This window comes from Dermacentor variabilis, chromosome 9 (genome assembly GCF_050947875.1).
Source record: "Dermacentor variabilis isolate Ectoservices chromosome 9, ASM5094787v1, whole genome shotgun sequence".
Taxonomy (NCBI): Eukaryota; Metazoa; Arthropoda; class Arachnida; order Ixodida; family Ixodidae; genus Dermacentor; species Dermacentor variabilis.
The window spans coordinates 115,395,172-115,645,212 of NC_134576.1; the positions used below are offsets into that span (position 1 = coordinate 115,395,172).

At 45.3% G+C, this 250,041-nt stretch overlaps 6 protein-coding genes and 2 long non-coding RNA genes across 18 annotated transcripts in view; 5 read left to right on the forward strand and 3 right to left on the reverse strand.

Annotated features, from left to right (window-relative positions):
• LOC142557326 (uncharacterized) overlaps window positions 1–34,039 on the forward strand; it is a 37,395-nt gene extending 3,356 nt beyond the window's left edge. For 2 of the 3 annotated variants that reach the window (XM_075669076.1, XM_075669078.1), the window contains exons 3-14: window positions 2,092–2,144; window positions 2,221–2,313; window positions 3,595–3,690; window positions 6,040–6,108; window positions 8,694–8,834; window positions 12,608–17,827; window positions 18,678–18,857; window positions 20,918–20,989; window positions 24,077–24,176; window positions 26,102–26,257; window positions 29,218–29,243; window positions 33,463–34,039. In XM_075669076.1, the coding sequence (XP_075525191.1) occupies window positions 2,092–2,144; window positions 2,221–2,313; window positions 3,595–3,690; window positions 6,040–6,108; window positions 8,694–8,834; window positions 12,608–17,827; window positions 18,678–18,857; window positions 20,918–20,989; window positions 24,077–24,176; window positions 26,102–26,257; window positions 29,218–29,243; window positions 33,463–33,642 (6,386 nt within the window). In that variant the 3' untranslated portion in view covers window positions 33,643–34,039. The remainder of the gene's footprint in view (window positions 1–2,091; window positions 2,145–2,220; window positions 2,314–3,594; window positions 3,691–6,039; window positions 6,109–8,693; window positions 8,835–12,607; window positions 17,828–18,677; window positions 18,858–20,917; window positions 20,990–24,076; window positions 24,177–26,101; window positions 26,258–29,217; window positions 29,244–33,462) is intronic. The other variant, XM_075669077.1, reaches the window with a different exon arrangement.
• Window positions 34,040–42,742: 8,703 nt separating this feature from the next.
• On the forward strand, window positions 42,743–52,727 carry LOC142557327 (cytochrome c oxidase subunit 6C-1-like). 2 transcript variants are annotated; one of them, XM_075669079.1, is made up of 4 exons: window positions 42,743–42,842; window positions 43,840–44,005; window positions 46,415–46,486; window positions 52,650–52,727. In XM_075669079.1, exons 2-3 carry the CDS (start codon window positions 43,851–43,853, stop codon window positions 46,482–46,484), a joined length of 225 nt encoding a protein of 74 aa, XP_075525194.1. In that variant the 5' UTR covers window positions 42,743–42,842; window positions 43,840–43,850; the 3' UTR covers window positions 46,485–46,486; window positions 52,650–52,727. The 2 variants fall into 2 exon arrangements, with proteins under 2 accessions (XP_075525194.1, XP_075525196.1); XM_075669081.1 differs by lacking the exon at window positions 42,743–42,842 and adding an exon at window positions 42,869–42,980.
• Window positions 52,728–60,863: 8,136 nt separating this feature from the next.
• On the reverse strand, window positions 60,864–126,652 carry LOC142557328 (uncharacterized). Of its 4 annotated transcripts, XM_075669083.1 has the most exons (12): window positions 126,550–126,636; window positions 119,522–119,588; window positions 114,810–114,938; window positions 105,010–105,173; window positions 102,303–104,022; window positions 100,373–101,683; window positions 86,243–86,628; window positions 81,825–83,076; window positions 80,811–81,212; window positions 74,959–75,093; window positions 74,457–74,576; window positions 60,864–68,198 (listed from the first exon to the last, which is right to left on the reverse strand). In XM_075669083.1, the coding sequence occupies exons 3-12, from the start codon at window positions 114,934–114,936 to the stop codon at window positions 68,134–68,136; spliced, it is 5,682 nt and encodes a 1,893-aa protein (XP_075525198.1). In that variant the 5' UTR covers window positions 114,937–114,938; window positions 119,522–119,588; window positions 126,550–126,636; the 3' UTR covers window positions 60,864–68,133. The 4 variants fall into 4 exon arrangements, with proteins under 4 accessions (XP_075525198.1, XP_075525197.1, XP_075525199.1 ...); XM_075669082.1 differs by lacking the exon at window positions 119,522–119,588 and having other exon boundaries at window positions 126,550–126,652; XM_075669084.1 differs by lacking the exons at window positions 74,457–74,576; window positions 119,522–119,588 and having other exon boundaries at window positions 126,550–126,652.
• A 1,718-nt stretch (window positions 126,653–128,370) lies between these two features.
• Window positions 128,371–194,974, reverse strand: Taf2 (TATA-box binding protein associated factor 2). 2 transcript variants are annotated; one of them, XM_075669086.1, is made up of 33 exons: window positions 194,777–194,973; window positions 194,584–194,638; window positions 194,184–194,256; window positions 193,750–193,840; window positions 193,335–193,453; window positions 193,157–193,254; window positions 191,231–191,274; window positions 189,241–189,435; window positions 186,935–187,037; window positions 185,201–185,319; window positions 184,489–184,602; window positions 181,357–181,456; window positions 180,417–180,617; window positions 178,843–178,935; window positions 178,250–178,311; window positions 177,231–177,348; window positions 175,461–175,570; window positions 173,861–173,926; window positions 171,881–172,013; window positions 170,658–170,777; window positions 169,563–169,703; window positions 168,504–168,614; window positions 163,753–163,838; window positions 163,544–163,660; window positions 161,422–161,561; window positions 160,857–160,926; window positions 159,440–159,544; window positions 156,694–156,808; window positions 154,786–154,863; window positions 148,602–148,727; window positions 144,318–144,584; window positions 140,857–141,028; window positions 128,371–130,404 (listed from the first exon to the last, which is right to left on the reverse strand). In XM_075669086.1, exons 1-33 carry the CDS (start codon window positions 194,836–194,838, stop codon window positions 129,968–129,970), a joined length of 4,041 nt encoding a protein of 1,346 aa, XP_075525201.1. In that variant the 5' UTR covers window positions 194,839–194,973; the 3' UTR covers window positions 128,371–129,967. The 2 variants fall into 2 exon arrangements, with proteins under 2 accessions (XP_075525201.1, XP_075525202.1); XM_075669087.1 differs by lacking the exon at window positions 144,318–144,584 and having other exon boundaries at window positions 194,777–194,974.
• Window positions 194,975–195,363: 389 nt separating this feature from the next.
• Window positions 195,364–207,644, forward strand: LOC142557330 (uncharacterized). 3 transcript variants are annotated; one of them, XM_075669089.1, is made up of 4 exons: window positions 195,364–195,713; window positions 195,786–196,152; window positions 197,658–198,084; window positions 205,820–207,644. In XM_075669089.1, exons 2-4 carry the CDS (start codon window positions 196,089–196,091, stop codon window positions 206,001–206,003), a joined length of 675 nt encoding a protein of 224 aa, XP_075525204.1. In that variant the 5' UTR covers window positions 195,364–195,713; window positions 195,786–196,088; the 3' UTR covers window positions 206,004–207,644. The 3 variants fall into 3 exon arrangements, with proteins under 3 accessions (XP_075525204.1, XP_075525206.1, XP_075525203.1); XM_075669091.1 differs by having other exon boundaries at window positions 195,812–196,152; XM_075669088.1 differs by lacking the exons at window positions 195,364–195,713; window positions 195,786–196,152 and having other exon boundaries at window positions 197,392–198,084.
• A 3,096-nt stretch (window positions 207,645–210,740) lies between these two features.
• Window positions 210,741–216,628, forward strand: LOC142557332 (uncharacterized). Of its 2 annotated transcripts, none has more exons than XR_012822758.1 (4): window positions 210,741–210,884; window positions 210,988–211,161; window positions 212,963–213,155; window positions 216,493–216,628. It is a non-coding gene; the product is annotated as an uncharacterized LOC142557332 (long non-coding RNA). The 2 variants fall into 2 exon arrangements; XR_012822759.1 differs by having other exon boundaries at window positions 210,750–210,899.
• An 8,508-nt stretch (window positions 216,629–225,136) lies between these two features.
• Window positions 225,137–233,009, forward strand: LOC142557333 (uncharacterized). Its single transcript, XR_012822760.1, has 3 exons — window positions 225,137–225,422; window positions 229,391–229,577; window positions 232,930–233,009. It is a non-coding gene; the product is annotated as an uncharacterized LOC142557333 (long non-coding RNA).
• A 6,771-nt stretch (window positions 233,010–239,780) lies between these two features.
• On the reverse strand, window positions 239,781–243,020 carry LOC142557331 (DNA polymerase delta catalytic subunit-like). The gene has a single exon (XM_075669092.1). It carries the CDS (start codon window positions 242,741–242,743, stop codon window positions 239,864–239,866), a length of 2,880 nt encoding a protein of 959 aa, XP_075525207.1. The 5' UTR covers window positions 242,744–243,020; the 3' UTR covers window positions 239,781–239,863.
• Between the last annotated feature and the right edge of the window lie 7,021 nt (window positions 243,021–250,041).

Here is a 250,041-nt window from a genome sequence, read left to right on the forward strand (position 1 = left end):
TTCTACAAATCGGGTTCATAGTTGGAAAGTAGACGTGTCAACAAGTGAAAAAAATGGGTTGCTTCGTTCCTGCTATCGCTGCGGCGGCCACACACAATTGCAGTCAAAATATACATGCACAGCACTTCATCCCCCCCCCCCCCCCATTTTTTTGTTACCTGTATTTGCTACACATGAGCAAATTTTACTCATATGCATTTTATCCTCATGCATATCCATATGCGCGACCAAACGATGTGCATTGCGTTGATCAATTTTTAAACGTTTGCTTTCTTGAGCATTATAATTGGTACATTGTCACCTTGGTCGAATTATGGTGCAGTTCAACAGAGTGCACTACTACAGAGCGCACCATAATTCCGGCTTGAGGCTATGTCCCATTCCCAGCCTGTGGGTAAGCTCTGCCAGCCCTTTATGTGCAGTGCAATTGCATTTAGCATCTCGAGCTCTTACTGTGAAATTAATAAAACCCCTTACCATGAAATTAAGCAGAGTTTTGAAAGGATACTCTATCACTCGAAACTGTTCATGTGTTTTCCCTTAATATCCCTTCAAAAGGAGTACTTATGTTCTTTTTTTCTTTCTCTTAATTTTTTAGTAAATTAATGTCTAAATCCTCTAAACTGAGCTGTGTCAGAGAGCCCTAAATAATTTACTATAATACTTGTCACTGCAAACCAGTTTCACTTTTTCTTTCCAAGAGCTGGACGCGGCAATATGTTGCGATGCAGCGGCTCACTCCGTGCCTGCAATCACTGTGGCTTCCACACAGGAGCCCACTCATAAGTAACATACAAAGCATTCTTGTTAATTTTAAATATTTTTGTAAATGTCATCATATTAAGGCTTATTTAAATGTGTCAACAAAATTTGCTTGCCTTCATGATGTTGCGATAATTTCAACGAAGCCAGATTCACCGTTTTCATGCCATATTTAATATTAAATGAAAGTATGTTATGTTTGCAGCCTTCATGCTTAAGTCTCATTCTTTTATGTGCAAACAGCAAGTGGTGTTCACAACTTTGGAAATAACTAAGTACTAGCTAACGGCCTGTCGCCACTTGTTGCAAATTTTGGTTATGCGCTGGAAGTTGTAGGGTGACGTCTAGGGAGCGTCTTACTGCAATAATCTTTCCAATTAGTTCACTATTAGAGGAGATAGGAATTCAACTGTCATGTCGTGGTGCTTCCAACATAGACTCTCCTTCTGTCTCGACTAGCATGCACAAGTGAGTGTTCTTATCAGCCTTCTCCCATGCCACAGCTGAGGGACCACATCACACTTGTGCCATAAGCCTCGGCCCTTTTTAGTTTCTCATTTTCGCTCCGCAGTGAACTCCCAGTGGCATCATTGCGCTTTTTGCACTGGACGATTTATCGGGGTCGTGTGTCATGATTGCTGACATTGCTTCCGTGGAGGCATTATACATGTGACCTTGGCCCTCTGGCTGGAGTCGGGGTTCCCATGAAAGGAACGGCGCGCAGGCTGGTCCATTTGATATTTCAGCTCTTTTTGCACTGTGCAGCCATTTGATACTTTGCCAACGTGATTGCCACCACATGGTCTTTGCAAAGAATTGCCTGTTTGCAATGCTCAAACCTAGTGAGGGCCACTTTATTAGGAAGTTTTACTTTGGAGTCAACTTTAACTTCTCTCTTCCTATACACATGAAACTTTAGAATGGTCTGGTTAGGCAATTGGGAAGCTGATTCGAATGAAATTTGTTGCTTCAATGTAAAAAGCTAAGTTCTACTTACTGTAGGAAGCAGAATTGCGATTGAGACCCTGAAATGTTTTACAAACTTTGGTAAGTTTTAAAGATATTGAAGCACAGAGGTTAGATATCTGTAACCCTGTACCAAAGCCAGATATCTCACTTCTATAAACATCTGGTAAAGCATCTGAAGTGGACAAATGTGATCTACAACTTTATGGCTTATTGAAAAAGTTCCGCAGAAGAATAGTCCTGCACAAACTCTTGGAATATCTCAGACATGGCTTAACACTACTGAGCAAATTGCATGTCTGTTGGATTGTACATTGTTTGTTTTATTACTTTTTTTTAAGTTGTCGTTTTCTGTCCTTCCAGGTAAAAACATGGTCGGCCGTTCTCGTACCTGTGATGTTATCATTGAGAATTACGTGAGTCATTGTCTTGTCCCATTAGTGCTAAAAGAATTAATGTGTGACCACTTGCATTTTTGCTGTCCTGGTGCAGGCTGTCTCCAAGCAGCATGCCATCATTGACGTAGGCGGCAACAGTTGTACTATCATGGACCTTGGGAGTCAGAATAAGGTCAAAATTGGAAAAGTAAGCTCGGCAAAAACATCTTTTTCTTAAGTGCTTGTCTTGCATATCCCCTTCAAGCCCCAAATAATTTACTGAATATTGAAAGTTTAGCGCCATATCTTGCAGCTTAAACCAGAGTGCAATAACATGTTTTTTTTCACCGCAGAGAAATTAAAACACTCGACGCTTTTGAAATAAAATGACTTTTTGGAATTTTTGCATCCTTCGCGTAACTGAAACTTCTGATAAATGGAACTACTTTTTCTGTCCCTTCCAGTTCTGTTTAAGTAGAGCGTATTACCACATGTCATTATTATACTATTTGCTGCTGCTTCTTCTTTACTGGACTGACACTAACCAAGATATTGCTTCGTGCAAGGCCTGCCTGTGGTATGCTAAATTTCTTAGATGTTACCGCCTAATCTATGGCAGAGGTGGCATGTCTGATCAGACTGAGCGCATGTCTCGAACAGTGTTGTACATTCTTGAATGTATGTAAGCATCACCAATTACTCTGGAATGTATGGCCAGACATGTCCAGCCAAACATTGCTATAACATGGTTGCATCTGGCATGAAAATACCTTCGTGTCTGACATTTGCTATAAGCAGATATATTACTCATTATGCACTCATGCTTGCAGGAAGTACTTTAAGTTTGCTTCACGTACGATGAACCCGTTCTGGTGGCGTAGTGGCTTTGGTGTTGTGTTGCTAAGCCTGAAATTAAAGTTCTTTGTCTATCTGTCTGTCTGCTAAGCCTGAGGGTGTGGGATCAACTCTCTGCCGTGGTGGCCACAATGCAAAAACGCCCTTGCACCGTGCATTAAGAGCAGGTTAAAGAACCTCAGGTGGTCAAAATGAATCCAGAGTCCCCCACTACGGCGTGCCTCATAATCATACCGCGGTTCTGGCATGTAAAACCCCACGACTGAATTTTTTTTTTCATGTATGATAATTCGTTCTAATATCTGTGCTCATTACTACATCAATATTCAACCCTATAAATAACAAATTTAAACCGTAAGCTTGGTTTAGCAACCGACAACCATGGTCGCCGAAATATTTGTGCTTTGAATGTTACTCGTCTTTCTGAGCCCAAGTTCACCCAGTACAAGATTCTTAACTCTAACATTTGGCAGCCCCTCTAGTCCTTCAGTGTCACTAAGTGGCATCCTGTTCATGTTTGTGAAGAAATTTTTACAGCACAAAAAGAGTCTTCTCGAGTTCAAAGTTTCTACTTCGAGCCCGCCACTAGGAATAGAGCTTCATTTTACAGGTCTGCTTTTGTCTCCTTTTGCAGCGAACACTGAAGCCGAACTGTCAATACAACCTGGATTACAATGAGGAGTTCTGCATAGCGGGTCTCAGGGCCCGCGTATTATGTGACCAAAACAATGTGAGCCTTTCATCTGTCGGGTTATTTGTAGTGGGAAGGTGTGAGATGCCACTTACCGCATTGAACATGAATTCAACTGTACTCTTGACCATTGCCGAGTATATACAGAGTGCAAGTGAGAACTATCTATTGAAAGAATTGCCATCGCAGTTACGAGAGCCCAAGAAACGGTTGAGCTGCGCAGACCCTTTGTCACCTCTGTGTTATTGTCTCTGTGAACAAGGGCAGGGAAGTAACGGGAAATAAAAGGTGCTTTTGCGCACAACTCGGATAAGTGGTTAGGTTGTGGGAGGTACAACTGTAAGAAAAAGCTTCATGACATGAGTCTCTGCAATGCTGTGCGGTTGAGACAGCTGTACCCTAGTTCCTTCAACTTTCGTGATTAAGTATATATTTATGTATGAGATTGGTAAATTTGTTGTTAATAAAATAAAGCCTGCTTGCCAGAGCAAAACATATGCAAATTACTCTGAAAGAAAACTGTTACATGGAATAAAATTTGTCCAGTTTTAGAGATTCGAAACTGAAGAACACTGCCGTGTCAGGGCATATTCTTTCAGCTGAATCTAATGTGTGGGTGCGGATAGCAGCTCAATGGCAGACTACTCTGTACTGAAGATTTAACTTGGACGAGTTGGTCAATTGTAATGAAGTAGGAAAACAAGCAAAGTAGATGGGACAATGACGAGAACAAACAATCCTACAGGGACACAAAATCAAAAGAAAGGCAATGTTCACAGGAAATTGGAGACTTGGAAGTAATGATCAAGGATGCATTAGGCATAATTTCCTACAAAAATAAAATTACTAGAAGGAACTGTAATGCTAGCGTCTATGGGAACTACAACCATGGCAGTCCAGTCAGCATGGGAATGATGATTAGTGCATGGATTTGCATAAGCTTTGTTCTACCCACTTGAAACGCTCTTGCGACTTTAGAAGTAATGCATCTTCAAACTATTGCATTATAAAAGCAATAATATGCAGTACTCCTGCTTGTGTACAGAATCCCGTTGCTTTCTAAGTTTAGAAATATAGGATTGCTTCAAAATTGAGGTTGTTAAATGCAGATACACAGAGGAAAGAAACAAAATAGGAGGGGCCTTGCCTTTGCGTTTTCGAAGCCGAATGTGCAGCCATCTTGGTATTCCATCTCCCTTTGTGTCTCCGATCAGCTCGCCGGAGCAGATGGGCGCAAGCTCTGAATTTGCAGTGTGAAGATCTGCCGGGAGCATGCATTGCTGGCGGACGTCTGAGCAAAACTTGCAAAACTTCTGTAACAGTTTTATTGAAACAAGCACGCCCCTGTCTTATTTCTCGTGGCACATTGAAGAGGATGGCGAAGACCCGCATGATGATTGCATGAGAGCCTGTGTCTCCGGCTGCCACTTGCAGTTCACGCACCACACTCCAAACGCAGTTTGCCTCACCAACGGAATGTGCTAGGCTCGGGCCAAAAACTTGTCTCAATTTTTTTGGAGGCTGAGAGCAGCAAGAGCTTCACAAGCGCAATTGCTGTGGAAACGAGGGTGTTTGGACCACCAATCCCAGTGCTTCTTTTGTGAAAAAAAAAAAAACAGCACATGACTTCCACCACGCCTTCTCTAACACAGCCGGGCTGACCACAGCCTCTCCTAATCTTTCGTTCCTCCGTGCAGATAAAGCACTGTAAACGAAGCCACAGGCAAGAAGATATGTGCTAGCCACCATTCCCATGCTAGCTGAGCCATAGCAGCGCCAGAGTTCTCTCTGGTAATTCTAGCAGGAAGCTCTCCATGTTAAGGTCCTGCCCGAGACAACCCTTGTTTGACCACTGTGGAGAGGCTCCAAACTCCTTCGCATCACCCACCTTCTGCTGCTGCGCACATGGTCACCAGTTTAAATCCCAGATGCCGCGGCCACTGTTTGATGGGAGTGGAATGCAAGAGCATACGTTTGTAGTGCTTGGGCTTGGGCTTTAAGGAACCCAGGCCGTCAGAATCAATGCAGATCCATCTGCTACGTTTCTCGCAGCCGCTCTGTTGCTTTGGGACATTGAACTCTGTTGATTAATCTATCGGTGAACCTTTCCATCGTCTGCCTTTTCCCCTTCAGCTTTTCCTACCTCAGCAGCAGAGCATTGTGGTGACTGCACCGACACTCCTTACCTCAGGCTGGAAGTGTGTGTCACTGAAAGCAATTACGCAGACATACTCTAGAAAACTTGCAATACGGGTGACTTTAGCATCATATTCGAGCTTGTTTGGTCGTTGATGCACCTACTTAGGACATTTGCTTCACAAAACCAACCTGTTTCTATCTCGCTCTATTTTTTCCTGTGCATATGATTGTGTGTTTTCTTGTTTATAGGGCGCCAAGAGTGACACCAGCTCCGACACATGCTCGGAGTCCCTTCTTACAGCCATTGAAGTTGCCACGGTAAACTTTCATTTTCAGTGCTCTAAAATGTTGAAGTGTGCCTCACAACAGGATGAAATGCACGCCTTGTTTGTTTATATATTTATGAAAGGGGGAGACGAGTGCACAATAAACAAAGACAGCATTGTCAGAGCAACTATGCCTCTATCTGATTAAAACCCTGATGAAGCAGCCCAACAGCGTATACTGCACTAAATTATTGCCCTGACTCTTCACACCATCTTTTTTCCACACTTTTCCGTCATTTTTCACACCATCCCGGCCTCGGCAGCCACATTTCAATGGGGGCAAAATGCGAAAACACTCGTGCACTTAGATGTGGGTCCACGTTGAAGAACCCCAGGCAATCCAAATTATTCTGGAGTCCTCCCACTACGGCATGCCCCTTTATCAGATCATGGTTATCATGGTTTTGTCATGTAAAACCCTATAATTTAAATTAATTTTTGTTAACCATCTTTTTTCACATCTCATCAGGAGTCCGCCATGCAAGGCAGCCTTGCTTTGCCGGCTATGTCCAGAAGTAGCCTTTATGAAGTCTTTTGCTTTTTGCATTGTCACACGCAGCATTGTTAGCCATTCTCACCATGGAAATAAGGAGACACTCATTTTTTTTACTGCCCTTATAAAGTAATGTACAGAGTAATGTATGTTTACAAGTCAAAACTGTGCTAGCTCGCATTGACGACAGGCAATTCTTGGAAATAATTTGTAATGCTGACCTAGACAGTAGAGGCCAATAAAACCAGCGTTGCGATTCTAAAGGGCGAGATACTTGCACAGACAACTTTAGCATTGACTGGTGTTAACTATGATCCCATGCTGCGATTTTGTGCTGTGAATAGCTGCTGCGATAGTGTGTCACTATCTATTGTTGAAACTTCATCACTCACCTGCCATAGTCATAATATTTGTTATTCCGTTCAGCCGCAGTGTTTGATCATTGACTGCTCTCTTGACTCGCTCTTCAAAAGTCTCTACAAAATCAATTTTCTGTTCATCTTTCTACCTACCTGCCCCAGTGTAGGGTAGCAAACAGGATTCTTTGTCCTTGTTGGCCTCTCTGCCTTTATCCTTTCTCTCACCTCTCCCTAATGTTGGATGCAAATTAGGGAAATTAGGAAGAGCGCACTGCATGACTATTTGAAAGGGAGATTTATCATGGTGCCAACTGCAGTTTCCAAATTCCAAGGCATGTAAAATGCAGAAATACGTTCGCGAGCCAATTGCTGTACTGATAGAGACGAATTTGTTCTGTTTAAGAGGGAAAGTCAAATTCTAGTGACTGTAGAAAGTAGAATTTTGATTTAGGGCTTGTATGTTTTTATTTTTTATTCTCAAATTGATAACAAACATTCAAGCATGAAGTTAACAAATCCATAACTGCCAATAACAGATATCGCAGTTCTTAAAGCTGCATCTGCTAGAATATCTCAAGTGGACAAACTTGATATTCTGTATTTACAGCTTGCTGGAAATTGTTAGTGTTTACGATGGTTTTGCAAAAGCTTTATTAATTAGTTGTATACTTCAGACTGGCTTCATTACTATATGAATTTTCTCTACTTTATGTTTATGACTAGGTATAGTTTACAGAATTGTGATATCGTTTCTTTTGCTGAATTGGAGCTTGTAGTTTATGCACTAGTTTTATAGTGTTGCAATTTTTAACGATATTGGGGGGGGGGGGGGGAATGGGCAGCCTAATTCAAAATCCCGTTTCCTACCCAGCATTGTAACTTCTTATTTTAAACGCACCAAACCTAATCCGCTTTGGTGCTGCAGTTGTCAAGAAGAACGATTTCTTCTTTCCCATGTATTTAAGTAAGAGCTCTCGAGCCAAGTTTTCTCAAAACTTCTATTGCCCATTGAAAGCAGAATTTTTATTCAAGTCCAGACTTTTCATTCGAAAGCGTCAAGTGGCTCATTTAGCGAAAAAGCCCGCGTCCGGCATCTGTGACAGCCTAATTTCCCACTGGCTGCGACACCGCGTCATGAGCACACATTGACGGAGTTCCCATTGGCTGCGACACCATGGCATGAACGCACCTCTATGGAGCTGAGCGGGCAAAACAGAACACCAGCACGCCAGGTGTTGCATGAGGGTAGAGGGCATCGCTGTGACACTGGGTCACCCTCGCTCTCAGAAGCCTGTGTCATCGGCACGTTCCATCTCCGCGCAAGCTCTCACCTGCATTCCAATTGCCCCTTAGTGAGGCCAAATCAAAATGCGCCAAGCGTCTCAACGCACTCGCTCGCCCACGAGGAGTTCATAGCTCGAAGGACCGCCACGCGGCGTTCAATGGGACATTAATGCTTTTTCACAACTCGTAAGGAGTGCTTGGATGTTCTCGGACTTTTTGATAGCTGAATATCTGGGGTTTAAAAAAAAGAGCAGCACGAAGTTTGCAAGTCCATAACTGTGACAAAGCAGATACTAGACTTACAAGAAATCATTGCAAGACTTTGATGCTCAATAAGTTAATGCTACTTGTAAGACGCTTCATTTGATAGTGGGGTGTCAGATGTCTTTACTGTTGGGTACGAGATATACCTTGTTATCCACCTCTAACTCCTTTGTCTAGGATCAAAAGGGTGTTGACGCCGAGGTGGGTGACAATGCTGATGAGCCGGAGCCTTCTGCTCCAGTAGCCGGACTTGATGAAGTGACGGGCACTGCAGCAAATTCCAAATTGGAAATTTCCAACGACAGGACTGCAGCCAAGGTATGTAAACAAATCCGCTTGAGTGTATTTGTTCAGCTTCCCTCCCTGCCCCGTCAGAAATGGCATGGCACTAATTGACATGCGTGGTTCCGGCTTGCGCCAACACAAGCCTTCAAGAGGCAATAAAGAGAAGCACACAATTACATTAGACCAATAAAGCTTTCGTCCAGAACCACATTTTTGTTCATTTTCGTTAATTAAGTTGAATATTTAGTAGACAAGATGGAGGTCAAAGTTCAATTTCTTAAAACTACGCACCAGAACATCAGTGCTGGTACGTTAGTGAAGTGACGCTGGTTTTAAAGTACTGCTGAACCTGGACATAATGAACTTCAGTATAACGAAATTCTTTGTGTAACAGTATTTCACCTTTCCTAACTTACTGGCCATAGAACGCCATGTATTTAGAACCCCAATATAACGAAGTGTGTTTATACATGATTTCGATATTAACAGAATTTCACTGTCGCCACGAAGGAATACCCAGACGATAAATGCAAATTTCCGCTGACCCAGATGGTCGAATGGTTCAAAAACAAGCAGCTGCTCTGGAACGCACCTCTCAAATTGCATGGCCTGACCCCAGAAGCAGAGCGGCGTCCTGTTGTGTATAAAGTTAATGCAATAAAATCCTATGAAGTTACACGCGCTGTATGTTTTGGTGCAAGTGAAAGTGTGCGAGGGCGAGCCAAAAAGTGGTGGCTTGATGAGCACTGTCTTCCTGTGCAAGCAAGGGGAAAGGGGGATGTCAAATTGCGATAGCGCGATCAAGCAGACACATGAGAGGGAGTGGGGGAGCAGGTTGATGCGTGTCTCCTTTTCAAGTGCAGCTGCAGCTGCGCATGGCTCTCCATGCAGCCGAGCGCATATGTAGGCTGTGTGCCCTTATAGAGGTAATCTGCTGTGTGTGCAAACAGAGGCCGTGCCGAGACTGTGTGGCATGATGTACTCTGTCTTGTGGTGCGTTTAGTTCTGGAGGTTGCTTCATCTCGAATTTTGGACTCGTTGAAGTGAGAGGCAGGCAAAGCGTTCGCACCTCACATGGATGGCTTCGCTTAATTCGTACCACCAATGTGAAGATATGGTCTACACGGCATAGAGCCGTATCTTTCATCGCCAACTCTCAAATTCAACGAAATGGAATTTTTTTCGTCATTCGAGTTTGCTTTTTTTGACTGCCCGATTTATTCAGAAGATCTTATGGCCCCTTCCGTATAAAAAGAAACAGACAGGTGACTGTACTTATTTGCGTAAATGGCAGCATTTCAATGTAGCGAAACGAATTGCCGATTTTACCGATTACATTATATCAAGGTTTAATTGTATATCTTTGTACCTATTTGAACAGTTAGGGCTCACTAAACGTTCTTGAAAAAGTGGTTAGTTTATACTGTAGTTTCTCACTGCTTTTTTTTTTTTTTTTTAAAGAAACTTAACTAGGCCTGAGTTGGCTACGCCGCAGTCCGTAACGTCATGGCAAGCTGGTGCTGAAAATACAAGGCAGCGTCACCAGCCATTTTTTTTTTTTCATTTTTCCTTGCTTACGAAACGTGCTTATCACATAAAAAATGACTCTTTCTTAGTATTGTGGAAAGGTAATTTACTAATACAGCTCAAACTATTTCTCTCTTTAGTGTCCCTTTAACGGAAACAAAGTTTAGATTGAAGTATTCTTTCAGTGTTGCGTTCGTTCATTCGAAAGAACAAGTTAAACGGAAGCTTCGGCTCGGGTGCTCGTATCTAAATACATGTAAAAGGAGAATTCATTTTTCTCAGCAACACTGCACCAAATTTGACAAGGTTTGTTGCATTTAAAAGAAAAACCTAAAGTCTAGTGACTGTTGGCTTCAAATCTTTTATTTAGGTCGTAAATTTTTTAATTAAAAATTGGCAAAAATCGAACATTTTCAAAAAATGAAACTATCCAGTTCAGAATTGTAAATCAGCAACAAACAATGGTAATACAGTTCTGTGAATTGTATCTGATAGTACATATAAAGCGGACAAAATTGATATGTTACGCAGGAACCTCAAAGAATTTAGTAATATGGAAATGCAGCTTTTGCAGAACCCTTGTAAACAACGTAACAAATTCACGTAAAATGTAGAATGATATATCGAATTTGTTCGCTTTCGATGATGTTATGGATGCCATTTACAGAACCGCGATATCTGTTCTTGATGCAGAGCTATGAATCTGTAAACTACAGTATGTGCTTCTATTTTTTTCATGCTTTCAAATTTTTGAAAATTTGTTTAACAAGATTCAGGACATGAATCGAAATTCCGCTTCCAATAGACACTAGAATTTGACTTTCTCAAATGCAACAAATTTCATTAAAATCGGCCCAGGGGTTATCTCAGGAAAACGTTTTTGCGTTTTACATGTATTTGAATAGGCTGCGTCAGTGTTGGGCCTGAGCTAAAGCTTCCTCCTAATTTTTACTGCTGAATTTCATAGTGATGAAAATAGATATAGCGAATCATCGGATATAATAAAGTAAATTAAAATTTTCTTGGCCATGCTTTATATTATTGAGCATTCTACTGCTACAGTGAAACCGAAAAGGCTATATCAGATGCATGCAACATCAGTTACAGGAAAGTTAATACCTGTTCATTCACAGCTCAACATCTGTAATCTTGTACCAAAATGTCAGATACTTGGCAAGAGTAACTTTACATGGCACATTCTAAATGTGCATGCACATTTTGGCCAGCAGCTTCGCTGGCCTGAAACCAACAAGCCAGCATGTTGATCCAATGCAATCGTACCATACGAATGTTTGTACAACAGTGGCAGTGGAAAGCATATTTTTGTAATTTAGCATTGTTCACTTGCCAGATATCAGCACGGCAAGCTCCCTACAGGTTGTTAAAATAAGCAGGACACTTTTGCTGGTTCGTTCGAAGCTCTGCACTTGCTTCCTTCACCTATGCCCAATTATGACAGCTGTAGCCATTTTAGTATGTTTCAAGTGTAATGTACAAACATAGTTGACCTAATATTTCCATTTAGTGTCCCTTTAAGGGCAATCCTTACCTGGCATCTCTGGCCTAAATTACATGACAATGTATAAATCTTTTGTTTGGCACCCGTTGAACCAATTGAAATGTTTGGGACGTTTGTTTATTCTAACTGGCAAGATTCTTTAAAATTTTATCAACTCCTTGGAAAATGTTAAAGAAAGATGAAAAAAGCATGAAGTTTATAACCCTGTAACTAACTATGCGAATGAAAAGATACCCCGATAGTGCTAACTTGATCAGCAGGCCCTTATCATAATTTGCAAGTGCGTTTTCTGCATTGCACGTTTGCCCAACCAATGGTGGCACCAGTCTTGTCATAAATGAAGACAAAGTTCTTATTGCATTTGGTCAGTTGCGCATGGTTTTATCATGAGAGCCACATCTATACATTCCATGTCATCAGACAAATTGGGGTCGTATGCATTGATTGCAGAAAATGACCACATTAGCTTGATAATCTACTTTGTGGGAAAGCTAGTTTTCCGATTATGACAAGGGCCCATTAGGGTATCCACAATGCACAAATCTTATAAATGTATGCTGCCACTATAAGGTATTATACAGTTTCTGATTTCTACAGAGCTTGCGTAGACAGTGTTTGTCTTGCTTAAGCATTACACCAATCCATTGCATTTCTCTGCACTGCACGATTTAGCAGTGCACTGAAATAAGAAAGTGGGGCATATGCACGAAAGCATCAATTGCATTTCTTTGTTTCTTTTTTTTTTTTTCACTTTTCACAGTCTCAAAATGCCAAGGCATGCAGCAGCGAATACCAGTCCAGCGGAAGCTTCACTATGCCCGAGATGCCCAACCTCGACTACACTCAGACCGACAGCTCGCAAGGGACCGAGCCTTGTGCGGGCGCTGACCGTGACGCTCAGACGAACCAAGAGGGCGCTGGAGCGGGTGCTCCAGCTGCACCAGTTCCCGAAGGTGGTAACGCCCCTGCAGCGAAACATACGGGTGCGTTTCTCTGTGCCCCGACACAGCCATACTCCGACGCTGCCTGTGGCGGAAATGCTGGAGACACTTTGGAGCCTGCCATGGCAGACAAAGAGAGTCGTTTGAATGCAGAAACACAACCTTATGCAGGCAGCACTGAGTGTCCCGAAGTGCCTTCTTCAAACTGCGGTGAAATAAACAATGCGGAGGTGGATGAAACAGATCGGCTCAATGCTCCAACGCAAGCATACGAAGATGATCCATCTGCGGAGGCCGAGCGCCTGAACGCGCCCACGCAAGCATACACAGAGCAGGACGAGGACGAGAGGTTGAACGCAGTAACACAGGCGTACACAGCAGACGCCGACCAGGAAGAAGAGGAGAGGTTGAATGCAGTGACACAGCCGTATGCAGCAGACGTCGACCAAGAAGAACAGGAAAGGCTGAACGCAGTAACACAGCCATATGCAGCAGAGGTCAGCAAGGAAGAAGAGGAAAGGCTGAATGCAGTGACGCAGCCGTATGCAGAAGACGTGTACCAGGATGAGCACGACAGACTCAACGAAGTCACACAGTCATTCAATGACAAAGCAGAGGAAGACAACACGGAGGATGGCTCCGCGTGTGCTCCCACACAATCGGAGGAGAGACACCGGCGCCTCCTGTTGGGTGCAGCTGAACTCAGCTTCGTCCTATGCGAAGCATCCCAGCCGTGCCGTGACGACGGCGGTGATGATGACGAGGAGGAGGAGGAGTTCTGCGCACCGACCCAGAAGGATGATTCTCCGCCCCTAAAAGTTCACGCCCTGTTGAAGTTCCGCAGAGAGAGAGGAGCAGTGGCAGAAGAGGACGACGACAAGACACCGCCGCTGTCACCAAAAACTACCATAGATGAGACTCCACCACCGTCCCCTGGCTTTGTTCCAGAGAGCGATCCCGAATATGACGATGGTGAAACAAGCATGGTCACAGCCCGGCACTCGCCTTCAATTTTCGATATGACCAGTGCGTCTGTTTACGAAGACTGTGTGACACCTGGTGCCGCCAATGGCTCGCCCATCATCGGAACCATCGGTAAGGTGTCGGGCAAGCGACCAAAGAGGGGCATGAGTCTCAAGAAACCCACTTGTGACACTGTTCTAGAACTTCCCAGTCAAGAAAGCACTGCAGACGCAGAATGTATGCAGCAACAGCAGCAAGCTTCCTCGCAATCTAAGGCATCCAAAAAACTAACTTACATAGAAGAAGCAGATGACAGCAGAGATTTGAGTGCAAAGACAACAGATACCTCTCTGGCTGAGCTCTCAGTAGATGGGGCTGAACACACCACCAAGCATTCAAGCATCATAACTACTTGCAGCCCACCAAAGGTACCTATGGAGCTGCAAGAAAGCGCGGGTACTGATAAGAAAAGCGCGACTACTGATGACTGTGACATGCCTCTACTTCATATGAGCGAGAGTACAGACCTTGACACAACTGCTACCGATAAAGAAGATGGTACAGCTCAAGATCCTGCTGTAAAGGAGGGAAAAAAGGCTCTCGAAGCCTGCACAAGCAGTGAAATGCCAGCAGACGCTGGCACTGGGACGTCTGAACAAGCTTGCAGCCGCAAGGAGGAGACACTTGAAAAAGACAGACCAGCCAGCATTTCGTCCGAAAGCGAGGAAGAAAGCAGTAGAGTTTCCAGAAGAAAGGGAAGGAAGGAACCGTCATCAAGAACGACTCGAACAAAGAGGAAAGTGGCAACTCCGCAAGATGAAAAAGAAGCCCCCATAGAGAACACTGCTGCGCCGGCACGAAGGAGCAGTGGGCGTCAAAATGCTGGCTCAAGGATGAAGTCCCTTTTGTCCTTGGAGAAAAGGACTTCTGCATCGGGAGATTTCGAGGAGAGTGCACTTTCACAGGAAGTTAACGACAAACGAGACGCTCCCAAGGATGACGCAGCCATAGAAGAACCACAAGGGAAAGCAGGCAGATCCAGAACAAGGCGTGGGCTGAAGGGCAAAGCTACCGCAGAAGTTCCTCCTCTACCTCCGGAGGACAGTCTGGCCAGTGCCAGCCAACCAAAAGTTGTGTCCAGCTCAAATGAAGATAAAGACGAGAATGAAGAGCCTTCAATGAAGCCTAGTGAGAATGGCTCTGAGGGTGAGGCAGACGGCCGTGAGGGCACTCATGCTGACAAAGAAGAGTGCCCACCAAAGAGAGGGCCTTTGGTCGACCGGGAAGATGATAATGCAGAGGACGTCGTGAGCACGGCCTCGCTAACACCATCTTTGGGCGATGGCGACAACAATTTCACAAACGCAACCATTGACACCTGTTTCTCTGAACCATTCCCCACCTTTTCAGAAGTGATGGCAGAATGCCAGCCGTTCATTGAAAAGACAGAGGGCCAAGATGAGAAAAGTGAGGCTGCAGAAGCACAAGAAGAGACAATGGTTGACCTGTCAGATGAAAGCAAAGCCGAAGCCCCTGCCACATCAGAGCCAGAACCCGTAGCCGCCAAAGAGCAATCTCGAGCTTTGCGGTCAAAAAACCCGAAGGAAGGAGTGGCAACGAGAAAGCGAAAAGGATCAGAAGCGGTGGAGGAGTTGCCTTCAGCACGTGGCAAGGCCACTCGAAGAGGTGCACGAAAAGGGCCACTTGCAGGAGCTGAACTGCTTGCGGAAGAATCTCCAAGCGACATTGAGCAGCCAGAGGTACTACAGTCGGCCTCGCCACAGCAGTCGAACATAGCCAGGCGCGGACGTCCTCCCCGCAATGCTGTTAGTAGGAAGACTGCGCCTAGGCTTGTGGTTACCAATATCGCGGAAGACACAGAACAGTCAGAAGGGGAGCATGATGCAGGCAGCCTTTCAGCGCAGGAGACTGAAAGCATTGACGGAACAACATCAGAAACGTCTGAGAGTTTAACACCTTCTCGAGGAAAAGCCGCTCCACGTCCCCGCTTGTCAAAAGCTCCCCTGTCAAAAGACCCGAAGGAAGAAGTGGCCACGAGAAAGCGAAAAGGACCAGAAGTGGCAGAGGAGTTGCCTTCAATGCGCCGCAAGGCCACTCGAAGAGGTGCACAAGAAATGCCGCCTGCAGGGGTTGCGCTATTGGCGGAAGACTCTCCAGGCGACGTTAAGCAGCCAGAGGCACCACAGTCAACCTCACCACAGCACTCGAACATAGCCAGGCGCGGACGTCCGCTCCGCAGCACTGTTGGCAGGAAGACAGCGCCTAGGGTTGTGGATACCAAAATCGTGGAGGACACAGAACAATCGGAAGGGGAGGCTGATGCTGACCGCCTTTCTGCCCAGGAGACTGAAAGCATTGAGGGAACACCACTGGAAATGTCGGAGAGTTTAACACCTTCTCGAGGAAAAGCCGATCGTCCCCACTTCTCAAAAGCTCCCCGGTGTGGTGCTAGAGGCAGAAGGCAGTTGCTGCTGCTGGATGCTGAACAGGCAGATGAGGCTGCTTCGAAAGACGAATCTGACCCAGACCGCCTTTCAGCACGAGACACCGAAAGCATTAATGGAACACCATCAAAAACACCAGAAGAATTAACAGCCTCTGAAGGAAAAGCTGTTCCTTCTTTGTCAAAGGCAACCCGTCGTGGTACAAAAAATGCAAAGCAGTCATTGCAGCAAGATGTGAAAGAGGCAGACAAGGCTGCTTCAGATGGCCTAGTAGCTGGAAACTCTGGAGAAGAGCTACACAACGTAAGAACTTCTCAGCGTGGAAAAGCTAGCACGAAGATCCGTTCAGGTCAAGACAAGGAGGCAGACAATGGGGCAGCGGCGGATGTCTCTTTGACTAGTGTAGAGTCATCCCAGAGCTCACAAACGCCTCGGCGGGGAAGAAGAGGGGTGAAACACTCGCAAGAAAAAATTGAGCCGCCTGTTCAAAGCAGGTTGAACGACTCAACGCAGTCACTTTCCACGGAGCCTCAATCGCAGACCTCTCGAAGTTCCCAGCTGGGAAGGCGAAACACGAAGCAACCTGAAACACAGGAAAACTTGCCCTACGAGGAGACTGATGACAGTCTAACTGAGGGGGAAGTGCATGGTAAAAAACTGTTGAGGAGTGGAAGGAAGGGTACAAAGTTGTCTCAGGAGACAGCGAGCAAAAGTGTTGCCATCGGAAGAGAAAGCAATCCTGAACCTGCAGATCATGAACTGCAAACTGGGAGAACTCGGTGTGGTAGAAATGCTGCCGAACCGTCCCAAAACGAGCAAGTCATGCCAACTCCAGAAGCTACAGGAGACCCCTCGGAGAACACGGGCACAGAGGCAGAACCTTTGAGCTCGCAAACCCGGCGCGGGAGAAAAGGGCCGAAGCAAACTCGAAATCAGCGTAACAACAAGAATGCCCCTGAAGACAGCAATGTGAAAGAGACTTCCGAGGTGCCCAAACAACCAAACTCGAGAAGTTCAAAGCCATCAAGGACGACAAACCTTTCTCTGCCCAGGCGCACTGCAGCAGCTAGTTCCATGGAAGTTTCCGTCAAAATGGAGCCACCGAGTCCAGGAACATCCCGGTGCAGCAGCACAAAGACTGCACAAATCCAGCTAGAGGAAGCCGAGCACCTGGGCAACAGTGACTCTGCTGAAGTCCATTCAAAGCCCAAGCGCAAGGTCACCGAGCTCAAGTGCGAAGATATCTCAGAGGCTGAGCCTGTGAGCGCACGGTCTACGACTCGACGTCAACTGTCCAAAAAGCCAGCTCCCGCACCGGTGACGAGAAAGAGGGATGCGCGGCGGACTGGCAAAAAGGAAGACCCAACACTAACTTCCGTGGCGCCTGTGCTCGAGGCTACGGAAGAGACTTCTCCACAGTGCTCCCTGCGAAGGGTTGACAGGAAGAGGCATGTCGCCTCAATGAGCTTTGGTGTAGCAAGGCACGAGTCGGATGATGACGCCTCTGGCAACGAGGAAGAGACTTTGGACGAAGTAACAGTGATGCTTGGGCCTAAGTCTCGGCGAAAGGCACCGGTGAAGGAAGTCGCTGTCAAGCAGGAAATGGTAGAGGTGTGTTCCTTTCTCTTCTTCCTGCTTTCCTTTTAATATCTTTCAAATAGTGTATATCCCAAACCACATTAATACCTCTCGTACTACTCTTCATGCTTCTTCGTGCTTGCCTTGCTGAACTTACATCAGTTAGCTCATTTTTATTACATTTTTCTTTTTGCTTTCATTGTCTAGTAGAAGGAAGTACGGTAGGTGTCTCACCTCTAAGGTAATTGGATCTTTCTCTGGCTGCTATCTGGAAAAGGATAGGAGCCATCATTTGACTGCCGTCTCGTGTGTTTGCTACGTATGCAGTGGTGTAATTTTTTTACCATGCGTGATAACACAGAGCACTTGGGTGACATACTGTCTCCTTGGTGAAGTAGCATATTCTCTCCCTGAAACAATACATGTTGGCTACTGCCATTAAAAATTGAGGCACTTCATCTAGCGGCATCATAGCTACCCTAATTAGTGGTATCCAGATCACACTCTCAGTGGGAGCTCCCTCAAAAAATCTTTTGTGTGCTAAAGGTGCTGGAGGCGACTTCAGGAATCGGAAACACACATCCACTGTGCTTTGGAACCTTCCACCTTGCCAAACCATGCACTGCATTGACAGCCATCGGTCACATCAGGCAACCAGAGAATAGAACCAGAGAGTTCCTTTATTGTCTGCCTCTGATCACCTTGCTCTTGAAGCCAAATGAATAGAAGCTTCATGGAAAGATTAGTAGGTACAATGGGCTTGCCCTCCTTCGTTCTCTGGGAACACGAAGCTGTCTCTCATTGCTGATTGGCTGACATAAGCGCTACCTGTCGCTGCCCTACCTTTCCGTGTTCTCTCAATAAGTTTGTTGTGTGCTTGCAGGAAGCACCAGTGAGGCGGGGCAAGAGAAAAGCAGATGTGCCTGTAGTCAAACCTGAAGTGCCACGAAAGGCGAAGTCTCGGCGGGACGAACAGGCGGACTCTTCTCTGGCCCCCAAAAAAGTCGCGAAGGGGAAGCCAAAGGTGCTCTTCACCGGAATTGACAGCACAAGCGCTGAGGAGGTACTGATTCCTCTCTTTTGCATACCATGGGGCTTGACAGTCTCTACGGTGTGGATCTTTGGTTACCCTTTGTTGCATAGTATTACATATTACATGATGTGTGACACATAGGGCGTGGTATGCAACAAGCTTTCTCAATGTGATCATTAGTAGGGGAATGAGGCAGGCATCAGGCCTGGAGCCAAAGTTTCGACAAGGGGTCAACCATTTTTTTTCGTCTGAGATGGTTGGTTTGTGATTACAGTGGCCTACAGCCTAAGTTCACAAACAGGACGTGGGAAGTGAAACTAAGCATGGCTGGTCGTGCGTAGGGTCGCTTCCTTCATTTCCTGTTTGTAAATTTAGCCTGTATGCTGCAGTAATTAAACAAGGGGACCTGTTTCGTCAGGGCCCTTGACAACTTTCAAGGAGTAACTTTGGCTCCATGCTGAGGCTTTCCTCCTTCCCTCTTGCTGATCGCTCCAAGTTTCTGTATACCTGTAGCCATTTTGTCTTGTCTGAAGTTTTATCAACACCATTTCATGCACGTGCACACCGTATGGTTGGTTGGTCATCACACGAGCGGCGCTCTTGTGTCAACACTAATGGTGTCGCTAGGTCTAGTCACCTGCCCCTGCTACTTCAACGGTGGCCTCCAATAATTGCAGAATACATTTTTAAAGCGAGGCTTTCTTTGCCTACCATCCCATGGTGTAGCCTGGGTTGGTCAGTAAGTCACTGGTCAGGTTTTCAATAAGTAGATTCATCGTCACTCTTAAGGGGGGGGGGGGGGGGGTAAAGACTTGTCCAGCGGTGGGATTAGAAATTCAGTCTCTCAGCACAGCAGCCTGGTGCTCTAGACGTTAGGCCACAATCACACGTACACTTTTATCATGCCGACGTCAACTAGCTCTTTCAGATGAATGGCATGTGTTATGATGATTTCCATGCCACAGCACATGCCCATGAAGCAGGCAGTACATATTGTGCCCATGCCAACCAGCTCTTCGCGATGATCGCCACATGTTGATGATTAGGATTTTTATACTATGGTCATATACCCACAACAGGGAATCAGCCAAGAAGCTGCTGGTCTATCTTGAATAAATTGAGAATAAATGAAGAAATACAAGCCAATATAAGAGTATTACATATTATGAGTATGCGAGAGCACATGTGTGCATAGCAATTTCCCTTACGCCAGAGATGCAGGAACGAAATGGGAAAAAAATAGCATTTCGTGAACCATTTCACATAGATCCCAAAATGTGTGTTGAATCTGCTTTTTTTTTTTTTTTTTTCTGTCATTGTGTCTCATCCTCAGGATAACTTTACACAAGAAGAAAGGCTGCTGATGCTCTCGCACCAGGCTGTGACTGAAAATGTTACTGAAAGCATTGGCATGCTATCACACACACGTAAAAACAAAGAGGACAACAGAAGCGCCGACTTTTTTGTTCCTACTTTCGCCTGCCTGCCTGCCTGCCTTTCAGTGACATGAATCCCTGCGAGCGTTCTCAACTTTCAGTCGTTCTATGCCATGAAACTTCATGGGATGAGAATGCATGCTGGCTAGTGAAATTCAGTTAACTAGTTCTGTTTAAATGAGGGAGTCAGTGACTACAGCCAAACCTTGTTATAAGGAAGTCGCATCTGCCACAAAACAACCTTCACTATATATTCAGTGTTTGTTGCAAGCATATATTTGTTTCATGCTGATATCAGCAGGAGACATTTTAGGTGTACCTACTTTGTTGCATCAAGGCTCAACTGTACTTTGAGCAGATATTTATGAGCGGCAATAGTTTGAGGCTGTCGAATATTAAGAAAAAAAAATTGAATGAAATTGAGTGCAGGTGTTGGTTGATAGTGTGCTCGTTTTGTAAAATTCTGCTGTGCAACCCACCAGCGTAGTGTGCTTTGTTCGTGGCACCATTTCCCACTGAGCGCCTATTGGCCGCCTCACAGCCAATATGTAGCCAACAGTACCTGGGCACTGGTTCCTAGTTTTAACTGTTATTGTGCTGCAGCTGTAACTCGCGCTAGAAGTTGACAGTTATCACCGCTTTCTGGTTCCCAAGCAGGTGGTAAGAGACCTAGGTGGGGCCATCGCGACCAACGCTTCTGTGTGCACGCACCTGGTCACCGACAAGGTGAGGAGCCATTTGGCAGGCAACTTGTTTTTCCTCTTGCCCTCTTTCCTCTCTTTGCTATCTCTCTCTCTCTCTCTCTCTCTCTCTCTCTCTCTCTCTCTCTCTCTCTCTCTCTCTCTCTGCCCTCTCAACTGCTCATTTGCTTCATGGTGTCACAGTGCATACAAATTGGTAGGGGAAAGAACACATGACAAAGTTGCATAATGGATTTTTCTTTTTCTTTCTGGCTAGCCTGATATCGTTCTGAGGATGTATTTATTACAAGGGAGAATGTCTAGTGCTTCAAGACTGGAAACCTGGGCTGTTAGTAGTTTGTGTTTAAGATGGATGCCAACCTGTCTTCATCACCCCCCTTCATTTCTCCATGTTTTCGTATCTTGGTGCGAGCCATTTCATGACACTGTCTGTTACAGGTAGAGAGGTAGTCAAATGTCAGTTTAACCTAATTTTACTGAATTTTCTTTAATGATATGCCTTTGGTTCCCCGACGCTCAGTCATGGAACTTAACGCATTGAAAACCTCTTGAGCAATGAAGTGAACTGGACATCTCGCCTGATTAACCAACGGCTGGGGGAGAAATGTAGGTAAAATATGAAAATGCCGGGTTTCAGTTCAGGTGACGGATGCCATTGAGCTGTTGAGGTTTGCCACTTCCATGAAGGAACACAAGGCATCCACAATGGGCTCCCTGTCTAAGATAAGTGGTCACGATAAGTCTGTAAGGGAGGCACTAGATTGTATACCTTCTTATTGTTGCTTAATAAATATGGCACTCACATGAGTGTTTTTAAGTGTTCTTGATTTAAGAGTTCTCGTTTTCACAAAACAGTTTGCGGGTCCTATCATCTTTGTTAAATTGGGGTTTAACAATAGATCTTTTATATAGGGATGGCTCATTATTAGCCCGTTTCAGGGAAAGGGCTGGAGGAGAAAGCTTTTGCTCTGGACTTCTGTTTTTAAATGTGTGCGAAACGCAAAAATAGTAACGTAATGTCATTAGGCTAACATTGAATGCATTTGAGTGAAGCCTTGTCTTATTTGAAAATAAGATTTTGGGGTCCATTGGACACAAATTTTGAGTACCTTAAAGGGGCCTCGAGCCACTTTTTATTGAAGTCGAGAAATGCATTTGAGTTAAACTGCAATATTTCAGAAATACTTTACAACAAAATACTCCGATGCCTCCAGCAGAAGCGCAATTATTGACATTCAACGATTGCCTTTGATCCCGTTCGCGGTGCTCCTGCTCGTTCTTGAACGCCTTGCACTGTGAAGGCTACGGTGGAGTGAGGCATGCCCACAATGCTCCGCCCACTGGACGTCGCTGTGGTGCACAGCTCAAATTTGATTTTGGATGTTCGTGTAGATGCCATTACTTCCGATTTTAGCGCCCACAACGCACCGCACTTGGAGGCTGTACCTCAACTTACGGTTGAGTTCGCGGTATCTCGTTCCTTTGCTCTGCTACGGTGTACCACTCAACTAAGCACAGCTGTGTTCTCTCGCACCGAGTGGCGAATAGCACATTTCCTTTTGCACTTATCTCTGTGGCAATCACAATTTTCATTGGTTGAACGAAACGTCCTTACGTTCGCTCGTAACAAGCTTAGATAGACCGTGATGACAGCACACCTCGAAGCAGTGCAACTCTGAAAGCGAACAACCCGTTCCAGTTGGATCTTGGTGCTCGGACAGGCTTGCCGCATGCCTGGTGCCACATTGCCCAGAGACCACTCGAAGCGTGCAGTTGTCCTCAGCGAAACCGCAGTGAGCTCAGCGAGCTGACTTGTCGTGACACCCCACGGCAGCCGCAGTATCTACACCGAGTGGCAGATACAGCTAGATGCAACTGCAGTGCGTTTGCAGTATGTGCATGACAGGGCTGGAGTGCACACTCGTGCTTGTGTGCAGACCAGCATTGTCCTGCACCAGCTTGACGGACGGATAGTACCACATTCAAATTGCACATTTCAGAGCGCTGTCAATAGCTCAGTAAGAAACGATGTCTGGCAAGGCATCTAGCCACAAGCTGCCAGGAGCTGGCAGTCGTACATGTGTTCTGACCTTAAGTTCCACGTGGTTCGAGGGTATTCGAGTGCTCAAAACTAACCGAAATTGGAGAGACCTGATGGCTACGACACCACTAAGCAGTGTTGCCAAAGATTCGTTCCCACCGAGGTGGGCGCGGCCGAGTATGAGCAGACGACAGTCGGCTTCTTCTGGAAATGTGTAGTACTTGTTGAAATTCGGAACGCAGGACTTTCCTTACTTCAGCCTTGTTCGGTAAACTGCGGCAATAGATATACACAGTAATTGGAAGAAAGGAAGAAGCGCACTGATCCAAACACCCTTCTTGCTTGATGTCGGCTGTCAGCTAATGGCAGTGCTTTGTGGGAATCTGCCTGCTGGCACATTAGTCCAGGGTTAACAAGTTGGCTGCAGCATCTCCTCTTGAGGTCCAAAGTGCTGTGTGTCGCGACTCGCTGTTGAGCTACATTTCATGTCTCGCATGTGCATAGTGATCCACTGCTAAGTCCCTGGTGAGTCGCACTCCTTTGAAACTTTCTTGAGCACCAGACAAATGGTGCCGCAATACGTCGAATCAGAAGCAACAAAAATTTTTGCTCTTCATTTATTTCTAGAAAAGATGGCACTTGCCCGCTACAGAAAAGCCCTTCTACAGCCGCACATGGGGTATAACTGCTTTGATGCGCCCATTGCCCACATTGCAGTGAATGTGTTAAAGAGCTCCTCACAAGTGACAGTATGTTGTCAAGTTTCACTCTTTTCTTGCAAAACAACTTTGTACTGTGCGGCAACTTACCGTCGCCTGCGGGCTGGTGAATTACCCTTCAGGTGATGACCACTAATGGCATCTCTTTTGAATTGGTGTGGAAACAAATAACCTCACGTAACCTCTGTGTGCTACTTATGTGTTACCTTATCTTAATCTAGTATTCTACCTATCCCTGCTTTGTTTTGTAAATTTACCTATGCTTGTGGCAGTCACATCCCTATCTCATCCCTGCTTTGTCTAGTTTATTGTTACCTGACCTTTCCTCTTTTTCGCTGTGTACCACCGGCAGTTTCGAAGAACGGTCAAGGCACTGTGCTGCATCGGAAAGGGCACGCCAATCGTCGACGTAGCCTGGATAAAGAAGTGCCAGGAGGCCGGAGCCTTTGTGGGTCAGTTTGAAGCTTTCTCTTGCTAGATTTTGAACGAATGACAAGACTGCACATTGTTGTGCACGTTAGCCTTAACTACTCGGGTTCTCTAAAATTCCAACTAAACTGTACAATACGGTTGTCTTTTAAAACAAATGTATTGACATATATTTTCAAAGTTGCAGACGCTCTACCACATGCTTCACACATGCAAATGATCTCTTTTAGCAATTATGGAGGTTGGAAAACAAAGATGGCGTTCACTGCCGTGATGGAGGTCTCGAATTTTATCCCAGCTACAGTGGCTGCACTTCGATGGGGACAAAACGCAAAAGTGCTCGCATGTTTAGATATAGGTGCATGCTAAAGAACCCCAGGTGGTAACAATTAATCTGGAGTCCCTTTCTACGGTATACGGCCTTTCAATGGCGTGGGGTCTTTGTCGGCACAAGGCTCGTTCATGTCGATAGGACCGATCGAAACAATAATGGATTGGCTGTGCGTTTGATTTCTACTTTGTTTAGGAGCAGCGATGTCACTTGTACTTTAGTTTTCTACTTTGAATCCTACTAGAGCTGGACTTCCGATTATAATGAACACATAGAAGACAACAAATCATAGGACATAAAGTAAAGTAAATCTCAAATGTTTCATCGACATTGGCATCCAACCCATATGGGCTTGCAACAAACATTGGATATAATAAAGCTTTTTTTAGTGTTAGGTGCAACTTTGTGATAACAAGGATTTAATTGTAACATAACTGTGTTTTCAATCAATCATCTGAGTGCACAGCTGTTGCTTTCAGTTTGTACCTGGGCCAAGCCAGAAGAAGCAGTTCAAATTAACCCTGTAATGGCGTACTTACCATATATAGTATCAGGAATCTTTTTTAGCTGCACCAAATTTTTGCAAAAAATTGCCTGTGGGAGATAGCACAATTCTTGTAGTACTGTTTGAGATGTTAACCAACAAGGATAAGTGACGGAATTAACATGCAGTGAGCCCCCTCTGTCTCTCTATCTCTCTCTTCCCCTTCCTTAAAGGGACCCTGAACCACTTTCTATCGAAGTGGAGAAATGCATTTCAAGTGAAAATAGGCTATTTCAGAAATACTTTGCTGCAAAAAGTACTTCAGTGCGTTCAGCAGAGGCAGAGTGATTGGCAATCAAACACGGCCTCCGCTGTGCTCCCGTTCCTTCTTCAGTGCCTTGCACTGCGAAGCCTGTGGTGCAGTGGGGCGTGCCCACAACACTCCACCTTCTAAATGTCACTGTGGCGTGCAGTTCAAATTTCATTTTGAATGTTGACGTAGATGCCACGACTTCCGCCTTTGGCGCTTACGATGCGAAATGCGGTTGTCGTCGGTGAGCCGCAGTGCGCTTAGCCAGTGGACTCGCGGCGGCCGCGGTATCTACGCTATGTAGCCGACTGCAGCTTGATGTCAGCTATCGGCAAATAGTAGCCGTCTAAGGAAATGGCGAAATAGTGTGTCCGATGACGAAATAAAGTGTCCAGAAGAGAGTGAGGACAGGGCCTACTGTTGAAAAGAGAGAGTTTGAGAGAAAGGTGACTTCGCGATTCGCTTGCGGGCTCCACACACCGCATACGACAGCAAAACTTGGCTGAGATGTTCACTGCAGCGTATGCTGCCCGCGGACTGGGTTTTTTCGCCAAGCCCGAGGGATGGTTCAGTGCCCCCCTGTAAGCAAGTAAGTCGTAGGAATTGGTCAGGCAAAAAGTGGCTCTGTTTGCATGGCCTTGAGGTTCCCCAAGGTTGCCCAGAAAAACTCCAAATTTTTTTTTTTTTAACTTGGCAGTTGTTTTGGGCTGGAGGTAGGCAGCGCTGCTAATCATGGTTGCAAGCAACCTTGAAAGCAGGTGCTCTCTGTTGAGTGTTTAACATTGTCCAACCATCCTGGTTTTCATCCCCTGTCTAATGGCAGACCACATGCCCCACATGTTGCTTGACAAGAAGGCTGAGAAGACCCTGCACTTCAGCCTAAGAGACACGTTGGCAAAGGCGTCGGCCGGTGGCGTACTTCAGGGATGGAGCGTCCACGCCACAGCCCATGTCCTGCCATCTCCCAGTGACATGAAAGGTGTTTGTTTGTTTAATTAATTTTTTTTTGTTATACACTCTTAAAGGCCCAAAGTGCATTTTTCTTTCACTTTTGCCAGACATTTGTATTGTGCTAATTTTGTGGGAAATCAATCTGAAAAAGCAGTTTTTCCTATGTTTTAGAATTGGGCAGTGAACAAAGTAATCTCTGATACAGTGGATATTCAATATCTATATTGTCCTCTCACCCTTGGAATGTAGTCGACACTTAAATACACCTTCTTGTGTTTTGTGTATTGTTATGATTGGCAGCAGAGGCTTAAGAAGGATTTGTTGCTAGCAGAAATGCAGGCGAAAGTACGGGTATATAATTGCCTTTTCGATTTGTGCATCAAAACACTGTTGACGCATTCCACCATTCTGGCAGCTGCTTATGTGGCCAGAAGCAATGGGACCTTAACATTATACCCGCGCTACTCAGTCAAGGTTAATGTCATTATATCTAGACTTGCTGCTACTTGTAAATCTTTAATGACATTGAACAGTATGACAACAGCTTCAGGAAATGTAGCAAGTTTGTCTTGTACTCGGATAGCATCAGAAAAGTTATTCCTAGCAGGCAAAAGTTCAAGAAAGGTTGCCGAAAACATTAACAAGGTGTCTACCATCAGGGAAAACATACAATTTTGAGGAATTTGTCAGATCTGGAAGAGTTAGGGAATCAACAGGAAATTTTTATTTGATCCCATTTGCTCTGAATCATGGAAATCGGTACCTACAAAGGTTACAGCAAAGCTATTGGTATGCTGAATTACTGCAAAGGCCGGGTGCATAGCCTCAAAATCAAAATTTCAATCTGTAGTAATCTTTGTGTTGTAACCCATATTGTGACCATAGCTGCTTGTATAGCTAGGTACATTTGGGATATCGTATAGCATGACAGCTGCAGATAAGAAAAAGATGCGCTTGGCAAGCTATAAATTAATGGATGCAACTATAACACCAGCACGATCATCATGGTCTCTCGTAAGAAACATATTCAAGTTTAACATGCTGAACAACACAGATGATACAAAAGTATACAAGAGACAGGTCACAAAAGCTGCTGCAGATTGAAACTGTATTCTGCTTTTTCACAGATTCCATGTCCCGCAATTCTTTTTTTGTCGCCAACTGTGCGGTTATTTGTGCTCTTCTTCATGTTGGACGTAAACCAGCTAGCCTAGCTTTAAACTAATGCAGAGGTGATTACAAGACGTTTCGTGATTATAGATGCAACGGAGTCCACATCATTCCAGTGTGCCAAATCACGCTTGCAAGTCGTCTTAAAATTTTCATGGGAGCATTATGTAAGATATTGGACTGCATTAACAGTGTAAATACATCGTCTTGTTGAATGTCTTATCCATGAGCCTTTGTGTTATATGAGCATTGCAGGGAGCTACGCTTCTTTGTAACATATTGTTATCAGTGCTTGGCAGCACACAGGCAGGCCTTAATGTTGATTGCCTCAAATTTGGCTAATGTATAGTAACCATTTGTGGGTAATGAGCATTCACCAATTTTGTGGTCATCCTATCCAGGGACTATTTCGCATGCTTTGGACACTGTGCAAAAAGGGCACTTGTGCAATGTTTATGACTGATTTATTTTAGAAAATTGTCTGTATTCCTAACGGTGCTGTAGAGCCCTAAGCCAGCATCACATTGTGGGTGATCACCACAGGAAGTTTTCCCTAGCTTCCTCATCGTGTTCATTTTCAGTGCTCTCGCATCTGGAGACGTTAGCTGGTCGTCTGAAGGCGACATATAATCCTGCTCAGCGTCAAAAGTCATATTCAGACTCACTTAACTCGTGCAACTTATTTCCGTAAACAGTGCACAGACAGGAAAGTTCGCCATCCTCGAAGTGCTTCACCCCACGAAAAGCGTGAATTTCTTCAAGCGTGTCGGTGCAAAAACGCAAAAGTTGTGGAATTCGAGAAATGGCCAATGATGACGCTTAAATCGACCCAGGTCTTGCGTGCTCATTTAACTTTGCAACGAAAAAAAAAAGCCTGTGACATTTCAATAGCACGTGACATTGCATCTGTGTGCCAGTGATATCAGCAGACTCCAAACATAAACCTTGTTGTCTAATGCACCGTACATTGTAAGCATGCTTTTAATAAGGACCAAAGATCTATGTGGAAAGTCGCAGACATGTGCTCATGACTCCTGATAAGCTAGGCCCGCATTCCACAGATTTTGTTTGAGAGTGCTGCAATTTCCAAAATCCTTTCTAAATTTTACAGGCTTTCTTTTTTTTGTCAGAAAAAGAACCACACTGGAAGGTATCTGTGTAGCACAAGAAGAAACTAAGACGAAGAAAAGCGCTTGCTTCATCTTCGTTTCTTCTTGTGTCTTTGTTTTGTTGTGCTATACAGATACCTTTCAATGATGACCGACCAACAAGCTCATATCACACTGAACCTAGGTTCTTTTAAAGGTCATTATCAGTCATATACAGACACCTTTCACAACTTCAGCACTGACACCTTATCCATTAAATAGGTTCATTAAATGTTTCCTAATTAACCTAAATTATTATATGTACTTAATGAAAATATACTCATGACTAGCTTTGAACACTTGAGTACTGTTCACGTAAAGCCCCATATTATTTTTTTTACTCTTAGCAAGATTTATTTGGGATGGCTGGTGTGCACACCAGTCTCGGTAGACGCGGCTGCAGCCTGCGCTATTGCACATTGATGTAACAAACACAGATTTAACAAGCTATCAGATACAACAAAGTAAATCTAAACTGTTTCTCGTCAATGTCAGCATTGCAATGAATCCATGCTTATAACAAATATCAGATGCTTTCATGTTGGATGTGACATCATCATAAGCAATTTCTGGGCCACAACAACCCTTAGTCGAAGTCCATTTGTTAATATGGAAGTCACTCTCCCTGCGATGTGGTTGACCTGATTTTGGCGTACTGTTTCCCTTTCAGAAATTGTGATGTGTGCAGGTGGCAAGGTAAGCCGTTTAATTTCTATACATCTCTCTTCCACGCTTTTAAAATAAGCGCCCAAGCTGATGGCGCAGACATTTGGTGGTTAGCAGACGCGACACGAATCCCAGACCGCGGCCTCCAAGATTTTCAGCATATGCCGCAGGCACCGTCTAGTCTTAAAGACCTTGCGAGGTGCAGCACTGGTTTTTGATTTTCCAGGTCCTGCATTTTATGAAGAACATGTGTTTTTCCAAGCTTTTCGTGACCCATCCACTCGTATCTCAAATGTAAAATTTCTGATGAAGGCTATTCTAGATTTGCATTATCTGAAACTGGGTTACTTATGTGGTACAACCCTTTGTTGGCCTTGAGAGAACCCCAGCTGGTCAACAATAATCCAGAGCCTGCTGCTGCAGAGTCTTGTCATTGCCCTGTGTCGCTATGAAACATGGAACCCACATTTTTCTGTACCCTTATGTAAATGTTAATTCTCACATTTTCATTCCTAAACAGCAGCACGGTTTTATTAAAGGAACTTAACAGCTTTGCTGTAAATTACTTTGAAATTCGTGATGTCACAGTGATGTGCTGAGGTTTCGCCACAAAATACAAGAAAGGGATCAATCCTTGTTCCACCAAGTTAGTGAAAAATGGAGTTTGGAAAAGGCACATCAGTACCAGTATAAACCAATTTAGTGTTACTCTTTAAGGGCCTCAACAACACTGTTACATACTGAAAACTTCTCAGTGCACCATGTTTGCAAGTTCTGCTTTGTCTGTGTTTATAGGGGTATGCAATGCAGTTGGTCCTAGCTGCATCAAACACAAAGGGGATCGTGAAATAGCTTGATACGTTGATTATTCAAAATATAATGAATGCCTATCTGAAGCTATCTGAGATCCCCGCATGGCTGGAACACTTTCCAGAGATCACAATTGGAGGGAACTTACTGATTTGTTTTTCTAAGGCTTTGTTGAACTCATAAAAGTTGACTTACTTATTTTGCTCGCGAACGTTACAAGTCGCTCGTGTTGTGGAATGCTCTTTGATATAGTGATTGTAATGTGACCCTAAAAGCCTGCGTTGCCTGGATACGAGACTGTAATGTGACTTGGGCACGTCAACTGCTTGTTGCACTTTTTTTTCTTCTTTTAAGAAGAATTAGAAATGTACGCACCAAGGAACCTAACTAGCCTGTACGTATAACTATGCACTCTGCTGCAATCAGTACACTTCACTGTAGATGACATGTTAACGTGCACCGCTGTGTGTCCATTACAACACCAGCAATACGCCATTTAAATGGCCAATCGTCATATGTGGGCAACAAGCCAGGCAGACCGTGCAGGGTTTCGGAGCCGACTTCCTGTTGGAACCAGTCAGACCGCCTCAGAGCGTCCCCTCATTGCACGCCGTAATCGTAGCTTTTTCCGCAAAGTGTGGATGTGGCTGCACTGGTGTTGTTAAATTCAAACTGCATTGTAAAGATCCATCCAAGTGGAGGTTGGAGTAGGATTAGTTTTGGCTGCTAGCGGAATACTAAATTGCCATTCGTGGAAAGCCCTAATCTACAAGAAGACAAACCTGCAGTGTCATCCATGCTTTCTTGTGCAATATGTATCAGACTAGGAGGCCTTTATGTTCTTGAAGCAGAGTGCAAATCTGCTCTTGACAATAATGCAGTTCGCGCGAGCCATCCGTATGCATAGCGAGCAAAACCGATCGTTTTTTTTCCTCCGTGGCATTTACTGCCCTTCATGTTCAATCTCTTGTTTGACAGCATCTGCCAAGACGTGAATATTTACAACGACGCGAGAAGTGACCGCTTTTCAATTAGAATCGCACTTGCAGGGGGGCAATGCTGCATTCAATATATTGAATGTGGCGATGAACAGGTGTTTGATGTACACATGGTACATCGCTATACTTTTTTGTGCGATTTTCGAGCGGGTTTTACAACTGTTCAATATAGACAGTAATTCAATATATCTGAGTTTGATATACCAGGGATCGACTGCAGTAATTCTACACCAAGTCTTAAACCAGTAGCACTACGATCAAATTGAATACCTTGAATTGCTTTCGAACGAGTCCTAGTCCAAGTATCCATAACATTAGCAAGTTTCTGTTATTACATTACATGTTACGAGGCGTTGTTTGCTAGTAGCGCAAATTGGGCATCGTACACAAATAAGCAGTTTGTCTGTGTGCACAGGAATCTTTGGAGATTGCGAATGATAGCTGTATAGCCAGTGAAGTCCTGCTCTTTGAGCTATGTAGCATGCTCCACTTTCTCATGTTTTATGCTTATAGTACAGTCAAACATGTTTAAAATAACTCGATAGTTCCGTAAAAAGTGGTCATTATATCAGTAGTTATATATGTTTGTTATATATGGACTCGCTCTTAAAAAAAGCTCAATAATTAACCCCATTGAAGATTGCATCATAAGTTACAATTCGGCAGTACTTTGGTCCGAAAACCAGATTTTCAGTGTCATTTTTGTTCTCGGTGCGTGCCCCCTACTAGCTGCAAACTTTCGTTAGAAACATCCATTTCAAAACATTTCAGAAACATTTTCGGAAGCTTTTTTTTTAGAAACATTTCAAAACTGCAAGCGCAGCTGCTATTTCTTATTCGAGAGCTTGTGATGTATTTAGTACCAGCAGTACACAACTGTATTCTGCGCAAGAGAGTGAAGCATTATAGTTGGCCGGAAAGTGTAAACTTCGGAAACTACTGCTGCGTGCCGCCATTCTGCGAAGGTCTCGGGTATCACAATCTCGGCAATACGACTCCACGTCAGCCACAGTAGAACCGTAAAATTACGTTATCAGTGTCACTTCGGTCGTAAAAAAATTTCTTTGTTCGAAAGTTAAAATGTCACCGCAAACTGTGATATCCGGATAATGGCATAGTAACTGCCGAGCCTTTGCAACATTTCGTGCCGGCAGCGAGTGGTGCGGCATTCTTGTTGTCTCGGGCCACGTGATCAGGCAACGTTTGAGGGGCCGTTGTTCCCATGATGGAAGGACATAGATGGTCGTTCCAAATCATTGAAACGGGCGCAGTGAGGTGGTGCCACACGGACAATTGCGCAAAAACGAGAGTGACGCCGTCGTGGCATTATGTCGCCGATATCGCACCGGCACGTGTACCTGTGCACGCCCCGTGCCTGTTTATGCTGTACATCTCCTTCCTGGAGGCATGCCTTGGACACGTGGGACCTTCTTTGCAGCTTCCATGTTCACCTCGAAAGCCATATTATTGTTGCGGTTGGACTCGAGCGGGGCGCACCCTTCGGTGCGCCCGGTTTGGCCACGTTTCCGTGCTTTGGCACTTCGCCTGTGCCCGCTTTTTACCGTGACCGGATTCATAGCGGTCATTAGAACAGTACGGCAATTTTTAAAAATGTTTGTTTTATCAGGAAGGAATTTCAGTGGGAAATGTTGGAAAATCATAAATGCAATGAAATTTGGTCGTTATAACCACTAGATTGTTATATCTGGAGTCCTTATAAGTGGGTCCAACTGTATACTCAAGGGCATGAAACTTATCCCACTTTTACTGCAGTTTGGAGTTTCATTTTGCACAGTTGGTATTCTGAAATATTTGAAAACTACACGAAAAATATTCATGTTAACGGATAGTGACTGTTCAATTCGAAGGCCAAATCAAATAGGACTATATCCACTTCGTTATTTGAACATATTTTTTATTCTCATACCCCCTATCTGTTTATACTGGTAATGTACTGTTTCAAAACCTCCTTAACAAACTGTCTTAAACCACCTGGAACAGTGTCTCATAAGTTAACGATGTCATACGGCATTGCTAGGCTGCCCTGGTAACATGATCTTGTTTGCTCGTTTGCTGGGTATATTATGGGGTTCCAAGTACAATCGAACCGCGATATAACAAACACAGATTGAAGCAAATTATTGGAGCTAATGCAATAAATTTAAAGTGTTTCTTGCTGATATGGGTTGCAACGAATATATGCTTACAACAATTATCGGATATATAATGCAGGTATTTTTTGTCAAACATAATGTCATTACATTATCATTATATATTTGTATACTTATAAATAAGGTTCCCCTCAATTGAAATTTAGTTGGATTCCATGTGCATGTCCTGTTGTTCTGCACTGTGTTTCGTTTGCTGGAATTACTTCATGCGGAGCTGTGTCAGCAAAGCCCGTTGATTGTGTTGTTTCTTGCCAATTTTTCTTAAACCAGTACCTGGACAACTTGCCGGCTCGGACTTCAACCAGTACAACTGTTGTGGTCTCCTGCAAGGAGGACTTGAAAGCTTGCTCACGTGCTCGAAACAACGGTGTTCCAGTTGTCGCCGCAGAGTTTGTGCTCTCGGGACTGCTTCAGCACAAGCTCGACATGGAAGCACATCGCCTGGAGTGAAAGCCAGAAGCGGGGGGTGGGAGCTTGCCGTCTTGCATGTCGGCATTCAACATTACATGTTGCTGTCACCATTGAACGTGGCTTTTTCTTTTTTTATTATTATTATTATCATTATTGTTATTGTAGACAGGTAGCTTTACTGTACATTCAAACGGACAGTTACCGTTGGCATTTTTTGTATATACTGTATAAAATTACCTTATGCTGTAACATAATGCCCCATCTTGTGTTAATGACAAGTCTATCATACCATCACATTATATTAGCCACGTAGCATTGAATTAACTTTTGTTTGTTGTGCCTTTCTTTTTTAAAACTGACGTTTTTATCTCATGACACCGCAGGTACTGTCATGCGTAGTCACAGCGACCCAATAAATGTGTTTTTAAAAAAATTATTTTTGCTGCATACTTTTATTGGATTGGAGGGGAAGAAAACGGGGGAAAATGCAGGTGATCAAAAAGCAACTGACATTCGGAGCAGAAAAAGCATGCCCGAGTTGAATGTTCGTCTGCATGCAAAGCTACCATTGGAGCCGCGTGAATGGAATGGGTTCTGAGACGACCGAAGGTAAACCTCGCAGCAAGAGCAGTCTAGAGTGCACGAAAGGGGCCCGTTGACCATACCATTAGTTAACAGTGTTCTTGAGTTCTAGCTTGTCTGTATACGTAATTGCCATTCACAGAATGCAGGTTTACCGCGGGCAGATAAACTTGACCAGCCGTGTTGGTGGCGCCATTTTGTGAAAAGTTTCACTATGGAGGGCGTGTAACTGTTACCGCAGTTAACTAACCATATTCTACTTAACTGCTAGTGTAAAGCGTGGCCAGCGCTACAATTCACTATGTGCAATCCCTTTTGTTTTATTGCCACGACAAGAACACCTATGTAACACATGAACTTTTCACGCATTGTTGCTGGAAAAGGCGTTGGGAGGAGTTTCCGCCAGTGTCTCTACTCCCTTCCACATTTACCATAACCTGGCATCTCCGTAAAGAGTAATAGGCGTGCGGACAAGAGCTTGAACTTGCACCGACGGGATGTGACATTTGGTGACAAAGTGCTTGTGCGCCATGGGTACTTCGGTAGCTACCGCTTGCCTGCGAGTGCTCGAGCCATTTAGAAGCTCGCAGGCAAGCGGTAACTACCGACGACTGCTCGGTCCGTACTTTTTGCATCGCTGCATTTGCTGCACAGATGCCACTGGCAGTATTTTACAGGTTCCAAATACTTGGGAACAAAAATTATTTCTGCCAACTTTCATCTGAACTGATTTTGGCAAGTGTTATATATATATATATATATATATATATATATATATATATACATACATATGCTACTGACAAGCTAGTGGATTTTTTATTTTGGCTATGAAAATTGGAAAATTAAAGATAGTCTGAAGCACCAGGCATGCAACTGTTGTTACAAAGCAATAAAAAAAATGTTTTCTGTAAACTGCTCCTATCCAGGTATGTCATGCAGACAAAATTTACGTACTTTATGCACTCCTCTTAAAGGGACCCTGAAACTATTCTGACAATTTTCTACAAGTGTACTGAGTCGTTAGAGTAGGTCCTTCTGATCATTAATTGACGCATCTAAGTGCTCTGCATAAAGCGTGTAATTTACAAGGTTTTAAAAATGCACATCACTGCCGATCGCAGAACACTTGCTCGGCGTAATTTTAAGCCGCCCCTACCCACGTGACGTAAATCACCCATACGACGTCAGTGGGGCGAGCTATCCGATTGGCTGACCAGGGCTGGCGATCGATAATTTTTCCAACTTTATGGTAAACAAATGATGTTTGTAATAGTTGGAATGTTAGTTAATTTGTTTTTATAAAAAAGGAACATAAAGAGAATGCACAAGAACAATCTTTCAGTACACCTAAGCACTTCGGCACGCAGCAAGTGTCGTCTGCTTGTGTTACAATGTGCTCCATCTTTGACGAGAGCTCCGGCGTCAGTCTTTTCGCGAGCACCATGATTCGACTTTGTTGCGTTGTGAGCTGCAAACATAGCGATTGGCAAAATGTCAAGCTGCAACATCGCGTCCCTCTGCAAGGCAGCACACGAGTGAACTGGCTGCAGTGCATCGGACTGCCGCTATCCGATCGGCGCCAGGATTTGTGTGTTTGCGGCCCTTACTTTACACCGGAAGATTACTAACACAATAGCGTTTCGTGAGTTTGGTGTTAGGGTAAACACAAGCGCAAGGGGACAGGGCCTGGCCGCTTGACTGTGCCGCTTAGCAGAAGCGCACATGTGAATGGTCTGCATGGTGCAGCCACCTGGTGGCACAGAGCTCAACCATACACAGTAGCAGTAACGAAATGTATTCTTCTTTGCTACTGGTGTAAACTTTTCGCAAGAGTGTAGTGATCAAAATGTTGTAAATGTTTAAAATGTTTTACACTTGGTTAGAGCAATATTTGCGCTTTGTTTGGCTGGTTAAGCTCTGCGCGAACAAGTGGCTGGACCGATCAGGCCGCTCACGTACATCTATGCTAAAGTTCCTTCATCAGTTTGAGTTTATGCATCCAGCCACCTGCCAAAATGCCCAGCTTGCCTGTGGTTACCGGAATACCAGGCATGTTCGGCGCGTCGACCAAATGCTCGCAACGCACGCTGCTTTGATAGCTCGCTTGGGGTCGACTGCCAAGCAAGCTGGCGGAGAGCTTGGCGAGGCTTCGCGCTTGCTCCTACAGAACCGGAAGTCGACGACACAGCGTGCCATCATTACGCAGAGCCAGTGAAGGCGGAGCGTAGCCTCGATCACTCGGCGAACAAGTTGAGGGGAAAATGCATGACTGCGCTAGGAGGGTAGCTTGTAATCGTCCGTAGCTCTCATAATATGAGACTTTTCATACAAATTGTGGTGTGAAAGATTAAATTTAGCTGTACCCTACGCGCCTACAAAATTTGTCTGAACCGTTTCAGGGGCCCTTTAAATACGCCACCAGTTTTTGAATAGGACTTTTGCAAAAGCCTCGTGAAACATGGCAAAAATTTACGGGAAATTGAAAACTTGCGTATCAAATTTTTCCGCCCCAGACTTGCTGATATGAGCAGGTTCCACAACTGCTATATCCGCTTCCGCTGCAGAGCTCCGGACTTGTCAACTTTGTGCTTACTTTTCTAACTTATTCACTTTCTTTTTATGCTGCAGACTCGTTGATGACGATAGCAATGCATTAGACAACTACGCGAAGCAAGGTTTGTCGTTTTATCGGCCGTGTAATCTGCAATAAGCATTCGCTTACAAATTAAGCACCTGGTGTCACTCGCGCACAGACACGACACTCGCTGTCTCACCACTGAGCGCAGGCCGAGGGGAGCGAACACCTGGGCGCTCCTCCAAAACTCGATATTACACGACCGTACGCACCAGGCGCGCTCGGGTACACGGCGCACACGAAGCCACCGGCCATCTCGGCTCGCCCAAACTTTCCACCCGCCATAGATTACATCAGAACCCGCCGCGGTTGCTCAGTGGCTATGGTGTTCGGCTGCTGTTCACGAAGCCGCGGGATCGACACCCGGCCACGGCGGCGCCGCATTTCGATGGGAGGCGAAAACACCCGTGTACTTGGATTTAGGTGCACGTTAAAGAACCCCAGGTGGTCGAAATTTCCGGAGCCCCCCCGCTACGGCGTGCCTCATAATCAGAAAGTTGGTTCTGGCACGTAAAACCCCATAGTTAAAAAAAAAGTTCATTACATCAGGGCGCGCGGGCTGCGTATGCGCACAGCCATGCGCAACCACGGCTGGGCTAAGAACATTTGTGAAGAAAAAGAATGACAATTTTGTAAAACATATTTTCTCTTCTCTGTTAGCGTGTTTTTTTTCTGTGATCCCACTACAACGTTTGTTTTTCCACAATTTTACAAGATCGTTGGAAATTTTATTTTATTAAGGGAGTAACTTTTACTCGATGACTGCAGCTTCCACGTCGTGCTAAGCAGTCGAATTCTGGGATGCGGTTGTAAGAGCTAAATAAGCACGCTACGTCGAACGTGCGAGACGTCACCACCCCCATGACAAGACATCTGGCGCCAGGGCACCCGGCACTGCTCGACACGTCCAAGTATACAGTCAGCGGGCTTATATATGCATACTCTGAGGGGCACGACTACCCTGATTGCAGCTGTGTCTTGTTGCGCAATAATACTTGCGTAATAATACTTGAGACGTGTCTTAGTCAGAAACGAAGACCAATTGGCTTCGCGCATACGAGAATTCGGATTCCCAGTTTTTGCGCGCCAAAAACCACGATTTCGTCTTGAGGCGTAGCGTAGTACATAGCGTAGTAGGGGGACTGCGGATTAAACTCGACTACCAGGGAACCTTTAAAGATCATTCGAGATCGAGATCTATCCGCCTATACTTGTGTGACTGGTGAAGCTGCCCGCAAATGTTAATTGATCGAAGACGACAGGGTGACAAACAAATCTCATTGCGCTCACAATGAAAAATTTTACACTTTACTGTATGGGAGAAATTATAGTAGCATCAAGAAAGCTGTCTTTGACCACAAATAGAAATTGAAAATAAATAAATAATAATTTATTATAACCTGTTTCTTCTACTGAAGGCAACTTTCTGTAGTAAAAATCTAAATTTTCTGGTTCTTTTTCTTTGTTAATTATTTTCACGTTTATTTCTTAGTGTAGAGCAGGAGACGCGCAGATCAGTTGAGCGGACTGATGAAAGCATTTCTGAGTTTCGCGTGTAAAATTTATATGCTGAAATCGAAGTTGGATTTTATCTACACAAGGTAGGGGCAAAAAAAGAAAAGAGAGCACTAAATCAAATAAAACAAAATCAGTATAACACGCCGTGAAGCACTAAACGCACCTAAGAAATAACTGTCAAGTACACTGTACTGTCAAGTAATTCCGCAAGCACTCTGGACACGAAAACTCTCCCGTGGTAGTGAATTCTACTCTGTCACTGTTCTGAGGAAAAAAAAATATTTTTTTACTAAGTGCAACCACGTACGGGTGCTAATGAGTGATCGTATTTATTTCCCGTTTATCTTGCTGCAGCTGGTTTACACAGTACGGTATAATTTAGTATAATTTTTCCTCGAGAGAACTTTATGTAAGAATATTAAACGGCTAAACTTCCTTCGTGTTTTCTAACAAGGGAATGTTATTTTGTTGCATCGATAAGGATAACCTCATCTTCGACACTTACTATGAATCTTTATGTCTTTTTCGTTGTATGCATCTTTTCGGTTATCTTTTATTTTTGTTTTCCCCGGTAGAAGGGCCCCATGTGACTGCCGCAATTACGTTGTTTATGTATGCCATGGCTGGTGATATCACCACGTTGTTTATGTATACCAAGCTGCAGGAAGGTGTCAGCTCCCACGCGAGAACCTCGAGTCGACACGGTTTTCCGAACGTGTCGACTCCAGGTCATCGAGTGCATGCGACGCCTTGAAAGCTGGCTTTCTCGCAATAAAAGTCATTGTGCGGAGAAGCCCAACGTCAGCCGAGACGACACGCGTGAAATGCTTATCGCGCCGAATGCGCCTGTCGCGTTGTGAGCGCATTCGAGTGCGTTATCGTAGTGTTATATAGAGACCTCTTAGACGGGACCTAACGTGCCCCCTCCCGCCTTTGAAAAAAAAAATTTTTTTTCGTCTGTCATCACATTTTTAAGGCACACATAGTTAACCGGTTAATCGTGTAAACATACGAGGTGTGTTTGACGTAGTAGTTCTGCGGAAACCCGCAAGGTGGAGAGAAGTAATTAATAAAAGGAAAATCAGACGTCCACCCGTTCGTAGCAATTGCTACAAAGGGAACTCATACGGGTTCCGCGAAAGCAAAGCCTCAGAGTTGAAGAAAAATTCGTCCTGGTCCGGACCAGGACGAATTTTCCCTTTATTAATTACGAGGTGTGTGTGTGCGTGTTCGTGTGTGTGTTTTCAGCTGCATCAAATTTAAAGAAATCGCTTGTGGCAGATAGCGCAGTTCTAAGTTCTAACCCTGAGCTTAAATAACACGATGATGCGGCCATAATTACTTGTACGAGAAATCAAAATGCTTAATTGAATAATTATACGGTTAGACTAATTAACTACATACCTAATTACCTTACAGTACATATTTCAACCTACGAACTATAGCCGATGAGTTCGCGAGGCGTATCCACTACGAACAAATTCTCAGGACTACAGCAGTTTAAAGGTATGAATCTTTAAGGTGTCCGACAAAATGTATTGGCGTTCCACGTATACTTTTGTGCTTAAATGCATCAGGCAGCGTTTTCATTAAAAAAAAAAGAAGTAAGTGTGCATCTTGATCGCAAATTTGACGGCGCATATCTCGAAACCGACGGTGACATCCTCAGGATTCGTTCCAAGCCCCTTGCAGTCTCACTAACTTCTATTCGTAGATTAAAATATGTGCCGTAAAGTAAATAGTTAAAAGTTAATGTGATTACGTTAATTAAGTTAAGGCGCGGTGAGATTGTTGTAAGGCACGATAGACTGGGCATATCGCGTAACTTGTGCCAAAATTTCAAAAAAATATACACAAGTTATGCATGTAACTGGACAGAATTGAATTCTAGTACGTGGCAAAAAAACCTCGATTTGGTTATGAGGCACGCCGTAGTGGGGCGCTCCGGATTAGCAATTTTGACCACCTGGGGATCTTTAACGCGTCCCCAATGCACGGGACACGAGCGTTTTTTTCTTGCATTTCGCCCTCAATAATACATTTCTGATATGGTATAGTCAATAATAGTCGCCATACTAACTTTCGAACTTTTAGTTTCAGCGGCCTCATCGTAACTGGGGAAATTGAGGCCAGCTCTCCGCAGAAGCCACATCAATTTTCGGAGCAGGGAAAAAAAAAAATGCGATTACCCGTGGAACGTGACAGCACGCCGGCTGCTCACGGCTCGGTGACATAAGCAGAACGTCGCCTCGACAGCGGTGCCGGCCAGTCCCACATATGCAGTGATCCCGTGTCGACGTGAAAGAGGTTCGTCGAAGAGCGGCACGTATTGGGCGGCGAGGAGTTACGGAGTCGCCATCTGGCGGGAGCGCCTCCCTTGCGTAGTATGAGGGATCACGCGGCGCGCTTCTCATAGGTTTCGCTTACGATCGACGCTCAATAAAAACACCACGCGGTAGCCCTCCTGGACATCTTTGTAAGTATTCTCAAATCGAGGGAAGTTCTTGACCGTCGATATAATATTCTTGGGCAAACTGAAAGCACAGAATCGTTTACAGACGCTATCTCTTTACCGAATACGTTCGGTGAACGCCACTGCGCGCGGTCGCCGCGATGGAGTCTCCTGAACCGGCTTCTTGCGTGAAAGGTAGGCAAACGCTGAGAGTAAACTATGTGAAATATGTTCTTATAGTGGACTGTCTGTATAACAAAATGGGGCATAACACAATGAAGCTTCAATGCGGCGATCGCACGGGTGCGCAGCGACCGAATGCGCGTCTGCATGCATGTCCGTGCACAATGTTTTGCTTTCGCTGTGAGCGCGTTTTCGCACCGTGCCGTGAGCTTCAGGCATTTGACAGCACACTAGGAACCATTGTTGCGTGGACGTTATCAGAATTGTTCAAAAATAATTTCGTTATAGAGACTTCGACGCCCACGGCGACTGTGATGCGATTTCCCTCTGCTTCTTTTTCGTATTAATTTCGCATTAATTCATAACACAAACATGACCATATATACCATACCTTTCTTTAATGCGCTTCTTAGCGCTCCTTTTCAATTCTAGTGAACTTGCCAGAATCTAGTGTCAACAAGTTCATAGACCTAATAAAGAGTCATGACATCAGCCGGGCAGCGGGCGAGCGTTTCAGAGCGCGTTTTCTGCTACTCGCCAAACATCGCGCAGAAATCTTCCTCGCGTCTGTGCTTGCTGCATACCCGAGTTGTAGCCGATGGCTGTCTGCCGGCTCTAAGTTTCGCCAGCCAAGCTTCACGCAGCTCCTTGCCCTGCAGCTACGTGTAAATAAGGCTGACACCGGGCTCCGTTGCGTACGTCCGGCACTGCGGCACCGAGCAGTAGCCTACCATGCTGCATGCCTCCAAAGGCAGCCAATACATATTATAGTACTTTCAAATGTTGTCAAGCAGACACCCAAGGCGGTAAAGCCTCACCACTTAATCAGAACCGCGGCACAGGAGAAACTTTAAACTTTCGTTTTCAGCTCGCTTCGGCGCTTCCGAAGCAGCCGACGCGGCCGCTGTGTCCACGTGATCCCTCATGTCACGTCACGCCGACGGTGGCGCCAGCTTTTCCAGTGGTGGAGCTCGGCCCCAATATGTACACACTGCCACATATTCTGTGACTCATGTTGGGCCGATGGTCTGTTTCGAACCCTAGCTGTCGCCTCAGTGCAGCGGGCCGATGCTCTATAACCATTGAATACCCGGGTAGGCGGGAAAAACGGTTAGATACAAACGTAGATACATACAAGCATGCATAGATGTAGCCCCGGAAAATGCGTGAAGTAGCCAAAGCATATGCTCATTAACGCATTAAAGGTGCGGTCCTGGACTGCAGGCTTCAGTAGACCTAGTTGCTTGTTATGTGTGTTTTGCATCCTTCTCCTGTTGTCATCGTCGCCCATCACACTCATATTTCTCTACCTCTTCCCCAGCGCAGAGTAGTTGGTGCCCCAGGCCGGCCTCTCTGCATTTCGTATCACTAAACTTCTCTCTCTCTCTCGCTTCGAAGCGTCCCGCAATGAACTACGTGCACATCCGAGGAAGAAGAAGAAGATTGTACTTAATTTCCAGCGCATTTGTTAGAGTCATTTGAACGGGTCGCCGAAGCAACTCTATAACGCGTGGTGAGCAGAAGGTACAATTTGTGTCGCTCATAAAGCCGCGAAAGAACGAAACGCAATGACGTTCGAAAATTTTCATTTTCAAAAAAGGCGCCTGCGGCGCCCGACACAAGTGTCGCGCAATAACAGAAAAACAAGAACAAAACAATGATGCGTGCTTATTTGTACAGTGAAATATGGTAGTAATTAAAAATAAAACTAATTACTTTAATAGACGTTTATAAAGCACGCTATGTCAAATCACAGAGAATAATAGGTGAACGAATATGCGGTACTGGTGTCGGTGCTGGGAAGCCATTTGCCGGAGGTGTTTCGTCTTCCGTGCGGTGCGCGTCTTGCTTTGAAAGTCCTTATCTGAGGTAAATTATCGGCTAAATGGTTGCCTTGTAGTTCGGTGAATCTTTAAACTGTTGCAGCGTAATCTAACCTTGTCCGTTTATGCTTTACTGATTGCGTGCGTTAGCACCTTGTGCTTTACCGGGGGTGACTCTCTGAAGGTCAGCAACGTGCTAGTTTCGACCATTCTCGTTTAGTGCAGCAGTTAGAACGGTCGCCTAAGTCCAAGCGAGGGTGATCTTGCACGAGCAGGAGACTGGTTACTCTGTTTTGTTTTTGAGGCCTAACCGTTCCCGGGTCGCGGCAGAGCATGGGTAGAACCGTGCGTTGAGCGCAGTCATGTGTTTGTACACTGCCGTTATATATATATATATATATGTATATCCCCTACGAGCATCGCAGATCGATTTTGTGTTGCCTAAATTGAGGGTTACGTGTCCCCCCTCCCCCCTATTGCTTTTGCATAAGTGCACTGCGCTGACGATAGTTGAAAAATTCCTCAGTGCCGCATTAGAAGGAAGAAGGCGATGTTGCTCACGTTAGCAGTCGTCACGAATGGCGTGGTCACCCTCTGTTAACCCTGTAATGCCTAACGTATTATATACGCTACGCCGAAATGCGGTGCCTCAATATGTAGATTTAAGTGCTGGAAACTTAATGCAAAGCCAGTAGTTGCGTTTTCGGTATGCTGTAGTGAAGTTTTAGCTGGTGCATAGTTCAACAAACCAATAACTAATTAATCGCTATACTAATCAAGTTCTAGCTCGTATAGTATTTCATAGCTTTGTACTCACACACACACAAGGAAACAACTTGTTCCTTTTTTTTAATGTGGAACCGTGTTTGATCATTGCAGGGTTTAACTCACTAACACTCACTGCATCTTAAATATCGATCTCTGTAGGGCACCTAAGTTGGAAAACCCCATCCTTTGAGAGCCAGTGTGATGGATGTCGGAAAGCCGTTCAAACCACAGCAATTGCGCAGCCTTTATATCGATTTCTCTCTCCTTTTTTTTAGCGCGTGGCATCATGTCGCAGCTGGCACGACCGCAGTTCCACGGTCTCCTGAAGAGCCACCTTCGGAAGCACATAGCCATCTGCCTAACCCTGAGTGCCATCGGTGGTGTTGCTTGGCGCTACCTGGTGGTCAACAAGCGAAGGCAGCGCTACGCAGACTTCTACAAGTACGAGAACCCTTTGCTGTACAGTGGCGAGAAGTTTGTGCCGTGTGGTTCTGCTTGACTTAATACATTACCGATTATGGAGAGAGAGCTTGTGAAAGTGGTTGGTTGGGGCACACTTCCAGTGATGGCTATACTTGTGTACAACTTTCTGTGGCAACATAGGGAAAGCTGCTGGGGCAGAGCTTCTGCATGTTTGTTACTGCACCAAGTGTTCTGGCAGCGTTGACGTTGTTCTGCTTCTTGGAACACATGCTGAAACAGAGTAGCTTCCTCGTGTGACAGTTCTGTATTTGCCCAAACGTGGACAAGAAAAAGCAAGAACATGAGTCTAGTTTAACGCTCAGTGGTGTAGATTGTCTTGCTTTGCTGTTTAGATGTCTGTGTTTGCTTTCTTTTCCCCCGCCTAGACTAATGCGGATGAGAATTTTTTTAAGGAACGCTCTTACTTGTATGCACTTTGTCTCTCTGGCTTTCCCGTAATTGCCACAGAGAGACCAAGTTTTTTGGCGTGTATACTATGGGCAGCTTGCGCTGAAGCTTTCCGCAGTTAATAGCAGTGCAATGACACTGTGGAACGCTTATTGTAAGGCAAGGGTCGCACTCGAACACAGCAGCACGAGTACTATACCGAGCTTGTGGTTTGGACTGAGCAAAGCTCTGTGCTTAACACTCAGATAAGCATCCCTTGGCATTTGGAAGGTCAGTTTTTTTTGTTTTTTTTTTGTTTTTTTTTTGCTGCCCTATTGGCTGGTGTCGGCAGCAGTGCTGGGATAAATGAAAGCGTCCTCTGGCCGGCGCCGGGTATTTAGGCTCATTCACAAAGGCTCCAGCAACTAAACCACACCTTGCCTTTCCTCTTGTGTTATCACATTCCAAAACACAGTTCTCGAGAGACTCTGATATATATATATATATACACACACACACACACACACATATAGAAGCTCACCTCTATTGTGATGTCATGGAAATGAGTGAACATAACTGGCTGCCGTGTTTATATGAATTTTCCAAGCTGGAGAGTTGTGTATTTGCCCCTATAATGTTACCTTGTAACACAATACTTGCCATGTAGTTAATGCAAAAACTTCCCTCTCCTTACTATTGCCAACACCTGAAGCATGCTAAAATCTGTGTTGGCGGCTGTGAGGATGTGCTTGCTGTTTGTTCTGCACTTTTTCTTTTTCGTTCTTAGGTAGAGGGGGTGAGGGTTACACATGTGTCAGGCAGATATAAGATGAATGCAACATAGAACCTAGTGCTGTGTTACAGTAAGAAATGAATATATGAAGATACAGCTTTCAAACAAGAGTTCAAAATATGGAAGCTTCAAGATAACTTATCAGACAGGAACAATTTGATGCCTAACTGTGTCTGTAATCGAATTTCGGGGTTTTAAGTGCCAAAACCACAAATTGATTATGAGGCACGCAGTAATGGGAGACTCCGAATTCCATTCAAATGTGTCTTTCCACATCTTCTGCCACTCGGAATGCATACTCCAAATGGGAGAGAGGCCACACGACAGTCTCCTATAGGTGTACAATGGAAAAATAGTTTAACAAGTGCAATATCATTGGCTGATTTGCAACTGCGCAACAGTTGAATGCCTAAGTTGTTTATCAAACACCAATAAGGCAGGTAGGTAGGCTTCATTAAATCCAGCTATTCCAAAGACTTCTCTTAAACACTGTGACTGTGCACAGATGTAGAAAATATTAATTGGGAGGCGTTCCAAATTGAAAACACTGTGAATGGTGCTTCAATGTACATGTATAGAAACAGCTCGAGTAGTGCAAACTGGCCACAAGCGGCGGACTTTGCGCTTGCGTAATCCAATTTCTTGCTTTCCTCCAAGACTGCAAAAGGGCACTTGAATGCAGTTTGGCCACAGCTCTCGTCTTCCAATTACTTTTGTCCACATCTGTACATCAAAAGTACTTCAGTCTGTTTATAGTAAGCAGTCAACACAAGCATCCAGACCAAAGGCACAAACCAGCATGCAGAAGAGAGTTACCGTACATTGCATCTTGAGAAACTTGATTGAGCTGCATTTGCAAGTAAACCGCTGAGTTTGAAATCCTGTCCCGCTCAGAAAATGAACACTGAAAAGGCATGTCATGGTTTGTCAACAGCGTTTTACTATTAATGGGAACTTTCCAGTAGGTGGCTCCAATGTTCCTGTTTCGTCACATTTGATGGTACTATTGCTTTTCGCATGACACTGCATCCCAGGCAACACCTAAGTCAAGCAGTGTGCATTCTGTCACTTCCTGTCCATAGGAAGTGATATCACCTGCAGTTATAGACCCAGAATATGGCACCTAGTTGATTTTCTTGTGGCTAACTTTCATACCATTACTCCAGCCATTCACCATGTGCAACATTCTTGGGATTTTACTTTTTTAGGAACTATGATGCAGAAGCCGAGTGCGAGAAAATGATGGAAATTGGTGTGCTACCGCGCTATGGGAACTGACAGTAAGTAAACACACCTTTTTTCTTTCTTGGGAGAGGGAAGTGAAGGGGGAGATAATATATTCTGCGTGTTTCGGGGACATGTACTATCGAGTTCGGTATGAGTTGCAACAAATGAGCCAGAGCACTCTATGGGTCAAGCTGGTGATGCTAACATGCGACGCACTTTGCAAAAAATAGAGGAGGTATTGCTGCTCTAGCAATGTACAACCTGTGTGCTTTCCATCATACACTTTCTTTGGATGTGTTGTGCCTGTATCTGAAGCAATAACGCAGCGGTCCATTTAGAAGTAGTGATGTGCCATGATACACACTATGCTAACCGGCTAACTAAGCAAGAGAAGGCAAGCTTCTTGGCATGTGAGCGTGTCATCGCTTCGCAGTGGGCTCCTTACGAGAATCGACAGGTGGACTAAGTTAATCTGTAGCTCTTCACATTAAAGGCCAACTGCAGTGAAATTCTGGAATAGATAAGAAGTCCTGTTTCAGATAATTTAGGCACACAGTAGCCTCTGTGGAAATCTTTACGCTTGAAGTGCGAGTGGGTGCTTCACAAAACCGTCACAAAAATTGATGTCTTACATGCCGAAATTGAAATAAAACGCCGCCGTTACCAGTAGCCAGTAGAGTTGTATGATTTAAACAGTAGAAAACCAGTGCCCAAGCCATCTGCTTCCCTTGCATGTATACCATTCTCGTGTATCAGCAAACAGTTCCTGCATGTCTGCTAGCCGCAGAGTTAGTATACTCTGCTAGCTGCTCTGTGTATTGTGCCCATGCCGTTGCGTGCTCGCATTGTTTTAATGCGAAGTATTCTCAAGAGTCAAGTTGGTTTTCTGTATCTGGTTGTCTACGTTGAACAAGCAGAGCCTCAACTAGTTATGTCTCCGCTCGAAGATGAAGAGCACTTTAGGGTTACCAAGCTAAAGACAACAGTATTGTCCCGTGTAATGCGGACACTATCCACATGTGGCACAGTTACACTACATTGGCCAAAATTTGGCACTCTTCAGTCTAGCATGGCTGGTGTTGGAATAGAACATGTCCTATCTTATGCCGGATCCACTGGAGCAGAGTGCATCGCATGCTAGATTGGCTGACCAGTAGTATGCTGGCCTATATATATACAGTTCAGGTTCACTGAAGCTAGCGTGTGGAGTTTGCACCTTTGACAAACAGCAAAGTGCTTACTAGCCGTGCACTTGCGCTGTCGCAATAATTGATTGCCTTGCTGCTGCAGGCTATGTTTAACGCACTGAACCATACAGAGGATAACATTTTAGCGATTTTAGCGTCTCCGGCGTGACGTAATCGAACTTCACCGGAAACACTGGAAACACCGGAGTGCATCCATGTCTTTAACCTGGTTTAACGTTAGCTACCTTAGGAGTCGACTGATCAGACTACTGCCGTATATTGTAAAGGATGAGAAATAACCGAGGGTCGGCACGGCCGGGCTGGAGGGGTCTACCCTCTAGTTCGGCTGTGGGCCTGGCGCAAAGTGTGTGTAAAGTCACGGCCAGGCAGGCCGGACTCCAACCGTGGTAAAGTTTCAGCCGTTTCACTCCAGCGGCATCACATTCCTGCACGGCTTGCCGCCATACCTACATCATCCTCACTGCATCGCATTCTCCTTCATGACAAATGCAGCATATGGCTCCTGCTGACAGTGTTTCTGGCACTGTTTCAGAAAAGTTTTCGTTAGTCTATTTTGACGCATCCGATGCAGAAACATGCGGAATGTCTCGAAGATGATGCGCTACCGGAAATGGCCGCTTAAGAATATCGCCTATTAATGCAACTTAACTTTTGGTGCACTATTGCGGCTTATAGTAGTACTTATAGTCATGCCAAGAAAGCGTTTGGCAAACAGATCTTGCATGGGTAAGTCTGTGCTTGCGAAATGCAGCCTGTGCAGCTTCATTAAGTGCAGTTTACATGCTTTGTGCATGTTGGTTGGTCCGCGTCGCACTTCTCTGCTGCGGTGCACGCTTTCACCCTGAAGGCTGGGACAGGAAAGATGTGTTCGGCCTGCCTCTGCTTGTACTGCACAGTCATCGCTCATATTTGAGTGCGTGTTTGAGCACCCAATTGCCATGCAACGCATCGGCATTCTTGGAACACTGCAAATCGTGTGCAACAAGAAAACGTGCTGAGAGAAGCACCCATCAACCTCCAAATGTTGAGCATGCGGGACGCCTCGGCACGTAAGTGCCACTGAGAAATCAGCAGTTGTGTACGGTTCTGGGACTTTCGCCATATCCACATCACTACCACTCACTGCCAGCTGCACACATCATCTGCTTAGGCGGTATTTAAAGGCTGTTAATAGGAAAATTAGACAGTTAACAGCTTCGCAGCTTTGCCAAGATTACATTGATAGTATATGCGATAGTATATGCTAAGCATCACCCAGGTGAATCTACTTGCAGTTGGCCTTTAAAACCCGTAAGTTATAATCTCAGGCCAATTGAGAATAAAGTGCAACGACATCCTGTGGTTCTGTAGAGGGCTCCTCGAAGAATACAGAACACTTTAAATTTAAAGCACAGCTCTTAGGTGCCCCCAATCCTGCAACAAGTGTCGTCGTCCCTCGGCGTCCTCGTAACCGAGCGAATGAGCACAGCAAAAGGATGAGAGTGAACTGGTAGCGCGGATGAAAGACAGCAATAGTGAAGGGAGTGTGAAGAGGAAAGCGGAGGAGCAGTGCGCAGTGGAACCAGTGGGCGGAAAATGAAAGACTGCTTTTGCGTCAACGATAGCTACGAGATGGCGCAAGAGTAGCATGCGTTGCTTCATGGAAACAAAGCGCTGCATGAGCAGAAGTCTGATTGCGGCGGCTGCTGAGAATCACACCCACATGTCACCCACGCGCTGCCTCGCAATCACCTGATTATCGAAGCAGTTGTGCGACACTTCGCTCCGTTGCAGTGTGCCACAAGAGAGACTGTCTGTGTCAGCCAATATATCGTGAAATGAAAACATGTACACAGCTGCACTCAACTTTTACATTAGGGAGTACCGTAATCGTCCGTGAACTTACATAGATTATATCTTGAAGGTCCCTTATCGGGGACTTTACATGAAGGATGGGCAACAAGGAATGGCAGAAATAAGTACATTGGGCATGACTTGGGGCATCGGCCTCTTCGAGAGCAGCTTCGGGGATTAGGAATACTATAGGGCAGTGGCGTAGCTAGGTCGTCTGGCACCCGGGGCCCATAAGTCTTCTGTCACCTCCCTCCCCGGGTGTAGCCGGCGGAAAGAGGGGTGTCTTCAGAGGCATATGACACCCCCTCCCCCCCTCACTGGCTCCTTGCACCCGGGGCCCACGGCCCCCCGGCCCCCCCTGTTGCTACGCCACTGCTATAGGGTCCTTCGTTTTCGGGTAAACCTCCCATGGGTAGCCCAGTAGCTGTGGTGTTGTATTGCTAAACTCGAGGTTGCGGATTCAATCCCGGCCATGGCAGCCACATTCCGAGAGAGGTGCAGTGCAAGAACGCCTGTGTACTGTGCATTTGGTGCACATTAAGGAACCGCAGCTGGTCAAAATGAATCCGGAGCTCTCGCTCCCCTCAGGCATACTTAATAATCACATCGTGGTTGTCGCATATGAAACTCCAGAATTTCTAGCTTTTCATTTTTGGGTAAAACCTGCAGGGTCTCGCGCATGCTCTAGGGACAGAGAGGAATGACAACACAGTAGTGCAAATAATCGCAAGAGCATTTATTGCGCCTTTCATACACTAATGCCTGCTAGCCAAATTGCTATCCGCAGAACGTGCCAATGGGCACGCAAGAAATCTAGGAAGTCTGACTCACTGCGACTGGATATGTTCGCCCCATGCTGGACCAGTGCATGGCCGTTCAAACGATCGTGCTCGTCCATTCGGGTGTCCTGCTCCTAGGCCTCGTGAGACACTCACAAAAGCATGGATCGATACACGCGTGTAATGTCTGCACCGCTTTCCAACCCCGAGCCAAAGAGCAAGAGCTCACTCCCCCTCGCGGCCATCTAATCCCGCCATTAGGCGGCGTTAGCAGCGCAACACTCACACCGTCTCTTGTAATATGTTGCAACTACACGACCGCTGCTGGCACTTAGCTACGGGGAGAATCCAGATTCCAGGAGATGCAAGAGCCATGTGGGGAAAACATCAGGGGATGTGCGAGAGTCGAGCATCCCCACATACCCAATAATTCCCAATTTTTGCATTCTGAATAAGATTTATGAAAATTGGGTTAAACCCAATTTCCCCCTGGCATTCACCCCAAAGCACATATTCTAAAGGATGAGTTTAAAGGATATTTACTAGAACGAAGCCCCGAGAAGAGCACTCGTGTGCTGACCTACTGACAAGATGCCACCTCCCCGTTACCTCAACCTAGCAAACATGGCGTCTACGTTGCTGTGTATTGTGAAGTTAAGAGGACGTTTTCCTGACTGCAATGTGTGTTCAAAACTGTGGCAGGTACAGGATGGATACAGAAATGATGAAAAAGCAAATGTATCTAAAGAACACCTTGTAATTGTAAGCATCGCACTTCTTGCAGAGCATGCTCGTGTGCACTATTACTTTCGCTTTCTTTCCTTTTTTTAAAGAAGTGCAGAGAACATTATTAAGCAAGAGATCGCCAAGCGCACCTTTTTCTTTTGTTTAAGCAGTTTGTTTAAAAAGTGCTAACAGTGATTGCCAACAAACATTTATATAACACAAGTTTGTTGCATAACTTACGAGCAACTCTTTACAAGTACATATATCATCCTGTTATTTCGCTTGTTTAAATAAAATGTGTCGAAAAGGGGAACATTGCCAGTGCTAATCGCTTGAGAAAGTTACCAGGAAGACTCTGGCTGTGCCAGCCCCAAAAAATCCCTATTTTCCCCAGTTTCCCTTTTACAGCAAAGGTTTTTATGGCTAGGTTCTGGCAGATCTAGTCTCCGTGGACATAGACCAACTATTTTTCATACATGGGCTGAGCCCAAAGATAGTGAACTACCGGGCTGACCCGCAGACGTGAAGCAGGCATTAAGCACTCTCCATATGTGGCCTGATCCCGAAGATAGTGAATACCGGGCCGACCCGCGGCGAAGTTCAAGTAGGCGTTAAGCACTCTCCAAACGTGGGCCGGTCCAGAAGATAGTGAAATGCCGGGCTGACTCGCGGCGGAGGTGAAGCAGGCGTTAAGCACTACCCATGCGTTGGCCGATCCCAAATATTGTGCAATACCGGGCCGACCTGCAGTTCGCCAGTAAGCGGCCCACATTCACAGCTTTGCTGGTCACCCTTTTTCACAGACTGGAAACGCACTGAATTTTTAAATGTGGTACAGGATTTTAAGCCCCATTTAAAAAAAAAAAAGAAACAATCCCAACAACAAAGGGCCCTACTTCTAGACCAAATGGAGCATCAAGCAATCGTACACACCGGTGTACTATGTGTACCTTGACTTACAGTGATGCACAGTTTTTTATTTATCCCTTCGTCCTTTGTAAACTAGTCATCACTGCCTTGAGTGTGCATTGATTTAATGAAGCACGTTTATATTAATATTTTATTTAAAGAAGTGCTCTTGATTCCCCACACATATTCATGGTCTAATGTGTTGATAACCTCGAAGCAACGAAGTCAACTGTACGCCTTGCTCAATTTAACAATGTTTATTTATAAATGTAGGAACATTGTGGGGTATTCCATATTTGAGTTCAGGTGATGAATGCCATTTACCTGTTAGTCTGCCATTCCCATGAAGCAACACAAGATGCATTCAGCGAGCTTTCTGTCTACAATAAGTGCATATAAATGCAACAGTTACGTCTTTTGCAAAATGGCGTTATTCACACAAGCTAGCTTAAAGTGTTTTTAATTTTTAAAAATGTCTAGATTTGAGGAAATACTTATTGTCGGATCCTATCGACTTTCTTAAGTCAAAGTTTAACTGGAGTTGTGTTAGATTTTTGTCATTACAGTTAACCTCAATATAGCAAAGTAAAACTAAAATGTTTCTTGCCGATATGAGCATGTAACGAGTATGTACTGAACGATTATCATGCAACGGAGTTATTTTCGTGCTAGATACAAATTTGTTATAATAAGCTTTTACATTTGTTTGTCAGTCTTTTGCACAGCCTCCCTTTTACAGCAACTTGATTCTTTATTTGCAGGGCATCCACAGCTGTTGTCATCCACTCCTGCTGGCGGGGCCACAGTATGGTGTAGATAATAAACTTATCACGTCAGGACCAAGAGTTTCGTTTCCTTTTATAGAAGCTATTGCAAAAGGCACACGTGCAGCCGCCATGTCTCAGTCTCCCAGTTCTAGGAAAATGCACTTCAGCAGCATACAGTAACATTCGTACTGAGTCATGATTTATCATAGTTATGCAGCAGCACAGTGAAAAGCGTATATTAGATGTCTTGTTGGATGCACCCTGCCTTCCTAAGCGGCAAAGTGTCATAGAGCGTGTGTGTGTTAAAAAAAAAAGAGGAATTAAGGTCACTAGTCAAGTAAAAACATTTACACTTTGGAACCCAATTCTGCTTAGAATGCAGTGAGCACAATGCAGTGATTGGTTCATATGTTTACTTTTGATTTTCTGTGGACTGTTTTTGTCTTATGAAGGTTGCCGAACAGTTTGTAACGCTGTAGCATGCGACATTGTGGGGCAGAGATAAACTTGGGGCTTCGTACCATGCACGCATTCTGCTGATAGTGTTAGGTGTTGCCTGTACCATTGGTGCTGTTTTGAGCATACATGTGGCAACACTAAACCGTAACATGTGATGTAGTGGTTGAAGTTTATCCGCTCACTATGTTACGTGCTACGCATACGATGCTGTGTTGGCTGCGTTGTGAACAAGGAACCAGTATGCGTGCCAAAATATCAAATTTTACTTGGGCAGTGACCTTAATTATTTGCTTTTTGTAACATGCCACCTGACCACAAAAGCTTTCATCGAACTTATGGGCATGCATGCCACAGGCTTGTGTTTACATAATAGAAATTACCTTTCCAAAAATAAATTCAATTCGCTCATTTAATTCAAATTTTTCTGTTTGTGCAGCAGATAGCATCTGTGTAGTTACTTTTAGTGTGTCCCTTTTTCACACATTAAGCAGACATTCCTTACAATCAGAGGCGCCATCTCAAAATTAATCCACTTCCTAAAAACATGCACCCCAAATTACACAAGGAAAGGAGGGCTGAGCGGTCCAAAGCCCTACATCAGAAATTCCACGCCTTCAAAGACGTAGTCTACGTCGGCTCAGCAGAATACATAGAACGCAACTGTGTGTCCCTTGCAGTGGTGGATTCCTCAGGTCAAATACGCGCTGGTGATTCAATCCGCACCAGAAGCTCTGAAACAGCGGAGGAGGCGGCTATCGATCTGGCAATAGCCTCTACACATTGTCATTACATTATTAGCGATTCCAGAGCAGCAGTATGCAATTTTGCGGAAGGTCAGGTCTCGGCTCCCTTAAAACACATACTAGACACCAACCAACACCCACGACCAATCCAGATCATTTGGGCACCAGCACACTCCTCCCTACCCGGCAACGATGCCGCCCACACCGCTGCTCGAGGACTCGCCAACCGAGCACCCGGATGGCTCACGCTAGGATCAGAGAGGGATCGCATGGTCAGTTATGAGGAAATAACTCAGCACTACAGGTCAGCCAGGGCAGTGTACCCGCCAGCACACTAATCGCTTAACAAGCGGCAAGAAGTAGCTTGGAGACTACTTCAGACGAACACCTACCCCAACCCCGTAGCCTATCACCTACTACCCGGACCAATACCCTAATACATGTAACCTTTGTAAGAGAAAAGCGGATGTGTTCCATATTATGTGGTCGTGCCCAGCAGAAAATCACACAAATCTCGATATAAGTAATACTGAGCAGTGGGAGGCCGTGTTGCTCAGCTCCGACCCTGACCTGCAGGCCAAGGTCATCAAAAGAGCTGAAGAAGCCGCCCAGGCGCTTGTGGCTGCCTAACAAGTCATCTGTCAATACCTTGTTTTCAAATAGTCTTTACTCGCTCACTCACTCACTCACACATTGTTTCGCACTGTAGTAGGTCATGAATCGGCGTACTTGAGCCATTAATGCTGTATCTACGCTGGTAAGACTAGTTCCTGCTGTAAAACGAGGATTGTGCTGGCAAAAGTCATCTTTAACAATAATTGATAAATTCCCAAAATTTGTGGACGAGTGCAAGGCACTCCTTGATGGGCTGAAGAGTGGCCCCATGGAGGACTTGCCGTATTTACTCGCCTCTAACCTTCGCATTTTACAGCGAAGATGCTAGCCTCTGATTGGTTGAGATTTTTTGTGGCGTGCTTACCCAAAGACAAACGGCAGCTGGAAGGCTTTGTCTTTGAATTTTCGTGTAATAGAATGTTTTCTCGTATATTCGAATTACTACAATCTAATGCTTTCATGACTGCAGGTTGTTTATGTTGTACTTTACGATTTTTCTGACGCATTTTACTTTGAGAAATTAGTTACATAACATATTTGCGCTAGGTGGAGGGCCTACAAGAATGATGTATGCTGTGCTAACGGTACTGCCACCTAGTGGCTGCGGCCACTAGACGGACCTCAAACAATAGCTGGAAAAGGGCTTTGTCTGAGTTTCCACATAACAGGTTTACATTTTCTCGTACATTCGAATCACAATCTGAAGCTATCGTGTCTGCTGTGCGTGTAAGTTGTACTTTACGCATTTTATGACGCAATTTACTTTCAAGCATTCATTTAGTTCAATAATGTGCTTGGCGGAGCTAGGGCGCGGAAGAATGAGAATATATATATATATGCAGCACTTCCGCACACGTGCGTGCATGACGTGTGCCGCTTGTGGTGGTAGTGCCGCTTGTGTAACTACGTGTAACGTCATCTAACGTCAGCGACAGTTTCGCTGTATATCCACTTTCGTAGGGTGGAATGGGGCGGATTTTTCTTTCCTTTTTTTTTTTTTTGCTAGGAAAAGCTACTTGAGGTGACATGCACGGTAGATTTGAGCACGAATAATTGCAATAGTGAAAAAGCTATCGTTTATGGTTGCTGGCATATTTCTTTTCTTAAATCAGTAATCTAATTATTTTCTCAGCACTTGTCTTGACTTTTCATTAACACAACTCATTAGTCAACCAACACGAACCACTTAAACTTCTGCCAATATACTAGGCTTAGCTTTAACTAACGATCCTGATATATTTTTCTACATAACGCATGAAGGTATCACTGACCATAATGTTATCACTTCTTGCATCAACTTTTTTTGCTATCAAAAGGACACTTGCCAAAAAGAAAAGATGTTCGGGTAAAGCCAATTTTAACATAATTAACACAATATTAACAGCTTTTTCTGATCAATTTCTGCATGAGTTTCATGCACGCTCCATTGAACAGAACTGGGTCCTCTTTAAAACCACCTTCAGTCACATCGTCGACAAGTTCATTCCTATGTTATCCATTTCCTGCAAAAGTAGTCCTCCTTGGTTTACCAACAAGCTTTGGCGGCTCAATAACAAGAGACTATAGAGGCAGGCCAATCTCATTGGTCTCACGAGTGCACATGACAAATACAAAGCATGTGAAAAGGCTTATAAGGCAGTGCTAAAATCTATTCATCGTACCTTTTTTTTGCTCATGACTTGTCACCATGCTGAAAAATAATACTTGTCGGTTTTGGCGTGTGGTGAACCCTAGAGTTCGTGCTGACACCAGTCTTACTGATTCTAGTGATATTCTTATCTCCGATTCAGATTGCTCTCAACAATACATTTTAACAATTCTCACTCATGGAAATGTTAACTCATTGCCTACATTAACGGTATTAGATGGAATCGCTATGCACAAGGTAGTCATCGGTGAGCTTTGTTTTATCTTTACTAACCAATCTTAAAACGTGCTCTAGTGCCGATCATCTAGGCTTCAATAATAAAGTTTTAAAGAATAAATCACAGTTTTTGTTCCATGTTAACCGCTCTATTTTCCCAGTCACTATCAACTGGCTGCATTCCTAATGTATAGCGCATAGCTAAAATAATACCCATTTTTAAGTCAGATGATCGTGCTTCTCCACTTATCATCTCATCTCCTTAACCGGCACTATTTGTAAATTACTCAAACACATCGTACACAGACAGGTCATCAATTTCCTTGAAGACCATAACATTATTTTCAAGCGTCTGCACGGTTTTCGCAAGGGCTACTCATGCGACACCCAACTTACCGGATTTATTAAGGACATACATGTACTAATAAACGCTGGGTTTCAAGTTCACGCAATATTTAAAATTTTTTTAAGTAATTTGACCGCGTTAAACACTAGAGGTTGTTACTTAAACTTTTACAACTTAACATTCGCTGAAATATGATTGTATAGATCACAGATTTTTTTCTCAGCTGTGATTCACTTTACATCAGTTAACAATTCTAACTCATGTTATGCTTACGTCACATCTGAAGTTCCACAAGGTAGTGTACTTGGGCCTTTACTCATTCTAATCTATATTATTTACCCAGTTGCACGACGTTAAAAATATGACTATTCGATTGTGTAGTTTACCAATGTGTAACACGTAATGCTGATTGCCACTTACTATAAACTGACCTAGATGCGATATGTGCATGGTGTTCTAATTGGTTAATGCCATTAAATATTTCAAAAACTAACCTCATGTCTTTCACCAATAAGCCACGAAACTCAACCACCTACTCCCTTGATAACGACGCTGTAGCACTCACCACAACTTACAACTACCTTGGTATCAATCTTCAGTCAAGCTTATCATGGTATAATCATATCAACCTTACTATTGCCTCCACTAGCCGTACTCTCGGACTTCTTAAACATAATTAAAAGAAGCCCCAATGCATATTAAAGAAACTAGCATTCACCACATTAATCCGTCCCAAATTGGAATAGGCATCTGCCATTTCTGATCCTTAACTAAGTTATATCATCAATAATATCGAAGCCTCGCAAAATCGTGCTGCGCGATTTATTTTTTCAGATTATTCACGTTACACCAGCGTCACCTCATTAAAGAATAAAGCTGAGTTGTACAACTTATCACTTTGCCATAAAACTTCCTACCTATCACTTTTCTATAAGGTTTATCACCATTCTTCACCTCTTTATAATTTCTTTCAGTCACTACAAGTTGTCTTTCCACGTTGTGACCATCCATATAGTCGAACGCATTAACTGCTAGTTATTGCATTGTGCATATCCATTTTTACCGTGCACATTAACTGAATGGAATGCCTTACCATCAGACATTGCCACTGAACCCAACTTAACTATGTTTCAAGATCTAATTCGCTCCCGTCTTGCCACCTAATCTTATTTTGGGACTTCACAGTGTTTCTTCTCTCTCTTGTGTGATGTCTGTTGAGGTTTGCTTTTCATTACAGTTACCTTATGTTCTCCTAATATGTACTAATGTTTTCTGTGCAATATTTGTGATTCATCTTGTATGATGCCTATGCTTTCACTCTATTATTATTTCATGCTTTTTTTTTTGTACAAGTACTATGTATAAGTACAATCTGTGACCAATGCCTGCCCCCCCCCTCCCACATGTAATACCCTCGTAATTAGGGCTTTTGGGGGTATCTTGGATAAATAAATAGATAAATAATTCATACGCACGCCGATGCGGGGGGTGCTCTTCTGCTAAACGAGGTCGCCGCTGACGTCGCTTTTATGTTTCGCTTGGTGGCGCAACCGACCACCCCGTTCCGAAGGGGATGCTCATAGCATTCATCCACCCATGCATCCGTCTGCTACTCTTCGGGTACAGTGTACTGTACTTCGGGGCTTTCGGGCGGCGCTGGTACTAGCCACCGTAGCGCTGGAATGAGAACGGCTCCGGCCGGCTCCTGCTACCACGAACGGAGTGCATATTTGACGACTTCATGCTTCGGTATCACAGCACTGTGACGGGTCGTTTCGCTCCTAAGCTGAGTGCCCGAAACTGGATTAGGTCACAACCACTACATCGTTTTACCTTTTCGTATAGTTTTTGCAGAATTCAATATTTTCCTTGTCCAATTTGTAACGCGGGCTTAATTCTCCGCGCATTACAGCTGAAAACCATGCAGCGTGCCCGTTCATGAACAAACTGATAACCGCACGTTCTAAAGCTTAGAGTTGCCCCGTGAGTTCATAAAGCGAACTGGCACGCACACTACTTCGCTGCACACATTTCTTTTGCACAACCGTTACATGCTGCCACTGTGCCATGCGAAAAAAAAAAAAAAAAAACTATACCTTGGTATCTTGAAAAAGATCGCGAGTTAGATCACCTTAGCGACGAATTTTAGTGACACAAAGCAGTGAAGTTTTATTGCATTGGGCAACTTGTTGCAAGCCTTCAACTCCCGTCGACAACAAACGAGACTTAAAAATAACGCTCACCTTTCCTTGAAACAGCATCGATCCATTCCTCACTCACATTCGTCGCAGAAAGCTCTTCGAAGCTTCCGCAATAAGATCCTATGTCTTTAAAATAATGGCAATCAACAGTATAGTTTACCGTAACATCAGAAATTATACCTCTGAAAAGCTACATGCAACCACGGCTGAAGCAAGCTGCCGTCTGTTTCGCAGTGTGTATGTATTCGGCTGCATCATTTTTTCCCCTTATCTGCAGTAAACATGTAGGTTTTTAAAATGTTTTGATATATTATTATGCATTCAATTTATTCATATTTTTTTAAATAGAAATCTTATAAATTCTGTTTAATGGAGGTAATGGAGGCAAGAAATTGCAGTCTGCCAGCTGTACTTACACGGCGCGTTTCTTTTCTGCACAATTTCTCCTACTCTAGCTCACTTTTCTAATACAAAACATTCGCAAATCTCTTTTTTATTTCTTATTTTCGAGAATTTGCGTTGGCGCATAGTAAAAGGAACGTGCATCACGGCCGAAATACCGGCACGACCGCCGGAGCAGCAGACGGCGTTTGAGCAACGCCAGCGTCATTCGTACGTTGTGCCCATAGCGGTATGGTTCTGCCCACAGCATATTAAGGACATATTGCATTTATAATTTCTTCAATCATTGAAATCTAAACGCGTGCTTCAGTCGAGAGCGCGTTCGAATCGAGTAGATACAGTATCTTCCAGCAGGGTCACTGGATTTTGAGGAATAGATTAAAAAAAAAAAAGGATAATGAAATATTGCCTGTCTAGTGAAAGTTAGACTGAAACAATAATTAATCGATTGCATACTAGATTAACTTGAAGTAGCAGCATATTCTACCTCTGCTCCTTCCAAGTACACTGAGTCTTCAACTAGAAATTTGACTGCATTGAAAACCGCACCCTAAAAATGACATGAGAACACACTGAAAAACGTGGCGCACGTGTCAGACCACTCGTCACACAGATAACCGCTGACGTAGTTGTTTTCATCTTTGGGCTGTGCAATGTAGAAGCTGCAAGGAAGAAGCAATGCTTACACAACTGTCAGACTCACTATGTTTACGAAATACGAGCTTCATGTATCGCTGCACTTCGTCATACTTTTGAAAAAACACTTCCGCTTTTGGGCACAGGTAGAGGCATTTAGTGTGGTCTGGCCACCATGTAAGCAATGCCAGTGCACACCTTTATTATTATGAAGGCTAATTCAAAGGGCATTTCACACGCCAAGCTAGCGGCGAATTGCATCATGTGTTTTAGGTGCTCCCAGGATTCCATGTATCGCAAGGTGAACTGGCAAACTGGTTAGTCAAGCATTAAGGGAGCTTCCCCTTCACAACTGCTGCAGAGTCTATAAAGAAATGCTCAACACAAGAGGTCAGCACAAAAGAGTACACATTGCAGTCTATATAGAGCAATGAAAAACTGTTACAAATTGACGACGGTTACCAAGTGTAAATAAATTCCCATTCTGTGGTTTCATAATGTTGGCGACTGCCGAAATAGGAAGCTTTTTTTTTTTTTGGTAAAGACTGGTGTGCTCGTTAGTTGTCGGTGCAGATTTGATTCAGAGGAAAGTTAATTGACCAGTAGCGTGATTGGATGTTTATCCTTCGTTTTAATTCGGTCTGCCGGATAATTCGATCAATTCTGTCGTGTTGTCTAAAGTACAGAGTTTTAGTTTGCTCTGTGGTCTGGGCCTACCATCCATGTTAGTATGTGGAGGGCTCAACGCATCGATAAATGAGTACAAAGCGTATATAGCATCTGGGTAGCGGCGCACACAGATGTTCGATGTCGAGTGAACCCGATGTGGTGGCATCATTATGTTTACTGTGATCATCTTTAGTGTGCCAGTCAAACTTGCCTCTATGTTTTGTACCTTCCAGTATGCAATGGCACAAAAATATCCATCTGAACACAGGCATGTTCAAGTGACAGTTTTTAATACCGGTATGAAAACTCACAACAAACCATAAAAAGTTTTTTTCTTCATTACAATCTGCAGGCATAGTGTCTGTGGTTCTTTTTTTTTTCTTCTATACAGAGATGTTGCAGCAAATGTACAAATATATTCACAAGGCAGTTACAAGATTCTGACAAAAAAAAAAAGTGGAAAGCATGATGCAACAACAACAAATATATAGCTGAGGAGAAGGTAAGAACAAACAAACAGGAGTTCCATAAAAATATAAGGGAAGGAATGGGGAGGCAGCAAAAGGGAGCCAAGGAAGAAAAGCCGTTCACGCTTGAGCCCTGCTTGATGAACCTGTTTTACACCAGTGATACCCCAGTGTTACACTGCCCTGTGATGGGTTGCACTTGAGATGCCTTAGGCCCGCTTGTGAACCAGAGCAACTTGCACTCGCTTGACTGTGGAGACAAAAAAAAAAATAGCAGAAGCGTAGAATACAGTCTTCAACTTTGAAGCTTTCGCAAAAGTATGTTTGATCGGCCTTCCAATCAGAAGTGGCTACATATAAGTAACCAATCAAATCAGCTTGAGCGACTGACTGAATGAAACTACAGCAGAACCTTGCTATTGTAATACAACCATGGTTACCTCAGTTTCCAGATTTTATGCATCACGGAAGAGAACAGGGAAATAGCCCCAATAACAACATTCTGATGTTGCTGTTCTGGATAATCTTACACATCATATAATGGAGATCCTGCTGTAGTTGGCAGTACATGCTCTCGTGGGCCAATTGAGCATGCTCTCAATCTACTAGTACTGTCACTGGAAACGAAATGGGCCGTGCACTAACCATGCATTTCTACCTCTGTTGGCAAATGCGAGCTGCTCCACCTGTCTAAACCAAACTAACCGGCAGGCCCGCTGACAAGGGAGACGGCAAACTGCTGAACAGTCGACACAAGTCGACTGCCGGGAACAAATACATGGAAATTTCTGCAGGAAACGGGCAGCCCAGCATAACAAACCTATGAAATAAGTCTACAGGGACACTTCCTCAAGACCACCACTTTCTTTCGAGAAAGGGTGGGGGGGGGGGGGGGAAGCAATATAAAATGGTCAGTGCTGAAAACCAAGGCAGCATCGCCCTGCTACTCCTAACGGGAGGTGATGCTTTTATTATCTTCTTTCTCTCTTTTGCATCATCATAAGGCCTTTTCATCTTGCTCAGAGGTACCCGCTCTCGCAACTATAGAAACAAAATCTTGCCCGGAAATGGTTTTGTACAGTGGGCAGCCAGAAAGTGAGAGAGAGAGAGCGGTGTGATGGAAAGAGAAAAAAGAAATTGTGTCTATGTACATGACATGCAGCCTCCGAGGAAACCTAACATGAAGCTAGAGAATAAAAAAAAAGATAGATAGAGGGGGGAAGAGATTTTATGAGACGACAAGGCGGGACCATGTGAGCGGGTAAAGCGGGAAAAATGCATCAACAGCAAAAGGCGCCAACGGTTCTACTTTTCTCACTCTGTACCTTTTCACTTCGTGCCTCGTGCTTCAACCCCCCCTCACTACCACCAAGGCTTTGGCTAACAACTACACTGAGCAGTTTCAGTTGGTGTAGTTTTCATTTTTGTTCTCAAGAGCTGCGCGTTCACATACTTTCGCCCCGCTCCTGCAGGGCAGAAAGGGGATATTTTTCTGTGAGCACAATCTCGGGGCATTTTTCTCTTTGACGCGATGCAAGTAACTAGCTTACGACCACTGAGAGTCTCGCAACTATATGTTTTGCCGTTTTGCCTACATGCGCCTAGGCCCTCAGTACTCCCCATTGCATGCTGCAATCGTTTCGCCCACTTGGCTACCTCCTTGTTTTTGATGCTGAGAAACGTAATAGGTGCTTTGGTGCAAATGCTGGAGTACTTCAACTGAAAACTATTAATATATATATATATATTTTTTCATGTGAATGACTGAAACTGGAGTTCCAAGGGCTTTGACGCGTGCATCAGAAATTATTTATATGTTTAGTAGCCAGGGGGAAGAACAAATTGAAGTTTCTACTGAAGACTCGCTGAAACTAAACAGGAAGCAACCCCCTTACTGCCAAAAAACACAAAGTTCTAATTGGGAAACGTTCTGTTTGCAGCTTCGTTCAAAGTCGTGGTACCTCTCTTGAGTTTATCACTGGAGGCTTGCCTCAACGATGGCTTTTCTTGCTAGTGGGCGACTTGAGAAGTATTGCTTACTTTGAAATTAACATAATCACTTGAAAGGTGACTACAGTCGGCAATCACCTAAAAATTCAGTACAAGCTTCAATTTGATTCGGTACCCACGTTGCATCTTCACTGTGCGCACCCAAAACACAGTTGCCAAGAGACTCTGACAGTGATAAAAGTTTGCCTTCACCATGACGTTGAGGGAATGAGTGAATGTAATAGGACAATATGCAAGAAAACAGCAAGCGCGCTCTTTCCACAAACCTAGTCCGACCTAACCAGCATGGTGAACCGTGGGCTAGAATCGTAATTAAGGTGTCGACATGCAAAACCAGTGACACCATTCCTTGCGCCCTCCAGTCCCCACTAATCCAAGTTTTCAAAGAATGCTTTGGCTTTAAAAGGACACTTACACTAAATCAGTTTAAGCTAATAAAGCATTGTTGAAAAGCGATTTTCATTAACCTTGCAGCAAGAAATTGATTATCAGCAGAGAAAATGAAGAGCACGGGTTAAGCTTCTTTTTAATTTCATGCAAGTGCCTGAGCTCTGGTAGGCGAAGATGATGTGCCCGGACCTCAATGTTTTTTTGCATTTGTGCCGTTGTGGGACAGTCAAACTTGCTCAAACTTGCCATATTCAGTCTCTTGCTCTTTTAGAGTACTACGTAATTCACCTTTACTGCTAAAAACTTATCTAGGCCCAAAAAAAAGGCTTAAGTATTCTACGACATCAAGGTGAGCATATTGGTTTGGGCCGTCAGATGTTCGAGAAAGGGTGCTTAAGGAATTCTGCATATTGTCCATTGGCTGGCCCATGTGCGCAAGCTGTCTTTTTGAGTTGGACGGTGGTGCTTTCCTAGGCTGTCACCAGCTATATCACTGCCATTCAAGCGCCATGCTTTCACGCAAGTACAGAACATCACAGCCCGCACTTGGTGTCGAGAGGGGAGAAAGGTAACTATAGCTAAGCGCCACAAGCGTTCGTGAATTTGTTCATTGTGCAACACAACACAGTTAAATAGAGTCAACCGTCGACAACAGAGAAAAAAAAAAGGGCGACAAATGAGTGATTTGAAATCGACCTGGGGAAGTTGAGATGCAGAGTGAATTTGCAAGTTCCAAACAGCTTCAGGAAGCACACAAGGCTGGCTATTTCTCCCAACAAATACTGTGACAGATAAGTCACGAAACCAAGAGTTTGCCTGCCATCCAACCTCAATCGAAATGCCTTGTTTTTTTTTTTTCTTTTCTTTTTCCCTTGGCACGAAAACCGTTATTTCAATGCCTTAACTGGACTCTTTCTGTGTGTACAATAAAAAAAACATATAGCACACGAATTTGATGGGAGAGTGAAATATGACTTTTCTTGTAAAAACGAGAGCAAGTGTGAACGATTGATGGAGGTGGCGGGACGTGAGGACTATGACAAGAGTAGAGAAACAGGAAAAGAAAGTCAGAGAGAAAGGGGGACAGGTATGAAGAAATGTAGAACACGCAGATTCCCACAAAACCTGCCAAGAAAAAAAGGGAGGGAGAAAATATATGAAGTAGTAGCAAATATTTGACTCGGCAACAGCAAGGAAAAATAAAATGAGGCGAGGGGGAGAGTCAGAAATACACAGAAACTAATAACATAAGCACTGGATCTTTCTCTCTATATATACAGTAACACAAACTCATGCTAGGCGCGTGCGTGCATGGTTGTTTGATGAAAATCTGTGTCAAAGCTCTCGTCTCTCTTGGGGGCGCACAAGAGGGAACAAACTGGATGTATGACTTAACAATGATGTACAAGGGGGCAGGAGAAATATAATGTAAGCAGGTTTGCAAAGTTAAAAAAAAAAGACTTCCGCTGCAACAGGCGTGTGCAATGAACTGAACCCAAAAATGGTCCAGTTGTCGGCATGTGGGAACCATGTCACATTCGCTGCTTTCATCTGTGGTTCCGTTGCCTCCGCGAAGATGGCAAAAAAAAAGAAAAAGAAAAAACACACACAACAACAACACAAGTTTCTGCACTCTCTGTACAATGCGCCACATGTTTACATGGCATGACGTATTTACAATGCAATGGCAGCAAAAAGCGTGTAGAGACTAAAAAAAAAAAATGAGAGAAAAACCCTCTACGCCCTTCCTTTTTTATCCACACACGCACCTATGCAAACAAACACAATGGTGAAAAAGACAAGAAAATAAATGCGAATGACAAGAGAGGAAAAAAAAAGTAAAGGGTAGACAAAAAACTATTATATGCAGAGAGATAACACTTGCCTACCTTTCTTTAGTGTCATTCACATTTCTGTACACAGATATAGTACATCATCCAATTTCGTCTATGTATAACTTTTTTCACTAGCTCTCTCTTTTTGTTGTGTGTGTATGTGTATGTTTCACAGATATCTCACTAGGATGGGAGAAAGGAATAGAAGGGGGGGGGGGTAGGAAAAGGTCACAGAGAATAAAATGAAGCATTGCATCGCGACCGGCCTAAGCACTGTCAGTCATTAGAGGATCTGCCCCTTGGTCACTAATATCTCAACAACTGTCATTTGCCCAGGACAGAGTTCAAGAAAGCCCAAATTACTTCACTACCTATCAGTGAGGGACGTCCGCCGGCTTTCACCCTCCGTACGTGAAGCAAAGTACACTGAGAAACCCTGCTCTCTAGCGCAGCCAGGCCGTCCGTCACGCGCGGGCCCAGACAGCGTCACTAACTTCTCAAGGCGACTCAATGCCAGTCACTGGCACAGCCAGATGTCTCATTTAAGAGCAGAAGCTGTTCTCCAGCATGGCCAGGCATAGGCACATGATCCAAATGCGACTTGGTGACCGTCACATAGGGGCCCAACTAGCGTCACAAACTCCAGAAGGCGACTCCGTGGCAGTCACGTGCACAGCCAGATAATGTAACTTAGAAGGAGAAATTGTTCTCCAGTAAGGTCAAATAACGTCGCAAGGTACTGACGTTTACTTGGTGGCCATCAAGTGTGCGGCCACATAACGTAAAAGTTTAAAAAGTGACTCCCATGGCAGTCACATGCAAGTTCAGATAGCGTCACATGCACGGCCATGTAATGTCACAAACTGCCAGGATAGCTCAATGGTGGTTGCATGTTGGCTGTCATCTGGCATGGCTAAACAGTGTCACGTTAAAAGAAAAAGCTGTTCTCCCAGCATGACCAAATAATGTCACAAGATATGGTTACTCTGTGGCTGTCACGTGCAAGGCCATATAGCGTCACAAGTTTGCAAGTTGACTGACGCCCATCACATGTATAGCTATGTAACATATCACAAACTGCCAATGTGGCTCTGTTACACATTGGCTTTCATCTGGTGGCCACAAGAGATGCCACTGTGGATATTACAAAGACAGAGCATATTTGCTTTTCAGGCCACCAGATGCTACCTCAACTCGAATCTGCCCCTTCCATCTTTTTGCATGCTTTCTCGTGCTACGCTATCTCGTCACATGCTTGTGACAATGTCAGACTCCCTCTCCCCAAATACAGAAGCTCGCCCCTTTCTTGCCGCAAAGCCAAGAGAAATCAGTGCAGAGCGGCTGGGTGCAGGGAGCCTTTAATAAGTTTGTTTTAAAAAAGCGGGGTCAAATTTCAGAGCTTATCATTAGTAAGAACTGTTTGGCCATCGGCAAGCCACCACCGCTAACAAAATGTCAAACGCCACGAGTGGCTGGTACCTGCTGTTGCGAACAAATTTAATGTAAGAACTTCTTTTTCGTGAATAAGGTTTTAGAAGCCAATTTCTCTAAATTAGGCATAGAGTGCAAGAAAATGCAGCATTGCTGTGCACAAAAGCTAGCACCTATCTATATAAAGGGATGGGAGTTCATATTATAGAAGGCAGCACCTGTCAACAAAGCTAATATGGTCATGTGCACAACTGTAAGCCGTTCATCTTCCATAGGTGATGCCTGTGTTTATACACACATGCATATATAAAAAGAACAAGGCAGCCCAAAGTCACAGTAATGACTGAGCAAGACAATGAAGATACAAAAAAAAGGGAACTAGCCTAAAATTCTAAAGATGCATATCATCTCCGAATGTGCCGCGTTAGAACAAATTTAAAGCGAGAGGTTTCTCAAAATGTCGTGTCCAGTTATTGGTGACTTGCAACAAATGTCAGCGTCGCGATGCACTATCTGGCTGGTTCTTCCATCCCTCAAGAACGCTTTCCATTTCACACAAGCAGCACAATGGCCACACCCGAGGCTAAGTCAACAACCACGAGTGCACGCACCAACGTTCAGTGCAACAACAACATGAACACAAGCGGGCAGACAGATTCAGCTGTGCGCATACAAAATTTTCAAATTTTTCAAGTTCTGCAGTTCAGATGAGCTGGGCCATGAAATCACAAACCACACACTTATGCATGTGGGCCTGCGGCATAGCTCTGTTGTGCAGAGAGAGAGCCCCGCCCAATTTCTTCCTTGCCACAGCAGGAATGTGTTGTGTTGCTACAAAAATATGGCAAGCTAGATGACATGAAAGGAGGATCTGGCGCTGCCTCTATGCTATTTGCTTCCTCTTGGCTTGGGCAAGAAAACGGTAGCTATCCATTACCGCTAGCGCTGCCCGGCTTCTTGGCAGCGAAAGTTGCATGCTTGACCTAAACATTCTACGAGAGAACAACCTTCCTGGACCGGACATGCCTGCTGAACAGTCACTTAAAAGCAGGAGACCGTTGACAGCAAGGAGCAGAGAAACTGGGAGGAAGGGGGGACAAAGAAAAAAAAAGAAGAAAACGGAAGGACTAAGAGTGAATGTAACGAGTGAGGCGCAACCTCTTTTGCACGGCTCCCCGGTGGAAAATATGCGAGGACGCCGCCGCGGACGCAGAGAAGCGGCAGCAGCGGTAGTAGTAGTAGTAGTAGTAGTAGTAGTGGTACAGAGCAGGTAGCACAATAGTAGCAGTAGTAGCACACAGCAACAGCAGTGTCCTCTTTTGGGTTCGGTGTGTGTGTGTGTGTAACGCGCGATCACGTGTGTACATGGTGGTGTGTTCTTTTGCATTCCTAAGGCCCCGTGGGTGGTTGCTACCTATGGCTGTCTTTGGAGTAGCGCCGCCGCTTGTTTGGGGCTGCCGCCTCCTGCTGGGGGTCTGCACAGAACAAAGTGAATGATAAGAAGAAATTGTGAACCTGCACAGTTTCAATTGAGCACTTATCGTTTCATTAAAGGGACACTAAGGCGAAACAATAAATCACTTTGGACTAATGAAGCATGGTTTGAGAACCCTGCAGGTAGTCATTTAAAAAAAATAGTTTGATTGTTAGGTGAGAAAATGAAGGTCCAATTATCGCTATTTGAATTTCGCGCCGAAACCCCAGCGCCGGTACATCAGCGTGACGTCAGGGATTCCAAAGTATGTTTTCGCATTAGGGCCGCGCTGGCTGAATAAAGGCTCCCGAAACTTGCTGAGTTTATTATTTGGTTCCTTTAGAACACAATGTAGTCAATCTGTACTGCTATATATAATTAGTAGGCCCTAGAAGATGCCATCAAAATCCAAGACGTCACAGCCACCAGGTGCGGGAAGTTCAAGTAGGCATCGCCACCCGTATTTCGTTCTTGCGCTTTTTCTGGCTTACCAAACGTCTTATCGTTGTAAGAGTGGCGTTTTTGGTTATGTAGAATGGTAATTTACTGATGTAGAAGAAATCATTTTTCACTTTAGTGTGCCTTTAAGCCTATAATGCCTAAACACCATTCCACATCAAGAGAAATTAGAATTAAAATTAATCAATCAGTGCTTCTGAATAAACTTTGGTATACAGACAGCGTCTGTCATGTCCATTTCCTTTCTTAGTCCCCACCTTTCTTGCATCGTTCATTATGGAAATTAGAACTTGTTCCCCTTCATTCATGTGTAGAAGAAACAATTAAAAGATATTTTATTAAATAATTTATAACTGGACTTTATTATTTTATTTGTTTTACCCTCATGGCATTTTAGCATCACAGGGGAGAGTGGGTTACAGAAGAAACAGCAAGGTAGAAATAAAATCTTCCAGTACACGCATTATTTGTAAAGTGAACAACGCTACGCAATTAAAAGGCCCCCCACCAGGCCCCACCAAAACGTCGTTATGCACTGGAGCTTGCAACTCGTCCTCTAGAAAGCATTTTACTGAAAGAAGTTTGCAAATTGGTACACTACAGAAGATGGAAGGAATTGAAATGTTGCAAAGCCACGCTACCAGGAGAGAGAAGTGGTTCTCAATGGGAAGGGCGAAAGGTTCGTGCTAGTTTCTGCGGCCCCTGAGGCAGCACGGCTCAGCAGCGAGCTTCACTGACAATAAGAGGTACCCTCTCTCTTTAGCAAACTTTCCTTTCCTGCCTTCTCCCATACTGGAGTTGAGAGCAGGTTGTCTACCAAGTTGACAATTTCAATTTGCCTGAGTTTTGCGGGTTTTTTTCGGAGTGCCTCTGCAAAATTCCCTGAGTGACACAGAACTTTGTTTTATGTCAAGATGGGCTGACACCATGTCGCCTGATGCTCTCTTAGTAAGCATGTTAAAAATTAAGAAAGTCTTAATCCAGTTTGGAGAGTAAGGAGTAATGTTTATTTTATTCAAAACAGAAAACTGAAGGGAGGGGTTAGTAAAATGCACGGCAAATAATATATATTCAAAAAAAAAAGAAAGGTAAAGCCCATTGCAAATCGAGTTGAACATTTTCAAATACGAATAAAAAGAGATGCATACAGAAGCAAATATTTTCAAAAATGAGCTATTTCTATCAACTGATAGCAAGCTCATTGGTACTAGGCCCGAACTTTGTCACAAGTGAGATTCTCCCGGCAGATCGAAAGTCAACCTCAACTGTCCCGACATACTCTCGGCCCACGCACAATGCCTCAGTGTTGCCTTTCACTGCTTTAAAGAGTTTATGTTGGTTTGGATGAGGGTCACCCGCATCACGGATTCAGTCAACACTTTCCTTTTTGAGCTCAAGCTCCTTCAAGGAAGAGGCAGCACAGTTCATTTCCCGATCATTCCTCAACGTGACGGTCCTTTCTGTTCCCATCCTCGTTCTGCCGCATGTTCGCCGCACGGACCAGTTGAAGCATCTTTTTGGTCAGTTGTACAGTCAGCGCCTGACTTTTCGGACTTCCTAGGGGCTGCTGAAGCTTCCGAAAAAGTGGGCAGTCCGAAAAAAATGAATGCATGTCTTTTACTGCTCTTAAAGGTTCAAATCACCACAGGCACGCCCGAAAAAGCTCTGGAGGCCTGCCAGTACACTTATTAGGCATATCGGTGTTTGTACTGTGACAGAAGACGGCGGGTGCGTGCATGCATATTTAGAGAATACGTGCTGTGTCCCATGACAATTGCTCCTTGTTACAATGCTTGTTAAACTTCACCGCAATACTTCATGTATGCTTCACCGTGTAACATCACTGTGCTGAGGCGAAGCTGCCTTTCGGGAACTGGCATTATGCAACGCGTCATGCTTTTTAAGCTTCGAAGCCAACCGCGAGGATTACAGAGGTGGAGTCAGTGCCATTGCTGACAGCGGCGAATTCTTTCAATGAAAAATATGGCCCCTAACGGCAAGAACCTTAATAGCAAACATCAAAGCAGCTAGGCCTTGTGTTGCCGTGGTGTTGGCTATGGCTGCCAGTGGATCTGTGTGCGAGAGCGCTGGTTCGAGGCGGCAAGATAATCAAAACGGCGAAAGTGGTGCCTTTGATTAATGCAGTTTTGGACCTGCGATTGTGGCAAAAAGTCCAGAAAATCGGACAGCGAAGGGTTCTTGCGTTCGAAATTTCAGACGTTCTTACACACAGACTCTATGGGGTACGAGCTGTCCAAACTATCGGGCGCCCAGAAAATCGGCCGTTGACTGTACACTGGAAACTCCTCGAACCGACGACACAGCGTTCAAGACAATTAATTTCGATTCCTCTCCTTTAATCGAGCCAGCATTACGGTGACTTTTGTCCCTTTCAATAAAATGACAGCTAATTTTCTCTGATGGAAGCACAAATTCCTTGAGCTTTCCCTGAGTATTTACAGACTATTCAAGATCCCTGAGAATTCCCGGTTTTCGCAGTTTTCCCCTGGAGAGATTATGTCTCGTCCATGCCAGAAGCCCCGCCTTATCCCCCTCCCCCTTCTTCATTTTCTTCTGCAGTGCGGCACATTTCTGGCGGTGGTTCTGTGCATTCTGCACTGGGCGATTTACTGAAGTCGTGTGCCGTAATCAATGGCATTGCTGGCAGTAGGTCTTGCGCAGAGAGTACTTGATGTGTGTAACCTTGATTCTCCAGCAGAGCAGAAGGCGGGGCTTGCTCGGGAGGAAAGGCATACAGGTTGAAGTTTGTGCTGTCTGAGTGCTGTACAGTGCTTTGAAACTTTACAGACACGATCATGAGTGCGTGACCTGTGCACCACGCTAATCTGTTTGCAATGCCTGAACCTGGTGAGGGGCCCTTGAAGTATAACTTTGCAACACAGTGTAATATAAGTAGCATAAAACAGCTAACATTAGTTTGTAAAAATGCTTGCTATTATGTAAATTATATGAAAAATTTTATTATATTAATGCATACAACTTTAGAGGGAACTTCATTGCCCTTTTCAATGTATGGGGCAAAAATGATTGTAAAAACATGTTTTACATGCACAAAGTCTAACTTTATGCGATGATCAATGTTCTGAGATAAGTAACGTGGTTGTGAGATGAATTTTGAATGCAGAGTAGAGTGGTGATATAGGTTATGAAAAAACGACAGGCAAGAAATCCTTGGATGAGTTGCTGGAGACTGAAGACCCACACTGGCTTTCGTTGTAGACACGCTTGTAGCACAGCTGTAGCTTTAAAGTATATACAAAGTTGAGCTATTTTGGATTAGTTCAAGGGCATATAAGGTCTTTGTTAAAGGGGTTCTATACAGTCGAACCTGACTATATTGAACAATTTCTGGATACGGTATAGTTACAATGAGTATATATAGCAAAAATTACGCTTACATCAAACAAAAATTGCAGCGACTCCTGATATATCGAACATCAAGCGGCATAAAAGTGCCCCCAGAAGTTGGCTTTCCCTTGCGGTGGCGGGAAACCCGGTGGCGCAGCTCTATCCAACCGCTCTCCCTATCGGGACCGCGCTGCCTCAGGCGAGCCGTTGACACCCCCCTGCAAAAAATGATCCTGGCCCGCCCGCAGAACTTGCTCAAACAGCCAATCAGAGGCTCTTGTGCCCTCGTCGTGCATGATGGTGAAAGTGCGAGTTGCCTTGCTGCTTTTCTGGTTAATTGTGTGTGCGCCTTGTGGGCCTTCTATCGCAGTGTTGCCGTGATGAAGCGGCAGAATTCGCTTTTCGTCATGAAGCTTGAAACCATAAATTGGGTCGAACGCGGTGAGCAGTCGGATGTCTCCGCAGCGTGCAAGATTCCAAGGAGCACTCTCAGTGCAATCGTGAAGAATAAGGTATATTAACTCTTTGGAATAAGGGGGAGATTAGGGCTAAAGCATCCAAACTTGCGACCCAGTGCCCCTGGCACCCGATGCGTACGCACGGCCGTGTACAAGTGGTTCACCCGAAATTACTTCAGCCGTGCCGGCTTCCGCGTGCTTGGTGATGACTGAACTCTGATGAATGCGATGAAGCCGTTGCCGGTGTTGCTGAAGTTTGGAGCGAGCTGTCAGAATTTCCGGAAGCTGTTGACGAATCAGCGGTGGATGAGTTTGTGAGTGAAGATGATGGTGTCGCCGACCACGGGAGAGCCCGAAAACGAAGACTACATTGCAGACATCGTGCCGAGCAAAAGTGACAGTGGGCATAATGAGGAAAGCAACGATGATCCTTTGCCCATATCCTCTGACGTGATTCGTGCACTCGCACTAGTCCGGTGCTTCTGCTGCTCCGACTCCTTAGCCAATGTGGAGAAGTGCGTACGTCGCAGGCAGCGAAATTGCCCAAGCAGAAGGAAATGCAGGACTATTTCATGCTAAGCTAAGCTAGTTTCATCAATGAAGTGATTTTATAAGTGGTATGTGCTTTTATGACATCCAATTATTTAGCAGGCTTATAATGAATTATTCTCTATATCAAACTGATAGGCGTTTTTTGCGAGTTCGATATAGCCGGGTTCGACTGTACAACAGTAGCAAATTCAAATTTTGGCACTGCCTTAACAGAGTTTTATAAGCTAGTCATATTAAAGGAGATATAGCATGGGAATACTGTATTTACTTGCATAATGATCGCACTCGCGTGATGATCACACTCTTAAATTTGGTGTCAAAATGCATCCCCCCCTTGTAATGATCACTGCCTGAACTCTGGACTTGTCGCAGCGATATGTTGTATGCCAAGTCTGGCTAATGATGACCGCGCTTACCATCTGTCGAATGCTACGCGAACGACTCTTGAAGACATATCAAGCGGTCTGCAAGCACCCAACATTCTTAAGCAGATGCCCCATTTCATTCCTTTCATCACTTGCCGCACTTTCATGGAAAAAAAGAAAAGCTACAACCAAGTTTGCCTCAGCTTTATTATTTGTAGGCTTCATAATGGCTTTGGTCAACAACAACAACATAAAGGGTGCCTTTCGATTCTTCTCGTGTGCACTCGTGGGCACGCAGCAAATCGTGAGCGGCAACAATAGTGGCCATGTTTACACTGATACATTAGAAGTGTACCCTATTCATATGCCGACGCTCGTAATGCAGCTAAGATATTCACCCACCCTTAGCGGAAACGTGCCATATTAGGATAGCAGTGAAGACAAATGCTGCAGTTTCTGCAGCATGCCCGCCATGTGTTTCTATGTCACTGGCAGCAGCTAAGCGCACCCATCCCTGTTTCTGTCCCCTCAATGTGGACATGACTACGTTATTGTCGCAAATTTGCCAATATTAACGATATTATTCATTACTGATACGGAAGAAACTGTTTCAATGCGCTTAATGTACTCACGAGAAGAAAAATAATCGCGTTCCGCGCGTTCGGCTTGCTCCACCGGCCGCCATTTTTGTTTTGGTGTCCCGCACCGACAGCGGCAGTCGCCTGCTTGTCATCCCGCAGCAAATGTGAAAGAAAAAAAGAAAATGTTTTTTTTTTCGTGGGAAATTTAACTCGCATAATGATCGCACCCCTGAATTTGCATCAATTTTTTAAACAAAAAAGTGCAATCATTATGCGAGTAAATACGGTAGTGCTAGCCCAAGTATCCCAGCAAGCAGATAGCTTTCTTAACTATATATTCAACATGATGATTCCACGTCAAGTTCAATGTAATATGCATGCCCGAGTTTTTATACGAAGCTGTCATTTCCAAGGTAACATTATTCAGAAAGTACACAGGTAGGTTACTGTTGGATTGTGATACTCTCAAACTTACACTTGTTAATGTTAAGCTCCATTGACCACATTTGGCACCAATTGCTGACGTTATTAGGGTCGGCCCGAAGCAGCGTGACGTCATGTTCAGTAGTTATTTCTCTGAAGATTACATAGTCGTCTGGAAATAAGTGCATGTCAGGTGTTATTGCTGCAGGTAGGTCATTAGCACAGACAAGGAACAAAAGAGGTCCCAGGATGAAGAGACACCAGACTGCATGTTATTATGAGGTGAGTTATGACAATTGCCAAACTGTCTGCAATAAAAAACTGTCAGCATATAAAAAAATGTTACTACAGGCTATGCATTAGGTTTCCTATGCTTATTAAACCGGAATTTTGAAGTATCAAGCTCAGTGCAGCAAAAGCAACATGCTCGGCATTACCTATAAAACTTGGTTGACAGCCTGTGCTAGCCCAGTATTACTTTCTTTGTGGGCAATGCACATTTTTATCTGGAGTTTTTTTCCAGTTGAATGAGCGGGCAATTTACACTGGCTCACCTGTGGAAGGTCCCGACGCCCTGGTTTTTCTCTTCATGACAACCACAGCATCATCGTCCCTGGCCTCAGAGTCCCGTCGGAAGTTGCGCTGGTTTGGCAGTCGGGGAGGAGACCGGTGGTCTCGACCCGCTGGCACTGCAGGAAGTAGGGCAGCCAACAAACCGTAAGTCTAAGCCACGTTTTAAAAAGTTGCTGGCTCTCCTGTAATAAGCAGACTGGTTGGAGATGATACTAGCCACAATCTTAAAAATAGGTGTATAGTGCATGTTCACAATGGCGCACCCCCCCACCATACCACACCGCACCAAACCATACTGTGCATTGGTACATATGGATGCTACCCAGCTAGAACACCGGCTGAAGGTGGCATGACAGGCAGTGAAAGGTGCCAGGGAGACAGAGCGCACTGTCCAGCTTGTGGGATTCTCACACCCGCGCTCTTGGGACAAAGGAACGACAACACAGTACTGCAAAGAATCACAAGGGCATTTATTGCACCTTTCATAGATCAATGCCTGCTAGCCGAGTTGCTATCCACAAAACATGCCGATGGGCGCGCGATAAATCTAAGAAGTCCAACTCACCGCGACCGGATAGTGAGCGAATATGTTCGCCCCCAAGCCGGACCCCAATGCCTGGTCGTTTGCGTGTACGGTCACGCGAACGGTGGCGCGTTCGAAGGAGGCCACACGAGACGGTCTCGCAGAAGCATGGATCGGCGCACGCGTGGAAGGTCCGCGCCACTTGCCGACCCGCATCCGTAGAGGAAGAGCTTTTTCCTTATCGCGCCCAAGTAACCCCGCCGGTAGGCGGCGTTAGCAGCGCAACACTCGCGCCATATCTTGTACTGCGCTTCAACCACACCGACCGCCGCGGGCCCCAGGCCACGCAGCGAAGCCGCATTGCAGGAGACGGGAGCCATGCGGGAAAACAAGATATCAGGGGACGCGTGACAGTCACGCATCCCCACAAGCTAGAAAAAGAAAAGCGCCTGAAGGAGGTGCCACACAGCATGGCGCCATCTGTTGAGGCAAAGCAAAACCCGTGTTGCGGAACTCACAGACTGCTGGCATTCAAAAGAGTACAGGCAACCCTGTCTCAGCACCAAAAGACGACAATGAAGTGTATGGTTCCCTGTACCTGCCTTTTGAACGTTGCTATCGGAAATGACAAATAAAACTTCAGTGTACTAGAAGTTACAGGTTCAGTGATATTGTGAACAGACATTATGAAGAACTCCAAAGCAATATTTTTGTAACTTGTTTGGGCAGTAACTAGCTTATGTAATGCGGTCCTGTGCAAAGGGTTGGGGGCCAGAGACTACATTTTCTTAGACTGACAACTGGCCAGAATGTGTTGTGAGACGTTGATGGAAATGAAATGACCATGATTTATAGTGATAGCATCCAGCACACTGTTTGTGATTTAAGTAGGAAATATAATTTTAAACTGGCAAAGAAAGTCAGAAAAACCAGTAAGTGGTAAGGCTTGGTGGTGAAATCTTCATACTTGGAAATGTAGTCAAGAGATTACTGTACGTAAGTCGACTGCCGTTAACTACAGTATAACTATTGCTTAAAATTGCAGTTACTATGATATTACACTTGCACTTTATTTCATGCGCATTACAAAGTAACGAAAACCCACGCTAAGGAGCGGCGCTTGCACATGCTGTTGTACGCGCGTGAGTATAGCATGACTTTACAAGTATCCAGAGTTTTATGATCTCCCTGTGATACAAAATGCCATCGACGAGTTGTGCTGTAAATGGGTGCATTGTTTACCTCCTTGGTGTCGGCACCTCTGTCACACTGTACCGACACCGAGCTCTCCACCGACCGCTGGCAGTGTGACAGAGGCGCCGACAGTTGGCAGACTGAAATCGGTGTTGGGTCGGCCTAGTGTGAGCGAGCAATTACCAATCGGCATTCTCCAGGCGCGCTGCTTGTGGCGGGGACGGTGGTCTATCATGAAAGTCAGATTTGTCGCTTCTACTGCCGCTTTCGTCTGAAGCATGGCGTTCGAGTACTACTTCGTAAGGATCTCAATTCTGAGCACGCACGCGAACTAAAATCCTTTGTTCCAGCTCACTCAGGTCTTCGAGAGACATCGGAAACCAGAAACGCATACATGGCTACAGCAACACGAGCCGCGTGTCACGTGTAAAAGCGTCGTTTCGTTTTTGATGCACTTGGTTTTGTTTTGACTAGTCAAACACCAAAGCAGTTGGACAGGAAACTGCAATAACACGTAGCTATTATTGCAGAAATACCTTAACACTTTGGAAAATATGAATTGCGCGAACACTGACTTGATAAACAAAATAATACTTTCTTGCACCTATGGCCGTGCACTTGTCGTCTGCCTCCCACTAGAGCCCGCCTATAATCGCTATCGCGCTCACCTATCACAGTTTTCAGCATGCTTCCAGTGAACGCCTTCATCCTCACTGCACATAGAAAAATTCTGATAAAAAATGTTCCACGGTGTTTTCCGCCTTACTACTTCATGATAAGATGATGCTCTGGCCGGTAAGCTTTCCATTGCACTAAAAAAAGTGGGTACTATAAAAATTGGTTGTCAATCCCTTTAAGCTCTGACTGGTTGATCTCGTTATGTTCTCACAACTTGCCCGGATGTTCTCGTTTGAGTGCCTGGATAATGGATCTGGCTTTTGGCTCAAGGTCACTTGAAGGTCGCCGACAATGGCAGCTAAAAGCATTTCATGCTTAGAATGCCACAGTTTTGCCAAGCAAAGTTTAGAGCTGTTGCACATGAACTCCTCGGACGGTCCTTTAACCGCATGCGTGACACAGCACACAAGACAACTTCTGCTGGGCAGAAGGAACAGTAACCCTGGCTGCTACCAGGTGTCTCACAATGACGGTGTGCTGAGGATCGTCACCAGTGGCAGTGCAGGTATTTCACCTTGTTGTTAGTGCACGAGGTGAGACCAACAGGAAACTGTCGATGTTAGTATCCAATAAAATATCACATGATGCTACCAAGAAGTTTACAGCCTGTTCTGCTCACACCAGTGCACACACAGAACACTCGTGACAGCAGCGGAAGACAAAAATGCCGTTCTGGCTCTGCCATCGAGCAAACTGAGTGGAGCACTGACAGTCCGTCCATTTCGCTTTGCCGTTTTTGCAACCAAACGCTCGCTGTATCTCTGGAGACCCCCTAACTTTCTGCACACAAGCCATGTGATAGCAGGGTAGCGGCAAAAATGTGCCTAGAGTGTCTGCATTACTGCTGTTCACCGCGAGATTGAACCACAGGTGGCAGCACCATCGCCACGTCAGTGCAGATAGGCGTCGGCGGCACACACCCGAATGTACACAGCGGTGATTCGTTGTGAACAACTTGCCCCAATTTCATCGTAATGAAACACGCTGACCGCAGTGAACTTATTATGTATTGCCCTCCAATGCTGGCATTCTTGCACAAAATGTGCAGAAAGCTTATTTTTACTTGGAAAGAAGTGCAGTGCCTAACGGGGGAGTGGCACTCAGCCAAACCATGTACGTTTTGGCACTTCCCTGGGGCTTTCTTTTTGTTCTTGTTTCACTGGTGTTCCACCTGCTCTGCTAAAATTGTTGTGCAACTTAATTATTACTGCATTCTCTGCAAATACTGCAATGGTTATGATAAAGTCAGCATCCCCGTACAAGGAAGGTAGCAAGGTAATGTGCAATTTACATCAATTTTAGGCTTAGATTTACTTTTTCTTGCTTCTTTAATTTGCTGCAAAAGGCCAACAGTTAACGAGCTCAATTACACAAGCTACGCCATGGTGAATAACAGAAGGTTAGCAAAATTGCCAGGTTGCTTCAGACGAGAACATTTTACCGCGAAATCGTTAAGGGCCCCGTGTCGCAGAAAGCCCAGTGTCGGCATCCCGCGTCCAGCATTGAGCATTGTTTTGGCAAAAATCATTTCGAACCTTGCAGGCCCTGCGTGTAGTGCAAAGAAGTTACTGAACTAATTGAATTTCTCAAACAAAAAAATGTCAGAAAAATTGCGAGTACGACTTACAACCTGCAGACGTGATAGCTTCGGACTGTAATTTGAACATACAAGAAAGAAAACATAATTCTGTTACGCGGAAACTCACGCACAAATCCTTTTCCCAGTGTTTCTACCATTCACAGATCGGCTATGGCGTCCCGAGATTTGCATGGTTGGAGGCCACGGAGCCGGCGCGCCCGGTTCCTGGCGACACCTCCAGTCAGCTCGCCTCTGCCGCATCGCGGCCCACGCAAGAGGCCGCATTTTTACCAGAAAGCTCGCCTTCGTGCATAGTGTTCGCTGCCAGCGTTTCCCGGCAAACATCATGGTTACATAAGCTGCAGTTGCCAGGAAACGTGAGAAGCAGTCAGGGATCTTTGAATGCTACTGCGTTCCACTTTTAAAGGCGAAGCTTAAGCGTCTTCTAAATTTTTATTGCAGTAACGCTAAAAACGCGTAACTTAAATTAAGCACAAAGATGCCCTTGCATTGTTATGCACAAAGTTGTAATTATTCGACAGGGTAAAAGCATTAGGTTCTTTTGTTCCAGCTAATAATGACAGCTGTTTCCCATCCCGCTAAAAATTCCGCACTTCACCTACCGACTCAGTGTTATGAGGTCCTGCATCTACAGAGACTGTTATTACACATGATCTTCATTAACACCATATTTTAGCTTTCTTTTTGCAGCAGTGAGTGAAAACATAAAAGCCCTTGATGCACTTGCGAAGCAAAACAAGCTCACCCTCATGGCACTGGAACCACATATTGAATGAACACCTCAGGTTGCCGCCGCATAACCAATAAGCGAGAGCTACCTATACAATTATCACAAACTATCATGATGCAGTTATCGTAATATACAGTTTACTATGTGCTATGAGTGCTTGCTAACAATTATTATTTTATTGCCAAGTGATGTTCTTGTCGCCTCGTTCATGTTGCGTGGTATCACGGATATTGTGAAGTGATCAACACATCGCGACAATTTGCTAAAACGTGGCATTTACGTAATGCTGCAACCTTTGGTTTCTTTAAAATGAGAAGAAATGCTTTCTGTAGTTTACTCGAAGCACAAAGCAACAATTAAATTGCTTTGATTGTGGTGGAAGGAATGTGCGACGGTCACACACCGCCGCGCGTTCAACGTGGCCAATCGTTGACCTTACAGCTGCGCAAAGATAGCGCAAGGCTAAGCGCTTCTGTACATTGTCCAAAAATACAGACCAGCTTTTATGGCTGTCCCACAACCATGGGAAAAATGGTCATTAAAGATATGCGTGCTGCATGCGCACATGTAAAACATGTCGGGCGTAACGGATGACACGCAGCGCAATCCACACCACCCATGGTTGAGTTGGTGCCCATCAGGAAGCAACTCTGCTTAATCCTGTGACCAATAGCAATAACATATACACACTGCAAACTGCAAAGACATATGAAAGCTCAGAAATTGCCAGCCGAAAAATATCTGGCTGTGCAAGGCTTGGGTACCTTTATTCTATCTTGAATAAACCATGCAGTGAGCATGTACAAGGGATGCATACCAGAAAAATACAATGCTATGAGTTGCTTGGCTGGCTGGCAAGCAAACAGATTATTTTTGCTTTCACAGCATTTCCTTGCTGGCCTACCGAGCATTTCAAAGTGTCACGATTTTGTGTCAGCTATCTTTTATGTAGTATATGAGTCTGAATAGAAAACCAGTTGATGGCACATTCATCCTGTTAGTGTCACTAGTCTCGTTTCCAGCATTGCTCACCATGCTGAACGTAAAACCAACTATCCCAGTTAGAACCCTCAGGCAATGAATGAGCACTTAAAGATGAAGCTCTTACTTGTGGCTGGAGACCGCCTTGACCGGTCTGCATTTCTCCTCAATGCTTCCTCGGCAGGAAGAGAAGCCACTGCAGCCATCGGCGACGGGCTCGACAATGCCTGAGACTGCTGGCTTGCCATTGCCTGCTGCTGTCCCAGCCTGGACCGAGCAGCCTTGGGCTCGCCGCTCCCCGCTGCCGTCAACCGTCGCGGCCGACCGGGACCACCGTCTTCCCGCCGCGTCGTCGGTGCCGGGGAGTCCGCGGCTGCAGCCGCCGCCGTCGCGAGCGCCTCATTCTCCTTTCCCTGCCGCTGTGGCCGAGGCGGCCGCACCCGAGACTTGTGCGCAAGCTCGCTCAGCGACATCTCCTCCTCGCTTGAGTGATCGGACTCGCCTTCCTCGACCGTGGCCGGAGATGGCACTGCAAGGCACATTGCCGCCAAGGCAGCCATTTTGACATTGCACGTCTGAAAAAACGTGGATGCCACTGTGTGTGTTAGCCGAGTGGGCTTGACTGCTTGGGTGGATCAAGCACGTGAAACACCAGGGACGCATGGTCATTCGTACACCCTGCAGTCCCCTTCCTGAATGACACAGCTTCTGTTCCGCCCTGTAGTTGTGCCGTGCCCACTTGATGCAGTTTGGTTCACCGGTGCCACTTTCTGTCACATACTAGCAGTACATATTCTGTGTTCAAGCACTTTGGTTTGTGCTATACAGAGAAGCCAGGAAACCAACAAGACCTAAAAGAAGGGAAAGCTGATCGAGTTGGTGTTGATTTATGGTAACGGGCAGTGTAAATTACGAGAAAACAGCCAATGACAGCTTCAAATAAAGGCATCAGGAAAGTAATAAAATAGTAACAGAGAGTACCAGCAAGGAAGAGTAATGCGACCGCTCTGACATAGAAAAATGCCAGACATGACAAACTCTTAAGTAGACAATGTTGAATATTCAAACTTCTTTTAACAAGAAAAGGAATCAAGCTGCTCCAATAGAATTACAGGATGAACAGCAAAACAGGACAGTTTACCTTGTGCTGCCCGTCGCCTCTGATTCCGAAGACGGCCGTCATCACCCAGTTCATCACCGGGAGCACAAACAGAAGCCTCAGGACATGTCCGGAGCAATTCTAGGTCGGCTTCGTGTTCCGGCACTGGCTCCTCTTCGGAGTCCTTGTGGTTCGTGAGCAGAAGTGACACGGGCACCGGCGAAGCCCGGTTGCTTGCCGGCTCACTCTCGTCATCGTCGTCTGGAGGATCTATCGCCATGTCTAAAAGGGTCGACAGGGAATCGGGGAGCTGGGGCGACCCAATGTGGTTGGCAATCACCGTGGGGCTCAGCACCGCCAGCTCACTGCCGCTGTCCTCTGCCATGTCTGTACAATCCCCCGGCAACAATGTTGGTGACGAGAGTCGCTCCGTGCCCGCAGACAACTGGCTCTTCTCCGCACCACCACACTCCCCTTTGCCAACCGCCTCGGAAACCACCACCATCACCTCGGCAGACGCGTCGGCTCCGCCCGTGTCTGCCTCAGTCACAACCACAGAAGGAGTTGCCGCCACTGCACATGTTGCTGCCTCCCGAGAGTCTGGTTCGATGGGCGCTTCCCCTCGCACTTCACTGACACCACTCACAACTGGTTGCCGCTCTTCTGGCAGCATCAGTGCAGGCACATTCACCGATGGCTCGAACGACGCTGTACTAGACAGCACCGAACTAGGGGATGCCTCGGCGCTGGTCTCCAGGGGTGACCGTGCCACCACCGTCGCTGCAGTTGCTGTGGCCATCACCGACTTCATGACCATGTTCACCAGAGATGGCGATGAAGTTGATGACGGTGGCGCAGCAGGTGGTGGCACTGCTCTGGCAGTGCCACCTGTGGCAGCTGGGCTGCCGAGGCTGGCGCCCTTGACCGTCGGTGGTATCTTGGAGACGACCAGTCGAATTGGCGGTGACACAGATCCGCTGGCTACAGATGACCGCGAGCCATTCTGGCTGGCCGGAGAAGAGATCAGCTCGGCCAGCGACGACTTGAGGGTAAGCCCAGAGGCGCCTGACGGAAGTGCCAGAAGCTTGATGGGAACTGTCTTAGGTATGCTGCCGGGCCCGGCTGGAAGGGCCAGCACAGGATGGCAGGTGGTTGGGGATGACGAGGAGGCCGTTGTTGCTGCTGTCAAGTTGCCCTTGAAGATGAACGTCAGCCGCTGCTGTGGATCACTGCTGGTACCACTGCTGCCCGCTGTGCTCCACATGGAAGGCGAGATCATTTGGCCCCCAGGAACCTGAAGACACAAGTGTAAATCAAACAAGGCTGCCATGAGCACACCTGCGTTGACTAAAGGAATGGCCGTGCACATGCCTTCTTCTCTTTTGTTAACATTGTGCTGGGACGACTGTCGCAGCTTGTCCGTATACGTATCACCCTTTACACAATGCCAGATTACCGAACGACACTGAAAACAGTAGTAGCCATAGGTAGTGACATCTTGTGACCTATTGTCCAACCACTATGTATTGAAAGGTTTTTGTGTTAGACGGGTGATCCCGTCGAATGAAAAGTAAAATGAGCTGCAAGTTGATAACGTTGTTGCCAAGCTTTTACGCCGGCAGGTACATACAATATGGTTAGTGCGACTACACTGTGCCACAAGATGACATCACAAACACGGTCACTCATTCATACATTTCGGCAACCTGGTATCGCGTGGAAGGTAATATGTGCACAGAAAAGCAAATACTCCTGTTGGGCAAGACTTGTAATTAGTGCACAGTGCAGCACAAGATTGCATGATTGCATGTATGGACAAAATAAAAAGGCAAATAAAGTTGGTTTTTGTTAATTGGACACCGGCTAATTTGATCCTTATCGAAGCAACACTGAACCACAATACTGTGCAACAAAAGTCCGTAAATTAACCGTCTGTGCTGCTGGCCATACTGCTAGCATTGCAAAGAAATGCTGAATGTGCACTTTTTTCCATGCAAGACAACACAGAATATGAATTTTCGATCTATGCAAGGTGCGCCCCCCTCCCCCCGCAAAAAAACATTTTTCAACTTCTAGCTCTTGTGTCAGCGTTTTATGCAAAGATCACAACTATTCAAGACCGAGAACTTGGTGTTTGTATCAGCCTAATTATGGCAAATGCTGCCACTTTTTTCTTCAGTAAATATGTGCAATAAAAAGCACTACTCTTCAACCAAAATTACCATTCACTTCGAATTCGATTCGAACTTAAAATTTACTACATTAGCCCATACCTACTGGTCATCTATGGCCTGCCCAGCTCCATTATTGCCTCTTAATTGCACCTGAATTATCAGCTACCTGCGTCTGCTCTCCAACACACACTGTTGTCTTCCTGTCTCTTAACTCTTTCTTTACCTCAAGGAATGTGCTCACTTAGGACGTAGTAGTCACAACGTATACTGTGATACACAAAGTTATAGCTTCATCACTGGTGTTTTGAACGTATGTATAGCAGTAATAATTGCTCAGACAACTTTTGAGAATTGTTATGTGAAACTTCGAAGCTCCTCCTCAAGGAACATGAACAAAAGTAATAGTTTGCTATTTTTAGTACAAATAATCAAGAGTAAAAAACTCAGATTTACAAAGTATGCACCTGGTTCCTAGATTCAAACTTTTGCAAGCCAAATAATGAGTGGGGGGGGGGGAGAAAAAGAATTCTTATTAAGATTTGTTAGCGTCAATGCTATCCACAGTGATGCCTATGATATGCAGAAAAGCAGTAACGTTGCAAATGTGGAAACGGGTAAGTTCCCATTGTACAGGGAGCATTTGTTTTTATTCTTTGCAGCAGCCATCTGGTTTGTTTTCTTAACTGCATTGTTTAGGTTCGCGAAGTAATAGTTGTCAGGCCAGGGAGCATACAGAAGCCTCCTAGTTTTATTATTGCCTTCAATCAGGTTTTCTGTACAAGCAAGGTGGTATCGTGCGCATTCAACTGGCGCTGGAGCCTCCACATGCTTTGTTCAGTTCCAGTACAGAGCTGTGTAGTAATGTGGACACAATATTGCACAATATTGTGCAGTAATGAATAGGGGCAATTGCCCAGGCAGTGTTCAAAATGTAAGAGATTAAACAGCTAGGCAAGCTTTGGTCGAAGGTTGGTCTGAAAATCGAATGCGTGCTCTTGTGTGAGTGAGAACCACCCACAATGGGATCTATTGCTTGCAATAATTTATCCATATGCTGTCGAAACATTGATGGATAAAAGTAACTTATGGGAGGAACAACAAAATTGCACTTGATATTAGTCGAACACAAATATAAAAAAAAGCATGCACTCACCAGCATCTACCGTTGTTTGAGACATCATTAAAACAGCCTATAAGTTCGATCAGAAAATTGACATCTCGAAAGAAGCTTCTGTGTCATCAGTGCTGCTGTCATTTAAAGATTACGTTGCCGAGTCGACCAAAGCGCAAATTTTGTGTCTTTTTACTGAAGAAGTGCTAGGAGCACTAGAGGCTAATTTCGAAGATACCCCCAGTTGAAGTTAGATTTTTCGAGGCTCTCTAATCTGCCAAAAACTGTCGAATCTTACAAATAGTTAAAGTTGAGTCGTCATTTCCGATGGTGCATGATGTCGCTAGTAGAATTCCAACGGAAATGTCCAACAATGCATAGAAAAACTGATGATCAAACTGATCAATTTTTACAGGCACGGAAATAAAATAGCTGAGTGGGCCCCGCAATGCTTTCTTCGGGTGGCCATATTTGCTCTAAATGATTACGAAAATTGATCAACACACACAAACCCTATCGGTCAGATAAAATTCAAGATACAAGCAATTTTGGAGTTACAGCTCACTAAAATTTTCGCGGCTCAAGGTGCCACATTTCACTCTCCCATGACATCATGTGGTGACACGAACAGCAGCAGGCCACCGGCTAAAGTCGGCGTGCCATGGTTACCAAGCCTTTTTCAGCCTTCTGATGCCCTACCTGTGGCCTTTACGATCAATGGTGCTCGAAAGTGCTTGGCACATTATGTGTCGTTGCCAAGGTCTCAACACCTCGCCCGTGGCTGTGCTACATCTAAAACGGCTGTAAAACGTAGTAATGCCATAGCTTCTTTCGCAGTACTTGCAATATTCTGTGAATGTAAATCACACATTACATTTTTAGCCAACAATCATAGCGTCACTCCTTGACATCACATCCTGCCTATAAAGCACACAAAATCGCTGCATCGAGGCTATGCCATCAATGCTGCTCAACACTTTCCCTGGCGTGTTGCAGGGCCCCTTTAAGGTTGCTCCCAGCATTTTTCGTTCCATCACTCGTTGCCGATCCTTAACTTCTTCTCAAGCTTCTTTTTTAACCTCCAAGTTTCTGTCCCGTATGTTAGTATCTGCAGAATGCAATGGTTGTGCACCATTGTTTTCAAGGAGAGTTCACAGCAACCAACCCACACTCACCTGCAACGTGCTTGAAGGCACCTCTGCCACACTGCCGGCAGGCTGGGAGGGCGAGGGCTGCATCCTTGGCATCGCCTCTGCCGCGTTGGCCGATGTTGGTCGCGTGGAGCCCCATGTCGTGGGGGAGGAGCAAGAGGAAGGCATGGAGGAGGAGGAGGAAATGGAGCTCGCCACCAGAGCCCCCGCCGAGAGCGAGGAGGGCACTGCTGCCTCGGACGGGGTGGCCATCGACTGACTAGAGGCCACCACCACCGCGGTGGTTTCTGGGGAGGACGACGGTGGGGGAGGAAGGGGTGAGGGCGCGGCGGGTGGCAACGGTGCCGACGACGGCCGGTCTGGCGGAATGTTGCTGCAAGGGTCTTCGCTTGGTGGCGAGATGGAGCTCCCTGGAGGAAGAGGAGAAGGTGGAAGAGGCTGCTCTACACCATGAACCTGCACTGCGCCCCCTTCCAGATCCTTCTGGACCGCGGTCGAGGCAGGAGGGCGTGGGTCTGTCTCAGCGCCCACCAATTCATCCATCGCACACATGCTGATGGTACATTCAACTGGTTCCTGCTGCACTCCAACTAAGTTTGCAGCTTTCTCAAGACTGGATTTGGGGAAATCCCACTCCAGCCGACCGTTTTGTCACTCCCATAGCAAACAGAGGAGCCACATGATCGGCATTTTATCTGATCTCGGTCGCACTGCCAGTTTAAAGGTGGAGGTGTCTCAGAGCGCAACGCCCTAAACGAACATGATGAATGTGTTCTGAGTGCCTAATTTTGACCAACCATACGTAAACTGCACTCCGAGAGTGCTCTAGAGCGCTTGAAGGTGACCAGTCAAATGTGCCATAAGAAACATCATCAAACATTGTAAACTGCACATGCTTTCTTCCGTATTAGCTATAAATAAGCTACGTCCGCTCTTATCAGCTCCATGTAGTGTAGCAAGGGCTAGGGCTTGTGTCAGCTAATCAGTGACAAGGGCTGGCTCTGTGTAAGGGCTCACCCACTGCGCGCCACTGATTCCTCCATGAAGCTCCCATTCAGTTAATGTCGCATGCACAAAGGCCTGATCAGAGCTGAACAACTGAGCAGCCCTTCTTCTGGTTCTCTATTCTGATTGGTTGATGAGACCCGTTGCTTTCGCTGCACTATGAAGAGTTAATGAAACTGAGCCACTCTTTTTAACATGACGGACAATTTGGGGGTCTTCAACAAGCAACTGGCTCGTGAGGCCCTTGCATGTTGAGGAGACCTTAACATTAGACCTTCCTTTCCAAGCATTCAACTTCCTTCCGTTAGGTTGCCTAAGCTATGTGCAATCCCCCTAATGCTTCATGGAACAAGTTTCAATACAGTCCATGGTGCTCCATGTCCAGACGCAGCTCAATGCCTCATGCAATCTTTACAGAGTGTGGTAGACTTCTGTAAATTCCAGTTGATTCAATCGCAAACGAAGGTCCCCCCACCAATGGCTGTGATTTCTATAAGACCAAACTTTCGTTATTTTAATTCTGAAATTAGCCTTTGCCAGATAATCTGAACTTGCTGGTCAGCATGTATGTGCCTAGCCCCAATGGTGACCACAGTGAGCGACTCCAATAGTGGCAACGTCAGTTCTGGCGGTACTTACAGTACAGTGAATGCATCAAATACATGTCATCTGTTGGAATTTCCTATTTTCAGGCTGCCAAAGGAACATTTTAAGCAAAAACGATAGCTCACTACGAATTATTACAGTATTTGCGCAATTATATGGCGTGGCTTTTCTTTCTTTAAGAAAATTCACCAGAGAATTGCTTCGAAGGTGCAATTCGATACGAAACTAAAACCAGAACTGTGATCGCAACAGCCTACCATCAGAGCCAGCTTAGCCATCGTCATCACCATTGCCATCACAGGATGGCAACCATAGATGGCAATAGAACGAGTTCTTGTATAGCATTACGATGACATCACACTTTCAGTATGATTACAAAGCATATTCAAAATGATAAGTTATTTTACGTGTTAAGCTAGCGGCAACAAGTCGTGTCACATACACTTGGCATTCCGGAGAATTGCACGTGTCGCTAGCAAAGTGGTTAGTCTAAGTGTGGGCCGCCATCCTATTTGCAATTGTTGCGGAGTTGTACGATAAATGCAGAATATCGAATGTGCTACGAACCATATAGAGTATGTGTCGTGGTTCTTTGTAGACAGCAATAAAGTGCTGCCTGAGACTGATGGCGATGGACGTTAATGGAGTGCTGACAGAACATCAGCCTGCACGTAAAATTTATGCTTTGTTTTCTAATGCATTTTTTACAATAGTTTTCTTTGAAACCATAAAAAGTGGGTGCGTTTGGGTCAGGGCAAATACGGCCAAATGAACCAGCGGTACATTTTGGAGTTTTTTCATTTTTTGACTCTTAATTTGATCAATTCGTCAGTCCCATCAGGGGTGAATTCACGAAAGTCGGCTATACTACAGAGTGTGCCTGATGTGATCCAAATGTTGACGCCTTTCTAGTTAGCTATGTCACGAATTGCCCTCCAGGACCAAAAGCTAAAGAACACACACAACAGCAGCCTTTCCTTGAATTTCAGTGGTCCCTATGCACTGTCCAAATTCATGCTTTTTATTTGTCCGGCACTCGGTGCATCATCTTGCATGCAGGTGCTCGTGACTGTGAACCCCACTGGACTATCCCACAAAGTATCACAAAGTTTCTTATTATGCTACGACTACAGCAAAAGCTTCCCTGCTACCAGGTAAAACAAAATAGTGTTCATGTTAAAAGACAGACTGGAGGGAATAGTTTGAAAAGAAAAGAAGAAGCTTAAACTAGTTAAAGAAAGAAAGAAAGCGGAGTAGGGAGTGACATGAAATTTTGACGACAGCGAATAACAAGCCCCATTTTCCCCATCTGCAACTAAAAGATTAGGCTTAAATGATGACGGTGACCTTCAGTGGCATTGAGCTGGAATACGACCGTTCCAGGCCACCTTTTCCAGGCCACCTTTTCCAGGCCACTTTTTCCAGGCCACCTCACATTAAATGCAATTAGTGGATGTTTGTAGCAGTGCTCAGCAGCATAATGGACGTTTCAGAAGTTACCATATTTCTGAATCTGGCCCCCATGTCCCAAAAGTGGCTGCTTTACGTGGGTGCTTTTTTTAAAATTTGCCTTCGATTCCAAAGAAACTCATTCTGCTTCTTTGCTTTTATGTCAGGGTTTCAAAGTGAAAAGTTTTTGGGTTTGCTTGGAATCAAGCTTCTGCAAATTTTGCGGTTCAGTCCAGGTCCAGCTTCGGAACAAAAATTTAATGGTTCGAACTGGTCAATATGGGTTCATAAGAGCTTGAAATAAACGAGAATGAAAAGCCTTAGGAAGAAATGTTTCTCAGCCTCACCTGCAAATTTTTTTTAATGGAAGATACTTTATTACTTCCCTTACCTGATGCGAACTAATGTATCTCTGGTGCCTTTAATATTATGCACGAAACTGAATACAAATACACTGTGTGATGGTGCAAAGGCGTAGTGCAATTTGATTTCAAAGGTCACAGTGCCCACCGTTTCAAAAAGACAATTCATTCCATACAGTTGTGCCTGCAAGCTGCCTTACAAGTGAATGCGCCTCGTCAATTGAGCATACCTTCCAACCTAAAATTAAGCATTAAAATTTGCAAAAATACCGCGATCGAACATGACAAACCAAGGGGTTGCATGCATTTGCAAAAGTTTCCCGGAGCACACACCTTTTGTGGGATAGATGTGCATTCTAATGCGATTAACATTCTTTGGGAGCTTCAGCCAGTTTGCGATATGTCTATGCCTGTCAGCATCTGATCTCTATTTGCTAACTTGGTTCACCAGGTAATCAGTGGTTTAATAGGAAGAGCACTGGGCTTCTGTGCTAAGGGAACCAAATTTGAAACCAACCATTCGACAAATTTCGGTCACTGGGTATGCCACTCTTCAAAGAATCTCTTTCACACCAACTTGGGTCACTTCCACTGGGTATGTGCCGCTTGCCAACGACAAAAGAAATCCTTTAAAATTTATCCGGTACTGGGCAAACCGAACCCACATCATACATACTCAGGCAATCTTGTCCGAATCTCGTAATGAACAGTTAAGGGATTTCAGGCACAACTATTTATTGTGGGCTAACTTGTGCCCTGGAGGTAAATAAAAAAGACTGCCACGTTATAAACAGATCAGGAATGCCTTCTTCTCTCTCGAGGATCGCTTCACCTCTTCTTGCACACGCCGACAACGGCCACCTGAGATGTGTGAATGTGTGCGGCGAAAACACGTGCCACTATTTCGTCGTCTTTTTCTCCAATACGCCGTTGTCCTCTCGGGGGAGGGGGGGGGGGGGGCACGAACCTGCGCGCGTTGTTTAAAGGGACACTACAGGTTACTATTAAGTGAACGTGGACTGTTGAAATACCATCCCAGAAACCTTGAAACGCTTGTTTCGTGCCAAGGAGAGACTTATTTTAAGAGAAAATGCATTCTGAAGCGTCCGCGTACCTCTAGCGCAGTTCAAATCGCCTGCCCTCCGATCGAGGAGTACTGACATCAAGGTCTCATAGTGATGTTGCGCCATCGATGAGTAGAACGGCATCCGCAGACGGCGCTACGGCTTTTCTGCGCAAAACGCAAACGCACGGCCAGAAACAGAGCCAAGACAGAGCCGACAGCAGAGCGAAAGCGGGAGTATGGTGGCTAGCGGAAGGAGAAACGCGCGACCATAAGCTGGTACTTTATTCTATGACGCAAACTTCGACGCTCGTCACAATGGACCCTGACAACGACAGATTGGCTCGCGATGCTGGGCTCAACTTCAGCGATTTGAGCACTGACGAGCGCGACCTGCTGCTGAGGGCTTGCGCTGCCGGCGTCGTTGTGTACTACGACGGCGGCCTCGACACCGGCTCTCAGGAGCGGGAAAGCAACGAGGGCTTCCCACGACATCACAAGGACGTGGCATTCTCACTGCTTGTTCGAAATGAAAGTTCCGCGAGCCAGCAGAACCCGCACTGCACGACGCGATAACAAAACTACTGAAATTCCAAAGCGTGCGCGCCGCAGAGTCAAGCGAAAACGAAACCTTTCGACCACCCATACTACTGAAGGGTAATGTCAAGATGTTTTTTCTTAGAATTGAATAGACGTAGACAAGTAGCATTTTCTTCCTTCTTATAATCGAATGAAATGATATTTTTAATACGAGTAGTTGAGTATTAGTAACACAAATTATGAGGAGTGCTTTCGTCATCAGGCTAGTACCGGAATGTCGCTGGGGGGTCTCAAATCGTGTCATGCATGTACCTCAATTTATCGGTTACTAAAGCTCTGTTCGCGATTAGATTGACGCCTTAGACGTTCTAAAACATTGCTCTACCACTTTAACTTGACTTTCTGGTAACCTTTAGTGTCCCTTTAAAGAGGTTTCTGCCTTGTAACATTACCCCCCTCCAAAATGCATCGTCCCAATCCGTAAAGCAACGAAATTGTTCACAAGCTGTTGTCCATACTAAAGTGGTATATGGCACAGAGTAGATGTTTCGCAGAATATTCAATGCCTGTCATAATATGGCTTCAGTCTGACCACATGTACAGTTTCTGTGTGACGCCGGCATCGTGATAAGGTCACATGTCCTCCTGGCGCAACTTCGTAGTTCAAGGGACTGATGCGACGAAGCACTCGGTAAGGGCCGAAATAATGGCGCAAAAGCTTTTCGGACAGGCTGCGCGTCTGCATGGGAGTCCACAACCATACTCTGTCGCCTGGTGCATACTCGACTTCTCTTCGCCACAAGATGTATCGGTCCGTGTCGATGCGCTGCCTTTGTTGAATGCAATATCGCGCCAGGTGATGTGCTTCTTCAGCCCTCTGTGTGAAATTGCTGATGTGCTGTCGCTGACAGGCAGCATTGCATCCAAGGATGTGGTAAATGTTCGACCAAAAAGAAAGCTGGAATGGCGTTACTTGTGTATCTTGTCCCACGTACGGTGCTCTAAGTCTACGTAAATTGACAACGTATCGGTCAGTGTGCTGTTCAATCGCTCGGTTAGCCTATTTGTTTGAGGGTGATAGGCAGTTGTTTTCCTGTGGCTGGTATGAGTCAGTTTCATAATGGATTGTGTCAAATCAGCTGTGAAAGAAGTTCCTCGGTCCGTGATAATAAGTGCAGGGGCACCGTGTCGTAATACTACCTTGGTGACAAAGAATTCAGCCACTTCAACGGCTGTTGCACTGATTAGAGAGGATGTCTCGGCATATCAGGTTAGGTAATCAGTCGCTACTACAATCGATCGTTTCCCGGAAAGGGACCAAGCAAGTCCATTCCTACTTGTTCGAACGGTGCTCCTGGGGGTTTTATTGGTTGAAGGACGCCTGCAGGTTTTATTGGAGGCATTTTGTGTCTTTGGCAATCCTGACATGTTCGTACATAATGCTGTACTGAATTCGGGCAAACGTTCTGCTCACTCCGAGGTGTCCTGCTGATGGGTCATCGTGACAGGCTTCCAAGATTTCGGATCGCAAAGCTGAAGGAACGACGAGTAGAAATTTCTCTGTGCTGTGCTCAAAATTTCTTTTGTACAGGACGCCATTTCTCATTACATATGATGACAATCCTCGGCAGAAAACTCAAGGAACATGGACGGGGTGTCCCACGAGGTGCCTGAGTAGGAGCGAACTCGGTGTCAGAATGTTGGTGTTTGGCCATCTCAGATGTGGTCATAGCTCCAATTTCACAGGAGCAGATTCGACCGGCGCATGTGATAAACAATCACTGTCACTGTGCTTGTAACCTGACTTGTACATGACCGTTATGTCATATTCCTGCAGCCTCAGACTCCTCTAGCAAGTCGTCCAGAAGAATCTTCCAGGTTTGCAAGCCAGTACAATGAGTGATGGTCGCTGATTGCTCGAAATGGTTTACCGTATAAGTACGGTCGGAATTTTCCCATGGCCCATATTACTGCGAGGCATTCTTTTTCTGTGGCTGAATAGTTGGTTTCAGCCCTCGAAAGAGTGTGGCTAGTGTATGCAATCACTCTTTCCTCTCCGTTTTGCCATTGAATGAGGATGGCACCAAGTCCTAAATTGCTGGCGTCTGTGTGGATGTCTGTTTATGCTTCCTCATCAAAGTGTGCAAGGACTGGGTGGTCTTGAAGTCACTGTCGTAGCTCATTGAATGCATCTTCTTGTTCACTTAGCCATACGAAAGGCATATCTACTTTCGTTAATTGCGTTGATGGCTCGGCAATCTTTGAAAAATTATTGACGAAAAGCCTGTAGTAGGCACCTAGAAAGTCCTAGGAATCGCCTATGGCCTTTTTATCGGTTGGTCTAGGAAAATTTTCTACTGCTGCGGTCTTCTCAGGGTCAGGACGGATGCCTTCAGAGCTAATCACATGGCCGAGGAAAAGGAGCTCATGGAAGCCGAGGTGACATTTTTTGTGGCTTTATCGTCAGCCCTGCTGAACAAAGGTGGTAGAAAAAATCACATCACCAAATAAACCAAATAGGACTGCCACTTTAACCAGGAGAGCACAGTGTCCATCATCTGCCGAAAGGTGGCAGGTGCGGAACAGAGGCCGAACGGAAGTACCTTGAATTCGTACAGTCCGTCTGGTGTGACAAATGCTGTCTCCTCATGATCTCGTTCGTCCACTTCTATTTGCCGGTATCCGCTTTTGAGGTCGAGAGAGGAAAATAATTTCACATCCCGTAGTCTATTGAGGGTGTCATTGACCCTCTGAAGTGGATAGACATCCCGCTTTGTGACGACGTTTAGCTTTCAATAATCAACGCAGAAGCGCAATGTCTGATCCTTTTTTCTTTACCAGCACCACAGGCGAAGCCGATGGGCTGGTCGATGGTTGAATTATGTCGTCTCTAAGCATTTCTTTGACTCGTTTGCTGATGATCTCTCTCTCCTTCGGTGACACTCGGTAGGGATGCTGGCAAATAGGCCTCACAGCTTCGTCGACAATGATACGGTGTTTGGCAATGGATGTTCTCTGGACTTTCGATGTCATTGAGAAACACGAGGCGAATTCTCGTACAAGGTTCTCTATTTGCTGCTTCTGGCTTGGTGATAGTGCTGCTTCGCTTGACGAATGCGAGCATGGAGTCTATGCTGTCAGATTCCAGTAGTGCAGCATCGGAAGGGCTAAAATCCGTAATCTGTTCATAATCGTTAAGGCGGGCAATGATGGTTCCCTTCGCAATATGCTGGACTTCATTTCCAAAATTAGTCAAGAAGACATTCGAACACCCGTCACACAGCCGAACAAGACCCCCTTGAAATACGGATCCCTTTTTCGAGTAAGAGCTCAGTGTTACTGTCTGCTATTCCTTCATAGTTGCTTCTTACGGTGCTTCTTACGGTGACAACTATGCTGGATCTTGGGGGTATTGTGACATCGTTGTCTATAATATGAAGCGTGTCAAATTGTTCTTCACACTGCAACGTCGCGACGGCGTGCTTCGTTGAGAACACACAGGGTTCCTGCAAGTTGATTACTGCACCGTTCGCATGCAAAAAGTCTATTCCAATAATTAAATTCCTTGAGCACTCCGACAGGACAATGAAACTGGCGCCGTATGTAAAACCGCGTATTCCGATTCTAGAAGTGCACCTGCCTACCGGGTTGATAAGGTGTCCTCTAGCAGTTTGAATTTGCGGTCCTCTCCAAGGATTCAGCACTTTTTTCAGTCTTCTGGCAAGTACTTTACTCATAACGGAATGGTCTGCGCCTGTGTCTACTAAAGCAGTAACTTCGCAGCCATCTAAAAAACGCATAAATCGGAAGCAACGTCACTCTTTCTGCAACTGCGCTCGTGTCCGTCGTTATATTTCAGAATCGGCGCTGGAGGCTCTGTTCTTGGGTAAACAGTGGCATCACCTCCACAGGTTGGCTGTATTTTTCTCGACGTGGGCTTTGGGGGCGTCGCCTTGGGGAGCTTGAGTAGGGACGCGGGCTCGGTGATTGATACCTCAGCGGCACTGTTGACTGAGGTTGATGTTGCTGTGAAGTCTGCAGGTTTTGGTGCGTTCAAAAAGGGCATTCACCGTTTCTTGGGCAAGGAGTGCTTACGGAAAGTCCCCGAAGTTCTGCTCTGCGGTATTCGCACATCCTGTAGAGATGACCAGCTTCGCTGCAGTGGTAGCACAGTGGGACTCTATCAGAAGTGCGCCATATGTCAGCCTTCCGGAATCTTGTCTCAGGTGGAGACCGCAAGAACCGAGGTTCGGGTACATGCATAGTTGCCGTGAAGAAAGTACGTCCTGGGGATCTTCCGAGTACCTCGGCATACGATACCGTCGGCTGTACCGGTGACAATGCTTGCGGCTGTGCTTGCGGGTCCTGTCCGCGGACTGCTTGTCTCACTTCTTCGCGAACCACTTCTGCTAACGAAGAGACCGCTGTGGGGGCCACTGTTCAGCTGTTGCCTCTGGAGCTCTTCTCGAACCACAGATCTTACGAGTTCTCGTAAGACCTCGTCACTGTTCCCAAACAAACATTGCCGACATCGCATCTATAGAGGCGACGTTCCTATCGCCGTTGTAGAGTCTCGTTCGTTGTTGAAGTATCCTTTACATAGGTGTCGCCTCGGAGCAGAATTCGGCGACGGTGCGTGGAGGGCTGCGAACCAAACCGGCAAAAAGCTCCTGCTTCACACCGCACATCAGGTGCCGAAGCTTCTTGTCCTCGCTCGTGTTCGGATCGGCTCGGCGAAATAAGCGGGACATATCTTCGAGATACATTTCCACGCTTTTGTTGTTTCATTGGCTTCTTGCTTGCAAAGCGGCTTCAGCTCTTTCCCGGTGATCTGTGCTCAGATATGTGGCCAACAGCTCCCGTCGCAAGTCATTCCACGACCGGAGGACAGCTTCATGGTTTTCAAAGAACATTCGCGCACTATCTCGCAATGTGAAGTAAACGTTGCGGAGCTTACGGTTTTCACCCCATTCATTGTAGTCCACGATGCGCTAGAAGCCTTCCAACCAGTCCTCGGCGTCTACGAAGGTGTCGCCGTGAAAAGGCTCGGGCGTCTGTGGCTGATCGACGACGATGCGGGATGAGGCTGTCTGGGATGCCATTTCAGTATTGTCTGCTGCTGCTACTATAGTTTGCTCCGGCAAAAGAGGAAACTCAGGCGGCTCACCACGTAGGCGATGGCTCGTGCGCTGGTGGACAGGCGTGAGCTCGTTGGGTGTGAAATGGCATGGCTCCGGGCTGCTTTCTCCAACTTGAATTGGGTTGGAAATCATTACCCAGCACCTTTACCAGAATTGTAAAGAACAGCTAAGGGAGTTCAGACACAACTATTTATTGTGGGCTAACTTGTGCTCTGGGGGTAAATAAAGACTGCCGCGTTCTAAACAGATCAGGAATGCCTTCTCCTCTTCTCTCGAGCGTCGCTTCACCTCTTCTTCCTGTACACGCCGACAACGGCCACCTGCGATGCGAGTGCATGTGGCAAAAATACGTGCCATTATTTCGTCGTCTCTTTTCTTCAATACGCCGTTATCCTCTCGGGTGTGTGTGTGTGTGTGTGTGTGTGTGTGTGCGCATGAACCTGCGCGCGTTGTTTAAAGGGACACTAAAGGTTACCAGAAAGTCAAGTTAAAGTGGTAGAGCAATGTTCTAGAACGTCTAAGGCATCAATATAATCGCGAACAGAGCTTTAGTAACCGAGAAATTGAGGTAAATGCATGACACGATTTGAGACCCCCCAGCGACATTCCGGTACTAGACCGATGACGAAAGCACTCCTCATAATTTGTGTTACTAATACTCAACTACTCGTATTGAAAATATCATTTCATTCGATTATAAGACTGAAGAAAATGCTACTTGTCTACGTCTATTCGATTCTAAAAAAAAAATAACATTTTGACGTTACCCTTCTGTAGTATGGGTGGTCGAAAGGTTTCGTTTTCGCTCGACTCTGCGCGCTCGACTCTGCGCCGCGCACGCTTTGGAGTTTCAGTAGTTCCGTTATCGCGTCGTGCTGTGCGGGTTCTGCTGGCTTGCGAAACTTTCATTTCGAACAAGCAGCAAGAATGCCACGTCCTTGTGATGTCGTGGTGGGAAACCCTCGTTGCTTTCCCGCTCCGGAGAGCCGGTGTCGAGGCCGCCGTTGTAGTACGCAACGACGCTGGCAGCGCGAGCCCTCAGCAGCACGTCGCACTCGTCAGTGCTCAAATCACTGAAGTTGAGCCCAGCATTGCGAGCCAATCTGTCGTCAGGGTCCATTGCAACGAGCGTCGAAGTTCACGGCATAGAATAAAGTACCAGCTTATGGTCGCGCGTTTCTCCTTCCGCTAGCCACCATATTCCCGCTCTCGCTCTGCTGTCGGCTCTGTCTTGGCTCTGTTTCTGGCCGCGCGTTTATGTTTTGCGCTGAAAAGCCGTAGCGCCGTCTGCGGACGCCATTCTACTCACCGATGGCGCAATGTCACTATGAGACCATGATGTCAGTACTCCTCGATGGGAGGGCGGGCGATTTGAACTGCGCTAGAGGTACGCGGACGCTTCAGAACGAATATTTTCTTAAAATAAGTCTCTCCTTGTCACGAAACAAGCGTTTCGAGGTTTCTGGGATGGTATTTCAACAGTCCACGTTCACTTAATAGTAACCTTTAGTGTCCCTTTAAAGATGTTTCTGCCTTGTATCAATATTCACAAATGTGCCATGCGCAGACTTCGCGGTGGTGCCACAAGAGATCACAAAGAATGTCCAGAGGGAAGTGCGAGAGGGGATCCCAGCTGCATACACACCTCACATAAGACATGTTTCGGTGGAGGCAATATGGTGTGTCAGTACACGGCTTCAATGCTAATCGAATTAACGTCGTCATCTATTGTGATATGGGTTCTGGCGGGATTTAGATGCAACATTGCCAAAAGGTAACTGCAACGTTGACAAAAGGTAACTACAAAATGCTGTTTTAAAAACCATGAATGTAGTTGCAAATATAAATTTGTTACTTCACATATTTTAGTGATGATGATTTGCTTTTCGACTCAGTACGCTAAAAGCAACAAACCCTGCATCGCACAGACAGAAAAGCAACACACCGTTTTTAGACCACAGTGACATTTTCAGCAACTTTGCTGTTGCCGGTTTCACAAGTGCCATGAAAGAGCAGGGTTCGTGGGTTGCCACTTGTCTCTGTTAAGCTTCACCGTCCACAGACGCCTTCTTTTTCGACCTCCCGAAAGTGAAAACAATCGGCAGTCTTTTTTCGAGCTATTACGACACTGCGGGATGCAGCACCCAGTCATTTTGCAAAACGCACAACATGGTTGGCAAAGCGTGCGTTGGCTGCTAACCATGCACATTTACGGTGGCCGTCGCAGGTGAGATTGAAAATTTCTTTCGTATGCATTTCTTTTTGAAACGTCTGCCGCGCCCATCCTTTGGCATGTTGGCAAATTTTTCTAGTAGTATTTTTTGTAAAACATGGATGCAACATTAGTAAAATCGGGCTGAAATTAATAAACATTATTATAAAATTTCAGAGAGTTGGCAGGTATGCATTGAGGTTGAGGAATCAGTGAGGGACCGATACTTGAAGGTTAGGCAACATCACAGGCCTGTGTGAAAGGCGTTGCCCTTGCAAAGGATTTCTGTACAGCCTGCAACCGAGCTATAATGGTGCATCCTTGCAAGGTCTGTTACTTCAAAGGGCTGAAACTTAGTTAGACAACATCACATATTTCTTTGTGTATGTGTTTGAATTGACATTCCTAACATGTTACAGGCGTTTGCACCATATTGAAGTTTGCTGCATAGTTTTGAGATCTATTATATTATGGACATGCGGCATTGCACTAAGCCTTGCTTGCACAAATATCAACATAATGAGCGTCAGAACTGAGTTGAGGCTATTTGAAGTTAAATATTTGAGGCTTACCAGTAGTGCGGGAATCGTTTGCAGGCTATTAGAGGCTTTGTTCAGGACGTCCCTTTGAGGTGCCCTAGTGAAGGGTCCACATAGCATTCTGAAACTTTTGTCGAACCAGTTCAGAACCATTCCTCAAATACAAGTTCTGGTTCGAGTTCAGCTCCAAGATGATGGAAAAATAACGGTTCAGTTCAGATTCAGCTGAAAATAATGGTTCAGCTCCGGTTTTCTGTTATGTTTCAGTTCAGTTCGATAGTCTGCTTTTAGTTACAACACAATGAAAAAAATTTGAATATTGAAAAAAATAAATGTAATGGGGCTTCTATTCTGAACATTGAGCAGGTGAAAGGAGATGACAAAGTAGATGGTCAGCACCACAAGCTTGAACTTCAGCCTCATGCAGCGGAGGCAATAGTGATGGCCATCCCCCTAACATTTAACTTCATCTGCTTCATTAGACAGTTTTAGTATAGCGTATGCTATACCATTACGTACTGTGCATGCACTGAACGCTAAACGAAATAGCGGGCGAACGCAACGCAAACAAGTTAGCGTTTTTTCTTGGTTTGCAGAGTTTGCGTGAAGCATGGTGGCGGTCCCGGCTGCCCGCTTCGAATTGAATTTGGCGTTGCTTTTGTAAAATGCACTTCGTTCATAGCAAATGATTGTGTAAATGGCTTTCGCTTATTCTCAGGCCGCTTCAACGACAAAGTATTATGGATAAACTTGTGTTTTTGAGATCACTTCTCGTTTCCAATGAGTCGAAGCCCAACGAAAGAAACATTCGAGATGCCAGTGCCACCTATCGCTACAGGCGGGAAATAGCTGCAATGGCGGCGTATGGCTTCTGAGATCCGAAGGTATCGCCGGCCAACTAAAATTGTAGAAAACGTGAGCTGCTTAGCGTATAGCGTACGCTATAAGTTGCGTACGCTAAACTAAAACTGTCCACTACTATATAGACATTTGCCAAGAGCCCTTCTTTTGACATTGAGAAGCAAAGCCAGCACAGTTGTACAACCCAGCCAAGATATTGAGTCTGCTGGTTACAGACAGTTGTATGAAACAAAAGTACTATTTGCTTGCTGGTTTGGTTTCGGCACTTTAATGTCTCCACCATGCAAAAGCGAATGCAATCACAGTATGTCCAACCTCTCCAGCAGAAGCATGCTCAGCCTCTGACGATCACTGCGACGACGCGAGACGAGCTTACCTCTCTCCTCTGAAAGGGCTGAGCTCGCCTCCTCGTCATCGCCACTCTTGTCACCATCTGTGTCGCTGGGGCCTAAAGGGTCACGTGGTAGCAGCTCGTGGTTCGAGTCCGGCGATACACCATTCTCCTCTGCCCTCCCTGTCGTTGTCACACCGTTGTCACTGCTGACTGCTGCAACAAAATCCGCACTGCCATTGGTCGCCGAATCGCACATGCCACGAGACATTGGCAGTTCCGAAAACCCGTCCGACCTGGACACAATTGCACTTGCCGCTGATAGCGTCTGTGGTGTTGCACTTGCCGACAGCGATGACGCTGCCACTAGGGACACCGGAGTTGTTGACGATGGCCCATTAGAGATGAGGTCGTCTGAGTCTAAGCTCGACTCCGCGTCTATTGTTGAGTCACACTCATTCTGCAGTGGCGACGATGCGATGCCGTTAGACTTCAAGGCCACACTCGCTGTTGTCTCTACCCTCGCCTGCGTGGCTCCTGCAGCCGCGGCAGCTACAGCGGCAGTGGCAGCAGCAAAGCCCGCTCCGAACCTGAGCCGGTTCATGCGCACAATGCCTGGCTTGAGGACGGAATTGGCCGTGGTGCAGTGAAAATGGTGGTGGTGCGGGTGGTGAGTGGTGGCGTACTCTTGGCGAAGCACCACATCACCACGAAATGTCGCTCCGCCACCACCGCCACCTGTCGGTATCAGCAGGGGCATCCGGTGGTTCCCGCCTACCAGACCGCCCAGCTTGAGTGCTGCAGGCACATCCACGTCTGACACCTCAAAGACAGGGCCCCCAAACGCGGTCTTCTTGGCTGCGACGGCATCCAATGAGATGATCCGGGCCATGGGCGTTGGAGACAGCCTCCGTTCGGCCATCTCACGGAGCTCGTCGACCCCGTCGCCCTTCGTTGAGCCTACGTGGTTGGTGATGGGCCCCTCGAGGCAGTTGGCGAGGGGCTTCTTCTCTATTGCACTCGTCGTCGTCGCCATTGTCATCTTGGCCAGGGAAGAAGGGGAAGCGCGACACGGGCTGGGCGACCGCTGCTCTTCCTCGTCAGTATGCAGCACACCGTTGGTCTCTGGCGTTGGCACACTTCTGGGCCTCAAAGCTGTCCGGTGCGGCGTTGTGTGGCACTCGAGGGCTCCCAAGGCACTGTTTGCAGCAGGCTCGCCGTTGCCGGCCTGACGTGGCGGCGCTGCCACGTTAGTTGTTGTCATCGTCGTTGCAGGTGTGACAGCGCCGGTGTCATGGTCTGCAGACCGCAGGGCGTGAGGTAGATCGGGACGGTCTCGCAGCGGGCTGGAACCATCTGCAAGGTGAAAGTGACATTGCAAACTATCAGCACTTGTTTCTGTCTCAGAGGAACTCCGAGGTATAAGCGCAGGTTAAGCAGAAAGAAATGTATGTTGGATGAACATTAATATCGTAAGCTTAATTATGTGGTATTTAATGGTTAGCTCACAGCGCTAGAGGATTGGGCCGACAGTATAATATCTTACTGTTTCTTATTTATGTTATGTCCACTGGTGTTGTATAACTTGCAGCTATGAACGCACCTATATTTTTGTTATTGCAATAGCCATATGTTAAACCAGGCTCATAGGAACACCAGATTAAAACACACTGTACAGAGTGAAGTAGAGGTAGAATAATGGCTGTATGCTAGAATCAAATAGTTCAAGAATCTTTCAGAAGGACTGAAAGTCGGGCTAGTTGGTGCTGATTCATTACAGACTGCAGTGCAACAGAAAGACAACGGACAGTGCCAGGTTCGCTTGATTTCTGTCTGCTGTCTTTCTGTCATTTTGCAGCTAATAATGAATCAAGAACCTTTACTGCCTTATAGTTGGACTGGGTGGTGCCTAGTGCCTGCCCAAACGGGATTTGCCAGTCAGCCTGGGCAAGAACACAACCAAACTCGCACTCACCGCTAACGGAAGAGTCTGCCTCTGGCCCCAGCGAGGTAGCAGACCAGTGGGGTTTTGTACTCTGTGCGCAGGAGGAAGAAGAGGCGGATGAAGGCGATGAGGAAGAGGGCGAAGAGGAAGAAGAAGAAGGTGATGGTAGAGTCCTTCGGGTGCCACCAGTGCCCAGCGGGTGTTGCAGTTGCAGTGGTGTCAACACCACCGTTGGCGACATGGACACAGGCACTCGCACAATGCCGCCACCCGACAGCAAGCTAAGCTCCCGCATCCGCTCGGCTGCCTTGTCTCCCCGAGCCCTGGCGCCACGACAGGCCCGCCGAGCATCACCTCCCCCGCTGCTTTCCGTGCTGTTGCTTGACCGAGGGGACCGTGGCGAGCGCTTCTTGGCGGCTGCTTCTGGTTTCCTTGGGCTCACCACCACCGCCACGTTCGGCCCCCGCAAAGATATGTGCAGCGGTGGAACCCGAGGGGGTTCGCCCTGCGGCGAAGGCGGCGGCGATGCTTCAACTTCCGGCTTCACAGGGCAGCTCCTCTTCGAGTCGAGTTTTAGCCGTAGCTTGAGCTTCTCGCCTTCGGTGGGCGGCAGAGACACGCGAGACACCTCTTCACGCGGCGGCGGCTCAGGATCGTTGGAGGACTGCGATGACGACGACTTCCCAATGCCGGAGTCCGTGTCCGAAGAAGGGTTGCCAGGATCCTTGCCACCACTGCTTCCATCGGAGAGGCTGCGCTCCGAGTGGCCTCCGTTTTCAGAGGACTCCGAGGTCTCAAGATCCCGAACAACCGGTTCGTCATCCTCTTCGTCGGAAGGCATGGGCTCTAGGTGGCCAGTGAAAGGGTTGATAAGGTGAGTGGTTGTGCGGCTCTCAGCCACAGCAGGGGGTGAAGGAGGCGCCACAGAGACCGTTGCTGTTGGCGGGGCCATGCGGGGTGGCGACGCAGGAATGTGGGAGGACAGGGGGAAGCCACGGCCGCTGAGAATGTTGATGGCATCGCAACTCGGGCTTGTGGGGGGCGGTGATGATGGCGAACCAGGTGGGGAACAGCCTTCTTTGCCCCGGCTCCCTTTGGGGGGCCTGCGTTTCCGTTTCGTGGGTTGGCCTGTGTCTAAAGGTGGAGGCATCATCGTCTTCTGTGGACCACCAGACCCTGTCTCGCTCTGGAGGAGGTTCACCAGCAGCGGACTAGACAGTGCCACATTGCCGCGCGTCGCACTGCCGAGCCGCTGTGCCGCTCCAAGCGCTGCGGCCAAGGGAGGCGAAGGTGAAAACGGAAACCTGCTCCCACTCGTTGTCGTGGCAGCTGCTGCCGCTGCGCTGTTCTGCTTCATTGAGTGAGTCATGCTTGCAAAAGGGAAAGGTGGGCGTGTCTTGGTGCTGGGGCGCACCAGTCGCGACGAGCCACTTGAGAGAAACGGCAGTGGTTCCCGCGGAGGTGGGGCGACTACGTTGGGAGAGCGAAAGGCACTGCCGCTGCCACTGGTCGAAGCGGCTGCTGCCGCTGCAAAGGCGGGACTCCTAGCCTGGATGGAGGGAGGCTCTGCAGGCAGGGCGGTGGAAGAGCCTGCACGGCTGGATGCTGCTGCAGCGAGAGCTGGGGATGATGGCACTCCAGACATGTGCGGGGACGTCGGTGAACCCTGCTCACCCTCTTCCGCCGCTTTCTGGATGATGATTTCCTTCGGTGGCTCCCCATAACGGCCGGCAAGCGTAAGACTGATGATCTGCATAGAGCATCAACAGAAGGCATCAGTTTCCACAGGTCAGACTGTGTTCAACGACCTCCAAAAGCATGTATGCTAATGGGTGACCATTAGGGTGACCTTGAACCATGCCTCTACAGGGTTGTCAGTCCTGTTTACCTCAAACACCACTGCCTATAATTAATCAGCCAGCTCCTTGCTGAGATTAGAGATGGTTTCATTCCTTTCTCAACGAAATATATCATGCAGAACGCCACCTGGCCTGTCCCTTCCTTTAAGGTAAGACAAAGCAAGCACGCTCTTGGCACGTTTACAAGGCCTTACCATAAGGTAGCCTGGTGCTGCAACCATTACATTTTATACTAATTGAACTTAGTGTAGGACGTTTAAAATGATTTAATGATTCGTTACCATGTGACCTTGAACCATGCCTCCGCAGAGCTGTCAGTCCTGTTTACCTCAAACACCACTGCCTATAATCGACCAGCTTCTTGCCGAGATGAAAGATGGTTTAATTCCCTTCTCAATGAAATATATCATATGGAGTGCCGCCCAGTTTGTCCCTTCCATGAAGGTAATACAAAGCAAGCAAGCTATCTGCAAGTTTTCAAGGCCTTACCATATGGTAGCCTGTGGCTTTGGCCATTACATCTTGTACTAGTTCAGCTTAGTGCAGGATGTTTAAAATGATTTAATGGTTTTTACCATGAACAGTGGAGTCAAATCATAGCACCCAAGAAAAGCAAAAGAATGGACTTAGTGGCACTGTGGCTGTAACACTAAATTACTGCTCCAACACTACCATTTCATTTCATCCAATGCCCATGAGGCGATGCCACAGTACAATGAAAGAGGAGAATGACTTTCTTCCTAGTTTTCTATTAATCGTAGACACTCTGTTAGCAGGGGAAGAAACAAGAAAGAAAAAGAAGTGTGTGCGCGCGTGTAGGTATATATATATATAAAGAAAGGGGGGGGGGTGCATGCGATAAAGCTGGGCACGCTCACCTGGTCTCCCTCGACCTGCACCGAGAGGATGCCCAGCTCGCGGAGTGCCCGGTCACCACGCTGGGCCAGCTGCCGCAGCCGCAGCGCCGCATCACGGGGGAGCGTGAATGTCACCCGCACGCTGTTCCACGGCTCCACCTTTTTCACCCACAACGGCTGCTCCTCTGCATAAAAAAAACACAGCAGCCACCTGTCAGGCCCCCCTCTGTCTTGCGCCAAGCGATAACACAAAAGCTGAGGCCATGATCCCAGTGCCAGCGGAGCAGACTTGACAGATGCTGATGTCACGACCAACTTCAATTGACAAAGCCTTTCTGGCGGTTCAGACGACTGGTGAAGTGCAAGTTACGACAGGGAGTGGTGTTTACGGCCTATCCCTTTCAAGGATATAATATAGAATATATATATATATATATATATATATATATATATATAATATAAGGATATAACTCCAGTAAGGCGCTATGCCAGATTCGACAACATGTGAAAGCGGAAGTATTCTTTACAGTGACTGAGAATGGAGATTACGGCAATTTCAGCCTGACAGCATCTTTCAGTTATTTATCAAAGTGCACTGCAGCCAAAAAATTATGCATCTTCAAATTGTTGTGCAACAACAAAACCCACTTCTCACACCGGAGGTGACTACATCAGTGATGCCAAATGACTGCTACTTGATTTCAGTGCTGTCATGATATGCGTTCCAGAAAGGTAGGTGTGTGGGCTAGTTGGCACATTGTTATGAAAGGCCACCCTTCAATAGAGTGTTTTAGTTGAGCGTCTTTACGGTACGCTCCGCTCCGAGCTGCCCCACTAAGCAAAAGCACAGCGGCGGGCGATTTTCACGTTTTAGTTATACGTTTTGCGTAGTGGAGCGGACCTTTCGTAGTTGCAGCGCCCCCTCGCCAAATTCAGAGTAATGAAAGCAAATAAAGACACCTATTGATCACTCTTATACAGTAAAACGTATATATGTATATATATAACTTATTTCTACATGAGGTATCTAGACGTGCGCTTGTAATGCGTTACCGGTCCATTTTATCCAATCGAAAATAAAGCGCCATCTTGGGGAACGCCACGTGATAGCCAGCGCGCTTGCTTTTTACAGCCAATCCAATCCTTTCTGACGCCAACGCTAGCCAAAGCACTGGGCAGCACGCTCCACTCAGGCAGCTTCTAAGCAGACCGTGTTCCTTGCTGGGAACACGGTCTGCACATGCGCATTCGCGCTTCCGCTCCGCTTAGCTGCTTAGCGGAGCGTAAACACGCTCAACTAAAACACTCTAATGTTATGCACTTTCTGCTTTTCTAAAAGGGTTATTTAGGTTTCTGTACCCATAATGAACTGCCTGTGGCATGATTGAGTGTGAGTGGGTTCTGGTGAGTGTGCGTGTGCGGACATGTGCATGAACATGAATGAATACCTGTCATGTGGGTAGACATGAGCATGAATATGAGTGACCACTTGTGGTAAGGTCTTTAAAGGTATCAAACAAGCAATTCCGACTCTCATGGTGCATCTTCCTGGTAACAGCACGCACTCAATCTTGCGGATGTGTGGGGTTTACGTTGTGCAAAGATGTATGTTGAGCAAAAGGTCCATAAAATCCATTGCCTAACCCCCTATCCACATGACCCATTTGTTCTGTGAGCTACTTTAATAGTCCCTCAGACTTGGTGATCTTAGTTGTTCCTGGCACGGGTGTGTGACTGTGGCGTGATGAATGTTACTGAACAGGGCATCCAATTTTTTTGCTACTGGCATCTGCAGAGGAGCTATTCTTGAAGTGCACTGGAATGAACAGGCACACCACAATCTTCTGCATTTTTTTTAAGGAGCCCCAATGCATGGAAATATAAAAAAATGCGGTGTCACACTGACATCCCCGATGAAACATCTAGCGAACAAAATTTGAATGTGGCTGACAAGGTTGCCTGCACGCCCTCGTGTGGAGTGGCGTTTGCTCGCAAGAAAGAGACGAAAGACCATGACCAAACAAAGACTACATGCAGTGAGCCAATGACGCTGCAGCAGCATTTCGTCACAATCAAAAAGCAAGCTACCAATGGCAATGAACATTGTGCAGCAGAGTAAGGACAGGCCCAATCACTTGAGAAATGTGCCGATTCATATTTTAAAGTTTTCAAACACACAGATAAATATGAAATGCTTAAATAGATCTTAAAAAAAAAAAAAAAAAACTGCAGCCCCTGCAAATGTGCACTGCGCTATTGCTAGTTCACCTGGTTTTCATGCCGATGCTTAAAGCATACTCGGGTATTTTCTAGAAACGTATGTATATGATGAGACTGTTGACAACTCTAGTGTTCAGCTGGCTCTAGGCCTTGGCGATTAGTCAGCACGACAGGCATAGACGACGGCAAACATTGCCAATAGCCTAGTTCTTGAAGAGGAAACTCGTGCAAAGGCCTGCTCCTTTCATAGAAATGCGCACTAAGATGGTGGTGAAGCAGAAAACAGTGGTGCCGGCAATGGCCACTATCAGCTGAATAACTAAGACTATAAATGCAAAGAATCCTCATGGCCCATGAACCCCAAGTCCAGTGCTGCCTGTCTTTTCCATAACTAAAGCTTACTATTAACTGAAAACAATTGTGCTTCGAGAAAGAAAACAAGTGGATGCATTCAGATGCATAGTCATGGAAAAAAAAGAAAGCAACATGAAGACAGTATGAACAATAAGAGCATCGAAGAGCTTTGCTCATTGGAATGCCCAGAAGGTTTTACTTTCAAAGCGTGGTAGAACTCATGACTATGTTGAAGTCCACTGCGCTAATTTGTTATGGTAATTTGTCAAACGACATGAAACTAATGGCAATGAGCCTTAAGTCCTCTCCTCATTTTCGTTCCATGCCATTGGTGTATCCATAGAGCAATGAACCACCTAGTTTGCACAAAAGTTTTGATTGAGTGTAACTGGATTGGTAGGGCACACTGGTCACAGTGCCAGTGACCTGGACCAGTGCCAGTGCCTGATCTAGGGACGCCGACCACCTCGGACGATTTTACCGTCAGCTCATTTCTACTAATAAAGTTTATTCCTCTTCCTGAGTGTAATAGTTTTCCCTTACCTTTGAGATTTAAAATTTTGTATTAGATCCATCTATTACTGAACCCACTGTGCAAAAATGTTTTGAGGGACTCTAAGGTGAAACACTAATCCTTTTAGACGGATGCAACATTCTTTAAAAACGGGTGTTTTTTAGTGCAAGGTAGCCATTTATCAGCAGAGAAAACAAGGACTGGAGTTAACATGCCCAAGGTGCTCATTGCATTTCCCTCAGTGTGTTCAAGACAGGCGTCATTTAGATGAAGTCATCCATGGGCTTAAAGTTAAGATGCATTTCTGAATATAGGGTTTAGACTTCCATTTTTGAATTGTGCACGTTTGAAGTCAGTGTGACGTGGTGGACTTCATGGAATTCCAGGAATTTTCCATGATTTCCATGAATTTCATGGAATTCCAGGAATGTTTTCAAAAGCTGACAAGTTAAGCCTCCCCAGTGCTTACATTCAAAGACAGTATCCCACATTTACTCTGTTGTAACATGCCTTTGATTGTAAAGTCGCATGCACTGCGTCGCCTAGACACATGCGCATCTAGCTCAGTAACATAGTACCACTCTTTCTGGAAGTGCTTTAAAACTTATGTTTGTTTGCAAGAAAAATAACTCATGCCCGGCATCAAGCTAAGCCCTGAATTGTGGTGCAATAGCGGAAGTCCAGTGTGCATACAGTGCAATTGTGAAGGTGGATACCAGCATAACACTGAATCTATTTTTCTTACCGTCACTTGCCAAAATATGAAAGCTATGAATGGAATGAAATTGCAATCAGTGATTATAGGTAGCTGTCCCGGTGTAATTGTGTGCTGAACTGGAGCAGGGGGCAATGCATGTCGTTCTCAGAAAACTGCACGCATGAGCACCAAAGAATATTAAGGCCACTGTATGCTCCGACGCAGCGTGTGTGTCAGCCAGCAACAGAGGTTGGCGACGCCAAGTTTGTCACGTTACAGTTGTGCGAAAACCAACCCCTCTACGGTCCACCGCATGCACCGCGTCGCCTAGACACATGCGCATTTCCAGCTAAACTATGAGCTCGTTGCAATGTGCAGAGGAAAGCGCCACCACAAGCGACGAGGCGCGGGTGCGACGCATTCTGGGCGACGAGGCCGGAGCAGAATGCAGCATGTTGCATCTCGTGCCGGCTGCAGCCAGGGAACGCAGACAGAAGACGGTTACATCGGCTGCCCCTCGCATCGGACTATAGAATGCTGCGCTTCTGGTGGCGTGGCGTCGCCATGCCGAGCGTGCGTGCGCGTCAACGCTATGTCAGACTATAAGTGGTCTTTAAAGCCATACACTAAACCTTTTGGCACGAAGTTCAGGCGTATCAACAGCAACATGACAGTAGACTGCTTACGGTGCTGTCCAAATTGTCTACTGATCATCACTGGCACTCTATTGGTGCCCTACCAATACCAGGTCACCGTCTTTAGGCCAGGGCCATATTGCGCATTTTACATAGGCTGGCTTGATTCCAGACTACGCAAACGCAAGTGTGTATACAGATTAAAAACCTAAGAAAAAAATTTGCCAACTTTTTCACGCAATCACTGAATCACTGCTGATGATGAACTCCCTATTGTGCTAGAAAAACACAAATGAGTTGCCAGTCTGTTTATTGTGTTGCTAGATGTAAGATGCCAACACTGATTTACATTTGCCAAATGAAAGTGCACTTCCCGCCCATGCATACGAGTTTTTCATATCAACACTTCGAAGTCATACGCCATATCCTATTCCGGTAACGTGTGCACAAATGTCCCCAACAAGATTGTGCCTTAAAAGCAAAAGAACTGACGAAAATGATATTTAAAATGTGTTGAATACACACATTGTGCTGTGAGTTCATATGTGTAAAGCACCTTAGTAAAGAAATCTGGAAGATAGGTGGCTAGGCGTTTGTTTTCAGTGACTGTATGTCTGGTAGTGCGTTCATTTCTTTCAAGCGGCTGGACAGGTGCTTTTCAAGTATGCTAGATGTGAAATAAACTATGTTCTCATATTCAAAGTTTCTCCTGAGAGCTCTAGCATGGAGTCCACATTCTGTAAACTTGAGAAAACTCAATAATGAGTAGAAAATCTTTAATCTCTTCTGTTGCCGTGCACTTTTAATGATTCTGAAGATGCAAGAAATGTGGTGAAAGAAAAATTTCAATGCTGGCATGAAAAGTGCATTGCGCGAGAAAAATGAATGCCAGGAAATATTATGTTGTGTTGTTAGACTGCAAGTTCTAGCTAGCATTAGGCGGCAAACAAATTATAGATGCTTCTCAAGTTGAAAGTCGCTACGTATATGTTCACTGTTATACTCATTCTAAACTCAATGTGGCCACTTTTTCTTTAATGACGTTAGGTATTATACAGAGTTCTCTTCTAATAGAAAGGGATAAGATTTAGGATGAAAGACATATACAAGATTTGTAAAAGCAGTTTAGTTCTTCACCCAATTAAAACGTAATTTTATATCAAATGCTAAGTTTGAATTCACTGGATGTCAATACCTAGAGAGAGAGAGAGAGTGAACTTTAATGAGAACCAGCAGTTTAGTCAGCTGGGCCTACGCCTCCCAAGATGGGACGTCGAGGTCTTGTCAATAGTACCTAGAAAATTAACATTTAAATTATACTTCTCAGCTACACTCATACATTACACACCAGGAGCGTGATCGGAGATCACTGTTTAAAATGAGCGTTCGGTTTGTGTTCAGTTTCACCTCACGCGATTGGCGTAGGTTGCGCAGAGTCGTCAACAGTGCCCGAACGCACGTTTTGAACAATCTCCGATCGCGCCCCAGCAAAAGCAGCATGATACTTCTGACCACTGGTACTTGTACAACCTGCAGCACGCGCCTAAGCAATGTTAATGGGAATGACCGTGACAGATTGAGCACATACTTTTCATTTCCTCTTAGTGTAGTATGGACGGAGGTGATGCCTCAGCTGCCATGTGTATGAACAGTTGCAGCGACTATCCATATGTTTGACTAACCACATGTGGGAACAGGAAAACAAAAGCGCCAGCGGAGCCTCCCACACGCGCTGCTTGCTGGGTACCAAAAAGACGCGGATGATGTTAGAGGCATCTCACATAATGAGCCCGGTGGCACTGATAGCACTTGCAATTCCTGTGCGCCGCCCGCGAAAGAAAGGTTCCCCTGCCCCACATTTACCCAGACCTGCTGCTGCTTGCACTCGAAGTGACCGATATTGGACACGAGGATTCCCACACATGAGAGTGCCATCGTTGGAGTACTCAGCATTTCAATCCAGCTAGATATGCTTATTCCTTACTGACAAGCGGATACAAGTTATGCTACTCACTGTGATTGGTTGGGCTTGGACATCTTTCTTTGTATTTACAAACAAATGCAAAGAAAAAGACTAATATGATGTTTTAGAATCCTTTCCTTTAGAAAGCAAGCAAAATAATAAACATTACAATATTGCATAGAAGCAGTGGCAACACGAGGCAGTGATGGAGGGCACTGCAGTCCACGTCGATTCTAAGCATAGCTTGCGTTTCAAGGACACCCCTTTACCTTACTACCTTTACCCCAAAATCACACTTTTATCTTTTCTTTATTTTGCTACTTCTGTGAGCTAAAGGTTGTCATCAGCTTAACACTCTTTCTTCCTTACAAAGAAGCAAGCTAAAATCCCAGGGTCCTCCTCAGCTCGCGCCTGTTATCCAGTTTCCTCGCAAACACTGTCACATAGTAGTAGAGTTTCCTTGCCTTCTCACTTCACCTTCCCCACCCCCTGTATGGGAACAACCTCTTCTCTTCCCTCCTCTCGACTACAGTTCTACCAGTCCCCTCTTGACTTGCGCATCAGTAGAACGGGAAGGGCTGCAGTTTCTGCAATGCTTCTGAGGGTGGTCACAGATAATTACAGCTGTCAAGAGGCTGATGTAGCGACGCACAGGGAGCTCCAGAGGGTTATTATGCACATTCGACGCAGTGGGGTCCAAAGGAGTTCCTCGCGTTGCCTTTGCGCCTGTCATGTACACACACGCTCTGAACCACCCCAGACGCGGTGTGCCAGACAGCAGCAGCCGCAGCAGCAGTGGGAAAGTCGAAGGAAGAGGCAAAGAAGGGTACGCTTTACAAAACGTAGGCAGTGGTTGTGGTGGTGACAGGGAAACCTTGATGTGTAAGCTACCGGTACGTGCTCATGAAAGCAGTGCTCTTATTGGCAGCACCATAAGCACCTCTTGGTGAGTGGAATGTAAGAGAGGACGGCACTTTTATGTTTGTCTGCTTCTCCTTTGAACTCGTAGGTTAAGGAACTTGTATTTGCAAGCACCAATTTTAAGAATTCTCTTTGCATTGAGCTTGGAAACATATAGAAGAACTGTATGAGATCAGATGTTTGCTCTAAGAACACATATTGGGGTACATGTGCAGTTTATGCACAATTATTTATGGGTAGACGCAGCACATAAGCAGCAGTAAGCTAGGCAAAGCAGAGAATTGGCATTAAAGTATTTGTAGATCACGGTGACTTTTACAGCGACCTTGCATTTGGCGCAATTTATTTCTTTTGCAGATTTCTCCCCTCAATCTTGCTCACCCAATGTTTTAAAATCATGAAAAACATTTTCATGAAGAGAACCTATGCTTCATAAAACTTGATGCAACATTCTAAAAACCGCACAATGACCACAAATTCATAAAGTTTTGACTAATTTGGAAAAGGTTGCCGGTATGAATATGCTTGCACTGGAATATTTCGTTCCCACCATTACTGCATTACAAGGTCTATTTGATTCAGCCAAGTTTCTCTGCAACTATCCATGATGCATTACTTAACGAACCTACAGTTGTTAAGTGTAGTGAGGACGCTTGACTTTCACATTTTCTGTAATCCGGCTTCCCCACACAGTGTGTGGTGCTGCTAGTCAGTAGTTACACAGTAGTATGAAAGATGGCACGAATGTTCTTTAGCTAATGCCACTTGAAAGCGGGGACACTTGGGCACAAACAGATCTAGCTTCCTCTTCATTGGGTGCTTTGTCCCAAGAGTAAATGTCAGACCCCCAAGAGTAAATGTCAGACTTCCCAGTGTCGAAAGAGCATTTGGCAGACTGCTCGGATTTGAAGTGGTAGAGTTACTACGGAGGTGCATGAGGTAGCTCAACTTTGTGATGAAATCTCAACTTTAATGAATTAACTATAGCCATCAACAGCTTTAAAGGGCCCCTCACCAGGTCTGGCCATCTTGAGCTGACAAGCGCAGAGCATACAATGCGCGCTAACAATTGTGTTTGCAAAGAATTACATCGCTACGCACCACGGAAAGGGCTGAAATTTCAATCCGAATGACGTTTTTCTTTCCCTCACGGCGATCGCGCTCCAAGCCGGATTGTGACTTACTCGTGTCTCTGTGCCTAGGTATTCGTGTCCGCACTGTGACGTTGCTCGTGGTGACATGTGACTTCGAGAACTATTCAAGGCAACATCTGTTATTTGTGTAATATGTTGCTTGAATAGACAATTTAAAGCACAGAGAAATAATAAAACACACAAACCGAATGTTTCAAGTTTTTGTTATACTTCGCACCACAGCAAGAGAGATATACCTCCGTTTCGTCTTCTTGTTCCCACGTCGTGCAGTCACTCGCGCGGACACCGAAACTATGTCATTTTCTACCATGTTCGAGTGCAGGATCATGCTCTGTGATCCGCTTGTGTCTGCCTCAGTATTCGTGTAGCACGGAATTATACTGCTAGTCAGATGTCCTCGTGCACAGCGTGCAAAACTGTGCACTGCACGAAAAGAGACAATCACAACAGCTCGAGGGCGCCGCAAAAAGCAAGGAGAAAAAACCCGAAGGCGGGGCTTGTGATGTATGCATCACGCGATCCTCGAGGTCCGGTATGGGAGAACTCAGGGAAGGAATTTCGCTTGCGGAGGCTAGATGGGGCGAGTGGAGAGTGTCTCACTTGGCAGTGGAGCTTGCTGCCTGAAATCATGGGTTCACGGCACTGAAATATTTCTATCTTGGCTGTTAATGAGCCGATTTGAAAAATTTTTGCGGCAGAACGATCCCCCTAGAGGACACGCAACAGCTTCCAGCATATAACTAAAATTTGCTATGGGGCCTTGTGAGGGGCCATTTAAAAGGACGCTAAAGAGAAACGTTAATCAGTCAAGGCTGACAAAGCATTTTTTTCAACTCTTCTCTTTTTGTTGATTTTGCAGTAATAGGTCGATTATTAGACGAGAGAAAGAATGTCAGTTTTTTTTTTTTAATTTCAAGATGAAACCCAAATGCCTGTACATAGTGTGACGTTACAGATTTCAAAGTATGTTTCGTATCTGAGCCGTCGCAGCTCAGTCAACTTTTTTTAAATGTGCTAACTTCTATTTCTTTTTCTTCTAGCATAGAATGTAGACCATCTTTACCAATCAAAAACTAACTAGTCCCGAAAAAACACTGTCAAAATTCATGATGTCACGATGACCCAGTGTAGCAATTTCCACGGCGACCCCCGGTCTTTCGTTCTTGTGCCTTTCCTGGATTACCAAGCCCTGTCCCACGACAAGAGTGGCATTTTTGGTGATTCAGAAGTAAAATTTACTAATGTAATTCAAATTATCTTCCTCTTCAGCATCCCTTTGGGAAGCCTGCATCATACACTGCTGTAAACGTAAACCAGCTGTTATAACCAAGTCTTGAGACGAGCCCCGTGCAGTGCTGCTCACCATCGGAGATGAGTTCCCTGAGGCGCAGCACGAGGCTCCGGAGACGCCCCGGGAATCCGGGGTCGCGCAGGTCCCCCTCACAGGTCAATACTGTGGTGGCTAGGTCCTGGCCTTCCCCTTCCTCCATATCTGCACAACAGCAAGCAACAGAGGCCAAGCCATTGAGCACAAGCCACTCAAAGACACGGCTTAGGCACATTTCGAGTGTAATGTTTCCACAGGCCAACTGCAAAAAATTTTTGGCCCACGAGAGAGAGAGAGAGAGAGAGAGAGAGAGAGAGAGAGAGAGAGAGAGAGAGAGAAATTGCAGTCTGGGGTTTTAAGTACCAAGGCCAGGGTCCGATTATGAGGCCCACCGTAGTGTGAGGCCACCTTAACACCCAGGGTTCTTTTATGTGTACCTAAATTTAAACACATGGTCATTTTTTTTTTTGCATTTTGCCCCATCTAAATGCAACCGCCGCAACTTCTGAGCTCAGCAGCCTGCCATAGCCACTGCGCTACTGCTGTGAGTAAATTGGCTGAAAATTATTGTGCTCTAAGTAATCTCGGCAGAACCACAGGGCTGCCAATCGTCTAGGTCTTCAATTACCACACCTTACATAGCAGGTAACACAGGCACTTGCAGTAAGCAGGTATGATGCACATCCCAGGACCATGTGCACGTGGTGGTCTCACGGTCACACCTGCAAGCCCAGATGAGTGCTGGTTCTGAACACTCCAGATTGCGCATCCATATCATCTCCATCGAGCGAAAACGGTGGTGTATTTTTGCGTTTCGGAATTGAAAACAAATTCTTGCTCACTTTTCCCCTATTAACTCGGTCTTTTATTTAAAACTTAAAATTTTGCAGCATTCCACACAGTCCAAAATTTCATAGCAGTTCACCCTCAATCTCGCGATCGGTGGCGAAATGTCACAGCCACAGTGTGCCATAAACGTTACCACAGGAAACAGTGGTGCTCGTGCCACCAGCAAACATATTGCAGTGCCGATTTTCTGATGCCATCTTTCTCAACTCGGATGTCATGAGGAAACATCTGTTCACATGTTCCCCAAACTATTCTGAAAAATTGACCTTTACTTCCAAAACATATTCAATAAAGGTCTCCCTCGCAATGTAACCAGTACCACACCTTAGGTCATGCATATTATATGGGCATCGTAATAATTTATCGTGTTGTCCCAATAATTATTGTTTGTGACCATTTAATCCCTGTGAATTTTCAACAGTGTGAAGTGACAAAGGATAGGATGAGAAGGAAACACACACAGACACGGGCACTTTGTAATCTTGTTCCCTATGTTTTTTTCCCCCCCAAATTGAAATATTTTCTCAGTAAACTGGTAGAATGTCACAACAATGTTTGGCAGATTCTAGGCGATTCTTGAAAGTTGTTTTTAAAAATTTTTAAAGAAAAAGAAATGCCACCGCAAGCTAGAGCAGTACCTTTCGTGTCTATGACTTGACCTGCCAGCCTCAAATTTGTGAGGTTTTTCCTGAATAAACCAGAATTTTTAAAGGGCTCTTATTGTGCAAAGAACATTTCACTACAAAATTTGACTCCAGTATTTTCAAGTATTCGTTCGAATACACAATTATTGCGGACTGTTACGGGACAAACATTCCTGCAAAGATGAGCCTAGTCGGTATTTACTACTGCCCTTGTCGTTTGTGTTTCTCTCACTGTTCTTGTCTTTCCTTGGCGGCAAATTCTTTCGAATGTTGGCGGATGGCTGGCCAGTGCCTAACACTCACTGTTGATCCAGCTCATCTGTAAATACTTGGCCACTGAAATTTCGTTCCTGGAGAGAGAGTACATTTTCTGCTACAGCAACTAGAAACCGGTTGACAATATACATCAAATTGCGGGGCTTAACGTCCCATACCAACATACAGGCTGCAGGCTATGAGGGATGCTGCAGTGGGGCATCAAGGGTTAATTCTGACCACCTTGGGTTCTTGTATATGTACCTAAATTGGACGAGCGTTTCTGCATTCTTCCAACCTCGTGAGAACGTAGTGGTGGTCGGAAATCGAGCTTGGGACCAGCATTGCCATTTTAGCACATCTGTCTCTAAATTTAGTGACTTTTATGATAGTTTAATAACATGTTTTCCATTTGGCAACTGAAAACTTCCTTTAAAGCCATGTGACAGAAATATCCGGGACACTTTGTGCCTTTGAAGTTAAGAATACTGCTTCGAAAATGGGTTTTGAAACCCACTTTGTTATTCAAAAGCAACAGGTAGGCTGCGAAAATTGGCTGTATGATGTATGGATTCTGCGAAGGTGATGAAGCAGCGGTGGTCTCTACACGTGCGGGCCGTATGCTTCGGTTAATTATGCAGAAGGAAATGAATTCACGTTTCACTGACAAAATGGGTTCTTAATTCTTTATAAAACCTGTTACAATGTGTCTTGATGATGTGGGTGCTGCTGTTTCACAAAATATGTTCGATTAGTGGATGTTCGTGATTGTAGGAGTAAATGAAACTACCAAAGCCTATTGTAACGAATTTCCAGGTGAGATTGAGAAAGCAGCAAGTCATGATAAAACAGATCAGCTGCAGAAAGGTGTACATATTGGAGTCTGAAAACACCATTGTGTTTTTCGTGGCTTTCAAACGAAACAATACTGCATGGAGCTTCCAGATGGATCAAGGGGCGGCAGTGTATGTGCTTGACTGTGTAAAAATCATGTAACTGTCCTCACCGTAATCAGGTAATTGTTCATCAAGCGGGCATCACAGCATTAATTCTCCATACATAAGAACAAAAAGAAAAACTAGAAATTTGGAGGCATAATGTGGAATAAGTGCATTTTTTTTCTGTTAGCCAAATCAGGTTACCCACATTCTTTTGAACAGTACTGACCTTGCAACTTTACAATCTGAAAGTGAACGCACCATTTTCGCTGTCATCAGTTGCTGTTTTGTAAATATGTTACTAAAGTAAAATCCCTCTAGGCTCAGCTGGTAATTTCACTGTTTCTTTCTCGCATGTGTGGACATTACACAAATACAAAGCATTTCTGCAGATGTGTTACCCTGTTTTAGTCTATAACATAATGTTTAAAAAGGCCTACATTATTTAACATATACTCAACACTTTAAGCAACAGTTTTAGTGACCTTTAAGCAATATTTAGCAAACATTTTGGGACTTCTTTATGTAAGTTTAGCCACATGCTAAAAAAAAAAAAATGCTAGCACTGCGCATGATCTCGTGCACAGCAAACAGAATGGCACCACAGCAGGTAATCTGGATGCCAAGGGGTAGTGGTTATGGAGAAGATATGTGGAGTTTGTTGTTGCAATTTGTCACCTAAATGCTGACCGAGCATGTGCCGTGACTGTCACTTGCGAGGCTGCTCAGTTATGTTCGCTGGCTTCCCCAAAATCTTTGCGCATGATCCACTGGGCTTCCCAGGAGCACCTGATCGCGTGTTGCCCCTTCATTTTACCATTTTAATTTTCATGACCACACCTTCAAACTGCTGACTCATATGGCTGTGGTCCAATTACCCCCTTTCACCAATTGGCAATGTCACTTTGCCACACTGCTCAGCTAATGCTGGCTTTGTTTATTACAAGAGAAGTGTGAAGCATACAACCTTGAACTTGATGGTGACACGCCGTATATGAATATTCCTTCAGTGCCTGCTTTTTCCAATTGTACAAAACTATTAACTTGCCCAGCTTCTTGTGTTACTGGAGTGTTCTAGCGTGTCGCTTCTCGCATCGGTGTCTGCAACACCAAGCCAGCCTTGTGCGTCAAGCGAATGCGTGATGCGGCTTGAATAGCAAATACAAAGATGACAGGAGGCTGATGTAGTCCGCAACCGTATGCTAAAGCTCCTTAATCAAATCTTGCGAAGATCATTAGCTGAGCATGATTTGAAAATTGGTTTACAGGACACAATTTATTTTCTGCATGTGAAAATGCTTGCTAGCATTACAAGGCGTATGCTTAATTATTTGCCATTTCTTCATTATTATTTACCCTTATTATCATCTTTATGGCTAGCTCCTGGCAGTTGTCTACAAGCGCTATCTGCTAAAGGAAAGGACGGGTTTGCTTAGAACATACTGTTCAATCCTCAGGCATTGTCATAAATAATTCAATTAATTTTTCAGTACAAAACAAATCAATAGAAAAGATCAGGCTTTTATTTGAATAAGGTGTGACAATGTTGTGCACGCCAGGCAAGTGTTTCCATATGTGAAATTAATATAAAAACGTCCCTTTGACAGGCTTCCACACCTGCGTGTGTGATATCGCACTGTTCACAAATTCCAGAAAAAAAAAAAGGAAGAAAGAAAAACAGTTTAGATGTTTTTGTTTTTGTGTGTGCATATTAATTTTTGACGCTGAGAACACAGTCCCATATGAAGTATGCTGAAAAAACAAATACTGTGGGTCTTGTGAAAAATGTCTGAAATTAGCACGAATCTAACATGAATCGCACAAGAAAAATTTTTCCATATATGTGTGCAGCGATTTTCTGGTATTTTTTTATATATTCGACCCAGGCCCAACTTCATAACGAAAGGACACACTTTTTTTCAGCCGTGCGCTAGCAATTTGGAACTGAAAGATTTTATTATGCAGGCTTTCTGCAGTTACAATGTAAACAGTACGCCTGATGTCTGTCTACAAGCACAATCCATTTAAAAGGAAAAAGAGGATGGGGGCAGGGTTTGCTTACAATATACTGTTTAATCCTTAGGCACTGTCATAAATGGTGATGGCAGAGATAGTTCTGGGCCATGGCACTAAAAAAAGAAAGAAATTTGACTCTTTCAGATGTCTGGGCATGCATGCGAGAGGAATAAAAGAAAGTACTGAGCTGAGATCATCGGCCTCCTGTGAAACACAGATAAGTTGCTCCTTACACATGCAAAACAGAGAATTATAAATTTTACAAAAGCGAAGAATGTTACAATTTTTAGTGACATGGTGACCTTGTAAAGTGTGTGACGACATCACTTTGTGTGAACTACCAAGAGCATTTCTTTGTAGTAAGAAAAACCAACCAAGGGGAGTGTTTTTTTTTTTTGTTTCTAGCTAAAACCACACAAAGCCAACAGACAAACAATGTTAGTGAAAGTATAGGGGAAATTAACTGTTCTTTTGAATTAAAATCTATTAATGATAACAAAAAGGGAAATAGAATGTGGATGACAACCTGCCACAGGTAGAGGCTGAACAACAACTCACATCTTGTGCATTCTGTGTGCAACATTCTACTGCTGAGCAACTGTGGTGGCTGCCCTTCCGCACCTATTTTCTTGGTTGTTTGTGCGTGCACTAGATCTTGCTTTGAGAGCATTCACAGTGCCACTCGTGGCCAAGGTGGTGAATATGGGACATCCTTTCAGGTCTCATACATCATGTCATCAAGGTCCACCAGAGTTGAGACCCTTACTACGCGATCAGCGAGAGGAATAAGGGGCTCTATATTTATTATAAGTATGGTGATGCAACAGTATATGTAAAAGTTTCAACGAATAAACCTGAACGCAACTGATGTGCCCCTAGGAAGGGCAAATCAGACCAAGAGAGCTCGAGATGGCAGTGGCAAACGAAAATATGAACGTGCGTGACTTCCACAAAATTGATCCTGCCAGAAGAGAAACATGCACAAATGGTCCAAGCTTCCCAGTGGCAGAACTAAAATAAGTGATTAGAAAGCCCAGATGCTCTTCGGGCATCTTTGCATGTGGCTGATTTAACAAAATTTGACAATATTTAGAATATACAGAATGTGCTACAAGACGAACGATAATTTAAAGGGACACTAAAGGTTACCAGAAACTCAAGTTAAAGTGGTAGAGCAATGTTCTAGAACGTCTAAGGCGTCAATATAATCGCGAACAGAGCTTTAGTAACCGAGAAATTGAGGTAAATGCATGACACGATTTGAGACCCCCCAGCGACATTCCGGTACTAGCCCGATGACGAAAGGACTCCTCATAATTTGTGTTACTAATACTCAACTATTCGTATTAAAAATATCATTTCATTCGATTATAAGACGGAAAAAAATGCTACTTGTCTACGTCTATTCGATTCTAAGAAAAAATAACATTTTGACGTTACCCTTCAGTAATATGGGTGTTCGAAAGGTTTCGTTTTCGCTCGACTCTGCGCCGCGCACGCTTTGGAGTTTCAGTAGTTTCGTTATCGCGTCGTGCTGTGAGGGTTCTGCTGGCTCGCGAAACTTTCATTTGGAACAAGCAGCGAGAATGCCACGTCCATATGATGTCGTGGGAAGCCCTCGTTGCTTTCCCGCTCCGGAGAGCCGGTGTCGAGGCCGCCGTCGTAGTACGCAACGACGCCGGCAGTGCGAGCCCTCAGCAGCAGGTCGCGCTCGTCGGTGCTCAAATCGCTCAAATCAAAGTTGAGCCCACCATCGCGAGCCAATCTGTCGGTGTCAGGGTCTATTGCGACGAGCGTCGAAGTTAGCGTCATAGAATGAAGTACCAGCTTATGGGCGTCTTGCGCTGGAGTTTGAGGTATAGTAGCGGCGCCTGGTGGCGGTGCGGGAAACGACATCTGGGTCGTGCCAGCTTGGGTCGTATTGAGCCCTGGCTGTGGCGAAGCACGTTTCTAGGCCGAGTTTTGCGTCGATTCGCACATTTTTATGCCCTGTTGCGAGTGCGAAAAGGCTCGTCGCTTCTCATAGACCACGCCGACCACGCTGCGAGTGCGCCGTGGGACGTAATGTGGGACGTAATTCGTTTCTCCTTCCGCTAGTCACCATACTCCCGCTTTCGCTCTGCTGTCGGCTCTGTCTTGGCTCTGTTTCTGACCGCGCGTTCGCGTTTTGCGCAGAAAAGCCGTAGCGCCGTCTGCGGACGCCGTTCTACTCACCGATGGCGCAACGTCACTATGAGACCATGATGTCAGTACTCCTCGATCGGAGGGCGGGCGATTTGAACTGCGCTAGAGGTACGCGGATGCTTCAGAACGCATTTTCTCTTAAAATAAGTCTCTCCTTGGCACGAAACAAGCGTTTCGAGGTTTCTGTGATGGTATTTCAACAGTCCACGTTGACTTAATAGTAACCTTTAGTGTCCCTTTAAAATGATCGACGAAGGTCATACAGGAACTGTGTCAAGAAGCATACTGGCTGCTTCTACCAGGAAGCTTACGGTTTATTGCTTCCTGCCTTATAGCATACAGTGCAGCTTTTACTGTTAAAGTAGACAGCCTCCTGGCAATAAAACCAAAATAACTCGAGCACCCTTGTGTTATCGAGAGAGAGAAAAATGGCTGAGAGGACACATCAGACTGACATGCACGTGTTAAAAAATAGTCTGCATGCCTTTATACCCTGCTGTAGTGGTAACAGGTAGATAAATACAACACTTGCAGAGAACTTTCTGTGGCAATGAAAGGAAAGCTACGGAGGAGGCAAAGTGCACGTGTGACAGAGCTCCTGAATACAATCCCACCTTCGCATTTGTTTAAGCTGGAGGAATAGAAAACAGAAATAACTTAGTTAGCACAGCACTTATATTAAAATATGACCCAAAATACACAACCCAGCATTATAGTTCAATTTTATCCCCCCACCCCCCTTACGTTTTGGCAAATGCGGAACGGTCACAAATGTCAAGCTAAACACTGAGTCAGCATCTATCAGCTCTGAGAAACTGAAGCACAAGGTGCTGTAAAACACTGCCGGACTACTCGGAGCAGCAGCATGAGTTAAGAATTTCCGCCACTGTACCTATTTCCTTCATCACCACAGAAAGTTGTCAAAGAGTACTACTGGCCGTTCCCTGACCAGAACAGGCTCAAATCAATTACAGTACTCAATATAGCAATGCATGGAGGCCTTATTTATGTAAGGCTGTAGTCATTAAGCATATTAGTGATGAAGGAACTAATGTGCTTCGGCCATAGATTCAGGTCAACCCCAGTGACTGCCAAGTAGCGGCAGAAGATGCATAGTCAAGTGGAAATTTCGAAACATGGTTTTCATCTAAAACAGCAAGTGATACCAGCTTTAGCAACAAGGGACAAGTTCTTGAACGGTGCCTTTCGGAGATATCAATTTCAGTGTGTGCCGATTGGATGGTTGGAAAAAACCACTCGAATCATACAACACGCTGCGTACCATGTCATGCGAAAGTGATCAATAATATGCCCCCACCTGTCCAACTGGCCTGCATGATGAGAAGATTCATCGGCTACAGTTTACATGAAAATTATGTCCTTGTGCATAAAGACACCCAGTAGAAAGCAGCTGGGAAATCACACCCCAGTTATGAGCTCCAGCAATTGTTCCGAGTGCACAATGAAAGCGTTTTCTCCAATTCAGCCAGCTTTGAATTCATTAATCAGACATATTACTACAGAAGTGTTTTAATTCCATTATTAGGCTCAAATTTTGGGAGCAAAATATACTCACAACTGTGCACTGGAAGCAGCGTGGTCTCATGTGCATATTTTAACCCCACAGTTCGTTCTACTGAAGGTACCGTGTCAGCATTGCAATAGCAAAACACACACAATGGGGCTGTGCTAGAAATTTCCAGGTGCAAACTAGATACGCAATATCAATTTTAGAGCTCTGCGAGCCTGTTGGCTGCAGTTTTTTGCATTGCCATATTTTCTGGTAACTTGACACTTATGCATGCCCCGATCCTTCTATCACATTTGTCATATATTTATCTTTTTTCAGCCATCTAATACCTACTTGGGTCATTTACTTCACCTGTTTTTTTGCCCTCATTGCATTTTCTGCGAATTTGTTATCACCCTTACTCAACGTCTCTTAATGGGCCTGTAAGCTATGATAAAAAAAAATATATATATGAAACTGCAAGTCATGCTTTCAATTCCCTAGTGTAGGGTGGAAATGAAGCTTTTTGTACTTCTCAGGCCCTGGTTGTATTTCAATGATACTAGATATCTGTGTTCAGCACACTTGAAAACTACTACTGTAGCCACTGGCATCACATTATCACTAGCATCTTCACTCAGACTTTTGCTGTATTTCACTTTAGGCAACAAAACCAGCTCACGTCTTTAAAGCTGACCTGGTACAAACTTGGGACTCGACAAATGCCGTGTTGTGCATATGGTAAATCTGGAAGTCTGGTTATCTCTCTGCACATGGTCAAAGATGGGCAGTAGTAAGATTGTTACAGCCTTATTAGATTAAAAAAAAAAAGTATTGGTTCCCATGGCTGGGCAAAATCAGCCTATGTTTTGCTAGAACCAACTGTATGCGCAAATTTGTTTTTCAAGCATGACAGCAGTAAATTGACAGATGCGGTTTCACACTTGCACAACATTCTTGAGGCAGCACTAAGGCTAGTCCTTCAATAAGATCTTATAGGTCAAGCAGGCCTTTGTGTCAAATATTGTGGTCCAATAAAAAACATCCGAGTCTGCTGTGTTTTGCAAATAATTAGCAAAGTAAAAAGCAGCTGTCATGTACATCATCCTATAGCAAAGCAATAAGCACTGCCACATAATAAAGCAGGAAGCAACTTTTCCTGCGGGTGTCACAAGGTTCAACGTAGAAATGTCTGGCAGAGTCGCACAACAATGTAAAACTGCGGGTTTATTCAGCTGCACGATCAGCTCTAAGAACTCGGGCGAATTTACTGACGAAGTAGAAAGAGAGAAAAAAAAAAACTGCGTTTGCATTGCACTTGTGCGACTTCCGGTTTCATGCGGGGATTGACCACACCACCTCCACGAAATCTGACAACATCGACGTCTCGACATCACAAATTAAAATTATGGGGTTCAATAGAGCAGCGACAGCTAGGTTACAAGCGGGCCTTCCGCAAAGCTGCCCTCGACCGCGTTGAAAGCTCGATGCAGGAGCGAGAAGAAAAAAAAATAACGCGATGTCAGCTATTGAACAAGCACCCCGATCGGCACGAAAATTACGGGACAGGGGCGCATCGGCACTCTTCGACTAAACGGCGATCCAAGGTGGAGGAAAGACGGGCACGCTCACAAGCTGGCTCGCCCGGGTTATTAATTCGGGCTGAGTGGGCGTGCCTGAGTGTCGGGCAACGCCGTGGATCCAAGAAGCCGAAGGCACGACGCAAAACAAAGCATCGCCCGACTTCCGCCTTCCCTGCGCCTTTCCTCTCGTTTTCTGTTTAAAAGACAGTGCGGTTGGCGCAGATGTCCGCCGAGACATTGCCTCAAGGACCCCCCTACTGCCCCCCCCCCCTCCCGCCCGCCTTCCAAAGCGCCATCCATGCGACATGCACCGAGGCGGGCCACGCTGGAACCACGCACGCATCGCGCCGACAGGCATTTCCGCACTCGAGATGGAGACGATCTTTCTCGAGACACGGACCCGTTCCCGTACTAGCAGCCGACACTCGATGCGCGAAATGACCTGCGCGGCTCCTTACTGCGAGGAGACCGGAGAATTCGGCGGAGCTGCCGCCGCAGGCACGAGCTCGCAACGCCGCAAACGCAGGGCAAATGTCCTCACGTCGGGTCGGGCCGGCCGAGCAATGCCGCGCGCGGACCCGGCCGCGCACGGCGACGCGCAGTTGCGGCGGCCCGAAAAGCGAGCGGCGGGCTAGCGTCCGTCGGAGTCGGACTGACGTCCGCTCGCCGGTCGCGTGCGTCCCGGGGCGCGAGCATGCCGCCCGAACTCGAGGGTGGGCCGGGCGGCCGCAGTCGAGAGCGGCAATCAAACGAAGCGGCGGCCGCACGTCGGGACGCTAGGACTAGTAGGGAAGTAGGCCTAACGCCGTCCCGTCGTGTCGCTCAAAATCGATGGGGGTCCCGTAGCGCGTACTGCCTTGCCCCGGCAGCGCGGGCGGCAGCCGGGCTTGCGCACGGGGCTCGTTGCGAAGGGCTTGGCAACAGACGGGAAAACACTCGGACGCAGAGACGCGCACGCTGAGACAGTTCTGTGGCACGCATCGCAAGCGAAGCGCCAGCTCCGACGAGCGAGTTAACAAGCGTCGCGGCTCGCCTTCTGCACCGAGCTGCTATCGGTTACACGGCGAAGGACGCGGAAGAAATGCACATTTCTCGGCGCAACGCGACGCAAAATGGGTGCGGCGACGTTGTTGCCGCGATTCCGCTGCCCGGTTTGTCTTGTCCGGCGCGTTAATCGCAGCGATCACTAGTTTTGGTTGCTGAAGGTTACCGAACAGATGAGCCGTGCAGATCAGCCACACATCCGAGCCGCGATCACTCCGCGCGGCGTCACGACATTGGACGGCATGCCATGCTGGGACCGGGATCGCTGCACGCAGGCGTCCCTCGAGCGCTCGTCAACGACGCGCCAGGCATTGGCAGCGTTTTGCGAGCGTTTTCGCTCGCGATACGGGATAAAAATCGGGCTCTAGCTAAGCCTAACAGTGCCTAGGCTTCTGCGGTCTCCCGTCCAGCCAACGCAACAAACAGGAGGAGGGGGGGAGTGGAACTGATTCGAAGTTGCCCTGCCGAACACAGCTTATTCGCACCATTCAGAGGTGAACCGCGGCTAAAAACGCTGCTCGCTGTGTACTGTATCCATCGGACTCGAAGGCAATGACGTATCGAAACTGTTTCGTCGACGCAGGGGACAATTTTCAAAAGGCTCAAATGGGTCGATCGCAAAAATCGTCTGAACACCCGTGGATCTCGGCGGTGATCAGCCCTTTCGCAGCGTCGTAGCGGCCGAAAAAGTGGTCTGTGCAAAACCTCAGTCCTAACCGATTCGACATGCAAGCAAAAGAAACGTCAACTCACCTGCTTGAGATATTTTTTCGAGCATAATTTTATCCCCGTGATGTGCGCCATGGAACAATAACAGAATCCGCCATTTGCAATGACCCCAGTGCGCATGCGTTATTTAATCAGCGGGAATCATGGGAACGTTCCGATTCAGGCACCGCTTGGCGTCCGCTGCGCGTGTTGGGAACTCGTGTTTTGGGCGTAGTCGTTCTTGAAAACGTACGTGGTTTTTGCGATGTCCGTTCAAAATGCGGCGGAACTGTGTCAACTCGCTAGTACGTTAAATTTTTTTATTCAGAACGTTCCGTACAACCATTTTTGCGGCGTCGACAACGTACTCTTCACTCTCCACCGGCGCTGCTTTCAGTGTTCGCTTGTGTTGCAACAACCTTTCAGCGTGCGCAAACGCGACCAGCTGTGAATGTGTTGCGTGGAGCCTCAAAAAACAGGATCCATGTTTGTTTCGCGTGAACTAGTTGCAGTTCGAGCATCACGTTTTGTTTATGTGTGTGCGCATGGTTCCGTGCGCGCTGTACTTCATGGCATTTGTGCGACCCGCCAAGTTGTTATATGTCTAATATCGTTCGTGGCCTGTGGCGTGCACTGGTTGAAGAGCGTGGCGTTGTCCACTTCCGCTAACAATTATTCTGTCGGTGAAGCATTTCTTTTGCAGGTAACTTTGTCACAGGCAAGTGAAACCTGCGTTGCGAATTTTTGCTTTTAGTCTGTGCGTTATAGGTGCTTCGTTCACGTCAGAGGCTGGAGGATTTTGTTTTTCTTCATAGGTTGTAATGACTGTGATTCGTTGCCTAGCAATGCAGGGCTCATTGTCACATTGATCGTGTACCTTATAATAAAGAGGCGTTAGCGCGCGATTATTTTCGCGTTTGATCAGACATTTCTTTTTGGTATGGCAGCGGTTTGCTGTACGTTGCGTTGGCTGTGCGCTTTTGAACAGTACGTCTAGCTGCGCTTGTCATTCTATTCATATATCATTCATTACTTGCATATAAGCTGCAAGTTATGAGTGCCGTTTCAAAGTAATAATGCAGCGCAGTAAATGAAAGCTGCAAATCGTGTTCCGGTGTTCGTAACCGAGCAGACGACGCGGAGGGACACGTGCGCGAGAGCGTTCCCGATTGGCTGACGCTGGTTGTTTCGCTCCAGGGCGTCGTTTTGAATTTCCAGCCCTACTGCCCTACAGCCAGGGGCCGTATTTTGCAACGACTCTTTCTGGTCTATTCTATTTAATCATTTGTCGCAACCGCTATCCGATCCCAGAGACAACGGCGACGCCGTGCGTTCCAGTGACAGAGGGCGTAAAAAAAAAAAAAAATGTCAGATATCGTTGGGGTAGCTTTTCTTTGGCTCGAATGAACCTGCTACGAGACGAAGTGTACAACTGTTTGCAATTTTTGCGCTAATCTCACAGAGCGAAACTTCATTATTCTTGGCCTGAAGAACGATGCAAGCGCGGTGCACCCCCCCCCCCCCAACCTTGACAAACCTGAAGCTTCTGTCTGCTAGGCATTGTTCGTCGCGTTAGCGGAGTAGCTGCGGGTCACCTCCAAATGGACAATAGTCATGCAGCATGCTTGCGGAAACCCTACCACGCTTTTCCTGCAGAGTTGTCGCTCGGTGCTCTTTATTACTTTTCATAGACGCTGTTTGGTTAGTGTTGTTGAAGCCTCTGGGTAGATAAGTCCAGAAAGTGTACCTCCTGTATCATCCAGAAAGGAAAATAAAATTTTAACAAACGCTACCTATTTTCGCTTCTGCATGTTTCTGACCTGTCTACTGTCTCAACAGCGACTTTCAGTATTAACAAGGCAAAAACAGGCCGAAAACGTTTAATCAATGCAAAAGTTGCCCGTTACATCAGCCATGTGTAACAGTGAGGGTCGTCACGAGGTAAGACTGTACACAAGTTTGTTGTAGAGGATTTCTTTGGCAGCACATTATTCACGGCAACAGGTGTCGCATATTTTGCTGCAATCACCAATGAGATTTAATCAACTAGAATTCACAAATTAGCAAAAGTAATGGCTTTAGCACGCGCATACTTCTGCAATTAAAACAGGCAAGTGCTCAAGGCATGTCTGCCTAAATAGCTATCCTGATACAAGCATCAATTTTGGAGATGTTTTTACAAACGTCTCCTGCAAAACATTATCCTAGGCGTTTTGTACTGTACTGCATAAAAACGGCTTTTAAAGCGAAGTTTTCTTTGCAGATACTCCCAACCTTTTGTGACCATGGCCGAGTTCTGCCATCTGGCTGAATGGCTCACACTTAATTTTATTGCAAACTAACTAGTGGGATAGAACCCCCAGCTGTGCGGATTCAATGTTCTTGTTCCCCAATGTCCTGACCATTACACCACAATTGCACATATACTTCTATTGTGCTAAAGCAAACTAGCTTCGAGACGACTGTCACGTTGCACAGCAAGGCTGCACAAGAGACGCAGGAATGAAATGGGCAAATTCATAGCAATTTGATTAACTGCTTCACATAGAGTCCAAGATGCGTGTTGGACCTGCACAAGTTTTTTTTTTTTTAACGAAGTTATATATGGGAATGAATTTTGAAAATTTCCAAGCATTCCTGTTTCAGGAGGGTAGGTTATCTCAAAATTGATGCTTTCCTCAGGATTTCTGGCAAATGTCTTTCTTGAAGGTGGTTCATTCAACAAGATCACACAATGGTTTATTCTGCACATCTTTGCAATACTTTCACGTTCTGCTCCAGGCAATGTTCTAGAAAACAAATGGAAGGAATCCACGCAAAATGTAAACAGCAGGCCTCCTTGTCTTTGGCCCTCCAGCAGCACTTTGAGGAACTTGCACTGGGGGCCATTAAACACATCGACCATGAATGACTGAAGCTGCTGGCTTGCAATAAACTCCAAACAGTGGAACAAACCTTGCAGCAACTGCCTACACAAATTAATCCGTTGGCAATCCGTTTCACCCAAATGAATGAATGTTCACGCGCTGGCGGCTTCTGCACGTTTCATCGCCCCTGGAAGGTGCTGCAACCCTTTTCTTGTCACGCCGGTACCCACACTCTATGAGTGTTGCTCACAGTAACAGCAAATGATCGCACGAAATGTTGTTGGGAGACAACTGCTTCCAGTCCACCATTCACGCACAGATGATGATCTCAGGCCACTGGTCGTGATTGCAGGGTCCTTATCCTGTGCTACACACAAAACTAAACAAGTGTTCCTAACTAGCCACAGTTCCATCCCTCCAGTTTGCCCCCAACATGCTCGATCTTTTTTTTTTTGCTGGGGATGCTCAATGTGCCGACTGAATTCTTCTCGGTGCTGTCTCTCCGGACTCTGAAAGTACTCAGGCAGAAGGCACAACTGCACATTACAAACATCAACAGCGCAGCCACACTCTCCTCAATATGCCATTAGTGGTGCTCAGATTATCTCGTGCTGAGGGCTGCTTGATGCGCCGCCTCCGAATGGTGCTGGTGACTGGTTGGTGCTGCCCCCCGAGCTGTAGAAGCGCTCCTTCTCCAGCAGTCGGTCGTGGCTGCGGTGCTTGTGCTTGTGCTTGTGCTTCTTGTCTTTCTTCTTCTTCTTCTTCTTGTCTTTGTGTACCTTAGAACTCACACTGACGCTGCCACCGGCGTCGTCTGCTTCGCCGCCCGTGGCAGACGATACCCCGCCAAGTGAAGTAGATGGCGTCACAGACAGTGAAAACACACCCACTGGCACCACAGGGGACGGGTAAGGGGCTGCCGGTGCGCTGACATCAGCGTGAACTGCTTGTGGCTGTGAAATTTCTGGAAGCGGCGTGCCCATCTTGAACATGCTGGAATCGAAGCCTGTCGGCTGGTGGTGAGACGAGGCACCTGAGAGTGAGAAAACAGTTTTACTTATTTGCTTTCTTACAGCTGATGCACGTTGATTCAAGCTTCTAGGCACTGCACATATTTGTTCACAAGTCACCTCAATATGAACTATATACTGCTGAAACAGAATTACAATTTACACACATACAAATAGACGACTGATGCAGAGATATGCCCCTTTCAGGCACCGGTTATTCACCATTCAAAACTGACTTTCTCCAGAATCATGAAAAGTGTACAACCAGATTAGGAATTTCCGATTCTTCAGTGCATTCTGTCAATTTAGCTGAATGTATGACTCCATGCAAGAACACTATATATGCATCAGATAGGAGAACACCAATTATTTCATGTCTAGCATAGTATTTTGAAAGCACCTACCTACTTGAATAATATGCCTCATGAAAAATGTGAGAGTTAGTGAAAGAAGTCATCCCCCTACAATATGACGTACTGATGCCCAGAGCAAACGCCCAGTTGTCTACCTTTCAACCTGTTTTACTAAAATACTTTACATATACTATATTATTAAAGTTTGCAGCACAGCTATAAGCAGAATTTTTCAATATGTATGCAACACATTTTAAATGTGGTTATTTTCATTACGACTTTTGATGTACTATCGTGACATGTGGCACACGGTGCTTGAAGGATGTTACACATATGATCTGCTCTCATTCTGGACATTGTCAACTTCTGCTGTATTGTCATATTCTGTAATGGCAGCATTCTTGAGCCAACAACAGGTGCCCAGAAAGCTGCTCTCTGCTCTGATTGGCTCAAAATATCCAGATTAGTACTCCTGATCAGTTTTGCAGTGACCTGGTATGTGGCACCCTCTCATATAGCAGTTGCCTAAAGATGTGCAAGCAGCCTGAATATAAAATGTAGCCACATGTTGACTATTCCACATGCATGAATGCCCCCTTCCGCATAAGTAGCTATCTGGTGTGTACTTCTGCCTGGAAGGCCAAAAGTTTAATTGGACTGACATCCTGCTTTAAACCGAAATACCCGGAAAAGATGATTGGACAATCAGAATTTCAAACCAGTGCTGCAGAAGGGGAGTACAGATAGCAACAAAGAAGCAGAAAAGAACAGGCTATTAAAATGCTATAAATATACACACATTAAACAGTTAAATGTAATCTTTTCTAGAGATGAACAGAACTTATGCAGTTCTAGCAGGCAATGGCACCGTGGTTACATAATTTCATTAACTAATAAGTTGAATTATCAGAAATAGAAACAATTAAACACTAGGCTATAGCCAAGTAGACCAAACGTTGCACTGATTTTTTGCCTGAAGGTTACAGGGTTCTTCATTTCAGTAATTTGCTTTGAATTAAGTTAAATTTCTAATAACTTGCATTTAAATTAGGGTGAGCCTAGTGCATTTAATACCTGCAGTACTTTCTAGACATGATAGCAAGCACATATACAAGTAACTAGGAACAGTATGTATAAGTTAACTGATAGCAAAATATGCCACATGATTAAAAAAAAAAGCGACTGACAAAGGCAAGAATACCATTACGAACTAAAAAAGTTATGTGCACTGAATGCAGCACAAGTCCCGGATGAAAAAAAAAAAAAAGTGTCGTAACCTATAAAATGTGGAGAAAAGCTACAAACACGTTGATAAAGCATGTGTCACACATACAAAAGCTTAAAGTGAAGCGTACATCATCATACCTATCACATGAAAAAAAAAAAAAAATGCAGGCCACACAGAAAAAACCCATCCATCACACAAAGGTACAAAAAAAAAAAAAACCACACATTGGAAGAATGTGATGCCAGACACTAAATGTCACTGCTCAGTACATAAATCTCCATTCTTTACAGACAGAACAAAGGGGTAAATAAAAGAAGCGGAGGCGTAAGGCATATGGCTTACAATTACTACAATGCTTGCAGTACACACCACACCCTTTCTAACGACTTTACAATGATTAATGTACTAACAAATGTGCAAGGCAAATGACAGTTACCGCGAGGTCAATCCCCCCACTGCCCTTCTACCTTCTTTCCTCACTCTTTGCATGCACTGTGCTTCGACCTTCATAATGTTCGGCAGAGGCAGTCACAAGCACTTGACATTTGTGAATGGGCACTTGTGTTGAGTGCTTCGGATTGTGAACTGTCACGAAAAATGTCAGTGGCTACCTAATAATGAAGCACCTGCAACTATATATATATATATATATATATATATATATATATATATATATATATATATATATATATATATATTAACTCTATGCTCTTCCACTCATAACACCAATGAATCAACTTGCATAGTTTGGTTAATGGTTGACCTGTTTTCTTTGGTGTGAATGGTGGTTATACAATTATGGTCCAATGGCAACCCCCTGCCCCTCCCTACCTCCTCAGGTTAGACAAGGCCATATCTTTTTCTTTAAGAAAATGTACACACCTCAACGTACAGCATTAGTTTGTGTGCATTTATTAACACTATAATGAGCAGCCCCTCTATTTTCTTTGGCATTATGCGCTTCGCTTGTTTCTTGTTTTGTCATGATGGACAGTGGCAAAGCCAGGGGGGGGTGCACAGCAGGCGTGTGCCCTGTCTACCCCCCCCCTTCCCGAAATTTCTCTATTAGTGTGCGAACTGTCCAGCCCCCATCCTCCATCCCTCCCACTTCCTGTCCGTGGTCAACTGAGTGCCCTCTCGGAAAGAAATGGTGGCTGCGCCACTGACGATGGACCGTTATAAACAAACATTCAGCACGAATTAATGCATTTGGAAACATTCACCCGACAGTTGCAAGAAAAAGAAGGCAATGGTAACGTGGTGGAGCACGTTTGCAAATTAGGAAAATGGTCTAGCAAAACACACATTAAAAGAGTATTAACGTGACACTTTCATTCTATGCTCGCTACTTTCATGTCAAGAATGCTACATCATGCTGATAATGCGCATGCTGTTCATGACCTGGAAACATTGGATGTGGAGTGTTAAAGGTATGGAAAGGCATGCAAGATAGATTATCGTTATTTCACGTGGACAAGGTTAGCCCCCTCAAGGAGTGCAAACTTTTTTTTTAGAGTGTAGCAAGCGTGAGGGAGCCCTAAATAATTTACCACGATACAGTAGACTTCTGTTAATTCGACACTGCTTAATTCAGGGATCCTGACTGAATGTGTCTGCCGGTGCCCATACATTTCTACAGGACCAAACACTTGTATTTTGATCTTCAAATTAGCCTTCGCCGGATAATTAGAACTTGGCTGGTCATCTTGCACGCGCCCGACGCCAATGCTAACCGCAGCTGCGACTCCAATGGTGACAGCATCCATCTTGGCGATGCTTCGTACAAAGAATGTGTCGGACACATAACATCTCCAGCCGAAAATGGCTATTTTCGGCCTGCCCCAGGAAGATATCAAAAAAAGATAGCTCACAAAAAATTATTACAGTATTTACATTTTTCTAATGCACACTTTCTTTTCCAAGTTTGTCCAATACAGTCCAATACAAAACCAAAAGCACTTTTGCGGCGTTCGAAACAGCCTGTCGTCAGAGCCAACACGGTCGCCATGGCGATCACCAGACGGCAACCATGAATGGCGGCAGAACGGGAAGACTACAAATGAAGCTGCGCAGGGTGATATGGGCTGGACTAGCTTTGAAGTGAGGGAAGCTCGCAGTAAAATTGAGTATGAAGAACGACCGAGAAATATGGAGGAAAGTAAATGGGCTGGGAGAGTGTTGAGGTATCTGCACAGGAAAAACTTTGATTCACAGTGGAGGAAAAGAACTAGGAAGCTTACCAGCAAGTATGCAGCCTGTAGGGTGGGCAACACAGCAACAAAGAAGGTCAAGCGGAAAGTCAGAGAGGCTGAAATAATCTCACGGGTGGCAGCAATAGAAAGAAAACCTGCCATGAGTAACTATTTAAGAGGAAAAAACAAAATCGGGAAAGAAACAATCTATGATAACTCAAAGGGAAGCTCATTACTTTTCGAAGCGAGATCAGGACGCCTTAGAACACGCACGTATAAAGTGAGATATAAGAAGGAAGAAGAAGCATGTGCTTGCTGCGGTAAAGCAAAGGAAACGATGGAGCATGTTTTATTAGAATGTGAAGACGTCTACTCAGCGGTTGATTTAGGCACCACTGGCCTCCTTGAAGCCCTGGGGTTCAGTGAGAGCAGTGGAAAAGTAAACATGTCCGCAATAGGGATTAGTAAGACGCGACTGGAGGATTGGCGGAAGTAGGGAAATGAGAAAAAACAAAGACGTACAAAAGCACAGTTCGCAATAGGGGATCAGAAAATTTGGTTGTGGGAGTTCATAGTGTTTTCTTCTTTTTGTTATTTAACCTAGGTAGGACATTAGGCAGTATAATAGCAAGAGCTTGGTGGCACAACCCACTGCCTCGTTCCAAAGGGAACGCTCATAACATCCATCCATCCCATCCAGAACGAGTTCTCGCCTAGCATGCAGACTACGATGCACCACTTTCAGTGTGATTATGAAAGTGCATTCATGGGATAAGTTATTTTATGCATCACGGTATAGGCAACATATTGCATCGCATGTTCTTTGCATTTTAGAGAATTGCAGGGAGTCGCAATATGAACTAGTGAAGTACTCAGTCTAGGCGTGGGCCACCGTCATGTTTGTGATTGTTGCAAAGTCGAATGATAAATACAGAATATCAAACATGTGATGAACTGTAGGAAAGTGATATGTTCTGGTTCATTATAATAGTCGGTGATAAAGTGCTGTCTGAGAGTGACGATGGCGAATAAATTTCCTTTTTGTGAAGGTAAAATTAGTTGGCCCGCTCCCCCCCAGAAACAAGATGCATGTTAGATTCGCGTGATTACAGTCAAAGCTTTTCTAGAGCCAGTTGTGGTTTCATTTCCCAGGTTAATGTGTTGTGATGTCAAGTTTCGGAAGGCGGTTACGCGAGAACATTGTGACATTTTGACACACGCTACAGCTAGCATGTCTTGCGTGTGCTGCTACATATTACGGCCACACAGCGCGGGGAAACGTGGACAGGGAGTGAAGAAAGGAAAGGGCGAGCACTTACGTCGGCGCTCATCCTGTCCTTTCTTTGCCTCTTATCCATGGTCGTTTACGCAGTTATGCTATGAGATGAAGTTCTTATAAACTCACCCAAGCTTTTGCAATCCCAAGTTTAACTGCTTGTACATCATCCCTCGCAACGATCAGCAAGGGAAATGAAGAGAATAAAAACGAAGGTCTAACCTCCGTTTCTTAAATTTCTCATTGAAACCACAGTGCCGGTACGTCTGTGTGATGTAAGATTTCAAAACATTTCCTTGAATTTGGGCTGCTGTGGTACACCGAAAAAGTTCACAAAACTTGCCATTTCTATGGCTTTTATAGAACATGACGTAGTCCCTCTTTGCTGATCAACAATTTCAGTGCACACTATTTGAGTGCACACCTCTGTTCATATGTTTAATTGCATTCTCATAAAGAGAAAGTACAGATAGAAAATATGCTTGCTGATATTTTGCAAAGCACAAAGCAACAGGCTGCAAAGTACGTCATAAATGATCCAGTTGCAGCAGACTGACTAGTGAAGCAGTCACAGCACTGCTGAATCTGGAACAGCATTTCATCTCAAATTCATGAGAAGCACACAAGATTTCTGCAAGGCAGAACCTTAATGTACTTTCACAATTTCTCTTCTTACCCGGTCTAGACAACCTAACTGATGACCTGCCAAGCACAAGCTTGACCTGCCTTCTAAAACAACGACTTGCAAAAAAAAAAAAAGGACATGAACCTGATGCAAAGAAAATGCAGTCATTTATTTAGTAAGAAAGAGATGTTGTAAATAAAGATATATTATCTAGAGATCCTTAAAATTGAGTTATCACATCTCGTGGCTTACTGCATATCTCCTTCCTAATGCGAGGCCAAAAGTAATTTATGTATAGATCTTAATCATTCAAATGCATGTCCAGATGGACGGACGGACGGACAGACAGACAGACAGACAGACAGACAGACAGACAGACAAAGACACTTCAGTTCTCCCGTCTCTGTCATCATGCTTACTTTATTACGCTCACTTCGGTCATCCACGGAATGAAACGATCTTCCTGGCAAAATCGTATCCATTTACGATAACCAAAGATTTCGAGCAGCTTTAGCTAACATTGTGTAATCAAAGCATTTTTTGTTTACTGTATGGTTGTAACCTAAGTGAATTTGTATTTACCACTTTACTGTCTTAGTTTGTTACCAATTTATGATGACGTTGTAAACCCTAGCTAAAGCTGTACAATCAGAAGCTGCTGTACTTTAATGTTCTAACTGCTTATACTCGTTTCTTTTTCTCATTTGCTGTAACCCACTCCTCTTTATTGCCTTTGGCCCTGAGGGTAATAATAAATAAATAAATAAATACCTCGTTCACACTACTTGCAGGATTGATTAGGACTCACTGTGAACAAATGACAATAAGGTCACGTTAAAAATCAAATAAAATTATTGCGGTTGATGTCTCAGAGCACATAGAGTCTATGAAAATATAAAGAGGGGAGGGGGGAGGGTCTCCAGATTAACCTTTACCATGTGGGATTCTGTTATCTGTACTTAAATCTGAGTACACAAGCGTTTTTGCATTTCACCCCCGTCAGAATGCGGTCAGCACGACAGGAATCGATCTCGTGGCCTCATGTTCCATAACGACAGAGTAAATGCGGCGGTTACAATAGCATCACCTGCCGACCAACCATTCGTGTCAATATGCAGGATCATTTATATATATCGCAACCAAAAAATATAGATTTTTGTAGTGATAGTGCACAATATATATATTTTCTATGCCTGTGCAGTCATTCATGGTTACCCTAGTTTTTTCTTTCTTTATTTGCTCATCCTACTGTTCGGTTGCGTTTCTAAAAAATATCGACAGCATGTCTTGTTTTCCACATCAGCTCGGACACCTGCTTGTTTTCAAGACAAACTTGCGGTATGCTCTTTAAAAAAAAAAAAAATGGGGGGGGGGGGGTTATGTTTGCTAAGGTAAAGCATTTAAAGCAATTGCAAGGTTTACCACTGCATGTGGAACGCCTCTGGTGGCGTTCTGGCAATACACGCACCCGACATGTAGGCACAACGGGGGCACGCGAGAAAACCGCTGATGTGCAGCAGTGAACAGCAACCTGGCTGATTAGATACCAGGCCCATATAAGCAGGCTTCTTAAAACGCTGGTGCAACGAGGAATGCTGGCAAGCGGTCTTACAAACGTCAGAAGCCTTTAAGATGATACACGGGATGAGACCAAAGAAAAAATACCATTAGCATCTGTGGATTAGTTGGATAGACCCCAACTTCCCGCAGTCGTGCTCTAAACGCGGTCACGCGTGCTGCTCCTTCGACCACATGCTCTGGCTGTACCCGTACAATGTGGGCTCCGACCTTCAATACAGTGGGACGCCTTGCTGAAGAGCTAGGATTTCAAGAACCAACTACAGGCCGCCCAGGGGGCCCGCGACGTCGGGGAGAGTCACCACCTCCCTGTCCCGTCGTGGGTGGAGCCACCAACTTGATTGGGGAGCCTTCGGTTCCCCCGCCAATCAAGTTCCTCAGGACACTCTAATAAAGTTCTTGTCGCTGTCACTGTCATTAGCATTTGTAGCTTGGAAGTTTAGTGTCCCTTTTCTGCTAGGACCACACAGGTGCACAGCAGGCGGTCTGCTAGTGGGTCATTCCACACGAAATGTCCCAGACCCCAAATGTGACCACTGCTGACTCTCTTGGAACAGTTGGTGATTTGTGGGAGTGAGGTTTTGCCGAAGTATCTTTTTTTTTCCTCTAAAAAGATTTCTTGGTGACATCAGTGCTCGTTGAAATCTCCGCGAAAAAGCAAAAGTTAAATTTTTGTTTTAATAAAGCGTGAAACAAGGTACAATGAGAAATCTTGCTTTAGAGAGCATTTACTGGCGTGGTTCTTCTATGTGATGTCATGGGTAAACACATTTATGAATTGTCTGCGTTTGACTCAGCAAAAAAAAAAAAAAAAAGTTTTTAAAAATGCTTTGCACTATATGAGCCCTATGCACTCTACTGAGTCTACTACATGCATCTTGAACCTCCTGTACCTTTTTTATTTTATTACTTTCAGTGCCACCATGCTCCAGATATGATGTTACTGTATCACGGTGTAAATGTATCTCGAAGTGTGCAAATAGCGATTTTTGAGAAGGAATTTAATATTGAATGATTTTCTGATAGTTTTCAAATAATGAACGGCCATTATCACAATTAATACAAAATGATTCTTCACATCCCAGTATTCTTAGCAAGTATCGGTCATAAGATACTATTCTATGAAGGATTGTTTATTAGAAGCACAAATGGAGCATTAGGAGCAAAGTAGTTTCTTGGAATGCACAGGGCTCTTCAGAAAGTGCGGATGATTGCTTTACAGCCAGTAATGACAGCCAGTAATGACAGCCAGTAATGACAGCCAGTAATGACAGCCAGTAAAGTATGGTTACCGAAGTGACCTAGCCTGCTCCACTACGCCAGTTCTCGTGTTATATGTCTATACCATGCCTGCGAGGGTGAAAGTGTACTGTACTTTTGCTATGATGTTAAGTTTATTTGGGAGCAGCAGATGTCTTGAAGTACTCTAAAGGTACCAGAAAAATGCTCGCATTTATGCATAGTGACTGTTTCATTCGAAGACCGAATTGAATAGGACATTGTTTGATTTGTTATCCTAAAGTTCCGAATATTTGCACATCCCTACGTGCATCAAGTAATGCAAACAAGCCTTTCGCGGTCGAACAAGCTCCGCATAATTTTCATTTCACTTTTTTTTTAGAAATTGGAAATGTTTGATATTCTATTTGATACATGTATTAGACAGTCGTTTTCTTCTTTCAAATACTCATACAGTCAACTTCCGTTAATTTGACCCTAATGGAACCAACCGAATCGATCAAATTAAACAAGGTTAATAAGAACGTCAAACACACCACCGATTCACTTGGCAGTATTTGCCAGAGTCTAACATGCCCCCGAATCAAAGGCAAGCCCACTTTTTGTGCCCAAATGAGAAAACTTTTCTAACATAGCAATTACATTAAAGCTCCTAAACAAACCAGAAATCTGCCACACACCTAATTTTGTTAGCAAGGAAAATATATGTTCACAATTGTGCCCAGTTTACCAAGGTCAGCTTCGCAGCAGGGTTCTTAAGGTCAGCTTCACTGCAGTACATTTGCTTTATGCAGTAAAGCTTACAACTGTTTTAAAGGCAGTTTTGGTTTCGTATCTGACTGCGCTGTGCAGGCAATTGTGAGTCCAATTTTCACTGGGGAAAAAATAAAGCCCGCATTAAAATCGGGTAACTGCTGTAATCGGACATTGTGAGCTACAGTTAATCTTGCAAATCTTCCTAGGGCTGGCCAAAAATAGCCGTTTTCGACGAGAGATGACATGTGTTGAAGGCATCCACTGTCCCCCTAAGCTCCGCCGAGAAGGACAATGCCACTAAAGGGGTCGTTGCTGGGGTCACCATAAGGATTAGGTGCCTGCCTGCTGACTGGCCAAGTTTGAATTATCCGATGGAGGCCAATTTTGGGATCAAAATAGCGAAACTTTGGGCCCATAGAAAGGCATGGGTGTCGGCTCCAACTTCCCAAACTACGTAACCGAAAAAAGCGAATTAACCAAAGTCGAAATCACGGAAGTCTAGTGCATTTGATTCAATTCTAAAATGTCATTTGAAAGCCCCCAAAACTTTCTGCCATCTCCCTCATACTCAGTATGGGTGACAATAAAAATGCGGGAAAGAGGGAGGACATGTCGAGGCACCGCAATCGTGTGCGGCACGTGCTCGCAATGGCAGTGCTTAAGATGACTGTCTATTTTTGTGTAGCTGCTGTACCTGTACAATACTAAACATCATTGATGCTCATGTAAAGAACACTGATTTTTGTCTCCCGTGGGCCAGAAAATCCATTTCTTCCACCCCCTGGCAAAGCTCCACCCCCATGGCAAAACAATAGCACTCTATGGCACTTCGCCGCAGGGCAGAATAAACTTTACCGGTTCGAGAAATGTTGTAATCCAAACCAAAACTAAACCGCGATGAAATTGCAGCACGCCGAACCCAAACCGAATCACTAATTTTTTTAGTTCGACACCGTGCTTCTTCTTAAGCCTCGATGTGTGGACCTACACATATGCTGTCAGTAACCTGACAGCATAATGGCGATGACCTAAGTGTCCATAACTTTTCTAGTTGAGGAAGGGGACCAAGATATGGGTCAATGCTTTCATTGTGATTACTAACAGCTTGCTCCCTTTGGGATAACTAAAGCTTCTGACAACAACAACAACAATAATAAAAACCTTCCGTCATCGCTGATTTTAGATGGATATTATGTATAAAAAAAACACAGTGTGCCCACTCGCTCACCTGCAAGCCCCGGTAGCGACTTCGACTGGGAGTCGTCGGAGTAGTTGATGTCAGCCGGCTGAATCGGAACCACAGGTGTGGCCACTGGACCAGACTCCGCGCTACTGTGCGACGCCTCCCTCTGCTGCGGCTGCGCCGACGTTTGCGGCTGCAACGGCACCACTTCTGGCTCCTGGGAAATGACGGACAACGTGTCGGAATGCGAACCAAGACGAACTGTGCCCCGAGCACGCACATCCTAGTACTAGCTACAGCCACGAAGCCTCCGGAGTGCTGAAACCAAGAATGCTTAACAGAAAAAGAACTCAAGTACGTAAATTATTTTGGGTGCTCCGGTGCCTAGGAGTATCTCTTCAGGTTTTAAACATCAGAACGGCCACTTAACGCAAAGGAATGACAAGGAGAAAGTGCCACGCAAGGGCTCCCCTTAAACCTCATGAATAGCAGATCAGTCAAAGGTTGCCTGAAAATTTCTAGCATAACCACAAGAAGCTTTAGCACAGAGGTACACTGTTGGTATCTTTTGTGGACTTGGTATACACATTGGTGAGCTATTCGGTGCTCTTCATACACCTTAGACACTAAGGATTCATTATGCAAAAAAGAAGTGAGGCGTGCAGACAGAACACACGAGTAGAGAAGTGGACAACACGAACGCCGACTATCAACTGAAGGGAGCATTGAGGCGCCTCGGTGCTCTCTTCAGTTGATAGTCGGCGTTCGTGTTGTCCACTTCTCTACTCTTGTGTCCTGTCTGCACGCCTCACTTCTTTTTTGCATAATGAATCCTTACCAACTAGCTCAGCTTTCTGTCGTTCTTAGACATTAAGGAGAAGCATTAAATCAGCTCAGCCTGATACTCTTTCCAAGACCATATTTTTGTTAATTTTAGAGCACGAGGCCGATAACTAGATGAGAAAATGAAGGGTAGACTTTCATTTCTCTAAACTTCGCACCAAAACTACTTCCCCAACATGTCAAAGTGAAGCTACAAATTTCGAAGTATTTTTGCTGTATTTTAGCTATTGTGAAGCAGTAAACGTTTTTGCATAAAAATTACCTGTGCCCAATCAGACCTCATCAAAATCTATGATGCCTCATCAAAATCTATGATCAAAATCTATGCTGAGGTGGTGTCACCATCTGCCCTTTATCATTGCGTCTTGTCTGGCTTACTATTTCTCATGTCAAGGGAAGAGTGGGTTCTTTGGTTTTTGGTTTTTGGCTTTGGTTTTTTGAAGGTAATGTATTGATACGGCTAGGCGTATCATTCTCTTTAAATTCTAGGTTACATTTATTAATTGTCAGTCAGTTTCGTAAAAATGTACTCTGGGGTTTTACTCGCCAAAACCAGAATCTGATTACGAGGCTTGCTGTAATGGGGTAGCACTCCAGATTAATTTTGGCCCTCTGGGGTTCTTTAACATGCGCCTAAACCAAAGTACACAAGCTTTTCTGCATTCAGATTCCACTACCATTGCAATGAGGCTGCCAAGATCTAGGTCAAACTTGCAACCTCGAATTTAGAAGCGCAATTCTATAGTCACTAAGCTACCATGGCAAGCTGTCAGTTTTGTATATCTTTCGCATACTTTTTGTTGACTCAAGTAATCCATTACAGTTGAAACTCCATATAACGAAGTAGGAAAAATCGGCAATTTGTTTCTTTGTATCGAAATTTCGTGGTACTGGAATTCGACCTTTTATGCAAATAAGTACATTTGTCGATCGATTTTTTCTTACACGGAAAGGGGCCGCAGAATTTTTTTAATTATCGGGAAATCGAAAAAAAGAAAGCCAATTTGAACGAGAAAACAATTTTACGAATTTGGGAGTCGGCGACGAATGGCACGATTTCATGCCGTGTCGACGATATCTTCACATCGGCGGTACGAATTAAACGAGGCCAGCCACCGTGCAGTCCGCTCCCCGCGGCTGATAGCGTCGCTCGCACTGGGACGACGCTATCATGAAAAGCGCCGGCAGCGGCGAGCGAATGCTTCGTCCGCCTCTCGCTCCAACGGGTCGCCGAAACTCGAGATTACGCAACCCCCAACACTAAACGCGCGGGAAGACAGCTTACACAATACCGTGCCGTCTCGGCACGCCCACTCTTTGCACACGCGGCAGATAACCCCTAAAGCAGGGTGCGCGGCTGCGCATGCAGCCATGAACAGCCACGGCCGAGACGCGCGCCAATTTACCCCCTCTCCCCCTTTCCCCGCAATTAGCGCGCGCTTGATCGCGTTACCGCGAGCTCCTCCCCTCCCCCTCTTTCCCTTTGCTCGCGCGGGAAGGGGGCACTCGTGAAGCCGCCATCTTTCTCGTCTCACCTTCGCACACTCGCACCTGAAGCACACAGTGTGAGGGGTGCGATAGGATCTTATCGCACTTGGACTTTATACGGAACATGATGCGGCTCCACTTCCTCGTGCCGCACGCGATTTGAGAGGCGCGTTTGCAAAGCAGCTGCTTGCAGTTCAATCATTCGACCGTCTGCGTCCGTGGAAGTTTCCATTTATTGTCCCGGCATTCTCCTCTGCGGCGAAAGCGAAATTTCTTTACATTGAAATCGCATACGAACACATTCCGTTACATTGAGGTTCTAAATATGTGGTGTTTTGTGTAGAACGGGTTATAAAAAGTTAAATACTTGGTTATATCGAGGTTTAACTGTATAATAAAACCACAGTACAGAATATAACATGAACACTGATGAACTAATGAAAGGCCTGAATACTACAAGACCTGCAGTAACAAGAAACATGGTACAGATTCCATGTTCTTTATTTGTGTGTTTAATTCTGCCCAGCGTTTCTGAGAAGGCTGAAAACATGTGACATTAATTTTTACATTGGGATGCACAACAAGTAGCGATATAGCAGATGGCGGAATGAGTCAGAGAGAGTTCCAAAATGTCATAATGTTCTGCTCCCATGTGACCAGCTTCATAACATCATGACAAGCACTTCCTGGGAAACGAAACGAAAACTAGTTTGCAGAAGAGTTATTAGAGCAAATCATTTAATGCACTCTGAAGCTTCTTGGTGTTCTTTGAGGACATTGAGGTCAAAGACCTTCACTTAACGTAAAAATTAAGATTAAATTCGTCACTTCAATACACCTTTTACATATGAAATTCAAGAAAAACATTCACAAGAAGAAAACCATGTAGATGAACTAATTAGGTATGTGAAGGCATCATACAAAAATATGCTTAATAAATGGAAACAAGATAAGAAAAACAATACAGAGGAACCACAACGGAACAACATGTCAACAACAGCTCCGCTGGACGCTTAAGCTGCTGTGCCTTTCTTCAGAGCAGTTTTCAATATTGTGGATGGAAACTTGTAACGTGAACAAAGTGGGGAAAGAAGGGAAGGGGTAAAAAGGCAAAGAGAAAACGCAACTTGGGAGTCTTGCTTTCACTTCAAGAAATCAATCAGCCAATCCAGTACCTCAGCTTCGACCTCCATGTGCTCCACGTCCGAGTGCGCCGCAACCTCCGGCTCGTTATGCAACGGCTCAACTACTTCAAGGGGCTCCGCTTCTGGCTCGGCTGGCGGCTCATGCTGCGGCTCGTGCTGCGGCTCGTGCTGTGGCTCGTGCTGTGGCTCGTGCTGCGGCGGCTGTTCATCGACCCCTATATATACCTCTTCTTGTTCCACCTGGATGATCTCGGTGTCTAGGGGCTCCAGCGACTGTGTGGTCACAACAGCCTCTTCCTATGGGGGAGGGGGTTATGAAGTGCATGTGCAGTCAATTGTTGGCAAAAAAAACACGACTGACAGACAGAAAAAGAATGTTTGGAAGACAGAGTCATGAAGCTTCAAGTTTTGGGTCAGCACGACCACACTGCAAGACATCCAGTGTAATATGTGCGTTCGCATGGCACAAGGGCATTCACGAATGCATCCAGGTGCAAGGTGGTTGAAGTAAAGACGCAATCAGTGCATGTGAGAGACACCAAGCTACAATTAAAAACCCAAACGACAGAAGCAGGAAAGCGAGGAGAGAGAGGGTGCTAGATCAACAGGCGGCTCCGGTGCTTTATGGCATGGAAGAGGAAATCACCATTTTCATGCAGACGGAGGTTCTTGCAAGGCAGCCAAGCCCAACTTCCAACACCTCCCCATGCGAATGGTATTGAACTTGAAACTTCAAGCAAGTGCTTCTAAGACAGACTGCACCCAAGCACCTTTCAACCCACTGGTTATGACAGAGCTTCGAAAGAGAGGGGTCAGCAATTAACAATTTTCAGGGCAGCACAATATAACCTGTTGGAAACATGAAGTCCCAACATGCATGATTATTGCTTAACAGCACTACAAAGTCTACAGTGCTTTTAACAGCACTGTAGACTTTTCATCTAAAATAGTGCAAGAAAAATAGCAAGCAAGCAATGCGTGCAACTCCATCAGCTGCGTCGTAATTGGGCAGACAGAATGCTGTTAATGACAAACAAGTTGGAGGAACATATTAGCAATTAATCAAATCCAGTAGTAATGCACAGTGAGCCACAAAAGTTTGCGGGATGCAGGTTCCATGGCAAATGTGAATTTGTGCTCTGTCAACGACGACATGGCACTTGTAATGGATCGATGTGTAGGTCCTGAAAACTTGAATTGGAGGCTCAGTAGCCAGGCTTTGCGGGAATCACCTTTTCCGCAAATCCTGTGCACTGTAAGCTTATGTGGCTGACTGTACATGAACAAGAATTTGCTAGTGATAAAAAGGCATGCAAGAGATAAGAATTGTACTCTGAATGACAACAAGAACCGCTGTTCTAGGCTGGAATTGTTACCTTTCTTTGTGACATGCACTTTCAGAGAGCTGAAACTGCATGTAACTGAATGCAAAAGTTCAAGTAAACAATAATTGCTAAATGGTTGTATAAAATATGCCTTCTAGTGGCTTTTGCTTTAGAATGCGAGATTCCACAACGCCTTCAATTATCCACAGTGCTCACGTTTCCTAAAATGACACAATATTTAAAGTCTGTGATCGGTTGTGCGAGAACATCAGCACAAGTTCACCCAGTAACCTGCCTGTTGGCTAGAGGTGCTTAATAATTGCAGCTGCTTTAAGAAACATTTCAAGCTCTTCCATAGCATTACAACGTTGCTTGACCACTACAACCATTAAAGGATGAGATTTTATAACAGCAAGGCTTCATCAATGTCACCATCGCTAGCTTATATAAGTCCACTACTGAGCAAACGCATTTCCGGGTGATGTCCAATTAGCTCTGCCTTGTGTCAACCGACTCCTATTTTCTGCCAGCAAATTTCTTGATCTCATCATACTACATACACTTCTGTAATGTTGGAATGCCTTTTCTCTAGCATCTATTACTGGTTATCTAGTGTTTGGTTTACTGGTAATAGAGGACGGGTTATCCTCTCGATGCATTAAATTACCTTGCCAAGTCTAGTTCTTGATATTAACCCGTTCCATACCATGGAAGAGCTGGATTCATTTACATGTTTCTGGTTAAAAATGGCCAAGGATGAGCTCAGCTCACTCACGATACTAAAGAGTCTCTTGAAATTTTCATTTTCTCGTTGACAATACTTTCCATTTTCTTGCAGTTCTTTCGTAAAATGCTTTGTTAAGCTCCACATTTGCAGTAAATGCATGGTTGAGATTTTGTACAGCTATACGTTTAAAACAATGTCAATATTGTTTTTTGTTTTTTGCAAAGCATTCTACAGCAATAAGAAATTGGCCATTTCTGGTCAGAATTTAGTACAGTAGTCTGGCACGGAAATGGTTAACTAGAATACTGACTACACCCACCTGCTCTCTAAAACACGTATCTAAAACGCCACTGTCTTCCAGCCCGTTTTCAGTACGTATATAATTGTTCGTTCCGTCGCTTACTGTGTGGTCCTTAGCTGCAACTCAGGCTTCTTTGTTGCCCTCCCACTTTCCTCAACCGAAGAGCAAGGTTTACACACGCGCCAACTTCTCAATTTAAAGGAATCGAATTGTAACACGGACGCTTTTGTGCAGCTACCAATGTTGAAGCTTAATGAGGGCACTACAGTCCAAAAGGCCACATCAGTCACATATATGCGACACTCAATATGTAGACACAGTTTGAAAGAGGTGATTAAAGGCGAGTGTTCTTGTCACCATGTTGCCTTCCGTCCTCTTTTCTAACATATAAAAAAAAAGAAAATAAAGCTATAACAGTCCACATTACTCAACTTTTTTGCCTACTAAGTCCTCTTTTTATTGTGCAATACTCAAATGTTCTTGTACTATACAGGAGCATCACTCCTTTCCCCTATGTTTCTTACTGTAATGTATCTTGCCAATGCCTCATGCGAGACCTGTAAGTAAATATCAAAGTAAATAAATAAATAAATAAATAAATAAGTACTAAATACAGTCGTACCTCGATATAATGGAGTTTCAATTGCAGGAAAAAACTTCGTTAAATTGCGAATTTCGTTAATTCGAGATCTTGAAGTTTCAGCATTAGAAACAACTTCACAAACACCCAGAGCATTCCTGGTGGATAGTACCTTGTTAGTAAGCATCTATAAATAAATTGTAAGAAGGTTGGGCCATAATAGCGTGGTTACGAGCATCAGTGCATACGGCGCTGATCGTGCCGAGAGCAATGCATCGACATGGCTCACAGCGTCCGAGATCTGCGCGTTGCGTCCCGCGGTGCCTCGGACGACATAGCTGATGACGCTTAGTGCCCGCTGCTGGCCCCCGCAAATTAAAGAACAAAAGTGCAAAAAGGTATGGACATTAGTACAGAGAGAGGGGGAAAAAGAAAGAGAGAGAAAAAAAAAAGAAAGATCAGTTTCTCTAGAAAGGTGGAGCACAGATGGCGATAGCAAAGAGACTACAAGAAGTAAGGTTCATAGTCTTTTCCTAGCGTTACGTGAGCTCAGCAAACGTTCAACAGATCTCGCTCGATGACCACGAACTCACAGTCTCAACGCAAGCGAGTGAACACTTCGCACAGCATCTCACTTGACACTATGCGACTGGACCAGGACCGGCAACACTAGAGGCGCAAGAACAGCAAAATGCGTGTGAAGGCACCATCTATTGCGGGTTTCGGTGGAGAGCGCTCCGCCTCGTGCACCTGCGCGAGGAGGAGGCAGATAGGCGCGTGTTCCTGCCCCTCCCCCCTTGCTTGACCACACTACGGCGCTTTCACTCCCTCCTCATCCCGTCTGCACCAAAAGAATCGTCAGTGCTCATGCTTCTCTCTCCCAGTTGTTTACCACAGCGACAAATGGCGCAGCAGTGTTTCCTGCCTACCATTTCCCAGCGCACGCGCGCTGGTTTTGCCGCTCAAGATTTTCATGCAGAAGGACGCTTGAAATAACTTTTGCCTCGGCCGACATAGTTTCTTGCTAGATTTACTAGCTATACAGGCTCGAAGCACAACTAAAACGACCGAAAATTTTGTTAAATCACGAAAATTAAATACACGGTTTCCAATGCAACTAAGATCGGGAAATGAAAATAGCTCGTTACATTGCGAATTTGGTTCAATCGAGGCCCATTATATCGAGGTTTGACTGCACACAGTTTTCAGTGTAACTAAGATCGGGAAATGAAAATAGTTTGTTGCATCGCAAATTTCGTTACATCAAGGTCATCATACCGAGGCTTGACTGCCATAAAATTTGGCTATTCGGTTCGATAGAGAGGCCAACTACAGCTCTCCTGCAGGTTCCACGCTCTCAAATAACTCATGGACAACGTACCTCCGTCTTGATGTGCTCAGCGTCTTGCAGGAGAATCACCTGCGTGTCGAGTCGCTCGGTCGCAGTGAGGGCAGCCTCGGCCAAGAGTTCCACACCGGACACAATGTTGCCTTGCTCAAGTTTCATCTAAGATAAAGGAAAAGACGGGAATGAAAAGAGCGGAGTGCTCGGAGACGAACTGGCTCACGAGGCTTGGCAAAATCAGAAACTTGCAAGCGTAAGATCAGAAAGATTGCCATGTGTAATGCGCCATGACTAGATACCAAGTAGAGAGCTTGAACAAAAAAAAATAAATAAATTAAATTATGGGATTTAACGTGCCAAAACCACTTTCTGATTATGAGGCACGCCGTAGTGGAGGACTCCGGAAATTTTGACCACCTGGGGTTCTTTAACGTGCACCTAAATCTAAGTACACGGGCGTTTTCGCATTTCGCCCCCATCGAAATGCGGCCGCCGTGGCCGGGATTCGATCCCGCGACCTCGTGCTCAGCAGCCCAACACCATAGCCACTGAGCAACCACGGCGGGTTAGAGAGCTTGAACAGTTGTCACAGCCACTACTCCGATGCAACAGCAGCACTATAATGGAACACTTAAGACAGGTTGAGATATATTAGTAAATTAAGCTTTTACTACTAAAAGAAAAAATAAAGAAAGCCACTTTTACGGCATTTTAGTTACACCTTTTTGCGTGTACCTTTGTCGCACAAAAATATATGCAACCTGAATTTCTCAAGCTTCCTTTTCCGAAAACTGCTGCTCACTATTTTCTTGTCAAGAATGCCATGTCGCGCTGATAACGCACGTGGCCGTTTGTGGCCTGGAAGTGTTGGGCGTGCTACGTTGAAGAAAGCGCAGACATGCCAGATAGATGAGTATTGCTGTGGGTCAAATATACATCCAAATAGCGTAAACAGCTTTTATACTCGTGGACAACTTTCCGTGGCTATGAAGGGAAAGCCACGGAGGCAAAGCGCGCACAAATGAGAGCGCTTCTGAAAAGAGCCCCATGTTTTCATTTATGCTAGCGTAGGCTGGGGAATGCAAAACAAACACCTTGTTAGCAACAGTTAAATAAGACGGAACACGTCACTGCACGTAAAGGTTTACTCATTTTGTGGCTTTTCCCTTCCGCATCTGGAGAAATGCGAAACCACCGCACATGGAAGCTGCGTCGATTGAGCGTCTGTTCCGAGCAACCAAAAGCGCTGTCAAATGCTGCCGGACTACTTGGCATGGTAACAGACGTGCAGCAGCCACGCAGCTGTAGCTTTCCTTCCATAGCCACAGAAAGGTGTCTGCCAGTACAGAGCAGCCAAGAGGTGCCTTGGCGGTCAAGTCAGAAAAGGAGGCAAGAATGAATGACAGGTGACCGCCGCCAGTTCGAAGTTTCCACGTCAACTTGCCGAGACGTCATGCATTTTGACGCTGTCTGCTTTTTCGTTGGCAAAGATGAACTACGTTGTACTCTAAGGGCACCAAAGAGTGAAATTAAGAGAATTTTGAAAGCACTTACAGCACCACAACAGCCAAAATACGAAAATATAATGTAAGCACTATTAATTTACATTTTTTTATGTATGCAGCCATCATCATCCCAGATCTACTGCTTAAGTTTTCATAGGCTGGAATGTCTTTTTTTTTTTTAATGAAAGCGCTTGGTAGCTTGGTCAGCCTACGTCTCACATCCATAGAGCCACACTTACAGACAGGCACTGCTGCCTCAGCACGAAATTAGAAAAACTGAAGTTTGCCCTTTCTATATTAATTAACATCTTGCTGCTAAATTTGTGAAAATATAGTTTTGGAAGAATTACTTAATCAGTCTTAACTGACTTGGTGTTTCACATTAGTGCCCATCTGAGAGAAAGCTTTTGAACACTTATTCAAAAACTTGTGAAATGTTGAAATTTTTTTATCAGACAGCCGCTGAAGCGATCCGAATAAAATTTGTTGCTTTTGAGACAGAAAATGCAAGCTAACCACACTGCAGAAAAAAAGAATTTTACATTGCGCTTCATAGTTTCTTATTAAGTATTGCCAAAAATTAGTACAAATAAAAGTGAAACGTTTAGAAATCTGCAACATTGCACCAAAAACAAATGTCGCAGTTGTGTAATGTGCATACATGACAGCATTTCATACGGACAAATGTGATACTATGTATATGTGTTTAGAGCTTTATGTGAAAATGTTGCAATGCTTATGAGCGTATTGTGAAGGTCCTATTCGCAATTAAATTTCCTGTGTATTTTAGAGCGCCGTAAGTACATCAATTTTGTCTGCTTTAGATGTTTTAATAAGTGCAGGTTACAGAAGTGCAACGAAATTTCTTTACTGCTTAGTTACACAGTTGTAAGCACAGTGCTAGTCTTTTTTATAATGCAACTTTCAAATACTTCTGTAAAGTACTGATAGCTTAAATAAAAATATCCCCCTATGACCAGTACATTCGAACCTTTTATCTTAAGCAAAACAGTGGACGCATAGAAAGGCGATTTCTCCGTTACCATATGTTTAGATACAAGCTCCAAATGTAAAGCTTCACCCGCCGTGGTTGCTCAGTGGCTATGGTGTTGGGCTGCTGAGCACGAGGTCGCGGGATCGAATCCCGGCCATGGCGGCCGCATTTCGATGGGGGCGAAATGCGAAAACACCCGTGTGCTTAGATTTAGGTGCACGTTAAAGAACCCCAGGTGGTCAAAATTTCCAGAGTCCTCCACTACGGCGTGCCTCATAATCAGAAAGTGGTTTTGGCACGTAAAACCCCAAATATTATTATTATTATTATTAAATGTAAAGCTTCCTCTCAATCCAACCAGGGACAGTTTAATATAGTAATTCTTTTAGCTTAATTCTATTCTTTTATTGTATGTTACTCATGACTGGCTGATCCTATTAATAACTAAGTGAAAGTTGCATTTGGATCAATGACAAAGCTTGAAAAGCAAAATAACTGGAATAGAATGTTTACGTTATAACGGCCCAGCTTGTCTCAGGCAACACCACTGAATGTATGAACAAGACTGGGGAAGTCATAGAATTTCATGTGTGTTCCCCCACTGACTACTGTGACAGCCGCAACAAATACTTCGATTTTACACATACCAGCTGCAACCATAACTTCAAGAAATGAAGCACGACCAACGCAGTATTGAATAGGGAAACATTAATTGCACGGAAAATCGCAATGTTCAATTGGCCAATCGACGAAGAATAACGTGGAACATTTTACAAGATGATGGTGATATGCAGGAACATAGCACCAACCCGTCATCCTGTCTTTCTTTGTTCCGTTAGTCATATTACCAACAAGAACCAACTGTGTTCTTTTACAAATCAGTGACAATACAGAAGAACGTGACTTGGAAACTGCAACAATAGTGTTTACAAATTTTAAGGCGAGATTGAATCACGGAAAAGACCATTACCGCAGCTTGTATCTGCTTCCACAGAACTGCCTTGATGCAGCTCTCATACACTTGGATGGCTTCAAAGGCCACGTCAAAGTCTTCCTGAGTACCAGCGTGGGTCCGCAGCAGGTCAATGGCATCAAGTACATCTCTCGAAGTTGGTTCTTTTGGCAGCCTCGGATCACAGTTCTCCCGTTCTTCAAATAAAAGGTCATTCTGAACACTACCAAGGATAATTTCACCGTTTTCCTCTTCCGTCGAAACGGCCCAAGCATCACAGTACACAAAGTCATTGAGGCTGACGTCTTCAGGCACGAAGCCACACATGCGAAGAAGGTGCCACGACTTGGCCAGTGCCGGAGGAAGCGTCATGGCGTTCTCAACGTCGTTCTCCCTGGACAGCTGGGACAAGTCCGGCTTGACGTCAATGCCAGCCCTCTGGAAACAGGACAATATCATCGTGGGCTTCACAGACTTCCACGCTTCGACTAGCATCTGCAGCGCCTGAAAAAGGTCGACATTCATGTCCCTGTCGAGCCGAATGTTCAGCAGGAACCTCTCGATCAGGCTCTGCTTGTAGGCGGACTTTAACCTGTTCATGACTCCCAGGTTCAGCGGACAGGGCAGCGACGAGCGGCCGTCGGCACCGACGTAGCACAGACGGACGTTGGACAGGGTGAGGTCGCCGACGATGTGCGCTGCACACTGGCTCACCATAAGGCACACCGAGCGGCCCTCTTCGGCCATGCTGGCGTTGAAGTCGCACAGCCAGTTGCAGAACAAGAGCGTAGTCATCCAAGCCTTCGGGTGCGACACATACTTGACTGGAACACACTTGGAACCCCGGAAGCACTTGGGTCTCTCGCTCTTCCCGATGACTAGTGGCACCCGCTTGTCGCTGCCGTCCATGTTCGAGCAGAGGAACACGGTGAGGCGCTGCGCGCTGCGCGAGCCGCTCACGCACGGGTCTTCCTTGAAGGCTCTCGTCTCGTGCGGCAGCGCGCGGTAGAAGAGCGCCGTCTCCTGCGCGGCGTACACGTCCCGGGCGCGGTACTCCCTCAGGGCGTCGAGCACGTCTTCGGCGTCCTCGAGCACCGCGCCGCCGTTCAGGTCGGGCAGCGGCAGCCACTCGCCGCGTCGCAGGCCGGCCAGGCTGGCGTGCCGGTTCTTGAAGCGCATCAGCCAGCCGGGGCTCGCCTTGAACTCGTCGCAGCCCAGGCGGCAGGCGACGTCGCGCGCCTTCTCCTGGAGCATGGCGCCGCTCAGAGGCACGTTTCGCGTGCGCATGTCTAGGATCCAGCGCAGCACGGCCTTGTCCACGTCCTGGTACGTGGAGGCGCGCAGCTTCTTGCGCGACGCGCTCGTGCCCGAGCTGACGGCGGTGAAGATGCGGTCCTTGTGCTTCAGGATCGTCGACAGCGTGCTCGGGCGCACGCCGAAGCGCGCCGCCACGTCTTTCTTCTTGCCGTTGCGGTTCGACACGGCGTTGATGATGGCGATCTTCTCTTCGAAAGACAGCGTCTTGCGACGCGCCTGCCGCGAGCTCATGGTGACGACGCGCGAAGCGAGAAGTTCGCGGGTCAACGAGAACGCGCCGACCAGCTACGGGGCCCGGCCGGTGTCGGGCGCAGAAGCAACCGAACTAAACGCCGCGCACGGACGTCCCTCAACGGCGTCTGAAACGGGGCGTAACGTCGAAGCGCGCCCGACCTGCGCTCGGAGTCGCCGCGATAGTGCCGGATTTCACGAAAGCGGGCACTACGGGAACGGCGCCAAGGGGAGTAAACGCGACGCGCTCGGCTTCTCTTCCTGCTGCGTGATCGCCCGACCGGCGCATAGCTGGCGGCTGTTCGCGTTCCGACGAAGATACCGCTGGCTTCGGCCGTCTCGGCGGCACTCCGCCGCAGAAACGAGGCCTAAGTACACACGCGAGCGATCCGAACGAGTTTGTAAACGGCAAAAGAAAAGGACACGGAGCCAACGACGCGTTTATCAGTAGCGCTGATCGACCACCGCCGTCGCGGTCGTAAAGAAGTCGAGAGCCGGCAACCATCGAAAAAATAAACAAACGAACGAACGTCGGCAGCAACTGGATCAGCAAAGACGCGTCGGACGCGTGTTTGTCGAAAATAGCTTGTACGGGTGTGTCAGCCAGCGCCACCACATCGATCGCTAGGCTATTATTAGATCAGGTAAGGCCTCCAAGATTGCCGACATGAGGCTATCTCGAAGGCCATACATAACCTTTCGGGGAACTGGCTAGGGCCACGGAATTGGACGCACTTTCTGACCAACTAACGTGCCACAACATCTAAATAATTTGGGAACGTATGTCAGCGTCTGAGAAGAAGTAGCGGTCAATCGCAAAATAAAGCTACTGCGCAGTTGAGGTGCTGAGGGAAAGCGTGCGCCACAGGGGCGCGGCACTACTTGTCGGTGTCGTTTGATAGATTGAATGCGCGGGAGGACAGCATTCGTTACAGGCATGCAACACTTCCGTGTGAAAGCTAGCCACTGACCGACATCGACAATAAATTGGAACACCCCATATTCTACACTTTAACATTCTGGGTGCCGTAGTAATCCATCATGATGCCGTTTACGGGCAAGTTATATCAAGCAATAGTGCTTATATAGCAGACAAGCACAACACATCACAGAACTGATGACTAAATCAAACCATCCTCCCCCAGTGGTTACGTTTAACCTACTTGGCCAAGCTGCATGCAGGAGACAAAATGTGCAAGAACCATGAGCACCGCTTCTCACCGAAAAGAAGTCGTCCTCAGGAGCTGCAGGCTCCTGGAACTTTGCCTTCTTTTCTTTCAGGCTGAGCACCATAGACAACTGCGGGGAAGAGAAACACTGAAGGAGACATGCACTTGCCGATCCAACAAATCACTGTAGCCTGTTACTGCAACAGCCAACTTCATTAACAACTGTACCAGTGTCGTGTCACAAGTGGTGGGTAAAATTAAAGGTTTCAGGCAGAGCTGAATTTGTTTTAAAAGCAGTGGAAAGCAGCCGAAGCACGGCTCTCCAATCTGAAGAATGCAGCTAGCAGGAACTGCAACTTTACATGGATTCATGTGACTAGGTGGACTAGTTGCGTGGTACACACTATTTGCAAGCAAACAGCACTGAACAGGACGCGAGGATGAGTAGACACTAGCCGCTGTGCTGACTACCAGTTTATATCTGTACGTCTTCAGTGTTACTTCCACGTCTTTCTGTTTGTTCCTTTTAAACCTACTTGAAAGGTTTATGAACAGCCTTTGATGTAATAAATTTTTGAATTTGTAGCCACCTTGGTGACCTCCTGAGCCTTCTCATTTTCATGTTCAGTGTTTAGCATTGTTTGTTTCCAAACCTTAAATGGCTCCTTTTCTATGGTGAATAAACAGATGTGTTTTGTGCATGTAGCATTTATTACTTACTGCCATGTCCACTATGTTTGCACTTTCTTTTTTATACTTATAGCACATCATCAGGGTTACCATGTTTGGTTTTTGCCTGCTTTTGTTTAGTTTCAGCCTTGGCTCAAAAACATGCATGTCAGATCATAATTATATCACGAGTATCATAGCTTCTACCATAGTGGACCTGTTGCTACCTGATGTATTCGCCCTGATAAGAATACAGCACAATATTAAATCGTTGCGACGACTGCCTGCTAACCTGGAATTCACAATGATGGCCTGTAAATATATGGCCAAATGTTAGTCAGTCATTTGATTCAGTGACTAACTGTGCTATTTTTCATTGCTGCACAGCCGTACGTTCCACTAGTGAACATGAATTTGACCAATGAAAAAGTTTACATTTCAATGATTCATTGTTGCTGTTGCCTTTCTAGCTAGCAGCGTGCCATTGTGACCACGTGACACTGTTATGCTAGTGAAGTTGGAAGCTTAAGTGCAGTGCAAGTGCACTAAGATTGCCATGTGTCCAGTTTTTCAACCAGTACAACCTAATGCAATAGGATAGAAAGTTGGGCGAGTTGGTACGGTAACATGATCTTGGATTGTAGCATGAAGTGACATGGACAGAGACGTCCTGTCTGCTTCTAGTCTCTGTCCATGTCACTCCACGCTACAATCCAAGATAAGTACAACCTACTTTTTTAAAAACGGATGTTGCCTTACATGATGCTTGTCTTACACATTTCTTCATACAACTTGCTGCTTCAAACATGTAACCAGCACGTACTTACTCGTTCTTGGCCTTCTCTGGATGAATGTTTGAAGGTTCAGTCACGGTAACAACCACTAGATATAAAGAATGAATAGCAAGATCGACTACTCAGAGTGAATTTTAGAGCCTAAAAACACTAATTTCGGTGAAAGTGCTAATGCGGATTATCACTAGTGCCCACAGTTACAGTATAGGTTGCGTATAAGCTTTCGTTATAACATCACTTGCTAGTTTGTTACACTTAAATACAGAAATTATACTAAAGATGTTGCATTTTTAGGTGCATGAAATTTAGCACAAATTTACTCTAATTTTTTGTATAATTTAGATGCATGGGTGACGACGGAAAATCTAGCACTGTGTCCTGCCTCACTCCCCCCCCCCCCCCCTATAACATTCTAGAAGGCAGCTTTTGTGCCACAACAAAGCTAGCAACTCTAATTCGCACACAAATTTTTTGAATTTTTGAACACACACACGTACTGATGAACGGTTGGCGTCAGGACCCGGCAGGCATGACGGCTTGCTCTTTCCATACAAAACGTAATACAAGTCCACCACGGCACATCGCAGGCGTGAGTCGTGAGAGAGAGCGGAACTGCAATAAAAAAATAGACAAGCAGATGCACTTTTACGCTAAGATGAGACATACATAATGAGAGATGACAGCATGCGCATTGATAAGGCAGGTAATACTTCACCATGTGGCTCAATACATATGTATGATTTATGACGTTAGAAGACAAAGCTTGAGAGTAAGTTAGAGGATTATTATGCAAAACACTAATTACTAATGTTTAATAGCCTGGCAAGAGAATTAGAATTGTGACTGCTAGTCAGCCTCAAAAAGCAGTTAAAGAGTTATTAGTTATGGGACTCCTACATTTTCAGAAGAATAAAAATATTGCTATGCTTGAAAAGAAATGTGAGCAATCATTGCATTCCATGGCCACTGATGTCATCATCAGCTGAGAAAAAGGATGAGAGGTCAGCCTGAATCAATGTTCTGACCTGCTGTTCGGCATTGGGGGAAGGGGAAAAGGTGTACACAGAATGAGTGCACATGTCAGATAACCTAACGGGCAACCACTTGTCAAAGCAGTTGATCACCGCATCGACCAACTTAATGGAGGTGTCGCCGATACTGTTTGAGTAAGTCTTTTTTTGTGTGATGGGCTTCCATTAGTTCCCGTGCAGCCTGGTCTTTGCTCTTTCCTAGAATCTCCTGGAAACACGGTTTGCACGAGCAGTCGTCACCGTGCACAGGCAAGGGCGCCAGGTCGTCTTATTAAAATTTTCGCTCGCGTTCCCTGGCTCGGTCATTCAGGCAGTGGCATCTGGCCCATGTGGCAAGTCCTACATAGGCCAGAAAGACCACTGCCTGAATGGCCGGAGGTGTCCAGAGGTGTTCATGACTGGTGGTGTTAAAGGGAACCTGAAACGATTTTGACGATTTTCTACAAACATACTGAGTCGTTATAGTAGGTCATTCTGATCATTAATTGACACATCTAAGTCTTCTGACACATCTGGCACACTGCTTGGCAGAATTTTAAGCCGCCCCTACCCATATGACCGAAATCACTCATATGACATCAGTGAGGCGAGCTATCCGATTGGCTGACCAGGGCGCGTGATCAATAATTTTTCCAACTTTATGGTAAACAAATGATGTTTGTAATAGTTGGAATGCTAGTTAATTTGTTTTTATAGAAAGAAAGTAACCCAGAGAGAATGCACAAGAACAATTTTTCAGTACACTTAAGCACTTCCGGCACACAGCAAGTGTCGTCTGCTTGTGTTACAACGTGCTCCGTCTTTGACGAGAGCTCCGCCGTCAGTGTCAGTCTGTCTTTTCGCGAGCGCTATGATTAGACTTTGTTGCGTTGTGGACTGCAAACGTAGCGAGTGGCAATATGTCAAGCTGCGACATCGTGTCCCTCTGCAAGCCAGTAGACGAGTGGACTGGCTGCAGCGCATCAGACTGCCGCTATCCGATCGGCGCCAGGATTTGTGCGATTGCGGCCGTCACTTTACACCGGAAGATTACTAACGCAATAGCGTTTTGCGAGTCCGGTACTAGGGTAAACGCAAGCGCAAGGGGATAGGGCCTGACCATGTCCCCTTGCGTGTCGGTTGAGGTGATGAACAGAAGCGCAAATGTGAATGGTCTGCACGGTGCAGCCACCTGGTGGCATAGAGCTCAACCACACACAGTAGCAGTAACAAAATGTATTCTTCTTTGCTGTTGGTGTAAATTTTTCGCAGGAGTGTAATCGTTAACACATTGTTTTTTGTAAATGTTTAAAATATTTTACACTTGGTTAGAGCAATATTAGCTCTTCCTTTGGCTGGTTAAGCTCTGCGCCAACGGGTGGCTGGACCGTGGAGGCAGGCACCCGTATCAGGCAGCTCACGTACGTCTACGCTAAAGTTCCTTCATCAGCTTGTGTTTATGCCTCCACCGTTTCGTCGAAATATTGAGGTAATGTGTCATTACCGGAATACCAGACACGTTCGGCGCTACGACAGAATGCTTGCAACGCACGCTGCCTCGATAGCTTTCGCTTGGGGTCGACGGCCAAGCGGCTAACGGAGAGGTTTCTCGCGGTCGAGGGCGGGCTCCAAAACAACCGGAAGTGGACGATGTGACGTTGCATCGTGACGCAGAGCCAGTGAAGGCAGAGCTTAGCCCCGATCGCTCAGCGAACAAGTTGAGGAGGAAAAACATGGCTAGGGAGGAGGGTAACTTGTAATCGCTTGTAGCTCCATTAATACGTAACGCTTCACTTAAATTGTGGTGCGAATGTTCTACTTAAGCTGTACCCTACGCATTTACAAAATTTGTCCGAACCGTTTCAGGGGCCCTTTAATGGAGCTGTCTCATATTAAGCTGTTCAACAGAGAGATTAGCTCCTTTGAGAAGTGGTTTGCCCTGTTAGGTCATCTGACGTGTGTACTCATTGTTGCGCTCTGTGCATGTGTCATTGTTTATACATTCCAGCCTATTTGCCCTGAATAAAGCAGTCGCAAGTTACTGCCTGTGTCATTGTCTGTGCATTCTTTCTCTGTCCTCATCTCTGTCCACACAACATCCTTCCTTGCTTCTTGAACTACGTGTCAGCGGCGAGTTCCATTATGAATTTCGACAGGAAGTAGACGGGAGACAAAGCCCCAAAGTGCTTTAGTGCTGAAAATAAAGCCGTTAAGCAATGCCACTCGAGTTCACCTCATCAGCTTCCACAGCCTCTCGGCAAGCTCTTCGGTGTTGAACGGGCTGTCATCGCGTCGCGAGAACGGTGGGTTCTGCGTCAGCATCAGCAGCAGGGCCAATCTGCATGTATATTTTGGAAAAAAAAAAGTACATGAAAAACAGCTTTATTTGCATGTTGCATGTTCCATAGGTTATTATTATGCAGAAGTAAGTCTCACAGACTGGGAATGTGGCAGTACCTGCTTCTGCAGGCTGTACCAGACCAGGAAATGCAGTAAAAAGCATACCTCATTTGCAAGAACTGTATCTTGCACTTTCAGCCCGATCTCAAAGCGACGCTAAAGGAAAGTATCAGGCCGTCAGGCCGAGTTAGGCCCCAAAATTATTTAGAAGTCTATTATCATTCTCGGTGTGCCAGTGTATGACTTAATTGCATAGAAAACTACCACTGAAGGTCTCGCTGATGCCGCGCAAATTGAGTCCCCCCCCTGTCAGAATTGACGAATTGGTGTGAAACCCTCATGACATCCCCCTCTGCCATTCCCTGTGTGACTTGACCAATGTTGACGTCCCACGAGAAATACCGCAGTTAAAAATAGGTGGTGCCACACCAATTTATAATTTTCGTCATCTCACTAGCAAAAGCTCTGCTCTGGTTACGAATGAAAAAGTTGTTATTACATGACTGACCTTTCGATCTAGTTCAACTTAGCATTTTACTTTAGTGTTCCTTTTATTTTTCAGAGCAAACTGCAAGCATGGAGGTTTGAAACATCGAAGAACTGACGCTGTATTATGGCAGAAGTCCAAACTGCAGTTCATCAAAATCGTGTAAGTTAGCTAACTGCAAAAGTTAAGTTGTTTATAGCAAGTACTGCAACTCTTGCTAGGAACCAAACAAGAAATAAAAGCAGAGCAAATGAACAACCAAAGATTTCTTCTTTAGTGGGACGGCACACTGTACAAGTCGGGGAACGAGAAAAAGGGGCAGGAGCTGTCTTGACTGGTGGCAGATAATTAGATAGGTGGGCATATTTTTTTAAAAGTATGCGTGGCGTTACGAGTGAACTTATGAGTATGAGTGAATGAGTAGAGATAAAGCTTCTGGGGTCATATTATCTAAACATCGATTTCATTATCCGCTCTTTCCATGTTGTCTGTGAACTGCCAGATGCAGCTCATATCAGCCACTTGACGTGCGGCATTCGAGCGGTGTCTGAGCCAATGAAGAAACGCAATAAAACTGAATGACGAAAATGAATCGTTAGATAACATAGCATCTGAAAAGCAAACATAGTACAGTCTGTACAGACACGTAGAACAGGAAACCGGCAGTGTGAGCGCTGAACGCAAAAGTGCCATGGCAGCAGTTTTGCACTGGCATGTGAATAAACTCATGTGGTCTCCAAGTCATTGCCTCTTTGCAACTCACCTGACCCGAGGCACCGGGTCATTCTCCACGATGTCCAACAGGAAACTGAGGTCGTCTGCATTTCCATCAACTGAAAAAGAAAAGTAATGGTATTTAAAAAAAAATTAAAAAAGAGAGAGAAAGCAGACCTGCCAATTCATCATATCTTTTGTTTTTTTTTTTTGTTATTCCTCTTTTTTTTATGTGATAACAGTGATATCCTACCTATGAGTACATATTTATGCACGTGCTCTTTAGTTTATTCGATAGTCAGAGCCTTGTTTTATCCGTTTTCCCCGTGAACTACATGTATTCTTGTGCTGTTTATCCACAATGAATTCACATGGACTAGCTCGGCTTCCAATGGCTCTGCCATCTATCAGCACCAGCCATGGCCTTATTTTGTTTGTTTACTGGAAGATGAAGGCCTCTCCCAGTGACCACCAACTGACAAATGACCGTGTCATGCATCAGCCGGATCTGCCTTATTCCTGAAAATTTCCAAATTTCATTGCACCGCCTAAGACTGCTTTTCACCTGTGGGACTCTCAACATTTGAAGTTGGGAAATAAAGACTTTGGCTAACCTGTCGTGTAGTCGACAAGAGCCTCCAGAGCGGCCAGGCGGACATCGATAAAGAGTCCGTACTGGGCGTACTCGCGGAACAGCGCGGATATGTTGGGAAGGTGACCCATCTTCTGCAGCTTGCGGATAGCCTTCAAACACCTGGCATAACACAAGGAAAAAAGTAAAAAAAAAAAACAATGCGACCAATAGCGTTGTTACAATGGTGCACTAAATGCGCTTAAAGGGACACTAAAGAGAAGAATGATTTCTTCTGCCCCCCCCCCCCCCATCAGTAGCTTAGCTTTCTACGAAACAAAAAACACCACTCTTACCCCGCTAAGACGCTTGGTAAGCCAGAAAAAGCGCACAAGCGAAAGAAAGGTGGCGACGCCTCCTTCAAGTTCCCGCACCTGGTCGCTGTGACGTCATGGATTTTGGTGGCATCTTCTAGGGCCTACTAATGATAAATAGCGGTACAGATTGACTACATTGTGTTCTAAAGGAACCGAATATTCAACATGGCAAGTTTCAGGAACCTTCACTCAGCCAACGCGGCCCAAATGCGAAAACATACTTTGGAGTCCCTGACGTCACACTGACGCACCGGCGTCAGCGTTTCGGCGCGAAATTCAAATACTGATACTTTGACCTTCATTTTCTCATCTAATAATGAAACTCTTATTTTGAAATGACTGCCTGCAGGGTTCTAAAACAATGCTTTATTTGCCTTAACTGATTTATTGTGTCGCTTTAGTGTCCCTTTAAGCTTAAGCCGCCTTCAAGACATCCCTTGCTAAAGAATAGTGTGCCTGCCCTTTGTTTTAATTAGTATTTGTGATTTTTTTATTTTTTCCCCCACTACTCTCTGTCATGCACTGGCCTTCAGAACAAACAAACAAACACTGATGTCCAACTAGTCCCTTTTGAGCACTTCTGAGGGCTCTGACAGCAAGCTTTACATTTGGTAGGTAAAAATTGAGTGCACAAAACACATTCGCCTGCTTTTTTTCTTTTCTTTTCTTTATTTTTCAGAGTGCCATGCTCCAGCTCAGCGCTCTCACAGGCACTTTCATCTATGACCTGGGAGCGCGACCTGCATCTGGCAGAGTTTCGGTCACGTGACTGTGGCAGTTTATCTTTCGACAACCTGACCCAATACCACTTCTTTCTCTCAATCCCTACTGAAACATAATCAACCTGAATTTTACATCCAATCTGTGCTGCTGCCTTTCCATCTTTCAATATTTCTACCATTTGCCTTACCACTTGGAAGATGATGGAAAAAACTTGAAAGGAAGCAAGGGATTGAGAAACAAGCCATGAAAAGGAACACAGAGGTGATTATTCATAAAGTGAAATGCGTTAGCTTTATGTCTGCTGGAAATGTTGCCACATGTAAGTTGTTTTAATGTTTACCAGTGATCGCCTACGCCAGATTGCCATTGTCATCAAGTCATTACTTTCGTGAAAGGTATGCTTGGTGTATTGAAATTTCAGCAACGTTGTCACCAAATAGACAGCGTAAAGACGTCTCCAATTAGATTACACATGCAATGTGAATAGTGTTATACATTCTCGAATCAACGTGAGCATCAGCAATAACTCTGGAATGTACGATTACACATGCATAAATACTGGACTGACTTCGACAGTGAGCTTAAATTCGATGACTGCTGATGGTGCTTGCCACTGCTCTGCCTTCAGGTCACAGCTTCAGCTAACGAATGTTTAATTCTTTCTTAATTTCATCTGGAAGTTAAATTAAATATTAAATTATCGGGTTTTACATGCCAAAACCACAATCTGATTATGAGGCACGCCGTAGTGGCGAACTCCATATTAATTTTGACCACCTGGGGTTCTTTAATGTGCGCCTAAATTTAAGTACACAGGTGTTTTTTAAATTTCGCCCCCGTCGCAATGCGATGGCCGAGGCTGAAATTTGATCCCGGGACCTTGTGCTTTGCAGCGCAACACTAAAACCCCTAAGCAACCATGGCGGGCCACCTGGAAGTGAAGTGCTTCTGGTTCTTCACTATCACTACATTGCGACAATATCATTGTGATATCCTTTAAGTTCATCTTGGCTATTCGGGTTGCTCTCATATTTCATTTGAAAGACTGTGATGCAATGAACTCACCCTACTGTTATAGTGTACTTGTAACAAGGCAAGAGCTTCTCGAGGTTGAGGCAGCGGGTGATTTCCTCCAGGATCAGCTTGGTGTCTGCCGATAGCGATTCAACGGTGATTGGCTGGCTGTAAAAGAAAGGTCAGCCAATCAGAACTTGGTTGCGAATGCAGCATATCATGCAGACATTTTTCAGCCGGGAATGAAAGCGAAGTAGTACCCTGCTTGAGCCAGCACGGACACAACTGGCGTCACCGTTTCGCCAAGGGCTTCGATGAGAGCAGTCCGGTAGTAGTTGTCGGAAAACTGGCAAAACCAAAATGCAAACAGTTTTCAAAAGTCAGTCGGTGTTGCATGATCGGCTTACCTGACAAGCTGACAGTCTCTCACACACTTCTCACAGCACAAGCACTGTGTCTTGCACCAATATATTTCATTTTCATTTCATTGACAACTCTAGAATTCATTACTTCTGCTTGCAACACTGTCCAAATAAACGAAGATGGCTATGACATCCAGGTTCATAGCAGCTCTTTCACTTGGTGCTGTGCTCATGCGTTTTTCGTTTGTGGCGTTTAACCAAAGGTGTTTCGTCGAAGCCGAAAGGGTCCTTGCTGGTGATTACCTTATTTTGATCGGTCTCAAGAATTTCAGCGACGAAACCATGGAAATCATTGTGCTGTGCATGCCAACATCTGGCCTGCCCAGCGAGCCGCATTAGGTATTTTTTTTAAAGACAAAGAGCCTTTCAAGCGAGCCGGAGGTTTAAGAAAGGGGACGTATTTGTGCATAGCGGACCTCCGAAAGGTGCAAGCACTTGTTCGTGGTGTTGTTACACTGGTACAGGTACAGTACTCGACTGTTTTCGACCTTCATAGGCAACCCCGCAGTGCCCGCACTACGACTCGTCTTGCAGTGTATCACACAGAGCATCTCACTATATATTGGCAGTAACATCTGTCTCGCTTTCAAAAGCTACATACGGTATTCTGCGCTAAGGCTAAAAAACAACAATGTTACCTGGTCAATGTGTCTTGCAATAAAAATAAATGAGAGTTCTGTTTGTGAGTCGGGGCTGCACCTTTCTTTTTACGTTAGCTGATACGTGTGATAAGGTCGTCTGCGTCCGTTGACTGGTGCTTGTTTGTGCTTGCAGAACGCAGCGTCCGAGGTAGGGCTTGGGCTTGCAAACGCAGCAGGCACCCGCCACCCGTAGAAATTCTCAAACCCTAGTCATACGCGAGAAGTGAATAACAGCCAATCGGACCAAGTTGAGTTTTTTCCAACTTGTTTCCAGAATTTATCGAAGGCTTTCTTTTGGGCAAAGTCACTTACATTAGTGCAAGTGCATGACTTCCAAATGAACTGAACCAGTTGTAATGAAATTGAGGTGTGTGCGCAGTGTTGGAAGGCTAACTAGTGGCGATGTGCGTACGTCAAACACTCCGAAACAAAAGCTGGAATGAACGCTGTATGTTGTTGCTTCTAAATTTCTTGCGAGCAAATAAACTGGCAACTCAACGCGCTGAATGAGAAAACAACATCTTCTGCCTGCACCGCTAAACTAAAGCATGCTATGATATGTCGCCTTGTGGCATGACGTGTGTCATGATCAACCTCAGACCTTCCGAGGCAGTTATCATTCCTGCTTCCGTGCCTACAGACAAAAGTACATTAGCGAGAATATTCCTGCTGCTTAAAGCATTAGTAACATTAATGCTGGGGCAGAAAGTAAATGAACAAAACCAAATGAAGCTAAGACATACATCACTATAATTTACTAAGGCACCTGCCTAAAAAAAGCACACTATGCGATTTGAAATGCCAGCAAGATAGCGAAGGCAATGTCCTGCTTGCCGGGAAGAAAGAAGCCCTGAAAGAAGTGTTCCGAACAAACCGGTATATAGCAGTTGTCACCTTTTCTCAATGCGAAGTTTCTTACCCAAGTTGCTATCCGATGTGCGCTGTCTGCTTCTGTTACGAAAAGATGAAATCATACATTGCTGTCTTTCCACCACGACGACACGCATAATGGTACACAACAAGTCTTTTGACATTTGTTTTTTTTTGTTTTTGTTTTTCGGGCTTGTGTGTGGTGGCATCACGACGATTTGAGAACCACGAGGCATTTAGTGCGTTCCATGATAGAAGACCCCTTTTTGATTCAAGCCTGACCCTGGATTTGCTCTTTCTCAGAGCGGCTGCTAGAGGGGGGGGGGAGGCGCGCATTTAGCTGGAATCGCCAATAGGCAAGAAAAAAGAAGTGCTGGACAGAACAGACACCATGGTAAACTTATATACCGGAAAGAGAACATCTAACCATGGAATCAGTTAGTGGAAACTGGGGACAGGGAATGATGACTTGGTGGAAAAGTGGTTGCTTGCGCAATGCATAATGACCAAAGCAGGCCAACAAGGGACCAGGTCTGCAAACATTCTCTTACATAGGCGCTGTCTTGCTTCGATTAGCTATTGCTGCAGTGATAGTCTTGTCACAGCAACCTAAACTTCTGTTGCTCTGCTTGGCACCCAAACTTCCACCAGCAAGATCATTCCCACATATTTGAAGTTCAGCAACTACAGAGCATGTGAAACATTTGTGGCATGCCATGGATGAGAAAAGAAGCATGTCAATAACTTGAAAGCACCCACAACAGCTATTGCCATAAATGACGATTAAAGTACTTTCATTTTTAAAAAATATGAAGCGAAGGACAGAATCACCACATTTACTTAAGTAGGTGCTTTACGAAGTAGGTGCTTACATTCAAAGCAACTAGTTTAACTTAATTTGGAGTTTAATACACTGGTTACCAAAGCTGACGAACCGCTGGGCCCAGCCACAGAGTCCACATTTCCAAAGCTGCCGATTCACTGGGTTGGAGGCTGAGGGTAACGTTGGTCTAAACCTTTATTTATAGATGGCTTGACGGGAAATATATGCTATACTTGATTAAAAATGTTGTCAACAGATGGCCCTCTTTACAAAGTTACAAATTTTAATATTTTTAGTGTTTAGTATTTAGCAAAAGTATGTGTAGCGCCATTAAAAATAATCCAGGGTTCGTACAGCCCTCAGGGACAGAAATTCAAGGATATTCAAGGACTTTCAAGGCCCTGTCAAAGCTATTTAAAGGGTCCACAGTGGCATCGCATCTAGCAAATTTTTACTATAACAACGTTTTCAAAACACTACAGCTAAACTTGGTGATAACGAAGTTAGTAAAATTGGCACTTTACTTCGTCATATTGAAATTGGACCTTTTATGCAAAAGATACAGTTGCCAAGATATTTTTCTTGCACGGAAGAGGCCGTAAAGCTTTCTTGCATCATCGTGCAACCGAAAAAATAAACAAATTTCATGATGATAAAGGCATTTTTAAAAATTTGTGAGTCCACAACCAAAGATATGGTTTCGTGCCATGTCGATGATGTCTTTACATCGGCGGTAGGAAACGAAGCCTGAGAAGCTCTCAAGTTCACTCCACCACTGCGGCTGATGAAGTTGCCTGCAGTTGCATGACTTTGCCATAGATTCAAAGATAAAATGTGGCCACGTGAAAAAGAAAAGGCAAGTTGCCGCACTGCCTTTGGTGCCGCACACCCAATGTAGCAGGATTTCCCCACATTGTCAGCCACGCATGCCTTTCTCCCGTCTCCCTTCCACTCTGTTGAAACATGAGTCTGACAGCGCCGACAGAGAATTGGTGGAAGGGAGAAGGAGAAAGTGCGACAGGGTGTGACTGCGACGAAGTCGTGCTGTGTGGGGTAAAGAAATTTGAGGGTTTTTAGGGAACAAAAGGAATTCCCGGACTTTCAAGAGCCTTGAAAACATACTTTTCAATTCCAAAGGTTTTCAAGGATTTCAAGGACCTGTGCGTACCCTGTAATCAGTACGAAGGTTGCCGCAGCACGCATAATATATGGTAGCCAATGGGTTAACATTCTAAAGCAACACATGGGCTACAAGGGATGCCATAGTAGAGGCCTCTAATTTAATTTTGACCAGCTGGATTTTTAAAAATTAAACGCACACCCAAACCTAAGTGCTATACGAGCGTTCTCGCATTTTGGTCCGAACAGATTGGGGCCTCCATGGCCAGGAATTGAAACCGTGACCTGGTGCTCGTCAGCAGAATGCCCTGTGGCAGGTCAAAGCAAGTAGTAAAACAATAGTAAACAATTTCTGGAGTGTGAACTAAAATTCTCCAAAAGAACTGGAAGTTGAATGTTTCAAAGTAATCTTCAAAGCGACAAACCACAGTAAACTAGGCGTGTTGCTCCTAGCCGTCACACTGCCCTTCTACAGTTATTCAAGCATACTGCGACTCGATGTGTTGTACGGTAGCTGAACTGTAACTTCTGTTACATTTAACACTGGCAGATCAAACTGCCCTTCTATACTATCAAGTCTATTTGTGATGCACCTTTTAAAAGACCCTATCATGACAACATCGATTAAGATGCTGAAAGTGCATACTAAAGACTTGACTGTCTTGGAACTATACCAAGCAGTTTCTCACGAAAACTTGCCGAAATGTTTCGTCTGCGAGAAAGGGTAACACCATTTTGTAGAAACTATCCAGGAGCCAAACTAGTGAGTGCAGATGAGCCAGGACCACATAAAACAATTAAAAGGATTGAAAAAAAAACTAGGGGCTTACATTTGTGCCCAATTCTTTTTTTTTTGTGTCTTTCATGCACTAATGTAGTATTAGGGTCTATAAACAGAAAAGTTAAACTTTATCCTAGAAACAAGGAAAGGCTTAAATGTGAGGGGTGCTTAGATTGAGAAAAATGCAGTACTTCTGCAGTTCTGCATCGACTTGAACGCTTGAGCACAGAACAGGTGATTAAAACAGCTATGCAGATGAAGAGGAGGACGTTCAATAGCATGTGCCAGCACGTGTCTTGAAAATAAGCAAAATCGGGTTTTTGTGATCAAGTTACTCACTGCTGCGCTTACTGACCTTGTTCTTGCTGTTTTCGTTGTACTTGAAGAGGTCGAATAGAAACTTCATCACTTCTGGCGCACAGATACCATGGATGGTTCGTAGGCCTGCCATGGCCACAGGAATCGTCTGCGAGAAAGCCGCGTCAACACCTTCAAGCGGAATACCTTCAACCTTGAAGCCTTCGTGACAACTGCTTCTTATGACTGTTGACCTTACAGCCTTCCTCATAGCTCAGGCAGCATAGCTTGCACTGGTCCACTTTATATTCTCATCCTCCGTCGTTGGCTATTGGCTCTGATGCCAATGACAATGACACTTTTGTCATTGCCGTCGACCCTTCTCACAACACGGGCGGTCTACATTTTGTACCGATTCATTTCATTTTCCATACTCCCCAATCTTTGTCACTGGCTCCAAGGCTAATCGCAAAGGGCATCAATGACAAGGAAAATGACACCATTTGTCATTGTTTCCAGGATTTACCACTCGTCATGATAAATTATAAGAAGAGAAGAATTGAAAATAATGTGAACTGTTACAAAAGTATGGCTCTGAATTTGTGCTCGTGCAAGTACTATACCCTTTCAATAGTGCCAAGTGATCATCTGCTTAGCTAAAATGGGGCAATTCATTTCATGACAAAGAACATGGAGGAGAGCTACAAGTGAAGCTTGACAGCCTCTGAGGATCAACGCTTCACATTTTCCACAGACATTAGATTATACAAGTCAGACAGAATGCAAATGAAATGGATCATTACGAACCATAATAATACTGGCCCTTGGCCGACGTTCAGGGTTGATCACGCTTGAGACCATTACTTTCAATTAACATCACATGTCCAAGCCAGTCGCCATGACGAAGTACCATGGCAGGTACTACATAAGACAAGTCAAGCCCAAAAGGAAAGCATACCAGAAAGTGACTAGTCAATAGGGCATCAGCCAGCTGAACACAGATTACTGCATGCATAGAAGTTACTTTTCAGATTCTCGGAATTTGAACATAGAAACATAAGGGAGGGAGAAAATGGATGCGAAAGGTAACCTTGTACAGATGCAGCAGCTGTCATACCTTCTGGAGAAAGTAGTGCTGGAAGTTTGAGAAGTTGTTCTGCCTGATGATGTGCGGGCATGAGTGTGAGCCAAACATCTTCCTGAAGATGGCCATCATCGCCGGTGGCCCCGCCCATGTTGACACCATGTGGTTGGCCACCTGCCAAGTGTGGACACCAAAGGAGTTTATGATCACGCAAGGCTCAATGCCATCTTGTTTCTAATAAAGCTTGCTCTTTAGCATAACACGAGAAGGATGGTTGGTACGAATCTTTACTACAGGCAGTATAGTTTTTTTTTTTATAAACAAAAATTTCTCTTTCTTTTTGGTGCCTTCATGATGAAGTTTAGATTGCATGTCTGCAAATGGCATTATGAGTTGAATGCTTGGTTCGTTGACTGACTGAGTGATTGACTGACCGCGTTTATTGTCCCATTGCAGTACAGGAACTACAAGAGATGAGAGATGTCATAAAGCAGAGACGATTGTTTGACTGATTGATGGACTGATTGGATGGTCCCTGGACTGTTGAGTTGATCAATCAATTGACAGGAGTTTGATTTTCCAAAGTAACGCGAAAAGTATGACAGATGCATAGCAGAGGCCTACAGATTAACCTGGACAGTACAGGCTTCTCTAGAGCACACCCAAACCACGGTACGCAAACGTTATTGCATTGCACCAGCACAAGAATGAAAGCTGAGGAAGCTGGGCATTGAACCTGTGACCTCATTGCTCAGCAGCAGAATACAACAGTCATTCAGCCAGGGCGGTGAGAGACATGAACTGCAGCAACATCAAAATTCGAACTATCTCCTAATGATGAAAAGCCTGGTAACAAAGATACAGAGAGCCAAATTTTATGACTGTACCTCAAATTATCACACTAATCTTCTTCTAATCTAATCTTTCTTCTAATCTTCTTCTAATCTTTCTTTTCCCTACTTACTTAAATGCGCAAGCATGCGCATTTCCTTTTGCCTTTTCTCTTTTCTGCTAAATTTTTTAACGAGATCCCCACAGAGCCTGTCGGGCGATAAAAACGGCACAGCAAAAGAGATACGGAGAAAAAGAAAGCTTGACTTTAAAAATGAAGTAAGCAGGCGACCTCACCTGACGCAGGCAAAACGCAGCAGCGCATCGCACCCTGTAAAAGCAGTGCTCATTCTCAATGGTGTCCGTCAGGGCAAGCCGAGTCTGGGCAGTGGGAAACTTGCAGAGTGCTTCAATTGCCTGCGTTTGAGGGCACAGAAACGAGTTAATTTCGAAATTATGAATCATAATAATAATAATATTTGGGGTTTTACGTGCCAAAACCACTTTCTGATTATGAGGCACGCCGTAGTGGAGGACCCCGGAAATTTTGACCACCTGGGGTTCTTTAACGTGCACCTAAATCTAAGCACACGGGTGTTTTCGCATTTCGCCCCCATCGAAATGCGGCCGCCGTGGCCGGGATTCGATCCCGCGACCTCGTGCTCAGCAGCCCAACACCATAGCCACTGAGCAACCACGGCGGGTGAAATTATGAATCAATTAAGATTTAACAGCATTATTCTTGTTATTGTCCATAAATTTGTAGAAGCAGCCCTCTCAATCCTTAGCCATAGACTACCTGTAATCCATAAAGGAGGGTGGCACGTACAAACAACGAATATGTAGAATACAGTGGAACCACAATATAACAAACACAAATACAATGAATAACGGATATAAAAATGTAGGGTAAATACAAATTTTTTTCACCAGCTTTAGCACAACAAATATATGCTTATAACAAATACTGGATATAACAAAGGTATTTTATTGTAGAGTAAAACGCCATCATAACAACTTTTGATTGTAGTTAAAGCAGCCTGTAATAAGGAGTATAATCTGTATAAAATACCAAAATAAAATAAACAGACACACAATTAAGGCACAGAAATACTGCGATAGCATGCAAAATGTACTCAACAAATAAAGTCAATGGTGTATTGGGAAATAAAAAGTTGTTCAGATAGAAGGACGAATTGATGCAGAGCAATGTGCCAGCCATGCTGACTAAATTCTTTTCTTTTTTTCAGTAGGCAGATTGTTTTAAAACAGGATGTCAGTACTGCTGCTTACCAGGGTCCGTGCTGTAAACATCCCCAGAATATCGGCGAATGGTGCGAACTTTAGAACCAGAGCACATTTACTATGAAAAGCGTAAGATGTTGTTGCCGCAAACACCTTCATGTGCCATCGACAGTGTTCTGAACTGCAAAAACATGTCTAAATGCATGCTAAACGGCACAATGTTTGGAAACTGCATGACTTCACACTGTGCAGATTGTTGATGAGGGCAAACTGACCTCGATTTGAGACGTGACGTCCCGCTCGTAGCGCAGCTGGTACTGCCACTGGTAGTCAGGTTGGATGAAGATCACCTGCCGCAGAAGCAGCATGTCGGGGTCGATCCGGATCCAGAGCACAGGAGAATCAGCACTGTGGAGGCAGAAAGGCAGGCAAAGTTTGCAGAGCTCTACTCCAATATACTGACCAAGTGCCCCCACGTGCGCCAGCACCACCCCCTCCCCCCTCCTCTTCCGTTAACCAAGAATTTCAAATTGTAGAAACAACTGAGCAAGCCCCCCCTCTCCCATTTCTTCCCATCTACAGCAGCGCCTTGAAACCAAAATAACACTCCTGTTGAATCCAATTCAATGCAACAACGAACAAAGGAACTACCAGCGAGACATTCACCATTGCATTTGATGGCGCTGTGTGAGGTAGGCATGTCACATTATTATTTACATTAACTCTATATGTTATTTATGTATTATCCATAAATAGCGAGTTGTCTAAAGAGTATTGGTAAGCTTTCAAATAATGCTACATGACTGAAGAAGTACAACAGAATGCATAGCTACAGAGTGAAGCCCAAACCGCACGCAAGCGATTTTGTGCGCGATACAGCTGTTGGCAGTAAGGTCCGAAATCACTGGCTAATTGCTGTCAAAAGTGCAAGCTTGTCGTTAATTAACAGCACCGTTTTCTACCCAAAGCAGCTACGATAAAGCTCATCGCGCTGCCTCCTTGTCGCATCATGGTATCGCCTGCTGCCATCCTTAGTATGGGGTTTCATCGGCAAGCGACAGACTTGAGTGACAGCAATCTCCATGCCGTGGCTCGTTTCCATTGCACACAATATTGCTTACATGGGGTTTATGCTTAATAATCAATAGACATGGAATTAATGCCCCCACATAGAGCATAACAGATATAAACCACACAGCAACTAAACAGGCAGGACGACACAATTTGGTGCATAGCTTGCATAGCTGTCACAGTGCGCTGCTTGAATTTGTGACTTAAAAAAGTGCCTTGCACATCAGAAGCAAAGGATGCATCAAAATAAATTTATTTCAAGGTAACAGTGAATTCATACGTTACATTGGAATACGTGAAACGTAAGTACATAGCCTTTGAACATGCCGAGCGACACATTTGTATGATTACAAGGCTCGCATGGCTTCCATGGCAACGTCTCCAAACTGTGGAAATTACTACAGAAAAAATAATTTGAATTGTAGGGTTTTACGTGCCAAAACCATGATTTGAGTATGAGGCACGCCGTAGTGGAGGACTTTGGATTAATTTTAATCACCAGGGGATCTTTAATGTGACCCCAATGCACGGGACATAGGTGTTCTTGCATTTTGCCCCTATCGAAATGCAGCCGCTGCTGCCGAGATTTGATCCTGCGACCTCGTGCTTAGCAGCGCAACACCGTAGCTGCTAAGCTACTGTGGCAGTCCCAGCAAAATTCCATGTCACAGCCTCAAAACATTCTGTTCTATGCTACCACAAATCCACTTGGAGTTAATTGAAATACATAATAGAAAGAAACATGCCGTCTCCAATTGCAATTTTTTATTTGCGGCTACCTAAGTGGCACTGGGACTGGTGTCAATGCCCGCCATATGTACTTACCACTTCTCTTATCATCATCATCCATCCCAATATTTTCACTCCCCTTCCCTCTTCCCCAGCGAAGAGTAGCAGACTACAGCGCACTAGCTCAGGTCGACCTCTCTGTCTTTCCTATCAATAAATTCTATTCATTCATACGAATGTGTTTTAATGCAAAGTCAGTATGGGCCAGCCTTGCTTCTGCTTTCTGTACCGGCACGAAACACTGAATTATTTCTAGGAGCGTTGTTTAAAGCTCTGTGTGGAGTTAATTTTGGCTTTTACTGTCACTTCAATGGCCCCTACAGATGTGGCCAGTGTGCTGTGAAACTATGCAATACATAACAGCAGTCGTCAGCCGAAAGCTTCGAATGGCTTACTCCATAGCACTCAAGTCCATGTCCACCTCCTCACCAGTGCAGAGGGGAATTTTCTTTTTCTTGTTCCTGTTGGGGAAAAAAATTATCGCATAAGAAAACATAATGGCACAAGTAATAAACAGAAAAACATGATATTCTATCAGATCAAGTGCCAGATACAGGTTCAAGTGTGCGTTATCAGTAAGAGCATGCTAAGCAGAGCACAGCAGTGTAAGTGTATATATTTGCTCTTTTGGTTCTTTAGCATATTATGCAGGCCAATTTCTAAGTTAACACAAGAAAAGAATTCCTGTACAAAAGCCTAAGAACTTAACTAACAGTTCTGACTTACGATACATGCACAACAGTATTAATATATGCACGAAAAACGGCGAATCAGCTCTGTGGAAATCAAGATTTTTATGAATCCACAAGAATCATGAAAGGAAAAAAATTATTCGGGCTTCCTTTATAGAATCGTGCTACTGTAAGGTGGATGGCAGTTTTCTTCCTTTCATGTTTCCAGAAAAATGTTATTAGTCCTAACTCGTAATAAAAAGAAAATAAAAAGAAGAAATCTGAGTGCATATAAGTTACCTTTAAGCATAGTGCCAAATACTGTGCTTTAACGGCTCGAGTATTCTACAAAATGTTCTATGTACTCTCACAATTAACCTAGGAACCTTACTTCGCCTTATAGAAGCTCATAGCTTCTAATGGCCAACTGTCATCGATGACAAAGATGAAGGACTGCTAGCAATGGTCAGGCGTCATATGGATAGTTGCGTTTCTCCAGTAGGTGGAGGCAGTTGTGGGTAGAAGCCCTGAAAAGCCAACTATAGCCACTGCTGTGCTACATTACGTAGCAGTGTTGGCAGTCAAGCTTTCTGTGCGAGAAGACGTCAGGCATCAGCCTAAATTGACAAGATTTCCTTCCTCCAACACAGTCTGCATGGCAGAATGACTGTAAGGTCAGTACATTGCATGTCCTGTCATTTCCTCCGCCTCTCTTTTTTCTGTGCTACGTCGCATTGCCCAGGCAACACTGAACGACTTGCGTGACCCCTTAGTGGGTTGCTGTGAACTCCTGCGGCTACATCACTCTCAACGTGGCCTTCTAGATCCCAATATTTAAACCGGTTACACTGCTATTTATAGGGAACATCACTGAGAGGGAGATTAACAAGCAGCCAAACAATGCTGAATACTTGCCGAAGGCTGCTATTGTGGAAGCACATCAATAAACACTATTTGATACGAGCGTACAACAATTTATGAAGCTGAATTCAGTCCGGCTGAACATGGTTCTATTCAACACTCTTTGAAGACAGTGGCAAAGTAAAACAACACAGAAAACTTGAAACAAATACATTTAATTTTATCCGAAATATTGTTGCTATTCCTGAAGTCGTCATCACATTCTCAAATGTGTTGTGCACCCCGAACAGCTTTTTGTGAATACCTAAAAACTTGTACTACTATATGATAAAATGATGTTTCTGCTTTCTAGCCAAGGTTCTCAAAGTTCTCTGTCCAAAATTTCTGCACACCCTTTAATGTCTTAAAACTACCCAGCATTACAGAAATTAGTGTTTTGCATCCAGGATGTGCAGGTACTGACCGTCTACTCTTGGAGTGGCAAGTGATGTCGTGCTTGGTGGCATTCTCTTCAATCTGAAGATTGTGCTTGAATGTGCCGTCCAACTCTTGGATGGTAACTGTGAGTGGACCCTGCAATACGTGACAAAGAAAGCAAAAGCGTAAACGAGCAAAACTGGCCCGTGTCAAAGCATTCTGCATCTTATTTTCCAAGTACAAGTGGTTGTCGACAGACCGGTGTTGGGAGTGGAGGGGTTGAAGATAAGAGGGTGAAATCACCCATGTCCTCTATGAAGCCTTTGCACTTTGTGTAAGGCTGAACTCACGCAAAGCACTCAGACTGCAAAATGGCAAAGAAGGAGATCCTCAGGATCTGTGCGAGAACCTTCAGCCAACTCCATATTTTACAGTGAATAGGTGGCTTCCATTTTGCACCCCTCAGCAACGGCCCCTCTCAGAGTAATGAAAACTAATCTCGAAGGCCATGCTTTTGCAAGCTGCAGGTGCTAGAGGCGACTGCAGGCACTGGAAATATGGAGACCATGTTTTTAACACCACCTATAGCCGCCTCCTTCATTTCCTTCATTGTGCCTGGGCTTGTACATAATTTCTTATTTCGAACAGACTGCCACAAAAATTGTACTAAGCGCAACGACGTGGGGTACCTCGTGCCTGTATGCTCAGCTGCCTACCTAACATGTAGCATTGCGGAAAAACCTGGTGAACACGGCTGACTATTAAGTGCAAGTATGGGCCTCCGAGATCTGTGGCGTAGAGCAGTGCACGGTTATACGAGAACTACGTACCGAGAACAGTCATATGTACTACTGTTATATGAGAACCACGTTATATGAGAACTAGGTTCTCGTACAACGGTGGTGCACAGGTGGTGCGCTGAGACGGTGCCACTGGGTATAGAGGTCCTGGCAAAGGGGACATATTTTACTGCACGCAGCTGACGTTAGGCGCTTAGTCATGTTGCCATGTTCTAAAACAGTCGAGTAACATTACAAAAGCAATTATTTGATGCAAAAGAACCCCGAATGTGATGGTGAAGAAAGTGTAACGCGTAGCAAGTGGCAGTGCCCCAACAGATGTGATCTTTTGTGCGAGTTCAGAAATGCTGGTTTGCTGCTACGTGGGCCATTGGCAAGTCGTTGGCATTCAGTCTAAACGTGCATATTGCTGCCTAAGTGAGAGCCTCACTGCGTGAGGCAGCATTTTGAAATAAAAACTTCAGCATATTAATCAGCATGTCTTGCATAAAAAGCAGTGGTCACATTGTGCCCAGCATGAATACTAGAAGTTAGGTTTTGTTGTGAAGCTAATGCTTTAGGTGCTCTTTTAGATGTTAGAAGTTCCAACGCTTGCATTTTTCAAGGGCTAACACTGTTGCCATATTGTAATAAGTAAAAAAAAAAGAAAACAAACAAAGAAACTGTACAGTTATTTTATTTATTTGTTTACAATACCTCGAATACCTCTGATGAAGGGGTTTCACGAGGAGTGGGCAAGTATACAAGTTAGCAGAAACACAATACTACTGCAGCAGGCACTGAAATGAGTTACAAAAACAGCAAGGAAGAAAAATGTTAGAACTAAAGAATTGGCACACAGGTTAAGAGAAAGAAAAATGCGAGAAATAAAAACGAGAAAGGCTTATCAAATATAACAATCGACAAATATCGAATGTAATGTGGACAAAAAGTGGCTGTATGATGCTTAACGCATATAATTAATGCACATGATGCTAAACCGCCTGCACGATGCAGCTGCGATCCTTATCACTTACCACATATTTCTTGATACCGAGAGACTGTGTGTCAGTCTGCTTTATCTCCAGCTCCACTGTGTTGCGCTTGCGGTTGAAGACAAATGTACCGTGGAACTTTGCATGACCACCCTGTCGTCTGTGTGCGTTGGTGAGTCAAGTCGAGCCAACTGATCTAGTGTATGTGCGAATGACAGCAGTTCTCCATTGAGGAACAAAGCAGTGACATTGTCTGTGACTGTGACAGCATGCTTAAAAGATTTGAAAATGAACTGAAAGTACGGTGAGCCAACCAAAGTAATGACATCTGTTTGAGTCGACTAGAATTTTGAGTTATCTAAGCATGAACAATTACAAGTCAATCATATTGTCACGTGTCAACTTTCTACTCACTTGCCAGGGGAAACTGCTGCAGATTTAGACACTTTGAATGGTAGGCCTTCTAATGCAATACAATACAGCAGGTCTTTAAAGGGACACTAAAGTGAAAAATGATTTCTTCTGCATCAGTAAATTACCGTTCTACAACACCAAAAACACCACTCTTACAACGATAAGACATTTGGTAAGCCAGAAGATGCGCAAGAACGAAATACGGGTGGCAACGCCTACTTAAGTTCCCACACCTGGGGGTTGCGACGTCTTGGATTTTGATGGCATCTTCTAGGGCCTATACAGCCGTACAGATTGACTACATTGTGTTCTAAAGGAACCAGATATTAAACATGGCAAGTTTCGGGAACCTTTATTCAGCCAACGCGGCCCAAATGCGAAAACATACTTTGGAATCCCTGACGTCACGCTGACGTACTGGCGCTGGGGTTTCAGCGCGAAATTCAAATACTGATACTTGGACCTTCATTTTCTCATGTAATAATCAAACTATTTTTTTTAAATGAATGCCTGCAGGGTTCTCAAACAATGCTTCATTAGTCTAAACTGATTTATTGTTTCGCTTTAGTGTCCATTTAAACAATGGTAGGCAGCCCCTTCAACATTGGCCGCAGATAAGAGATATATCAATTTGTTGCAAAGGATACACCCATTGCTCCAGGAAGGTCTTGATATCTTTTCCAGTCACTATAAAAATTGCCTTCTGGAACTGCAATGACAAAGCATAATGCAGACGTGAGAAGATAAACACGGCACCCTTGCCCCCACAAAAAAAATCAAGCACAGAAACAAAGACGCGACAGATCCGCAATTATAACATTACAGCAAAAACGAGTGCCTTCACAGAGTTGTCAAAGATTTGTGGGTTATACATTACTCTTAAATTTTCCAGTAAGAAATTTCAGGCAATTGGTCTATCTTTTTTAATATATGGGCTTGAGAATGTACGCTGTCTAGAGGCACAATTCTGCCCATTTCTCATCGGCATCTATTAGATCCCGATTAGTCAGCTGCCAGCAATGTAGATGCTGTGATGTAATTATGTATATTAGTAAGACATCTAAAGAAGAGCAATAAATTGGACTGACTGACTGGAATGGAATTTTCTGAAGGGAACTTCAAGTGCAGTGTAATGTTGCTAGCCTGATATCAGAATGTACTAAAGCGTAATGCAGCTGGAAAAAAAAACAAAAAAAACAGGGGGCACAATTATTTGCAGGGCATGAAGTGACATACTGACACTGTTTGTCGAGAGAAGCATGTTGTGCCACATGTTAGAAGTGACCTTCTGCTGAGCTGCAGAACTTGCGAGAGAAAGGAGCTTGTTGAACACCTGCAAAGTGAATGAATGAACGACAAACACATTGTAAGCCCACATAATATAATGCTCCACCGAATACTGACAGAACAGTTGAATCTCGTTATAACGAACATGAATACAGTGAATTACAGTCAAATCTCGATATAACGAACACAGGTAAAACGAATTATTGGATATGACAAATTAAATATAAAAAATTTCTCACGAATGTCAGTGTGTACCGATTGAATGCTTATGACAAATATTCTATATAATGAAGGTATTTTTGTGTTTGATACAATTTCATTATAACAAGGTTTAACTGTATTAGATACAATTGAGTAAACTTAAAATTTGACTGGCAACAGTTTATATCAGCATGATTTCTATGCAATGATGAAATTGAAAATTCAAGATCTGACACAATATTGGTTACAGTGAAGCAAAAGTGTGTGCACTTACAGCTCAAAATATGTATTCTCATAACAAAAATATTGGATCTCCGGCAAGTGCAACTTGCAACTGCAGTTTTCCACATGTCTGAATCATCTGATTTGCAAAAAGGCATATTCAGGATGTGCAAATGCGTTTTGGTCAGCAGGTTGCCTTGGCTTGGCTTAACAGGAAAAAGGCCGCAATGTGGAAAGCAGCGTCTCACGTGCCTTGCTCAAACTGGCCTGCAGTGCCAATACATAGTATTACAGTTGCGCTCCTTTCGCACAGATTCGATTCCAAATTTATTTCTGTCAATGTCAACGAGTACTGTTTTAATGAATATCTGATGTACACATTTTAGTGGTGGATGAGACTTCATTACAATGAGATTGAACTGTTGCTGCAAGAGAACCTGCAACTTCGAAGCGTGCCATTGCCATGTAGAATGACCCTGATTGGTTCCTTATGCTACCAGTGTAGCCTATTACGTGAGAGGAATTGAAACATCAAATACTTGATTGCAGACCGACTTAGCTGTCACTTAGTGCTATGTGACAAGAGTCAAGTTGGTGACTCTGACAAGGCTGATACAGAGAACAATTTCCAGGTGTGAAATGTAAAAGGAAACAATGAAGTTGTTTAATTATTGCTTACGTATAAACTGTGAAATTAAAACATCTACGTGAACACGCACTAAATTACTATTCAGCGTAAGAGCCTAGTAGAGCCCCGTCATGTATGAGTCATGTGTAAAACCGCTAGGGCCTCTCGAGTAGAAATTTCGGGATTTTACCTTTCATAATGGTCACATGCGTATATGAAACTAATTAAATAGCAAAACTCCAACAATGTCTATATCATAGCTTCAGAATGCGGCCGAGTAGCACAATTTCAATTCGTACGTGGCTGCTTAGCCTGCCTGAAAGCTTCACAGGTTTCGACGCAAGTACCTCAGATTCAGCGCCATTTCACAATGCTGTACTTGGACCACATTCTATGACATGCTGGCTCTGCGACGTTCTGTCACATGGGTGTTATGGTATAAGCACAACAAGAAAAGCAATCAAGGCGCTCGGTACCTGCAAAAGCAGCTCCCTTCCGATGCGGTCTTCGAGCATGCGAATCACGAGGTGAGACTTGGCCCGCAACATCTCAGCGTACTTTGGCGACATCGTGTGCAGGTTCGTGACGGGAAAGTGGAAAGGCACGTTGTCACATCCACTCGGGTCCAGTATGATGCCGCCTGCTTCCTGTTCATAGGCTGTCACTTCTTTTAGTTGCTGTGACAAGAAAACAAACGCATGATTCAGTGCTAGCATGCCCTCTTCTGCAATGACTTGTTACAAGTTTAGATAACTGACTGGAAGGAAAGAAAGAGAAGTACTATGTCTTTTGCAAAACAGACACCAACATTTTTATGTGTGTTGTTTAGCATGCCAACGCAGGGATTGGCCTATGAAAGGTGTCGCAGTGGCCCACTAGTTATGGATTAATTTTGGCTGCCTCAAGTTTTCTAATATGCAGGCAAAGCATGATACATGAGTGTTAACAAACTTAGTTCATGCAAATATCACAATGTCAACACTGCCGCAGAGTATGCTGGTAGTGGCAGTCCTTAGTGGGCTGAAGCCCAACTATGGAAGAATCGCAAATTTGCTTCGTGAGGATCGAGTCAATCATGATCCATGGATCACAATTGAGCATTTTGATTGTGATCGTAGGCTGACTGGAATAAGCATTATGGTGTGAAAAAATGAAGACAAACACACATTGACAGGACCGGCACCATGATACCTTTTACTTATTCCTGTAGTTATGACCAGCTAGCTCAAGCAAAAGCTCTGATGTAGGCTGATGTCTGCGCTATGACTTCTACTGCATACTAGGGAAATGACTGTCAACTGCTTTGGAACCACTTAGCCAAACTCGATGTGCTAGTCCAACAATCAGTGTAGAGAAACTGGGGTCGATAGCAACAGAAAGTGCCCCATGTAACACTGGTATTAAGTGCCATCTCACCTTGTGAACTGAGAACCTGTACTCGTTGTTTCCAAAAGCTTTCTTGTTGTACTGGCCGGCGAGATACGCGGAGATCCCCTTTGGCAGCCAAGAGTCAGCCCTGCAGGAAGCGCATTTCAAATCCCAATAAAAACCTGTGGTGCTACTATGCTGGGCTGTTGTATTTTGCCATGTGTGTGTTTTAGGCCAACCAGAGAGAGTGTGGCCACCATTTCAGCCAATCAGAGCGAACAATATGGCAAACTTTACAATACAACGAAAATTCGACTGTCTAGAATGGTTTCCCCGTGACATGCAAAGTCGGCAAAATATTTTTCTTGCACTGAAAAACTAAGACGCACGTGAGGAAACTCCTACAAATGCTACTGCAGGCAGGGAACCTGATAACACCACATGAATAACAGACAAATGTAGAGGAACGCATGAAGATAGCGTTTGGCGATGAAGGACAGATATTTCCTAAAGATAGGTTTTGTTGCTGTGACGAATGCAAAAATGTTAATATGCACTACTTGCAACTGAACAGACTTTTCTAGCCAAATACAACTGCGCACACTTTAAAAGCTGCAGTTGAAGAGATGACAAGATTAAAAAAAAGTCATCGCTGACATGCACCAATTCTACTGCTTTTTTTTTGTACCCACAACTCTAGCAAGTGCTTACGAAAGGAATGTATGAGTTGTTATGAATAAGGTAAACGAATGAATGGAATAGTCTACAGATATTTATTGTGGTTAGATATGAGCACAAATTAATGAGGATGAGAACGGTTGTAGGTAAGGCACTCCTGTGAGGAGCGCCCACGCAAGCTGCAGTCGGGCCTCACCACCTGGCTGCTCTATGTGACCTAACAATGCCGGTGTGCGGGGCCGTGTGACAAACTCCCTCGAGGAAGTCACTCGACAAGTGAACTATGGATATGTTTACCTTGTCACTATGCTGTACCTATGTAATTAGTTCTTATTTACTCTATCCTATTTCCCTGTCCTTAAACTGCCTCCTCCCCCTCCCGCCCTCCAATGCTGACTATAATTCAGGTGTCAGCAGACTGCGGTAGACAGTTATTGCAGTAAGCAACAGTTTTCCTTCCCTTTATTTTCCTTTATCTATTTATCAATTTATTTAAATGAACAACCCGTTACTACTATGTTCAGTCGTATTAGGGCACTTGGAACTAACAAGAACATTGTTGCATGCAAGCTGCCAGAGATGTACTTTAGTTTCTGCAGTGGTAAAGCATGTACTAGTTACATCTCAGTTCTGCTCAGGAAATGTGAATTTGGCTTAACTAATATGCACTACTGATTATAGTTGGTGAATAGTTAGTCTCTGACACTTGCACACACTGAAGGCTAAGGTCCGTATGTATTGAATGCTTTTTTTTTTTTTTATGCGAAAGCATCAAATGACCCATTGAGCGAGAAAGCCGGCATCTGTAGCGGCGAAACGAAACCGAAATTCCCATTGGCTGTGACGCCATGTCAGGAGCCCGCCACATCGTGAGCGCACCTCGTTGGAACAGAGCGGGCGAAAGGGACACATGCTGCCACGTTAGTGCACCAGGTGTTGCATAAGGGGAGAGGGCATTATTGTGATGCTATGTCACCCTCGCTCTTGCTCATTGAAGCCGGCGCACGGTCCGCATCTCTCTCTCTCCCCCATTGGGCATAGCTGCTGGCCTTGGTGGCTACTGCTGTTTCCTCAGTCTCTCGTCACGCAGGACATCGGTGACACGTGGCATTGGCACCGCAAGCTGCTGCTGCTTGCTGGCCTCGGGCAGCACATATCACTATGGAGTCCGATGCACCTACATCGTCGGCGGCTGCAACTTCAGCAGTAGCGAAACATGGCCGTCCACACCACTATGCTACAAACGAAGTAAGGGAGCGGAAGAATGCAGCAAAACGAGCGAAAAGGCTGGCAGCGGACAAGCCGAATGGGAATGTAGACATTGTGGCCCCCGAAGAAGACATCGTCAGCTTGACTCTCTCCATAGACATTAGCAATCACGCTGCGTGAAACTAAATGCACTTAATTTCTAGCAATACCGCTCAAACGATCCCGGTCTACAGCCAACGTAGAAACCGAGAAAAAAAGAAAAATGCACCAACTTAATCGCTAAGCTCGATAACATACCTCACAGCGCAAAACTCGAAGGACCGCTCATGGTGTTCAATTGGAGATTAATGCTGTCACATTCACAACTCATAAGAGCTTAGGTGTCCTCTGAATTTTTTTTTTATTAAAATGGACGTTAAAAAGAGTTGCATAAAGAATTTTCAGGGGGATTACCTGAATAGGTGGACATTACTTGCTCAACAAATCTGAATATCCAAGTATCTACTCAAAGAGATTTGCTAATTATTTGCTCCGGGGCACACATTGCAGTTGTGAGGCATTGAAGTCGAACAGCAGTGAAGTCATGCATGCTTAGCAGAAATTCTGAACTACCACCACTTTCGAGATATCCATCCTCAAAAGTTCAGTAAAATATATGTCAGCATTTCAGCTAAGATTCTCTTGCTATAGAAATGACTGTGCAAAACTGACTGAAACCCAACATAATTCGTAGCAGATTCTACGGATAAATATAATGAAAGTGGTGCCAATCTCATGATTTGTGCTAAGTAGACATGACTTCACTAGTGTTCCACTTCAATTATGCAATTGTGGCATGAGTCCTAAGTGAATAGCTAAAATGTTAATTAGTGAACCTTTTAAATTAGCCACCTTGACATGCAATTACACATGTGCACAATTTCTGACACTTTCAGAAATCCACCTGGAAAGGCAGAACAGCGCTATTTGTTAAAAGCAATTTTTAAAGAACCTGCTTTAACTGAAGGAAACCAGACAGCTGGCATATTGATGCAATGTTTTCCAATGAGCATCAAGTGTAAGCCAGCACCTGTCCCCTGTTGTTTTATCATCCCTGTCACTAATTCACAGTTACTATCAACTGCCAAATGACACGTTAATTCACCAAACAACACTGTTTGATCAGATGTCTTGGAGGCTGTGTTGACAACCCACACAAAGTGCCAGTATGTGACAAGCTCTCTAATCTTCACAATCTGGCATCAATGACCCTGGCAAAAACACTGACGCTTTCAAACCTTTTCAAACACTCACCAGGTGTGCATAGCAATAAAACAGCCAAAGAACTGCTCGGCCACCGCCTTGGCCATTATCGTGCGTGAAAGGTACGCTTCGTCGATGATGTGCTTCGAATGCAGAAGGTTGACGCTGTCAAAAAACAAGTACAAAACACAAATCAACAATCCCAGCATTGACATCAGCCTCAACAGTGGCTTGGCTCAGGTGAAATTGCTAACATTCAGCGCTAACAATGGCTGTGCTAATGCTCGTGATGAATGGGTGGTAATTGAGGCATGGCAGGAAAGAGTCAATTTCCAGTTTTTAAATCATTTCAATGAACAAAAAATTATTGCTTAAGAGAACGGCAGTTGCCAAGACTTGTTTAATGACTGGCCAACGTTGCTGTGGAGATACAGGAAGTTCAGGCATGGCAGCAGATTTGTTGGCACTTGACCCTACTGGGTTCATATATAGCCCTTTCTTTTCTCCTGCCACTAGCATTATTCAAAGGTTTTAAAGGCACCGATGTCAACATGTGTCTGGTCAACATGTGAAGCATGAGGAAACAGACTCAATGCCATCACTGTGGCCTGCCATTTTTCGAGACTCTGCAGCACAGCTTACTTGCTTTAATAACGGACAGGTGCATTGTTCCACAATGAACACTTTGGTAAGAGGTGTGTTCCTTTCCCTAAAAATTACAAACGAAGCTCATGCAAATTTAGCAGTGTGCGAGTGGATTCACCTCAGGATGGTCATTGTGGCATACGGGTCGGCATCAACGTAGGCCTCAGCCACGAACACCTGCTTGTAGCATGAGTACGGGTACCGACTCGACAGGAGTTCCTCGTAGAACTCGAAAGCCTAGACAAAGAACGAAGTTAATTCATAAAATGAAGAAGGTAAACACAATGAACTGTCATGTTAAAGTGTTACAACAGTGATGAAGCATTAAAGAGGGGAAAACTAGAAAAATAGAACCAACTGGGTGCCTTTCTTCCATTACCAAGTGCTGTATCAAAGCAAATTGCTCGGACAGATAAAAGTTTGGGTAGTTGGTGGGCCATTCTAGATATGCCTACAGCACAACGCTAAATGTAGACAGAGACAAGAAACAACATGGACTGTGCCAACTTCCAGTTTATTTTATTCGCAAAAAGAATGTGCCGCCGTTCCCTGCAGCAGGTGGCATGAAGTCAGCGTCACGTTTTGCCCTGGCAGCATTGTAGGCATCGTATTCCGGCGTAGCCAACAAGCTCGATTTCCCTTCGGTCACCCATTGCCGTCTTAAAATGCCATGCAATAGGAAAGCCACAACGTGCATCTCGGGTCGCTCTGGCCCCACCAGTTCGATGCACGTCAGCGTCTTGTGCCATAACGATTCATGCCGAGTGGGTGCCTCAGAACTTCCCACCGAAATGCCCCGCTCGAAGAAGCTGCTCACATAGGTTCAATTCAAGGAGTGCTGATGTAAGTTTGCCAATGCCCCAAGAAATGACAATGTGCGTCTCAGGCCCCTTGGGCTTCACCAGCTCGGCATGTGTCGGTGTCTTGTGATGCAACGATTCGCCCAACACTTCGTGTTACATAGATGCCAACTACAGTTGAGTCTGTGAAAAATTTAAGTAACATTTAATTGTATGTTTCGTCAGTTAGTATGTTTTCTTTTCTCTCTTTTTTTTTTCGAGAACATAAGAACCAGGTTCTACTGCAGGTGAGTGTGACGTAAGTTGCTCTCACTGATAAAGAGTTAGAATTAGATTATTTGAGCCTAACTAGTGCCTCTGATATGATGTAGAAAGAACAGTGGCTCTATGCGGTTTGATTAGCTGACAACAGTGATCATGTACTTTTACTGTCCAGTTTTGTGTTTTCACAGCACAATCCGACACGAGTATGACATCAGTGTAACACACGTGAACCTAACACCAATACCGGAGAGAGAGAGAGAGAGAGAGAGAGAGAGAGAGAGAGAGAGAGAGAGAGAGAGAGAGAGAGAGAGAGAGAGAGAGAGAGAGAGAGAGAGAGAGAGAGAGAGAGAGAGAGAGAGAGAGAGAGAGGTTTATAAATGAATCTTCGAGGCATTAGCCTGGTGGAATATGTAGTGTGCCACTCCACATAGGAATAATGAGCGGTGAAGTTATATGCATGATACACGTCTCAGACACACAAAATACACAGTATACAAACTAAGTAAGGTCTCCCAGGGTTTCCCAGGTCCAAGGGTCTTTCAGGTAGGTTAAATGTGCTTTTGTTGCGTGGTATGCATAGGGGCCACTAGTGAATGGACCTACTAGTATGTTATTAAATGTGCACATTATGATGGCCTTATCATGTCAACGTGCAAGAACAGATTAACTGGGCTAGAGCAAGCACCAATACTAGTGATATCCTATCAACTCACTAGTACTACAAGAGACGTGTGAAACTCCTGCGTTACAAGCCGCTGTGACGTGAGAACCTTTATGCTTGCACTTACCTCATGGAGGAAGTTGGTACACTGTTTCAGGAGGGGCAGCAGGTGTGGGAGGCAAAAATGTGTCACCTCGTGCATCTGCGGGTCCACAAAGATCTCGAAGGGCCTTGGTAAAGAAAGAGCGAACCAAATGCTTTACGACTCCTGCCATCAGGCTAATGTGCTTGCAAGTTTCCTTAATAAAGAAGTCAGGTGGGAACTACATGGCTTTGATGCAGAAGCAGCCACCCTTAGATGCTTACCCTCACCACCGTCCCCAGGCCCCATAGCAAATTTTTAGTTATACACTGGAAGCTCTAACAAGCTATCAGAGATTGTTTTACTAAAATAATTTTTTCAGAACGGGTTGTTATTGGAGGAGATAGAAGAAATTGAATGCCCTATTACCATACTGTCGAGATGCGAGCGCGACTGCCGACAGAGACACCCTCTCCCTCTGCTTCGAGTGAGCGTCCACAAGCAACCTTCCTTCCCCTCCTTCTCCCTTATCGAAGCTGAGGAACCACGTCCAGTTCATGCGATGAGCCCCGCCTCCATTTCTTTGTCTTCTCTTCCTGTTTTGCTGAGCGGCGCATTTCCAGTGGTGGTGTTGTGCATTTCGCATTGTGATGTTGCTAGGACTCTCAGTTGGGTCATGGTGTTTGTGCGTCTTACCTCGACTCTCTGGCAGGGAGCTACGCTCTTCTGAAAGAGAGGATGCGCAGTGCTTGGGTTGAAACTTCAGCCGTTTTCGCAGAACGTAGCGCTGCCATAATTTGCAGACACGATCGTCAACGCGTGAGGTGTGCGCTTCGCTTGTCTGTCAAAATTGGCCAAACCTGGTGTGGGACCCTTTAACAAATTTTGGCACCGGAAACAGTTTTAGCTAACGAATCAACGTATCCATTCGACTACAATTTGTACCAACCTTCGAGCTAAAAATACGTCCTCCAGTGCTGTGTGGCTGGTAAAAAAGAAACTGGTTACCAAAATTTATAAATTAAGCAGCCCCTAAGTCAAGCCTGTCAGATGTTATAATTATTCAATGGCAGTAGTAAGGAAGCATCTAGAACACATTCTCTCAGGAATTCTTTTAGCGGTAAAGATAATGAAGAAACACAAATTAAATGTTGCAAGGCAATGCTGGCAGGAGGCAAGCAATCCTCCTCAAGCAGGAATTCTTTCCCACAGAGTCAGTCGCAGGGCTTCCTATACAAATTACTAGAAGGAACTCTGACGTTGGCAACTATGGGAAGTGCAAGCATGGTGATTCAGCCAGAATGAGAATGATAGTTAGTAAATGAATTCGTCTAACCTTTATTCTGCTGGCTTCAAATGGCTTTACGAGATTGCAAATTTTTCATCTTGGACAAAGTATTGCATTACTAATGCAGCAATCTGCAATGATTGTACATTTGTAAAGAGTCTTATTGCCTTCTCCGTTTAGAAAAATAGGACTGATTCTTAATTTAGGCCAATAAAGGCAGGCACAGCATACTGGTTAAAGTCACAAGAACGGCTGAAGCAACTAGCATTAACATCATCAAATATATGTACTAATCGAAGTTCCCGTGGGAGCTGAACAAACGCAGCACCACAGTTCCATTAGTAGTTTCAATAGGAAGCTCCATGATGTCAACCAACTATCCCAGATGACATTTCTCACATTCCATAGCCTTAGTCAGAACTAAGAGCCTCTACCAGAAACCAAGCCCCGCGCCCTGCCTCCTGTTCCTTTGTTACTGTTATATTTACTGCGACATCAGTTGTAAGCATCACCATCGCCCCGTGGCCAACAACTTGAATGTCATCATAAAGTGAACAAAAACGAAACTTTTCCTACCACTCACCACCCCTGCGCTAATAGTGCCCCCCCCCCCCTCCACACACACACTGTCTTCGAAAAACGTGTATTGTACTTCAAAGCACAAGCGAAAGAAATAGAAAGGGATGTGAGGGTCATGAACTGAGGGACACGTGAGGGTCCTCGAAAAAAAAAAGTAAAGAAAGCCCAGCAAGAAACAAGTTCAGAGATGGCAAGGTTAATGTCGAATGTCTCTTGATCATGGGGATAGTCACAACAAGCATCAAAACAAAAACAGATGGAGAGAGGAATGACTTTTACACTCCGAAATTAATGCAAACTAGCACCTGCCTAACATAATGTTAAATCGAAAATGCTAACAAGGGAAGCATAAACATGGTTTGAGTTCCTCGTAGTTGAAATAATATAGCCTTCTCGTGAGGAATCAAAGTGAACAGCCATCGATGCCTCGCGCTGTGGGTAGAGGCTTGACATAAAAAGGAGGATGACACTACGAGAGCCTCACCCTACAGCCAGTGCAATCTTGGGCGCTGACGTAGGTGTGGTAAGGTTGTAATGAAACGTCTTCTTCCTCATGTCCGACGTGTAGACGGTTTCCACAAGGTCCCCGCACGACACAGCGATCATGTTGGAGTCCACCGTGAACTCCATCTTCCAAGTGCAGGGGTCAGCATATGAGTCTATGCATGGGAACCACAGCCTGCAAGCGACCCATCAGTCTAGGATTAGTTTTATTGAGCAAAGTTGACAAACAGTACAGCCACCCAGGAAAAAGAGATTCGCACAAGTGAGTGACGTACACAGCGACGAAATTCCATTACCCAGGCTGCTACTCATGATTGCGCCGATAGCAAGAATGCCTGACCTTTCCCACGAACGTGGCATGAGGGAGGGCTAGCAACAGTTTCTAAGGGTTATGTAAAGTGCTGTTGTTGCCACCAAGTGAAGGCATACTCGCCTGCTCAACAGCTGTTGTCGAGAAGTGATTAAAGAAATGTCTCGAGCACTCTCTGTTAATTGTGTAAGCAGGCCACAATTCAAAGACAAGGACCACAAAATAAATAAATAAATAAATAAATAAATAAATAAACAAACAAACAAACAGACTGAACTTGCAGTCGTAGCATAATCGATTACCTTTGCCAGTTTGCCCCCCAAAGAATGAAAAGCCGAAACAGTCCAGCAATCTTGCTGTCGGCACGATTGTGAAACACAGGGTCAAGCAACGTAATTTTGCCATACCTTACTAGTAATAAATCCAATATAACCTAACACTCATTCTATTTTTATCAGAAAGTGGTTAATGTAATCAATTTAATTAGCAGTAATCAATTAGTCTGCGGGTATTTTTGCAATATCTCAGCGACGATGGATCCCGGAATACCAAAAGTGTGCTCTTGTTAACAGCAGGCCACAGTGTATGAAAACATTGCAATAAAAGTTTTCATTTTGTTTCATTAAAATCAGTTGAAAGCCTTCCAGTAATTAGTACAGTCCATGTTTATTTTCGTTTAAAGTAATTTGTTAATACTTTACATGTGATTAAAATCACATTTTATGCAGGTGCAATGCACACGGAAGTCATAGGCAGAGCCTTAGTGTGACTTTTTCGATGGACTTGCTTGGCAGCCTTTCAACTATATTCAACGGCTTCTTAACAACAGCTGCAGAAGAATGAAGTCAGACAAAAGAAATGAATAAAAATATTAAAGCGTACCATGCCCAGGTCCAAGTGCACAAGCTGAAGCCGAGACAAGACACACTTAAAGGCGAAGCGCAACGAAATTTTGCTTTGGCTAAATTGGTAATAAACAAGTCGTATATACCACTGAAGCAATCTTGGCAAAGCTGCAGGGCTGGCAATTGTCTAATTTTCTTATTACCAACTTTTGAAAAGCACCCAAGCAGACGACTTGTGCACCTGGCCGTTTGCAGATACGAAGCAATTCATTGCCCAAAGTCTCGGATTGGTGTCCGAGATAGTCAGCAGGCCATGGGTGCTGGCCAATTTGGGCGGTCATGTCCACATGCTGCACTGTTTCTAAATGGTCCAGCTCATGCGTCATTTCTAGTGAGCTGTAATGGCAGCTTATTTATTAGTTTCAATGTCAAAAGCATATATTTTTGTTGGCTTTTCAGGACACATTCACTTGTACTTCATATGTAAAATTTTGCAGAAAGTCTGTTCTGTATCTATAATATCTGAAGCTAGGCTTTCTACACAGTCTAAAATTTTGTGACGGTGGGCCTTTAGGGAGATTTGTGTGTTATCTGATGTATTTTATTCCTAAGCATGTCTCGAACTCATCTATGAAGACTCTAAATTTATTTCACAAAAAAATGGCTACAAGGACTGCTTTTTTTTTTTCCCCACACTTTGCCAGCAGCACAGCTAGTGGCATTTGGTTAAACTTGAAAGCTTTCCACTCATAGAGACACTGCTGAAAAACTCATTCACTACATAATGTCTTGTGGCCACGAAAAGTAGAACCTACCTTGAAGAGTTTTCATGGCCATAGGTGAAGACATGGACACCACGCTGCAGAAGAAGTCACAAAACATACTGAAGCATGGACACAGTTACTGTCTTCGACAGGTCAAGACTGCAGCGAAAAACGCGCACCAGAGCAGGCCTGTGTGCACATGCCAGCCGAGAGTTTGCATCTCATTTGCGCCGCCATTGTAGTATGTGCCATGTGTTTATATGCCATCCGATCAAACGTCACTCATCTGCCATCCCCTATCGTGCATGCATGTCTGCCTTGGCAATCTTGTCATTACACTGTCCTTTTTTGTTGTGCCTGTGTGGCGGCACAGTGGCTATGGGATTCTGCTTTTGTTCTCAAGGTCATGGGTTCGATCCCTGGTTGTGTCGGCTGCATTTTCCACAAGTTCTAGTGCTCCTTTAAAACAATGGGTACCATAACTTGACTAGATTTTACCATGAGGGCAAGCGTACTCTGCAATGCAAGGACCCCGCTACTTTCCTGACTAAGGTTTGATGTAGGCTTGTGGTAAGCTGTCTTGAAATGTGAGTGTAGTGCGAACAAGATGAGGACACGAGAACAGTGCCCGAACATGAATACAAAAACATGGTACTGTGTCAGTGTGTTCATGTGCTCTTCTTCTATGCACTACACTAACTTTTCAGACATGGAGCTTTTCATGGCGCAGCACGACAAGGCAATCTAAAACACCTAGGGTGAAGCAGTATAGTTACTACAGGACGCTGCAATAATTCGGACAGCTTATGAAGATTTTGTTTCTTCTCCAACTACAGTTCTCATGCGTTGAAGCTGGATTTGTCACAGGCTGGGACGAATACAAACAACCAGTGTTTTGCAACATGATGGTATGAAGCACACACTTGTGCTACTTGACGCTTTATAACGCTGCAAGTGGTACCACAGCTTTAGAATGTATTGTCGAAATGAGCTTTGCTTATTCCATTATAGGAAAGTATCACAGCCGGGATCATCACAAACACACATATTGATTGTGTTGTCTAATCACCAAAAATATAGAGCTCCATATGTGTTTGCATTGAATTCAGCTATAGTAATTTTAAACAGAACTGCTTTGGAGGACTACAGCATGTTGTGGTCATTGTGATGACTTAGGTGCCAAGCAAAACTCAAGAGAACAGGCATGAACAACAATTCTGTCGTTACCAATTATGCCTTCAGTGTTTCAGACATGCAGGGCTCGTACTGTCTGCTTCGCACATTGGTCATAGGTGGCAGCACTGTAGAATGTTAGGTAGGCTGATTTATAAACAAATTTTAGTGGGACGTGGTTGTTTTGCGTTGCGGTCTATGAGCATGCCATTGTAGATTAGGCTGGCATGCACATCCAACATGCAAAACTATACTGGTGTGGGTATGTACCACTGCAGCTGTACAGCTAGTGACATGCCAAGAATGCAGTTGCAGTTACGCTGCTGTCCAACTCAAAGAGGATTTGAATAGATGCAATAGAAAATATATGTTAACTAATTCCCACAACATCACGATAGAGGTGAACTTCTTTCAATACCGGCGTCTCTCTTGGGAACTACATTTTGTAGCATGCAGGCACGGAGGGCAAGTTCCGTGCAGCTTTGAGCTTGAAGCACGTACTGAATTCTTAGTTTGTCAGCGACTACAGTAGTCATCAATTGCTGCTTTGCTTTTTAAAGCGAAAAATGGCAAGTGATAGAGTATAAGCTCCAGTTCCTGGCAAAGCATAGCCAGTACACGTGCAGCCTTTGTGCACGCTTGAATATTTATTCAGCTGCAATATTTATTCAGTAAACCGTACTCCTACTGCTTCATGATGGCTTTAATACTGCCAGCTTGAAGATCAAAAAGAAATTAGACTTTTTGGTCGGAATTGAAGAGAAAGACAAGAAGGGAATAATTACAGCTAATGTTCAAACTTACCTCAGCAAATGTTCCCTCGCATTCGGGTACCACAAAGTGTATGCCACCCTGTGGCTTCTCCAAGGAAAACTCCACACTGACTCGCAAAGCTTTGCCCTCTGCAAGACATTGTCAGACGCTGCCACATCTATTGCAACACAAAGGGTCAAGAGCCACGTCCTGAAACAAAAGCTCTTACCTTGGACGAGGTGAGACGCTTCCGAGGGGATTCTGACAGAAATTTCTCCATTTCCGTAACCAGGGTCAACTGACTTAACGGCTGCCATGTGGGCTGCCGAGAAGGTATCAATGTTCCTTCTATTAAACAAAAACAAAAGAAAAGCGGCATTGAGCTTACACAGGCAAATGTGAAAATGTCAGCAGCATAAGGTCATCAAGGCACAGGTCAGAATGCTCAGTCATACTCATCTCACAGGCATAAGTGATGAAGGGTGGGCGTAAAAAAAAAGTATTAGGAAGTGCGAGTAAATGTCCACTTTTTCTGCCGACTTATGCACTGAGAACATCAAGGCAACACTAGTAATGTTCCTTGATTCAATTTACATTTTCCTCTGGCAGGCATGCAGGTTATATAGGCATGGTGATATACGTACATTTTGTTTTCTCCCGGGCACACATCCAACGTTGGGTCATTGTACTGGAATGCACATTCAAATTGGTCGTTGATGCGGATCCGATAGACGCGTGTGTCGTAGCTAAGGCCGGCAAACAGCGAAGAACACGGCTTTTACTTCAAGCTTCAACGCAATTTGTCGATCAACACCACTACGTTATTGTACAGCGCAGGATATGACATGCATGAGAGACAGCGCTTTCCACAGGGAAAACCGAACAACTGGATTTGAAACGAAAGTGGCACACTGGGTCAAAACCCGTACAGTGTGAACGCGGGAACGGTAGTTCTGAGCTGCGTACAGAGGCGATGTATACACGCGCGTTGGATCTGCATAATTTTTCTCCGCCAATGTAGTTTTAATTTCAGGAAAGTGTAACCCGCCCTCCATGATGCCACAACAACGAAGGATATGGCTCTGTTTGCAGTTGATCCTGATCCATCGCAGGTCGGACTTGGTAGGGAACAGGGTCAACTCAACAAAACCCTGAAAACACAGAAAAAACAACCACGTATGCACTGCTATCGACGGGCATCACGCATCACGCTTGTCGACTGAAATTGCAAATGAAGCTGCAAATCGATGGATTTCCATCCAGCCCATTTAAAACTGCGATCGCGGCTCTTTGCCAAAAGTGATGCGGCCGAAACTACTTCCCCGGTTAGCAACAACCAGGAAGATCTCTCTCAACACAGACTTGAAGCGTCAAAAAAAAAAACCTGCAGTTAACTGTCGCTTCTAAAAAACGCGTCACAATGAGAGAACTGTTAGTAGACAAGTTGCCAACAAACAGCAAAGTCAAGTTTCGCTTACGATTAGCGATTGACGCTGGAAGTTTATGCTCGTGATGCACAGCACCTGGTGGGACGTGAACAGAGGAGAAAAAAAGAAAAGCGTCATTTTATGTGTAAAAACGCACACGGATCGCAGGCATGCAGTGGAACAAAAACTTTCCGCGATTTTGAATGCCGGTGACACGGCGGCTGTACATAAACAAGATACTTATAATTTGTACAGTCGCTGATGTTCGTGAGGTTTCTCAAGTTTCTTCATTTTAGGAGGCGTCATGTTGTCCCAGGTAATCGCTGCAACGTTGATGACTTATAGATACGAGAAATAACAGCTGAAACACATGAGAAAATATGACATTGCTGCAGCTCAGCACGGCAAGCACTGAACTACAACGCTGCCATATTGAAAAAACGCGTGATGTTTACATCGATCCGAACGGCAGCACAGGTCGAGCACGACGGCGTAAATCCTGCATCTATGCATGGATCTCTACGATAAAGACTTTAATAAACAGCTGTTCAATTGCCCTTGCAGCTATGCATGTAAGTCATCATCCCAAGAAGTTTTATAACTAAATGTCCAGGCAATACGGAAAGGATAAACGGAATTCTCAACACATCCAAAAGCGGGCGATAAATAACACCCACGACTACGAGATAGCAGCCTTGATAGCAGTCGTACAAATCACGCTATCATCTCGCGAATCGGCGCGAGCTAGAACGTGCGCGCTTAAAAGACTTGTACGTTGCGTACGTTGCCACATCTATTTGCTTCTCGGAATAGTTCGGAACAACATACGCTGTAACGTGCGGGCAGTTTAAAAAAACACAGCCGGTCGTCGTACTTTTAGATTACAGAGCTTCAAAAACCACAGCGGCATTTACAGATACCCTGGTTTATTTAGATGCACCTAACGCTCATTGAAACAATAAAAAGGACCGCCGTTGGCGACAGTATTCGAGGGAAGGCTGTCACTTTTCGAAGACGACGTTTCGCCACGTGGTGTGCGTGACGTCGTCACACCATTTTTCCAAGCGCGTGCTTGTGCCGTGCTCCTGGCGTTGCTTCTGTCCCGTCGTTCGAACCTTCTTGCTGGGTGAAACGTTCACCCTGGGTTCAATGCAGCGTCACGAAACGAAGCTCGTCGATTGGTAAGCCGTCGTTTTCAACGTTTTCACAGTCTAGACAAACGCAGAGACCTGGAAAGATACTGCTTTGTGCAGCTCAAATGCACTTCGGCTTCGCCCAGGGACCGGGCGCCAGGATCGCAAGGACAAGGGGCCTGTGAATTCCCGGGCCATGCCTCAGAGTCACGGCACTTGGATTATGACTGCGTTTGCAGCTTTCGCCTTCGAACTGTTTTGCGTATCTTCGAACCAGCAAGATGTGAACTCGGGCCACGTGGTGTTTGTATGAGACCTACAAAACGAGACCTCCGGTCATATTATACAAGACACTGATGAGCTGTGTCTGTTGTCCTTCATATCTGCCCATTGTGATTTGTATTTGTTGTATGTGCTAGACTAATGCGATATACGTTTTTTGTTGCAGATTGCGTCAAGCGGGTTTGGGACTCCATCGTCGGACTTTGTATGTGTTTCCAGGCATAGTGTGGTTATGACACATCTTATTCCGGCGATTTATCAAGCTGAGTGAGCTGCGTGCTTGGAACACTGCTATGCTTGAAATCGCTGCCTCGTTATAACGCAAAGTTTAGCAGGGCCGCTCAACGTAGTAGGAAATTTTACAGTCTACAGTGAAACGCCTTTATATCGAAGTGCTTAGGGCCTCCGAAATCATTGTTTATACCGGTCACTTCGTTGTAACGGTCGCGGACCGCACAGCTCACATGACAACCGAACAGAATTATTTATTCGTTATGCAGGTAAACTCGTTGTAGAGGTGCTCGACTGTATGCCCTAATTCTGATGTTTGGTACAATGGTTGGTGCGACTGTGAGACATGTTTTCAAATACTACACATATTTTGATAAATATTTCTCAGCAAAAATTTTTACGGACCAATATACTTTTGTTTTACCTTCCAGGCGATAAGAAATTCTCGGATGTGCGGTGGATTGTGGGGAACACTCCACCAACTTCACGTGACGTGACCTTCCTGGAATGGGGATTGGTTTTTCGTGAACCTCTGATGCCTGCCATGGACTGGAATTTTCACTTGCGTGTTGAAACTGTTAGATTGTGCGGCATATGATTACATTGTGCATTGCCTGTTGAGTGCCCGTTAGGGGTTACAGTTGTATGCATACTTTAACGAGCCTACTGCACTGCTGATGACATTGTCGCAACTGTTGTAATTCTCGTGACGTCTCCACATAACGCGTAGCTCGAGAGCAAACTAACGCGGTACTATATTAGCTAATCTGAGCTCTGTGTATTTTACTGCAGTCCACCAGAAGTGATCGCTTCCTCACGTACTTCCTGAACCGCTTATTCGTTCACCTTTTCGCTCAAGTTTTTGTACGTGCGCGACTTCTGAACTGGGAACGACTTCTGAACGACCTCGCCCATACTCACTCACTCACTCACTCACTCACTCACTCACTCACTCACTCACTCACTCACTCACTCACTCACTCACTCACTCACTCACTCACTCACTCACTCACTCACTCACTCGTGCATTCATTAGAGAGCTTTAGATCAAGGGACGCGAGCGGCTTGCGTACGCAAGAACTAGGGGCGACGCTACTGCGCATGCACAGACCCAGACGTAGGTGTCTGCGCATGCGCAGTACCGTGGCCCCTAGTTCTTGCGTACGCAAGCCGCTTCAGTCCCCTGATCTAAAGCTCTCTCGCTATTGAAAATGTTCCTCTCGCCCTCTCACTCACCCGTCTTTCTCGTACACTCATCTAGCACATTCACACACTCACAGTCCAGCGAGTTGAAACAGATGCATCTCACTGAAATCAATGCGCACTTCACAGGGAGTCGTAAAGGAAACGCTGGTGTGTATGTATATGCATGTGCGTGTGTATCTTTCGGCGCCTCTTGTGTAGCTTTCGCAGCTTCCACAAAGACGAGCATTCAATCGCGCCGCAATATCTCTCTCTCTCTCTCTATTGTCGGTACAGCAGGGTATGAATGCCACCACCTGACGCCGAGCGAGTCCCTCGAGTTCCTGACCAGCAGCCCGGCCGAGTTCCAATTCCCGCCGTACGCGGAAGCGGCGGACGCGCACGAAAACCCCGCGCAGCACTCCGCCCGCGGTCCCGACCGCCTGCGTTGCCAGCAATGCGGCGAGGTGTTCCAGCGTCGCCAGGACCTGTCGGCGCACCAGCGCCTGCGGCACCCCTCTGGCAACAACGGCGGCGGCGGCGGCAATCGCTTCGAGTGCAGCTTCTGCGGCGCCAAGTTTTCGCAGCGGGGCCACCTGAGCAAGCACCGACTCACGCACACGGGCGAGCGACCGTACGCCTGTCCCATCTGCCAGCGCCGGTTCACCCAGAAGACTCACATGGTCGAGCACATACGCATACACACGGGAGAGAGACCGTACAGGTTCGCACGACGTCGCAGCTCGCTGTGATGCATGATCGATCCTTGTGTACATACGTTGCATACCACCGCGTGTCTCGCAACCGAGGGATTCAACTCGCAACGTGGAAACAAAACGGATAAGCCATATAGTCCGAAATATGGTGGGCTCGGCGCCGGGTGCCTTCTAGGTTTCTAGTCGGCACATTGTCTGTCGAGAATGCTCCGTCATGCTGATAACGCGCATACCGTTCGTGAATTGGAAGTATCGGGCTTGCAGTGTTAAAGCAAGGAAATGGGAAATGCAGACAAGGCGGATGACGATTATCGTTGTGTGGCAAGGTATACGACCCAAAGGGCGTAAATTTCTTTAAAAGTGTATCGTGTGCCACGCTCTACACTCTTAGAAAAATTTACACCCTTTGGGGCGTATCTTGTCCCACAACGATAATCGTCATCTGTCTTGCCCGCGTTTCCTTTCTTTAACGTTGCGAGCCCGGTACTTCCCAGTCACGAACGGCATGCGCGTTATCAGTGTGACGCAGCATTCTCGACAGGAAAGTAGCCAGAGCCGAGTTTTCAAGAAAGGAAACGCCAGCAAGGCAGATGACGATTATCGTTGTGGGACAAATACACACCCCAAAGGGTGCGACCGTTTTAAGAGTGTAAAACAAATTTACACCCTTTGGGTCGTATCTTGCCACAAAACGATAAACGTCGTCTGTCTTGCCCGCATTTCCTTTCTTTAACGCTGCGAGCCCGATACTTCCCAGTAACGAACGGCATGCGCGTTATCACCATGACATAGCATTCCCGATCGGAAAGTAGCGGGCGCGGCGTTTTCAAGAAAGGAAACGCAAGCGAGGCATGCAGACGACGACTACTGTTGCGTGGCAGATATACACCCCAAAGGGTGTACCTTTTGTCTAAGAGTGCAGATAACGTTACCCAAGCTTTTTAACAACAATATTAACAGCAAACGCAGTGCGAGATGCAATTATAAGACATCCGAGTGCTCGGTCGTCGGAGATCTGCCGACCGAACACTGCAGGTCTTAAAAGTGTATCTTGCGTCGTGTTTTTTACCCTCTCTCTCTCTCTCTCTCTCATTTTTTTCGTTGAATCGCTCGGATAACTTTAGCGAATTGCGCCTTACTGTCAAATTCGTCTTTTCGTCAGCTCTAGTCCTGATTGGCTCACAGGGATGCTACGTCGATCGTCCTCTCTATTGGCTTAAAACTCCAAGATGGAGGAATTTGACGCTGCGCACCAGTGCACATGCGTTTGTGCCTAGCTGTTGCTCGCTTGACGACTGATCGACGTGGTGGTAGCGATGATAGTGGTGTACTGCTCTGCTCGTATATTTGTATACACACGACACTATGAAGATGGTAACCATATGCAAGGTGTTTCACTTGAACCAACGACTTAAAAAAAAAAAGAAGTGGTTAACCGCAGCCGAATGAAACCAACGGTATATATGGTTTGTCGTCATGTGGCGCTTCTTAGAGTATGTTTTTATATCACACCTAATTAGTTAATTAATTAAGACGAATTATGCAAACTCTTTAATATTCACTTTAGGGCCAAGTGCTTTTCGTTGCGTTGTAGAGGGGGTTCAGAAACGACCGATCCAACTTTTTGTCACGACGTTCTTAGAGAGGTTTAAAGCGAAAGCTTTACTGGCCGCGAACTTGCGATGTCGCCGTGGCGGTGCTTCGAGGAGGCACATGACGTCACAACGCGCGCCTCGCCGCGGATATTTCTCTCTCTCTCGCTCCCTAGTCATTGGTGCGCATGTGCCACTAGTAGCACTGAGCCACAGGTGTTCCGCCGTTGCGCAGCGCCGCGCCTTTCCGCCGCCGCCGTTGACGTCACACCGCGCTCCTCGTCGTTGCGCTCGCCTCCGCTGGCTTCGCCAGCTGCGTCGCATGCCTGATAACATGTCGGAGGATTGAAAAGAAGAGCTCGCGTGCGCCGCAACCACAGTTGAGGCGGCAGTATGGACAGCGACAATTCTGATAAGCAGGAGGAGGCCTGGAATCGACATCGGAACGAGATGAAGGGGAAACGAATCGCCCAGGAAGCAGACGAACAGCGCGTCGAACGACTGGCTAAACGCCGTAACATAGCTAGACAACCAAACTAACCTGGACTTGCAACCTAACCATGCTATGCCGTAGCTTTCGCTACGTATAGCCTGGCATAGCCGAGCTAATCCACTGCCAATTTTTAGCTTAGGGGACGCAAGCGGCTTGCGTACGCAAGGACTATAGGGGCGACGGTACGGCGCATGCGCAGACCCGGACGTAGGGTTCTGCGCATGCGCAGTACCGTGCCCCTAGTTCTAGCGTACGCAAGCCGCTTGCGTCCCCTAAGCTAAACCTCTCTACTCTCGGGAGCATTGCGAGCGGGAACGCGTGGCTAGCCTCGAACCCGACGTGGGGCAATGCGCAGCGCCCGCTGTCGGAAACAAAAGTGGAAAGGGCGCCGCTGTTCCGCTTACCGTTTACACTCCCACTTCGCTATATAGCGTTGCTATACGAAACGGCAGCTGATTGTCACCGGCCGCTAGCGATAGGTTTGTTCGATTCAGAAAAAGGTGCACGGCACCACAAACGAAAAGGTGCGAGGGGTGCCAGTTATGGTGTGCCGGGCTGCACCCACTCACTGCAAGGTTGAAGGGTGCACTGCACCGCAGCGGCACCTTTGCCTTGCACCCCGTTCAATCGAGCACGGGTGTGCAGGGTGCACTGCTGCACCTTGAGGAATCGAGGGTCTAGGTGCAGTGCACCGTGAATAGGTGCAGAAGGTGCAGAGAAACTTGGCTGAATCGAATAGGCCTGGTTATACGAGTTCATGTCAGCGCGTGCAGCCACAGCCAATGACCCATCAGGCTGCTTAACTACTGAGAGATCGGCCGTGACGTAGCCTGCCGTGATACACAAGATTGTTTTATATCAAGATGGTGTCGGCTGAGCATTGATACGCCTGCTTTATTTTTCGCGGAATATGCTTATAAATTAGACCACGGCTGTCCGTGCCTACACTGTAAAATAATTTACCCCCTTAAAAGTGAGAAATGGTGTAAATATGTCTATAACTCCCATCCTTAGGGTGTATGTTATATTATTCACACCCTAAGGGTGCAAGTTATAAACACATTTACGCCCTTTTCACTTTTAAGGGTGTAAATTATTTTACAGTGTATAGCAGTCATCTGTGATTCAGCGCCTAACGATGTCGCGAGTGGCTTTGAAAAAGCAGGAAGAAATCGTCGCATTGTCAAAGTTACACGCAGCGCAACACTGCCGCCTTGACAGGCTGCCAGTCGAAGACCGCCAGCAGGATAGTCCAACCATGCCGAGATGAAGGACGCAAGAGGCCACCACGCGCCATGTCGATAGACCAAGACCTACAAATTGTTGTGCAGTCAGTGAGAAGCCATTCCAGAATGCGAAAGACGTGCGCAGCACTCTCGACCTGGCAAATGTAAGCGACAGCACGGTGTGGCGAAGGTTAAGGGAAGCCGCACTCCTAAGTTGCGTCGCCGCTCAGAAACCCCTTCTCACAGCTGCCAACAAAACTGCTTGCCTGAAGTTCGCTGTCGATCATCGCAGCTGGAGAGTTGCGCATTGGAAGTATGTCATCTTCCCCGACGAATCTACTTTCTCGAGCCGCTGGCACCAGCAGAAAAAGAGTTGTGGCGCGTGGAGAACACGCGTTCGTGTCCGCAGAACATCAAGAGCTGGCCGCAAGCGGACGCACGTCAGTAAACGTGTGGGCGGCTATGCCCTGCTACCGCCCTAAGTTCCCTTTAAATAATCTGTGGGAGATTTACGAGAGCTGCGTATATTGCGCATTACTGGAACACGAGTTGATCCCATATGCATTGAATGGTCCACACTCCGATGGGTACTATCTATTCCAACAGGACTTGTCTCCTGTGCTTACAGCAAAGGTCGTGACACGTCTTCTAGATGAACGAGGGGTAATGCGCCTTGAGTGGTGCGCGAAGGGTGCAGATATGAGCATAAGGGAGCATGTTTTGGAACGCATGAAAGCTAAACATTGCGCTCTCTCTTTGGACTTGGGGACCGCTGATGAAGTGTGGGAAGCTATACAAGAAGAGTGGAAACGTCTTAGTGACACAGCCTTCGTCGAGGCTCTCTACGCGTGTCTCTGCCAGAAAGAACGGAAGCCGTCATTCAAGCCGGCGGAGCCATGAGAGCACCAAACGCGCAAGGGCAAGGCAACGCTGATATAATGGGGTACTTTATTTAATGGGCATTCAAGGCTTGTTACCATGTCGTAAGCGCCCAATAACAACTTTCCAGCCTCGGGCAACTTCTCTCCGTTCGCGAGAACCAGGATACAGCAGAATATGTATAAATGCTGCTTTTTCCTGCACGTGAACGCTATTACAGATGCTTTAGTATCAAGCCGGTATCACTGCGACACGTTCCGTGCGTGTCAGAGAGAGAGAGAGAGAGAGAGAGAGAGAGAGAGAGAGAGAGAGAGAGAGAGAGAGAGAGAGAGAGATGCTTTGCGCAGAACTATAAGCATCACATTACCCCGCTCTGCATGCGATAACCGCCTTATCATCGCTAGCGGCCCGTGAAACGCATACGGTTGCCGTCCCGTAGCAACGCTGGCGAGGCGGGAGTGCAAACAGTTAGCGGAAGAGCGCCCCCCCCCCCCCCCTTTTGCCCTCTGTTTTCGACAGCGCCACCCGCGTATCGAGCTAACTCGGTTTCGAGGCTATTTGCCACGTGCTCATATTGCTCGCGATAGTACATACTGCATGGCGATCCTTTTTTTTTTGTTTTCCGGTGTTTAAGGAAAGCCCGCGAAATACGAGATAAAACCACGAGACTGCGCTCGTGCGCTATCGTATTGCAGCGCCCTCGACCCTGCGTCGAGCCTATCGCTTATCAGAACCCGCCGTGGTTGCTCAGTGGCTATGGTGTTGGGCTGCTGAGCACGAGGTCGCGGGATCGAATCCCGGCCACGGCGGCCGCATTTCGATGGGGGCGAAATGCGAAAACACCCGTGTGCTTAGATTTAGGTGCACGTTAAAGAACCCCAGGCGGTCAAAATTTCCGGAGTCCTCCACTACGGCGTGCCTCATAATCAGAAAGTAGTTTTGGCACGTAAAACCCCAAATATTATTATTATTATATCCCTTATCAGGGACGACGACGCTTCATTTCCGTGTGGCCACCGCCAGAGATGCTGGCGCACTGTGAAGCCGATGCCTAGAGTCGCGGCCGCTCATTTTGCCACGCGGTCCGCGCACGGTTCTTTCGCGCGAAGCGCGGTTGAGGGCGCTGCAATACGATAGCGCACGATCGTAGTCACGTGGTTTTATTTCATATTTCGCGGGCTTTCTTTAAACGCCGAAAAAAAAAAAATCGCCGCGTAGCATCTACGCTGCCACAAAAAAATTGGATCGGTCGTTTCTGAACCCCCTCTACGACGCAACGAAACGCACTTGGCCTTAAAGTGAATACTAAAAAAAAGTCATAATTGATACCAGTTAATTAACTAATTGAGCAAAATATTGAAAAAGCTGTAAAATCGCCACTTGACGGCAAACTTTATACCGTTGGTTTCATTCAGCTGCGGCTAACCACATTTTTAAAATACTCGCTTCAATTTTCGTGAAACATCCGGTATAGAGGTGGCACTTCAGTGTCAGGCGCCGGTATACGTATATGCTGGCGACATCGCTCTGGTTATTCTCTTGGTGAGCCTATGTGTAACCCAGTATTGAAAGCGTATCTTGCTTACGTTTGTTTCTTCACTCGTAACATGCTTATTACGGTGCTTAAATCCCAAGGCTTCGCTGAGACTGACCACAATTGTTTGTCTACTTTTGGATGCATATTTCGAAATTCCGACTAGATAGACGATGTAATTGACTGCGCACAGATCATCTTCGTGGGCGCAAACATGTTTTTTTTTTATCACTTCGCGAACTTGGATAGCGCCGATTACTGAGCGCAGCCTCGTTAATTGACTGGCAAGCACAGGGCGCTGCAGAAACGCTTCTATAGGAGAGTCCTACATTGTACTGCGAGGGCCGTTCCGAAAGTAAGTTCCCTCATTTATTTTCACACGGAAACATTATTGTAAAAAAAAAAAAGCCATGACATCATGAACCATACACGTACCTTACACTATTTCTCCACATAGTCGCCACCGACATTGAGACATTTGTCGTAGCGTACGTGCAATCAGTTTAAAGAAACCACTCTGGTAAAACTCGGTGTATACCCTGCGATGCAAGGCCTGAGACAGGACCTCTTCACCGCACACGATCTGTAGGCGCACACACTATAGCCCCACGGGTCCATTCATACCGTATAACAGCAAGCGTTTCCGCTGGCGACCACGTTGTCAGCACGCGTCTGTCTGCCATCGTGATTTGTAAACGACCTCCGGCACGCCGGTCTGTTGTTACTCTCTCTTCTTCGGCGCTACGCTCCTTCCGTCGTTAACCCAGCAACGGAGGTGGATTCTTGCGGCATTTGTTTGTTTCACCTGGTGCACCCCCCAGCTTCTTTTTAACACTAAAAAAATGACGAAACTTACCTTCGGAACGTTCCTCGTACACATGATTCATTCCTATGCATTCAGATATAGACGATGATGTCGCTTGGTGGCAGAATTTTCTTTGAGGACCCACCAAGGAGCTCCATTGAAACTGTGACCACTTCAGTGGAAAGGTAGCTGTCACCCACTTTCTTGCAGTGGTCAGGAAGATTGGTTATGAGAATTCATCGTGCGTTCTTTTTCTTTTTTCTTTTACCTAGGTAGGACATTAGGCAGTACAAAAGCAAGAGCTTGGGGGCGCAACCCGCCGCCCCGTTCCAAAGCGGACGCTCATAACATCCATCCATTCATTGCAAGGGGGTTAGCAAGAGGGTGATATTTGTATCCGTTGCAGAAAAATGTCTGGAGACGACGAGGCCACAACCGTGGGGAACGTCCTTCTTCCAGGAACGCCGGGGTTCGAATTTGGTGGGCACGTTAGCTGGTCAGTGATAGAGACAAACAAGAGGATATTAGAGTATTGGCGAAAAAAAAAAGTAAAGCAGAGGGAGAGATGGAGGGGGTATTGTCACAGGCGCAGGTAACTTTGCGAGACAAAGCAGATAATAGGCAGAACGCTAGCTTACGATATGGAAGTACGTAAGTAGCTCATAGGTGACTATTTGTCGCCACCGCCATTCAAAGGGGATGTCATTAGCGATCAAAAATAGGTAAAAATATCAAGTCAGGGGAAAGTATCGGTAGAGGAACATTCAAATATAGACGACTTCATTTTTTGATTAATGGGAGCCACAGTCTTGGGCAGTTACAAATTAACATGGCCGCCAAATACCAAACGCTCGGCGGCCGCATTTTGATGGAGGCAAAATGCGAAAACACCCGTGTACTTAGATTTAGGTGCACGTTAAAGAAACCCAGGTGGTCGAAATTTCCGGAGTCCTCCACTACGGCGTGCCTCATAATCAGAAAGTGGTTTTGGCACGTGAAACCCCATAATTTTTTTTTAAACACCAACCGCATCCGTGGAGCCGTTTTCGTGCATACGGATGAACTGCAGTGCCGCTCATTTTGTGGTTATATATATTTGCAGATGGAAAACGGCAGCGTTAACAGTCTGTCGCAGCACTAGCCGCACACCTCCTCACAATGCGTAGACTTGTAAGGCTTCTGTATTGCCGGTCTCTTCGACGCCCCGAGTGCAGGTGCGACGAGTGCCAGGCCACGTTCACCCAGAAGACGCACCTGGTGGGCCACCAGAGAACGCACACCGGCGAGCGGCCCTTCAAGTGTACCGGCTGCGGCAAGGCCTTCTCGACCAGCAGCTCCCTCAGCAGGCACCGCCTGGTCGCCCGCTGCAACCAGCGGACCGAGCAGGAACCGAAGTGACCGGCCCTGGGGAGCATGCGCACTCCCGTCCCAATGAGTGCCGCTCAGTTACACTGGACTCCAATGTGCGGCGCGCGCCCACAGCTGCTAGCGCCACCTGGGCACGTTCGTTTGCTTAACCGTGGTGCACGCGATTTTCGCGAAGTGGTCGCTTTCCTGGTCGGTACGCGGGACGTACCGTTGGATGAAGCCGGTCGAGCACCCAACGAGAATGCGGTGCACGCGGATTCTAGAAGGTGCTCGTATCTCGTGGCTCGCCTACGCAGCTACGCCAAAAGTAACTTTGAACAGCACCTACGTGGTTGACCGTGAGGAACGTGGTCTTCACGTTGGTGCTTCTTCTCTGTCATGTTCAAGCTCGCCGTATTTCTTGTGTTAATAGGGTCCCTTGTGACACAAGGGACAACAGCGCACTGTGTGCGGAATGGAGAGTGCGTGGGCTTCTAGGTAGGCTTTTTGTCAGTGTCGTGAATCGTCGACGTCGCTACGACAACCGTCACCACGAAAAGCAGTTTGGCTGACTGTGAGAAAAATCAGTCGGCCAATCAATCTTCGTGGTGATGGGATTTTTTTTTTACTACTGCCTCGCTCACCTGCTCTATACCTCTTGCGATGCACACAAGTTGTCTAGAGACGCAATCACATTGTCTGCACAATGCACAATGAGTTGGATTTCTTGGGACAGATAGACTTGCTGTCACTTTTGAGCTTCGTGTGTCCCGCGTCTGTTGAACACTGCGGAAATCGGGGTTTAATGTGACAAACGCTGCTATGTCTCTTGATTTCACAGCCTCATGATCGCGATTAATTTTCTCCACCGCTTGTTTTTTCCGGACCGTTGCTTTCTTTTTTCTTTTAATCAAGAGTCTGTATAGTGCTGTCTTGTGAAACGCGTATGTCGAGGCCGTGGGTGGAAAACGCTTATAGGGTGTACTTTAATTGAGACGTGAAGCCCGAGCACAACTTGCTGCGACCAATGCTCTACCATTACTGCAGCGTGAGACTGCTGCTGGTGACGAGAATGACTTCAGTGCGTCGCAAACGTTCGACGTCTTTCTCTTCCGCTCTTACGGCAGTGCACTCTAGCTAGACGTGTGTCGTCACTTCCTGGAACGCAGGAAGCTTGAACTTTGAGAACTCAAATTTGCTGCGAACTTTGGACATTTGTGCCTAGCGTGTGCCAAGCCCTGCAACCACTGCACCGAAAAACAGCGTTGGCTGACAAGAGATAACCACTCTAGAGCCGCTGCGGTTTTTCTCTGCCCTTGCAGAAACAAGTGATTTTTCTAAAGTTGCTGTCAAAAACTGCACAATACTATTTATTGGAATGCAGACAGTAGAAGGTGACAAGTTTTGTTTTGGTCAGTTTGCAGCAAATTCTAAGACGTGGCCTTCGTGATCGCACTGAGAACAGCAACTTTGGCGAAGTGCAGGGGTGGATTCCAAGGAACGGCTTTCCTGCAAACTGCTTTCAGTTTGTTGCCGTGAACGAAACCATTCTTCCAGTATTTTCGACAGTGTGTCGTCGCACAACCGCGTAACCACTTTGTACAGATAGCGGAGAGCCATGTTTGTTGGTGAGGGGTTGCAGTGAAGTTTGAAAGTTGTGTGCCTTGCGTGTGTTTATTAAACATTTTGAAAAAAAAAGAACAATTGTGGGGTCTTACGTTTCAAAGCCATGATCTGATTGCGAAGCACGCCGTAGTTGGGGGGGGGGGAAGGGTACTTCGGATTAATTTAGCCCACCTGGGGTTCCTTAACGTGCACTAAAATCACGGTAGAAGAGCTGCATTCCGCTATCCATCGAAATGCGGCCGCTGCGGTCCGGATTTGATCCCGCGACCTCGTGCTTAGCAGCGCAACACCCTATGTCCACTACGCAACCACATTGGGTTAAACACTTTCTGTTAAGAGGCGCCTGCAGCCGCATATACGCGAATGACCGGGAACGGATCAAATACCACAGTGACGCTTTGTACTTCACCTGGGTTCCCAATTCCTGGCCAATTCTCATTTGTGGGTATGCGCCAGAACCTTTAAGTTTATCATACTCTTCTCCGTATTCTTCTTGCCAGACGGTCAAAGCTGAAAAAGCCTGGTCTTAGTTCTGGGCAAGAAGACCGCTTGATAACATCAAGCGCCAGTCTGTTCCTTCTCATGGCGCCTGTGAAATGATAGAAATTGCAAAGTTGGGCTTCTCCGCGCAGATTCTGTTGATGCGACAAAGCCAGCTTTCAGAAGCAGTCTTATATGCCAAACAACTGATGTAGGCGTGTACGGCACACGGAACGGTTGGCAGAAAGCAAATTCTGTGGTATAAAAGAAATGCTGAGCTACGAGAGATGGATCCGGCCGATGGGTGGCCTAGTGGACCGTCGAGTAGACTCTGGGCGTCTCCTGGCGTTTGCCAGGGAATCCGCGGTCTTTTAAACCCGTTTTAGATTCTGCTCCTCCGATCGTGCCTTCTACTCCCGACAAACTTGCGCCCTTTTCTTATCATTCGTATTGTGCCAAAGTGCCATCAAATAAGACATTTATTCAATCAATCAATATGACGAGCTTAGTTTACGTTTTCTTTTAACTTTTAAAGTTAGTTTGTCCTTTGGCAAAAGAAGAAAGAAAATGTTACATGTTATTATCGGCCCCCGAAGCAGCAAATGTAGCCAACGTCGAAAAAAACACAAGACTGCTAGTTACGAGGCACCAAATGAAGGTTAGACTTCCGGTAACTATCAAAAACTGCATCGCGTGGGCAAACTGAAAGCACTTGCGAGCAAAGCAAAAACAAAAAAAGAGGTAAGGATTACAGACATCTGTAAACAACTAATAACCAAAAATACAACAAGAACAAAAGTTAAGGTCACAATGGTAAAAAGAAAAAGAGGTGTGGTGAGCGAGAATCTCCGTAAGAACTCGGAATATGCTCGCTGTCGACATATTGATCATTTTTAAGTTTTACGAAGTTCTTGAGAATTGCCTGTGGCAGATAGCGTGGTTCTTTTCCTCGAGAGGCGCACTTTACTATAGCACGAGAAATCGAAACACGTATTTAACTAATTAACAGAAATTAACTTATAAAATTCTGAATTAATTACTTTGCGGCATATATTGCAATTTGCGAATTATGGCCGGTGAGGTTGCACGACGTATTCACTTGAAATAAATTTTCGTTCCGAATGGCCGTTCAAGTTACGTTTGTTAAAGTGCTTTTTTTAAAAAAGTAAGTAGAACAACAGTGCATTTTTACGAAGAGTTTGATGGAACATAGCTCCAAACTGGTATCATTCTGGAATGTAACTTCAAGTGGATACGCCTTGCAAGCTCAGTGGCTACAATTCGTAAATTGCAATATGCGCCGTAAAGTAACTAATTAAGATGGTAATTAAGTGGATGCATGTTTTGTTAATTAGTTGAATGTGCACTTCCATTTCTCTCGCAAGTAATATCCGCCTCTCTGAAAAAATCCAGCTGAAGGGCTAGAATTATGTTATCTGCGACAGGCAATTTTTTAGAAATTCTGTAAAGCTTAAAAATCATCTCCCCTGCAGAATCTGCTTGTCATGCAGTAAAACAGACGACATGCAAACAGACGTGGAACCAGTCTTTTGAATGATGTATGCGTTAGCCAAATTTCCATCGCTCTCTGTTTCGTCTAACTTGCGAAATATGTAAGTCCTATCGAACAGAGGTGAGCATCCACACGCGTTACGATGCAAAGCCAAGGTGCTGAATTTCGTTACTTGTAGCGAGTTGGGATATTGACGCAACGTGTCGTTTAGACAGCTTCCAGTTTACCCTACGTGAACTTTTTTTCCCGTGGGTCAGAGGAATACCATAAACGACATTCGTCTTGCAGGGCACGAAGCGGTTGCTGAACATACCGTGCTCGATATTTCCAGGACGCCTAGACCGCGACTTATACAGGAACGGAAGCCCGAACAGCTGTCGTCATTCCTTATGTCCAAGCTGCATTGCACGACATCTAGAAAACAGCAGGACGTCTCGGCATTGTAGTTGTGTTCACACAGTGGCCTTCCCCCCCCTCCCCCGCTCCCCCCCCCCGCTCCCCCCCCCCCCCAAATGAAATCTGGCAGCCTTATGCAGATGCGTAAACGGTGACGATAAAATGCCTCTAATCTGCGACAAAAAAAAAAGAGAAAAAACCCGGAATTCCTCTGTTCCCTGCAAGAGCCACTGCCGTGGTATAGTGCATACTAGAATACTCTTTAGCCGTGGCTTGGTGGCCATGGCGCTCTGCTTTTAAGCACTAAGTCGCGGCTTCGATTACAGGCCTCTGCGGCCGTATTTCGATAAGGGGCGAAACTCTCAGACTTATGTGCAAGTTACGGAACCGCAGGTACTCTAAATTAATTCGGGCCCCTACACTAAGGCGCGCCTCATAACATACTGCGCAGTTTCAGGGCGGCAAATGCCGGACCTTTTTTTTTTTTTGCGCAACACGCCTTTTCAGTGTTCTTTTTTTTAGCACCCTTTCAACCTTGTCTAATGGTGCACATGCAGATGCAGATGATTCAGTTGCTCTAATTTATATATAGATGTTGACCATATACGAATCACTCGTTTGTCTAGCTCTTGTGCATAACAGGTTGTTTTTTTCCCTTCATATCACACGCTCTTAACAATGAAGATGCGTCACCGCATATTGTGCCAACGAGGGGTCAGCACAACTGCGAAGCATCCCAATGCTCGCCGAGTGATCGCTCATCGCACTCGTTCTTTTGTGTGTGTGCGTGTGTACACTAGCGCGCGCGCACGCACACACACGCACACACACACACACACGAGAAAAGGAAGAAATCGCAAGGTATTCAGGGAAAAACAGCGGAAACGTATTTGTGCAACAGAAAAGCAAGCCACTTTGTAAGTATAATAAAGGTCAGTGCGTCAACTGCTCATTCTTGTCATTGCTCATTCTTGTTATTGTACACGTCGTCTTTGGGGCGCGTGTCACTGCTTGGTGCAGGGGACTCTGTGAAACGAGCAGATTGCCTCACACACCGAACACTTAGGACCAGAGCATCGAGCACCGACTGTAGAGATGGCAAGCCGTCGCAACAGAATCAGCGTTCTTTTCCTCGCCGCTGTCGTGCTGTTTGCTGCGCACACGATCCCTAAACGTGCTGCTGCGAAAGGAGGCGTAAGTGTCCCTATTTTATACCCTGATGCTGGAAGGCATACTGGTCGTGACAAGTATGGTAGCTTGCTGGTTGTGGATAGGAGGCGGTGGTGTCGCATGTTTTCCCCGTAGCAGAAACGTATGTAGTTAGAGCGAAGTCTTGTGTGCCTCCCCCCTCTCCCCTTCCCTCTCTACGCGCTACGTGCTCTTAAATTGCTCAGTCGCCGCTTTAGTTAAACGTCGACGAACTCGCACTAGCAAGGCGCTCGTAATACAAGCTGTGTTGATGCCTCGGTGTTTTTGTACGGCGCAAACTCAACATGCCTGCGAAAACACTAAGTGCAGAACATACTAGCACGAACGAGTGTAAGAACTGACACTGCAACCACGCGTTGTAATTAAACCGAGCACAAAATGATAGAAAGGGAAGGCTGATTTTTTTATTTCTTTAATTTCGATAAAAATGAAGACAAGGGCGTCATTTTTTTTTTCGATTTTCTGAGTCATCTCGTCCTTTACCTGAAATCGTTGCAACCTTCCCGAGCTCAGTTTATCATTGTTTATAAAAAACAAAGAAAGGAGAACAACCTGGAAACTCCTGTGGGTCCTCCTGGTTAAAAAAAAAGGACGTGTCTCCAAGGAAATACTGCAAACTTGTAGAGCAGAAACGTGGGTTAGTTGGGAATTAGACATATGAGACGTTTCCAGAGCTTGGAAAGAAAAAAGGAAAAAGACCTTAAATTTTTAATCGTCACTACTCATGGCTCAAATTTGCGTCGTCGACACATTTCAAAATGCTTGGCATGACAGATAACCATCAAGGATATTTCCTGCCTTAATTTATTTCATAGGATGACAATTTTATCTTTCTTGAAACTTCGTCCACCTTGCGGATTCACGCACTGCTGATTTGCCGGAAATTGCAGCGTGTGCCCCGGAGTCTGATAACTGCGTTATCACTGTATCTATGGGACTCTACAAGAAAAGAATGTAACCATTCATAGTAAAATATTTTGCGCGCACAATTGACAAGGACACAGTGAAGGGGGGACACACAAGCGCTCGTGTGTCCCCGCTTCACTGTGTCCTTGTCAATTGTGCGCGCAAAATATTTTACTATGAATTCGTACCAACTCGCCCAACTATCAGTTCTGCTGCAATGTAACCATCTTTCACTACCAAGTGCGTGCTACAACGTTAGTGACAATGAGAGAAGAAGGGAAGCCGAAGGGCTGGATTTTTTGTTAGTCATGACCATATAAAGCCAACAGACAACGAATCAAAGGAATGCATAGAGAAAATTAGCTGTAGTTGAAATGTAGAAAATAATGAAGAATTAACGATTTATTCATTATTTTCTACATTTCAATTTCAACCTTAGCTAATTTCCCCTATGCTTTTCTTGACTTCATGGTCTGTGGGTTCTATATGGTCATGATACACGTCAGTGACAAGTGCCTCGACACACGCATGGTCCGTGCTTTGAGCTCTTAATTATACTCTAGCAGCTTAACTTCTATGAGTGCACTTCTTTCGGGGCAGCAATATCAGTATTTCCTTTCCTGTCACCTTTTCTGTCCTTTTCTAGGGTGTTCATTTTCACTCCTTAGGGACTGAAAATGTGTATAATATTAGATAACACCGTGAATTCCTCTTCAACCTAAAAAATAAAGAACACTGCCAGAGATAAGCTATACTTGTCAAGCATGCTTTATATCTCTTTGACGTCATGGAGGAGGCGTTAATGCGTGAGCATGCATTGGTGTGTTTCAGAGGAGCCTAGCTGGCTTCACATTTTGTTTGATACTGTCTTTTTTGTTAGGACGACGTTGACTGGGGAGGAACAAGCGGTAACGACTGCGACAGTTCACAGCACTGCCATCAGCGCGACCAGTGTTGCGTGAAGGTCAACGGGAAGAATACATGCAGTCCATTGGCTCATATTGGTCAGCGTTGCTCCAACACGAAATATACGAATGCAGACGTATACATTCAACATTGTCCTTGCGTACAGCGTAAGTTGAATGTCACTGAGATGTTTCGTATGTTCTTTTTTTTTTCTTTCTCGATAGGTAATGCAAACGTATACTATGGAACGGTTATTTTTATTTTCCATTCTTCTTGTACTTCGCTCTTGGTTCACACCAGAGTCATATATTGCCGAGAATTTGGCGAATAGGCGTGGCCAAGCGCCGCCGGCGTGGTAATGGCGTCAACGACGTCACCAGGATGCCTGCGCTACCCGCTTCGACGCCGTCCGCCATCTATAAACCATCCGTGCGATAGGCGCACAAGTGGACGTATACAGGCGTGAATGCAAGCTCTGCCAAATCACCTACGATGGCAAGATAGTGCAGAGAGCTGGTAAATAAAGTTGAATAAGCAAAGTGAACAGAATGATTAAGGTGTTTGATAATAATAAGATTACAGAAAAAGAAAAACAACTTTTAGAATAACGTACCCAGCCTTCATTCAAAGCATGCGGTACCTTTCGTGCTACGAGAGCCTATTCCACAAGCTCCGCCTAGATTTTAGTGTGGTAGTCGAGTTGGGGGGCGGGGGATTTTTTTTCGCAGCTGTAGGGTTTATTAATGTTGTGACGTATTTCCGTCACTACCGTGTCGATGCGTTGAACGTGATGCGGCTGGCGTTGGCTGCAGTCCAGTCGCGTCGTGCGATCTCCCACTTCCGTTGCTGTGTTAATGCTCACGCACGGATTAGATTCGCGCAGTCAACTCCCATGTGTATGTAATATGACATTGGGCTGCTTCTACGTGTCAAGCCTGAGCGAGCGTCAGACCCATAGTGCGTGACGATTTCGCGTGTAAAGGGGAAAGTCATTCGTAGCAAATGCAAAGTCCGCGCGCGGTTGCAAGGTGGTGTAAACATTTCGAAGGGGTGTAAGCAACGCACTGGGAAAGATGATAAGAAATTAATAGAGTCGGACGAAAATAATTTTTTTTTACGTGACACGGCACAGGTGTTGTTTCTTTCTTATCTTTTTTTTTTCATATGATATAAGGAGATGTTGGCGCGCAATTTAAGGCGCCGGCTACTCCTTATCTCTTGGGTGGTTCCGTCATACATCATTCAGGGTGCACGGTTACATATCAAATAGTCTTTTCACACAAGCACACCTATGGCTCCACACCTACGTAGTCGAAAGTCTCAAAAGTACAAACGATACTGTCGCCTAATAACACTGTCGCCTAATAACACTTAGCACACTATGTCTGCACACCTATGTAGTCGAAAGTCTCAATAGTACAAACGATACTGTCGCCTAATAGCACATTTTCTAGTCAGCGGGTCAGCGGGTACATACAATATACATGGCAAATGTCTTCACACTTATGTAGTCGAAAGTCTCAAAAGTACAAACGATACTGTCGCCTAATAACACGTTGTCTAGTGAGCGGGTGGTATATACATCGTGTTAAAATATTAGCACATACAGTCACAACAAAGCAGTCAACATAACATAATTCCCAAACAGATGGATATATAGAGTGACATTCAAATGAACAGAACAATGAAAGCACTAATAACGTCCAACGATGCCACTGTCTTTAAAAAAAGTCTTTAGGGCTTTAGTTCCGCAATGATAAATCGAGGCATACATAAGTCAATAATGAATAATGAATAAATTTTACTTGTTAACAGTATAAATAATCACCTTAGGTAACATGTTGCAATTTGCTGATTGAAACCGGTAAGCTCGCAACGCATCATCATCATCATCATCCTGGTCACGCCCACGCAACGCATAATCGCTTAAAAGGAATTCTGAGACAGACACCGTGCTTTCAGATAAGCGCGTTTCGAAAATTTGCGACGAATCGCTTTGGTTGTTTGAGCGAATTGCTGCTGCGCTGCTTCAGAAGGCCAAGTTTTGTTAAAGAAAGGTAAGTGGAACAACAATGCATTTTGCCGCAAGTATGGCGGCGCTAATTCCAAGCTAGTGCCATATATAGTTTCCGAATTAGTTGCAACTTAATGTGCCCTGAGAACTCACCGGTTTAATTTCTAAATGGCAACATCTGCCATGTAGCACTCAGTTATGAAGTTGTTAATTAAATGTTGCTAATTAACCAATTATGTACGGCGATCGCGAGGTAGGAAAATGTGGGCTTTCTTCTCATGGTGGTTGGCCGCTTCATTCATTCCCAGTAGAAAGCTTTGACTTTGCGTGACAGGTGATAGCCCATTGCGCATGCACGTCTTATGCCGCGGACTACCACCGCTACTTCATTTACTAGATGGTTGCCGCATGAACGGAAAACAAGCTGCTCTGTCCTTTTTATTTTCTACTTCATACTAGTGTTGGTCGAGAGCGCCACATGTGGCTGGCGCAACCTCCCATGGCTTCCGAAATCATCGCGCTCGCCGGCCGATCTCGGAGGCCATTAATCTCGATCCTAGCTCGGCGTATGTTTGCAGGCGAAAGCCATTGCAGAGCTAGACATCCAACGCTTAAAATGTGCGCCCGAACGATCGCGCCGACCATGGTTTACCCGTGGTACCAACCTCCGTCACGGTACCAGCCACCACGTGGGCCACCAGCCGTCACGGTACCACCCGCCGCCCGTGATGATCGTGTCGGTCGGGAGCGTCACCTCGTGGCGACTGTTCACAACTCAGGGTAGGCCTCCACATAGGAGGCGGTGCTACCGCATACGTTCCCGTGATTGCGAAGCAATATGGTAGCGCCCACGACAGTCCAGACATGCCCGCTTCTAGTAAATTGTAAAATCAGTCCGCGCTTAGCCCCATCTCACTCTGAGGACAAAGTGTATTAGTGACGTGTTATCGTCATTGTAGAAATGTGCTATTAGTTTTGATGCTGCGTCATGGTGGCAGCCCCACTAAGCCTTGCCGCGTATCCGTCGGCATTCGCACAGGGATTGCACACCAAACGGACACTCACCAGACTTCAGCACCTGCAGTTCTCCGTCGACCAATGTGATGCACTTCATGGGACGTGCAAATTTTACACGATTTCCATCTGCTTCCCGAAGAAAAGTCGCGAACACAGAACGCAGCAGTCCTTGCTGGGCGCCATCTTGCAAAAAAACATCATAAAATCATATTACGGTTGAGTAATATTCATAGTTGAAGGTCGCCAGAAAGTCTTCACTTCTATACAGCCTGCCTCTCTCTGAAAGTTCGCAAAGAATAGACTCTGCAGTATACCGTCGTTCAAATTGCTGCAAGAACGTCCTTCAAATGTAATGTCTTATTGAGGCACTTGGCGTACCGCTGTGCAAATATAGATCTATGTACGCGCATAAACCTAAAGAGATTGTTCATACCATTTCTTTCTTTTCTTTTATTTTCCCATTTCTTTAACAGCATTTACGTGTGCTTTCAAAGACGATTCACTCAGCATCTGCGAAGCTCCGAAAGGAAGACGCAAATAAATTTTGGTCTCTCTCAAAGGTGTCAGACTTCATGCTTCATTGATAATAAATCTTTCTTTTTTAATATGCGTGATTGACTTCTTACTGTAATGTTTACCCAGCGAATAAGAATGACTCGAGCAATCACGTATAGTCATATTCACCAACGACTGGTTCCTGCGACTGTTTCATAGACACACCGGAAAGCGAGAGACGTTGTTTAGGAGGAAGAAAGCCGCGAGGTTTACCTGAGGCGTCATCTGGCACGTTAATTAGTATGCATAAAAAATAAAAATTAAAATGCGGTAAAGACAATTCGGTGCATTTATTATGCTTAGCTACTTGAATTTACGATGTCCTGTTATGGTGTAACCGGGCGCTGGGCGCTTCCTAAAGGTCCAAAACTAAGCACTACTTAAATAAACCACACCGAGTTAACACAATAACACATGTTCAAATAGAAATTATCTGTCCTGCTTGTCCTTTTGCAGTAACGTTTATTCTTCAGTGACAGCATATCAAGAAGCAGAAGAATGACAGTGCCACTCAGTTATAAAGAGTCAAGCTGTGCTAATTTACTAATTTGTATTGTTAAATGACCACTCCTTAAGACGTACAACGGCTGACGGAAGGGCAAGAAACGCAAAACTGAACAAAGGCTTGTTTCTCGCAACTGAATGTTCATTATTTCGTCTAGAAAAAAAAAGAAAACTGTGAACAAGCAATCTCGCATGCGTAGCAGAGCAATAGGTATTTATCATAAATTAACAGAAAAAAGAAAGGTACACAGAATGAAATATCACAACAATACTGCCACATGTAAGGGACGCTATAATGTAAAGCTTTTCCAATCTGTTTCTATTCCATTTCTGCCACTATAACCAGTCACGAGCAATCATAATGTTTTCGACCATCCCCACTTCCTCTGTATGTCACACGACATCACGACAACCGTGAGAACTCACCACGTCAGAACGACATGTGCGCACTGAAGATGCACTAATAGGCCGAACAAAACTGATTCCTTTTTTTTTAATAGCCAGGGACTGCCCCGTTCCGAAAGGAATAAAAGATGGCTGCCCGCCAATCGCTCCAACATTGGCTACTCGGAGCTGCCGAGGAACATTCATTTCTCTGCACATAATCAACTTTTTTGCGCGGCAAGTTAACGTTGTCGACCCGTATCGGCATGTCTACGAGACTATTCTGCCAACCGTTTCCCGCTGAGGATCTGTTTGAGTGTCTTTTTAGCCTCCCGTTGTACGTTGTTGCGATTCTCGACCAGACAGTGCAAGCTAAGCGAAGGAAAAGGACCAATCGCAGACGCCGACACCACCCTCTTCATCCAGTTATCTACTTTCACTATCCTAGCTCGCACTTACTAAAAACCTCTCAACTTCTGAGCGCTGATCGCCTTTTGTCAGCTAATTAGGTCGGAAAAATGTGTCAAAGTAGGTATTTCTATTTGCTTTCAAAGCAAGCAAAAGTGACCGCCTATAAACGAGGAGAGTGTTTGACTGGGCTGTTCAAACAACGATGATGGACACCACCCGATGCTTGCGTCGGCGGTTACGCAAATTTGACGTTAGGAGATTTACAAATCAGAATAAACTAGTTTTAAGTGAGAGGACCCGAAGCATACTATGCTACAGAAATCTTAACCTGGGCATCGACCAACTGGCCCGAATAGCTATCTTGTGATAGGAATTCACAATTATTTCGAGAAATACTCGATCAGAAATTTCGAACGAAACTCTGGGCGAAAACAACTTCCCGACACAATAGCTGACGGGAAAATTTCTATTGTGCTACAACAAATGCGCCAGCGAATTTTGTAACAGAAATCAGGGATGGTCGAGTGGAATGTTTTAGGAAGCTCGAAGGAACCGGCCCAGTTTAATCCGCGCGGGAGCACACAATCCATGTTGTTATTCTTCAACACTATAGTGTTTAATAATATCTGCTTGCTTTGAAAGCAAATAGCAATGCCTACCTTGACACATTCACAACACGTGCATAGCTGTCACGGCGACATGTTGGAAACGCAAAAATAATCATATATAGTTGATCAAAAGATGATGGAAAGGATCGTTCATTTATTTTAGAACATTATGTAAAAGATATTCCCTACAGATCTGGATCTATAGCCCTATTGATTTCCAGGCTCATAGAAAAATAAAACAAAAAAATGACTTCAGGTAGCATGTGTGGCTTTATTAACCAGTTGCCCTCGCCCAAGAAGATCTCGTGCACGTTACGCCTGCGGCAGAAAGGATGTCCCACATCCGCCGTCAAGCCCGTGATTGGTGGCGCTGGCTAACACTCCCAGCTCTAGTTCTGGCAGATAGACATGATTACGTCAGAAAGTGGACGGGGAAAACGGCGCCGCGGTAGAGCATCGCACGCGTCATGCGAAGACGTGTGTTCGTGCCCCACTTGCGGCAAGTTGGTTTTTCATGCACATTAATTTCCAATAATTTATCATTTCTTGTGTTCAATTAATAAGCACAAGTAATTTCCCCTATGCTGTCCTTGATGTCTGTGTGTGTTGGCGTCTTGTGATAGATTATTCTGAAGGCGTTAAATTTGTTCCAAGGCTTTGTTTGTCTTCCTCGCTGAGATCTTGAGATCTTGTTTCTTTTCTTAACTCACGGGCACAGCACGTTTCGAGTCAGGTTTCTTGTCAAACCAGCGCCGAGGTGAAATAACGCTATATATATATATATATAGTAACTTTAAAGCTAATGTGTTTTTAATAACAGAGAGCTGGAACAATCTTATTTTTAGGAACACAGGCTCAGCTTTTTTAAATCTAACAGCTTAGTCGGACTGCTTCATAAATTTGCACCACTACGAGGTCTTTCATGGAAGCATTGTTCGGCCTGGTTCAGTTAAGCAAGCATCTTCCCAATGAAAAAAGAAAGCCTACGTTCCGCAAAGATAAGTAATTAAGATAAAGACAAGTCCTGGTTGGGGATTAAGTACTACGACGTAGCTGTACTGTTTGAAACTGCTATGCGAAGGATGAATTTTTTTTCAAGAAAATCTGTTCATAATTGCTAACAGAATAACCTAAGTACCGTTGGAACACTATGGGTGGTTCAGCAGATAATACAATTACACTGAACAACACTGACAGTGTCCGTGCGGGGCGTTCACGATGCTGCTCTTCGCTAAATGAAAAGTTGCCTATGTTCTTCCGCGTGCGTCCGTTGTTAGTCTTTCTCAGTATTTTGTAATGAATCATCCACAAACGAACCTTATGTTAGTATATTCTTTCGGTGTGTTTCACTCAATTAAAAACTCCAGGGCGTCTCCTTCGTGGGGAACATATACTAACTCGAGATTTCTGAAGAATGCCGAAATGTATAGTGCCATAATAATAAGAGCTCCTTTCTTTCACAATCCATCGCTTCTTTTCACTTACCAAACGGCCGGAAAGTGGGCATGGTAGTGCCTTTGTGCAAATTTTGTGTGAACTACAGAGCTAGATCATTGACTATCGTCCCCTGCAAGTTATTATAACAAGCAGTCACCTCAAGTTCAGTGGACTTCCTCACGAGTTATTCATTTTTCATGGCTCAACAACATGATTTTTAGTATATAATTTTTGTGCCAGACGGGACTAATTTGTTTTAATAAAGAACTCCTTGCTGCTGTTGACAAGCACGTATTTTATCGACTTCGCATTCTTGCACAGATTATTCAAAAACGTTCGATGTTGTCACTCACCAACTACTTTGCTTAAAACGGATGATACTAAAGGTCTATTCTAATTATCTTGGATGCTCGTTATTCTTTTATTGAAAGTTTTTTAACAGAGTACTCTTTGTGACCGCTACCCGATTTCGATTTTCGTTACTGTCCAGCTTCTTCCAGCATCGGTCTGCAGACTTCTGTCCTTGCCTGCGTTCTACGTATTTCTGGGTTATGTTAATGACTTGCGTAATGCAGCTCAGTAATATATCAAGCTAGATGATGATGACTGTGTAATTTACCGCGTATTGTGATCTGATTCTGATCGCACTGTGCTTCAGTCTGACCTTAGTGTTATCAATAACTGGTGGAACGCTTGGTAAATGCTTTTTTTGTATGCCCAAAATCCAAACTAATGAAAACTAGCTACATTTAATCATCCTGTTTATAGTACCCATGGTTCTGTGCAAGAAGTAACTTCTTACAACTATCCAGGAGTTCACACGGTGGTTAACCTTTCTTGACAAATTCATGTTGTCTATGTTGTTAATAACGAATTTGTACAGAGTCACAGTGCGCATTTTATTCTGTCAAATTATTTCCGCTTTGCCATTGTATGTTTGATGAAAATTATTTTGCCACCTCCTGTAACTTCTCGCAGTAAGATTCCCCATTCATCGCTGCCTCGCAACACTTTTCACAATCCACACCTGAACGAACAAACTCCTTGGTGAGCCAAGTTATGCCATCTCGTGCTAGTCACCACCAGAAAGTTGACGTCTCTTTTTGTCACAGCAACCTGTTTCTTTTGATTGATTCATCCAGAAGAGAACCAACGGATGGAACGGCTTGCCTACTTCCGTCGTCACCACTTCCAACGCTTCCGCATTCAAAGCTGCCATTGAAGATTATTATTATTTTTTTAATGTACTATAACCTCTTACGACAGGCATATTGCTTTCCACACTCCCTTTCGACAACCTAGGGACATTGAAGGTAAGGAATCAAATAAATAAATAAATAAATGAATAAATAAATAAATAAATAAATAAATAAATAAATAAATAAATAAATAAATAAATAAATAAATAAATACTTTTTATTAAGTGATAATTGGTTTAGGAGATCGTCGCATTGGCTGAGAAAGAGCGCAGTTTCTTTAATTGGGAGTGCGACATGAGACCCCGTCCAACGGCAATGTTATTTATTTCAACGAAAAACCGCTTCGCATTCTTCTGGTGCCTCAGATTCGTCAGCGAAGCACGCGCCTCAAATCTCCCACTCCACGTAGGCTCTGCACAGTGGAATTGCCGAGGGACCCACGCATCATCTGTCGCAGCACCGCGAGAACGCAGAGAAGGTCGACGCCTGGTATACCGCTCCCTTTATGCACGGGTAAGCGGGTTCGACGCGTTGGAATGCACGTTGCAGCCTATTGAGGCACACCCCACTCTTTCGAAATCAGATGAGTGCGACGTTCTGGCAGCCTCGTGAGGCTTAGTGAACACGGCAGAAAAAAAAGCCACGCCGATGAAAACACATGTTGCAACCACGTCTTGCACGTTTCCTGCCTCTATTGTTGCGAACTTTATATTCTTTGAATCGGCTTGTGCTCAGTCGACATTTAACGGCGTACGATAGACATGTGCGCCGCGTGTTTGTGGCGGTGTTTCAGTAAGTGCCCCAAATGTAAACAGATATACGGCTCAAGCAAGCGCTCTCGGGGGCGTCTTGATGTGTTGATGAGTAAAATGGGCTCACATCGAGCGCGCAACTCGTGCGCACGTGTGCCCGTGCACGCCATCTGAATTCCACCAACTCACACGCAACAGCGCACTTTGATCTATTGGAGCAGCGTGCTGCATTTCGATGTTTGTACATACGATGTCCTGGTTTTCTGCCTCCGCAGCTGAAAAAGAAAGAGAGGCAAAGTATAAAGCCAGGGAGGTTAGCGAGAAGAAAAAAAAGTGCTGTTTGCTACCCTGTACGAGAAAAAAAAGGGAAAGGGGATGTGTAGAGCTAGGAAGAGGGAAAGAGGAGCATAGAAATGGCAATTGGGGGGCTCAAAATTTGAATCGGCACGTGCTACTGTCACCGCCTACCACACAGGCGTGTAGCCCACAGCCGAAGTTATGGCTCAAGCTGTAAGCTGGCAGGATGGATCAGGATTATCATTAATTAACTAGGCGCGCCTGCGCGACGCGAGCTTCCCGCTATAAAGTCAGTAAAGTCAGTATCGGTGGTAAAGTCAGTACTGGCGTCCCTTTGTGGCGCCCTCGGACCAGTGTATGGTGCCTATGGCCCCATTGATGCAACAGTACATCCTCGATTGTTTTCTTATTGCTCGTGAGAGCAAGGCCGCAGAGTATCCTGCCAAATGATTGACTACCCCTGGCTTGAAGGACACTATGCCTAAATGAAATAAATGAATTTAGACTGACAAAAGATGCTTTCGAGACTTTACATTAGTTAATTTCGTGGCAATACGGTGATTATTAGAGGAGAAAAATGAAAGTCAAAGGTAATTAAAAGAACTTCGCCGAAGCTCTAGCGCCGTTACGGCACTGTGGCGTCACGTATTTCAATATATTGTGACGTAACAATATTTTTCCCATATTTTGGCCATTGTGGCTTGCGGAGTTCAATACTTGGTCCATTTAGCCTACCATGCGATCCATCTTTATCAACGAAACGTTAATTAGGCCAGAAGGGACACAGTCTACATCGGTGACGTCATGGCGAGCTGATGCGGGAAATTGAAGGCGGTGTCGCCACCTGTCTGCCCTTCCTGCGTCTTTCTTGGCTTAGCAAGCCTTTTCTTACAGTAAGAGTGACTTTTTTTTTTTGCTGTTCTAGAACGGCAATTACTTATACTGGCGAAATCATTTTGTATTTCGTAAGTGCTATAACATCACACTTGACTTGCTGCCGAAGCGATAAGTAACCGAAAATTGCGCATACATTTTGTTTTATGCTGTGAGTGTTACAGTATACAAATTTGAAGCTGGTAGCCGACGTCATAGTTCAAGTATACTGAGGCTAAACCGGTCAATAACCTTCCGTGTCAGTAACATCCGTTGTACAACCTGTGCCAGGTCAGTTTCACGCGTGGGGTGCGAATCACTCGCGAATTACATCTCGAGCGACATCCCCATCGTTCCTTTAGAAACTACAAAAAAGAAATGCGTCTTTCTTTTGCTGCTCTTATGCACAATACCTAAAACACCTTGGTTTCCTCAAATAAGTGCTAATTCATACAGCCAGTGCTATCATCTTCGAAGCCAAAGTTAGTGCCGGCTAACCTTTTCCTGCTAGGCTGCCCGAATTGGATTGGATTGGATTGGAGCAAACTTTATTTGTGCCTACAGTTGGGTGCTCGCGCGCCCCGACGAGTGCCTACGTCATCTACGAGGTTGCCAGGCTGCCTGAAGAGCCCCGCCGCGCATGAACCGAACGGCGAACTGCACTACAATGTTGGGGGGTTTCGCATTGTTCTTTCAAGGCACCCTGGGCAAAACGTATATGTTTGTTCTACCGGTTGGGATTCCTACTCATAACGCCAACGGCTTAGCGCTTCCTTCCAGCTGCTCGGAGGGTTCGAACGGCCCTTCTGTCATTTTCGGGTAACGCTTTCTACTGTATAATTTAACTTGAATTCAAAAGAAAAAAATATATAAATTCTGGGGCTTTACGTTTCTAAACCCCTGCCATACGCCCCTTTCTCGTCCATAATGCAGTTATTTTCGGCAAAGAGGCAGTACCAGCTCATTCTCGGGGTGGCCAGGGATCCCTCGCCGGCCCGCATAGAGGCGCACATGAGAAAATACTTGCAACGAGGAGTTACCGGTGTTTGTTGCAAATGAAAAACAAAAGAAGGAAACAGTTGGGTGTCAGTTGAGTACATCGTAATGGAATGCGAATATGTCCGTTCAAAGCCAGAACCGGAAAGCACTCCGGTTTCCGGAAAACCTGGTGTTCCAAGTTGATGGGGAGCGTTGACTGGTAAGCAGCAGATATAAGAAGGAGCGTTGACAGTAATGGCGGATAAAAAACAAGGAGGACATGGGGAAGGGCATGATGCAGTCGAAATAGTCAGTAAGCTAGATTACACACACACACACACACACACACACACACACACACACACACACACACACACACACACACACACACACACACACACACACACACATATATATATATATATATATATATATATATATATATATATATATATATATATATATATATATATATATATATATATATATATGTTCATTTCGTATACATTCCAAGTGGATATGCCATCCGAACTCACCAGCTACAATTCCTAAATTGCTGTATGTGCCATGAAGTAATTAATTAAGGAGTTAATTAGCGAATTTTTTGTGATTAGTTGAATGTGTGTTTCAATTTCTCGTGCAAGTAATGCTTGCTTCTCTCAATAATCTAGCTCAAGGACTGCGATTATGTTACCCGCGACAGGCGATATTTAAAAATTCCGGGAAAGTTAAAAATGATCACTCCGTATGAAACTGACCTAATATTTTCCTGTTCCTTTATTATCTTAACAATGGCCTTCTTTTCTTTAGTCTCGCTTACTTGTTTACCTCCGGCACGCTGCATAGTTCTCAATGGAACATACGTACCTACGCTGCATAATTGTTCTGTCATTCAGGGCTGGACGCAAGCAGCTGTGGTGAATCTAAAGGTTAACTGAGTCGTTGCGCTGTTCTTGCGTCTACGTTCAGTACACCGGTCGGGAATAAGCCTACTGGATTGTTTCGCAAATGTTCTCGTGATACTCTCAGAAAACAACAACAACAACAAAAAAAGCGCTTACATAAAAAAGAAACATGGAAGAAGGAAAACAGAAAAAAAAATCGAAGGCTTTCTTTAAACCGACGGAGAACAGACACTACCACCTGCTTATTTTTTTTTCTTGCACTTCAAGTGTCTTCCAAACGTTATCGCCTTGACGTCACATTTCGGCGTAGCGAACCCTCGTGCGAAAGGACTTTATTACTAAAGCGCCGACTTTGTTGGGACTAGACACGGACGTCCACTTCTGACTGCGCTTGTGGGATCGCCGCTTCGCCGATCGGAATGAATTTCGGAGTACGCTTTCTTGTCGCCGTCGTTATGTTTGCGACACACACGACCGTAAAGCGAGCCGCCGCGCAAGAAGTAAGTGAGAAAATTTTGAACACGATGTAATAGATAGTTGCTGTGAGTTATTGTTGCCCGTAGCTATTACGTGGCTTCGATCGCGTATATACGGAAGGCCTTATCACGCCATGAACAACAGCTAACCGTTGTCCTGGAAAAGAAGATATCTTCATTCATAACCTACTCGGAGACTAGTAAAACAAAATAAGAAAAGAAGAAAGAAACTTGAGAAGCTAAGGAGGCTGCGCAATGGGCGCCACTAGGAAAATAGACGGGCTTAACGTTGACAGATAGGAAGAAGGCGGCGTGGTATGGATCAAGGAGCAACCGGGTGAGTTGCGTGATATTCAAGTTGACATTAAGAGAAAGAAATGTAGCTGGGCACGCCACGCAGAGCGTGGAGAACGCAACCGGTGATATATTGTGTCTACAGAGTAGAAGTATCGTTGCCGAGGGAAGGTGAAAAAAAATAATGCTGGTGTTTTACGTGCCAAAAGCACGATCTCATTATGAGGAATGCGGTATAGTGGGCGGACTTGAGATTAATTTTGACCCCTTGGGGTTCTTTAACTTGCACCCCACGCACGGAACGCGGGTGTCCTTTTTTTTTTACATTTTGTCCCCTTCGAAATGCGAACGCCACCGCTGGGTGTGGAAATCGCCACATCGAGCTCAGCAGCGTAAACGCATCGGTAAACACGGTAAACACATCGAATACGGCCAAGGAATAGTAGTGCGATGAGATTAGAAAATGTGCACGCTGAGGATACGGCCGACTGATGCAAGAATGGGGCATTTGGATATTGCTTGGAAAGAAGGCGTTCGTAATAGAGCGGACACTAAATGCGCTGACGATTGTGATAAAAAGAAATACGTAAGGAGATATCATCCTATCTATTGTATGCCTATATAAACCAACGGCGTCGGCTGTTAAGAGCGAACCTCCTAGGATGAGCAAGAATGTCAGGGTTAAATCTTTAGCTGATGTTGGTGTCTTCACCGATATGACCAAGGTCTGCAGACTTTTATTGCGTGAAGGTTGTTAGAGACTGTGAAAGGAAGTTCCCCTGCGACTGCGGCTGCACCTGCCTGCTCTAGCTATCAAAGAGAGAAAGCAAATTATAAATGAAAGGCAGGGAGGTTAACCCGGACTGAGCGTGGTTGGCTACCCTACACTGGGGAAAAGGAATGGAAATGTTAAAGGAAGAAGAGAAAGTCCACTGGGGATATCGATTGGTCGCTCGGTCCGGATCACAGACGGTGACTCAATCCGATGGCTTTCACATATCGCAGTAGCACTTTTGTGGCCCTTTGTAGCTGCGATATGCGAGACCACGGTCCCAAGATCTTGTTCAAGGGGAACAGTTTTATATCTAACTGATTTAGAGCTGCGCAGAGTTCATGTCTTTCATTTTCAAAAGATGGGCAGCAGCACAGTGTATAGATGTTCTATAGTCTCCTCGACACCACAGGCATTTCATTCGGTGATTTCAGCTATTCCAGTCAAACACGTATATGCATTGGTGAATGTGACCCCGAAGCGTGAGCGGCGCATCATTGTTTCCCCATTTCGGGAAAGCCCAGGTAACAGCCGCAGTTGCATAGATGGGTAGAGGAAATGCAATCGATGTTTGGTGAATCCAGGTGCTCTAGCTATTAAGATTCCATAACATTGCCGCGGCAGTGCACTCAGATATCCGTGGTGTCATCATATACTTCGATCGTGAACCTTCAGCTGTTCCTAGGGCTTTGAACTCATTTACTTCGGCAGCAGCAGGCTCTCGACAAAGCACAGGGCCAGTTTCTCAAGAACAAATCATTCCTCGCCCTCCCCCCTCCCTCCTTTACACCTACAAGCGCTAAATTAGCGCTTGGTCTTCGTACCTTCCGATGTGATTGCATCTATTCTATTGCGCCCTTTCGCCATAAAACAACAATTTCATCATCATTTTATTGCGATCATTCTATTACAAGTTGTATATTTCGAATGCGAAGGTGACCCCAGGCCTAGGCAAAGATGAGCTAAAATATTCAGTGGCACTTTAGCGGTAAGTCTGAGAAAAATGCGTTAGGCATTACGTCGGACCTCTTTCAGGTCCCTCACCCACGATTTAAACCGCGTTCACTGCATTGCAAAGTGTCGTTCAGAAGCTCACTCGCCACACGTCCTGCCTCTCTTCGAGGAGCGAAGTGCAACATAACGGTGGCCCAGAGAAGACAACGATCAGTTTCGTTTTTTCTGCGTCCCGTGGCGAGGGCCGAAGTTGACGGCGAGAAGGTGGCCTGACGATGCCGATGAGTTGTAGTTCCAGACGAACGGACACAGCAATACCACATTCGAGCTTCTTTTTACGACAGAAAGCTGAGCTAGTTGGTAAGGATTCATTATGCAAAAAAAGGTGAGGCGTGCCGACAGGACACAAGAGACGAGAAGTGGCGGCGTTCGTGTTGTGCACTTCTCTTCTCTTGTGTCCTGTCGGCACGCCTCACCTTTTTTGCTTCTTTTTACTGCTTATCGCAGTAGGGAAGTCTACCTCGAAATGGCCGAGTGAGCACCTGCGAGTGAATCAGAGTCCTCACTCGTCTTTCTTGTCACCTGCATTGTAGTTATATATGAGTAACCAATCTGTAATCTAACAAAAAAGGGGAGGGGGGTGGGGGCAAAAGGAAAGCGAAACAGAAACCTCCGAATTAGACAGCCGCTAAACGGATTTTAAGAGTACCAGCTACAGGTAAACGAAAAAAAAATAGCAAAGGTTACACACATGTGACTCCGAGGAACATGTCTTATTGCGATAGCAATTATATAGACACTCCAGGCGCATTTCTGCCGTCGGCGTCGGCGTCGACGTGAGGTTCCGTATAAAGTCAAAGGGCGATAAAATCGACGCCGTGCGCCGTACGCTGTATGTGCGAGTGAAAGCTTGCGAGATGCGAGGCCCAGTCGACGGTCGCGGCTCAATCTCGCGCGCTCGAAAGAGGAAAGTGGGGAGGAAGCGCGCCGTCTTCCGTCTTGGAAAAATCAAAATGGTTATTTTAATAATTAGCATAATTACACTAATTAATGTTTTCATTATTTACTTTAAGGCACATATTTCAATCCACGAATTAGAGCCGGCGAGATCGCAACGCACATCCACTTGGAACAAATTCTCACGACTCCACCAGTTTCGAGATATTAAATTTCAAAGTGTCCGACAAAACGCATTGGCGTTCTAGTTACTTTTGTGCTTCAATGTATAAAACAGCATCTTCTTAAAGTGGAACAACCCGTCGTGGTTGCTCAGTGGCTATGACGTTGGGCTGCCGAGAACGAGGTCGCGGGATCGAATCCCGGCCACGGCGGCCGCACTTCGATGGGGGCGAAATGCGAAAACGCCCGTGTGCTTAGATTTAGGTGCACGTTAAAGAATCCCAGGTGGTCGAAATGTCCGGAGTCCTCCACTACGGCGTGCCTCGTAATCAGAAAGTGGTTTCTGTACTTAAAACCTCATAATTTAATTTAATTTTTCAAGTGGAACAACAGTACTTCTTTACCGCAACTTTGACGGTGGATATCTCGAAACCAGTGCCATCATCAGAATTTGTTCCAAGTCGACATGCCGGTAAGTAGAAGCAAGCTCACCGGCTACAATTAGTAGATTGAAATATGGGCCGTAATGCAATTAATTAAAAAGTAAATTAGCGTAATTATAATAATATTTCAATTAGGCATTTCTTTTATTTCACGTAGAAATGATGGCTGCCTTATCAAGTAATTTAAATCTAGGGTTATAATTGTCCTATTTGCCACAGATTGTTTTTATGAAAGTTCTCGCATCCATTCTCTACTTCGACTATGTGACCGACTTTCCACACTTGACACGCATACAGCTTTTTCCGCTTCGACGTTTTTTTTTAAAATTTAAAGCGTTAAGTGTGTGAACGTTGATGTGTTTCAGAGGAGTTAGCTGGCTTCATAGTTTGCTTGACCCATCTCCCGTTAGGACGACATCGACTGGGGAGGAACAGATGATAACGAGTGTGAGAGCTCGCAGAATTGCGATTCAAACCAGTGCTGCACGAAGAGTGACGGGAGGAACAGATGTCAACCGATGGCTCAGATTGGCCAATATTGCTCCAATACTGGTGACATTGATGGCGTGTACAAGGATCGCTGCCCCTGCGAGATCCGTAGGTATCATTGTGAACTGGCGATCGCTTATTACTGCCAACGGGTATAATGCCTGCCTTGCATTCTTCTTATCTCTGTTGTTTTTGTTAGAAAGCACATCCTCCTTTTCTCTGTCTAGCTAGAAGGATACTGACTCTGTTTTCATGGAGGTTGGTCCCCTTGATGCTTTCTCAATTGCTCGTCAACCTCTTATTTCTACATTATAACTGATCAATCAATCAATCAATCAATCAATCAATCAATCAATCAATCAATCAATCAATCAATCAATCAATCAATCAATCAATCAATCAATCAATCAATCAATCAATCATTTATTTATTTATTGTGCCCAGAAATAACCCTATGAACTGATTGCTGGCGCATGGGTGCATTAACACACAGAAAAAAATAAACATGACAACGTATGCAAAAACACACCAACAATAAAGTATAACACGAGAAAACAAGCACACTGAATATAGAGAACAATTATGAAAATATATGTAAATGCAACAAAACGCAAGGTAAAGGCAAAAGAAGAAGAAGGAGAAAGGCAATCGAACATTGTGTGAACTTATCAAGCAACAACGCAAAGCTCGGAAACGAACAATGGCAGTGAGTTATGAAAAATATCAAGATCATGAAAATAAGCGTTATAAAGACAGTATTCTGTGGATGGTTGAGTTTTGGCGATGACAGGCAGAAATAAGGAAATGTTCTCTGGTGATCTTGCGCCGGCATATGAAACATGACACAACTGAAAAGTTCAAACCTGTTGAGGATGCATCCTTTGTAAAGAGAATCGATACTCCGAGGGTACCACCTTTAAGAGGATAGGTGAGGATACCACCAATTACAGAACTTTAATTGTTCTTTTTTTCTTGTAAGAACAACCTTCACAGATTGAACTTAGTTTTGGTACAACAGATAAGCAAACAATACTGCAAATGATATCGGATTATCCCAAAATACAGGCTGGTTTTAAACCTACGAGGAATGTAAAAGAGTTGAATGTTGGGCTAGTTGGTATTAGTTGGTTGGGCTAGTTGGTAGTAGGAATTTGATTACGTAACTTTCGCGATGTCCCTATAACCCTTAATATCTTCAGATTGACATGGTTGACGTGATCATCCCAGGACACGTTTCATGAAAGCCTACTTCTAAAAATGTAATACTATTCGTAGACTGTAGAAATTCATTGCAAAAAGAAAGATTCCCACTACCCAAAAGAGGAGCGTTTCGTGTCCTGAATAATATGTACTCTGGTTTGTCCGTATTAAGTTGTAATTCCTTTGCATTAAGCCAACGTGGCACTTCATTTAGCCAGATATTAGCCTCTGATTTTCGTTTACATAGACTATCACTAAAGAGGAATACGTTAGTGTCGTCAGCAAATAGCAGCATTTCTTGTATATGTGCGGAATTTTACGTCATTAATATAAAGCAAAAGAAAAGAATACGAAGTTCTAAAGTAGAGTTGCGTGGTACACCTCTCGCTATTTCGAGTGGGTCTGAGGAAGTACCGTTTCATACAACAAATTGCTTACGATCGGTCAAGTACGAGAAGAAAGGGAACCGAGGGCGCAATTTTTGTTAGTCATATCATAAGAAACCAAACGACAAAAAACACCAAGGACAGCACAGGTGAAATTACTTGTACTTATTAATTGAATTAGAGAAATTTTAAGTTAACGGAAATGAAAGTGGATGAAAAAATAACTGGCCGCAGGTGGGGCACGAATACACGCATCAGGCGCGCGATGTTCTTACCAACTGAGCTACCGCGGTGCCGTTTTTCCATCCACTTTCTGGGGTAATTAAGTTAATCTACAGAACCCGCCGCCATCAAGGCCGTAAGTGGTGGCGCTGGCTAACACTCCCATGCTTTGTTCTAGTAGATAAACATAAATACCCAAGAGACTTGATGGGAAAACGACGCTGTGGTAGCTTAATTGGTAAGAACATCGCACGCGTAATGCGAAGACGTGGGTCGAGCCCCATCTGCCGCCATCTGTTTTTTCATCCCCATTAATTTCCATTAATTTATCATTTCTTCAATTCATTTAATAAGTACAAATAACTTCCCTATTGCTGTCCTTGGTGTCTTTGTTTGCTTCTTACGATACGATCGGTCAAGTAGCTTTTAATAAATTTGTGAGCCTGTCCCCTTATGCCATATTAAGATATTTTGTTAAGCCAAACATCATGCTCTAACGAGTCGAATGCATTATTCAAGGCAAGAAAGATTCCTACCATGTGCACTCCTTTCTCTAAGTTCGCTATAATTTTTTTTCACCAGAAGCAAAGATAATGCAGGGCATTTTTGCTTTTGGGATGCGTATTGACACGGCACAGTGATGTGAATATTTATGTAAGATGTCATCTAGCCGCACATGAAGCACACATTAAAATATTTTAGCAAATATACTCCGTACCGAATTAGGATCATGGTTGTTGAGGTCATCTTTTTATAAAAAGCTGCGACATGCGCAACTTTTAATTTATGAGAGCAATACCGACCCCATGAAATGCAAGTACATACACGACAAAGTGGAACAGCTAAAGTTAGAACTTTCATTGGTCCTGCCTTTAGTATGTTTGGTCCGGGAGCAGCCTGGATAATCAGGGAAATGATAAGTTAGTAATTTCAGACTCGTCTGTAGCGTTTAGGCAAAGACTGCATTGGGCGTTTGTTTTTACATAGCTAGCTAGGAGGGTTCTTTTCAAGGTTAGGCGAGGTCTTTGTACAGACAGAAGACAAACAGCGCCCATTAAATTTTTTCGAGAGCTCTGGCTCACAGCGCGTCACTTGCCTCAATCTTCAATCGAGTTGGAACTACACTATGAGAAACGATATTTACAGCACTAGTAAATAATTTCCAAACTTTATTAGCTTGGTCGGCAGTCTCAAACTTGTGCTCGCTACAAGCTCCTTCCCTTTCCGCCTATAATCACTAACTGCGTGACACTTACTGATCACGGAAGGATTAGCAGCGCACAAGGGGCGAGTCAGACACACCTCTGGAACACGTTGCCGGTTATCGTAACTGATTGGCCAGCACGAGCCAATCCTTCGCAGCAGTACGTAGGGCGAGTCAAATGGTGTGCAGCTATCGCTGTTCCGTCAGCTATCTTGGTCTTTTCGTACTTCGCGCTGTTCCACGAAGGATAATTATTACCTATTGTGGGCTCCCTATACAAATACTGGTTGGGCAACAATTTTGCAATGTTTGCGCGCAATGTGCAATGAACGCATTGAGAAAGAATCATTTCTATGTCCTTGTGTTTCCCTTCACCGCGTAATATATTTCTCGAGCCGTGGGTAAAGTCTGCTATGTAATAACGCACATTATTATTTTTTTTTTACAGCGCATACGTGCAATGAGAAGGGAGACGGGCTCTTCATCTGCGAAGCTCCTGGAAGCAAGGGAAAATAAACTGCCGTTTTTTACCAAGTGTTGTCGAGCGGACGTCTTTGATAGCGCATCTACCTTTGAAAGCTGGGCGGATCATGCTTTCCAAACGGCTAAGGGCTCAAGCGTGGTCTCAATGTAGAATTTTTATTCTTGTTCGTGTGTCGTGAAACCTTGGGAGAGGAAGCGGACTATAATATGCCATGAAGCAGCAAGACAGCTTACTTTATTCGGCGAAACTGAAAGTGGGAAACTAGAAGGCAGTCACTATCACGAAAGGAAAGCTGACCAGTTATACTGCTGATTCCAAGTTGCCGTTCGCCGTTAACGGTTCCTACGGCGATCTGACGAATGTCGAGAAGCGAACTTAGCGTGTGACCAGAGCCTAGCCACCCGGAGTACTGTTATCTGGGAGGCAATCACAGCCGTTTCCTATGGCCCAGCTCACGCATAAGCTTCTCTACGGGGTAATCATATTGAAGTTTTACGGAATTCTCAAAAATCACCCGTTTCAGATAACGTAATTCTCGTCCTCGAGCTAGATTATTCAGAGAGGTGGGCATTGCTTGCACGAGAAACCAAAACACATATTCAACTAATTCACAAACATTCCGAAATTAACTTCCTAATTACTTTACGACACATATTGCAATTTACGAATTGTAGCCGGTGAGATTGTAATGCGTATCTAGTTGGAATGAATTTCCACAATGACTTTTCAAGAAGAAACTTTATTAAAGAATGGTCCGGCAGTTTTTGTTGTGGTGGCATCAGGTGGCGGCTCGAAGTCCTTGGACTCGGGCGGCATCTCCGGCTTGCCGGACGGCCCAGAGCTGGTCTGCCAACTCCGAACTTTTGAGAATCGCCTCCCAGCGGCGGCGACGCCGATTTTTCATAACATTTCGCACATTTTTCATACCGATTCGCTTTAGCGAGCTTGAGCCATCAATACACTGTGTAGGTGCTGCTCTCCAATCAAACTCTCGCCAACTTGGGTCACTGTGTATGTGCTACTGGATCTGTGGCCAATGAGGGAACACTTTTCGGCATTCGCACGCACCAACGCGCCACGTTTCTCGTCTCGGAGGCCACGCGCGGACTTCTCGGCGGGGCCGCTGAGGTGAATTGCAAAGTGTCGGTCTTCAAGGAAGGATTTGACAAAATTCCGTACTATAGGGGGAAAATGCAGCATGTCAATTGAAGCCAAGATGGCAGCATGACTGATGTTATCGTACGCCTTTTCGACGTCCATAGCGAGGACAGTATGGACAGTGTGGCTACGAGTTGACGATAAAATTGAGTATGCCAAGACAGCCTGCCCATCTTCAGTACCTATGGATGGACGGAAGTCAATTTGAGCAGGGTGGTAGAAACCGTGGTGCTCTGGCCACCATGACAGTCGTGTGGCTAGTATTTTCTCAGAAAGCTTGCACAACGTTGACGTTAGGTAAATGGGTCGGAAGTTGCCAAGGTCAGTCGGCGGCTTGCCTGGTTTCGGAATCGGGATAACAATAGCCGATTTGCAGCCCGGAGGGACAACGCCATCTATAGCCGTACCCTGTTAATGGTGTCGCGGAGTTGAGGCAGCACAGCGCAACTCAAGTTCTTGTAAGCCTCATAAGTAATAGAGTCTGGACCGGGTGCTGTCTTGCGACTGGTGCCATCTATCGCTGCAAGCAACTCAGGCATGGTGAAAGGGCTTGCAATTCTCTCGGAGTCTGCTGTAGATGGTAACTTGTCGATATGTGTCGGAATGCCTGCCAAGGAAGCCCCATTGGTTGTTTGAGGCAACACGTCGTACAGGGGAAAAAACTTCCGGGCTGCTTCTCTGCCGAAATCATCCGGCGACAAGCCAGCAGCGAAGCAGGCTGTGGCCGCCGCGTCTGGACGGCGGCAACCGTGTTCCATGGCACGCAACGTTCGCCAGAGAGAAGCATTCGGTGTCTTGGATGAAAACCACTCACACCACGTATGCCAGAGCCACCGCGAGAGTCCGCGTTCATATGTTCGGGCCTGAGCAGTAAGGAAATTCAGTCTTGTACGTGCTTGTGCAGAAGTGGGGTCTCGGAATGCTGCCAGCTCAGCCTGTCTGCGAGCCGCCCACAAGTTGAGCAGGCCGATATCCAGTGCCGGTCGATCGACGTCTACCCAGCTGATAGTTGCAGCTTCATTGAGCGCGCTTTGTATGCGGTCAACAAGTAGTGGTGACGAGTCCATAGAGGTATCTTGGAGAATGGAACGAAAGGTGTCCCAGTTGACCACCGTACACTTGCCGCGAAATCGGCAGGCCAGCGACGGATGAAGGCCGATGATGATAGGATGGTGGTCATTACCCCAGCAGTCGGGCTCCAGGTGCCAAGTGGGTGTGCCGGGACCCGACCACCACGTAAGATCCGGTGCGTATGTTGTACGTCGAGCTTGAGGCACAGCTCACGTTGTTGAATCGGGATGGTTCAGTAGTACAAACAACGCATCCGCGAAGGCATCCCACACACGCCTACCTCGGGGGCTAGAAGTGGGGTACCCCCGATCTGGGTGAGGGGCATTGAAATCACCACCGACTAAAATAGGACACGCTGGGTATTGTCGACGGACATTCAGTAACCCGCTCAGATTAATGCGTTAAGAAGATCCACCAGCTGGTCTTACGTAGTATAAGACGACCACAACAGTTGCCTTGGGTAACTTCACCGCTTAACTTCACAATCTCCTGATATGAGTTACACCAGTTTTCAAGAGAAAGGCAGAGCTGAGGATACCGCGTATCAGGTTTCACTGCCGCCTTTCCTGGAGGGGCAGCTGTGTGCACGCGACGGTCACTCATCGAAGGAGACACGTATCCACTGAAGCCCGGAATGGCAGGCAAGGCGTTGGTCTCCTGTAGTAACAGGTCCCACACCTGCAGCTTGTTCATACGAAGACGGGATTTAAGCTCCCCCACTTTCGTGGAGAGACCTCTACAGTTCCACTGCAGCACACCACGAACACCTGTACGCGCCATTTTGATTAAGAGTCCAGGCATTGTAATATCACACATGTCAAGTTGTATAACTGGCTGACCATGAACCGCAGAAGGGATGTTGTAAAGTTCTCCGGCAACAGAGCAGAAGACCTGGTTGCAGAAGAGCTTTAATGGTTGTTTTATAGCAATCAGAGCCCAGTGTCGATACAACTGGGTGTTCAGTCGTTAGGCACGAACACTTGCCTTGGGAGCCGCTGTTGGCCGAAGACGAATCTGGTGCAGATTGTTCCGAAGGACGCTTCTGAGAATCACGGGGGGCCGACTGCACAGATGGTAGCGTAGAAGACAAGTCCATAGGAGTACTCGGTTCGTCATGCACAACAATTGGAGCCCCATTCTCAATTGGTGACTGTGAAGCCATCGCCGATGGCAGATCACTCACGGTCTGATGTGCATTTTGGGAAGGCGGCGGGCGGGCTGTAGCCGAAGGACTTGGAGCAGGAAGCAGGAGCTGGGATCCAGGCTCAGGTGTCAATTTTGCGGCCGGTAATGCCGTCGAGACGAGTGGCACCGCGAATCTACCATCGCCAGCGCGTTACCGGAGGCACTAGGCCTAGTCCCGGTGCACAATTCAGCTGCAGGGCCGATGGAGTGACACTCGCTGAATACCAGGAAACCAGACTACGCATGAGCGTCTGGAGCGTCCTGGGATGGCTTGTGGTCTAATCTCTTGAAGTATGGAACTTATTTACGCGGACGGCGAGATTTTTCCCAGGAGCGATGAGCAGCCACCTTAGCAGGGACACTTCGTCGTCTTCCTTACCATCAGACTTTCCGCCGATGATTGCGTTATGTACAGACAAATCAACAGTGATTTAGCTACAGCCATCCTGCAGTGTGATATTAACCTGATGTATGAGTCATGCCAGTTATGGAACATTACATTAAACATAAATTCCTATTCAGGCGTGTTTGTCTAGAACGTATTAACCTGATTTATGAGTCATGCCAGTTATGGAACATTACATTAGACATAAACAAATTCCTATTCAGGCGTGTTTGTCTAGAACGTATTAATCACGCAACATATCAATTAAAACACAAATTTGGAATCATTGTACTCATACAAATACCTTGGCCACCACATCTTGTAACACTCACATTGGAAAATTCGCATTGATTACGAAACTATAAATGCCAATAATATGTTATGTTATCTCCGTGGAAATTTTTCTTAGGCCGCAGTATTTCTCAATTTGCAGCTTTATAATTCATTGGTCGGAATTGAACTGGAATGTGCAGCAGCTATATGGGATCCTGGTCTCGAATCATTCATAGTTGACATTGAGGTGGTGCGAAACCATGCATCATGTTTCAATCTTTCAAACTATCATTGTACCGCTAGTGTTGAGCCATGAAGGAGACACTTTCCTTACCCAGAATTACTCATCGTTGAAAAGCATTCCGCATTTGTATATTTCATAGGAATTACCGTAACAATTTATTCCTTAAGGATAGGCTAGCAAGACAACCATCCTACAGTTCAAAGGAGTCATCACCAATGTCAAGTAGGTATTCCATTTTCGAGCACTAATTATCGAAAACTACCGGCCTATTTCAATCCTTTCATGCATTGGGCAGATATTGGAAAAACATCTCCTCACGACAATGAGCAGCTTTTTAAGCAATCATGGCGTGTTATCTCCTAGCCAGTATGGTATTGTGCCGAATCGGGGTACGCAGTTGCTGCTTGAAGATTTTTCCGATACACTAAACTCTGCGTTTGAACACAATCAGATTGCTTGTGCATTGTTTCTAGACGTCCGCAAAGCGTTTGACAGCGTCTGCCATAGTATACTGCTAACCAAACTTTCTTTGCTAGGCTTTCGGGGTGCGTTTTTGCGGCTTCTGAAAAACTTCTTATCTCATAGGCACCAACTTGTGTCTATTGGAAAATTTCGTAGCAACCTGACCAAAATTAAAGCTGGCGTCCCCCAAGGTTCAATTTTAAGTCCGTTATTATTTAATTTATATTTTAACGATTTATCTAATGTTGTGAACGTCAAATTATATCAGTATGCTGATGACACTGTCCTTGTTTCACACGCTCGAAGTTACACTGACGCCATCTCTTCTTTACAAATGGCAACAACAAAAGTGATGGACTGGTTTCAGAATAATGTAGTCCATATCAATGCGTCCAAAACTCAACTAATCTGTTTCCACAACCCTGTCAAGAAAGTTACCCTATCGTCCCCATTATATTTGCACACATCACATTGCAATCACTGTTCGTGTGCCCCAGTGCAATACGCTTGTTCAATTAAATACCTTGGCGTGTTTTTTGACAGTGATTTATCCTGGAACTCTCATTTCGCATATATTTGTCAAAAACTTCGCGCAGTGTCTTGTGTTTTGTATAATATAAAATTTTACATGCCATTGTCTGTCCGAAAGCTTGTAGCACATGCCTTATGCTACAGTGTGATCCGGTACGGGATATCTACATATGGTCATGGCGCTCAACATTTGGTAAACCGGGTCAACTCCGTCCTTCGTGGCATTCTGAAGCATGTTGCTTATGATGTCTCCCCCAAATCTGATGTGTTCAAAACTTTGTCCTTACCTGATTTCAACTCTTTGCTGCTAGAAACTGTTGTCTTAAAGCATTTTTGGATAAGTCAGTATAAAATTCCTTATGTGCCTGTTCGTTCCCTGAGACCAAAGAATCCTTACGTTACACCCCGCTGTAAGACGAGATATGGTCGAAGACTCCGTAACTATTATGTCCCAGCAATGTTTAATTTACTCCCTCAAAGCGTACAAGATGTGAAAACGAAACATGGTCTTAGAAAGGCTCTTAGACACTTTAATGCGTGATGGGAAGCCTGTCATTTGTGTTTTTTTTTTCTCACTGTTGTCTAATGTGTTTGTGATGGCTCTGTCGCTGTCTGCCAGGCACTGCCGTTCAAGCCCACTGTGGCTTTGGCAGGCCCGATTTCTTCCACTGTAATGATTCTCAAGTCATCAATAAAGTATTATTATTATTATTAGTATTATTATCATGACCAATCCATTCGCAGTATATGCTCACGTTGTAATCGCCTTCCACACAATGTTGTCACTATTGGAGATATTAACACTTTTAGAAGTGCTGCTACCAACCTGCTTTGTCAACAACTACCTAAGAGCTATGGCCATCATTCGTGCTATGGTTATCAATCATATTGTGTTGTTTCTCTGGTTGCTGCTGTTGTATTGTATTTATTCATATTCTGCCCACTCCCCTCTCTAATGTCCTGGGACTTTGAGAGTTATTGAATAAATGAATAAATGGAAAGCATAGTGAAAATGTGATCAAGGCATAAAGCCGGAAGCTCCACAGCTGCACAGATCAATGCGAAAAAAAACGGCAACTTCTTCGCTATGGAAGCTCCACCTAAGGGGAGGGAGGTGTAATGTAAAGTGCAACCCTATGGACAAGTACCTATATCCTATGGTTCGCTGTACAACTACCTGAATCAGTGCGCACCGTGGACGACAGCAGAAGTGTCGGCCTTATCTCTGTCGACCAAGGCCAACGATTTCCTTTGTTCGCTTATCTATAACATATCTGCTTATGTAAAGAAGACACCGGACCTATCCGGGAAACAATCATAAAGTGTGTTACCTACGTTCCTAGACTGTTCGAGACTGCTCTTTCTATCCGCAGCGATAAAAAGAAAGTATGGACGAAGCCATTGTTCTAGTATGTCGGTTGAGTTTTGCGCCAGTATTCTCGGTGTGGTTAGAGAAGCATGCTGCGTCCCAAACAGCGGACGACGCATGAGAAAAAACAAGACCAATGTAATCTAAGCGGTTTATTGAAAACAGAAAGGTATCTTTTTTTTTCTCAGAAAATATTTTCTTTTCTTTCTTGGTTCCTCACTCAGTCTGTTGTGGGGCTGGCGGTGGCAGTCTGAGGCTCCCGACCTTCTACGTACGCAAAGAGTCTTTTTAAAGGTGTCTCCAAATTGGTTTTGGCGTAGTAGGCGTAGTCAATGGGCAAGCGATCCTTCTTCACATACTCCGGGTCTTCAGCCCTGTATGCGAGCTTACGAATGTAGCGCTTCCTGCCTTTGTTCTTGCACTTGAGGAACTTATGTGGCCGTTCTTCACACTCCTTTTGAAGTTTCTCCTGGTCCGTTTCGAGCTCTTTGCATATGACGTACGGAATCCAATCACCCACGATGGCAGGTTTCTCTCCCCTATCTTTTTTCTTTTGGACAACGCACCAATGTGGAGGGGGCCTCTCATACTTCTCCTTGTTGTACTTCTTGCTCAAGGTCAGTTCTGCTATGCCCACGCGACCAGCCAGCAGATCGTCCTTTGCCTTTCTGGCTTTTTCCTGAGCAGCCGGTATGTTCTCTTTCACGATCATTTCATGGATGCAAGCTTCCATGACGCGTGCCAGGTAGGGCAAACAGTCTCTACGTACCATCTCGATGCCTTTGACTTCGACCTTGTCGTGCTTGTCGGGGTTGGAAGAGTACACGGCGCCCGCGTACCTTTTCTTGCCGAGAAGCAGGTATGGCTTGAAGACTTTCTCAAATTCTAGCTCTATGGGGCGAGGAAAGTGCGACGAAATTTTCTTGGCCAGTTTTTTGCCCATCTCCATGGCTTTGGCCACCGTCTTGTGTCGGTAGATGATCATCACCGAGTCTGTGTCTCCGTAAATTACTTCGTGCTTGGTGTATTCCTTTTCTACGTAGTAAACCGTCTTGTCCATCAGAGTTCTGCCGTAGGCCGTCACAGATCGGGCAATTTCAGTGCAGGGCAGGATTGCATAGCGTACGGCACCCGTGAAGCCGTACACTGAATTCGCACACTTCTTGATGGCCAATTGGCGCTCGTTAAGGAGTGACAGCGTGAACGGGTCGTGCTTGAATTCGGCCATCTCCTTCTTCACTTGCTTTCTCGCACTCAGAAGGTCGACCAAAATCGTCGGCAAGATTCCCTTCCTGACACTCTTGGGCACGAACTCGTCCCCCACCGGGGAACGTTTCCCTTGCGCATATTCATAACAACCTTCGTCTTGTTTTTCTTTATTGTCCATATTCTTAATCTGCCGCTTCGGGTTCAGGAGAAGAGTCGAGTAGCAGAGGTTCATAGCGATGATGATACTCGGGTACAGGGAAGCAAAGTCCAACGTGCACACCGGATCTTTATAGTATCCAACCTTTGGTTCGAGCACCTTGCCTCCTTGATATCCCGTGTTGTTTAGATAACCACTTTCTGCCTTTCTCTTTCTAGTAGAGGCTGGTTCCTCAGCACTTGCTTCCTCTTCATCATCCGAGTCATTAGAGTCATCAAGGCGGTCACTGCAGAACCCTTGTTGTTCATTCTTGCCCAACGACTCCTTCCTTGTTGGAAATAACATTCGGCGGGCGTGCGCCTTCCTGGCGATGAGAGTCATGACACGTACTTGTTGACCCCTGCTGTATACGTAGCGCATCGGCACGCCGGTTATGTTGGATATTTCGAGTATGGACATCATGGTGTTGAACTTTATCATAAGCTTCAGTGGCATGAGAGCGCGCTTCACGCAGCATCCGGTGATCCTGGATCTCGTGGCAGAAGTGCCCTCGTGAAACTCTTTCACCTGCTCATACGTGACATCTTCCAACTGCACCTCACCTGGTATAAACTCTCTGACGACGCAGTCCAAGCTGTACGACCTGAGTTTCTGTTCGGCCGTGATTACATCGTGCATGTCGACCAGAATCCGATCGTGCGATGAAACGACCTCCTTATTGTCGTACTCGTAGTGGGACCATTCCCCGCCGTCAGGGCGTCGTGAAAACGAGGGCTTCAACTTCAAACGTTTGAACCTTTCCAGAACGTAGGGCCAATGAAAACTCCGCCCTTCGTAACCCGTGATCACGTCCGGATCCATCGACACCACGTGCCTCCTAAACCCCTCGAGCATGTCGGACTCTTTGTTGTAATGCTTCACTTTGGTATTATCCAAGGATTCACAGGAGCCGACAACGAAGGCGTACTTCCGAAAGTCGTCGCTGTCGTGGGTGGCGCGCAGCACATCCGTAGTGACCACTGAAGCGATCTGGATAATTTGGTCGTCCTCGTTTTCGGCCTTGGGAAAGCTACCGGACTGAGAGATGCACTTGATGTCGATGCTCATGGCTTTCAACACGGGAGTCTCCTTACCGTCGTTGTCCACTGTCCCGAGGTTGCCCACCGACGTTACGAAGCGTGAAGTCCGTTCGTCGTACTCGAAGTCAGGCCCCAAGACGAGGAGTTTGTTGGGATGTGCCAGTCCCACGTCTACCTTAAATTGACACACATGGTCCGCCTGCGCCATGTACACTTCGTATGGCACGATCTCGGCAAATTTTTTATACACACTTGGATCACCAAGAGATACCTTGATGAATCGTTCTTTGGGGTCGTCCGGGTGGTAGCCATAGCCGTCGATGAACGTCAAGTCACTTGATGTGTCAATTTTGTAGTCGCACCTGATCTCCCGACCCACGTAGTCTCGCTTGATTTTTCCAATGCAATCACGAATAGTACGCACCATTTTTCCGATGTTGCCTTCCTTCACCTTGATATACATGTATGGCATCCATCCCGTGACTTCGAGAACAACAATCCTCTGCCGGTAGCACGGGTCCGGGCACGCGACCTGCTTAGCGAACATGTAGACGCGACACTCGCCACGTTTGCGATCATTGTGAAAAACTATGTCAACCGGATACAGCGGATACTCGCAACGTCTGTTAGACCTGGGCTCGCATTCTTCGGCCATCGCGTAACGCTCCTAGCATACTGCGCGCCAGCGAGCAACTGAGCTTCTTTTTTCTCCCGGAGAGCAGACAATACGCCCTCTCTATGAGGAGAGCCTTAGAGACGAGTGATAAACACTGCCGCGCAGAGATGGTAGATTTGCAACGACTGCAGCAGACGCAACTGAAATGTGGCGCAATCCTCGCTGTCGAAGCCGCCGCCACCACCATTATCACGACAGTATGACGCAGTTGCTTCTCTGAACACAGGATAGTTGCCAGAATTGTGTTCTCACACTCGCACTCTCTCCGTACGTCGCTCACTCTGCAGAGCAGATGAAATCTGCATGCGGTTTTCTAACGGCGCTCTCGCGCTTTTACGGCGGACAGCTCTTTTTTATCAGGCGACGAAGCCGGCGATGCGAGTGGGAGTGGCGCTTTGTTTTACTATCTCTGGCGTTGCCGCCTTCAAACCGCAAGAGCCCGACGGACTGCTGGCGTGCGATGTGCGTTGTAGCTTACGCCTAAGTACACGTCCCCGGGATCGCTCTCTCTGGATAACAGAAACAGATCTCGAAGGCGATGCTTTTGCTGACTGAATGCGCCGGAACCGATTGGAGAACCGGTAACATGTCAGAGGTTCCACATTTCAGACACCACACATTGGATATGTTTGCAACTATAGTACGTAGTACTAGCTTTAGTAGTAAGTACTCAGTAGTACGCACTTAGCATTAAGTATACATAGGTCTATGTCAGACCGCCGGCAACAGAATAAATGCGGGCTCGAGTCATTTGAACATCATTAAGAACAATGCAAGGAAACGGCACGTTCTGCACTTTGGTCGTGACGCGACATGGGAAGCGGCATATAGCTATTTCTTTCCCGAGGCTGTATAGTATCGAAGTCTGCTCGAGCAAAAATGTTTTGATATTTTTCATCCCTACGGGCTCCGCTCTTGTTCTTTTATGCATATATGGATGGGTTGTTATCGCTTTGCACTTGTGAAATACCGACTCGCTGCCGCAATTCAGACGTGGATCGTCGAGCTATCTCCTTTGTGTGTACTCTAATTTGTAGGCGAGCTGTATGAGTCAGTCCGTCAAACGTCGCCCAGTCTTATTCCCCTGATTTACTCTTCCTAGAACACAATGGTCGCTACCTGCTTTGGCATCGTAGCTTGAAAGCTGGCATACTGCAGCAATGTATTCTCCATGCGGGAACGCAGAATGCCATCAATCTCTATGGGGTTGCTGTCAGGTCAGCGACTGAAAACTCTTCTAAAACTTGGACGTACGCGGTTCAGCACAGCCAGAAAGTGAGCAACAAAGAAATAACACATAGAAGAAATTTGTCAAACGTTCTTTATTTATTGGGAATTTTGATCGTTGCGATTGGTCCCGAGAACGGCTGAGGAAGCCGTTTTTTATAGGTGGCTTCAAACGGTTGAGCACACTGACGATTATCGCATTTATTGTGGTGTGGAGTGCGCTCCTATAAGATAGGCTGAAAATGTGCTTTCCTGCACCCTTGCTACCTATTGGTATTACAATATGACATTCCAGCTGTGCGTATAGTAGTGCATTATTGTTGTCTTTCTTGGTCCTTTCGTTCATCATCATCATCATCATCGTCATCAGCAGCAGCAGCAGCAGCAGCCTGGTTACGCCCACTGCAGGGCAAAGGCCTCTCCCATATTTCTCCAACAACCCCGGTCATGTACTAATTTTGGCCATGCCGTCCCTGCAAACTTCTTCATCTCATCCGCCCACCTAACTTTCTGCCGTCCCCTGCTACGCTTCCCTTCCCTTGGAATCCAGTCCGTAACCCTTAATGACCATCGGTTATTTTCCCTCCTCATTACATGTCCTGCCCATGCCCATTTCTTTTTCTTGATTTCAACTAAGATGTCATTAACTCGCGTTTGTTCCCTCACCCAATCTGCTCTTTTCTTATGCCTTAAAGTTACACCTATCATTCTTCTTTCCATAGCTCGTTGCGTCGTCCTCAATTTGAGTAGGACCCTTTTCGTAAGCCTCCAGGCTTCTGCCCCGTAGGTGAGTACTAGTAAGACACAGGTATTATACACTTTTCTCTTGAGGGATAATGGCAACCTGCTGTTCATGATCTGAGAATGCCTGCCAAACGCACCCCAGCCCATTCTTATTCTTCTGATTATTTCCGTCCCATGATACGGATCCGCAGTCACTACCTGCCCTAAGTAGATGTATTCCCTTACGACTTCCAGTGCCTCGCTGCCTATTGTAAATTGCTGTTCTCTTCCGAGACTGTTAAACATTACTTTAGTTTTCTGCAGATTAATTTTTAGACCCACTCTTCTGCTTTGCCTCTCCAGGTCAGTGAGCATGCATTGCTGTTGGTCCCCAGAGTTACTAAGCAAGGCAATATCATCAGCGAATCGCAAGTTACTAAGGTATTCTCCATTAACATTTATCCCCATTTCTTCCCAATCCAGGTCTCTGAACACCTCCTGTAAACACGCTGTGAATAACATTTGAGAGATCGTATCTCCGTGCCTGACGCCTTTCTTTATTGTGATTTTGTTGCTTTCTTTATGGAGGACTACGGTGGCTGTGGAGCCGCTATAGATCAGCGCTGCTGATCATAGCGGCAATATCAGCGCTGCTCCAAAAGTTTCAATGAACCAGCAGACTCAGTGTTCAACTCTTCTGCAACGCGTAGAAGCTTCGTTTTCCACCATCCGGACCCTCCAGTGAAGTGTCAGACATCGACTAGCGCATTCGTGCCAGTGCCGAAGCCACCAGAAGTAAATGGACGGAATATGTTCTTGCACAGGGCCAAGGAAGATTTGACTGCACTTCACGCAGACGCTTACAGAAGTTAGGAACTAGACTATGGAGAGAATACTGCACCTCGTTGTCTCCTTTCACTCCAGTTCCGAGGATATGGTCGGTTGTCCAATCTTGTAGTGATCCATTTACCCAGAGCTATCCTTTCCGAGCCCTTGCCATAGCTCGAACCCCCCCCCCCCACAAACATCTGCTGATGACGAATTCTGTCAACTTATAAGCAGACCAGGAATTGCGATTACTTATCGCCAATTTGCAAGTTCCACAGCACTAGCAGAACAGAAGGTTCACGCGTGCTTTACGTCACAACATCCTCAACATGGCTGTGAGTTTAGCTTAGATGAATTGAAATGTGTTGGATCGCATACGGCAGACGTTGCCAGCTCCTGACTGGAAGCTTATCATTATCATTGAAAAGGACGGTGTACAATCGGTGCATTTTACCAGTGCTGACATAGAGGGCAAAGACTTGGAGATTGACAAAAAAGCTTAAGAACAAGTTAAGGACCACGCAAAGAGCGATGGAACGAAGATTGCTAGGCATGACGTTAAGAGACAAAAAGAGAGCGGTTTGGATCAGACAGCAAACGGGTATAGCCGAGATTATTGACATCAAGAGGAAAAAAATGGAGCTGGGCAGGTCACGTAATGCGCCGGTTAGATAACCGTTGGACTATGAGGGTTAAAGAATGGGTACCAAGAGAAGGAAAACGCAATTGAGGACGCCAAAAGACTAGGTGGAGCGATGTAATTAGGAAATAATTCGTGGGCGCTAGTTGGAGTCGGTTGTCGCAGGACCGGGGTAATTGGAGATTGCAGGTGGAGGCCTTTGTCTTGCATTGGACACAAAGCAGGCTGATGATGATGATGGTGATGATGATGAATTGAAATGTGCTCTTACGTTGTGCCGTACAAGGACAACTACAGATCCAGACGGTGTTACGCATACGATATTGAAGAACATCGGTCCAGCAGGTAGAAGGGCTCTTCTGGGAATATTTAATGACATGCATAAGAGAGGCTGTTCCAGATTCACGGGAATTAGCTCGTGTAATTCCAGTACTGAAACTAGGAAAGAGTCCACTTTGTCTTTCGAGCCGCTTTTGTGAACTAATGGAGAAGATAGTAGACAGTCGGACTGCAGTGGTGGTGTGAACACACAAATGTGCTTTCAAACTGCATGACAGGTGTTCGGCAAAAGTGGTGTACAATGGATGCAGTATTAGAGATCGTCCCGTGCGTTGAACATCAACGCATGTGTGGAAATGTGACAATCGCAGTATTCTTAGATTCATGGGACATTCGACACTGTAAGTCACCTACACGTTCTTGCAGATATGTTAGAGCTTTGCCTTAATGGTCGAGCACGGCGGTGGACTTAAAATTTCTTAGGCTAAACAAAATATTTATGGAAACAGCTGAAGGATAGAGTAATTATCACATCATCACGCAAGGCCTTTGGCAGGGCAGCGTTTTCAGTCTGCTTTTATTAAACTGTGTCATGGCAGCCTCATCACAAGAACTAACGCGAAGCCTGCAGTACTCTCTGTACGCAGATTACACCTCCATATGGGTCTCTGGATATCATATACAAGACATTAAAACAATGCTTCAAGAGGGTCTTGATATTATGGACACCTTTTTAAAAGGAATAGGCATGAGTCTCCACTACGCAGACAGCCATCTTCCTTTCACTAGACGACAGCTGAATAATTTCAAGCTTACGCTTGAAGGGCAAACTTTGATGTTGGTGAAAGAGCATAAATTTCTCGGCTTTATTCTTGATTGCCAGTTGTTATGGGCGTCACATATACATGTAAGTGAAAAGCCAGACCAAAACTGTAATAAACGCACTTCGCGGACTCGCTGGGACAACAAGTGGAGAGGGGGGTTCAGTCTCTTCACTATTACAAGTTCATAACGCGCTTATGAAGCAAAAAAAATTGCTTATTCGGCACCTACTCTCCGTGGCTTATCGCAAACTTCTGAGGAATGTCCTCAACATTTACTGGAAAACGGGCTGAGAGTGTGTCTTGGGGTCTCGCAGGCTACCTCAAGTTCTCTAGTAATTGCTGAAGCTCGTCATCCACCATGTTCAGACATATGCGAACGGCTGAAGCAGCATGCCGACAAATTTATCGCATCTTAAGACGAGAAGCATCCATTAAACACCGCGCTTGGCGAACGAAGGGAAAGCAAAATTCACGGTCTTGTTCAAGAACATAAAGCATTATTACCAAACTTTAAATTATGTAAAGTGGATTACAGTTACCTCCATGGATGTTAACAAGTCCTAAAATTGAATTATCCGTCGGGGGGATTTTATCTAAGAGAGACATGTTCATGTTAGCCGCAGAGCGATAGGCGTTATTCCGAATTCACTCAATATACCCGCAGTACATCCACGCGCATATCAGGGAATTTCTACTTCAGCATTCATGATTCCTCATTTGGCGCTAGAATTTGTCCCGAGAGGCATTTTACATCGCGGCAGAACTGTTTGCAATCCTGTTCACTCTCATTGTATAAAGGACACAAAGGTGATATAGCCAGACGCAAGGAGGAAGGAAAGCGTAGGAAAGGCCCCGGCCAGCACGGACGTGTTGGAGAAAGTGTGGCGGAAGTCAGGTGCAGTTTTTCGAAAGGGAGAGAGAGAGAGAGAGAGAGAGAGAGAGAGAGAGAGAGAGAGAGAGAGAGAGGAAAGGGGAAAGGCCGGGAGGTTAAGCAGAGGGGAAGATCTGGTTAGCTACCCAACGCTGGGGAGAGAGGGGAGGGGGAGGTAAAGTGATAACAAAGTAGAGACAAAGAAAGAAAGGAGCACATACATAGAGTCACAGTCGGTCACTGTCGCCGCATACTGTCACTGCACAGCACAGTAGTACTTGCAGCACTATAAACATCTGTTCAGGCTAGAGTCACTTGTCCAATTCTGTTGCCCCTAAAAACTGCAACAGTGCCCTCGTCGCCCTCTGCTGCGATGACTTGTGATGGCGGCATTTTAGAATAAGTTCTTCTGTGTTTTTCGCAAAGGAGCAGTGGGTCCGGTATCCCAAACGGCAACGTTGCCGCAGCAACCGCGCTCCTGAAACTCTCGCTGCTGCTTTGGGCCTCTGAAAAGCGAGATAAGTTTTTTTTTCCGGTCCGCGCCTTTCTCGCAGCGCATTCCGTTCACGAGATAAGCAGGCTTTGCAGCGTGGTGTGCGAGCTTGAAAAGCTGTGTTTAGGGCCTGCGAGTGTGAGTGTCAGCCAGCAACAGACACACTCAAGTAACCACGGCGGAGGTCCTCGTCGTTTTATCCAACGCGCCACGGAGAAGCACAGGGGCGCGTTTGCTTCCCTAAAACTGTCACGGAAGTTTGGTAGGCTTTGTTCTGACGGGCGTCGGCAGCACACACTTCCGGCGGCTTGTAGCAATGCAAGTTCGAAGCTCGCGGCTCGTGGTAAACGCCTAAGAAATGCCCTTGGCCGTGTTGAGACGCAACAGGCTCCTATTCGTGAGTTGTCACTTTTGCGCCGTTGATAAGTCTGATATACGCATATTAGGCGTTTTTTTTTTCGACTGCCGCCGATAGCGTAACTGTAGTCCGTGAGTTGGAATACTCGAAGGGGCCGATATTGCTTGCACGAGAAATCGTAATGCATACACGGCTAATTAACAAAAATCTACCGATGAACTCTTAAGTAATTATGCGCCGTGAAACTTGCGGTACACGCAGCCGGCGAACTTACGGCGACTTACAGCCGGTCAACTCACCGTCTGTAAGTCGTAAATTGCAATATGTGCCGTGACAGATTTAATTAAAAAGGTAATTAGTGATATTTCTTAAAATGAGTTTATTGTGCGTCTCCATTTCTCGTGTAGGTAATGCCCACCTCTTCGAGTAATCAACCTCGATGACTACACTTATGCTACCTGCCACAATTGATTTAAACAAACTCTGCATAATAATAAAAAAATATCCGTCTCCATTCCACTCTATGGAAGTAAATATAAACGAAGCTATTTATTTATTTATTTTTTTCATATACCCTCAGGGTCGAAGCATTACAGAGGGGAATGGAAAACAAGAAGTACAAAGAAGAAATAGATATATTAAAAGCAGCATGTGAAACATAGCAAATCAATGCATGATTAACATGGTTATTATAAAATTAGCAGGTACTAAAATTGGATTTATCAAACAAGTTAGGTTTAGCCAAATAAACAATGAAACATAACAAAATAAAGCAATATTCAACATTGTTAACATAAACATGGCCGGTAAAAAACGAGTTCTACTTATAAGGCGTTTTTATAAAGTTCGCGATTTAGAATTGCAGCAACTTTTTCGGGAAGGTGATTCCACTCGTCAGATGTGCGTGGGAGAAACGAAAGTGAAAAGGATTTAGTTCTGAAAGAAGGTGTGCCGACATCGTTAGCATGGTCAAAACTATTGGGTGACCTAAACATTCCTTTGTGTAATTTCTTGGTAATGAAAGATTTTATGAA

Bases quoted from the DNA above. Each gene is read 5' to 3' on its own strand.
- LOC142557327 (XM_075669079.1), top strand. From the start codon at position 43,851: ATGTCGCAGCTGGCACGACCGCAGTTCCACGGTCTCCTGAAGAGCCAC. The intron at 44,006-46,414 runs GTACGAGAACCC...TTACTTTTTTAG, and splicing joins CGCTACGCAGACTTCTACAA to GAACTATGATGCAGAAGCCG.
- LOC142557328 (XM_075669082.1), bottom strand. From the start codon at position 126,574: ATGCTCGAAAAAATATCTCAAGCAG. The intron at 101,684-102,302 runs GTGAGTGCGAGT...TTCACCTTGCAG, and splicing joins GGCAGACTCTTCCGTTAGCG to ATGGTTCCAGCCCGCTGCGA. The intron at 74,577-74,958 runs GTGAGCCAGTGT...ACTTATTTCCAG, and splicing joins GGCGTCGGGACCTTCCACAG to ACGACTATGTAATCTTCAGA.
- Taf2 (XM_075669086.1), bottom strand. From the start codon at position 194,838: ATGACGCCTCCTAAAATGAAGAAACTTGAGAAACCTCACGAACATCAG. The intron at 194,257-194,583 runs GTAAGCGAAACT...CTGTGTTTTCAG, and splicing joins TCCAGCGTCAATCGCTAATC to GGTTTTGTTGAGTTGACCCT. The intron at 193,255-193,334 runs GTAAGAGCTTTT...AATGTCTTGCAG, and splicing joins AGCGTCTCACCTCGTCCAAG to AGGGCAAAGCTTTGCGAGTC.
- LOC142557330 (XM_075669088.1), top strand. From the start codon at position 197,477: ATGCATCTCACTGAAATCAATGCGCACTTCACAGGGAGTCGTAAAGGA. The intron at 198,085-205,819 runs GTTCGCACGACG...CCCCGAGTGCAG, and splicing joins ACGGGAGAGAGACCGTACAG to GTGCGACGAGTGCCAGGCCA.
- LOC142557331 (XM_075669092.1), bottom strand. From the start codon at position 242,743: ATGGCCGAAGAATGCGAGCCCAGGTCTAACAGACGTTGCGAGTATCCG.